The sequence below is a fragment of the Oncorhynchus mykiss genome, chromosome 20, assembly GCF_057628025.1.
Source record: "Oncorhynchus mykiss isolate SJ-2025 chromosome 20, ASM5762802v1, whole genome shotgun sequence".
Lineage (NCBI taxonomy): Eukaryota > Metazoa > Chordata > Actinopteri > Salmoniformes > Salmonidae > Oncorhynchus > Oncorhynchus mykiss.
In genome coordinates this window covers 49,956,957-50,245,314 of record NC_143041.1, presented here as the reverse complement: position 1 = coordinate 50,245,314, position 288,358 = coordinate 49,956,957, and the positions used below count along the sequence as shown (strand labels likewise).

The window sequence follows — 288,358 nt, the reverse complement described above, 5'->3', positions numbered from 1 at the left end:
GATACCTAGTCAGTTGACCAACAAAGGGGATACCTAGTCAGTTGACCAACAAAGGGGGATACCTAGTCAGTTGACCAACAAAGGGGGATACCTAGTCAGTTGACCAACAAAGGGGGATACCTAGTCAGTTGACCAACAAAGGGGATACCTAGTCAGTTGACCAACAAAGGGGGATACCTAGTCAGTTGACCAACAAAGGGGGATACCTAGTCAGTTGACCAACAAAGGGGGATACCTAGTCAGTTGACCAACAAAGGGGGATACCTAGTCAGTTGACCAACAAAGGGGATACCTAGTCAGTTGACCAACAATGGGGGATACCTAGTCAGTTGACCAACAAAGGGGATACCTAGTCAGTTGACCAACAAAGGGGGATACCTAGTCAGTTGACCAACAAAGGGGATACCTAGTCAGTTGACCAACAAAGGGGGATACCTAGTCAGTTGACCAACAAAGGGGGATACCTAGTCAGTTGACCAACAAAGGGGATACCTAGTCAGTTGACCAACAAAGGGGGATACCTAGTCAGTTGACCAACAAAGGGGGATACCTAGTCAGTTGACCAACAAAGGGGGATACCTAGTCAGTTGACCAACAAAGGGGGATACCTAGTCAGTTGACCAACAAAGGGGGATACCTAGTCAGTTGACCAACAAAGGGGGATACCTAGTCAGTTGACCAACTGAATACCTTCAACTGAAATGTGTCTTCCACATTTGTTTTATTTGAGCCTTTATTTAAATAGGCAAGTCAATTAAGAACAAATTCTTATTTACAATGACGGCCTACCCTGGCCAAACCTGGACAACGCTGGGCCAATTGTGCACCACACTATGGGACTCCCAATCACAGCCGGATGTGATACAGCCTGAATTCGAACCAGGGACTGCAGGGACGCCTCTTGCACTGAGGTGCAGTGCCTTAGACAGCTGCACCACTCAGGAGCCCCACCCCTCTGAATCAGAGAGGTAAGGGGGGCTGCCTTAATCCCATGGAACAGTGGGTTAACTGCCTTGCTCAGGGTAACAGTGGGTTAACTGTCTTGTTCAGGGGAACAGTGGGTTAACTGCCTTGCTCAGGGTAACAGTGGGTTAACAGCCTTGCTCAGGGGAACAGTGGGTTAACTGTCTTGTTCAGGGGAACAGTGGGTTAACTGCCTTGTTCAGGGGAACAGTGGGTTAACTGCCTTGCTCAGGGGAACAGTGGGTTAACTGTCTTGTACAGGGGAACAGTGGGTTAACTGCCTTGTTCAGGGGAACAGTGGGTTAACTGCCTTGTTCAGGGGAACAGTGGGTTAACTGCCTTGTTCAGGGGAACAGTGGGTTAACTGCCTTGCTCAGGGGAACAGTGGGTTAACTGTCTTGTACAGGGGAACAGTGGGTTAACTGCCTTGTTCAGGGGAACAGTGGGTTAACTGCCTTGTACAGGGGAACAGTGGGTTAACTGCCTTGTTCAGGGGAACAGTGGGTTAACTGCCTTGTTCAGGGGAACAGTGGGTTAACTGCCTTGTTCAGGGGAACAGTGGGTTAACTGCCTTGTTCAGGGGAACAGTGGGTTAACTGCCTTGTTCAGGGGAACAGTGGGTTAACTGCCTTGCTCAGGGGAACAGTGGGTTAACTGTCTTGTACAGGGGAACAGTGGGTTAACTGCCTTGTTCAGGGGAACAGTGGGTTAACTGCCTTGTACAGGGGAACAGTGGGTTAACTGCCTTGTTCAGGGGAACAGTGGGTTAACTGCCTTGTTCAGGGGAACAGTGGGTTAACTGCCTTGTTCAGGGGAACAGTGGGTTAACTGCCTTGTTCAGGGGAACAGTGGGTTAACTGCCTTGTTCAGAGGAACAGTGGGTTAACTGCCTTGTTCAGGGGCAGAACAACATATTTTTACCTTGTCTGCTCTGGGATTCGATCCAGCAACCTTTCCAGTACTTCTATTCATTTTCCCGACAGTTACAGGGGACTTTCAGACTAGTCTTGTGAGGTATGTGGGCGTCCTAGAGCAAAACAGGTAAATACAATCAATAGATACAAATACAGATATCTTAAATTGAGGAGTTGTATGTAAATGTTTTTATTATGCAAATTGTGTTCCTTATGGTTTGTCCACTCAGTGTTGATGTGTCCCCTTGTGGTGTTGTGTGTTTTCTGACTACATCCATACATGGTGTGGGCGTGATGATGTTCTCCGACGTCAGTCAATGACAGCTGGCTGTCAGAAAGCCCGAGACACAGAGACACAGAGAACTGTCAGTATACGGTAGTAGTTACTATCCTTCCGATTGAACATCGTACATTCATTTGGCTTGGCGAACAATCTCACGAATCAGCGACACAAAAGAGGCGCTGTCACTCTGTCCGTGCCCAGGCCATGGACGAACAGGCTGGGCCCGGGGTTTTCTTCAACAACAACTCTATCTTATCGGGCGGTGGGAAAGGACTGCTACCGGAGGGCGACGCAGCGGAGGCAGCCAGGTCACCGTACAGTATCCCGGGGATCCTACACTTCCTGCAACACGAATGGGCCCGCTTCGACGTGGAGAAGGTGCAATGGGAGTTGCAACGCGCCGAATTACAGGTGAATAACTTTGATATTTTGTATATTCACTTTTTTGAAAGGATGTTTTTGGTGAAATGGCAGGTTTGTCCAATGGTCTTATCAGGATAGCTACATAGCTATTCAATGCATGAATGGGATTGTTTTAGTTAGCATTAGCTAGCGTGCACTGTCTCCTGGTTGGTTAGCACATGCTAAGTAGCCATTCTGTCTTGACAAGCTACTAGTTAGTTAGTTAGTTAGTTAGTTGAGTCGTGAGGACAACTCTAGCTTGTCTAGCTGCATGTAGTTAGTTCTGGATGAGGTGTAATTTACTTGCTATTTTAGTCCTTTTTCTAAAACTAGCTAATGTTAGTTAGCTAATCTGTTGTGTCTAGTGCCTTAAAATTTGATGTTTATTTGTGTAGCAAACTCACTAGCAAGTTAGTAACTGGCATGGCAAAGCTGATGAAACCTCCCAAGAGTGACTAACCAGGTAGTCGGCTAACTAATGTTATAGCAACAATCTAGCAAACCAACTGGTTAGCTAGTCAATCTGCTCCCTCTGCTGTTGTCTTGGAAAATACAGGCATTGAAGCTGCTGAAACCTGTGATGGTATAAAGTTAATAACGTATTACATTAGCTGTATCTGAGTGATGCCACCCCCCAATGAACACACTCCACACATTTATGCATTGGCCATTTTCTTCTGCTTTTCCTCCTTCCTGCCCCCGACCTCTTTTCCTCCTTCCTGCCCCCGACATCTTTTCCCCCTTCCTGCCCACTGACATCTTTTCCTCCTTCCTGGCCCCCGACATCTTTTCCTCCTTCCTGGCCCCCGACATCTTTTCCTCCTTCCTGCCCACCGACATATTTTCCTCCTTCCTGCCCCCCGACATCCTGAGTTCAGTTGTCACTGTTATGCTCTGACACAAGGCTCAGCTGGCACTCGGACATACGCTCACGGCCACACTGTTGTTTTGCAGCAGGGGCCAGGATGGCGCCAGAGGAGGTGGCTGCCATTTTACGGGATCCTAACCAATTGTTCTATTGTGTAATGTGCTTTGACGTTATTTGTAACTTATTTTGTACATAATGTTGCTGCCACCGTCTCTTATAACCGAAAAGAGCTTCTGGGAATCAGAACAGAGATTACTCACCTCAACCTGGATTAAGGTTTTTTCTTTAACGAGTTGGACGTGAAGGATTTACTCCAGACACCCAATAAGGCCCAAATCCCCGTCATTCACATGAAGAAGAGACGGAGATATCGGGGCCGTAGGTCAGGGTGCCTTGTGAGAATCCGACGGCGACTGGGTAACCTGCCTCTACCATCAGTCCTATTAGCCAACGTGCAATCAGTTGATAATAAAATGGATGAGATCCGATCAAGACTATCCTACCAACGGGACTTTAAAAACTAATTTCTTATGTTTCACCGAGTCATGGCTGAGCAACATGTATAACATACAGCTGGCTGGATTTTCAGTCCATCGGCAATAACAGCTGCCTCCGGTAAGACGGGGTGGCGGTCTGTGTCTATTTGTAAATAACAGAGGGTACACGAAATCTAATATTAAGGAAGTCTCAAGGTTTTGCTTGCCTGAGGTAGAGTATCTCATGATAAGATGTAGACCACACTATTTACCGCATTGTTTTCATCTATATTTTTTTGTAGCTGTCTATTTACCACCACAGACCGACGCTGGCACTAAGACGGCACTCAACCAACTCTATAAGGCCATAAGCAAACAAGAAAACGCTCATCCAGAGGCGGCGCTCCTAGTGGCCGGGGACTTTAATGCAGAGAACCTTAAATCCGTTTTACCTCATTTCTATCAGCATGTTAAATGTGCAACCAGAGGGAAAAAAACTCTAGACCACCTTTGATCCACACAGAGACGCATACAAAGCTCTCCCTTGCCCTCCATTTTGCAAATCTGCCGCAGCGCCAGACGGATTACCGGAAGTGTACTCCGAGCATTTGCCGACCAACTGGCAAGTGTGTCTATTGACATTTTTAACCTTTAACCTGACTGAGTCTCTAATACCAACATGTTTCAAGCAGACCACCTTAGTCCCTGTGACAGGACAACAACCTCTCCCTCAACGTAATCAAGACAAAGGAGATAATCACGGTCTACAGGAAAGCGGGCCGAACAGGCCCCCATTAACATCGACGGAGCTGTAGTGGAACGGGTCGAGAGTTTCAAGTTCCTTGGTGTCCACATCACCAATGTTGTTGTTGATCCGATCTAGGAGAAAAGGGCATTCAAACATCTTGCTGTAATTTTCACACATGCTCCACATTAACCCCTAGGAAACATACATTTTAGGAAGAGTCTTATTGGTTCCAAACCGCTTCCATTTAAGAATGATGGAGGCCACTGTGTTCTTGGGGACCTTCAATGCTGCAGAAATGTTTTGGTACCATTTCCCAGACCTGTGCCTCGTCGCAATCCTGTCTCGGAGCTCTACGGAAAATTCCTTCTACCTCGTTACTTGGTTTTGCTCTGACATGCACTGTCAACTATGAGACCTTATATATATACAGGTGTGTGTGTGCCTTTCCAAATCATGTCACATCAACAGAATTTACCTTAGGTGATTCCAACCAAGTTGAAGAAACATCTCAAGGATGATCAATGGAAACAGGATGCAGAACTTACTGAACTTACTTTTTTATTTGTAATTCATTTACCAAAAATTTAAACTGTTTTCACTGTCATTATGGGGTATTGTGTGTAGCTTAATGAGGAAAATGTTTTATTGAATCCATTTTAGAATACATAACAAAATGTGGAACAAGTCTAGGTCTGAATACTTTCCGAAGGTTAGGTTAGGTTATCGTTTCCTCTTACCTGGTTGTAAAACATTCTCTCCTTGTCAGAGCAATAGTTGAGCAAGAATCTAGTGAATCCACATGATCCCAGTGTGATGTCATTACTGAGTCATCAACTCTCTATCACCGCTTAGCCGGTGGAGGTTTGGATGATCCATCTTTCACAGGCCTTAGTTATCTACTGGCATGGTGGATGATCCGTCTTCACAGGAGTCGATGCTAATGCTAGGCCTTAGTTATCTACTGGCATGGTGGATGATCCGTCTTCACAGGAGTCGATACTAATGCTAGGCCTTAGTTATCTACTGGCATGGTGAATGATCCGTCTTCACAGGAGTCGACGCTAATGCTAGGCCTTAGTTATCTACTGGCATGGTGGATGATCCGTCTTCACAGGAGTCGATGCTAATGCTAGGCCTTAGTTATCTACTGGCATGGTGAATGATCCGTCTTCACAGGAGTCGACGCTAATGCTAGGCCTTAGTTATCTACTGGCATGGTGGTGCCAGCTGCCACATTAAAGAACCCCAAAATATGAAGGGACTTGCTTGGGCCAAGATTCTTCAAAGTAGCCACCCTTTGTCTTGATGACAGCTTTGTACGCTCTTGGCATTCTCTCAACCAACTTCATGAGGAATGCTTTTCCATTTTCTTGGCTGCTTTTTCTTCACTCTGAGGTCCAACTCATCCCAAACCATGAGATCAGGTGATTGCGGAGGCCTGGACATCTGATGCAGCACTCCATCACTCTCCTTGATCAAATAGCCCTTACACAGCCTGGAGGTGTGTTGGGTCATTGTCCTGTTGAAAGACAAATGATATTCCCACTAAGCCCAAACCAGATGGGATGGTGTATCACTTCAGAATGCTGTGGTAGCCATGCTGGTTGTGTGCCTTGAATTCTAAATAAATCACACAGTTTCACCAGCAAAGCACCATCACACCTCCTCCTCCATGCTTCACGGTGTGAACCACACACGCTGAGATAATCCGTTCAGCTACACAAAGACACAGAGGTTGGAACCAAAAATATCAAATTTCCACCGGTCTAATGTCCATTGATCGTGTTTCTTTGCCCAAGCAAGTCACTTCTTAATATTGGTGTCCTTTAGTAGGGGTTTCTTTGCAGTCATTTGACCATGAAGGCCTGATTCACGCAGTCTCCTCTAAACATTTTGAGATGTGTCTGTTACTTGATCTCTGAAGCATTTATTTGGGCAACAGACGTAACTCAGGATCAGAGGTAATTCTGGGTCTTCCTTTCCTGTGGCGGTCCTCATGAGAGACAGTTTCATCACAGCGCTTGATGGTTTTTGCGACTGCACTTGAAGAAACTTTCAAAGTTCTTGAAGTTTTCCGTATTGACTGACCTTCATGTCTTAAAATAATGGACTGTTGTTTCTCTTTGCTTATTTTAGCCGTTCTTACAATAATATGGACTTGGTCTTTTACCAAATAGGGCCATCTTCTGTAAACCAACCCTACCTTGTCACAACACAACAGATTGGCTCAAATGCATTAAGAAGGAAAGAAATTCCACAAATTCCCTTTTAACAAGGCATACCTGTTATTTGAAATGCATTCCAGGTGAGTACCTCATGAAGCTGATTGAGAGAATGCCAAGTGTGCAAAGGGTGGCTACATTGAAGAATCTCAAATATAACATTTTGATTTTAAAACTTTTTTTGGTTACTGCTTGATTCTAATTGTGTTATTTCATAGTTTTGATGTCTTTACTATTATTCTACAATGTAGAAAATAGTACAAATAAAGAAAAACCCTTGAATAAGTAGGTGATTACAAACTTTTGACTGGTACTGTACATGTACTGATCATATTGTGCAACAGCTAATGAAGCATGTGATCAGTACCCAACAGAGACTGCAGATCAATCTTCACCTGGAGGGGAAGCAGCAGCTACTCTGTGCTTGTGGAAAACACTGCCTATATTGGCATTTCTCACACATAATCTTCAAATCATCTAGAAGCAACTTTTTTTTTCAGCTTCAAAATCTATTTTAGATACTTTTGGATGATGTCACATGGCATTTATTGTCCCCGGCACAAGGTGCACCTGTGTAATGATCATGCTGTTTAATCGGCTTCTTGAAATGTCACACCTGTCAGGTGGATGGATTATCTTGGCAAAGGAGAAATACTCACTGACAGGGATGTAAACAAATCTGTGAACAAAACTGGAGAGAAATAAGCTTTTTGTCCATATGGAACATTTTTATATATATTATTTTAGCTCCTGAAACATGGGACCAATACTTTGTGTTTTTATTTTTGTTCAGTGTAGCTACCTACCTACCCCTTCCTCACCCCTTAATAACCCCTCAAGCTCTGGCCTGATGCAACTGCTTTAGCTCAGTGGACTGAGAGACCCTTATCCTCTGGCCTGAAAAAGCAGTCAGTCAGCCAGTGAGGACTGTAACGTTGTTAATAAAACGCTTCCTGTTTTAAAAAATAATAAAAATGATGGCCCACTTGACTCATAGCAGCATTCCAGCCAAGGTTAATCTCTGATTGGCGAGTGAGGGATGGAGTGTGAGGGGACTGTCGAAGACGATCATTTTCTAAAGAGCTACCCTCTCTTCCTTCTATCCTCTCTTCCTTGTGTTCTCTCTTCCGTATATCCTCTCCCCTCTCCATAGTCCCCGACTGTTTCTAACACTGGACTCTGAAGGACACTCGGGAGGGATGAAGGGATGCTGTACCAAAATCCTTATTTAACGACCTGTCCTCTGTTCACTCCCTAATGCTCTTCCTCTGGCCTCTCCTCCCTCCCTGTCACTTGAGGATTGTACTGGACAACAGTGGCTTGTTTCAGCCACATCAGAATATAGCTAGGCTAATAGGAATACCAAGTATTTTATGCTCTGCTCTCCAGTGTCTCTCCAGCCTAGGCGTTTTGGCACTTCTCAACATGGCATCCTCCTGAATGTAGATGTGGACTTCCGCTCTGTGTCTGTGGACGTCGGCTCTGTGTCTGTGGACTTCGGCTCTGTGGACAGGAGAGAGTGGTGTCCACTACCTGCAGAATGGAATGAGACAGGAGAGAGAGAGTGGTGTCCACTACCTGCAGCATGGACTGAGACAGGAGAGAGAGAGTGGTGTCCACTACCTGCAGCATGGAATGAGACAGGAGAGAGAGAGTGGTGTCCACTACCTGCAGCATGGACTGAGACAGGAGAGAGAGAGTGGTGTCCACTACCTGCAGCATGGAATGAGACAGGAGATAGAGAGTGGTGTCCACTACCTGCTGCATGGACTGAGACAGGAGAGAGAGAGGGGTGTCCACTACCTGCAGCATGGACTGAGACAGGAGAGAGAGAGTTATGGCCCCTGAGTTGTACCTGGCTGTAAATGTTTAGTCTCTCCTGCTCTGTGGTAGGACTGGGAGGGTGTTGGTCTGTGTAGTCTCATATAGGTAGCTACATGTGTACTAAGTAGGTAGAGTACCTCTGACTCCCTCAACACCTTATTTATATAAGAAAACACAGACCCATCCAATACAGGCTCTAGCTACGCACAGTATTGAACACAAAGAACTTGGCTGGCTGACTGGAGGGATGGCTGACTGGATGGATGGCTGACTGGATGGATGGCTGACTGGATGGATGGCTGACTGGATGGATGACTAGCTGACTGGATGGATGGCTAGCTGACTGGATGGATGGCTGACTGGATGGATGGCTGACTGGATGGATGGCTGGCTGACTGGATGGATGGCTAGCTGACTGGATGGATGGCTAGCTGACTGGATGACTGGCTGTCTAGCTGACTGGATGGCTGGCTGACTGGAAGTATGGCTGACTGGATGGCTAGCTGACTGGATGGCTAGCTGACTGGATGGATGGCTAGCTGACTGGATGGCTGACTGGATGGATGGCTGACTGACTGGATGGATGGCTAGCTGACTGGGTGGATGGATGGCTAGCTGCCTGGATGGCTGGCTGACTGGATGGCTAGCTGGCTGGCTGGCTAGCTGGCTGACTGGATGGCTAGCTGACTGGATGGCTGGCTGACTGGATGGCTGACTGGATGGCTGGATGGATGGCTGGCTGACTGGCTGACTGGGTGGCTAGCTGACTGGGTGGCTAGCTAACTGGATGGCTAGCTGACTGGATGGCTGACTGGGTGGCTAGCTGACTGGATGGCTAGCTGACTGGATGGCTGACTGGGTGGCTAGCTGACTGGATGGCTAGCTGACTGGATGGCTGACTGGATGGCTGGGTGGCTGGCTGGCTGACTGGATGGCTGGCTGGCTGGCTGGCTGGCTGGCTGACTGGATTGGTGGCTGACTGGATTGGTGGCTGACTGGATGGGTGGCTGACTGGATGGCTGACTGGGGTCAAAGTAACTAGAGGCCGCCTCTCCATGCATCTTGGTCCCAGGCTTTGGGATAGTTAAAAGGCTGTCTCTCCATGTCTCTTGGTCCCAGGCTTTGGGATTTTTGGTCCTTTACCACTTAACTAAGGCTGTCTCTGTGTTGGCTCTAGGATCATTTACCACTAAGGCTGTCTCTGTGTTGGCTCTAGGATCATTTACCACTAAGACTGTCTCTGTGTTGGCTCTAGGATCATTTACCACTTAACTAAGACTGTCTCTGTGTTGGCTCTAGGATCATTTACCACTAAGGCTGTCTCTGTGTTGGCTCTAGGATCATTTACCACTTAACTAAGACTGTCTCTGTGTTGGCTCTAGGATCATTTACCACTAAGACTGTCTCTGTGTTGGCTCTAGGATCATTTATCACTAAGACTGTCTCTGTGTTGGCTCTAGGATCATTTACCACTAAGACTGTCTCTGTGTTGGCTCTAGGATCATTTACCACTAAGACTGTCTCTGTGTTGGCTCTAGGATCATTTACCACTAAGACTGTCTCTGTGTTGGCTCTAGGATCATTTACCACTAAGACTGTCTCTGTGTTGGCTCTAGGATCATTTACCACTAAGGCTGTCTCTGTGTTGGCTCTAGGATCATTTACCACTAAGGCTGTCTCTGTGTTGGCTCTAGGATCATTTACCACTAAGGCCGTCTCTGTGTTGGCTCTAGGATCATTTACCACTAAGGCTGTCTCTGTGTTGGCTCTAGGATCATTTACCACTAAGACTGTCTCTGTGTTGGCTCTAGGATCATTTACCACTAAGACTGTCTCTGTGTTGGCTCTAGGATCATTTACCACTAAGACTGTCTCTGTGTTGGCTCTAGGATCATTTACCACTTAACTAAGGCCGTGTTGTGGTGGGTATGAAAACCATTTTTTTAAAAATACAGTTCACACTTAAATGATTTAGCTGTTTGAACACCAATTTCTCCAGAAGTTTGATTAAGAATGGAAGGCTGGAGATTGAAGAAAGATGCTAAGAGCTTTTCTTCAGAAGGTGTTTCACCATAGCAGTTTTTAGTGAGGTGGGGAAAGTGCCCGAAAACAGGGAGGGATTAACAATATCTTGTACTTCTTCAGATATGCTATTAAAAAGAGTTTTGAAGAAGGTGGTGGGGATAGGATGGAGAAGGCAGGTTGTGATATCACTTTCCTGAGTATGTCTGTGTCAACCAGGGAAATAAATCCACAGTGCCTTTGCGTGGTCGGCTAGGGCTCATATCATCAACCTTCTCATCAGGTCTTGACTGATACCCAGCCTTGTGTTGGTTGTCTTATCTCTGAAATATGCCACAAACTTCCATGTGGAGGAACATTCACAGGTTTGAGAGGGTATGATTTATCAGGCCATCAGTAGTGGAGAAGAGCGCTCTCAAATTATTCTGATTTAATAGTGACCAAGTACGAAAAACGAGCCCGTCTGGCATTTCTAATTGCCATACAGTCAAACGTTTTAGAACGCCTTCTGATTCAAGGGTTTTTCTTTATTTTCACTATTTTCTACATTGTAGAATAATAGTGAAGACGACATCAAAACTATGAAATAACACATATGGAATCATGTAGTAACCCCAAAAAAATCTACATGTATTGTATATTTGAGATTCTTCAAAGTAGCCACCCTTCAAATGCCAACCGAATTATCTCCCAAGAGAATTCTCATTGGTTATTGTCACAGCTGTTTATTTCCCCCCTCAAGCTGATACCACGATGACCCTCAAGGAACTTCACTGGACTTTATGCAAACTGGAAACCAGATGTTATGAAGCTGCATTTATTATACCTGGGTTTTTTAACAAAGCAACTTTGAGAACAAGACTACCTAAATTCATATTGACTGTAGCACTCTCGCCGGTAAAACACTGGATCACTGCTCATATAACTTCCGCGATGCATACAAGGCCCCGCCTTCCTTTCGGCATATCTGACCACGACTCCATTTTGCTTCTCCCTTCCTATAGGCAGAAACTCAAACAGGAAACTCAAACAGAAGTACCTGTGCCAAGGACTATTCTGCGCTGGTCTGACCAATTGGAATCCACACTTCAAGATAGTTATTTAATTTTTTAAAATTTATTTTACCCCTTTTTCTCCCCAATTTCGTGGTATCCAATTGTTGTAGTAGCTACTATCTTGTCTCATCGCTACAACTCCCGTACGGGCTCGGGAGAGACGAAGGTTGAAAGTCATGTGTCCTCCGATACACAACCCAACCAAGCCGCACTGCTTCTTAACACAGCACGCATCCAACCCGGAAGCCAGCCGCACCAATGCGCCGGAGGAAACACCGTGCACCTGGCCACCTTGGTTAGCGCACACTGCGCCCAGACCGCCACAGGACTCGCTGGTGCGCGATGAGACAAGGACACCCCTACCGACCAAGCCCTCCCTAACCCGGGCGACGCTAGGCCAATTGTGCGTCGCCCCACGGACCTCCCGGTCGCGGCCGGTTACGACAGAGCCTGGGCGCGAACCCAGGGACTCTGATGGCACAGCTGGCGCTGCAGTACAGCGCCCTTAACCACTGCGCCACCCGGGAGGCCCTCTTCAAGATAGTTTTGATCACGCGGACTGGGACATGTTCCGGGTAGCCTCAGAGAATAATATTGACGTATACGCTGAATCGGTGAGTAAGTTTATAAGGAAGTGTGTAAGAGATGTTGTACCTACTGTGACTTAAAACCTACCCTAACCAGAAACCATGGATAGATGGTGGCATTCGTGCAAAACTGAAAGTAAGAACCACCGCATTTAACCATGGCAAGATGACTGGTGATATGGCTGAACATAAACGGTGTAGTTATTCCCTCCGCAAGACAATCAAACAGGCACAATGCCAGTACAGGGACAAGGTGGAGTCGGAACTCAACAGTTCAGACACGAGATGTATGTGGCAGAGTCTACAGACAATCACGGTCAACAAAAGAAAAACCAGCCACATCGCAGACACCGTCTTGCTTCCAGACAAACTAAACACCTTCTTTGCCCGCTTTGAGGATAACACAGTGCCACCGATGTGGCCTGCTACCAAGGACTGTGGGCTCTCCTTCTCCATGCCCGATGTGAGTAAGACATTTAAACATTTTAATCCTCACAAGGCTGCCCAGACGGCATCCTTAGCCGCATCCTCAGAGCATGCGCAGACCAGCTGGCTGGTGTGTTTACGGACATATTCAATCTCTCCAGTCTGCTGTTCCCATATGCTTCAAGATGGCCACCATTTTTGCTGTATCCAAGAAAGTCATTCAGTTCAGTTACCATCGCCCCATAGCACTCACTTCTGTCGTCAGGAAGTGCTTTGAGAGGCTAGTCAAGAGTCATATCACCCCCATCTTACCTGTCACCCTAGACCCACTTCAATTTGCTTACTGCCCCAATAGGTCCACAGACGCTGCAATATCTATTGCACTCCACACTGCCCTTTCCCACCTAGACAAAAGGAACACCTATGTGAGAATGTTGTTCATTGACGAGAGCTTAGCGTTCAACACCATAGTGCCCTCAAAGCTCATCACTAAGCTAAGGGCCCTGGGACTTAACACCTCCCTCTGCAAATGGATCCTGGACTTCCTGATTGGCCGCCCCCAGGTGGTAAGGGTAGGTAACAACACATCCGCCACGCTGATCCTCAACACGGGGGTCCCTCAGGGGTGCGTGCTCAGTCCCCTCCTGGTACTCCCTGTTCACTCATGACTGCAAGGCCAAGGACGACTCCAATACCATCATTAGGTTTGTCGATGACACAACAGTTGTAGGCCTGATCACCGACAACAACGAGACAGCCTATAGGGAGGAGGTCAGAGACCTGGCCGTGTGGTGCCAGGACAACAACCTCTCCCTCAACACGATCAAGAAAAAGATGATGATTGTGGTCTACAGGAAAAAGAGGAGCACGCCCCCATTCTCATCGACGGGGCTATAGTGGAGCAGGTTAAGAGCTTCAAGTTCCTTGGTGTCCACATCAACAACAAACTACCATGGTCCAATCACACCAAGACAGCTGTGAAGAGGGCACGAAAAAACATATTCCCCCTCAGGAGACTGAAAAATTTGGCATGGGTCCTCAGATCCTCAAAAGGTTTGACAGCTGCACCATCGAGAGCTGGTTGCCTGGTATGGCAACTGCTCGGCCTCCGAACGCAAGGCGCTACAGAGGGCAGTGCGTACGGCCCAGTACATCACTGAGGCCAAGCTTCCTGCTATCCAGGACCACCAGGCGGTGTCAGAGGAAGTCTAGGTCCAAGTCTAGGTCCAAGAGGTTTATTAACAGCTTCTACCCCCCCAAGCCATAAGACTCTAACATCTAATCAAAGGGCTACCCAGACTATTTGCATTGCTCCCCCCTACACTGATGCTACTCTCTGTTATCTGTGCATAGTCACTTGTACATATTACCTCAATTATCTCGACTAACAGTTGGCCCCACACATTGACTGTACTGGTACCCCTTGTATATAGCCTCCACATTGACTCTGTACCGATACCCCCTGTATATAGCCTCCACATTGACTCTGTACTGTAACACCCTGTATATAGCCTCCACATTGACTCTGTACTGTAACACCCTGTATATAGCCTCCACGTTGACTGTACTGGTACCCCCTGTATATAGCCTCCACATTGACTCTGTACCGTAACACCCTGTACATATCCTCCACATTGACTCTGTACCGGTACCCCCTGCATATAGCATCCACCTTGACTCTGTACCGGTACCCCCTGCATATAGCCTCCACCTTGACTCTGTACCGGTACCCCCTGTATATAGCCTCCACATTGACTCTGTACCGGTACCCCCTGTATATAGTCTCCACATTGACTCTGTACCGGTACCCCTGTATATAGCCTCCTCATTGACTCTGTACCAGTACCCCCTGTATATAGCCTCCACGTTGACTCTGTACCGGTACCCCCTGTATATAGACCTTCTATTGTTATTTTACTGCTGCTCTGTAATTATTACTTTTTATATCATTTTTTTTTAAAACACCTGTTGTATTTGGCGCATATGACAAATACAATTTGATTTGTGTCTAGTTGTGGATAAAAACACTGGTGGGCTAGCACTGCTAGCATTAGCCTGCTACATTTTCATGATGGCTAACAGCTACATAACAGGAATCCGGGACACAAATTTGCGGAATCTGTAGCAATACAAACACTAGATATGATTTTAAAACGATTTAATCAAAACAACAGCCCGAGTGTAAACAGTATACTGTTCTGTTGCTAAGCGTCATCATAATGTGACCGGTATACTGTTCTGTTGCTAAGCGTCATCATAATGTGAACAGTATACTGTTCTGTTGCTAAGCGTCATCATAATGTGACCGGTATACTGTTCTGTTGCTAAGCGTCATCATAATGTGACCGGTATACTGTTCTGTTGCTAAGCGTCATCATAATGTGACCGGTATACTGTTCTGTTGCTAAGCGTCATCATAATGTGACCGGTATACTGTTCTGTTGCTAAGCGTCATCATAATGTGACCAGTATACTGTTCTGTTGCTAAGCGTCATCATAATGTGACCAGTATACTGTTCTGTTGCTAAGCGTCATCATAATGTGACCAGTATACTGTTCTGTTGCTAAGCGTCATCATAATGTGACCAGTATACTGTTCTGTTGCTAAGCGTCATCATAATGTGAACAGTATACTGTTCTGTTGCTAAGCGTCATCATAATGTGAACAGTATACTGTTCTGTTGCTAAGCGTCATCATAATGTGAACAGTATACTGTTCTGTTGCTAAGCGTCATCATAATGTGAACAGTATACTGTTCTGTTGCTAAGCGTCATCATAATGTGACCGGTGAAATTAAGAACTTAATGTTCTTCTAACGAATTGAACAAGTTTCCTGCAGGTATTTACTTAAACGTAGCTACAAGTATTCAAATGTATTAAAACACTTCAAATAAATAGTTTCAACGGTATTGACAGTATTGAAAACCCACCTGTCTTTATTCCAAATACCCCTGTATTCTGTATATATGGTATACTACCCAAGCCTAGTGTTAATGGTAGGTGTGTATATGTCGTGTGTCTCCTCAGGCCCAGATAGCCTTCCTGCAGGGAGAGAGGAAAGGACAGGAGAACCTGAAGAAGGATCTCGTCAGGAGGATTAAGATGCTGGAATATGCCCTCAAACAGGAGAGGTATGCACCCTGCATCTTACCACATTACACTGCCTTCTGACATCATACTGACATCATCACATGACCCTGTGACCTTTCACATTTAATTCACCACACTGATAATGACAGAGGGCCTGACAGCCAAAGACGTCTCTACATGATGTCTTCAAATGACCATGAGACTTAACACAGCAGAAATCAGAGGGTCTACAATGCCAGGGGGATAAAGGGAGTCCCTGGTGTGATGTGTCTGTACAGCCTGTACACGGGGTACCAGTACTGAGTCGATTAACATACAATGAGTAACGGTAACTTGGCTATATACACGGGGTACCAGTACTGAGTCGATTAACACACAATGAGTAACTTGGCTATATACACGGGGTACCAGTACTGAGTCCATTAACACACAATGAGTAACGGTAACTTGGCTATATAGAGAACTGAGGTAGATATGTACAATATAAGTAGGGATAAAGTTACTAGTTAACGGGATAGATAATTAACAGCAACGTATGTGATGAGTCAAGAGATTAGTGCAAAAAAGGTCAATGCATATATTCCAGGTAGCTATTTAACCAACTATTTAGCAGTCTTCTAGCTTGAGGGCGGAAACTGTTCAGGGTCCTGTTGGTTCCATACTGCATCGGTACCGCTTGCCATGTGATAGCAGAGAGAACAGTCTATGACTTGGGTGGCTGGAGTCTGACAATTTTTAGGTTCTTCCTCTGACACCATACCAAGCGGTGATGCAGCCAATCAAGCTGCTCTCAATGGTGCAGCTGTAGGACTTTTTGAGAATCTGAGGGCCTTTTTTTTTTTTTTTTTTCACTGAGGATCTTGAAGCTCCTTGACCCACTCCACTACAGCCCTGTCGATGTGGATGGGGGCATGCTCAGCCCTCCGTTTCCTGTAGTCCACGATCAGCTCCTTTGTCTTGTTGAGGGAGAGGTTGTGGTCCTGGCACCACACTGCCAGATCCTACCACCGTCGTGTCTCTAAGCTTAATGATGGTGTTGGAGTTGTGCGTGGCCACGTAGTCGTGGGTGAACAGGGAGTACAGGAGGGGACTCAGAACACACCCCTGAGGGGCCCCCGTGTTGAGCATCATGTGTTGTTGAATAAATACAGGCAGCCTGCAGCAGATCCTTGATGATGATGATGATGAATAAATACATGCAGCCTGCAGCAGATCCTTGATGATGATGATGATGATGAATAAATACAGGCAGCCTGCAGCAGATCCTTAATGATGATGATAAAGAAATACAGGCAGCCTGCAGCAGATCCTTAATGATGATGATGATGATGAATAAATACAGGCAGCCTGCAGCAGATCCTTAATGATGATGAATGAATACAGGCAGCCTGCAGCAGATCCTTGATGATAATGATGAATAAATACAGGCAGCCTGTAGCAGATCCTTAATGATGATGAATAAATACAGGCAGCCTGCAGCAAATGCTTAATGATGATGATGAATAAAAACATGGCAGCCTGCTGCAGATCCTTAATGATGATGAATAAATTCTGTCAGCCTGCAGCAGATCCTTAGTGATGATGATGATGAAGATGATGATGATGATGAATAAATACAGGCAGCCTGCAGCAGATCCTTAATGATGATGAATAAATACAGGCAGCCTGCTGCAGATGCTTAATGATGATGATGATGATGATGAATAAATACAGGCAGCCTGCAGCAGATCCTTGATGATGATGAATAAAAACATGGCAGCCTGCAGCAGATCCTTGATGATGATGATGATGATGAATAAATACAGGCAGCCTGCAGCAGATCCTTGATGATGATGATGAATAAATACAGGCAGCCTGCAGCAGATCCTTAATGATGATGATGATGTTGAATAAATACAGGCAGCCTACAGCAGATCCTTGATGATGATGAATAAATACAGTCAGCCTGCAGCAGATCCTTGATGATGATGATGAATAAATACAGGCAGCCTGCAGCAGATCCTTGATGATGATTATGAATAAATACAGGCAGCCTGCTGCAGATCCTTAATGATGATGATGATGAATAAATACAGGCAGCCTGCTGCAGATCCTTAATGATGATGAATAAATACAGGCAGCCTGCTGCAGATCCTTAATGATGATGATGAATAAATACAGGTAGCCTGCTGCAGATCCTTGATGATGATTAATAAATACAGGTAGCCTGCTGCAGATCCTTAATGATGATGAATAAATACAGGCAGCCTGCAGCAGATCCTTGATGATGATGATGAATAAATACAGGCAGCCTGCTGCAGATCCTTAATGATGATGATGAATAAATACAGGCAGCCTGCAGCAGATCCTTGATGATGATGAATAAATACAGGCAGCCTGCTGCAGATCCTTGATGATGATGAATAAATACAGGCAGCCTGCAGCAGATCCTTGATGATGATGAATAAATACAGGCAGCCTGCAGCAGATCCTTGATGATGATGATGAATAAATACAGGCAGCCTGCAGCTGATCCTTGATGATGATGAATAAATACAGGCAGCCTGCAGCAGATCCTTGATGATGATGATTATGAATAAATACAGGTAGCCTGCTGCAGATCCTTGATGATGATGATGATGAATAAATACAGTCAGCCTGCAGCAGATCCTTGATGATGATGATGAATAAATACAGGCAGCCTGCAGCAGATCCTTAATGATGATGATGATGTTGAATAAATACAGGCAGCCTACAGCAGATCCTTGATGATGATGAATAAATACAGTCAGCCTGCAGCAGATCCTTGATGATGATGATGAATAAATACAGGCAGCCTGCAGCAGATCCTTGATGATGATGAATAAATACAGGCAGCCTGCAGCAGATCCTTGATGATGATGATTATGAATAAATACAGGTAGCCTGCTGCAGATCCTTGATGATGATGATGATGAATAAATACAGTCAGCCTGCAGCAGATCCTTGATGATGATGAATAAATACAGGCAGCCTGCAGCAGATCCTTGATGATGATGATGAATAAATACAGGCAGCCTGCAGCAGATCCTTGATGATGATGATGATGAATAAATACAGGCAGCCTGCAGCAGATCCTTGATGATGATGAATAAATACAGGCAGCCTGCAGCAGATCCTTGATGATGATGATTATGAATAAATACAGGTAGCCTGCTGCAGATCCTTGATGATGATGATGATGATGATGAATAAATACAGTCAGCCTGCAGCAGATCCTTGATGATGATGATGATGAATAAATACAGGCAGCCTGCAGCAGATCCTTAATGATGATGATGATGATGTTGAATAAATACAGGCAGCCTACAGCAGATCCTTGATGATGATGAATAAATACAGTCAGCCTGCAGCAGATCCTTGATGATGATGATGATGAATAAATACAGGCAGCCTGCAGCAGATCCTTAATGATGATGATGATGATGTTGAATAAATACAGGCAGCCTACAGCTGATCCTTGATGATGATGAATAAATACAGGCAGCCTGCAGCAGATCCTTGATGATGATGATGAATAAATACCGGCAGCCTGCAGCAGATCCTTGATGATGATTATGAATAAATACAGGCAGCCTGCTGCAGATCTTTAATGATGATGATGAATAAATACAGGCAGCCTGCTGCAGATCCTTAATGATGATGATGAATAAATACAGGCAGCCTGCTGCAGATCCTTGATGATGATGATGATGAATAAATACAGGTAGCCTGCTGCAGATCCTTGATGATGATGATGAATAAATACAGGCAGCCTGCAGCAGATCCTTGATGATGATGATGATGAATAAATACAGGTAGCCTGCTGCAGATCCTTGATGATGATGATGAATAAATACAGGCAGCCTGCAGCAGATCCTTGATGATGATGATGATGAATAAATACAGGTAGCCTGCTGCAGATCCTTGATGATGATGATGAATAAATACAGGCAGCCTGCAGCAGATCCTTGATGATGATGATGAATAAATACAGGCAGCCTGCTGCAGATCCTTAATGATGATGATGAATAAATACAGGCAGCCTGCAGCAGATCCTTGATGATGATGAATAAATACAGGCAGCCTGCTGCAGATCCTTGATGATGATGATGAATAAATACAGGCAGCCTGCTGCAAATCCTTGATGATGATGATGAATAAATACAGGCAGCCTGCTGCAGATCCTTAATGATGATGATGAATAAATACAGGCAGCCTGCTGCAGATCCTTGATGATGATGATGATGATGAATAAATACAGGCAGCCTGCTGCAGATCCTTGATGATGATGATGATGAATAAATACAGGCAGCCTGCAGCAGATCCTTGATGATGATGAATAAATACAGGCAGCCTGCAGCAGATCCTTGATGATGATGAATAAATACAGGCAGCCTGCAGCAGATCCTTGATGATGATGAATAAATACAGGCAGCCTGCAGCAGATCCTTGATGATGATGATTATGAATAAATACAGGTAGCCTGCTGCAGATCCTTGATGATGATGAATAAATACAGGCAAACTGCTGCAAATCCTTAATGATGATGATGAATAAATACAGGCAGCCTGCTGCAGATCCTTAATGATGATGATGATGAATAAATACCGGCTGCCTGCAGCAGATCCTTGATGATGATGAATAAATACAGGCAGCCTGCTGCAGATCCTTGATGATGATGATGAAGATGATGATGATGATGATGAATAAATACAGGCAGCCTGCAGTAGATCCTTGATTATGATGATGATGATGATGATGATGATGGTGATGATGATGATGATGATGAATAAATACAGGCAGCCTGCTGCAGATCCTTGATGATGATGAATAAATACAGGCAGCCTGCAGTAGATCCTTGATTATGATGATGAAGATGATGATGATGATGATGATGATGATGATGAATACATACAGGCAGCCTGCAGCAGATCCTTGATTATGATGATGAAGATGATGATGATGATGATGAATAAATACAGGCAGCCTGCTGCAGATCCTTGATTATGATGATGAAGATGATGATGATGAATAAATACAGGCAGCCTGCTGCAGATCCTTGATTATGATGATGAAGATGATGATGATGATGATGTTGAATAAATACAGGCAGCCTACAGCAGATCCTTGATGATGATGAATAAATACAGTCAGCCTGCAGCAGATCCTTGATGATGATGATGAATAAATACAGGCAGCCTGCAGCAGATCCTTGATGATGATGAATAAATACAGGCAGCCTGCAGCAGATCCTTGATGATGATGATTATGAATAAATACAGGTAGCCTGCTGCAGATCCTTGATGATGATGATGATGAATAAATACAGTCAGCCTGCAGCAGATCCTTGATGATGATGAATAAATACAGTCAGCCTGCAGCAGATCCTTGATGATGATGATGAATAAATACAGGCAGCCTGCAGCAGATCCTTGATGATGATGATGAATAAATACAGGCAGCCTGCAGCAGATCCTTGATGATGATGAATAAATACAGGCAGCCTGCAGCAGATCCTTGATGATGATGATTATGAATAAATACAGGTAGCCTGCTGCAGATCCTTGATGATGATGATGATGATGATGAATAAATACAGTCAGCCTGCAGCAGATCCTTGATGATGATGATGATGAATAAATACAGGCAGCCTGCAGCAGATCCTTAATGATGATGATGATGATGTTGAATAAATACAGGCAGCCTACAGCAGATCCTTGATGATGATGAATAAATACAGTCAGCCTGCAGCAGATCCTTGATGATGATGATGATGAATAAATACAGGCAGCCTGCAGCAGATCCTTAATGATGATGATGATGATGTTGAATAAATACAGGCAGCCTACAGCTGATCCTTGATGATGATGAATAAATACAGGCAGCCTGCAGCAGATCCTTGATGATGATGATGAATAAATACCGGCAGCCTGCAGCAGATCCTTGATGATGATTATGAATAAATACAGGCAGCCTGCTGCAGATCTTTAATGATGATGATGAATAAATACAGGCAGCCTGCTGCAGATCCTTAATGATGATGATGAATAAATACAGGCAGCCTGCTGCAGATCCTTGATGATGATGATGATGAATAAATACAGGTAGCCTGCTGCAGATCCTTGATGATGATGATGAATAAATACAGGCAGCCTGCAGCAGATCCTTGATGATGATGATGATGAATAAATACAGGTAGCCTGCTGCAGATCCTTGATGATGATGATGAATAAATACAGGCAGCCTGCAGCAGATCCTTGATGATGATGATGATGAATAAATACAGGTAGCCTGCTGCAGATCCTTGATGATGATGATGAATAAATACAGGCAGCCTGCAGCAGATCCTTGATGATGATGATGAATAAATACAGGCAGCCTGCTGCAGATCCTTAATGATGATGATGAATAAATACAGGCAGCCTGCAGCAGATCCTTGATGATGATGAATAAATACAGGCAGCCTGCTGCAGATCCTTGATGATGATGATGAATAAATACAGGCAGCCTGCTGCAAATCCTTGATGATGATGATGAATAAATACAGGCAGCCTGCTGCAGATCCTTAATGATGATGATGAATAAATACAGGCAGCCTGCTGCAGATCCTTGATGATGATGATGATGATGAATAAATACAGGCAGCCTGCTGCAGATCCTTGATGATGATGATGATGAATAAATACAGGCAGCCTGCAGCAGATCCTTGATGATGATGAATAAATACAGGCAGCCTGCAGCAGATCCTTGATGATGATGAATAAATACAGGCAGCCTGCAGCAGATCCTTGATGATGATGAATAAATACAGGCAGCCTGCAGCAGATCCTTGATGATGATGATTATGAATAAATACAGGTAGCCTGCTGCAGATCCTTGATGATGATGATGATGATGATGAATAAATACAGTCAGCCTGCAGCAGATCCTTGATGATGATGATGATGAATAAATACAGGCAGCCTGCAGCAGATCCTTAATGATGATGATGATGATGTTGAATAAATACAGGCAGCCTACAGCAGATCCTTGATGATGATGAATAAATACAGTCAGCCTGCAGCAGATCCTTGATGATGATGATGATGAATAAATACAGGCAGCCTGCAGCAGATCCTTAATGATGATGATGATGATGTTGAATAAATACAGGCAGCCTACAGCTGATCCTTGATGATGATGAATAAATACAGGCAGCCTGCAGCAGATCCTTGATGATGATGATGAATAAATACCGGCAGCCTGCAGCAGATCCTTGATGATGATTATGAATAAATACAGGCAGCCTGCTGCAGATCTTTAATGATGATGATGAATAAATACAGGCAGCCTGCTGCAGATCCTTAATGATGATGATGAATAAATACAGGCAGCCTGCTGCAGATCCTTGATGATGATGATGATGAATAAATACAGGTAGCCTGCTGCAGATCCTTGATGATGATGATGAATAAATACAGGCAGCCTGCAGCAGATCCTTGATGATGATGATGATGAATAAATACAGGTAGCCTGCTGCAGATCCTTGATGATGATGATGAATAAATACAGGCAGCCTGCAGCAGATCCTTGATGATGATGATGATGAATAAATACAGGTAGCCTGCTGCAGATCCTTGATGATGATGATGAATAAATACAGGCAGCCTGCAGCAGATCCTTGATGATGATGATGAATAAATACAGGCAGCCTGCTGCAGATCCTTAATGATGATGATGAATAAATACAGGCAGCCTGCAGCAGATCCTTGATGATGATGAATAAATACAGGCAGCCTGCTGCAGATCCTTGATGATGATGATGAATAAATACAGGCAGCCTGCTGCAAATCCTTGATGATGATGATGAATAAATACAGGCAGCCTGCTGCAGATCCTTAATGATGATGATGAATAAATACAGGCAGCCTGCTGCAGATCCTTGATGATGATGATGATGATGAATAAATACAGGCAGCCTGCTGCAGATCCTTGATGATGATGATGATGAATAAATACAGGCAGCCTGCAGCAGATCCTTGATGATGATGAATAAATACAGGCAGCCTGCAGCAGATCCTTGATGATGATGAATAAATACAGGCAGCCTGCAGCAGATCCTTGATGATGATGAATAAATACAGGCAGCCTGCAGCAGATCCTTGATGATGATGATTATGAATAAATACAGGTAGCCTGCTGCAGATCCTTGATGATGATGAATAAATACAGGCAAACTGCTGCAAATCCTTAATGATGATGATGAATAAATACAGGCAGCCTGCTGCAGATCCTTAATGATGATGATGATGAATAAATACCGGCTGCCTGGAGCAGATCCTTGATGATGATGAATAAATACAGGCAGCCTGCTGCAGATCCTTGATGATGATGATGAAGATGATGATGATGATGATGAATAAATACAGGCAGCCTGCAGTAGATCCTTGATTATGATGATGATGATGATGATGATGATGATGATGATGAATAAATACAGGCAGCCTGCTGCAGATCCTTGATGATGATGAATAAATACAGGCAGCCTGCAGTAGATCCTTGATTATGATGATGAAGATGATGATGATGATGATGATGAATACATACAGGCAGCCTGCAGCAGATCCTTGATTATGATGATGAAGATGATGATGATGATGATGAATAAATACAGGCAGCCTGCTGCAGATCCTTGATTATGATGATGAAGATGATGATGATGAATAAATACAGGCAGCCTGCTGCAGATCCTTGATTATGATGATGAAGATGATGATGATGATGATGATGAATAAATACAGGCAGCCTGCAGCTGATCCTTGATGATGATGAATAAATACAGGCAGCCTGCAGCTGATCCTTGATGATGATGAATAAATACAGGCAGCCTGCAGCAGATCCTTGATGATGATGATGACGATGATGATGATGATGATGAATAAATACAGGCAGCCTGCAGCAGATCCTTAATGATGATGATGAATAAATACAGGCATCCAGCTGCAGATCCTTAATGATGATGATGAATAAATACAGGCATCCAGCTGCAGATCCTTAATGATGATGATGAATAAATACAGGCAGCCTGCAGCAGATCCTTAATGATGATTATGAAGATGATGATGATGATGATGAATAAATACAGACAGCCTGCTGCAGATCCTTGATGATGAAGATGATGATGATGATGAATAAATACAGGCAACCTGCTGCAGATCCTTAATGATGATTATGAAGATGATGATGATGATGATGATGAATAAATACAGGCAGCCTGCTGCAGATCCTTAATGATGATTATGAAGATGATGATGATGATGATGAATAAAAACAGGCAGCCTGCTGCAGATCCTTGATGATGAAGGTGATGATGATGATGAATGATGATGATGATGATGATGAATAAATACAGGCAGCCTGCTGCAGATCCTTAATGATGATGAATAAATACAGGCAGCCTGCTGCAGATCCTTAATGATGATTATGAAGATGATGATGATGAATAAATACAGGCAGCCTGCTGCAGATCCTTAATGATGATGAATAAATACAGGCAACCTGCTGCAGATCCTTAATGATGAAGGTGATGATGATGATGAATGATGATGATGATGATGATCAAATCAAATCAAATCAAATTTATTTATATAGCCCTTCGTACATCAGCTGATATCTCAAAGTGCTGTACAGAAACCCAGCCTAAAACCCCAAACAGCAAGCAATGCAGGTGAAGAAGCACGGTGGCTAGGAAAAACTCCCTAGAAAGGCCAAAACCTAGGAAGAAACCTAGAGAGGAGCCAGGCTATGTGGGGTGGCCAGTCCTCTTCTGGCTGTGCCGGGTGGAGATTATAACAAAACATGGTCAAGATGTTCAAATGTTCATAAATGACCAGCATGGTCGAATAATAATAAGGCAGAATAGTTGAAACTGGAGCAGCAGCACAGTCAGGTGGACTGGGGACAGCAAGGAGTCATCATGTCAGGTATTCCTGGGGCATGGTCCTAGGGCTCAGGTCCTCCGAGAGAGAGAAAGAAAGAGAGAATTAGAGAGAGCATATGTGGGATGGCCAGTCCTCTTCTGGCTGTGCCGGGTGGAGATTATAACAGAACATGGCCAAGATGTTCAAATGTTCATAAATGATCAGCATGGTCGAATAATAATAAGGCAGAACAGTTGAAACTGGAGCTGATGATGATGATGATGATGAATAAATACAGGCAACCTGCTGCAGATCCTTAATGATGATGAATAAATACAGGCAGCCTGCAGCAGATCCTTAATGATGATTATGAAGATGATGATGATGATGATGAATAAATACAGGCAGCCTGCTGCAGATCCTTGATGATGAAGATGATGATGAATAAATACAGGCAGCCTGCTGCAGATCCTTAATGATGAAGGTGATGATGATGATGAATGATGATGATGATGATGATGAATAAATACAGGCAACCTGCTGCAGATCCTTAATGATGATGATGAATAAATACAGGCAGCCTGCTGCAGATCCTTGATGATGAAGGTGATGATGATGATGAATGATGATGATGATGATGATGATGATGAATAAATACAGGCAACCTGCAGCAGATCCTTGATGATGATTAATAAATACAGGCAGCCTGCAACAGATCCTTGATGATGATGATGAATAAATACAGGCAGCCTGCTGCAGATCCTTGATGATGATTAATAAATACAGGCAGCCTGCTGCAGGTCCTTAATGATGATGATGAATAAATACAGGCAGCCTGCAGCTGATCCTTAATGATGATGATGAATAAATACAGGCAGCCTGCAGCAGGTCCTTAATGATGATGATGAATAAATACAGGCAGCCTGCAGCAGATCCTTGATGATGATGATTATAATGAATAAATACAGGCAGCCTGCAGCAGATCCTTAATGATGATGATGAATAAATACAGGCAGCCTGCTGCAGATCCTTAATGATTATGATGAATAAATACAGGCAGCCTGCTGCAGATCCTTAATGATGATGAATAAATACAGGCAGCCTGCTGCAGATCCTTAATGATGATGAATAAATACAGGCAGCCTGCTGCAGATCCTTAATGATGATTATGAAGATGATGATGATGAATAAACACAGGCAGCGTGCTGCAGATCCTTGATGATGAAGATGATGATGATGATGATGAATAAATACAGGCAGCCTGCTGCAGATCCTTGATGATGATGATGATGATGATGATGATGATGATGAATAAACACAGGCAGCGTGCTGCAGATCCTTGATGATGAAGATGATGATGATGATGATGATGAATAAATACAGGCAACCTGCTGCAGATCCTTGATGATGATGATGATGAATAAATACAGGCAGCCTGCTGCAGATCCTTGATGATGATGATGATGAATAAATACAGGCAGCCTGCAGCAGATCCTTGATGATGATGATGATGATGAATAAATACAGGTAGCCTGCTGCAGATCCTTAATAATGATGAATAAATACAGGCAGCCTGCTGCAGATCCTTGATGATGATGATGATGAATAAATACAGGCAGCCTGCAGCAGATCCTTAATGATGATGATGATGAATAAATACAGGTAGCCTGCTGCAGATCCTTAATAATGATAAATAAATACAGGCAGCCTGCTGCAGATCCTTAATGATGATGATGAATAAATACAGGCAGCCTGCTGCAGATCCTTGATGATGATGATGAATAAATACAGGCAGCCTGCTGCAGATCCTTAATGATGATGAATAAATACAGGCAGCCTGCTGCAGATCCTTAATGATGATGATGAATAAATACAGGCAGCCTGCTGCAGATCCTTGATGATGATGATGAATAAATACAGGCAGCCTGCTGCAGATCCTTAATGATGATGAATAAATACAGGCAGCCTGCTGCAGATCCTTAATGATGATGATGAATAAATACAGGTAGCCTGCTGCAGATCCTTGATGATGATTAATAAATACAGGCAGCCTGCTGCAGATCCTTGATGATGATAAATAAATACAGGTAGCCTGCTGCAGATCCTTAATGATGATGATGAATAAATACAGGTAGCCTGCAGCAGATCCTTGAAGATGATTAATAAATACAGGCAGCCTGCTGCAGATCCTTAATGATGATGATGAAGATGATGATGATGAATAAATACAGGCAGCCTGCTGCAGATCTGTTATTCAATGTGTTTCTAATAGCAGTAAGGACTATCTGTTATTCAATGTGTTTCTATGGGCTAATAGCAGTAAGGACTATCTGTTACTCAATGTGTTTCTATTGGCTAATAGCAGTAAGGACTATCTGTTATTCAATGTGTTTCTATGGGCTAATAGCAGTAAGGACTATCTGTTATTCAATGTGTTTCTATTGGCTAATAGCAGTAAGGACTATCTGTTATTCAATGTGTTTCTATGGGCTAATAGCACTAAGGACTATCTGTTATTCAATGTGTTTCTATGGGCTAATAGCAGTAAGGACTATCTGTTATTCAATGTGTTTCTAATAGCAGTAAGGACTATCTGTTATTCAATGTGTTTCTATGGGCTAATAGCAGTAAGGACTATCTGTTACTCAATGTGTTTCTATGGGATAATAGCAGTAAGGACTATCTGTTACTCAATGTGTTTCTAATAGCAGTAAGGACTATCTGTTATTCAATGTGTTTCTATGGGCTAATAGCAGTAAGGACTATCTGTTATTCACTGTGTTTCTATTGGCTAATAGCAGTAAGGACTATCTGTTATACAATGTGTTTCTATTGGCTAATAGCAGTAAGGACTATCTGTTATACAATGTGTTTCTATTGGCTAATAGCAGTAAGGACTATCTGTTATTCAATGTGTTTCTATTGGCTAATAGCAGTAAGGACTATCTGTTATTCAATGTGTTTCTATTGGCTAATAGCAGTAAGGACTATCTGTTATTCAATGTGTTTCTAATAGCAGTAAGGACTATCTGTTATTCAATGTGTTTCTATGGGCTAATAGCAGTAAGGACTATCTGTTATTCAATGTGTTTCTAATAGCAGTAAGGACTATCTGTTATTCAATGTGTTTCTATGGGCTAATAGCAGTAAGGACTATCTGTTATTCAATGTGTTTCTATGGGCTAATAGCAGTAAGGACTATCTGTTATTCAATGTGTTTCTATGGGCTAATAGCAGTAAGGACTATCTGTTATTCAATGTGTTTCTATGGGCTATTAGCAGTAAGGACTATCTGTTATTCAATGTGTTTCTATGGGCTAATAGCAGTAAGGACTATCTGTTATTCAATGTGTTTCTATTGGCTAATAGCAGTAAGGACTATCTGTTATTCAATGTGTTTCTATGGGCTAATAGCAGTAAGGACTATCTGTTATTCAATGTGTTTCTATGGGCTAATAGCAGTAAGGACTATCTGTTATTCAATGTGTTTCTATTGGCTAATAGCAGTAAGGACTATCTGTTATTCAATGTGTTCCTATGGGCTAATAGCAGTAAGGACTATCTGTTATTCAATGTGTTTCTAATAGCAGTAAGGACTATCTGTTATTCAATGTGTTTCTATGGGATAATAGCACTAAGGACTATCTGTTATTCAATGTGTTTCTATGGGATAATAGCAGTAAGGACTATCTGTTATTCAATGTGTTTCTATGGGATAATAGCACTAAGGACTATCTGTTATTCAATGTGTTTCTATGGGATAATAGCAGTAAGGACTATCTGTTATTCAATGTGTTTCTATGGGCTAACAGCAGTAAGGACTATCTGTTATTCAATGTGTTTCTATTGGCTAATAGCAGTAAGGACTATATGTTATTCAATGTGTTTCTAATAGCAGTAAGGACTATCTGTTATTCAATGTGTTTCTATGGGCTAATAGCAGTAAGGACTATCTGTTATTCAATGTGTTTCTATGGGATAATAGCACTAAGGACTATCTGTTATACAATGTGTTTCTATTGGCTAATAGCAGTAAGGACTATCTGTTATTCAATGTGTTTCTATGGGATAATAGCACTAAGGACTATCTGTTATACAATGTGTTTCTATTGGCTAATAGCAGTAAGGACTATCTGTTATTCAATGTGTTTCTATTGGCTAATAGCAGTAAGGACTATCTGTTATTCAATGTGTTTCTATGGGCTAATAGCAGTAAGGATTATCTGTTATTCAATGTGTTTCTATGGGATAATAGCAGTAAGGACTATCTGTTATTCAATATGTTTCTATGGGCTAATAGCAGTAAGGACTATCTGTTATTCAATGTGTTTCTATGGGCTAATAGCAGTAAGGACTATCTGTTATTCAATGTGTTTCTATTGGCTAATAGCAGTAAGGACTATCTGTTATTCAATATGTTTCTATGGGCTAATAGCAGTAAGGACTATCTGTTATTCAATGTGTTTCTATGGGATAATAGCACTAAGGACTATCTGTTATACAATGTGTTTCTATTGGCTAATAGCAGTAAGGACTATCTGTTATTCAATGTGTTTCTATTGGCTAATAGCAGTAAGGACTATCTGTTATTCAATGTGTTTCTATGGGATAATAGCAGTAAGGACTATCTGTTATTCAATGTGTTTCTAATAGCAGTAAGGACTATCTGTTATTCAATGTGTTTCTATGGGATAATAGCACTAAGGACTATCTGTTATACAATGTGTTTCTATTGGCTAATAGCAGTAAGGACTATCTGTTATTCAATGTGTTTCTATTGGCTAATAGCAGTAAGGACTATCTGTTATTCAATGTGTTTCTATGGGCTAATAGCAGTAAGGACTATCTGTTATTCAATGTGTTTCTATGGGCTAATAGCAGTAAGGACTATCTGTTATTCAATATGTTTCTATGGGCTAATAGCAGTAAGGACTATCTGTTATTCAATGTGTTTCTAATAGCAGTAAGGACTATCTGTTATTCAATGTGTTTCTATGGGCTAATAGCAGTAAGGACTATCTATTATTCAATGTGTTTCTATGGGCTAATAGCAGTAAGGACTATCTGTTATTCAATGTGTTTCTAATAGCAGTAAGGACTATCTGTCAGGAATATCTATCAGGAATATTCTGGTTAGTTAACAGGAAGGTTCTGGTTAGTTAACAGGAATATTCTGGTTAGTTAACAGGAATATTCTGGTTAGTTAACAGGGATGTTCTGGTTAGTTAACAGGAATGTTCTGGTTAGTTAACAGGAATGTTCTGGTTAGTTAACAGGAATGCGGTGGCAAGTTAACAGGAATGTTGTGGTTAGTTAACAGGAATGTTCTGGTTAGTTAACAGGAATGCTCTGGTTAGTTAACAGGAATGTTCTGGTTAGTTAACAGGAATGTTCTGGCTAGTTAACAGGAATATTCTGGCTAGTTAACAGGAATGTTCTGGTTAGTTAACAGGAATGTTCTGGTTAGTTAACAGGAATGCTCTGGTTAGTTAACAGGAATGCTCTGGTTAGTTAACAGGAATATTCTGGCTAGTTAACAGGAATATTCTGGTTAGTTAACAGGAATGTTCTGGCTAGTTAACAGGAATGTCCTGGCTAGTTAACAGGAATGTTTTTTCTAGTTATCAGGAATGCACTGGCTAGTTAACAGGAATGTTCTGGCTAGTTAACAGGAATGTTCTGGCTAGTTAACAGGAATGCACTGGCTAGTTAACAGGAATGCTCTGGTTAGTTAACAGGAATGCACTGGCTAGTTAACAGGAATGCTGTGGTTAGTTAACAGGAATGTTCTGGTTAGTTAACAGGAATATTCTGGCTAGTTAACAGGAATATTCTGGTTAGTTAACAGGAATATTCTGGTTAGTTAACAGGAATATTCTGGCTAGTTAACAGGAATTTTCTGGTTAGTTAACAGGAATATTCTGGTTAGTTAACAGGAATTAACTGGCTAGTTAACAGGAATGTTCTGGCTAGTTAACAGGAATGAACTGGCTAGTTAACAGGAATGTTCTGGCTAGTTAACAGGAATGTTCTGGCTAGTTAACAGGAATTCGCTGACTAGTTAACAGGAACTGTGATCCCAAGTTATTATACTGATTGAAGTGCGGACAATGTTTCTCTGTCGATCTTAATCATCAGCATCTTTGAACAGTTGTTTCTGCTTTCTCTTCCAGGTCCAAGTACCACAAGTTAAAATATGGAACGGAGTTGAACCAAGGAGACGTGAAACCTCCCAGCTATGACTACGGTAGGACAACTTACACACGACCCTCTTCTTCTATGGCGGTACTAAATCCTAGAGAATGCAGCATTCACATACCTGAATCCTGTCTGGCTGTGTAGACTTTTACACATGTCTTATCCAATAGTTTCACCATGTATGTGTACCAACACTCTCTCTGATGGTCTCCATGTTCTGATTCCCTCCTGTCTTTAGGGATGTGTCCTATTGGTCTCCATGTTCTGATTCCCTCCTGTCTTTAGGGATGTGTCCTCCTCATCATTCATCATCTTTATTCATAAGATACAGCCTGTTCTGTCTGTTCAAAGCATCAGCTCTCTGGAAGTGTTGATGAACCGGAGAGGTGTCGGGGTGTGTGTGTGTCGGGGTGTGTGTGTGTCGGGGTGTGTGTGTGTCGGGGTGTGTGTGTGTCGGGGTGTGTGTGTCGTGGTGTGCGTGTTCATGTGCCTAAATTAGGCACGTCTCTCTCTTCTCCTCTCCCCTCTCTCCTAAATTACCAAGTAGGGATGCACCGATATTACATTTTTGGCCGATACCGATATCCGATATTTTCCTTGACAAAATTAAACCAATATCGATTTATAAAAAAATGTTGCGGCCTGTTAAGCATTCTAGTATAGTTAACACACACACACACATGCACGCAGCGGTCTAAGGCACTGCATCTCAGTGCAAGAGGCGTCACTACAGTCCCTGGTTTGAAACCAGGCTGTATCACATCCGGCCGTGATTGGGAGTCCCATAGGGCGGCACACAATTGGCCCAACGTCGTCCGGGGTAGGCCGTCATTGTAAATAAGAATTTGTTCTTAACTGACTTGTTACATAAAGGTTACACACTCACACCACACTGACCAAAAAGTTATTTTGTTTCCATTTACGTATGTCCCCATTACCAGTGAAACATCATCAAAAAAAATTTCTTTCACTTACTTGCTGTGCTGTTTTGTTGTTCAGTCGTTTCGTTCTCAACCAGGATTTCATCATACATGTCAAACAGTGATGTTTCAGCTCTCTGTCCGTGTCCTCTCTTCCTCTGCACTGTCACTGTGTCCGTTTCCATCTTGTCCATCCATGTCTGTCCGTGGTCTCTCTTCCTCTTCACTGTCACTGTGTCCGTTTCCATCTTGTCCAGCCATGTCTGTCCGTGGCCTCTCTTCCTCTGCACTGTCATTGTGTCCGTTTCCATCTTGTCCAGCCATGTCTGTCCGTGGCCTCTCTTCCTCGGTACGCACTGTCACTGTGTCCGTTTCCATCTTGTCCAGCCATGTCTGTCCGTGGCCTCTCTTCCTCTTCACTGTCACTGTGTCCGTTTCCTTCTTGTCCAGCCATGTCTGTCCGTGGCCTCTCTTCCTTGGTGCACACTGTCACTGTGTCCGTTTCCATCTTGTCCAGCCATGTCTGTCCGTGGCCTCTCTTCCTCGGTACGCACCGTCACTGTGTCCGTTTCCTTATTGTCCAGTTGAGTAAAGAGGCTCAGAGAGAATGCCTGTTAAAGAAGTAGTGGTCCTTGTACCTAACATCGAGCATGGTGGTGACACAGTAAAGAGGCTCAGAGAGAATGCCTGTTAAAGAAGTAGCAGTCCTTGTACCTAACATCGAGCATGGTGGTGACACAGTAAAGAGAGAATGCCTATTAAAGAAGTAGTGGTCCTTGTACCTAGCATCGAGCATGGTGGTGACACAGTAAAGAGAGAATGTCTGTTAAAGAAGTAGTGGTCCTTGTACCTAACATCGAGCATGGTGGTGACACAGTAAAGAGGCTCAGAGAGAATGCCTGTTAAAGAAGTAGCGGGTCTTGTACCTAGCATCGAGCATGGTGACGACACAGTAAAGAGGCTCAGAGAGAATGCCTGTTAAAGAAGTAGCGGTCCTTGTACCTAGCATCTAGCATGGTGGCAACACAGTAAAGAGAGAATGCCTGTTAAAGAAGTAGCGGTCCTTGTACCTAGCATCGAGCATGGTGGCAACACAGTAAAGAGAGAATGCCTGTTAAAGAAGTAGCGGTCCTTGTACCTAACATCTAGCATGGTGGCGACACAGTAAAGAGAGAATGCCTGTTAAAGAAGTAGCGGTCCTTGTACCTAGCATCGAGCATGGTGGAGACACAGTAAAGAGGCTCAGAGAGAATGCCTGTTAAAGAAGTAGTGGTCCTTGTACCTAACATCGAGCATGGTGGTGACACAGTAAAGAGGCTTAGAGAGAATGCCTGTTAAAGAAGTAGCGGTCCTTGTACCTAGCATTGAACATGGTGGCGACACAGTAAAGAGAGAATGCCTGTTAAAGAAGTAGCGGTCCTTGTACCTAGCATCGAGCATGGTGGCAACACAGTAAAGAGAGAATGCCTGTTAAAGAAGTAGCGGTCCTTGTACCTAACATCGAGCATGGTGGTGACACAGTAAAGAGAGAATGCCTGTTAAAGAAGTAGAGGTCCTTGTACCTAACATCGAGCATGGTGGCGACCCAGTAAAGAGGCTCAGATAGAATGCCTGTTAAAGAAGTAGCGGTCCTTGTACCTAGCATCGAGCATGGTGGAGACACAGTAAAGAGAGAATGCCTGTTAAAGAAGTAGCGGTCCTTGTACCTAACATCGAGCATGGTGGTGACACAGTAAAGAGAGAATGTCTGTTAAAGAAGTAGCGGTCCTTGTACCTAGCATCCAGCATGGTGGTGACACAGTAAAGAGGCTCAGAGAGAATGCCTGTTAAAGAAGTAGCGGTCATTGTACCTAGCATGGAGCATGGTGGTGACACAGTAAAGAGAGAATGCCTGTTAAAGAAGTAGCGGTCCTTGTACCTAGCATCCAGCATGGTGGTGACACAGTAAAGAGGCTTAGAGAGAATGCCTGTTAAAGAAGTAGTGGTCCTTGTACCTAACATCGAGCATGGTGGTGACACAGTAAAGAGGCTCAGAGAGAATGCCTGTTAAAGAAGTAGCGGTCCTTGTACCTAACATCGAGCATGGTGGCAACACAGTAAAGAGAGAATGTCTGTTAAAGAAGTAGCGGTCCTTGTACCTAGCATCGAGCATGATGGCGACACAGTAAAGAGGCTCAGATAGAATGCCTGTTAAAGAAGTAGCGGTCCTTGTACCTAGCATGGAGCAGGGTGGCGACACAGTAAAGAGAGAATGCCTGTTAAAGAAGTAGTGGTCCTTGTACCTAGCATCGAGCATGGTGGTGACACAGTAAAGAGGCTCAGATAGAATGCCTGTTCAAGAAGTAGCAGTCCTTGTACCTAGCATCTAGCATGGTGGAGACACAGTAAAGAGAGAATGCCTGTTAAAGAAGTAGTGGTCCTTGTACCTAGCATCGAGCATGGTGGCGACACAGTAAAGAGAGAATGCCTGTTAAAGAAGTAGCAGTCCTTGTACCTAACATCGAGCATGGTGGAGACACAGTAAAGAGGCTCAGAGAGAATGCCTGTTAAAGAAGTAGCGGTCCTTGTACCTAGCATCGAGCATGGTGGTGACACAGTAAAGAGGCTCAGAGAGAATGCCTGTTAAAGAAGTAGCGGTCCTTGTACCTAGCATCGAACATGGTGGAGACACAGTAAAGAGAGAATGCCTGTTAAAGAAGTAGCGGTCCTTGTACCTAGCATCGAGCATGGTGGCAACACAGTAAAGAGAGAATGCCTGTTAAAGAAGTAGCGGTCCTTGTACCTAGCATCGAGCATGGTGGAGACACAGTAAAGAGAGAATGCCTGTTAAAGAAGTAGTGGTCCTTGTACCTAGCATCGAGCATGGTGGAGACACAGTAAAGAGAGAATGCCTGTTAAAGAAGTAGTGGTCCTTGTACCTAGCATCGAGCATGGTGGAGACACAGTAAAGAGAGAATGCCTGTTAAAGAAGTAGCGGTCCTTGTACCTAGCATCGAGCATGGTGGTGACACAGTAAAGAGAGAATGCCTGTTAAAGAAGTAGCGGTCCTTGTACCTAGCATCGAGCATGGTGGTGACACAGTAAAGAGAGAATGCCTGTTAAAGAAGTAGCGGTCCTTGTACCTAGCATCGAGCATGGTGGTGACACAGTAAAGAGGCTCAGAGAGAATGCCTGTTAAAGAAGTAGCGGTCCTTGTACCTAACATCGAGCATGGTGGCGACACAGTAAAGAGAGAATGCCTGTTAAAGAAGTAGCGGTCCTTGTACCTAGCATGGAGCATGGTGGTGACACAGTAAAGAGAGAATGCCTGTTAAAGAAGTAGCGGTCCTTAGTGCTGCCGCTAAAACCTTAGTGCTGCCCGCTAACACCTTAGTGCTGCCCGCTAACACCTTAGTGCTGCCCGCTAACACCTTAGTGCTGCCCGCTAACACCTTAGTGCTACCGCTAACACCTTAGCGCCACCCGCTAACACCTTAACACTGCCGCTAACACCTTAGCGCCGCCCGCTAACACCTTAACACTGCCGCTAACACCTTAGTGCTGGGCCTTAATGGAAGTTCCCCTACATGGAGAAGTCTCTCTGGCTTCTACTTGAATGTCTATACCCATGGAACGGCTCTAATGAACTCATGATAAGAAGCCATAGATGAAACAGGCTTCTAAGAAGAATAAGACCACGATGTACAGTGGAGTTGTGTTGTGGTTGATGTTTCTCTCTCACTGTGTGATGTTGTGGTTGATGTTTCTCTCTCACTTTGTGATGTTGGGGTTGATGTTTCTGTCACTGTGTGATGTTGTGGTTGATGTTTCTCTCACTGTGTGATGTTGTGGTTGATGTTTCTGTCACTGTGTGATGTTGTGGTTGATGTTTCTCTCACTGTGTGATGTTGTGGTTGATGTTTCTCTCTCACTGTGTGATGTTGGGGTTGATGTTTCTCTCTCACTGTGTGATGTTGTGGTTGATGTTTCTGTCACTGTGTGATGTTGTGGTTGATGTTTCTGTCACTGTGTGATGTTGTGGTTGATGTTTCTCTCTCACTGTGTGATGTTGTGGTTGATGTTTCTGTCACTGTGTGATGTTGTGGTTGATGTTTCTGTCACTGTGTGATGTTGTGGTTGATGTTTCTGTCACTGTGTGATGTTGTGGTTGATGTTTCTGTCACTGTGTGATGTTGTGGTTGATGTTTCTCTCTCACTGTGTGATGTTGGGGTTGATGTTTCTGTCACTGTGTGATGTTGTGGTTGATGTTTCTGTCACTGTGTGATGTTGTGGTTGATGTTTCTGTCACTGTGTGATGTTGGGGTTGATGTTTCTGTCACTGTGTGATGTTGTGGTTGATGTTTCTGTCACTGTGTGATGTTGTGGTTGATGTTTCTGTCACTGTGTGATGTTGTGGTTGATGTTTCTGTCACTGTGTGATGTTGTGGTTGATGTTTCTCTCTCACTGTGTGATGTTGTGGTTGATGTTTCTGTCACTGTGTGATGTTGTGGTTGATGTTTCTGTCACTGTGTGATGTTGTGGTTGATGTTTCTCTCTCACTGTGTGATGTTGTGGTTGATGTTTCTCTCTCACTGTGTGATGTTGTGGTTGATGTTTCTCTCTCACTGTGTGATGTTGGGGTTGATGTTTCTGTCACTGTGTGATGTTGTGGTTGATGTTTATGTCACTGTGTGATGTTGGGGTTGATGTTTCTGTCACTGTGTGATGCTGTGGTTGATGTTTCTGTCACTGTGTGATATTGGGGTTGATGTTTCTGTCACTGTGTGATGTTGTGTTGGGGTTGATGTTTCTGTCACTGTGTGATGTTGTGTTGTGGTTGATGTTTATGTGATAGTTGCTCAGCATGTTTCTCTGTGTTTCTCTGTCCACAGACGAGGTGATTGAGAATGAGACTCCTGGGTCCTTGAACAACCAGTTGTCCTGGAAACAAGGCCGTCAGCTCCTCAGACAGTGAGTTACTTACTATACCATACCACTAACCCTGGAAACAAGGTCATCATTCATCAGGTCAACATTCATAAGACTGCAGGGCCAGACGGATTACCAAGACTTGTACTCTAAGCATGCGCTGACCAACTAGCAAGTGTCTTCACTGACATTTCCAACCTCTCCCTGTCCGAGTCTTTAATACCAACAAGCAGACCACCATAGTCCCTTTGCCCAAGAACATCAAGATAACCTGCCTAAATGACTACCGACCCGTAGCACTCACGTCTGTAGCCATGAAGTGCGTTGAAAGGCTGGTCATAGCTCACATCAACACCATTATCCCAGAAACCCTAGGCCCACTCCAATTTGCATACTGCCCCAACAGATCCACAGATGATGCTGTCTCTTTTGCGCTCCACACTGCCCTTTCCCACCTGGACAAAAGGAACACCTATGTTAGAATGCTATTCATTGACAACAGCTCAGCGTTCAACACCATAGTGCCCACAAAACTCATCACTAAGCTAAAGACCCTGGGACTAAACACCTCCCTCTGCAACTGGATCCTGGACTTCCTTACGGGCTGCCCCCAGGTGGTAAGGGTAGGTAACAACACATCCGCCATGCTGATCCTCAACACAGGGGCCCCTCAGGGGTGCGTGCTCAGCCCCCTCCTGTACTACCTGTTCACTCATGACTGCACGACTCCAACACCATCATTAAATTTGCCGATGACACAACAGCGAGACAGCCTATAGGGAGGAGGTCAGAGACCTGGCCGTGTGGTGCCAGGACAACAACCTCTCCCTCAACATGATCAAGACAAAGGAGATGATTGTGGTCTACAGAAAAAGGAGGGCCGAGCACGCCCCCCTTCTCAAGGGCTGTAGTGGAGCAGGTTGAGCATTTCAAGTTCCTTAGTGTCCACATCACCAACAAACTAACATGGTCCAAACACACCAAGACACTCATGAAGAGGTTACGACAAAACCAATTCCCCCTCAGGAGACTGAAAAGATTTGGCATGGGTCCTTAGATCCTCAAAAGGTTCTACAGCTGCACCATCGAGAGCATCCTAACGGGTTGCATCACTACCTGGTATGGCAACCGCTCGGCATCCGACCGCAAGGCACTACAGAGCGTAGTGCGTACGACCCAGTACATCACTGGGGCCAAGCTTCCTGCCATCCAGGACCTCTATTCCAGGCGGTGTCAGAGGAAGGCCCTAAAAATTGTCAAAGACTCCAGCCACCCTAATCATAGACTGTTCTTTCTGCCTTTGCAGGGCAAGCGGTACCGGAGTGCCAAGTCTAGGTCCAAAAGGTTTCTAAACAGCTTCTACCCCCAAGCCATAAGACTCCTGAACATCTAACCAAATGGCTACCCAGACTATTTGCATTGCCCCCCTCCTCTCTCCACACCACTGCTATTCTCTGTTGTTATCTATGCAGAGTCACACAAATAACTCTATCTTCATGTACATATGACCTCAACTAACCAGTACCTCTGCACATTGACTCTGTACCGGTACCCCCTGTTTATATTGTTATTTTTTTACTACTGCTCTTTAATTACTTGTTACTTTTATCTCTTATCCATATTTTTTTTAAACTGCACTGTTGTATTCATCATTTCACTGTAAGGTCTACTACACCTGTTGTATTCAGCATTTCACTGTAAGGTCTACTACACCTGTTGTATTCAGCATTTCACTGTGAGGTCTACTACACCTGTTGTATTCAGCATTTCACTGTAAGGTCTACTACACCTGTTGTATTCATCATTTCACTGTAAGGTCTACTACACCTGTTGTATTCAGCATTTCACTGTAAGGTCTACTACACCTGTTGTATTCAGCATTTCACTGTGAGGTCTACTACACCTGTTGTATTCAGCATTTCACTGTAAGGTCTACTACACCTGTTGTATTCAGCATTTCACTGTAAGGTCTACTACACCTGTTGTATTCAGCCTTTCACTGTAAGGTCTACTACACCTGTTGTATTCAGCATTTCACTGTGAGGTCTACTACACCTGTTGTATTCAGCATTTCACTGTCAGGTCTACTACACCTGTTGTATTCAGCATTTCACTGTGAGGTCTACTACACCTGTTGTATTCAGCATTTCACTGTAAGGTCTACTACACCTGTTGTATTCAGCATTTCACTGTCAGGTCTACTACACCTGTTGTATTCAGCATTTCACTGTGAGGTCTACTACACCTGTTGTATTCAGCATTTCACTGTCAGGTCTACTACACCTGTTGTATTCAGCATTTCACTGTGAGGTCTACTACACCTGTTGTATTCAGCATTTCACTGTAAGGTCTACTACACCTGTTGTATTCAGCATTTCACTGTAAGGTCTACTACACCTGTTGTATTCAGCATTTCACTGTAAGGTCTACTACACCTGTTGTATTCAGCATTTCACTGTAAGGTCTACTACACCTGTTGTATTCAGCATTTCACTGTAAGGTCTACTACACCTGTTGTATTCAGCATTTCACTGTAAGGTCTACTACACCTGTTGTATTCAGCATTTCACTGTAAGGTCTACTACACTTGTTGTATTCAGCATTTCACTGTGAGGTCTACTACACCTCTTGTATTCAGCATTTCACTGTAAGGTCTACTACACCTGTTGTATTCAGCAGTATATTTTGATTTGACTAGCAGACAGACAGACAGACAGACAGACAGACAGACAGACAGACAGACAGACATACACTGTTGTTATTGTAGTAACTCATTACAGAGTGCCAGTTTACTAGCTGTCTTCAACACAGCTGAGATGGTTATGTGTTAGAGGACACCAGTCTAATGATGCTGGTTGTCTGTCTTCAACACAGCTGAGATGGTTATGTGTTAGAGGACACCAGTCTAATGATGCTGGTTGTCTGTCTTCAACACAGCTGAGATGGTTATGTGTTAGAGGACACCAGTCTAATGATGCTGGTTGTCTGTCTTCAACACAGCTGAGATGGTTATGTGTTAGAGGACACCAGTCTAATGATGCTGGTTGTCTGTCTTCAACACAGCTGAGATGGTTATGTGTTAGAGGACACCAGTCTAATGATGCTGGTTGTCTGTCTTCAACACAGCTGAGATGGTTATGTGTTAGAGGACACCAGTCTAATGATGCTGGTTGTCTGTCTTCAACACAGCTGAGATGGTTATGCGTTAGAGGACACCAGTGTAATGATGCTGGTTGTCTGTCTTCAACACAGCTGAGATGGTTATGTGTTAGAGGACACCAGTCTAATGATGCTGGTTGTCTGTCTTCAACACAGCTGAGATGGTTATGTGTTAGAGGACACCAGTCTAATGATGCTGGTTGTCTGTCTTCAACACAGCTGAGATGGTTATGTGTTAGAGGACACCAGTCTAATGATGCTGGTTGTCTGTCTTCAACACAGCTGAGATGGTTATGTGTTAGAGGACACCAGTCTAATGATGCTGGTTGTCTGTCTTCAACACAGCTGAGATGGTTATGCGTTAGAGGACACCAGTGTAATGATGCTGGTTGTCTGTCTTCAACACAGCTGAGATGGTTATGTGTTAGAGGACACCAGTCTAATGATGCTGGTTGTCTGTCTTCAACACAGCTGAGATGGTTATGTGTTAGAGGACACCAGTCTAATGATGCTGGTTGTCTGTCTTCAACACAGCTGAGATGGTTATGTGTTAGAGGACACCAGTCTAATGATGCTGGTTGTCTGTCTTCAACACAGCTGAGATGGTTATGTGTTAGAGGACACCAGTGTAATGATGCTGGTTGTCTGTCTTCAACACAGCTGAGATGGTTATGTGTTAGAGGACACCAGTCTAATGATGCTGGTTGTCTGTCTTTCTCTCTGTCAGCAGGTTTGATTGGAGGAAATATAAATCTATAATATAAATATATATGTCCTGATTTAAAGGAGATCTTCACCAGACCCGAAGGCTCTGTCTCCTCTCCTGTGTCATGTTGTGTGCATCTTTCTCTCCCCGCAGTCTGACTCAACTGACAGTAGTGGGAGGCGTAGGGACAAGCTCCTCCTGGGACTAAAAAACACTCACACAGCCTGTCTAATTTGTCCAGGTATCTCCAGGAGGTGGGTTACGCAGACACCATCCTGGATGTGAAGTCTCGCAGGGTACAAACCCTGCTGTGTCTGGCCGGAGACGGAGGGGGCCCTGTGGAGAGGACGGCCAACGGAACAGACACCCGCACCAGAGGAGGGTAAGTTAACACACCTCACTGTCAATACACACACAGGATGGTGCCCCCGCAGGATGGTACCCCCGCAGGATGGTGCCCCCGCAGGATGGTGCCCCCGCAGGATGGTGCCCCCGCAGGATGGTGCCCCCGCAGGATGGTGCCCCCGCAGGATGGTGCCCCCGCAGGATGGTGCCCCCGCAGGATGGTGCCCCCACAGGATGGTGCCAATGATAGCATTACTAGAAGGGAGAAAATACCTCAGACCAATAATAGAATTCTAGTCATTCTATTTCTATGGCCCCAACCTAGAGAAACGGATATGTAAGATGGAGAGGTCAAGATGGTGGATCAGGCTGGCCCCAACCTAAAAAACTGCCTTGATATTGTTAGGACAGCTAGGTCCGTGTTGCCTCTGGAAGAGTGAACCACTGTGTGTGTGTGTGTGTGTGTGTGTGTGTGTGTGTGTGTGTGTGTGTGTGTGTGTGTGTGTGTGTGTGTGTGTGTGTGTGTGTGTGTGTGTGTGTGTGTGTGTGTGTGTGTGTGTGTGTGTGTGAGTGAGCAGGAAGACAGAGCAATCTGAGTCCAGTGTTGTGCAGGAGGCCTTCAGGTTCATAGAAAGCTCTGCAGCTGACTACAGTGATGAAGATGATGATGAAGACGGTTCAGGGAATGACAGGACTATCATGGAACGGACAGGACCTACAGGGACGGTAAGGTGCACACACACACACACACAGATATGCATCACACACACACAGACATGCATCACACACACACAGATATGCATCACACACACACACAGACATGCATCACACACACACACAGATATGCATCACACACACACACAGACATGCATCAGACACACACAGACAAACGCTTAGCTAAATCGTTTTCCTTCTGAAGTTCATGATAATATCAGTCAATTAACAGAACTGATCTGACAATATCAGAATGGATTTCTGTCTGCTGGCAGTCACAATATGCCTCAATGTCCCTGTCTCTGCCCCTTAGATAGTGAGGAAGAAGCCATCATCTGCCCTGTCCACCAGTATGGACACAAGTGAGGACCCAGACACTGAGGATGCACTGAAGGGCTTTGACTTCCTGTCTAGTCCAGATGATATGGACACATCACCTGAGTCCCGCAGCGCAGGGAACGGGACCAACTGGGGTGAGTTACACAAGTAAATAAACAAGGTTAAAACCTGTCCCTCTGACTAAAATATTAGTACCCTGGTAGACTAGTGTTCAGGTCACTGTCAACCAACACCCTGGTAAACTAGTGTTCAGGTCACTGTCAACCAACACACTGGTAGACTGTAGTGTTCAGGTCACTGTCAACCAACACACTGGTAGACTGTAGTGTTCAGGTCACTGTCAACCAACACCCTGGTAGACTGTAGTGTTCAGGTCACTGTCAACCAACACACTGGTAGACTGTAGTGTTCAGGTCACTGTCAACCAACACCCTGGTAGACTGTAGTGTTCAGGTCACTGTCAACCAACACCCTGGTAGACTGTAGTGTTCAGGTCACTGTCAACCAACACCCTGGTAGACTGTAGTGTTCAGGTCACTGTCAACCAACACCCTGGTAGACTGTAGTGTTCAGGTCACTGTCAACCAACACCCTGGTAGACTGTAGTGTTCAGGTCACTGTCAACCAACACCCTGTTAGACTGTAGTGTTCAGGTCACTGTCAACCAACACCCTGGTAGACTGTAGTGTTCAGGTCACTGTCAACCAACACCCTGGTAGACTGTAGTGTTCAGGTCACTGTCAACCTGGTAGACTGTAGTGTTCAGGTCACTGTCAACCTGGGAGACTGTAGTGGTCAGGTCACTGTCAACCTGGTAGACTGTAGTGGTCAGGTCACTGTCAACCTGGTAGACTGTAGTGGTCAGGTCACTGTCAACCTGGTAGACTGTAGTGTTCAGGTCACTTTCAACCTGGTAGACTGTAGTGTTCAGGTCACTGTCAACCTGGTAGACTGTAGTGTTCAGGTCACTGTCAACCAACACCCTGGTAGACTAGTGTTCAGGTCACTGTCAACCAACACCCTGGTAGACTGTAGTGTTCAGGTCACTGTCAACCAACACCCTGGTAGACTAGTGTTCAGGTCACTGTCAACCAACACCCTGTTAGACTGTAGTGTTCAGGTCACTGTCAACCTGGTAGACTGTAGTGTTCAGGTCACTGTCAACCTGCTAGACTGTAGTGTTCAGGTCACTGTCAACCTGGTAGACTGTAGTGTTCAGGTCACTGTCAACCTGGTAGACTGTAGTGGTCAGGTCACTGTCAACCTGGTAGACTGTAGTGGTCAGGTCACTGTCAACCTGGTAGACTGTAGTGTTTTAAATGAATAACTGCAGATCACTTGTATTTACTACCTTAAATACCACATATTCATTATTTTACACACACTAACTATTATATAATTGATTGTTTCATTTCATGCCATTTTTCTGTTATTTTTCTCTGGTGTTTTTTGTTCAAACAGATTGCAGATTGTTGATAGAGATTTGATGTCCATCACCATAATCCACCAACTCATTACTTTAGACGTATTACTTGTCTCTACCCCTCTGTAGCCTGTCTCTACCCCTCTGTAGCCTGTCTCTACCCCTCTGTAGCCTGTCTGTACCCCTCTGTAGCCTGTCTCTACCCCTCTGTAGCCTGTCTGTACCCCTCTGTAGCCTGTCTCTACCCCTCTGTAGCCTGTCTCTACCCCTCTGTAGCCTGTCTCTACCCCTCTGTAGCCTGTCTCTACCCCTCTGTAGCCTGTCTGTACCCCTCTGTAGCCTGTCTCTACCCCTCTGTAGCCTGTCTGTACCCCTCTGTAGCCTGTCTCTACCCCTCTGTAGCCTGTCTCTACCCCTCTGTAGCCTGTCTCTACCCCTCTGTAGCCTGTCTCTACCCCTCTGTAGCCTGTCTCTACCCCTCTGTAGCCTGTCTCTACCCCTCTGTAGCCTGTCTCTACCCCTCTGTAGCCTGTCTTTTCCACCTCTGTGTTCAAATGTATTTATATAGCCCTTCGTACATCAGCTGGTATCTCAAAGTGTTGTACAGAAACCCAGCCTAAAACCCCAAACAGCAAGCAATGCAGGTGTAGAAGCACGGTGGCTAGGAAAAACTCCCTAGAAAGGCCAAAACCTAGGAAGAAACCTAGAGAGGAACCAGGCTATGTGGGGTGGCCAGTCCTCTTCTGGCTGTGCCGGGTAGAGATTATAACAAAACATGGTCAAGATGTTCAAATGTTCATAAATGACCAGCATGGTCAAATAATAATAATCACTGGCAGAACAGTTGAAACTGGAGCAGCAGCACAGCCAGGTGGACTGGGGACAGCAAGGAGTCATCATGTCAGGTAGTCCTGAGGCATGGTCCTAGGGCTCAGGTCCTCCGAAAGAGAGAATTAGAGAGAGCACACTTAAATTCACACATGACAAAGGATAGGACAGGAGAAGTACTCCAGATATAACTAACTGACCCTAGCCCCCCAACACATAAACTACTGCAGCATAAATACTGGAGGCAGAGACAGGAGGGGTCAGGAGACACTGTGGCCCCATCCGATGATACCCGATGATACAGGGCCAAACAGGAAGGATATAACCCCACCCACTTTGCCAAAGCACAGCCCCCACACCACTAGAGGGATATCTTCAACCACCAACTTACCATCCTGAGACAAGGCCGAGTATAGCCCACAAAGATCTCCTCCACGGCACAACCCAAGGGGGGGCGCCAACCCAGACAGGAAGATCACATCAGTGACTCAATGTTGGTCTTTGAAAGGAATTGACCATTTTGTCACATGCTTTGTGAACCATACAGTTTTTATTTTAACCAAAACCTGGAAAATGGATTAGAAAGATTGCAAGAAAGAAAGATTTATAAAAAGAAAGATCGAAAGATGGACAGAGTGGTTTTGGTTAAGGTTTGTCTCCACAGTGACTTGTCCATGTGGGGGGGGGGGGTCTCTGAGCTCCTTGTGACTCCTAAAGGTCTACACTCCTTGGGGTATTCTCCTTCCCTTTCAACTCCTTTATAACTATTTAAATAGTATCTGGGCTTAGTGGCTAGTTACTGGAGGGACTATCCAAGACCAGGGTAAATCCTCCTGGACAGTAGGAATTGGTTGCTGCTTCATTCCTGGTCATATCTAGATCCTGGACAGCCTCTCCTATCGCTCTGGTTTTGTCCCCCTGTAGAGGAGGAGCAGCAGACTGCCATGTCAGGGGCCTGGGACATGGACCAGGGTCTGATATCCAAACTCAAAGAGGAGTACAGGAAGGAACGCAAGGGGAAAAAAGTAGGGCAGAGTAAGTCCTCTCTCGATGCCTCCTCTTCCTCTTCTCTCTCTGTAGAGTAAAAGAAATATAAACAAAAGCCTTATATCAAGAACAAGCATCTTGTTCTTTTACTGTGGCTGCTCTTTCATAGCTCTGTCTTCAACTCTGTCTTCAACTCCCTTAATTCCATAACTCTGTATTCAACTCCCTTAATTCCATATCTCTGTCTTCAACTCTCTATATTCTGACTCTTTGTGTAAACATTGTCTGTGTATCTGTTTAGTTATTCCTTCATTTCCTTCAATGCTCCATTCTGTTCTGTCTCTAGTTTAGATATCCATTTGTTCACTGCTAGCTAGTGTATCATTCCCCATGTATATTATCATTGTCTGTCTTAATGCAGTCTATAGAACCTCTATTGGAGTTAGTCTGCAAGGAATCAAACCCTGACTGAATCATATTGCACTCAACATTCCCATCTTCTAGTAGAGTCTCATAGAAGACAAGGAATCAAACCCTGATTGAATCATATTGCACTCAACACACCCATCTTCTAGTAGAGTATTGTAGAAGACAAGGAATCAAACCCTGATTGAATCATATTGCACTCAACACACCCATCTTCTAGTAGAGTCTTATAGAAGACAAGGAATCAAGGAATCATATTGCACTCAACACACCCATCTTCTAGTAGAGTTTTTTTTATTTTATTTAAATTTCACCTTTATTTAACCAGGTAGGCTAGTTGAGAACAAGTTCTCATTTACAACTGCGACCTGGCCAAGATAAAGCATAGCAGTGTGAACAGACAACAACACAGAGTCTTATAGAAGACAAGGAATCAAACCCTGATTGTATCATATTGCACTCAACATTCCCATCTTCTCCTAGAGTCTCATAGATGTGACGGTTGGGCATAAACAGCACTTAGAATCAACTCTGCAACCTTGAAAGACGAGACTATTTAAGTTGATGTCATGATACAAAACAAGACCGATGCTCAGTCCCATTTTCCTACTTAAGTATCAGTCTCTATCCTCTCTCCATTTGACATTATTCTGTCCAGATTCATCCTCTGATCACTACAGCCTGTCGCCATTCTTTTCTTTCCAAAATCTTTCTTGCACTTTTTTTTGTCAAATTCTATTTTGTTCATTTTTTGATGTTCGTGTGGTGAGTATTCAGGAAGTGTGTTCGGGGGAGGGGACAGGTACTACCTTTCCAAGCCAAGTTCTCTCTGCTTGTATCCCAAATGGCACCTGGTTCCCTTTCTAGTGCTCTTCTTTTCACCAGGGCACATAGGGCTGCCGTTTGGGACACAGCCTCTGTTGTGCCGACATTATATTGTCCCCTGTCTGCCCTCCCTCAGGACCTAACCGGTCTAAGCTCCAGGACATGTTGGCCAACCTGAGGGACCAGGAGGACATGAATCCCAGAGAACCCTCCTCTACTTCCCAGTCCCGCTCCAACGCACCCAGGCTCAACGACCACCACCAGGACAACAACACTGATGAAGGTACTGACCCTGTCTTTGTCCCCGTCTCTGTCCCTGTCTCTGTACTACCATATGTGACCGGCTCACATCGGTCTTATGTAGCAAAATTTGAAATGGTGTTTTTTACATTGGATAAAAGTAGAGACTCAGAGCTAGAAAAATTGTATTGTATTGTATCAAACACTACAGTTGAGGAACAATGGGAACGTAATTCTGCTTTGAAAGTTGATAAATTTGTAACTTCACTTTTGAGAAAATGGCCCTTGAATGTTTTGGTACACCTCCTGGAGAGCTCCTCTGTGTCTACACCCATTCAGCATTGTTCACACCCTCTTAAGCCTTAGCCCCACCCATCTCTTTAAGGGTTGATAAAACCGTTCTGTACTAACTTGCTAGCTACTTCCAGACATCTAAGAGAGAGAGAACAGCTCACTGAACATTACTCGCCCTAGTAGAGCTGGTTAGGCTGTTATGTTATCCAGAGTGTTGGTGACTGTAACCGTGCTGTCAGATTGTCCATTCCAAGTTCAGAGCGTTTTGCGTTGGATGCTGATGAGTTTACTGACGTTTACTGACACCGGCCATATTCAACGGGTGTAGAGCGTTTTTAAATTCAGCAGTTATTCTGCTCTCTCTGGCACATTCAGACGAGAGTGCTCTGAAATCGGAGTAGATGGCCAGACTGAATTTATGAACTCACCCGTAATGGTTACTTGCATGGTGGAGTCTTTTGTTAAGACATGTAGCTAGCTAGCTAGGTAAACAATGAACCATAATCACAACTCATGACGTTACTATCCTGCAAGAATCTGCAGGTAGCTAACCAACCAGGTTCAATGTCAGCTAGCTAACATCAGGCTATAATTAGCTAAGCAAATGACTCTGCAATACGAATAATAAGGTCATACACGCAATGTTAGCTCGCGAGCCAGCCAGCTAATGTTAGCTAGATAGCTTGCTAGGCAAACAATGAACCATAATCACAACTCATGATGTTACTGCCCTGCATGAATCTGCAGGTAGCTAACCAACCAGGTTCAATGTTAGCTAGTGTCGTGTCTTTAGTATCATTATCTCTGTTAGTATTATCATCTCTGTGATTATTATTATGTGATGAAACTAATCATGTAAATGTAATTAACTAGGAAGTCAGGGCACCAATGAAAATGTTCAGATTACATATTTATAATTTTCCTAATATAACTTTTCAGATATTTGAATATCTGATCAATTAGTCTTCTATTAATTAATTAATTATTTTTACCTTCTTCAGTCATCTGAACGTCAGAAATTGTTGGTTATCTGCACGAACTCAGCCTTTACTATAAATCAGCCATACACCAATTGCTCAATGATTTATTTCCTAACTAACTTAACAATTACAGAATATACAATACATAACATTATACAGTAAATACCGTCCCTAGTGGACCAAACAAAAACAGTTGGGCTATAACACGATAGATTCAGAGAGAAGAGACGGGGGTTTCGGGAAGGAAGACTAAGGAACATGGGTCTCTATTGGACCTGGGAAGCTATTCTCACATAAATACATATGCCACTATCGATCGCTCATTCGGAAAAGCAATGCATTGTATTTACCTAAAGCTGGTGATGTGAGGCTCGAGTTTGTCCTGTCCTTTGTGGAGTGTTCCGGGTGGTCTGAGAGGTTCATCTCACTCTGGAGATTCGTCTGAGAGGTTCATCTCACTCTGGAGATTCGTCTGAGAGGTTCATCTCACTCTGGAGATTCGTCTGAGAGGTTCATCTCACTCTGGAGATTCGTCTGAGAGGTTCATCTCACTCTGGAGATTTGTCTGAGAGGTCCATCTCACTCTGGAGATTCGTCTGAGAGGTTCATCTCACTCTGGAGATTCGTCTGAGAGGTTCATCTCACTCTGGAGATTCATCTGAGAGGTTCATCTCACGTTGGAGAGTCGTCTGAGAGGTTCATCTCACGCTGGAGAGTCGTCTGAGAGGTTCATCTCACGCTGGAGAGTCGTCTGAGAGGTTCATCTCACGCTGGAGAGTCGTCTGAGAGGTTCATCTCACGCTGGAGAGTCGTCTGAGAGGTTCATCTCACTCTGGAGAGTCGTCTGAGAGGTTCATCTCACTCTGGATATTCGTCTGAGAGGTTCATCTCACTCTGGAGAGTCGTCTGAGAGGTTCATCTCACTCTGGAGAGTCGTCTGAGAGGTTCATCTCACTCTGGAGAGTCGTCTGAGAGGTTCATCTCACTCTGGAGAGTGGTTTGAGAGGTTCATCTCACTCTGGAGAGTGGTCTGAGAGGTTCATCTCACTCTGGAGAGTCGTCCACGTCCGGCAGTGTTGTCGTACTATATTTACTACCTTTCCAGCTGCAGTCTGTTAGGCTGTCATAGGACTCACTTCTTCTTGAGTCATCAGTTAGTTCAGAGTTCATACCATTTCACATGTAGAGCTCTCTCTCTGTCCCTTTCTCTCTCTCGTTATATGGTGCATTCAGAAACTATTCAGACCCCTTGGCTCCCACGTTTCCTGGCCTGTGTGGTTGATATTAGAATTAGCCCTTTTAAACGTGAGCACTTGAGTGGCTTTTCGTTATGTAGAGTGGCTATTCAACTATTCCCCAACCACAGCTCACGCTGGGGTTGGCTTAGTCTGACATGAATTGGGTCACCGGGGCTCTTATAAAAATGTAGAAAAGGGGTTGGTTCATCATTTCCAACCAATGCGTATTCACGTGGGCGTGGCCACTGAGTGAGCATATTTTACTTATGAAAACGATTCTTTCATTTAGAAGGTTAACATCACATTACATAATTTCGCAAATAGTTTCATCTTTACTCATTAAATGCAAACCAAACAAATTAGATGGAAACCTCATAACTGAGCCACCTGTATAAACAGAGTTAGGGTAATGTGGCTGTATTGTCTTTCATGTAGTCACAAACATGAAACAAAATGGACCGGGTCATGGCTTCTCCACCGACCGTTTACACATTCTCCAGAATAGGAATATTGTTCAGTTCTCAAATTCTGGGATGGAGTAGAATTGGAGAATCTCTTTGTCTTACTGTGAAAATCTCTCTCCATACTGCGTGGCCAGGGAGAGTCTCTTTATAGAATTTATGACGTGGGGTTAAGATGTAAAACTGTCCCCCCTCCCCTCCTAACAGGATGTGGGGGGTTGTTAAACATATCTGCTAGCCAATTCGCTGGAAGGGCTAGCGTCATGACACTAGCTAACATTAGGCTATAGCTAGCCAAGCAAATGGCTCTTTCTGTCAAAATTAGAAACATGTAATATCTGAAAATATAGCTCGCTAGACTATCTTACCCTTATACATCATTCATGGTTGGACGCGTCTCCTGTTGCCATTGTTGCCCTTAGTTTGAAGATGTAATCCGAAGACCTATGTTTTCTCCACCTCTTTAGCGATCAGACTCTAATTCCACTGATTTAAAAACTCGGTCCTCCAGAAAGTGGAGAGCAACACTTATACAGTTTTAATACACTGTAAAAAAATATATATATATATATGAAGCCGAGTTCGAACAGGATTACCTACACATACTGACCAACTCAAATAGACAGAAGCACGCTATATGGCAGACCAATCCAAACTCATCTCTTGGCATGTCCAGCCCACTCATTATCTCAGCCAATCATGGATAGTGAGAAAGCAGCTGTATTTTTCTGTGGCTAAACCAACTAGGCCCCTTATTTAACCATTGTATTCGTATTTACAGACGGCATAGATGGTTGTTATTAAGGCACATGAAAGTTCACATGTTCCAGAAGACATTTCTGCCCTCAAAAAAAAAGTTTATGTTCCAACGTCTCTCCTGTAGTGGACCCGCGTCATACGCCTAGTTTCCTGAAACAGGTCACAAATTTTCCCAGTGCACATCTTTAATTTTGACAGATACTGCTCCTCTGTCCTTGCCTTTGTTGGACCACTTGTCTAAACTAGGTGTTAGACCCAGGGCTAGTCTAAACTAGGTGTTGGACCCAGGGCTAGTCTAAACTAGGTGTTGGACCCAGGACTAGTCTAAACTAGGTGTTGGACCCAGGGCTAGTCTAAACGAGGTGTTGGACCCAGGGCTAGTCTAAACGAGGTGTTGGACCCAGGGCTAGTCTAAACGAGGTGTTGAACCCAGGGCTAGTCTAAACTAGGTGTTGGACCCAGGGCTAGTATAAACTAGGTGTTGGACCCAGGGCTAGTCTAAACTAGGTGTTGGACCCAGGGCTAGTCTAAACTAGGTGTTGGACCCAGGGCTAGTCTAAACTAGGTGTTGGACGCAGGGCTAGTCTAAACTAGGTGTTGGACCCAGGGCTAGTCTACACTAGGTGTTGGACCCAGGGCTACTCTAAACTAGGTGTTGGACCACTAGTCTAAACGAGGTGTTGGACCCAGGGCTAGTCTAAACTAGGTGTTGGACCCAGGGCTAGTATAAACTAGGTGTTGGACCCAGGGCTAGTATAAACTAGGTGTTGGACCCAGGGCTAGTCTAAACTAGGTGTTGGACCCAGGGCTAGTATAAACTAGGTGTTGGACCCAGGGCTAGTATAAACTAGGTGTTGGACCCAGGGCTAGTCTAGACTAGGTGTTGGACCCAGAGCTAGTCTAAACTAGGTGTTGGACCCAGGGCTAGTCTAAACTAGGTGTTGGACCCAGGGCTAGTATAAACTAGGTGTTGGACCCAGGGCTAGTCTAAACTAGGTGTTGGACCCAGGGCTAGTCTAAACTAGGTGCTGGACCCAGGGCTAGTCTAGACTAGGTGTTGGACCCAGAGCTAGTCTAAACTAGGTGTTGGACCCAGGGCTAGTCTAAACTAGGTGTTGGACCCAGGGCTAGTCTAAACTAGGTGTTGGACCCAGGGCTAGTCTAAACTAGGTGTTGGACGCAGGGCTAGTCTAAACTAGGTGTTGGACCCAGGGCTAGTCTACACTAGGTGTTGGACCCAGGGCTAGTCTAAACTAGGTGTTGGACCACTAGTCTAAACGAGGTGTTGGACCCAGGGCTAGTCTAAACTAGGTGTTGGACCCAGGGCTAGTCTAAACTAGGTGTTGGACCCAGGGCTAGTCTAAACTAGGTGTTGGACCCAGGGCTAGTCTAAACTAGGTGTTGGACCCAGGGCTAGTATAAACTAGGTGTTGGACCCAGGGCTAGTATAAACTAGGTGTTGGACCCAGGGCTAGTATAAACTAGGTGTTGGACCCAGGGCTAGTCTAAACTAGGTGTTAGACCCAGGGCTAGTCTAAACTAGGTGCTGGACCCAGGGCTAGTCTAGACTAGGTGTTGGACCCAGAGCTAGTCTAAACTAGGTGTTGGACCCAGGGCTAGTCTAAACTAGGTGTTGGACCCAGGGCTAGTATAAACTAGGTGTTGGACCCAGGGCTAGTCTAAACTAGGTGTTGGACCCAGGGCTAGTCTAAACTAGGTGCTGGACCCAGGGCTAGTCTAGACTAGGTGTTGGACCCAGAGCTAGTCTAAACTAGGTGTTGGACCCAGGGCTAGTCTAAACTAGGTGTTGGACCCAGGGCTAGTCTAAACTAGGTGTTGGACCCAGGGCTAGTCTAAACTAGGTGTTGGACCCAGGGCTAGTCTAAACTAGGTGTTGGACCCAGAGCTAGTCTAAACTAGGTGTTGGACCCAGAGCTAGTCTAAACTAGGTGTTGGACCCAGGGCTAGTCTAAACTAGGTGTTGGACCCAGGGCTAGGGCTGTTAGATGGAACCATGTATTTGCTCAGTGTTAACATCTTGAGTGTCCTGCAGGTTATTGGTTGATTGATTAATTGACTGTCTCCATTTCTCTTCCAGTGGAGGTGTTGACGGTCCCTCCTTCCTCCGGGAAGGCCTTTATCCTGGGTCCTGATGTGAACATGGAGGCTGAACTGGGCCTGGGAGAGCTAGCTGGTCTTACTGTATCTAATGAGGCTGATAGTCTGACCTATGATGTAAGTATCCATATACCTCTATGGGAGGAGGAAGACTGCAGAGGGAGAACTGGCTGGATTCAGCATAGCTAATGAGGCTGTTAGTCTGGCCTACGACATGAGTCGAATCTCTTAGGTACCCGGAATACAATCTGCACTCTCCACTAGCCAAGAACATGATCTGTGTGCTTTACATTACCGATGTCTGTCCACTCAATACCTTCCTCAATGAATATGCTTTCAGGTTAGGGTTAGTATTATAGTGCTCTCACAGTACTGTTGCTGTCCTGGGGGATGTACAGCCCTGCTGCTGTCCTGGGGGATGTACAGCCCTGTTGCTGTCCTGGGGGATGTACAGTACTACAGCCCTGTTGCTGTCCTGGGGGATGTACAGTACTACAGCCCTGTTGCTGTCCTGGGGGATGTACAGTACTACAGCCCTGTTGCTGTCCTGGGGGATGTACAGTACTACAGCCCTGTTGCTGTCCTGGGGGATGTACAGTACTACAGCCCTGTTGCTGTCCTGGGGGATGTACAGTACTACAGCCCTGTTGCTGTCCTGGGAGATGTACAGTACTACAGCCCTGTTGCTGTCCTGGGGGATGTACAGTACTACAGCCCTGTTGCTGTCCTGGGGGATGTACAGCCCTGCTGCTGTCCTGGGGGATGTACAGTACTACAGCCCTGTTGCTGTCCTGGGGGATGTACAGTACTACAGCCCTGTTGCTGTCCTGGGGGATGTACAGTACTACAGCCCTGTTGCTGTCCTGGGGGATGTACAGCCCTGCTGCTGTCCTGGGGGATGTACAGCCCTGTTGCTGTCCTGGGGGATGTACAGTACTACAGCCCTGTTGCTGTCCTGGGGGATGTACAGTACTACAGCCCTGTTGCTGTCCTGGGGGATGTACAGTACTACAGCCCTGTTGCTGTCCTGGGGGATGTACAGTACTACAGCCCTGTTGCTGTCCTGGGGGATGTACAGTACTACAGCCCTGTTGCTGTCCTGGGGGATGTACAGTACTACAGCCCTGTTGCTGTCCTGGGGGATGTACAGTACTACAGCCCTGTTGCTGTCCTGGGGGATGTACAGTACTACAGCCCTGTTGCTGTCCTGGGGGATGTACAGCCCTGCTGCTGTCCTGGGGGATGTACAGTACTACAGCCCTGTTGCTGTCCTGGGGGATGTACAGTACTACAGCCCTGTTGCTGTCCTGGGGGATGTACAGTACTACAGCCCTGTTGCTGTCCTGGGGGATGTACAGCCCTGCTGCTGTCCTGGGGGATGTACAGTACTACAGCCCTGTTGCTGTCCTGGGGGATGTACAGTACTACAGCCCTGTTGCTGTCCTGGGGGATGTACAGTACTACAGCCCTGTTGCTGTCCTGGGGGATGTACAGTACTACAGCCCTGTTGCTGTCCTGGGGGATGTACAGTACTACAGCCCTGTTGCTGTCCTGGGGGATGTACAGTACTACAGCCCTGTTGCTGTCCTGGGGGATGTACAGTACTACAGCCCTGTTGCTGTCCTGGGGGATGTACAGTACTACAGCCCTGTTGCTGTCCTGGGGGATGTACAGCCCTGCTGCTGTCCTGGGGGATGTACAGTACTACAGCCCTGTTGCTGTCCTGGGGGATGTACAGTACTACAGCCCTGTTGCTGTCCTGGGGGATGTACAGTACTACAGCCCTGCTGCTGTCCTGGGGGATGTACAGCCCTGTTGCTGTCCTGGGGGATGTACAGTACTACAGCCCTGTTGCTGTCCTGGGGGATGTACAGTACTACAGCCCTGCTGCTGTCCTGGGGGATGTACAGTACTACAGCCCTGTTGCTGTCCTGGGGGATGTACAGCCCTGCTGCTGTCCTGGGGGATGCAAAGGATTGCAGTTTACTTAGACTTTATCTACCCATAATCCATGGTGTTTCCCCTCAGATGTCCAACAACAAGGATGCCCTGAGGAGGACGTGGAACCCTAAGTTTACCCTGCGGAGCCACTTTGACGGGATCCGAGGTCTGGCGTTCCACCCCGTAGAAGCGGTTCTAGTCACCGCCTCAGAGGACCACACGCTGAAGATGTGGAACCTGCAGAAGACTTCCCCCACCAAGAAGTAAGACTGACCCTCCCTGTCTAATAGTACTTCAATGTTAACCTCCCTGTCTAATAGTACTATAATGTTAACCTCCCTGTCTAATAGTACTATAATGTTAACCTCCCTGTCTAATAGTACTATAATGTTAACCTCCCTGTCTAATAGTACTATAATGTTAACCTCCCTGTCTAATAGTACTATAATGTTAACCTCCCTGTCTAATAGTACTATAATGTTAACCTCCCTGTCTAATAGTACTATAATGTTAACCTCCCTGTCTAATAGTACTATAATGTTAACCTCCCTGTCTAATAGTACTATAATGTTAACCTCCCTGTCTAATAGTACTATAATGTTAACCTCCCTGTCTAATAGTACTATAATGTTAACCTCCCTGTCTAATAGTACTATAATGTTAACCTCCCTGTCTAATAGTACTATAATGTTAACCTCCCTGTCTAATAGTACTTCAATGTTAACCTCCCTGTCTAATAGTACTGTAATGTTAACCTCCCTGTCTAATAGTACTGTAATGTTAACCTCCCTGTCTAATAGTACTATAATGTTAACCTCCCTGTCTAATAGTACTATAATGTTAACCTCCCTGTCTAATAGTACTATAATGTTAACCTCCCTGTCTAATAGTACTATAATGTTAACCTCCCTGTCTAATAGTACTATAATGTTAACCTCCCTGTCTAATAGTACTATAATGTTAACCTCCCAGTCTAATAGTACTATAATGTTAACCTCCCAGTCTAATAGTACTATAATGTTAACCTCCCTGTCTAATAGTACTGTAATGTTAACCTCCCTGTCTAATAGTACTATAATGTTAACCTCCCTGTCTAATAGTACTATAATGTTAACCTCCCTGTCTAATAGTACTATAATGTTAACCTCCCTGTCTAATAGTACTGTAATGTTAACCTCCCTGTCTAATAGTACTATAATGTTAACCTCCCTGTCTAATAGTACTATAATGTTAACCTCCCTGTCTAATAGTACTATAATGTTAACCTCCCTGTCTAATAGTACTATAATGTTAATCTCCCTGTCTAATAGTACTATAATGTTAACCTCCCTGTCTAATAGTACTATAATGTTAACCTCCTAGTCTAATAGTACTATAATGTTAACCTCCCTGTCTAATAGTACTATAATGTTAACCTCCCTGTCTAATAGTACTATAATGTTAACCTCCCTGTCTAATAGTACTATAATGTTAACCTCCCTGTCTAATAGTACTATAATGTTAACCTCCCTGTCTAATAGTACTATAATGTTAACCTCCCTGTCTAATAGTACTATAATGTTAACCTCCTAGTCTAATAGTACTATAATGTTAACCTCCCTGTCTAATAGTACTATAATGTTAACCTCCCTGTCTAATAGTACTATAATGTTAACCTCCCTGTCTAATAGTACTATAATGTTAACCTCCCTGTCTAATAGTACTATAATGTTAACCTCCCTGTCTAATAGTACTATAATGTTAACCTCCCTGTCTAATAGTACTATAATGTTAACCTCCCTGTCTAATAGTACTATAATGTTAACCTCCCTGTCTAATAGTACTATAATGTTAACCTCCCTGTCTAATAGTACTATAATGTTAACCTCCCTGTCTAATAGTACTATAATGTTAACCTCCCTGTCTAATAGTACTATAATGTTAACCTCCCTGTCTAATAGTACTATAATGTTAACCTCCCTGTCTAATAGTACTATAATGTTAACCTCCCTGTCTAATAGTACTATAATGTTAACCTCCCTGTCTAATAGTACTATAATGTATACTCCCTGTCTAATAGTACTATAATGTTAACCCTAACCAAATCAGTGTCTACTTCACTAAAGACATTGAGACATTGCTCTCACCAGGGGAGAGTTGGAATTTCAGTTTCCTTCCTGAATTTACTGAATGGTAAAGGAATTGACTCCGAACATGGTGAGACCAATGTCTCTCACAAGATATCTATGTTACCTTTTATACAGTCCAGATTGTGTAGAAAGTGTTTAAGTCTTTATCTCCAGGAATGCCTCTGTAGATGTGGAACCCATGCACACGTTCAGGGCCCACCAGGGTGCAGTGCTGTGTGTTGTGATGAGCAGTACAGGAGAGCAGTGTTTCAGTGGAGGGCTGGACGGCACCATTCAGAGCTGGAACACTCCGAACCCTAACCTAGACCCATACGATTCATACGGTAAGAACGGAGGGCTGGCTGCCTGTATCTCTCTCTCTCTCTCTCTGTTATCTCTCTCTCTCTGTTATCTCTCTCTCTCTGTTATCTCTCTCTCTCTCTGTTCTCTCTGTTATCTCTCTCTCTCTGTTATCTCTCTCTCTCTGTTATCTCTCTCTCTGTTATCTCTCTCTCTGTTCTCTCTGTTCTCTCTCTCTGTTCTCTCTCTCTCTGTTATCTCTCTCTCTGTTCTCTCTGTTCTTTCTCTCTGTTCTCTCTCTCTCTGTTCTCTCTCTCTCTCTGTTCCCTCTCTCTGTTCTCTCTCTCTGTTCTCTCTCTCTCTGTTCTCTCTCTCTCTCTCTCTGTTATCTCTCTCTCTGTTCTCTCTCTCTGTTCTCTCTCTCTCTCTGTTATCTCTCTCTCTGTTCTCTCTCTCTCTCTGTTATCTCTCTCTCTCTCTCTCTGTTCTCTCTGTTCTTTCTCTCTGTTCTCTCTCTCTGTTCTCTCTCTCTCTCATCTCTCTCACTCTGTCTATCTCTCTGTTCTCTCTCTCTCTCTCTCTGTTTTCTCTCTCTCTCTCTGTTCTCTCTCTCTCTCTCTCTCTCTGTTATCTCTCTCTCTCTGTTCTCTCTGTTCTTTCTCTCTGTTATCTCTCTCTCTGTTCTCTCTGTTCTTTCTCTCTGTTCTCTCTCTCTGTTCTCTCTCTCTCTGTTATCTCTCTCTCTGTTCTCTCTGTTCTTTCTCTCTGTTCTCTCTCTCTGTTCTCTCTCTCTCTCTGTTCTCTCTCTCTCTCTCTCTCTCTGTTCTCTCTCTCTGTTCTCTCTCTCTGTGTTCTCTCTCTCTGTTCTCTCTCTCTCTCTGTTATCTCTCTCTCTGTTCTCTCTAGCTGTGCTCTGTCTGTGTCTCTGTCTTTGTGTGTGTGTGTGTGTGTCTGTCTGTCTGTCTGTCTGTCTCTCTGTCTGTCTGTAACATGTCCTCCTCCTCCCTGTGTGTAATAGAGCCGTCTGTCCTGCGTGGGGCGCTGTGTGGTCATACTGACTCGGTGTGGGGTCTGGTGTACAGTGGTGTTTATCAGAGACTCCTGTCTTGCTCTGGAGACGGCACCGTCAGGCTGTGGGACGCCTCCGATACCAAGCCTGCCCTGGTCACCTTCCGCAGTAAAGGTACTCTTCATTCTCATTCATGTCAACAGGATCCTACGCTGATTCATTTGTGTTGTATGTTTATCATATTCAAATTCTGTGGTGAAATCAACAACTATGGTTCGCTGCTTCAGAGTTTGGCGTGCCCTCGTCAGTGGACGTGGTCTCCAGTGACCCCGCCCACATGGTGACATCTTTCACCAGCGGTCAGATCGGCCTGTTCAACATGGAGACACAGCAACTGGTGCTCAGCCTGGAGTCTGCTGCGGAGACGGGTAGGTCTGGAGGGAGGGAGGGAGGGAGGGGGGGATGGTCAGATCGGCCTGTTCAACATGGAGACACAGCAACTGGTGCTCAGCCTAGAGTCTGCTGCGGAGACGGGTAGGGAGGGAGGGAGTTTGGGAAGCCTCCAGACCTTTTTGTTAAAAAGTAAAGGAAGCTATTTGAAGCCAGTTTTGGAAGCCTTGGTATATTATTAATGTACATGGTCCTTGGAGCCAGATGTGACCTAACAAGCTCTCTCTCCTCTCCCCAGGTACCCCCTGTCAGATCAACAAGGTGCTGAGTCACCCCACCCTCCCCATCACCATCACCGCTGAGGAGGACAAACACATCAAGTTCTACGACAACAACACGGGTAACAGCCATTTTGCTGGTCTACATATAAACTTTCTATGAGTTTTTCACTCCAACAGTGTCTTCCTCACAAAACTAAATGTCTTCATGGTCCTCCATTAATCTGAAAGTATGTGGAATCTCGCGGTCCTCCAGGTTTTACCTCAACCTGACCATTTGGTTTCTCATGGCAGTTTATTTTATAGATGTTTTTAAAAGCGGAATGAATTCACATTTTAATTACAGCTCTCTCAGAAAGCTTAACCTTCACACAGAAAGCTTAACCTAACAAATGTTGTCCATTTGAACTCTTCAGGGAAGCTGGTCCACTCGATGGTGGCCCACCTGGATGCTGTTACCAGTCTAGCTGTCGACCCCAATGGTCTCTATCTGATGTCTGGCAGTAAGTAGCTAACTCTCCATAACAATGATTTCTAACATACTCAGCTAGATATATACCTTGTCATTCTGCATGTGATGATATGACAGACTTTATTAAACAGGAGAGGGCCTAGACTTGAGCCCTGGGGGACACCAGAGCTGTACACTTTATAAAACAGGAGAGGGCACAGAACTGAGCCCTGGGGGACACCAGAGTTGTACACTTTATAAAACAGGAGAGGGCACAGAACTGAGCCCTGGGGGACACCAGAACAGGAGATGGTCTAGACCTGAGCCCTGGGGGACACCAGAGCTGTACACTTTATAAAACAGGAGAGGGCCCAGAACTGAGCCCTGGGGGACACCAGACCAGGAGATGGTCTAGACCTGAGCCCTGGGGGACACCAGAGCTGTATACTTTATATGAACTGCCTTGTCGCCCATCTACTGTTCATTTTCCTCTAACTTCTTCCTGCTCTCCTCCTCTTTGATCATTTCCCCCTCCCTAATCCCTTTCTCTTCTCCTCCCTCAGGTCATGACTGTTCTATTCGTCTGTGGAACCTAGAGACTAAGACGTGTGTCCAGGAGTTTACAGCTCACAGGAAGAAGAATGATGAGTCTATCCATGACGTGGCCTTCCACCCCTCTAAGGCCTACATCGCCTCCGCCGGGGCAGACGCTCTTGCCAAGGTGTTCGTATGACGAGGACCAATCACAGTCCACTGACACAGCTTCCTAGCTCCAGGGACCAATAGATGTGGGCGTGTGGGGTGCTACGCAGACTTTACCTCACACATATCCCCTCTCACGCTACTGGTTCCCTGTTTTGACTGGTGGATGGTGCAGCCAATAGCCTCTACTAAGCCCTAGACTAGGCCCTCCTCCAGAGGGAGAGGGTCAGGGCTGTGGTTGACTGGGAGGTCTGTTAGGAGAACTGCTATTGGGCACAAGGCTTCCTCCTCCCTCTATAATCCAGGCATGCCCCTGGGTGTGACCGGCCACAGAGACCCTCCTCCTGCATCCAATGAACACCCACAAAGACTGACTATGGTTCAGACTAATCTTATGGTCTGTCTGCAGCTAGCGAGGGGGTTGAAGATAGACTGACAGGTGTTTTATAGTGTAGACTCACTGGAGAATTGGGAGCACCATGCCCTAACCCCCTAACCCTACCCCCTCCCCCTAACCCTACCCCCTCCCCATGTCAACAAGCCCATTAACCAGAACCCCAGGCCTCTCATTTTACCAGAACCCCGGGCCTCTCCTTTCCCCAGAACCCCGGGCCTCTCCTTTCCCCAGAACCCCGGGCCTCTCCTTTCCCCAGAACCCCGGGCCTCTCCTTTCCCCGGAACCCCGGGCCTCTCCTTTCCCCAGAACCCCGGCCTCTCCTTTCCCCAGAACCCCAGGCCTCTCATTTCCCCAGAACCCCAGGCCTCTCATTTCCCCAGAACCCCAGGCCTCTCATTTCCCCAGAACCACAAGCCTCTCATTTCCCCAGAACCCCAGGCCTCTCATTTCCCCAGAACCCCAGGCCTCTCATTTCCCCAGAACCCCAGGCCTCTCATTTCCCCAATCTCTAGGCTCAGGCTTCTCCCATTTAGACCCCTGTCTGCTCCCTGGTCCCTCCTCTCCTTCTCCTCCAAGTCAGGTTCAGAGTTGTGTTGTGATGGAGATATGGGGTACTTACTGAAGACTGGCTGTGGCGTCTCACTATTCTTTTCTGCTTCTACTCTGCCTGCCTCCAGCCAGCCTTTCTCTCTCTCTCTGCTTTCCTTTTAAGAACACTTATTGACAAATGTGCCTTTGCTTTAAAAAGGTCTTGAAACAGAAGTTCTTTAACAGAACTGTTTTTTTGAGGGAGGTGGAGTTAATGAGGAAAGGTTTTCACGATGGTGTCCGTTTTTACAAAAACATTGGGTGTAAAATTGCAAATACCTATAATAAATATATATTAAGTCTTAACTTACTGTGTTGATGTTTGAGTGTTAGTTTTTTAAATAGCATGAGTGGAAATGAGCCTTGTCCCAGATCTTTGTGCTGTTTTGCTATTGACTATATAGGAGTTGGTAAGGCAGCATAAACAGATCTGGGACCAGGCTAGAGGGGAATCACTTCTTCAAAGCCAATCTGGCAGAGTGAAACAGACCAAGTAAATGTTTCCTGTTTGTTTGAAAAATTCCTAGTTATAATTGTACACTGCAAATTAGTCATGTTTAGTCATGTTTCCAAAGTAAATCTGGTTCTACAACATGAGGTTCAGTCTGCAGTACCAGGTCTGTGTTTACAATACAGCCTCTACAACATGAGGTTCAGTCTGCAGTAACAGGTCTGTGTTTACAATACAGCCTCTACAACATGAGGTTCAGTCTGCAGTAACAGGTCTGTGTTTACAATACAGCCTCTACAACATGAGGTTCAGTCTGCAGTAACAGGTCTGTGTTTACAATACAGCCTCTACAACATGAGGTTCAGTCTGCAGTAACAGGTCTGTGTTTACAATACAGCCTCTAGAACATGAGGTTCAGTCTGCAGTAACAGACTGTGTTTACAATACAGCCTCTACAACATGAGGTTCAGTCTGCAGTAACAGACTGCGTGTGTGTTCATGCAGTGCAGACTGTGTGTGTGTTCAGCCTGGAGTCTGCTGCGGAGACGGGTAGGTATGGATGGATGGAGGGAGGGAGGGAGGGAGGGAGGGAGGGGAGGGGAGGGGAGGGGAGGGAGGGTACTCTTGGACTGTGTGTTCATGCAGTGCAGACTGTGTGTTCATGCAGTGCAGACTGTGTGTGTGTTCATGCAGTGCAGACTGTGTGTTCATGCAGTGCAGACTGTGTGTGTTCATGCAGTGCAGACTGTGTGTTCATGCAGTGCAGACTGTGTGTGTTCATGCAGTGCAGACTGTGTGTTCATGCAGTGCAGACTGTGTGTGTTCATGCAGAACTGTGGTGGCACAGCCATCTAAGTGGCACAGCCATCTAAGGCACTGCATCTCCGTGCTAGAGGTGTCACTGCAGACCCTGGTTCGATCCTGGGCTTTATCACAACTGGCCGTGATTGGAAGTCCCAGACGGCGGAGCACAATTGGCCCAGCGTCATCTGGGTTAGCGGAGGCTGTAACTTAACAAAATGTGGAAAAAGTCAAGAGGTCTGAATACTTTTAAGAATGCCATTATTGCATGAAACTTCGTTCCATCTCATATTTCTCATATTAACAGCAAACCTGGTTTCAAGAAACAGATATAGCAACACCTCAGGGCACAACTCTCCCCTACTTGACCGAGATAGTGTTTGTGTATGTATTGATATGTAGGCTACGTGTGCCTTTAAACAACATGTATGTAGTTCTGTTCTTAATGTTCTGTATTATGTTTTATGTTCTGTGTGGACCCCAGGAAGAGTAGCTGCTGCTTTTGCAACAGCTAGGTGGGATGCACTAATCAATAACAATATAATACTAAAAATAACAAGGTAGAACAAAAAACATGAGCTATAAAAACAAGAACTAAGAAGAACACGATAAGGTAAGTAAGAATACTATATTGTGTGTGTGAGAGAGAGAGTGTGTTTTTAGGGAAATATTAGCCTCTGCCACAGGCTTTCACCTCAACGTGAATGAAGCCTTGAGCCGAGGTTAGGGAACTATTAGCCCATGTTATAGACATTGATGTTACTGTTATAATAACTCTACAAGTTACTAACTGTCTACATGATGGTGAACTTGTGGGACTAGGGAAATATAAGCTGACGTGCTTCTACATTACTCTTCCCCTCCAGAAGATGGAGGATACCGAGAGGTCCAACGCAGAGCTCTCTAAACAGAAGGTAGATCTTCAGTCTCTCCCAACACAGGTATATCTGGACCAGACTGTGGTGCTCTCTGTGCCAAAGAAAGGTGGGCTACAATATCAATCAAATCTATTTTATAAAGCCCTTTTTATATCAAAGTACTTTACAGAAACCCAGCCTAAAACCCCAAAGAGCAAGCAATGCAGAGGCAGAAGCACAGTGGCTGGGAAAAACTCCCTAGAAAGGCAGGAATCTAAGAAGAAACCTAGAGAGGAACCAGGCTCCAATACATGTCCTTTCCCAGTCTCACATCAGCCTGTGTTGTGTTGTGAAGCTGGGCACTGAAACAAAGAATAGTTATTCCCACATTGATGAAATCCCTATTTTATTGGTTTTATTTGATGACTGATTTGTATTAATCCTAGTTTTTATTTTCCAGGACTCATCATCCCATTGTGTTTCTAGCTGCACATCTCCTCCAAAACAAGTCTCAATATGAGGACTGCATCTAACGCCTCTGATGAAACTACACTGGTGGACCTATAATATATACCACTATATAAAGTGTAGGTGTACCAGCTGGTGTGTACTGATTCCCTGTTATTTTATATGATACATTTTTGTTGAAAAAAAAAATAAAAATGTTTCCGTAATTGACTACATGTTATGGAGTGTTTCTTCAGCCATATAAACACATTAAACTTGACATGCCTTATATCAAAAGTCTGATATTTTGAGCGACATTCTGTATTCTTAAAAAAACACGTATCACAATCATTATAATGAAAACTTCAATAAAGCAACTACCAGCTAAATCATTGTTAGTGAGACAATACACTCGCATCATGTGCTATGTGATGCCTATAATACACCAAATACATGGTTTTATTTCCATTGTACAGTTTTCATATTGTTTTTTTTAAGTACGTAGTTGACAGTTGTGTGAATACCTGTCGGGTTCATGTTGTTAGTGTTGCTAACTATGGTAACTTTACATAAACCGCCGCTGCAACCATAGTAACAGACATTACCAGTCCTAAATACACTCTGTGGATTATTCCATGTGGCCTGGTTTCGTTTATTAGTCCAGAAGAAGTCCCCGTATTGGGCAAAATCAGCCCTGTACCATGTGTTAATATCAGCATGAGCAATGTCTTGATCTTTCGATGAACACTATTCGGGGAATATCTCCTGGGTGAGTTTAAGCCCTGGTAGCTCGCCGTGATCGTATAGTGGTTAGTACTCTGCGTTGTGGCCGCAGCAACCCCGGTTCGAATCCGGGTCACGGCATTGCGATACACAATGTCACGGCAAAAGGGTTATTTTTTTTAGAAAATGTGTTCTAAACGTAATAACTATGCTTTGTAATCATATCTATTCCAGTTTTTCATGGGGGAAATCAGGAAATATAGAATATATGCGTGAACTGAGTCAAACAGAGCACTACCCATAGACATCTATGGCATTTCACCCACTCTTTCTACACGCCTACAAAACATTTTAACCAATCGTTTCTCTATATTCTCCTCGAGCAGCCAATCCACGCAGGTTTACGTCATTTTAAGAAAATGTTTGCGACCATCGGGAATCAAGGAATCGATTCATACATGCTTGTCGGGAATCAAGGAATCGATTCATACACGCTTTTCGGAACTAGGAAACTCGGACATTTCCGACAGGCTATCTGGTTGTAGCTCAACAAATCAGCAGGTCGAAAATTCCCGAGTTACTTAGTTCCGACTGGCGTGTTCAACGCAGCAGCTTTAACTTGTTCTGACTCTATGCAGAGATTGAACATTTAATTTATATTTTAAGACAATGATATACTCAGCCAACAAAAAAGCTGTTATAATTATAAATGTGTGTATGCCTCTTAAGGTCCTTGTTTAATGTGATATTGTACCCAATAGCCCAAATGTAATTTGCATATTCTTTATATTTACTTGTGTTTCCCATGTACTTTTTTGCATTGATTTGTTAATAAAAAAATAATAATAATAGTTTGCTCGATTAATTTACTCGACCGCTCGATTTCTACCCTCAATTTAAGATGTAATTGGGTGACGATTATCTCAGCAACCGGGTGACGCAGCATGACAACGTATAAATAAATTTAGTCGACGGTCTGCTTGGTGCGGTGATGAATCTACTGCCTACTGGGATTAATATCTCCTATGAACTGGATCTCTGCTAAACCAGACGTCTTAGTTTTAGTCTATTATGATGTACTGTTGCTACCATCTAGCCCGATTTATGACAAACCAACAGTGACATTTTGGCAAACAACAGACAAACTGCATTGAGGGTTTTGTTCATCCGTAACTAAAACCCTCGTTTTAAGATCTTATTTTGAAGTAATGTTAGCCTGCTATCAAACGCACACTTTTCTCAACATGTCAACTTCGCCATCTGGATAACTATTTTTGTATTCTTTCTTTGTCTAGCCAACTTTTTGTTTTTATTGGTGGATTCTATTTAGGTAGTTGTTTTTCTCCGAGTTTTTCATGTATGTTTATTTCTACCGGACATCTTACCAAGATAGGCAGTTCGGGAGCTAAGATGTCGAACCGAACCGTTTGCAGAGAAGCAAGTCACGCCGGCAGTTGGTACACTGCCTCAGGTATAGAACTGGACCAGGGGACGGGTCAGAGACCAGGGTACACCGCCTCAGGTATAGAACTGGACCGGGGGACGGGTCAGAGACCAGGGTACACCGCCTCAGGTATAGAACTGGACCGGGGTACGGGTCAGAGACCAGGGTACACCGCCTCAGGTATAGAACTGGACCAGGGGACGGGTCAGAGACCAGGGTACACCGCCTCAGGTATAGAACTGGACCAGGGGACGGGTCAGAGACCAGGGTACACCGCCTCAGGTATAGAACTGGACCAGGGGACGGGTCAGAGACCAGGGTACACCGCCTCAGGTATAGAACTGGACCGGGGGACGGGTCAGAGACCAGGGTACACCGCCTCAGGTATAGAACTGGACCGGGGGACGGGTCAGAGACCAGGGTACACCGCCTCAGGTATAGAACTGGACCGGGGGACGGGTCAGAGACCAGGGTACACCGCCTCAGGTATAGAACTGGACCAGGGAACGGGTCAGAGACCAGGGTACACCGCCTCAGGTATAGAACTGGACCAGGGGACGGGTCAGAGACCAGGGTACACCGCCTCAGGTATAGAACTGGACCGGGGGACGGGTCAGAGACCAGGGTACACCGCCTCAGGTATAGAACTGGACCAGGGGACGGGTCAGAGACCAGGGTACACCGCCTCAGGTATAGAACTGGACCGGGGGACGGGTCAGAGACCAGGGTACACCGCCTCAGGTATAGAACTGGACCGGGGGACGGGTCAGAGACCAGGGTACACCGCCTCAGGTATAGAACTGGACCGGGGGACGGGTCAGAGACCAGGGTACACCGCCTCAGGTATAGAACTGGACCAGGGAACGGGTCAGAGACCAGGGTACACCGCCTCAGGTATAGAACTGGACCAGGGGACGGGTCAGAGACCAGGGTACACCGCCTCAGGTATAGAACTGGACCGGGGGACGGGTCAGAGACCAGGGTACACCGCCTCAGGTATAGAACTGGACCAGGGAACGGGTCAGAGACCAGGGTACACCGCCTCAGGTATAGAACTGGACCGGGGGACGGGTCAGAGACCAGGGTACACCGCCTCAGGTATAGAACTGGACCAGGGGACGGGTCAGAGACCAGGGTACACCGCCTCAGGTATAGAACTGGACCGGGGGACGGGTCAGAGACCAGGGTACACCGCCTCAGGTATAGAACTGGACCGGGGCACGGGTCAGAGACCAGGGTACACAGCCTCAGGTATAGAACTGGACCGGGGTACGGGTCAGAGACCAGGGTACACAGCCTCAGATATAGAACTGGACCGGGGGATGGGTCAGAGACCAGGGTACACAGCCTCAGGTATAGAACTGGACCGGGGGATGGGTCAGAGACCAGGGTACACCGCCTCAGGTATAGAACTGGACCAGGGAACGGGTCAGAGACCAGGGTACACTGCCTCAGGTATAGAACTGGACCGGGGAACGGGACACAGACCAGGGTACACCGCCTCAGGTATAGAACTGGACCAGGGGACGGGTCAGAGACCAGGGTACACCGCCTCAGGTATAGAACTGGACCAGGGGACGGGTCAGAGACCAGGGTACACAGCCTCAGGTATAGAACTGGACCGGGGAACGGGTCAGAGACCAGGGTACACAGCCTCAGGTATAGAACTGGACCAGGGAACGGGTCAGAGACCAGGGTACACTGCCTCAGGTATAGAACTGGACCGGGGAACGGGTCAGAGACCAGGGTACACAGCCTCAGGTATAGAACTGGACCGGGGAACGGGTCAGAGACCAGGGTACACAGCCTCAGGTATAGAACTGGACCAGGGGACGGGTCAGAGACCAGGGTACACCGCCTCAGGTATAGAACTGGACCAGGGAACGGGACACAGACCAGGGTACACCGCCTCAGGTATCAAACTGGACCGGGGAATGGGTCAGAGACCAGGGTACACCGCCTCAGGTATAGAACTGGACCAGGGAACGGGACACAGACCAGGGTACACCGCCTCAGGTATGGAACTGGACCGAGGGACGGGTCAGAGACCAGGGTACACCGCCTCAGGTATAGAACTGGACCGGGGGACGGGTCAGAGACCAGGGTACACCGCCTCAGGTATAGAACTGGACCGGGGGACGGGTCAGAGACCAGGGTACACCGCCTCAGGTATAGAACTGGACCGGGGGACGGGTCAGAGACCAGGGTACACCGCCTCAGGTATAGAACTGGACCAGGGGACGGGACAGAGACCAGGGTACACTGCCTCAGGTATAGAACTGGACCGGGGAACGGGACACAGACCCGGGTACACCGCCTCAGGTATAGAACTGGACCGGGGAACGGGACAGAGACCAGGGTACACTGCCTCAGGTATAGAACTGGACCGGGGAACGGGACAGAGACCAGGGTACACTGCCTCAGGTATAGAACTGGACCGGGGAACGGGACACAGACCCGGGTACACCGCCTCAGGTATAGAACTGGACCAGGGAACGGGACAGAGACCAGGGTACACAGCCTCAGGTATAGAACTGGACCAGGGAACGGGTCAGAGACCAGGGTACACTGCCTCAGGTATAGAACTGGACCGGGGAACGGGACAGAGACCAGGGTACACCGCCTCAGGTATAGAACTGGACCGGGGAACGGGACACAGACCCGGGTACACCGCCTCAGGTATAGAACTGGACCGGGGAACGGGACACAGACCCGGGTACACTGCCTCAGGTATAGAACTGGACCGGGGAACGGGACACAGACCCGGGTTAACTAGTTTTAACGTTAGCTAATAGGGTCAAGATAACTAGCTGCATATGGGCCTCTGTAATGTTTGGGTTGTTGTCCGGGTAAGTAGCTAACCTGGTTACCAAACCTTGCTAACTAGCCAGCTACAGAACTATCTTTCAATGGGACTGTTGTCCGGGGTAGTAACTAGTTAGTTAGCTGCAGACAGGTCTCTCTTGGGCTGTTGTTGTCCGGGGTAGTAACTAGTTAGTTAGTTAGCTGTCTATTTGAGTAGGAGAGAGGTGAGGAAAAACAACAGGCCGTTCTCTATCAGCTGGCCCAGAACAACAGTCTGCTACTTAGCTTGCATCAGCTGTCACTTCTTAATCAAACAGCGGAATAGGCAGATTTGTAATTTACAAGCTAGCGTTAGAAGATAGCTAACATATAACATTTATTCGGAATAAATGGTGTGCTATAGGACCTGGTCATTGGAATAAATGGTGTGCTCTAGGACCTGGTCATTGGAATAAATGGTGTGCTAAATGACCTGGTCATTGGAATAAATGGTGTGCTCTAGGACCTGGTCATTGGAATAAATGGTGTGCTCTAGGACCTGGTCATTGGAATAAATGGTGTGTTATATGACCTGGTCATTGGAATAAATGGCTAGGTAGTTACAGGTACCCTTGTCAACAGCATTAACTAGCTAATTATGTCAAAACACTGACAACCATCTCAGTGAACAGTCAGTTAACCATTATAGCAAAGATTCCCCCAACCATCTATCATTATAGCCCACCCTACGCTACCAATGTACTTCTGCAGCGAGTTGTCAGTGATCTGTCTAGCTGACTGGCCCTCCCTGGTTGTTTGGTCCACATATAAATCCCTCTCGCCTGGAACAAAAGGACCACCTCCCTGTGTAGGTCTAGGCAGCAAATTGAGTGCTCATATTGGGACCAGCTAGCTAGTTTATCTCTCATCTCACACACTACTTTTCATTTAGTTTATTTAACAAGCTTGCTACTATGTCCCTTATTAGCCAACTGAAGTGACTAGTCTAGGGTTGTGGCTAGAAGGGATACGGCTTTTGTCAAATGATCATCAAAAGTAGATTTTGTTTTTGTGTGTGTGTGTGTGTGTGTGTGTGTGTGTGTGTGTGTGTGTGTGTGTGTGTGTGTGTGTGTGTGTGGGGGGGGGGGGGGGTGGGCATTTAAACTAACCCTAATCCAAGGGGTTTAGTGTATGTCACGTTACGTACATTTTTCTCTCACATTGCAATATACATGTGAAGGAATCTGTGAGTCAGGATATTACTGTGTTCAAAATATCTTACCGTGAGGATGTAGCAACTTCTTTTAGCTCAACTAAATGACATTATCCTTAGTGAATCATGGGCTTGATTAGTACCCTCAGCTAGATGCTTGGCAGTTTGCTTTGCATACAGTAACAGTGAGGAGGACAAGCATGAGCTCCTGAGTTGGGAAAATCTTGCCCAATACACTGACGCATGTCTTGTATTCAAGATCCTAAATGGCCTGGCTCCGCCCCCTCCACTCAGTGTTTCTGTTAAACAGAAAACCCAAACATATGGCAGCAGATCCACAAGGTATGCCATGAGAGGTGACTGTAGGAAAGGCACCTTTAGTAAATCTGTTTTCTCTGTGAGAGCTTCCCATGTCTGGAATACACTGCCACCAGACACACATAACTGCACCACATATCACACTTTCACAAAATGCTTGAAGACATGGCTAAAGGTCAATCAGATTTGTGAACATGGTTCCTAGCTGTGTGTTGCTGCTTTCCATGTTGTCTGTTGTCTGTAGCTTGTGAGGTGTGGAAACACTTTGTTGCTTTTATGAATTTTGTCTTGCTGCTTTTTGTCCTATGTTGCTCTGTCTGTATGCTACGTCTTGCTTGTCCTATGTTGCTCTGCGTGTGCTCACTGCTCAATAATTGTCTATATTGTAATTGTTTTTAATAACCTGCCCAGGGACTGCGGTTGAAAATTAGCCGGCTGGCTAAAACCGGCACTTTTACTGAAACGTTGATTAATGTGCACTATCCCTGTACAAACAAACACAAACAAACAAACAGAAGTGTTTGTCTATATACACAGGTGTTTGTCTCCAATGGCACCCTATTCTCTGGCCCTATGGTCCCTGGTCAAATTAGTGCCCTATTCTATGGTCCCTGGTCAAATTAGTGCCCTATTCTATGGCCCCTGGTCAAATTAGTGCCTTATTCTATGGTCCCTGGTCAAATTAGTGCCCTATACTATGGCCCCTGGTCAAATTAGTGCCCTATTCTATGGTCCATGGTCAAATTAGTGCCCTATGGTCCCTGGTCAAATTAGTGCCCTATTCTATGGTCCCTGGTCAAATTAGTGCCCTATGGTCCCTGGTCAAATTAGTGCCCTATTCTATGGTCCCTGGTCAAATTAGTGCCCTATTCTATGGTCCCTGGTCAAATTAGTGCCCTATTCTATGGTCCCTGGTCAAATTAGTGCCCTATTCTATGGTCCCTGGTCAAATTAGTGCCCTATTCTATGGCCCCTGGTCAAATTAGTGCCCTATTCTATGGCACCTGGTCAAATTAGTGCCCTATTCTATGGCCCCTGGTCAAATTAGTGCCCTATTCTATGGTCCCTGGTCAAATTAGTGCCCTATTCTATGGTCCCTGGTCAAATTAGTGCCCTATTCTATGGTCCCTGGTCAAATTAGTGCCCTATTCTATGGTCCATGGTCAAATTAGTGCCCTATGGTCCCTGGTCAAATTAGTGCCCTATTCTATGGTCCCTGGTCAAATTAGTGCCCTATGTTCCCTGGTCAAATTAGTGCCCTATTCTATGGTCCCTGGTCAAATTAGTGCCCTATTCTATGGTCCCTGGTCAAATTAGTGCCCTATTCTATGGTCCCTGGTCAAATTAGTGCCCTATTCTATGGTCCCTGGTCAAATTAGTGCCCTATTCTATGGCCCCTGGTCAAATTAGTGCCCTATTCTATGGCCCCTGGTCAAATTAGTGCCCTATTCTATGGCCCCTGGTCAAATTAGTGCCCTATTCTATGGTCCCTGGTCAAATTAGTGCCCTATTCTATGGTCCCTGGTCAAATTAGTGCCCTATTCTATGGCCCCTGGTCAAATTAGTGCCCTATTCTATGGCCCCTGGTCAAATTAGTGCCCTATTCTATGGCCCCTGGTCAAATTAGTGCCCTATTCTATGGCCCCTGGTCAAATTAGTGCCCTATTCTATGGCCCCTGGTCAAATTAGTGCCCTATTCTATGGCCCCTGGTCAAATTAGTGCCCTATTCTATGGCCCCTGGTCAAATTAGTGCCCTATTCTATGGTCCCTGGTCAAATTAGTGCCCTATTCTATGGTCCCTGGTCAAATTAGTGCCCTATTCTATGGTCCCTGGTCAAATTAGTGCCCTATTCTATGGCCCCTGGTCAAATTAGTGCCCTATTCTATGGTCCCTGGTCAAATTAGTGCCCTATAAAGGGAATAAGGTGCCCCTTGGGATGTAAACACATTAAACAGACATGTATCTCCCTGTTATCTCCCTGTTATCTCCCTGTTATCTCCCTGTTATCTCCCTGTTATCTCCCTGTTATCTATCTGCTCCAGCCCAGTCAGTCACACATAACAAGGAAGTAGCTTCTATTAACCTTGTCCCAGATCTTTCTGTGCTGTCAAACTCCTTACCATGCAGACAATGTTTAGCATCACAAGGACTTGCATTATTTCACATACAGACTCCAACCAAATGTGTTTAGTTGTATTAGTTGTATGTACAGGACACACACGGTCTACACCATCCAGCCAGATGCTGACTGCAGATTCCTTCTGGAAACGATAAGAAATACTAAAAGATAAGAACACGAACATCAAGTAAATGTCTCAGTAGAATAGAATAAACCTTTCAGTGTATAAAACAGGAATGCACCATTTATAGTCCGGTATTTACACATGTTTTGGGGAAGGGGGATAGGGGGACAAGTGTTTAAATTGTGCAGTGGTAGGTTTTGGGGAAGGGGGATGTGTGCTAAGGTGAGGTGCTCCGATGCTGTCTGCTGGACGGTAAGTCCTCTGTGACGTGGATGCCAAGAAACTTAAAAACCGCTGACTCTCTCTATTGCAGTTAATAATGTCGACCTGAGTCTGTTCCCCTGTGTGTAAGAGGCATTGGGTTCAGCAGAAGAGTCGTTTATGTTCCCCTGTGTATAAGAGGCATTGGGTTCAGCAGAAGAGTCGTTTATGTTTGGTATGGATTAATGAAGTGTTCTTCTCCCTCTCTGCAGGCTCCCAGCTGAATACACAACTAGAAGGTTGGCTGTCTCAAGCACAATCCACTGTCAGCCCTGCTAGAGCCATCATAGCACCGTAAGCTCCACTGCTAGTTGTTCTGATAAGTCGAGGAAAAGGCCTCATCTTGTCACCAAGTCATTCTGTATATTATTTGATCACAGCATATGAATGACTGAAATGTGAATGTAGTGATTGGGGCGGTGGGGGTCATGTCTTCTATTGGTTGTAATGGTGTCTTGTTATGTGTTTTCAGACAGGCAGGTTGTAATGTGTTTTCAGCCAGGCAGGTTGTAATGTGTTTTCAGACAGGCAGGTTGTAATATGTTTTCAGCCAGGCAGGTTGTAATGTGTTTTCAGGCAGGTTGTAATGTGTTTTCAGCCAGGCAGGTTGTAATGTGTTTTCAGGCAGGTTGTAATGTGTTTTCAGGCAGGTTGTAATGTGTTTTCAGACAGGCAGGTTGTAATGTGTTTTCAGGCAGGTTGTAATGTGTTTTCAGGCAGGTTGTAATGTGTTGTCAGGCAGGTTGTAATGTGTTGTCAGGCAGGTTGTAATGTGTTTTCAGACAGGCAGGTTGTAATGTGTTGTCAGGCAGGTTGTAATGTGTTTTCAGGCAGGTTGTAATGTGTTTTCAGACAGGCACGTTGTAATGTGTTGTCAGGCAGGTTGTAATGTGTTTTCAGGCACGTTGTAATGTGTTGTCAGGCAGGTTGTAATGTGTTTTCAGGCAGGTTGTAATGTGTTTTCAGACAGGCACGTTGTAATGTGTTGTCAGGCAGGTTGTAATGTGTTTTCAGACAGGCACGTTGTAATGTGTTGTCAGGCAGGTTGTAATGTGTTTTCAGGCAGGTTGTAATGTGTTGTCAGGCAGGTTGTAATGTGTTTTCAGGCAGGTTGTAATGTGTTGTCAGGCACGTTGTAATGTGTTGTCAGGCAGGTTGTAATGTGTTTTCAGACAGGCACGTTGTAATGTGTTGTCAGGCAGGTTGTAATGTGTTTTCAGGCAGGTTGTAATGTGTTGTCAGGCAGGTTGTAATGTGTTGTCAGGCAGGTTGTAATGTGTTTTCAGGCAGGTTGTAATGTGTTGTCAGGCAGGTTGTAATGTGTTTTCAGGCAGGTTGTAATGTGTTGTCAGGCACGTTGTAATGTGTTGTCAGGCAGGTTGTAATGTGTTTTCAGACAGGCACGTTGTAATGTGTTGTCAGGCAGGTTGTAATGTGTTTTCAGGCAGGTTGTAATGTGTTTTCAGGCAGGTTGTAATGTGTTGTCAGGCAGGTTGTAATGTGTTTTCAGGCAGGTTGTAATGTGTTTTCAGGCAGGTTGTAATGTGTTGTCAGGCAGGTTGTAATGTGTTTTCAGGCAGGTTGTAATGTGTTGTCAGGCAGGTTGTAATGTGTTGTCAGGCAGGTTGTAATGTGTTTTCAGGCAGGTTGTAATGTGTTTTCAGGCAGGTTGTAATGTGTTTTCAGGCAGGTTGTAATGTGTTTTCAGGCAGGTTGTAATGTGTTGTCAGGCAGGTTGTAATGTGTTGTCAGGCAGGTTGTAATGTGTTTTCAGGCAGGTTGTAATGTGTTTTCAGGCAGGTTGTAATGTGTTGTCAGGCAGGTTGTAATGTGTTTTCAGGCAGGTTGTAATGGTGTCTTGTAATGTGTTTTCAGCCATGCAGGATATTCCTACTGTGGTGCTTGTGCTGCACACGCCTACAAACAAATAGACCCTTCTGTCACGTAAAGTCATTTATCATGTCTATTACTTATGTTCAGTGAGTTTTCTAAATTAAACATATTTTTTCAGTAACAAAATACATTTTCATCGACAATTTAAGTATCATCAATTCGAAATGAGAGGTTTTTAAATAGCTTTTTCTACATTGTCCCTCCTTATCAAATCCTTAGCCTGCTCTGTTTCACCATGAAGGAACTATCAGCCTGTAGTTACCTCAGACAGACAGTAGGGAGCAGTATAGCCTCTGTCACCGTCTCACCTTGGAACAGCATGAGCGAAGCCTGGTCGGCCGACGCTGCTAGTGGCCTGTTGACTGGTCCATGATGACTGGTCCATGATGACTGGTCCACTGAGCTGCTGAACTGAGTCCTACTGAGGACAGTGAGGTGACTGAGTCCTCTCTTTCCCCTGTAGTCGCAGGGTGTTCATCTTGGGTCCGTCTCACCATGTTCCTCTGTCCCGCTGTGCCCTGTCCTCTGCTGAGGTTTATAAAACACCTCTCTACGACCTCAGGATTGACCAGGAGGGTAGGTACACACACACACTGTGCCCTGTCCTCTGCTGAGGTTTATAAATCACCTCAGGATTGACTAGGAGGCTATGGATAATTTCTGGTTGTCCCCGCCTCCCTCTAGTTGTCCCCGCCTCCCTCTAGTTGTCCCCGCCTCCCTCTAGTTGTCCCCGCCTCCCCTAGTTGTCCCCGCCTCCCTCTAGTTGTCCCCGCCTTCCTGCTATAATAGCGGGCCTCACATCCATTTCCTCCATTCAGCACCACTCTTCAGTGAGCCCAAACTCTGCCGGTGGTTTGGTCCAAAATATGTTGTACCTCGTTCCCTCCTTCAGGGAACATTAGTTATATTCATAACTATGGGTGTAACAGTTCACCAAACCCATGTTTCAGAATGTATTGGGGTTTCAGGGTTACGGTACAGAGGAGAAATTAAATTCTGATACTTACTGTAGTCCATTTTTGTTTATTTGGAAAAACAAACCACCCTATTCCAGGCCCCAAGTCCAGTTTCTGTGACATTGTTTACAATATTCCTGGCGTTGTCTGTTGTTGGGCCTCAAGTAGCGGTCTAAGAAGTTGAACCCATTCTGAAATGGACCTGGGGCTTTCCCACCCAAACAAATCCGCATAAATACATTTTTCAGTATAGAGACTCTTTCCAAACGGACCTGATGATGACCAGTTCCGTGTTCACGTGGTCAGATCCGAGTTAGGGAAGCAGCAGAAAAGTCCATTTGAAAGTAACTTTATTAACCAGAGCTGATAGGCGGAGGAGGGGCCTTGAGAGGGGGAGCAGGCAGAGGAGGGGCCTTGAGAGGGGGAGCAGGCGGAGGAGGGGCCTTGAGAGGGGGAGCAGGCAGAGGAGGGGCCTTGAGAGGGGGAGCAGGCGGAGGAGGGGCCTTGAGAGGGGGAGCAGGCGGAGGAGGAGCCTTGAGAGGGGTAGCAGGCGGAGGAGGAGCCTTGAGAGGGGTAGCAGGCGGAGGAGGAGCCTAGAAATGGAGAGCAGGAGGAGGAGGGGCCTTGAGAGGGGGAGCAGGGGCCTTGAGAGGGAGAGCAGTGGCCTTGAGAGGGATGGCAGAAGAGGGGCGTTGAGGTGGAAAGCAGGAGGAGGAGGGGCCTTGAGAGGGGGAGCAGATGGAGGAGGGGCCTTGAGAGGGGGAGCAGGGGCCTTGAGAGGGAGAGCAGGGGCCTTGAGAGGGAGAGCAGGGGCCTTGAGAGTGATGGCGGAAGAGGGGCCTTGAGGTGGAGAGCAGGAGGAGGAGGGGCCTTGAGAGGGAGAGCAGGAGGAAGAGGGGCCTTGAGTGGGGGAGCAGACGGAGGAGGGGCCTTGAGAGGGGGAGGAGGGGCCTTGAAAGGGATGGCGGAAGAGGGGCCTTGAGGTGGAGAGCAGGAGGAGGAGGGGCCTTGAGGTGTGTACCGTAACAGCCCTCTTCATAGCTGGTCTGGGCCAAGGCCTCTTCATAGCTGGTCTGGGCCAAGACCTCTTCATAGCTGGTCTGGGCCAAGGCCTCTTCATAACTGGTCTGGGCCAAAGCCTCTTCATAGCTGGTCTGGGCCAGTGTGCCATTGGCCATCGAAGGTGAGCATTTGCCCACTGATGTCGGTCACGACGCCACAGTGCAGTCAGACCAAGACCCTGGTGAGGACGACGAACACACAAATAAGCTTCCCTGAGACGGTTTCTGACAGTTTGTGCAGAAAATCTTAGTTTGTGCAAACCCAGTTTTATCAGTTGTTCTTGTGGCTGGTCTCAGACGATGCCTCAGGTGAAGAAGCCGAATGTGGAGGTCCTGGGCTGGCGTGGTAACACGTGGTCTGCGGATATGAGGCCGGTTGGACATACTGCCAAATTCTTTAAAACGACGTTGGAGGCTTATGGAAGAGAAATTAACAAAATGATCTTGCAACAACTCTGGTGGACATTCCTGCAGTCAGCATGCCAATTGCACTCTCCCTCATCTTGAGACATCTGTGGCATTGTATGGTGACAAAACTGCACATTTTAGTGGCCTTTTATTGTCCCCAGCTCAACGTGCACCTGTGTAATGATCATGCAGTTTAATCAGCTTCTTGATATGCCACACCTGTCAGGTGGATGGATAATCTTGGCAGAGGAGAAATTCTCACAAACAGGGATGTAAACAAATTTGTGCACAACATATTTGAGAGAAATCAGCTTTTTGTGAGTATGGAACATTTCAGCTCATAGACCATGGGACCAACACTTTACATGTTGCATTTATTTTGGTTTAGTATAGAATGTTCATTCAAATGATGTTAACTGATGTGGCTTATGCAATGTATTTTCTTTTGTAATGTCAGTTGGAGCTGCACCAACAAATCACAGCACATATTGATGGGTACACTTCCTGCTTTGCTCCTATTGGTACACTCACCAAGGGCCTCCAGTCCAACCATTACGCTACCATTGACTTGAATGGGGATGCCCCTTCTATTCTCTTTATATGGCAGCACATGCAGTCCGGAGTGAAGGAGAGGAGTGCCTAATTATTCTTTTTCAAGTTATTACTGAGACCATGGTCATTTGGCTGGCCAATTACCGTCATCCGAAATTCCTTGACCGCCACAGCCCTAATCCAGTGTTTATTGTGCCTTTTTTTTTAGCTTGACACAAACAAAAACCTGAGTTGTCCTTAGGGGACCAATCATCTGACTGATACTGGAAAAGAGACATTCTCACTGACGCTGCCAAACACATATCAGTGCGTCTGAACTAATGACTCGCAGTCAAATGCTAATACGAGCCTCTGTTCACCAGTAATAATGTGGATATTGAATCTTCACCGCCCTCTAGTCTATGTTGACCTCCTGGATATTGAATCCTCACCTCCCTCTAGTCTATGCTGACCTCCTGTATATTGAATCCTCACCTCCCTCTAGTCTATGCTGACCTCCTGGATATTGAATCCTCACCTCCCTCTAGTCTATGCTGACCTCCTGTATATTGAATCCTCACCTCCTTCTAGAGTATGCTGACCTCCTATATATTGAACCCTCACCTCCCTCTAGTCTATGCTGACCTCCTGTATATTGAATCCTCACCTCCCTCTAGTCTATGCTGACCTCCTGTATATTGAATCCTCACCTCCCTCTAGTCTATGTTGACCTCCTGTATATTGAACCCTCACCTCCCTCTAGTCTATGTTGACCTCCTGTATATTGAATCCTCACCTCCCTCTAGTCTATGTTGACCTCCTGTATATTGAATCCTCACCTCCCTCTAGTCTATGTTGACCTCCTGTATATTGAATCTTCACCTCCCTCTAGTCTATGTTGACCTCCTGTATATTGAACCCTCACCTCCCTCTAGTCTATGCTGACCTGTATATTGAATCCTCACCTCCCTCTAGTCTATGCTGACCTCCTGTATATTGAATCCTCACCTCCCTCTAGTCTATGCTGACCTGTATATTGAATCGTCACCTCCCTCTAGTCTATGCTGACCTCCTGTATATTGAATCCTCACCTCCCTCTAGTCTATGCTGATGTCTGTATATTTAACCCTCACCTTCCTCTAGTCTATGCTGATCTCCTGTATATTGAATCCTCACCTCCCTCTAGTCTATGTTGACCTCCTGGATATTGAATCCTCACCTCCCTCTAGTCTATGCTGATCTCCTGGATATTGAATCCTCACCTCCCTCTAGTCTATGCTGACCTCCTGTATATTGAATCCTCACCTCCCTCTAGTCTATGCTGATCTCCTGGATATTGAATCCTCACCTCCCTCTAGTCTATGTTGATCTCTGTATATTGAATCCTCACCTCCCTCTAGTCTATGTTGACCTCCTGTATATTGAACCCTCACCTCCCTCTAGTCTATGCTGATCTCCTGGATATTGAATCCTCACCTCCCTCTAGTCTATGCTGACCTCCTGGATATTGAACCCTCACCTCCCTCTAGTCTATGCTGACCTGTATATTGAATCCTCACCTCCCTCTAGTCTATGTTGACCTCCTGTATATTGAATCCTCACCTCCCTCTAGTCTATGTTGACCTCCTGTATATTGAATCCTCACCTCCCTCTAGTCTATGTTGATCTCTGTATATTGAATCCTCACCTCCCTCTAGTCTATGTTGACCTCCTGTATATTGAATCCTCACCTCCCTCTAGTCTATGCTGACCTGTATATTGAATCCTCACCTCCCTCTAGTCTATGCTGATCTCTGTATATTGAATCCTCACCTCCCTCTAGTCTATGCTGACCTGTATATTGAATCCTCACCTCGCTCTAGTCTATTCTGATCTCCTGTATATTGAATCCTCACCTCCCTCTAGTCTATGTTGACCTCCTGTATATTGAATCCTCACCTCCCTCTAGTCTATGTTGATCTCTGTATATTGAATCCTCACCTCCCTCTAGTCTATGTTGACCTGTATATTGAATCCTCACCTCCCTCCAGTCTATGCTGATCTCCTGTATATTGAATCGTCACCTCCCTCTAGTCAATGCTGACCTCCTGTATATTGAATCCTCACCTCCCTCTAGTCTATGCTGATCTCCTGTATATTGAATCCTCACCTCCCTCTAGTCTATGCTGACCTCTGGAAGACTGGGATGTTTGAGAGGATGAGTCTTCAGACAGACGAGGAGGAGCACAGCATTGAAATGCACCTGCCTTACACTGCTAAAGCCATGGAGAGGTAAGACAGAGGACAGTCTGTCAGGACATGTTGTCTGCTTCATTCATCACAAGCCATCCATCAGTGGAGAGTACAGTGATTAAGAGACTAGAGAGCCACGATACAGACCTGACCTGTCTGCCTGGTTGTGGGAGCCAGCAGGGCCTCATGACTAATGGAGGAGAGCTGTGGGTCTAATGACTGGTTTGCCTTGACATTTTGTGTAGTTCTGTCATCCCCAAGCCCCATGCTGTTTTGCTTCATTACTATGGTTTATGATTGGTTGTTTACTAATGATTGGTTGTTTTACTAATGATTGGTTGTTTACTAATGATTGGTTGTTTACTAATGATTGGTTGTTTACTAATGATTGGTTGTTTACTAATGATTGGTTGTTTTACTAATGATTGGTTGTTTACTAATGATTGGTTGTTTACTAATGATTGGTTGTTTACTAATGATTGGTTGTTTACTAATGATTGGTTGTTTTACTAATGATTGGTTGTTTTACTAATGATTGGTTGTTTACTAATGATTGGTTGTTTACTAATGATTGGTTGTTTACTAATGATTGGTTGTTTACTAATGATTGGTTGTTTACTAATGATTGGTTGTTTTTACTAATGATTGGTTGTTTTTACTAATGATTGGTTGTTTTTACTAATGATTGGTTGTTTACTAATGATTGGTTGTTTACTAATGATTGGTTGTTTAGTAATGATTGGTTGTTTTACTAATGATTGGTTGTTTACTAATGATTGGTTGTTTACTAATGATTGGTTGTTTACTAATGATTGGTTGTTTACTAATGATTGGTTGTTTACTAATGATTTGTTGTTTACTAATGATTGGTTGTTTACTAATGATTGGTTGTTTACTAATGATTGGTTGTTTACTGTGTCGGACCCCACTAAGACTAGCTGTCGCTAATGGAGAGTCATTATAAATCAAGAATCTAATCTTAAGTAAAGCCTGCATGCTCAATTAATGAACCCACTCAATAAGCATGCACACCTTTTAACCAGGTTGGGTTAATACCCACACCTTTTAATCAGGTTTGGTTAATACCCACACCTTTTAATCAGGTTAGGTTAATACCCACACCTTTTAACCAGGTTGGGTTAATACCCACACCTTTTAATCAGGTTGGGTTAATACCCACACCTTTTAATCAGGTTTGGTTAATACCCACACCTTTTAATCAGGTTAGGTTAATACCCACCCCTTTTAATCAGGTTGGGTTAATACCCACACCTTTTAACCAGGTTGGGTTAATACCCACACCTTTTAATCAGGTTGGGTTAATACCCACACCTTTTAATCAGGTTGGGTTAATACCCACACCTTTTAATCAGGTTGGGTTAATACCCACACCTTTTAATCAGGTTGGGTTAATACCCACACCTTTTAATCAGGTTGGGTTAATACCCACACCTTGCTTTTTAATCAGGTTGGGTTAATACCCACACCTTGCTTTTAAATCAGGTTGGGTTAATACCCACACCTTTTAATCAGGTTGGGTTAATACCCACACCTTTTAATCAGGTTGGGTTAATACCCACACCTTTTAATCAGGTTGGGTTAATACCCACACCTTTTAATCAGGTTAGGTTAATACCCACACATTTTAATCAGGTTGGGTTAATACCCACACCTTTTAATCAGGTTGGGTTAATACCCACACCTTTTAATCAGGTTGGGTTAATACCCACACCTTTTAATCAGGTTGGGTTAATACCCACACCTTGCTTTTTAATCAGGTTGGGTTAATACCCACACCTTGCTTTTAAATCAGGTTAGGTTAATACCCACACCTTTTAATCAGGTTGGGTTAATACCCACACCTTTTAATCAGGTTGGGTTAATACCCACACCTTTTAATCAGGTTGGGTTAATACCCACACCTTTTAATCAGGTTAGGTTAATACCCACACCTTTTAATCAGGTTGGGTTAATACCCACACCTTTTAATCAGGTTGGGTTAATACCCACACCTTTTAATCAGGTTGGGTTAATACCCACACATTTTAATCAGGTTGGGTTAATACCCACACCTTTTAATCAGGTTGGGTTAATACCCACACCTTTTAATCAGGTTGGGTTAATACCCACACCTTTTAATCAGGTTGGGTTAATACCCACACCTTTTAATCAGGTTGGGTTAATACCCACACCTTTTAATCAGGTTGGGTTAATACCCACACCTTTTAATCAGGTTGGGTTAATACCCACACCTTTTAATCAGGTTGGGTTAATACCCACACCTTTTAATCAGGTTGGGTTAATACCCACACCTTTTGATCAGGTTGGGTTAATACGCGTTCAGTCTCTGTAACAGCTTATTCCATCTCAGTCAGGTAACTGTCCCCAGTCCACCACACCCATACAGACTTGTAATGTGTTGTCTCCAATTCCTACTGCAGTCATAAAGATGAGCTCAGCATTGTCCCGGTGCTGGTTGGAGCCCTCAGTGAGTCTAAAGAACAGGATTATGGGAAACTGCTGAGCAGGTATCTGGCTGATCCCTCCAACTTGTTCATCATCTCCTCTGACTTCTGCCACTGGGGTACGTACTGAACAGGACTGGTAGAGATCAATATATTATACCCTGTTCACATTACTGAGTTGAGCTAGTCTGGTTATACATCCATTCGCTGTAGTTGCTGGAAAGAAAAGCCAGGTCGGTGAAAAGGGTTCAATAAGGAAACAGTTGTTCTGTCTCCTTGGGGTTCTATAAGGAAACAGTTGTTCTGTCTCCTTGGGGTTCTATAAGGAAACAGGTGTTCTGTCTCCTTGGGGTTCTATAAGGAAACAGTGGTTCTGTCTTGTGGAAAAACCTCTCCTTCATCCTTAACTGTCACTCACCCCAAAAAATATCAAATTATGTTTTTGAATACTTGTATTTAGCCTCAGTATAGACTATAAATAATAGTTATTTGTATGACTTAAAATGTGATCGTAAACATCACAACCAGCCGAGTTGCTCAATTTAGGGTAAACTCATTTTGTGTTGTAATTTGGGTTAATAATCCCCATGAGTTCCTTCCTGTCAAGGCAGCAGCTACTCTTCCTGGGGTTTATTATGGATCCCCATTAGTTCCTGTCAAGGCAGCAGCTACTCTTCCTGGGGTTTATTATGGATCCCCATTAGTTCCTGTCAAGGCAGCAGCTACTCTTCCTGGGGTTTATTATGGATCCCCATTAGTTCCTGTCAAGGCAGCAGCTACTCTTCCTGGGGTTTATTATGGATCCCCATTAGTTCCTGCCAAGGCAGCAGCTACTCTTCCTGGGGTTTATTATGGATCCCCATTAGTTCCTGTCAAGGCAGCAGCTACTCTTCCTGGGGTTTATTATGGATCCCCATTAGTTCCTGCCAAGGCAGCAGCTACTCTTCCTGGGGTTTATTATGGATCCCCATTAGTTCCTGCCAAGAAAGCAGCTACTCTTCCTTGGGTTTATTATGGATCCCCATTAGTTCCTGCCAAGAAAGCAGCTACTCTTCCTGGGGTTTATTATGGATCCCCACGAGTTCCTGCCAAGGCATCAGCTACTCTTCCTGGGGTTTATTATGGATCCCCATTAGTTCCTGCCAAGGCAGTAGCTACTCTTCCTGGGGTTTATTATGGATCCCCATTAGTTCCTGCCGAGGCAGCAGCTACTCTTCCTGGGGTGTATTATGGATCCCCATTAGTTCCTGCCAAGGCAGCAGCTACTCTTCCTTGGGTTTATTATGTATCCCCATTAGTTCCTGCCAAGGCAGCAGCTACTCTTCTTGGGGTTTATTATGGATCCCCATTAGTTCCTGCCAAGAAAGCAGCTACTCTTCCTGGGGTTTATTATGGATCCCCATTAGTTCCTGCCAAGGCAGCAGCTACCCTTCTTGCGGTTTATTATGGATCCCCATTAGTTCCTGCCAAGAAAGCAGCTACTCTTCCTGGGGTTTATTATGAATCCCCATTAGTTCCTGCCAAGGCAGCAGCTACCCTTCTTGCGGTTTATTATGGATCCCCATTAGTTCCTGCCAAGAAAGCAGCTACTCTTCCTGGGGTTTATTATGGATCCCCATTAGTTCCTGCCTAGGCAGCAGCTACTCTTCCTGGGGTTTAATATGGATCCCCACGAGTTCCTGCCAAGGCATCAGCTACTCTTCCTGGGGTTTATTATGGATCCCCATTAGGTCCTGCCAAGGCAGTAGCTACTCTTCCTGGGGTTTATTATGGATCCCCATTAGTTCCTGCCGAGGCAGCAGCTACTCTTCCTGGGGTGTATTATGGATCCCCATTAGTTCCTGTCAAGGCAGCACCTACTCTTCCTTGGGTTTATTATGGATCCCTATTAGTTCCTGCCAAGGCAGCACCTACTCTTCCTGGGGTTTATTATGGATCCCCATTAGTTCCTGTCAAGGCAGCAGCTACTCTTCCTGGGGTTTATTATGGATCCCCATTAGTTCCTGTCAAGGCAGCAGCTACTCTTCCTGGGGTTTATTATGGATCCCCATTAGTTCCTGTCAAGGCAGCAGCTACTCTTCCTGGGGTTTCTTATGGATCCCCATTAGTTCCTGTCAAGGCAGCAGCTACTCTTCCTGGGGTTTATTATGGATCCCTATTAGTTCCTGCCAAGGCAGCACCTGCTCTTCCTAGGTTAAATAATACATTATTTACCATTAATTTCTATTGGGCACAAAATAATCTGAAACACAACCCAATCAACCAGCCAAAGCATCCAACGGGTTTGTCGAGTCACAATTATTTTGGTCCCTTAAAAATGGGGTGGGGGGGGTATATGTACCCATGTACAATAAATGCTGTAATTTGTAAATGTTTCACCTGATATGGATGAAAATACCTGTTAAAGCTGACAGTCTGCATTGTAACTTCATGGTCATTGTATCATTTCCAATCTAAAGTGCTGGAGTACAAGGACAAAACAACAATATATATACTATAGTTTTGGAGCTCACTGAATATGAACATTAATGCGTTTACAGTTTTAAATAAAATGTAAAATGACATGTACTGAATAATATTGTGAACGATATTGACGATAACAGGCAGACAGTAGATACTAATATGGATATAACAGATAAAGCAATCCCATAACAATATTTCTCCATTGTCCATAGTAGCTACCGTTGACTAAATATCATTCCTTTAATGGGCAACTCAACCACCTGCATATTTTTCAAGGCTTCCTAAAATTATAAAATAACATTAGTAATTTCATCATTCTAAAATACTATTTTTAGAGGTCAACGTTTGTCAACCCAGTAATTTCCCATTTTATACACAATTAGTGATGAAAATGTGTGATTTAAGGGTTAATATGTTTACCTCCTTCCCACAGGCCAACGGTTAATATCTACCTCCTTCCCACAGGCCAACGGTTAAGGTCTACCTCCTTCCCACAGGCCAACGGTTAATATCTACCTCCTTCCCACAGGCCAACGGTTAATATCTACCTCCTTCCCACAGGCCAATGGTTAATATGTCTACCTCCTTCCCACAGGCCAACGGTTAATATGTCTACCACCTTCCCACAGGCCAACGGTTAATATCTACCTCCTTCCCACAGGCCAACGGTTAATATCTACCTCCTTCCCACAGGCCAACGGTTAATATGTCTACCTCCTTCCCACAGGCCAATGGTTAATATATTGACCTCCTTCCCACAGGCCAACGGTTCCACTACACGTACTATGACGAGGCTCAAGGAGAGATCCACAGATCCATTGAACACCTTGATAAGATGGTAAACACAGTCTGATATTCAGGTATTTCTATTGACATGTCTGTACACACCATCATATCTGTGTTTATATATTCAGGACTCTGACATTGCTTGTTCTAATATTTCTTAATTCCGTTCTCTTTATTTTGGGGGATTTGCTTATTTTGTTAAGTATTACAGCACTGTTGAAGCTATGAACGTAAACATTTCGCTACACCTGCAATAACATATGTAAAATACACTACCAAAAGTATGTGGACACCTGCTCGTCAAACATCTCATTCCATTAATTAATTAATATGGAGTTGATCCCCCCGTTTGCTGCTATAACAGCCTTCCCTCTTCTGGGAAGGAGTTCTATTAGATGTTGGAACGTTGCTGCTATAACAGCCTTCCCTCTTCTGGGAAGGAGTTCCATTAGATGTTGGAACGTTGCTGCTATAACAGCCTTCCCTCTTCTGGGAAGGAGTTCCATTAGATGTTGGAACGTTGCTGCAGGAACTTGCTTCCGTTCAGCCACAAGAGTATTAAGGAGGTCGGGCACTGATGTTGGGTGATTGGGTGATTAGGCCTGGCTCACAGTCTGTGTTCCAATTCCTCCCAAAGATGTTCGATGGGGTTGAGGTCAGGGCTCTGTGCAGGCCAGCCAAGTTCTTCCACACCGATCTCGACAAACAGTTTCTGTATGGACCTCTCTTTGTGCACCGGGGCATCGTCATGCTGAAACAGGAAAGGGTCTTCCACAAACTGTTACGACAGGTGGAAGCACACAATCGTCTGGAATGTCATTGTATGCTGTAGCATTAAGATTTCCCTTCACTGAAACTATGGGGCCCGAACCATGAAAAACATCCCCTGGCCATTAACCCTCCACCACCAAACTTTATAGTTGTCACTATGCTTTCGGGCAGGTGGTGTTCGCCTGGTATCCAAACCCAGATTAGTCCGTTGGACTGCCAGATGGTGAAGCGTGATTCATCACTCCAGAGAAGATGTTTCCACTCCTCCAGAGTCCAATGGTGGTCGAGCTTTATACCGCTTCAGCCGACGCTTGGCATTGCGCATGGTGATCTTAGGCTTGTGTGCAGCTGCTCGGCCATGGAAACCAATTTCATGAAGCTCCAGACTAACAGTTATTGTGCTTACGTTGCTCTGTAGTGAGTGTTGAAACTGAGGACAGGCGGTTTTTATGCGCTTCAGCACTTGGCGGTCCTGTTCTGTGAGCTTCTGTGGCCTACCACTTTGCGGCTGAGCCATTGTTGCTCCAAGATGTTTCCACTTCATATTTCAGATACTTCAAAGTAGCCACCCGTTGCCTTGATGACAGCTTTGTACACGCTTGGCATTCTCTCAACCAGATTCAGCTGGAATGCTTTTCCAACAGTCTTGAAGGAGTTCCCACATATGCTGAGCACTTGTTGGCTGCTTTTCCTTCCCTCTGCAGTCCAACTCATCCCAAACCATCTCAATTGGGTTGAGGTCGGGTGATTGTGGAGGCTAGGTCATCTAATGCAGCACTCCATCACTCTCCTTCTTGGCCAAATAGCCATTACACAGCCTGGAGGTGTGTTGGATCATTGTCCTGTTGAAAAACAAATGATAGTCCCACTAAGAGCAAACCAGATGGGATGGCGTATCGCTGCAGAATGTTGTGGTAGCCATGCTGGTTAAGTGTGTCTTGAATTCTAAATAAATCATTGACAGTGTCACCAGCAAAGCACCATCACGCCGCCTCCTCCATGCTTCATGGTGGGAATCACACATGCGGGGATCATCCGTTCACCTACTCTGCGTCTCACAAAGACACGGTGGTTGGAGCCAAAAATCTCACATTTGGACTCATCAGACCAAAGGACAGATTTCCACCGGTCTAATGTACATTGCTCGTGTTTCTTGGCCCAAGCAAGTCTCTTCTTCTTATTGGTGTCCTTTAGTAGTGGTTTCTTTACAGCAATTTGACCACGAAGGCCTGATTCACGCAGTCTCCTTTGAACAGTTGATGTTGAGATGTGTCTGTTACTTGAACTCTGTGAAGCATTTATTTGGGCTGCAATTTCTGAGGCTGGTAACTCTAATGAACTTATCCTCTGCAGCAGAGGTAACTCTGGGTCTTCCTTTCCTGTGGCGGTCCTCATGAGATCCAGTTTCATCAAAGCCCTTGATGGTTTTTGCGACTGCACTTGAAGAAACTAAAGTTCTTGAAGTTTTCCGTATTGACTGACCTTCATGTCTTAAAGTAATGATGGACTGTCATTTCTCTTTGCTTATTTGAGCTGTTCTTACAATAATATGGACTTGGTCTTTTACCAAATAGGGCTATCTTCTGTATACCACCTCTACCTTGTCACAACACAACTGATTGGCTCAAATGCATTAAGATGGAAAGAAAGGCACACCTGTTAATTGAAATGCATTCCAGGTGACTACCTCATGAAGCTGGTTGAGAGAATGCCAAGAGTATGCAAAGCTGTCATCAAGGCAAAGAAAGGGTGGCAAATTTGAAGAATCTCAAAACGTTTTATTTGTTTAACACTTTTTTGGTTACTACATGATTCCACGTTATTTCATAGTTTTGATGTCTTCACTATTTTTCTACAATGTAGACAATAGTAAAAATCAAGAAAAACCCTATAATGAATAGGTGTCAACTTTTGACTGGTACTGTAGCTAAATGTTAGGGGTATCAGACTGGGTTCTAAACCCCTCTCCCTTGTCTCTCCAGGGTTAGGGTTATATAGTTAACAGTATCAGACTGGGTTCTAAACCCCTCTCTCTTGTCTCTCCAGGGTTAGGGTTATATAGTTAACTGTTAGGGGTATCAGACTGGGTTCTAACCCCTCTCTTTTGTCTCTCCAGGGTTATATAGTTAACTGTATCAGACTGGGTTCTAAACCCCTCTCTCTTGTCTCTCCAGGGTTAGGGTTATATAGTTAACCGTATCAGACTGGGTTCTAAACCCCTCTCTCTTGTCTCTCCAGGGTATGGGCATTATAGAAACACTGGACCCCATGTCCTTCATCAACTACTTGAAGAAATACCACAACACCATCTGTGGCCGTCATCCTATTGGAGTGCTGCTAAACGTGAGTCATAACAAGTACAACAACAACCATGTTATAATCTGACATCTACAGTACACCTTTGTTAGTTATACATCACATGACACAGCCCTGTGTGCCAGAAGGTCTGTGTATCTGACTGTTCCTGTGTCATGTGATGTACACTACTGTTCAAACATTTGGGGTCACTTAAAAATGTCCTTGTTTTGTCCATTTAAAATAACATCAAATTGATCAAAAATACATTGTAGACATTGTTAATGTTGTAAATGAATATTGTAGCTGGAAACGGATGGAATATCTACATAGGGGTACAGAGGCCCATTATCAGCAACCATCACTCCTGTGTTCCAATGGCACGTTGTTTTAGCTAATCCAAGTTTATAATTTTAAAAGTCTAATTGAACATTAGAAAACCGTTTTGCAATTATGTTAGCACAGCTGAAAACTGTTGTTCTGGTTAAAGAAGCAATAAAATTGGCCTTTAGACTAGTTGAGTATCTGGAGCGTCAGCATTTGTGGTTTTTATTACAGGCTGAAAATGGCCAGAAACAAAGACCTTTCTTCTGAAACTCGTCAGTCTATTCTTGTTCTGAGAAATGAAGGCTATTCCATGTAAGAAATTGCCAAGAAACTGAAGATCTCGTACAACGCTGTGTACTACTCCTTCCACAGAACAGGGCAAACTGGCCCTAACCAGAATAGAAAGAGGAGTGGGAGGCCCCGGTGCACAACTGAGCAAGAGGACAAGTACATTAGTGTCTCTGGACACCTATGTAGATATTCCATTAAAAAATCTGCCATTTCCAGCTAGAATAGTCATTTACAACATTAACAATGTCTACACTGTATTTCTGATCAATTTGATGTTATTTTAATGGACAAAAAAATACTACGTTTGAACGGTAGTGTACATCTGACTGTTTCTTGCTTTCTTCCTACTTGATTGATATTGTTTTCCAGGCTGTGTCTGAGCTGAGGAAGAGTGGAACAGAGATGAACTTCTCCTTCCTGAACTATGTCCAGTCTTCCCAGTGCAGGAACTGTCAGGACAGCTCTGTTAGCTACGCAGCCGGGGCCCTCCTTGTACATTGATGTGGTTCACCTCGGACATTCCCAAATGGCACCCTCTTCCCTATATAGTACTTTTTTACCAGTGCCGATAGTAGCCTTGTCCAAGCCAGAAAGGCTCCTCCTCTCCTCAACCCTCTCCTCACCCTCCTCCTCTCCTCACCATCCTCCTCACTCCTCGCCTCCCCCTTTTATTTTTTGGGATTGGAAGGGAAGGGGTGTTTTTGGTTATTTTCATCTGGGATGGAGGACAGTAATGGGGGAGTATTTGGGGTTCGTTTAGGGACTCGACTTGTTCCTTATGACCCTGTTGTTTTCCTGAACAAGACTTTTAAAATGAATATTAAAACTTTCAAATAAGGTATAAGCATTAAGTAATCTTTACATGTGCACTCTGCAGACCTCATGTGATCTCACTAAAGGAATAATAAACAACTGCCTGTGTAAATGGAATGCATATTTTACTGAAATGATGACAATGAAATGACTTTTGACTGACTGCTTTACAAGCTTGGATAATGTCCTGGTAGTAAAACCCTGGCACTACTTTGGACACGAGCCTGTAGGGTGCCCTTTGGGCCTCTGAGAATAGCATCCTGGGTAGCTACTACTAGCTAACACCGTTAACTTCTTAAAGCCACTGAGAATAGCATCCTAGGTAGCTACTAGCTAACACCGTTAACGTCTTAAAGCCACTGAGAATAGCATCCTAGGTAGCTACTAGCTAACACCGTTAACGTCTTAAAGCCACTGAGAATAGCATCCTAGGTAGCTACTAGCTAACACCGTTAACGTCTTAAAGCCACTGAGAATAGCATCCTAGGTAGCTCCTAGCTAACACTGTTGTTAATGCCTTTAAGCCACTGAAAATAGCATCCTAGGTAGCTACTAGCTAACACTGTTGTTAATGCCTTTAAGCCACTGAAAATAGCATCCTAGGTAGCTACTAGCTAACACCGTTAACGTCTTAAAACCACTGAGAATAGCATCCTAGGTAGCTACTAGCTAACACCGTTAACTTCTTAAAGCCATTGAGAATAGCATCCTAGGTAGCTACTACTAGCTAACACCTTTGTTACCTTCATGGAGCCTACTGTTGTAGTTGATAACACAGCCTGCGTCCTAAATTGCACCTTATTCCCTATATAGTGCACTACCCTATTAGCCTTGTTCAACAGTCCTGATGTTTAACATGACATTGGATGTGCAGGATGTTTAACATTATATGACATTAGAGGTGCAGGATGTTTAACATGACATTAGAGGTGTAGGATGTTTAACATGACATTGGATGTGCAGGATGTTTTACATTATATGACATTAGAGGTGCAGGATGTTTAACATGACATTAGAGGTGTAGGATGTTTAACATGACATTGGAGGTGCAGGATGTTTAACATTATATGACATTAGAGGTGCAGGATGTTTAACATGACATTAGAGGTGCAGGATGTTTAACATGACATTAGAGGTGCAGGATGTTTAACATGACATTAGAGGTGCAGGATGTTTGAGTGGGGTTACAGATTACAAGACAGGTCTGACTGTCAGTGGAGTTACAGATTACAGGACAGGTCTGACTGTTAGAGTGGAGTTACAGATTACAGGACAGGTCTGACTGTCAGTGGAGTTACAGATTACAGGACAGGTCTGACTGTCAGTGGAGTTACAGATTACAGGACAGGTCTGACTGTTAGAGTGGAGTTACAGATTACAGGACAGGTCTGACTGTTAGAGTGGAGTTACAGATTACAGGTCTGACTATTAGAGTGGAGTTACAGATTACAGGACAGGTCTGACTGTTAGAGTGGAGTTACAGATTACAGGACAGGTCTGACTGTCAGTGGAGTTACAGATTACAGGACAGGTCTGACTGTCAGTGGAGTTACAGATTACAGGACAGGTCTGACTGTTAGAGTGGAGTTACAGATTACAGGACAGGTCTGACTGTTAGAGTGGAGTTACAGATTACAGGTCTGACTATTAGAGTGGAGTTACAGATTACAGGACAGGTCTGACTGTTAGAGTGGAGTTACAGATTACAGGACAGGTCTGACTGTTAGAGTGGAGTTACAGATTACAGGTCTGACTATTAGAGTGGAGTTACAGATTACAGGGAAGGTTTGACTGCTAACCTGGACACTTATAAGAAATCCTGCAATGCCCTCCAATGAACCATCAAACAGGCAAAGCATCAATGCAGGACTAAGATTGAATCGTACTACACCGACTCCGACGCTGGTCGGATGTGGCAGGGCTAACAAACTGTTACAGACTACAAAGGGAATCACAGCTGAGAGTTGCCCAGTGGCACGAGCCTACCAGACGTGCTAAATTACTTCTATGCTCTCATCGAGGTAAGTAACACTAAAACATGCATGAGAGCATCAGGTGTTCCGGATTACTCTAATCACGCTCTCCGTAGCCGATGTAAGTAAGACCTGTAAACAGGTCAACATTCACAAGGCCGCAGGGCCAGACGGATTACCAGGATTTGTACTCCGAGCATGCGCTCACCAACTGGCAAGTGTCTTCACTGACATTTTCAACCTCTCCCTGTCCAAGTCTGTGCAGACCATCATAGTCCCTGTGCCCAAGAACACAAAGCCAACCTGCCTAAATGCCTACCGACCCGTAGCACTCACGTCTGTAGCCATGAAGTGCGTTGAAAGGCTGGTCATGGCTCACATCAACACCATTATCACAGAAACCCTAGACCCACTCCAATTTGCATACCACCCCGACAGATCCACAGATGATGCAATCTCTATTGCACTCCACACTGCCCTTTCCCACGTGGACAAAAGGAGCACCTACGTGAGAATGCTATTCATTGACTACAGCTCAGCATTCAACACCATAGTGCCCTCAATGCTCATCACTAAGCTAAGGACCCTGGGACTAAACACTTCCCTCTGCAACTGGATCCTGAATTTCCTGACTGGCCGTCCCCAGGTGGTGAGGGTAGGTAACAACACATCTGCCATGCTGATCCTCAATACGGGGGCCCCTCAGGGTGCGTGCTTGGTCCCCTCCTGTACTCCCTGTTCACTCATGACTGCATGGCCAGGCACAACTCCAACACCATCATTAAGTTTGCCATTGACACAACAGTTGTAGGCCTGATCACCGACAATGACGAGACAGCCTATAGGGAGGAGGTCACAGACCTGGCCGTGTGGTGCCAGGACAACAACCTTTCCCTCAACGTGATCAAGACAAAGGAGATGATTGTGGTCTACAGGAAAAGGAGGACCGAGCATGCCCCATTCTCATCGACGGGCTGTAGTGCAGCAGGTTGAGAGCTTCAAGTTCCTAGGTGTCCACATCACCAACAAACTAACATGGTCCAAACACACCAAGACTGTCGTGAAGAGGGCACGACAAAACCTATTCCCCCTGTCATGGGAATTATGTTCTCAAGGTTCATAACCCAACTGAATTATACTACTCAGTCTGCAACCTAGAATTTGTAAGATACTGGTTGAATGAAACAGACTAAATAGCTAAAATAGTCCAAAAGGTTTATTCACGAGGGCGCTGGTCTGTTGTACAAAACCATTCATTTTATACTGGCTTCTTACGCACACACTTCCACACACAAACATTAGGTATCCTACGCACACACTGTCCTGCTACCCAGCCGACAAAGATTAGAGGAGTCTGTGAGAATCACTCCCCTCAAGATAGGGAGACCCTGGGAAGTACTCTCAGTGGCCACCAGTGTCACGACTCCCAAGGTGGCTCCCCTGCCTGTTCGGGCGGCACTCGGCGGTCGTCGTCACCGGTCTACTAGATCCCCTTTTCTGTTTGTTTGGTCTTATTGGTTGCACCTGTCTCTTATTTTGGTTTTTGATTCATGTCTATTTAAGTATGTTAGGCCCGCCTATTTTTATGCGTGATTGTTTTTCTGTTAGTCAGGTTGTGCGTGCTGTGTTCCTGTCAGGTTGTGCCCTGTGTTCCTGTCCGGTTGTGCCCTGTGTTCCTGTCAGGTTGTGCCCTGTGTTCCTGTCCAGTTGTGCCCTGTGTTCCTGTCAGGTTGTGCCCTGTGTTCCTGTCAGGTTGTGCCCTGTGTTCCTGTCAGGTTGTGCCCTGTGTTCCTGTCCGGTTGTGCGTGCTGTGACCCTGTCCGGTTGTGCGTGCTGTGTTCCTGTCAGGTTGTGCCCTGTCTTCCTGTCCGGTTGTGCCCTGTGTTCCTGTCCGGTTGTGCGTTCTGTGTCCCTGTCCGGTTGTGCGTGCTGTGTTCCTGTCCGGTTGTGCCCTGTGTTCCTGTCAGGTTGTGCGTGCTGTGTTCCTGTCCGGTTGTGCCCTCTGTTGGGTTGGACTATTTTCTGTCGATTTTCGCCCGTTGTTTTGGGTGTTGGTTTTGGGAATCCTAATAAAGTCGGTTTCCTCTGCTCTCTGCATCTGATTCTGCTCCCACCACTCCAGGCGTTTGTGACAGAATCCTCTGAACCCCTCAATGGAGTCAGCAGGAGCAGCTGCAACTTCTCTCCCATCCATGGAGGAGCGAGTCCTCCATCATATGGCCATTCTCCTCCGTATCGGGTCGGCAATGGACCAGATGATGGAGAGGATGGGCCGATGGGAGAGGAATGGCCTCCCTACCTCACCCCCAGCTCCTCTTCCGCCAGCACCACCTACCCCTCCTATGGCGTCCGGATCCGGTGCTCTGCGTCTGGCGCTCCCCAGGGAGTACGATGGAACAGCGGCTGGGTCCCAGGGGTTCTTACTACCGCTGGAGCTGTACCTGGCTACCGTTCATCCAACTCCCTCGGGGGAGGAGAGCGTCCTCGTCTCCTGTCTGACGGGTCGAGCCCTGGAGTGGGCCAACGCAGTGTGGAATGGCCCAGACTCTGCAAGGGATCAATACCCCGAGATGAACGGCTGTTTCACCTGCGACAGGAGACGAGGAGCGCGCAGGACTTTGCGCTGGAGTTCCGGACCTTGGCCGCTGGGGCGGGGTGGAACAACAGGGCCCTGATGGACCACTATCGCTGTAGCCTCCGGGAGTACGGACACTGGGGCGGGGTGGAACAACAGGGCCCTGATGGACCACTATCGCTGTAGCCTCCGGGAGTACGGACACTGGGGCGGGGTGGAACAACAGGGCCCTGATGGACCACTATCGCTGTAGCCTCCGGGAGTACGGACACTGGGGCGGGGTGGAACAACAGGGCCCTGATGGACCACTATCGCTGTAGCCTCCGGGAGTACGGCCGCTGGGGCGGGGTGGAACAACAGGGCCCTGATGGACCACTATCGCTGTAGCCTCCGGGAGTATGGACACTGGGGCGGGGTGGAACAACAGGGCCCTGATGGACCACTATCGCTGTAGCCTCCGGGAGTACGGACACTGGGGCGGGGTGGAACAACAGGGCCCTGATGGACCACTATCGCTGTAGCCTCCGGGAGTACGGAGACTGGGGCGGGGTGGAACAACAGGGCCCTGATGGACCACTATCGCTGTAGCCTCCGGGAGTACGGCCGCTGGGGCGGGGTGGAACAACAGGGCCCTGATGGACCACTATCGCTGTAGCCTCCGGGAGTACGGCCGCTGGGGCGGGGTGGAACAACAGGGCCCTGATGGACCACTATCGCTGTAGCCTCCGGGAGTACGGACGCTGGGGCGGGGTGGAACAACAGGGCCCTGATGGACCACTATCGCTGTAGCCTCCGGGAGTACGGCCGCTGGGGCGGGGTGGAACAACAGGGCCCTGATGGACCACTATCGCTGTAGCCTCCGGGAGTACGGACACTGGGGCGGGGTGGAACAACAGGGCCCTGATGGACCACTATCGCTGTAGACTCCGGGAGTACGGACACTGGGGCGGGGTGGAACAACAGGGCCCTGATGGACCACTATCGCTGTAGCCTCCGGGAGTACGGACACTGGGGCGGGGTGGAACAACAGGGCCCTGATGGACCACTATCGCTGTAGCCTCCGGGAGTACGGACACTGGGGCGGGGTGGAACAACAGGGCCCTGATGGACCACTATCGCTGTAGCCTCCGGGAGTACGGACACTGGGGCGGGGTGGAACAACAGGGCCCTGATGGACCACTATCGCTGTAGCCTCCGGGAGTACGGACACTGGGGCGGGGTGGAACAACAGGGCCCTGATGGACCACTATCGCTGTAGCCTCCGGGAGTACGGACACTGGGGCGGGGTGGAACAACAGGGCCCTGATGGACCACTATCGCTGTAGCCTCCGGGAGTACGGACACTGGGGCGGGGTGGAACAACAGGGCCCTGATGGACCACTATCGCTGTAGCCTCCGGGAGTACGGACACTGGGGCGGGGTGGAACAACAGGGCCCTGATGGACCACTATCGCTGTAGCCTCCGGGAGTACGGACACTGGGGCGGGGTGGAACAACAGGGCCCTGATGGACCACTATCGCTGTAGCCTCCGGGAGTACGGACGCTGTCAGGACGCCACCCTCTCCCTCGACGAACTCATTGACATGTCCATCTGACTAGACAACCTGCTGGCTGCCCGCGGGCGTCCAGAATGGGCCCTGTTGGTTCCACCTCAAGGCCCTCCCGCTCCAATCCCCAAGGAGTTAGGGGGAGCTGCATCGAGGGGGACCGGGGGAGGAGGCTCCTCCTGCACCTGGTGTGGTCGGAGAGGACACACTGCCGATCGGTGCTGGAGGAGCTCGTCTGGGAGTCAGGATGGCAGGCAGAGCACTCCTCGTTCACCCCACCAGACTCACCCAGAGCTCCTTGTTGGTCATATGTTCTTACTAATTTCTTTCTCTGAGTTTTTCTCCCTCTCTACAGCATAAGGCGCTAGTCGATTCAGGCTCAGCTGGGAACTTTATGGATAGTGGACTCGCGTTAAGGTTTGGATTAGTTACCCACTACCTCTCATCGCCACGGCGGTGGAATCATTTCACGGGGCGAGTTTTTTTCACAAAACTGGACCTTAGGAGTGCGTATAATTTGGTGCGTATCCGGGAGGGAGATGAGTGGAAGTACCACATCTGGCCATTATGAGTACCTGGTCTTGCCGTATGGGTTGAAAAGTGCTACAGCCATTTTCCAATCTTTCGTAGACAAGATTCTCAGAGGCCTGCACGGGCAGGGTGTGGTAGTGTATATGGATGATATACTGATCTATTCTACCACACGCATGTGTCTCTGGTGCTTAAGGTACTTGGGCGACTGCTGGAGCATGACCTGTACATCAAGGCTGAGAAATGTGTGTTCTCCAAACCAGCCGTTTCCTTCCTGGGTTATCGCATTTCCACCTCTGGGTGGGTGATGGAGTGTGACCGCGTTACAGCCGTGCTTAATTGGCCGACTCCGACCACGGTAAAGGAGGTGCAGTGGGTTTTAGGGTTTGCCAATTACTACCGGAGGTTTATCCGGGGTTTTGGTCAGGTGGCGGCTTCCATTACCTCACTACTGGAGGGGGGCCGGCGCTTGCTGAGGAGTGTGACTGTTTGAGGTTGTGGACAGGTGTCTTTTATACTGATAACAAGTTCAAACAGGTGCCATTAATACAGGTAACGAGTGGAGGACAGAGGAGCCTCTTAAAGAAGAAGTTACAGGTCTGTGAGAGCTAGAAATCTTGCTTGTTTGTAGGTGACCAAATACTTATAGGGGGTAGAGAGAGAGGGGGGGGGGGTAGAGTGAGAGAGAGGGGGGGGGGGGGGGAAGAGAGGGGGAGAGAGAGAAAGAGAGAGGGGGAGAGAGAGACAGAGAGAGAAAGAGAGAGGGGGTAGAGAGCGAGAGAGACAGAGAGAGAGAGAGGGGGGGGTAGAGAGGGGGAGAGAGAGAGACAGAGACCATATTTATGTTTATTTACTTTCCCTGTTGTACTTTAGAAGGCAGGGTAGAGGTGGCTGCTCCCTGTTGTACTTTAGAAGGCAGGCTAGAGGTGGCTGCTCCTTGTTGTACTTTAGAAGGCAGGCTAGAGGTGGCTGCTCCCTGTTGTACTTTAGAAGGCAGGGTAGAGGTGGCTGCTCCCTGTTGTACTTTAGAAGGCAGGGTAGAGGTGGCTGCTCCCTGTTGTACTTTAGATGGCAGGGTAGAGGTGGCTGCTCCCTGTTGTACTTTAGAAGGCAGGGTAGAGGTGGCTGCTCCCTGTTGTACTTTAGAAGGCAGGGTAGAGGTGGCTGCTCCCTGTTGTACTTTAGAAGGCAGGGTAGAGGTGGCTGCTCCCTGTTGTACTTTAGAAGGCAGGGTAGAGGTGGCTGCTCCCTGTTGTACTTTAGAAGGCAGGGTAGAGGTGGCTGCTCCCTGTTGTACTTTAGAAGGCAGGGTAGCGGTGGCTGCTCCCTGTTGTACTTTAGAAGGCAGGGTAGAGGTGGCTGCTCCCTGTTGTACTTTAGAAGGCAGGGTAGAGGTGGCTGCTCCCTGTTGTACTTTAGAAGGCAGGGTAGAGGTGGCTGCTCCCTGTTGTACTTTAGAAGGCAGGCTAGAGGTGGCTGCTCCTTGTTGTACTTTAGAAGGCAGGCTAGAGGTGGCTGCTCCCTGTTGTACTTTAGAAGGCAGGGTAGAGGTGGCTGCTCCCTGTTGTACTTTAGAAGGCAGGGTAGAGGTGGCTGCTCCCTGTTGTACTTTAGATGGCAGGGTAGAGGTGGCTGCTCCCTGTTGTACTTTAGAAGGCAGGGTAGAGGTGGCTGCTCCCTGTTGTACTTTAGAAGGCAGGGTAGAGGTGGCTGCTCCCTGTTGTACTTTAGAAGGCAGGGTAGAGGTGGCTGCTCCCTGTTGTACTTTAGAAGGCAGGGTAGAGGTGGCTGCTCCCTGTTGTACTTTAGAAGGCAGGGTAGAGGTGGCTGCTCCCTGTTGTACTTTAGAAGGCAGGGTAGCGGTGGCTGCTCCCTGTTGTACTTTAGAAGGCAGGGTAGAGGTGGCTGCTCCCTGTTGTACTTTAGAAGGCAGGGTAGAGGTGGCTGCTCCCTGTTGTACTTTAGAAGGCAGGGTAGAGGTGGCTGCTCCCTGTTGTACTTTAGAAGACAGACTAGAGGTGGCTGCTCCCTGTTGTACTTTAGAAGGCAGGGTAGAGGTGGCTGCTCCCTGTTGTACTTTAGAAGGCAGGGTAGAGGTGGCTGCTCCCTGTTGTACTTTAGAAGGCAGGCTAGAGGTGGCTGCTCCTTGTTGTACTTTAGAAGGCAGGCTAGAGGTGGCTGCTCCCTGTTGTACTTTAGAAGGCAGGGTAGAGGTGGCTGCTCCCTGTTGTACTTTAGAAGGCAGGGTAGAGGTGGCTGCTCCCTGTTGTACTTTAGAAGGCAGGGTAGAGGTGGCTGCTCCCTGTTGTACTTTAGAAGGCAGGGTAGAGGTGGCTGCTCCCTGTTGTACTTTAGAAGGCAGGGTAGAGGTGGCTGCTCCCTGTTGTACTTTAGAAGGCAGGGTAGAGGTGGCTGCTCCCTGTTGTACTTTAGAAGGCAGGGTAGAGGTGGCTGCTCCCTGTTGTACTTTAGAAGGCAGGGTAGAGGTGGCTGCTCCCTGTTGTACTTTAGATGGCAGGGTAGAGGTGGCTGCTCCCTGTTGTACTTTAGAAGGCAGGGTAGAGGTGGCTGCTCCCTGTTGTACTTTAGAAGGCAGGGTAGAGGTGGCTGCTCCCTGTTGTACTTTAGAAGGCAGGGTAGAGGTGGCTGCTCCCTGTTGTACTTTAGAAGGCAGGGTAGAGGTGGCTGCTCCCTGTTGTACTTTAGAAGGCAGGGTAGAGGTGGCTGCTCCCTGTTGTACTTTAGAAGGCAGGGTAGAGGTGGCTGCTCCCTGTTGTACTTTAGAAGACAGACTAGAGGTGGCTGCTCCCTGTTGTACTTTAGAAGGCAGGGTAGAGGTGGCTGCTCCCTGTTGTACTTTAGAAGGCAGGGTAGAGGTGGCTGCTCCCTGTTGTACTTTAGAAGGCAGGGTAGAGGTGGCTGCTCCCTGTTGTACTTTAGAAGGCAGGGTAGAGGTGGCTGCTCCCTGTTGTACTTTAGAAGGCAGGGTAGAGGTGGCTGCTCCCTGTTGTACTTTAGAAGGCAGGGTAGAGGTGGCTGCTCCCTGTTGTACTTTAGATGGCAGGGTAGAGGTGGCTGCTCCCTGTTGTACTTTAGAAGGCAGGGTAGAGGTGGCTGCTCCCTGTTGTACTTTAGAAGGCAGGGTAGAGGTGGCTGCTCCCTGTTGTACTTTAGAAGGCAGGGTAGAGGTGGCTGCTCCCTGTTGTACTTTAGAAGGCAGGGTAGAGGTGGCTGCTCCCTGTTGTACTTTAGAAGGCAGGGTAGAGGTGGCTGCTCCCTGTTGTACTTTAGAAGGCAGGGTAGAGGTGGCTGCTCCCTGTTGTACTTTAGAAGACAGACTAGAGGTGGCTGCTCCCTGTTGTACTTTAGAAGGCAGGGTAGAGGTGGCTGCTCCCTGTTGTACTTTAGAAGGCAGGGTAGAGGTGGCTGCTCCCTGTTGTACTTTAGAAGGCAGGGTAGAGGTGGCTGCTCCCTGTTGTACTTTAGAAGGCAGGGTAGAGGTGGCTGCTCCCTGTTGTACTTTAGAAGGCAGGGTAGAGGTGGCTGCTCCCTGTTGTACTTTAGAAGGCAGGGTAGAGGTGGCTGCTCCCTGTTGTACTTTAGAAGGCAGGGTAGAGGTGGCTGCTCCCTGTTGTACTTTAGAAGGCAGGGTAGAGGTGGCTGCTCCCTGTTGTACTTTAGAAGGCAGGGTAGAGGTGGCTGCTCCCTGTTGTACTTTAGAAGGCAGGCTAGAGGTGGCTGCTCCCTGTTGTACTTTAGAAGGCAGGGTAGAGGTGGCTGCTCCCTGTTGTACTTTAGAAGACAGACTAGAGGTGGCTGCTCCCTGTTGTACTTTAGAAGGTCTTGTTTTGTTCTGCAAATCATAAAGAGGATAGATGCATGATGATCAGATCACAGTAATTGTATAATCAATCCTATTGTTGTCTATTGGAAGCCAACAATGGTTAATCCAATCTGTGAGATGATGATGTACTGCGTGGTTTTGGTGGCTGTCAGTCTTGCAGGATACCTGCTTTGCATTTGCCAGGGTGTGTGATTTTGACAGCTTCTTTTCCAGGAGCTGTATTCTCTTTAAAAAAATGAAACATCTGTATGAGATTATCTTTGTGATATTTTTGTTTCAGTGGAATCAATCACGGGTGTGTTATTATTATACTACAAACCTCCTTCTATTGGTTGATGGACTCCTGAAGGAAGCAGCGTAGGACACCTACGCTGCTTCCTTTGACACCTTCCTGTATGCTCATGAGGACGCCTCCTCCTGTCACCTGTGAAGGAGCCTCCTGTCACCTCCTGTCCTGTCACCTCATGCTAGTTGTGTTAAACCCAGCTATAGTTTTGTTTCATTACTGGTAGCTAGCTTTTTGTGTCTTTCAGTGATCCTTGCTTTGGTGATTGATTCGATGGGTAGTCAGTTAAGAACAAATTCTTATTTTCAATGACGGCCTAGGAACAGTCTGTTCAGGGGTAGAACGACAGATTTGTACCTTGTCAGATTTGAACTTGCAACCTTCCGGTTACTAGTCCAACGCTCTAACCACTAGGCTACCCTGCCGCCCCAACACACAGCACCCTTCTGATTAAACAGCCAATGACGTGTGTCTCACCATGCAATAATTACTCCAAATGCATCTTCTCATTATTTATTACATACCTTTCAACGTCTGTTGGAAACTGGAACAATGATTTTCCTCCTCTGGACAGTATTGCAGTAATCACAGTAGTTATCCGTGTCTTTGACAACAAACACATGACGTTCCAGCTCAACAATTTCATAATCAAGCGGGAAATTAATTAAGAATTGTTTTTTTATTGTTTATATTGCTTCCCCTCCCCTAAACAAAATCACAGAGAACATTTTACATTTTACAGAAAAACAAGGTATTTATCGATGACATATGTTTCTTATCGTGAAAAAAAGTTGATTCACAGAAGGAGTACTTGTAGTGGCAAAACTTACAAAGACATTGATTTATAGCTATTTAAGACAACGCTTTTTCTGTGTGAGTTGTGAATTAGCTAGCTAGCTAGCTATCTACTTGGGACAAGCTAGCCAGCTAGATATCTACATGGGACAAGCTAGCTAGCTAGATATCTACTTGGGACCAGCTAGCCAGCTAGATATCTACTTGGGACCAGCTAGCCAGCTAGATATCTACTTGGGATCAGCTAGCCAGCTAGATATCTACTTGGGATCAGCTAGCCAGCTTTTATTTTTTATTTTTTTTATTTCACCTTTATTTAACCAGGTAGGCTAGTTGAGAACAAGTTCTCATTTGCAACTGCGACCTGGCCAAGATAAAGCATAGCAGTATGAGCAGACAACACAGAGTTACACATGGAGTAAACAATTAACAAGTCAATAACACAGTAGAAAACAAAGGGGGGGTCTATATACAATGTGTGCAAAAGGCATGAGGTAGGCGAATAATTACAATTTTGCAGATTAACACTGGAGTGATAAATGATCAGATGGTCATGTACAGGTAGAGATATTGGTGTGCAAAAGAGCAGAAAAATAAATAAATAAAAACAGTATGGGATGAGGTAGGTGAAAATGGGTGGGCTATTTACCAATAGACTATGTACAGCTGCAGCGATCGGTTAGCTGCTCAGATAGCTGATGTTTGAAGTTGGTGAGGGAGATAAAAGTCTCCAACTTCAGCGATTTTTGCAATTCGTTCCAGTCACAGGCAGCAGAGTACTGGAACGAAAGGCGGCCAAATGAGGTGTTGGCTTTAGGGATGATCAGTGAGATACACCTGCTGGAGCGCGTGCTACGGGTGGGTGTTGCCATCGTGACCAGTGAGCTGAGATAAGGCGGAGCTTTACCTAGCATGGACTTGTAGATGACCTGGAGCCAGTGGGTCTGGCGACGAATATGTAGCGAGGGCCAGCCGACTAGAGCATACAAGTCGCAGTGGTGGGTGGTATAAGGTGCTTTAGTGACAAAACGGATGGCACTGTGATAGACTGCATCCAGTTTGCTGAGTAGAGTGTTGGAAGCCATTTTGTAGATGACATCGCCGAAGTCGAGGATCGGTAGGATAGTCAGTTTTACTAGGGTAAGCTTGGCGGCGTGAGTGAAGGAGGCTTTGTTGCGGAATAGAAAGCCGACTCTTGATTTGATTTTCGATTGGAGATGTTTGATATGAGTCTGGAAGGAGAGTTTGCAGTCTAGCCAGACACCTAGGTACTTATAGATGTCCACATATTCTAGGTCGGAACCATCCAGGGTGGTGATGCTAGGCGGGGATGCGGGTGCAGGCAGCGATCGGTTGAAAAGCATGCATTTGGTTTTACTAGCGTTTAAGAGCAGTCGGAGGCCACGGAAGGAGTGTTGTATGGCATTGAAGCTTGTTTGGAGGTTAGATAGCACAGTGTCCAATGACGGGCCGAAAGTATATAAAATGGTGTCGTCTGCGTAGAGGTGGATCAGGGAATCGCCCGCAGCAAGAGCAACATCATTGATGTATACAGAGAAAAGAGTCGGCCCGAGAATTGAACCCTGTGGCACCCCCATAGAGACTGCCAGAGGACCGGACAGCATGCCCTCCGTAGCATGACAGCTAGATATCTACTTGGGACCAGCTAGCCAGCTATAAATCTACTTGGGACCAGCTAGCCAGCTAGATATCTACTTGGGACCAGCTAGCCAGCTAGATATCTACTTGGGACCAGCTAGCCAGCTAGATATCTACTTGGGACCAGCTAGCCAGCTAGATATCTACTTGGGACCAGCTAGCCAGCTAGCTATCTACATGGGACCAGCTAGCCAGCTAGATATCTACATGGGACCAGCTAGCCAGCTAGATATCTACTTGGGACCAGCTAGCCAGCTAGATATCTACTTGGGACCAGCTAGAAATCTACTTGGGACCAGCTAGATATCTACATGGGACCAGCTAGCCAGCTAGATATCTACTTGGGACCAGCTAGAAATCTACTTGGGACCAGCTAGCCAGCTAGATATCTACTTGGGATCAGCTAGCCAGCTACCGCCAAGAAGAGGATGAAGACGATTTGTGCCTTACTGAATATGCATGAAGTTCATTAGGAAAACGCCCACTTTCCAGTGCACTCGTCCTAAACAAATGAATCTTTATAAACACTTAGGTAAGTCAAGTCTACCAAATGTAGTGCACTATGTTTGTTATAGATTCTAGTTTTGGAAACAGAAGACTGTATGGAGATCAAATGTTTCATTGAGGAGAAAATGTGCATAATTTTAGCCAAAATCGGTGTAGCTTCATCTTCTCCCACTGCCGGCCACTGGGCTTCCTCTCTGCACCATATTTGGTAGTGAGAGGAAACGCCAACCGGATGCTTCACATGTATACATCGGTGAAATATCTGGCTCATTGCTCCATCTGTGGCCATATGCTGCATTTGCTATGGGCCTATTGTTTACCTTTTGGTTGGTGACACTTTGATATCTTGATAATATACAGCTGTTTTAAAGGGCAAATCCACAGATGAAACAATAACAAAATGGTCGCCTGACCTCTGTTTTGGTAAAAAGCTGAGGGATGGGCCTGGAGAAATGTAACCACTCTCAGATTAATAGACAGAGTTATGGATGCAAGGACTAACCATCCATGATATCAACATTATAGTTATAACCATGTTATGAAGCTATACAGGACTGACCATCCATGATATCAACATTATAGTTATAACCATGTTATGAGGCTATACAGGACTGACCATCCATGAAATCAACATTATAGTTATAACCATGTTATGAGGCTATACAGATCTGACCATCCATGATATCAACATTATAGTTATAACCATGTTATAACTAGGGCTGGGGCTGAGACTGGGGCTGAGACTGAAGTTGGGACAGACTGGGGCTGAGACTGGAGTTGAGACTGGGGCTGAGACTTGGGTTGAGACTGGGGCTGAGACTGGGGCTGAGACTGAGACTGGGGCTGAGACTGGGTTGAGTTGAGACTGAGACTGGGGCTGAGACTGGGGCTGAGCCTGGGGCTGAGACTGGGGCTGAGACTGGAACTGAGACTAGGGCTGGGACTGAGACTGGGGCTGAGACTGGGACTGAGACTGGGACTGAGACTGGGACTGAGACTGGGGATGAGCCTGAGACTGGGGCTGAGCCTGAGACTGGGACTGAGACTGGGGCTGAGACTGGGGCTGAGACTGGAACTGAGACTAGGGCTGGGACTGAGACTGGGGCTGAGACTGGGGATGAGCCTGAGACTGGGGCTGAGCCTGAGACTGGGGCTGAGACTGGGGCTGAGACTGGAGTTGAGACTGAGACTGGGGCTGAGCCTGGGGCTGAGACTGGGGCTGAGACTGGAACTGAGACTAGGGCTGGGACTGAGACTGGGGCTGAGACTGGGACTGAGACTGGGGATGAGCCTGAGACTGGGGCTGAGCCTGAGACTGGGACTGAGACTGGGGCTGAGACTGGGGCTGAGACTGGAACTGAGACTAGGGCTGGGACTGAGACTGGAACTGAGACTAGGGCTGGGACTGAGACTGGGACTGAGACTGGGGATGAGCCTGAGACTGGGGCTGAGCCTGAGACTGGGGCTGAGACTGGGGCTGAGACTGGAGTTGAGACTGGGGCTGAGACTGAGACTGAGACTGGGACTGAGACTGGGACTGAGACTGGGGATGAGCCTGAGACTGGGGCTGAGCCTGAGACTGGGGCTGGGGCTGAGGCTGAGACTGAGCCTGGGACTGAGACTGAGACTGAGCCTGGGGATGAGACTGGGGATGAGACTGGGGCTGAGACTGAGACTGGGGCTGAGGCTGAGACTGGGACTGAGACTGGGGCTGAGCCTGAGGCTGAGACTGGGGCTGAGACTGGGGCTGAGGCTGAGACTGGGACTGTGGCTGAGACTGGGGCTGAGACTGGGGCTGAGACTGGGGCTGAGACTGGGACTGAGACTGAAGCTGAGACTGGGACTGAGACTGAGACTAGGACTGAGACTGGGGCTGAGACTTAGACTGGGACTGAGGCTGAGACTGGGGCTGAGACTGGGGCTGAGACTGGGACTGGGGCTGAGACTGGGACTGAGACTGGGGCTGAGACTGGGGCTGAGACTGGGGCTGAGACTGGGGCTGAGACTGGGGCTGAGACTGGGGCTGGGACTGGGACTGAGACTGGGACTGAGACTGGGGCTGGGGCTGAGACTGAGACTGGGACTGAGACTGAGACTGAGACTGAGACTGGGACTGAGACTGAGACTGGGACTGGGACTGAGGCTGAGACTGGGGCTGAGACTGAGACTGGGGCTGAGACTGGGACTGGGACTGCACAGTGTACCTGGGTACCTGTCCCTGCTCTTGCTCTGTCCAATGCCCTCTCCCTTGGCTATTAATGATCATTCATTTGTGGAGCCTGGGAATATGCCTCTCTCTCAATTACATTCAAAGGGCTTTATTGGCATGGGAAACATGTGTTAACATTGACAAAGAAAGTGAAATAGACAATAAATTAAATGGAAATAAACAATAAAAAGGAACAGTAAACATCACACTCACAAAAGTTCCAAAAGAATAAAGACATTACAAATGTCAAATTATGTCTATATACAGTGTTGTAACGATGTGCAAATCATTAATGTATAAAAGGGAAAATAAATAAACGTTAACATGGGTGTATTTACTATGGTCTCTTTCTCTCTCCTTCCTTCTCTCCAGCTTGACGTGTCTATTGCCCATGCCTCGTGGCAGAGCCAAGATGTTTGGTGGGAAAAGTTCCTTTTGTCCAGCCTTCTCAATAACAGAGATTAATCCCATGGATATGAGGTTATGAGCTAATGCTGAATTCTCAAGTAGTTTGATAGAGGAAAAAGAGACTAGGGGAGGAACTGGAAAATGGGCCCTGCAGCTGAGAAAGAGGCTGAGATCCTGAGATCTGGAATGTTCCATAGGGCTCTGGTCTAAAGTAGTGCACTATATAGGGCTCTGGTCTAAAGTAGTGCACTATAAAGGGCTCTGGTCTAAAGTAGTGCACTATATAGGGCTCTGGTCTAAAGTAGTGCACTACATAGAGTTCTGGTCTAAAGTAGTGCACTATATAGGGCTCTGGTCTAAAGTAGTGCACTATAAAGGGCTCTGGTCTAAAGTAGTGCACTATATAGGGCTCTGGTCTAAAGTAGTGCACTATATAGGGCTCTGGTATAAAGTAGTGCACTATATAGGGCTCTGGTCTAAAGTAGTGCACTATAAAGGGCTCTGGTCTAAAGTAGTGCACTATATAGGGCTCTGGTCTAAAGTAGTGCACTACATAGGGTTCTGGTCTAAAGTAGTGCACTATATAGGGCTCTGGTCTAAAGTAGTGCACTATATAGGGCTCTGGTCTAAAGTAGTGCACGATACAGGGCTCTGGTCTAGTGTACTATATAGGGCTCTGGTATAAAGTAGTGCACTACATAGGGAACAGGGTACCATAGGGGAAGCATCCCTGGTTGGTGTTTATGTTGGCAGGAGACATCGCCCTGTCTGACACGTTCACTGGGTGCTAGACACATACACACACATACGCACACGAACACATGCGCACGTGCACACACACAGGCGGGTCTGGGGAAAGTTTGAAGCTGTTGATCGCTCATTTGACGTGCCAACAGCTGAGGGTGTTATGTTGTTCCTACCCCAGCTAGCAAGTGGAAGGCTCTGTGATTCCACACTGGCAACCCTGCTGGTGCTTGCCTGCCTACAAACTACCCTTGATAGCCTATAGCGGCAGCACCAGGCCGAGACTGAGACAGACTTCGCCCCCATATAACCACGCTCAATCCCACCACTCTACTATTCCCAGACACTATGTTACCACTCTACCATTCCTGGCCCATACACTATGCTACCACTCTACTATTCCTGGCCCAGACACTATGCTACCACTCTACTATTCCTGACCCAGATACTATGCTACCACTCTACTATTCCTGGCCCAGACACTATGCTACCACTCTACTATTCCTGGCCCAGACACTATGTTACCACTCTACTATTCCCAGACACTATGCTACCACTCTACTATTCCCAGACACTATGCTACCACTCTACTATTCCTGACCTAGACACTATGCTACCACTCTACTATTCCTGGCCCAGACACTATGCTACCACTCTACTATTCCTGGCCCAGACACTATGCTACCACTCTACTATTCCTGGCCCAGACACTATGCTACCACTCTACTATTCCTGGCCCAAACACTATGCTACCACTCTACTATTCCTGGCCCAGACACTATGTTACCACTCTACTATTCCCAGACACTATGCTACCACTCTACTATTCCCAGACACTATGCTACCACTCTACTATTCCTGGCCCAGACACTATGTTACCACTCTACTATTCCTGGCCCAGACACTATGCTACCACTCTACTATTCCTGGCCCAGACACTATGCTACCACTCTACTATTCCTGACCCAGACACTATGCTACCACTCTACTATTCCTGGCCCAGACACTATGCTACCACTCTACTATTCCTGGCCCAGACACTATGCTACCACTCTACTATTCCCAGACACTATGTTACCACTCTACTATTCCTGGCCCACACACTATGCTACCACTCTACTATTCCTGGCCCAGACACTATGCTACCACTCTACTATTCCTGGCCCAGACACTATGTTACCACTCTACTATTCCTGGCCCAGACACTATGCTACCACTCTACTATTCCCAGACACTATGCTACCACTCTACTATTCCTGGCCCAGACACTATGCTACCACTCTACTATTCCTGGCCCAGATACTATGCTACCACTCTACTATTCCTGGCCCAGATACTATGCTACCACTCTACTATTCCTGGCCCAGACACTATGCTACCACTCTACTATTCCTGGCCCAGACACTATGCTACCACTCTACTATTCCTGGCCCAGACACTATGCTACCACTCTACTATTCCTGGCCCAGATACTATGCTACCACTCTACTATTCCTGGCCCAGATACTATGCTACCACTCTACTATTCCTGGCCCAGACACTATGCTACCACTCTACTATTCCTGGCCCAGACACTATGCTACCACTCTACTATTCCCAGACACTATGCTACCACTCTACTATTCACAGACACTATGCTACCACTCTACTATTCCCAGACACTATGCTACCACTCTACTATTCCTGGCCCAGACACTATGTTACCACTCTACTATTCCTGACCTAGACACTATGCTACCACTCTACTATTCCTGGCCCACCCAGACACTATGCTACCACTCTACTATTCCTGGCCCACCCAGACACTATGCTACCACTCTACTATTCCTGGCCCAGACACTATGCTACCACTCTACTATTCCTGGCCCAGACACTATGCTACCACTCTACTATTCCTGGCCCAGACACTATGTTACCACTCTACTATTCCTGGCCCAGACACTATGCTACCACTCTACTATTCCTGGCCCAGACACTATGCTACCACTCTACTATTCCCAGACACTATGTTACCACTCTACTATTCCTGGCCCAGACACTATGCTACCACTCTACTATTCCCAGACACTATGTTACCACTCTACTATTCCTGGCCCAGACACTATGCTACCACTCTACTATTCCTGACCCAGATACTATGTTACCACTCTACTATTCCTGGCCCAGACACTATGCTACCACTCTACTATTCCTGACCCAGATACTATGCTACCACTCTACTATTCCTGGCCCAGACACTATGCTACCACTCTACTATTCCTGACCCAGACACTATGTTACCACTCTACTATTCCTGGCCCAGACACTATGCTACCACTCTACTATTCCTGGCCCAGACACTATGATACCACTCTACTATTCCTGGCCCAGACACTATGCTACCACTCTACTATTCCTGGCCCAGACACTATGATACCACTCTACTATTCCTGGCCCAGACACTATGCTACCACTCTACTATTCCTGGCCCAGACACTATGCTACCACTCTACTATTCCTGACCCAGACACTATGTTACCACTCTACTATTCCTGACCCAGATACTATGCTACCACTCTACTATTCCTGGCCCAGACACTATGTTACCACTCTACTATTCCTGACCCAGACACTATGCTACCACTCTACTATTCCTGGCCCAGACACTATGCTACCACTCTACTATTCCTGGCCCAGACACTATGCTACCACTCTACTATTCCTGGCCCAGACACTATGCTACCACTCTACTATTCCCAGACACTATGTTACCACTCTACTATTCCTGGCCCAGACACTATGCTACCACTCTACTATTCCCAGACACTATGCTACCACTCTACTATTCCTGGCCCAGACACTATGTTACCACTCTACTATTCCTGACCCAGACACTATGCTACCACTCTACTATTCCTGGCCCAGACACTATGTTACCACTCTACTATTCCTGACCCAGACACTATGCTACCACTCTACTATTCCTGGCCCAGTAATAGTGTAGTACTAGTGTAGTACCGGTAGTAATAGTATAGTAAGAGTGTAGTACCAGTAGTAAGAGTGTAGTACTAGTGTAATAACAGTTGTAATAGTGTAGTAGAAGTGCTACCAGTAGTACTAACATAGTACCAATAGTGTTAGTGTAGTACTGTTGTAGTACCAGTAGTAATAGTGTAGTACCAGTTTAGTACCCATAGTAGAGTGTAGTACTAGTGTAATACCAGTTGTAATAGTTTATTACCAGTAGTAAGAGTGTAATGTAGTAGTTAGTGGTGGTGGGTAGTGGTAGTGGTAGGGGGTAGTGTGTGTGTGTGTGTGTGTGTGTGTGTGTGTGTGTGTGTGTGTGTGTGTGTGTGTGTGTGTATATATATATATGCATACATCTGGCAGGTCTAGCAGGATGCCACAGTCAATAGCTTCTTGTCTATTTGATTATCTCTTCATCTGGGAAAGATCATGTTGACTGTAATTACAGTATTAAGTTTCTTGGCAACAAGGTGTTTGGAGTTTCACACCTGAAGGGTTTAACATACCTTGGCTTCTCCCTCCCCATTTTCATCCATTAGAGGTTTAACGTTTTGATTAAAAAGGAGTTGAATAGAATTTGTTTTGCAAGCAAGTGTGTGCAAGTAGTACTAGTAGTACCAGTAGTTATAGTGTAGTACTAGTAGTTATAGTGTAGTACTATTAGTTATAGTGTAGTACTAGTTGTACCAGTAGTTATAGTGTAGTACTAGTAGTTATAGTGTAGTACTAGTAGTTATAGTGTGGTACTAGTAGTACCAGTAGTTATAGGGTAGTACCAGTAGTTATAGTGTAGTACTAGTAGTACTAGTAGTTATAGTGTAATACTAGTAGTACCAGTAGTTAGTGTAGTACCAGTAGTTACAGTGTAGTAATAGTGTAGTACCAGTAGCTGTAGTGTAGTACTAGTGTAGTACCTATAGTTATAGTGTAGTACTAGTAGTACCAGTAGTCATAGTGTAGTACTAGTGTAGTACCAGTAGTTATAGTGTAGTACTAGTAATACCAGTAGTTATTGTGTAGTACCAGTGTAGGTCTAGTAGTACTGGTAGTACCAGTAGTTAAAGTGTAGTACCAGTGTAGTTCTAGTAGTACCAGTAGTTATAGTGTAGTGCCAGTGTAGTACTAATACTACCAGTAGTTATTGTGTAGTACCAGTGTAGGTCTAGTAGTACTGGTAGTACCAGTAGTTAAAGTGTAGTACCAGTAGTTAGTGTAGTACTAGTAGTACCAGTAGTGATTGTGTAGTACTAGTGTAGGTCTAGTAGTACTGGTAGTACCAGTAGTTAAAGTGTAGTACCAGTGTAGTTCTAGTAGTACCAGTAGTTGTAGTGTAGCGCCAGTGTAGGTCTAATAGTACCAGTAGTTATATTGTAGTACTAGTAGTACCAGTAGTTATAGTGTAGTGCCAGTGTAGTACTAATAGTACCAGTAGTTATAGTGTAGTACCAGTGTAGTTATAGTAGTACCAGTAGTACAAGTGTAGTACTAGTAGTACCAGTAATTATAGTGTAGGTCTAGTAGTACCAGTAGTTATAGTGCAGTACTAGTGTAGTACCAGTAGTACACGTGTAATACTAGTGTAGTACCAGTAGTTATAGTGTAGTACTAGTAGTACCAGTAGCTATAGTGTAGTACTGGTAGTACCAGTAATTATAGTGTAGTACTAGTAGTACCAGTAGTTATAGTGTAGTACTAGTAGTACCAGTAGTACTAGTGTAGTACCAGTAGTACTAGTGTAGTACCAGTAGTACTAGTGTAGGAACAGTATAAAGTGTAGAACTATCATAGTACCAGCGTAGTACCAATAGTATGAGTGTAGTGCCAGTTTAGCACCAGTAGTACTAGTGTAGTACAAGTAGTAGGAGTGTAGTACTAGTGTAGTACCAGTAGTAATAGTGTAGTACCAGTAGTAAGATTGTAGTTCTAGTGTAGTACCAGTAGTAATAGTGTTGTACTAGTGTAGTACCAGTAGTAAGTGTAGTACCAGTAGTAAGAGTGTAGTACTAGTGTAGTACCGGTAGTAATAGTATAGTAAGAGTGTAGTACCAGTGGTAAGAGTGTCGTACTTGTGTAATACCAGTAGTAAGTTTATTACCAGTAGTACGAGTGTAGTACTAGTGTAGTACCAGTTGTAATAGTGTAGTAGAAGTGCTACCAGTAGTACTAACATAGTACCAATAGTATTAGTGTAGTACTGTTGTAGTACCATTAGTAATAGTGTAGTACCAGTGTAGTACCAGTAGTAGAGTGTAGTACTAGTGTAATACCAGTAGTAATAGTTTATTACCAGTGGTAAGATTGTAGTGTAGTAGTTAGTGGTGGTGGGTAGTGGTAGTGGTAGGGGGTAGTTGTAGTGGTAGGGGGTAGAGGTAGGGGTAGTGGTGGTGGTAGGGGGTAGTGGGTAGTTGTAGTGGTAGGGGGTAGAGGTAGGGGTAGTGGTGGTGGTAGGGGGTAGTTGTAGTGGTAGGGGGTAGAGGTAGGGGTAGTGGTGGTGGTAGGGGGTAGTGGTAGTGGTAGGGGGTAGTTGTAGTGGTAGGGGGTAGTGGTGGTGGTAGGGGGTAGTGGTAGGGGGTAGTTGTAGTGGTAGGGAGTAGAGGTAGGGGGTAGTGGTAGGGGGTAGTGGTAGGGGGTAGTGGTGGTGGTAGTGGTAGGGGGTAGTGGTGGTGGTAGTGGTAGGGGGTAGTGGTAGGGGGTAGTGGTGGTGGTAGTGGTAGGGGGTAGTGGTGGTGGTAGTGGTAGGGGGTAGTGGTAGTGATAGGGGCTAGTGGTAGGGGGTAGTGGTGGTGGTAGTGGTAGGGGGTAGTGGTGGTGGTAGGGGGTAGTGGTAGGGGGTAGTGGTAGGGGGTAGTGGTGGTGGTAGTGGTAGGGGGTAGTGGTGGTGGTAGTGGTAGGGGGTAGTGGTAGGGGGTAGTGGTAGGGGGTAGTGGTAGTGATAGGGGCTAGTGGTAGGGGGTAGTGGTGGTGGTAGTGGTAGGGGGTAGTGGTAGGTGGTAGGGGGTAGTGGTAGTGATAGGGGCTAGTGGTAGGGGGTAGTGGTGGTGGTAGTGGTAGGGGGTAGTGGTAGGTGGTAGGGGGTAGTGGTAGTGATAGGGGCTAGTGGTAGTGGTGGTGGTAGGGGGTAGTGGTAGGGGGTAGTGGTAGTGGTAGGGGGTAGTGGTAGTGGTAGGGGGTAGTGGTAGTGGTAGGTGGTAGTGGTAGGTGGTAGTGGTAGGGGGTAGTGGTAGGGGCTAGTGGTAGGGGGTAGTGGTGGTGGTAGGGGCTAGTGGTAGGGGGTAGTGGTAGGGGCTAGTGGTAGGGGGTAGTGGTGGTTGTAGTGGTAGGGAGTAGTGGTAGTAGTAGGGGCTAGTGGTAGTTGTAGTGGTAGGGAGTAGTGGTAGTAGTAGGGGGTAGTGGTAGGGGCTAGTGGTGGTGGTAGTGGTAGTAGTAGGGGGTAATGGGGAAGGGCTAGTGGTATGGGGTAGTGGTAGTAGCAGGGGGTAGTGGTAGGGGGTAGTGGTAGGGGCTAGTGGTATGGGGTAGTGGTAGTAGCAGGGGGTAGTGGTAGGGGGTAGTGGTAGGGGCTAGTGGTAGGGGCTAGTGGTAGGGGGTAGTGGAGGTGGTAGGGGCTAGTGGTATGGGGTAGTGGTAGTAGCAGGGGGTAGTGGTAGGGGGTAGTGGTAGGGGCTAGTGGTAGGGGCTAGTGGTATAGGGTAGTGGTAGTAGAATGGGGTAGTGGTAGGGGATAGTGGTAGGGGCTAGTGGTAGGGGGTAGTGGTAGGGGCTAGTGGTAGGGGCTAGTGGTATGGGGTAGTGGTATGGGGCTAGTGATAGGGGCTAGTGGTAGGGGCTAGTGGTAGGGGGTAGTGGTATGGGGTAGTGGTATGGGGTAGTGGAGGTGGTAGTGGTAGGGGCTAGTGGTATGGGGTAGTGGTAGTAGCAGGGGGTAGTGGTAGGGGGTAGTGGTAGGGGCTAGTGGTATGGGGTAGTGGTAGTAGCAGGGGGTAGTGGAGGTGGTAGTGGTATGGGGTAGTGGTAGGGGCTAGTGGTATGGGGTAGTGGTATGGGGTAGTGGTAGGGGCTAGTGGTATGGGGTAGTGGTAGGGGCTAGTGGTAGGGGCTAGTGGTAGGGGCTAGTGGTATGGGGTAGTGGTATGGGGCTAGTGATAGGGGCTAGTGGTAGGGGCTAGTGGTAGGGGGTAGTGGTAGGGGGTAGTGGTAGGGGGTAGTGGTAGGGGGTAGTGGAGGTGGTAGTGGTAGGGGCTAGTGATAGGGGGTAGTGGTAGTGGTATGGGGTAGTGGTATGGGGTAGTGGTAGGGGGTAGTGGTAGTGGTATGGGGTAGTGGTATGGGGTAGTGGAGGTGGTTGGGGTAGTGATAGGGGGTAGTGGAGGTGGTAGTGGTAGGGGCTAGTGATAGGGGGTAGTGGAGGTGGTTGGGGTAGGGGCTAGTGGTAGGGGCTAGTGGTATGGGGTAGTGGTAGGGGGTAGTGGAGGTGGTAGTGGTAGGGGCTAGTGATAGGGGGTAGTGGTAGGGGGTAGTGGAGGTGGTAGTGGTAGGGGCTAGTGATAGGGGGTAGTGGAGGTGGTAGTGGTAGGAGCTAGTGGTAGGGGGTAGTAGAGGTGGTAGTGGTAGGGGCTAGTGATAGGGGGTAGTGGAGGTGGTAGGGGCTAGGGTTATGGGGTAGTGATAGGGGGTAGTGGAGGTGGTAGGGGCTAGGGTTATGGGGTAGTGGTAGGGGGTAGTGGAGGTGGTAGGGGGTAGTGGAGGTGGTAGTGGTAGGGGCTAGTGGTATGGGGTAGTGGTAGGGGGTAGTGGAGGTGGTAGTGGTAGGGGGTAGTGGAGGTGGTAGTGGTAGGGGGTAGTGGAGGTGGTAGTGGTAGGGGGTAGTGGAGGTGGTAGTGGTAGGGGGTAGTGGAGGTGGTAGTGATAGGGGCTAGTGGTATGGGGTAGTGGAGGTGGTAGTGGTAGGGGCTAGTGGTAGGGGGTAGTGGAGGTGGTAGTGGTAGGAGCTAGTGGTAGGGGGTAGTGGTAGGGGGTAGTGGTAGGAGGTAGTGGAGGTGCTAGTGGTAGGGGGTAGTGGAGGTGGTAGTGGTAGGGGCTAGTGGTAGGGGGTAGTGGTAGGGGGTAGTGGAGGTGGTAGTGGTAGGGGCTAGTGGTAGGGGGTAGTGGTAGGGGGTAGTGGAGGTGGTAGTGGTAGGGGCTAGTGATAGGGGGTAGTGGAGGTGGTAGTGGTAGGAGCTAGTGGTAGGGGGTAGTAGAGGTGGTAGTGGTAGGGGCTAGTGATAGGGGGTAGTGGTAGTGGTAGGGGCTAGTGATAGGGGGTAGTGGAGGTGGTAGTGGTAGGGGCTAGTGGTATGGGGTAGTGGAGGTGGTAGTGGTATGGGGTAGTGGAGGTGGTAGTGGTAGGGGCTAGTGGTAGGGGCTAGTGGAGGTGGTAGTGGTAGGGGCTAGTGGTATGGGGTAGTGGAGGTGGTAGTGGTAGGGGCTAGTGGTATGGGGTAGTGGAGGTGGTAGTGGTATGGGGTAGTGGAGGTGGTAGTGGTAGGGGCTAGTGGTATGGGGTAGTGGAGGTGGTAGTGGTATGGGGTAGTGGAGGTGGTAGTGGTAGGGGCTAGTGATAGGGGGTAGTGGAGGTGGTAGTGGTAGGGGCTAGTGGTATGGGGTAGTGGAGGTGGTAGTGGTATGGGGTAGTGGAGGTGGTAGTGGTAGGGGCTAGTGATAGGGGGTAGTGGAGGTGGTAGTGGTAGGGGCTAGTGGTATGGGGTAGTGGAGGTGGTAGTGGTAGGGGGTAGTGGAGGTGGTAGTGGTAGGGGCTAGTGATAGGGGGTAGTGGAGGTGGTAGTGGTATGGGGTAGTGGAGGTGGTAGTGGTAGGGGCTAGTGATAGGGGGTAGTGGAGGTGGTAGTGGTAGGGGCTAGTGGTAGGGGGTAGTGGAGGTGGTAGTGGTAGGGGCTAGTGGTAGGGGGTAGTGGAGGTGGTAGTGATAGGGGGTAGTAGAGGTGGTAGTGGTAGGGGCTAGTGGTATGGGGTAGTGGAGGTGGTAGTGGTAGGAGCTAGTGGTAGGGGGTAGTAGAGGTGGTAGTGGTAGGGGCTAGTGATAGGGGGTAGTGGAGGTGGTAGTGGTAGGGGCTAGTGGTAGGGGGTAGTGGAGGTGGTAGTGGTAGGGGGTAGTGGAGGTGGTAGTGGTAGGGGGTAGTGGAGGTGGTAGTGGTAGGGGGTAGTGGAGGTGGTAGTGGTAGGGGGTAGTGGAGGTGGTAGTGGTAGGGGCTAGTGGTAGGGGGTAGTGGTAGGGGCTAGTGGTAGGGGCTAGTGGAGGTGGTAGTGGTAGGGGGTAGTGGAGGTGGTAGTGGAGGTGGTAGTGGTAGGGGGTAGTGGAGGTGGTAGTGGTAGGGGCTAGTGGTAGGGGCTAGTGGAGGTGGTAGTGGAGGTGGTAGTGGTAGGGGGTAGTGGAGGTGGTAGTGGTAGGGGGTAGTGGTAGGGGGTAGTGGAGGTGGTAGTGGTAGGGGGTTATCTGAACTGACGTTACTATTCCTTTACTTGAGTGTTCATTTCTGGCGAAGAAACACTTGTTTATTTTGACAATAAAAATAAGCTTTTTTTATAAATTTAAATTGGACTATCCTTGTGACATTGTTACCTCCCAGGATATACCATGACATGTGAAGTACTTAATTTAATGTAGGTCGTTTTATAACCGCGCGTTGAGCACTCCTCCAGTCTGACGTCAGCATGATGTTTTACCCAATCAAATATACAACATTCAAATAGCAATTAAAGACGCTCAGCTAACAGAGTTTACCGATCATTGACACCGATCAATACAAAACCTTTCTGTAACTGAACCAGTTCTATCTTGGTGAAAATCAGACTTCTCTTTGACTGTTGCTTTTAGCACAACAACTAAGAGAAAAGCAGCATGTCCTGTGTTTACCTCAACCATGTGCTTTATTCTGATTGGTCGAGAGAGTCAATTGTTGTAAAATAAATGTCAAATGCCCACAGTAGCTACTTTTCCCATAAAATCCCAGACTGGTGTTGGGTACTGTATAAAACCCTACAACTTCCTGACGGGTATGTGTTGTGCATGGGGTGAACTGAGGGGTACATTCTGTAAACAAAGACAGTGCATCAACAATCTACAGCAGGTTTGAGTAAATCCCACCAATCAGGTCTGAGTGAATCTGACCAATCATGTATTTCTATATTAATAATTTCATCCAGTCACTTCACTCAAACCATGAATCCAGAACAGGGACTGTTTTATTATCTCTTTTCATACAAAATATTTCATAAATATTGACCTTTTTCAAAATAACAAAACCCTTTAAAAACATTGCAACATCATCAACACAAATACAATCTAAAATCCATAACAAGAGAGGAACCACTAAATGAATGTTTCCATGATGTCATAAAGTACTAACATCTGAGAAATAAAAAAACATGTCTTCTTTCAAAGAGCCTTTCTATAGTTTAAAATAACAAGTAAAAACAGAAACAAAAACAACAGTCTCCCACAGCGCTGAGCAGAGAGAAGGAAATACGTGTTTACGTGATCCTGTAGTGTTCCCATTGACACCCGTTTCCCCCGTCCTGGAGACCCCAAGAGGTGCACCTTTTGGCTTTGTTCTACACAGCTGATTCTAATAATCAAAGATGAGTTTTGAATCAAATGTGTAGAGCTAAGAGCAAAAACCATAAACATGCACCTCTTGGGGTCGACAGCACTACGTTTGGGAAACGCTGCCATAGCTCGAGTCCCAGATCTGTTTGTGTAGTCTTCCCAACATATTCCCAAGCAGTCATAGCAATGGACATGACAAGACAGCGCCAACAGATCTGGGACTCAGGCTAGACTATTGACCCCCCCTACTGTTCCAGTAGACATTGTTGTGTGATTTGCCATAGGGGAGAGTAGGGTAAGTTGAGCCACCCTTCTTTCTAGGAAACCATACAGAAAACGTATCAGTTGACCAAATATGTATAATTTCACGGACTCAGTGAAGGAAGAAACCACATGGAGAAGTGGATGAACAAATCAGGTCCAATAAACATATTTTCCGCCAAGTCAAATTAATTTCACGATGCTTGTATCTAAACCAAAGTATATTTAAAGATTGTTCTATATATCAGCTGGGGTCTCTTTCATCTTCAGTATGAGGTCCTGAACCTAGCATAAAAAGTGCATCCTTGTAGCTGCATGGACAAATATAGTAGAAATGTCTGCCTTGGGTTATTTTCTTCCCAGGATAAATTGTGCCAAGAGACCACTGTTTATTTTTAACAAGCCATCTTTTCAATGGCCTGTAATTTCTACATGCATTCTGATTATTTCCAGGGATACACAACATCCTGAAATATATGTAGATATCTTTGTTAGAAAGAATACTATATTTCCTTGACGGAGTGATGATGAATGTAACAACAACAACAAAAAGGCTTGATTTACCCAACTCTCCCCTAAGTTGTCAGATATTGTTTTGTGAGAATGTGATACACTCTTTTTTTGTGCTTTGATCATCTGTGGATTATGGGATTATGAGTTAGATGCTGCTAAAGGCGGTTTGTGTTTTCATGACAAACAATATGTCTGGCAGCATCGTTTAGAATTTATAACAAAGCAACCAGTCTTGTTTTTATTACGTCACCCCCCTAACCTGCAAAGTCTTGGCAAAATGGATATTTGAAAACATCTGAAATCATTATTTAAAAAAACAACAACCAATAAACAGGGAATTACTTTTTCTTAGAAAAGGACTTATTTTCTTCTTCCTCTGACGTTTCATAAAATAAAAATGTAAATCCAAATGAAATGGAAACTTACAAAGCTACCGAAACCTTCAACATCTAGAGACAGAACGTATAAATAAAAAGGGAAATATATATCTTTAGGCTCTTGATTATTCTTAAGTTATTAAATCAAATATACACAATGATTAATAAATGTACATAGCTACACGTTCTAGATTGACATGGACATTCTTCATAGTGCCAGTAATACTGGCCTCGCCCCGCCCACCACAAACAAATTATAATCCATGTAAATCAAGATGGATTTGTTTGGTTGATGTAGTAGGAAGCTAAAAATACATTTTCACAAAGACAGAGCTAGTTGTAAACCAACAGATGGAAAACTCACAAATACAAAATATACTGTGCTGTCGCTAACTTAAATGTTTAATTCTTTAGACTATTTTGCAATGACTTTGCAGAAAACCACAAGAGGAAAGGGAGGCCTTCCAACAACATCCACTAACTGAACAGTGACTTTGCAGAAAACCAAACCTCCCTATGGGAGGAGCCCTGTGGGAGGGAGCCCTGTGGGAGGGAGCCCTGTGGGAGGGAGCCCTGTGGGAGGGAGCCCTGTGGGAGGGAGCCCTGTGGGAGGGAGCCCTGTGGGAGGGAGCCCTGTGGGAGGGAGCCCTGTGGGAGGAGCACTACGCGAGGGAGCACTACGCGAGGGAGCACTACGCGAGGGAGCCCTACGCGAGGGAGCCCTACGCGAGGGAGCCCTACGCGAGGGAGCCCTACGCGAGGGAGCCCTATGGGAGGGAGCCCTATGGGCGCTGGTCAAAAGTAGTGCACTTATTATTAGGTCATAATATTAGGTAATAATATTAGGTAATAAGTGTTGAAATATGAAAACACAGCACCTGGTTCTCCAGCCAACCACGTCAACATTTTCTGCCAGTGTAGCCAGCTTGTCCAAACTTAAATTAACAGTCATGGGAAATGTCCCAAATGGCACTCTAATACCTACATTGTGCATCAAACCCATAGGGCCCTGGTCAAAAGTAGTGCACTACACAGGGAATAGGGTACCACATCTGATGCAGCCATGGATTAATTCATCCAAACAACAAACCTTGTAGTCACAGGATAATGATGCAGCAGTTTAGGAACTACAAATCCCAGAACACTCCCCCTGGTCCTCTTCACTAAGGTCAATGGTTGCACGAAAACAGTGTCAACACAGCGTATCAGAAGAACCACCTTGCCGGGATGACCATAACGTCCAGGAAGGGGGAATTCTTTACACAGGGTTTACATGCTACTTCCTGCCTCCTGCTATATAATTTCCTGCTATACGATGTAGTCCATCCTGTTGATGCTGTGTGCCGTCTCCAGGGCTCTGTTGTAGTCCATCTGGTTGATGCTGTGTGGCGTCTCCAGGGCTCTGTTGTAGTCCATCTGGTTGATGCTGTGTGGCGTCTCCAGGGCTCTGTTGTCCTGTTTATTAATCCAGTTAGGGTGTTTGGAGCGGTGCTGCACCGCGGTCCCGACGTCCCCGTCGCTGGGCTGCACCGCGGTCCTGACGTCCCCGTCGCTGGGCCCGTTGGCCCCCAGGCCTCCATTGAGGCCCTGATCCTCCCGCTCCACCAGTGTGTAGGCAGGCTGTTTGGCTGTAACCACAAAGCGTCCTTTATTCCCTAGCTGTCTCTCATTATCGTCGTCCTCCTCCCCCTCAGGGCGGTGGTGTGTTCGTACCTTGGCGACGATCAAGTTTTTATCCTCGTAGTCTTTGATGACCACCGACATTGTAAGATGGCCGCTGCTGGCGTGTTTCACGTTGATGGGATTCTTGATCTGGTTGAGCTGCTCGCGGACGTTGTTGGTGGTGTTGTCATCTGTCGCCGCGGACGACGAGGCTCCGTTGCCATGTTTCCGCCGGCGACGCATGCAGTACAGGAAGACGGAGACCAGCACCAGGATCCACAAGACGATGAAGACTGAAGAGAGGAGGGGGACCATGTAGTCTAAAGAGGGAAGATACAAGACAGAAAGGGTCAGTTTGGCTGTACACACAATCCATCAACATTATATTAGGCCAGCTGACAGTATTAATTAACCATTACAATTGTGATGAAAGTCTATGAATGAGTCTGTCCTAAAAAGTTAAGCAAGTTAATATTGATGTTAGCAACACTCGAAGGCCCTAAAAGCTGTAACTTCACATCACTGGGGAGTACCAACATCTCTGCATTAGCCAGTAAACCAGGAGGAACACTGTGGAGTACCAACATCTCTGCATTAGCCAGTAAACCAGGAGTAACACTAAGGAGTACCAACATCTCTGCATTAGCCAGTAAACCAGGAGGAACACTGGGGAGTACCAACATCTCTGCATTAGCCAGTAAACCAGGAGGAGCACTGGGGAGTACCAACATCTCTGCATTAGCCAGTAAACCAGGAGGAACACTGGGGAGTACCAACATCTCTGCATTAGCCAGTAAACCAGGAGGAACACTGGGGAGTACCAACATCTCTGCATTAGCCAGTAAACCAGGAGGAACACTGGGGAGTACCAACATCTCTGCATTAGCCAGTAAACCAGGAGGAACACTGGGGAGTACCAACATCTCTGCATTAGCCAGTAAACCAGGAGGAACACTGGGGAGTACCAACATCTCTGCATTAGCCAGTAAACCAGGAGGAACACTGGGGAGTACCAACATCTCTGCATTAGCCAGTAAACCAGGAGGAACACTAAGGAGTACCAACATCTCTGCATTAGCCAGTAAACCAGGAGGAACACTGGGGAGTACCAACATCTCTGCATTAGCCAGTAAACCAGGAGGAACACTGGGGAGTACCAACATCTCTGCATTAGCCAGTAAACCAGGAGGAGCACTGGGGAGTACCAACATCTCTGCATTAGCCAGTAAACCAGGAGGAACACTGGGGAGTACCAACATCTATGCATTAGCCAGTAAACCAGGAGGAACACTGGGGAGTACCAACATCTCTGCATTAGCCAGTAAACCAGGAGGAACACTGGGGAGTACCAACATCTCTGCATTAGCCAGTAAACCAGGAGGAACACTGGGGAGTACCAACATCTCTGCATTAGCCAGTAAACCAGGAGGAACACTGGGGAGTACCAACATCTCTGCATTAGCCAGTAAACCAGGAGGAACACCGGTGTATTTCTTACCAAAATGTTTTTCCAATGAATGATGCTGAACAATGATTCATTACATTTATGCTACTGCTATGCTCTCGAGCTTCCCAACAGCATGGCCTGAAGTCCTGGCTGTGAGGGAGAGGAGGAGGAGGGGAGGAGGAGGAAGATGACCAGAGCAACTTGGCCTGTGACAGGGGGAGGAGGAGAGAAGCCGGAGAACAGGAGGAGAAACTCCCATCTGGCAGCAACAGAGAAGGGTTGTCTGTCCGTTACAATGATACAGTGCCTTGCGAAAGTATTCGGCCCCCTTGAACTTTGCGACCTTTTGCCACATTTCAGGCTTCAAACAAAGATATAAAACTGTATTTTTTTGTGAAGAATCACCAACAAGTGGGACACAATCATGAAGTGGAACAACATTTATTGGATATTTCAAACTTTTTTAACAAATCCAAAACTTAAAAATTGGGCGTGCAAAATTATTCAGCCCCTTTACTTTCAGTGCAGCAAACTCTCTCCAGAATGTCAGTGAGGATCTCTGAATGATCCAATGTTGACCTAAATGACTAATGATGATAAATACAATCCACCTGTGTGTAATCAAGTCTCCGTATAAATGCACCTGCTCTGTGATAGTCTCAGAGGTCTGTTAAAAGCGCAGAGAGCATCATGAAGAACAAGGAACACACCAGGCAGGTCCGAGATACTGTTGTGAAGAAGTTTAAAGCCGGATTTGGATAGAAAAAGATTTCCCAAGCTTTAAACATCCCAAGGAGCACTGTGCAAGCGATAATATTGAAATAGAAGGAGTATCAGACCACTGCAAATCTACCAAGACCTGGCCGTCCCTCTAAACTTTCAGCTCATACAAGGAGAAGACTGATCAGAGATGCAGCCAAGAGGCCCATGATCACTCTGGATGAACTGCAGAGATCTACAGCTGAGGTGGGAGACTCTGTCCATAGGACAACAATCAGTCATATATTGCACAAATCTGGCCTTTATGGAAGAGTGGCAAGAAGAAAGCCATTTCTTAAAGATATCCATAAAAAGTGTCGTTTAAAGTTTGCCACAAGCCACCTGGGAGACACACCAAACATGTGGAAGAAGGTGCTCTGGTCAGATGAAACCAAAATTGAACTTTTTGGCAACAATGCAAAACGTTATGTTTGGCGTAAAAGCAACACAGCTGAACACACCATCCCCACTTTCAAACATGGTGGTGGCAGCATCATGGTTTGGGCCTGCTTTTCTTCAGCAGGGACAGGGAAGATGGTTAAAATTGATGGGAAGATGGATGGAGCCAAATACAGGACCATTCTGGAAGAAAACCTGATGGAGTCTGCAAAAGACCTGAGACTGGGACGGAGATTTGTCTTCCAACAAGACAATGATCCAAAACATAAAGCAAAATCTACAATGGAATGGTTCAAAAATAAACATATCCAGGTGTTAGAATGGCCAAGTCAAAGTCCAGACCTGAATCCAATCGAGAATCTGTGGAAAGACCTGAAAACTGCTGTTCACAAATGCTCTCCATCCAACCTCACTGAGCTCAAGCTGTTTTGCAAGGAGGAATGGGAAAAAATTCCAGTCTCTCGATGTGCAAAACTGATAGAGACGTACCCCAAGCGACTTACAGCTGTAATCGCAGCAAAAGGTGGCGCTACAAAGTATTAACTTAAGGGGGCTGAATAATTTTGCACGCCCAATTTTTCAGTTTTTGATTTGTTAAAAAAGTTTGAAATATCCAATAAATGTCGTTCCACTTCATGATTGTGTCCCACTTGTTGTTGATTCTTCACAAAAAAATACAGTTTTATATCTTTATGTTTGAAGCCTGAAATGTGGCAAAAGGTCGCAAAGTTCAAGGGGGCCGAATACTTTCGCAAGGCACTGTACATGACCTAAACACAGGAGTCCTAGCACTAAGTTTGTCTGTCCGCATCCTCCCTCCACTCTCTGTCTGGACAGCACCCAGCCTCTCATTACGCCCTCCCTCAACATCTCCACTCCGAGCCAGCCCTCCTGCCACAGACTGAGCCAAGACTTTTCCAGGGTGGACCTGGTTATAGAGGCTGTTCTAGTCCAGGGTGGACCTGGTCATAGAGGCTGTTCTAGTCCAGGGTGGACCTGGTCATAGAGGCTGTTCTAGTCCAGGGTGGACCTGGTCATAGAGGCTGTTCTAGTACAGGGTGGACCTGGTCATAGAGGCTGTTCTAGTCCAGGGTGGACCTGGTCATAGAGGCTGTTCTAGTCCAGGGTGGATGGTGGACCAGGAAAACATTTGGTTTTGAGGCACAGTCACGGAAAATACTTGCGTTTACCTGCTGTATGGTAGCGGGGGGGGGGGGTCTTCTCGTGGTAGCAGGGTGGAGATAACCACTTGTGCGTTGGGGAACGTAGAAGAAGCTTTTTCAAATCACTCCCTTTAGTGCTGTGGCCACCCTTTCCTGCTGTGTTCTCAGGTCGTTTGTGCCTGTGTGTATTATTATGTGGCTGGGTGACCCTAGTTGGTCCTCAGACAGAAGATCTAGGGCACGCTGGGTTTCTGGACTACAGAATTTAGACATCGTGTGTTTGGGTCCATAAGGAGTATAATCGGTGTCTTTTGTGTATGTCCTCAGGGGCGGAGGGGGGGCTATCAGACTAGCTGACAAGGTGGTGCTCAGATTGTGTGGGATTCCCTGGGCTTGGGGTTCACAGATGCAGTGTCTTAGACCGCTGCACCACTAGGGAGCCCTCTAGCACTGAGAGGAGGTGTCTTAGACCTCTGCACCACTAGGGAGCCCGCTAGCACTGAGATGAGGTGCCTTAAACCTCTGCACCACTCAGGAGCCCTCTAGCACTGAGAGGAGGTGCCTTAGACCGCTGCACCACTCAGGAGCCCTCTAGGAGGAGGAGACGGACCTACTGGTTGCCCTCTAGGTTACAGAGAGCTGGTAGTCCCATCCACCAAACTACCAGGTGTGAAACAGGGAAGGGACTCAGGGGGTATGCTAATTTGGTATAGAGCAGACCTAACTCACTCTATTAAATTAATCAAAACAGGAACATTTTACATCTGGCTAGAAATTCAAAAGGAAATTATCTTAACAGAGAAAAATGTCCTCCTGTGTTCTACCAATATCCCCCCACTAGAATCCCCATACTTTAATGAAGACAGCTTCTCCATCCTGGAGGGGGAAATCAATCATTTCCAGGCCCAGGGACATGTACTAGTCTGTGGCGATATAAATGCCAGAACTGGACCAGAACCTGACACCTTCAGCACACAGGGGGACAAACACCTACCTGGAGGTGACAGCATTCCCTCCCACATATGCCCCACTAGACACAACTACGACAACATAACCAACAAAAACGGGTCACAACTCCTGCAGCTCTGTCACACGCTGGGGCTGTACATAGCCAATGGTAGGCTTCGAGGGGACTCCTATGGTAGGTACACCAATAGCTCATCTCTTGGCAGTAGTACTGTAGACTACTTTATCACTGACCTCAACCCAGAGTCTTTCAGAGCGTTCACAGTCAACCCACTGACACCCCTATCAGATCACAGCAAAATCGCAGTCTACTTGAACAGAGCAATACTCATTCATGAGGCATTAAAGCCAAAGGAACTGAATAATATTAAGAAATGCTATAGATGGAAGGAAGGTAGTGTGGAAACCTAACAAAAAACAATTAGGCAACAACATTCAATCCCTTTTAGAAAACTTCCTGGACAAAATGTTCCAAACCTTCCATAACAAAGCCATCACCTACAGAGAGATGAACCTGGAGAAGAGGCCCTTGATTCCCAAACCTTCCATAAAACCTTCAGTCTGGCTTTAGGTCAGGGTACAGCACCACAACTGCGGCAGTGGCAAACGACATCATTAATGCACTTGATAAAAAGCAACATTGTGCTGCTCTGTAGATTTATCAAAGGCCTTTGATTCAGTTGACCATGAATTGTTGCTAGCTAGACTCGGAAACATTGGTCTCAGTGAAGGGGCAGTAAATTGGTTTAGGAACAATCTTTCTGACAGAACACAATGTGTATATACTGACAATCACAAGTCTAGCTGTCTAGAGATTAATAAAGGTGTGCCCCAGGGTTCCATTTTAGCTCCCGTGTTGTTCACAATGATTTGGGAAACGGGATGCAACCAGCAAAGTTCCATCTATATGCAGATGATACAGTCATATATTCATGTGCTCCTTCTCTGGTTCAGGGTGTTGAAGAGCTCCAGACTGCGTTTCAGTCGACTGCAGGCCTCCCTTTATGGTCTCAAACTGGTCTTGAATGTACAGAAAAATATATTCATGACCTTTACCAGAGCTAGAACTCTGCCAGAGAAGGTTAGCATTGTCACATCTGGTGGCTTATCCATTGAAAAAGTGTCATCCTACAAATACCTAGGTATATGGTTGGATGACAAGTTGTCCTTTAAAGTTCATATAGATAATCTGACAAAAGCTTCAATTAAAATGGGTTTTTATTTTCGTAATAAGGCTTCCCGCTTATGGCTAGAAAGAAGGTTGTTTAGGCCACATTTCTCTCTGTTATTGATTACGGTGACTTGTTGTGTATGCATGCAGTCTCCTCTGTCTGACAGAGACTGGACTCTGTTTATCATGCAGCCTCCTCTGTCTTACAGAGACTGGACTCTGTTTATCATGCAGCCTCCTCTGTTTATCATGCAGCCTCCTCTGTCTGACAGAGACTGGACTCTGTTTATCATGCAACCTCCTCTGTCTTACAGAGACTGGACTCTGTTTATCATGCAGCCTCCTCTGTCTGACAGAGACTGGACTCTGTTTATCATGCAGCCTCTTCTGTCTTACAGAGACTGGACTCTGTTTATCATGCAGCCTCCTCTGTCTGACAGAGACTGGACTCTGTTTATCATGCAGCCTCCTCTGTTTATCATGCAGCCTCCTCTGTCTGACAGAGACTGGACTCTGGCCTCCAACTGCTCTTAAACGCTAGTAAAACCAAATGCATGCTTTTCAACCGTTCGCTGCCTGCACCCGCACGCCCGACTAGCATCACCACCCTGGATGGTTCCGACCTTGAATATGTGGACACCTATAAGTACCTAGGAGTCTGGCTAGACTGTAAACTCTCCTTCCAGACTCATATCAAACATCTCCAATCTAAAATCAAATCTAGAGTTGGCTTTCTATTCCGCAACAAAGCCTCCTTCACTCACGCCGCCAAACTTACCCTAGTAAAACTGACTATCCTACCGATCCTTGACTTCGGAGATGTCATCTACAAAATAGCTTCCAATACTCTACTCAGCAAACTGGATGCAGTTTATCACAGTGCCATCAGTTTTGTCACCAAAGCCCCATACACTACCCACCACTGCAACCTGTATGCTCTAGTCGGCTGGTCCTCGCTACATATTCGTCCCCAGACCCACTGGCTCCAGGTCATCTACAAGTCTATGCTAGGTAAAGCTCCGCCTTATCTCAGTTCACTGGTCACGATGGCAACACCCACCCGTAGCACCCGCTCCAGCAGGTGTATCTCACTGATCATCCCCAAAGCCAACACCTCATTTGGCCACCTTTCCTTCCATTTCTCTGCTGCCTGCGACTGGAACGAATTGCAAAAATCGCTGAAGCTGGAGACTTTTATCTCCCTCACCAACTTTAAACATCTGCTATCTGAGCAGCTAACCGATCGCTGCAGCTGTACACAGTCTATCGGTGAATAGCCCACCCAATTTACCTACCTCATCCCCATACTGTTTATATTTATTTACTTTTCGGCTCTTTTGCACACCAATATCTCTACCTGTACATGACCATCTGATAATTTATCACTCCAGTGTTAATCTGCTAAATTGTAATTATTCACCTACCTTCTCATGCCTTTTGCACACAATGTATATAGACTCTCTTTTTTTTCTACTGTGTTATTGACTTGTTAATTGTTTACTCCATGTGTAACTCTGTGTTGTCTGTTCACACTGCTATGCTTTATCTTGGCCAGGTCGCAGTTGTAAATGAGAACTTGTTCTCAACTAGCCACCTGGTTAAATAAAGGTGAAATAATAAATAAATAAATAAAATACCCAGACTGCTAGGTGGTTGCTATGTTACCATACCCGTTCTGCTAGGTGGTTGCTATGTTACCATACCCGGTCTGCTAGGTGGTTGCTATGTTACCATACCCAGTCTGCTAGGTGGTTGCTATGTTACCATACCCGGTCTGCTAGGTGGTTGCTATGTTACCATACCCGGTCTGCTAGGTGGTTGCTATGTTACCATACCCGTTCTGCTAGGTGGTTGCTATGTTACCATACCCAGTCTGCTAGGTGGTTGCTATGTTACCATACCCGGTCTGCTAGGTGGTTGCTATGTTACCATACCCAGTCTGCTAGGTGGTTGCTATGTTACCATACCCGGTCTGCTAGGTGGTTGCTATGTTACCATACCCAGTCTGCTAGGTGGTTGCTATGTTACCATACCCGGTCTGCTAGGTGGTTGCTATGTTACCATACCCGGTCTGCTAGGTGGTTGATATGTTACCATACCCGGTCTGCTAGGTGGTTGCTATGTTACCATACCCAGTCTGCTAGGTGGTTGCTATGTTACCATACCCGGTCTGCTAGGTGGTTGCTATGTTACCATACCCGGTCTGCTAGGTGGTTGCTATGTTACCATACCCGGTCTGCTAGGTGGTTGCTATGTTACCATACCCGGTCTGCTAGGTGGTTGCTACTTAAAGTCCCCAGGACATTCACAGTATTAAGCAAGACTGCCTTCCCGCCTTGTGCACCAGACTCATGGAATAGTCTAGAATCCCTGCTTCATCTAGATATGTTAGTGTTACTGAATGGAATAGTCTAGAATCCCTGCTTCATCTAGATGTGTTAGTGCTACTGAATGGAATAGTCTAGAATCCCTGCTTCATCTAGATGTGTTAGTGCTACTGAATGGAATAGTCTAGAATCCCTGCTTCATCTAGATGTGTTAGTGCTACTGAATGGAATAGTCTAGAATCCCTCCTTCATCTAGATGTGTTAGTGCTACTGAATGGAATAGTCTAGAATCCCTGCTTCATCTAGATATGTTAGTGCTACTGAATGGAATAGTCTAGAATCCCTGCTTCATCTAGATGTGTTAGTGCTACTGAATGGAATAGTCTACAATTCCTGCTTCATCTAGATATGTTAGTGACCCTGAATGAATTTAAGATATTGATGGGAGACTGTTACAGAGGATTGTAAAATGCTTTTTTTTGTCTGGATCATGATGTATTGATTGTTGTATGGTTTAATTCTGTATTGTATTGATTGTTGTATGTTTTAATGGTGTGATGTATTGATTGTTGTATGTTTTAATGGTGTGATGTATTGATTGTTGTATGTTTTAATGATGTGATGTGTTGATTGTTGTATGTTTTAATGATGTGATGTATTGATTGTTGTATGTTTTAATGATGTGATGTATTGATTGTTGTATGTTTTAATGATGTGATGTATTGATTGTTGTATGTTTTAATGATGTGATGTATTGATTGTTGTATGTTTTAATGATGTGATGTATTGATTGTTGTATGTTTTAATGGTGTGATGTATTGATTGTTGTATGTTTTAATGGTGTGATGTATTGATTGTTGTATGTTTTAATGGTGTGATGTATTGATTGTTGTATGTTTTAATGATGTGATGTATTGATTGTTGTATGTTTTAATGATGTGATGTATTGATTGTTGTATGTTTTAATGATGTGATGTATTGATTGTTGTATGTTTTAATGATGTGATGTATTGATTGTTGTATGTTTTAATGATGTGATGTATTGATTGTTGTATGTTTTAATGATGTGATGTATTGATTGTTGTATGTTTTAATGATGTGATGTATTGATTGTTGTATGTTTTAATGGTGTGATGTATTGATTGTTGTATGTTTTAATGATGTGATGTATTGATTGTTGTATGTTTTAATGATGTGATGTATTGATTGTTGTATGTTTTATTTCTGTGTTGTATTGATTGTTGTATGTTTTAATGGTGTGATGTATTGATTGTTGCTGCCTTCTTGGTCAGGTCTCCCTTGAAAAAGAGAGACTCTGGGTCTCAATGGGCTTTTCCTGGTTAAATAAAATAAACATTACCTACAGAGAAATGAACCTGGAGAAGAGTCCCCTAAGCAAGCTGGTCCTGGGACTATGTTCCCAAATACACCCACAGAGCCCCAGGACAGCAATACAATTAGACATGACTCTCAAGAGAAGACAGGCTATGTGCTCACTGCCCACAAAATGAGGTGGAAACTGAGATGCACTTCCTAACCTCCTGCCCAATGTATGACCATATTAGAGACACATATTTCCCTCAGATTACACAGATCCACAGAGAATTCAAAAACAATCTCCCATATCTACTGTGTGCCATCACAGCAGCAAGATTTGTGACCTGTTGACACAAGAAAAGGTCAACCAGTGAAGAACAAACACCATTCATGCTTATTTATTTTCCCTTGTGTACTTTAACTATTTGCACATCATTACAACACTGAATATAGACATATGACATTTGTAATGTCTTTATTATTTTTGAAACTTCTGTATGTGTAATGTTTACTGTTCATTTCTGTTTATTTCACTTTTGTTTATTATCTACTTCACTTCGCTTCACGGCAAAGTTAACATATGTTTCCCATGTCAATATATTGAAATTGATAGAGAAAAAACAGAGAGTATGAAAACATTGAGAGAGAAAACACAGAGACTGTGTGTGTGTGGTGTGTACTGGTTTGGCTGTGTGTGTGTGTGGTGTGTACCGGTTTGGCTGTGTGTGTGTGTGTGTGTGTGTGTGTGTGTGTGTGTGTGTGTGTGTGTGTGTGGTGTGTACCGGTTTGGCTGTGTGTGTGTGTGTGTGTGTGGTGTGTACCGGTTTGGCTGTGTGTGTGTGGTGTGTACCGGTTTGGCTGTGTGTGTGTGTGTGGTGTGTACCGGTTTGGCTGTGTGTGTGTGTGTGTGTGTGTGTGTGCATGGTGTGTACCTGTTTCGCTGTGTGTGTGTGTGTGTGTGTGTGTGGTGTGTACCGGTTTGGCTGTGTGTGTGTGTGGGAGGGCGGGCGAGTGAGCATATGTGTTGCAGGGGGTTCATACCGGTGTGGCTAGTGCTCGGCGTCCGCTGCACTCTGACCTTGGCAATGGCTGTGATGATGCTGTTGTTGCCATGGCGTTTAGACACCAGATCGATGATCCTCTCTGTTATCTCCTTTATAGGTGATCTGTCCATCCACTGGTCCACTGTGTACTGAAGAGAGAGAGAGAGAGGAGCGAGGAGAGAGAGAGAGAGAAGAGAGAGAGAGAGAGAGAGAGGAGAGAGCGAGGAGAGAGAGAGAGAGAGGGAGAGTAGGAGACAGAGTGAGGAGAGAGAGAGAGGAGAGAGAGAGCGAGGAGAGAGAGAGAGGAGAGAGAGAGCGAGGAGAGAGAGAGAGAGAAGAGAGAAGAGCGAAGAGAGAGAAGAGAGAGAGAGGAGAGAGAAGAGCGAAGAGAGAGAGCGAGGAGAGAGAGAGAAGAGAGCGAGAGCGAAGAGAGAGAGAGAAGAGAGCGAGAGCAAAGAGAGAGAGAGAAGAGAGCGAGAGCAAAGAGAGAGAGAGAAGAGCGAAGAGAGCGAGAGAGAGAAGAAAGCGAGAGTGAGGAGAGAGAGAGAAGAGAGCGAGGAGAGAGAAGAGAGAAGAGAGAGAGAGAAGAGAGCGAGAGCGAAGAGAGAGAGAGAAGAGCGAAGAGAGCGAGAGAGAGAAGAAAGCGAGAGTGAAGAGAGAGAGAGAAGAGAGAGGAGAGAGAGCGAGGAGAGAGAGAGGAGAGCGAGGAGAGAGAGAGAGAGAGAGAGAGGAGAGAGAAGAGCGAAGAGAGAGAGAAGAGCGAAGAGAGAGAGAAGAGAGCGAGAGCGAAGAGAGAGAGAAGAGCGAAGAGAGCGAGAGAGAGGAGAGAGAGAGAGAGAGAGAGGTGTAAGTGTTGTGTATCTCATCTCCTTTATACAGTAGGTGATCTGTCTAGCCGCTGTTCCTGGAAAGAAGAATCAAATATGTAACAAAATGCGTCTTCTGCTTCATCAAAGCCTCGTTAGTCCTCATGTCGAGTCAACGTGATGACAATTGGAAGGATGGCTACATGTGACTAGGTTTATCCCAACCCCTATGAAAAACCGAGCACAGTTGTTGGGAGAGATGGAGCTGAGAAAACACAAGAGGGGTTAGGTATTGTATGTTGAAAACGTCTTGATACATAATGCCTTCGTCAGATTACTAGAGTAGTTTTGATGCTTTTTCTGTCCTTGGCTGCAGTCTAACAGAGCAATTTCTGAAACAAAATTCCTTGGTTTCTCAGAAATCCAGGTTGAAGGAATTCTGGAATCATTACAACATTTTTCAGACAGGAATTCTAGGGGAGGGACGATAGAACTTGGGGAAAGTTGGCAGCATTTGTAACCCGAGTTGGAGAAGTCTTGATACACAACATCTTCATCAGATATAGAACTAGTTTAGTGTTATAGTTGTTTATCTTTTCAGCTTTGAACACAATACTCCACGACATCATGTAGCTCAATATAGCTGAACAGAGCTCCACACAGCTGAACAGAGCTCCATATAGCTGAACAGAGCTCCACACAGCAGAACAGAGCTCCACACAGCTGAACAGAGCTCCATATAGCAGAACAGAGCTCCACACAGCAGAACAGAGCTCCACACAGCAGAACAGAGCTCCACACAGCTGAACAGAGCTCCACATAGCTGAACAGAGCTCCACACAGCTGAACAGAGCTCCATATAGCTGAACAGAGCTCCACATAGCTGAACAGAGCTCCACACAGCTGAACAGAGCTCCACACAGCTGAACAGAGCTCCACATAGCTGAACAGAGCTCCACATAGCTGAACAGAGCTCCACATCACTCCACACAGCTGAACAGAGCTCCACACAGCTGAACAGAGCTCCACACAGCTGAACAGAGCTCCACATCACTCCACAGAGCTCCACACAGCTGAACAGAGGTCCACATCACTCCACATCACTCCACAGAGCTCCACACAGCTGAACAGAGCTCCACATAGTTGAACAGAGCTCCACATCACTCCACATTACTCCACAGAGCTGAACAGAGCTCCACATCACTCCACATAGCTGAACATAGCTCCACAGAGCTGAACAGAGCTCCACAGAGCTGGACAGAGCTACACATGACTGCCCTAGATCAGCACAAAAACATCCTGTGATGTTCTGCACTAGCTTTGAATAACCCACGCGATATGCAACTTTTCAGGGAAGTCAGGAACCAATATACTCAGTCAGTTAGGAAAGCTAAGGCTAGCTTTTTCAAACAGAAATGTTCATCCTGCAGCACTAATTCCAAAAAGTTCTGGGACACTGTAAAGTCCATGGAGAATAAGAGCACCTCCTCCCAGCTGCCCACTGCACTGAGGCTAGGAAACACTGTCACCAGCGATAAATCTACGATAATCGAGAATTTCAATAAACATTTCTCTACGGCTGGAAACACTTTCCACCTGGCTACTCCTACCTCGGCCAACATCTCAGCACCCCCTGCAGCAACTTGCCCAAGCCCAACCCCCCCCCTTCTCCTTCACCAAAACCCAAACAGCTGATGTCCTGAAAGAGCTGCAGAATCTGGACCCGTATAAATCAGCGTGGCTAGACAAACTGGACCCTCTCTTCCTAAAATTATCCGCTGCCATTGTTGCAACCCCTATTACCAGTCTGTTCAACCTCTCTTTTGTATCGTCTGAGATTCCTAAAGATTGGAAAGCTGCCACGGTCATCCCCCTCTTCAAAGGGGGAGACACTCTATACCCATACTGCTACAGACCTATATCTATTCTACCCTGCCTTTCCAAGGTCTTCGAAAGCCAAACAGATCACCGACCATTTCGAATCCCACCGTACCTTCTCTGCTATGCAATCTGGTTTCAGAGCTGGTCATGGTTGCAATTTGGCCACGCTCAAGGTCCTAAACAATATCATAACCGCCATCGATAAGAGACATTACTGTGCAGCTGTATTCATCGACCTGGCCAAGGCTTTCGACTCTGTCAATCACCAACTACTTCTCTGATAGAGTTCAGTGTGTCAGATCGGAGGGCCTGTTGTCCAGACCTCTGGCAGTCTATGGGGGTGCCACAGGGTTCAATTCTCGGACCGACTCTCTACCTGGTTAAATAAAGGTGAACTGGTCTACCTGGTTAAATAAAGGTGATCTGGCCTACCTGGTTAAATAAAGGTGATCTGGTCTACCTGGTTAAATAAAGGTGATCTGGCCTACCTGGTTAAATAAAGGTGATCTGGCCTACCTGGTTAAATAAAGGTGATCTGGCCTACCTGGTTAAATAAAGGTGATCTGGCCTACCTGGTTAAATAAAGGTGATCTGGCCTACCTGGTTAAATAAAGGTGATCTGGTCTACCTGGTTAAATAAAGGTGATCTGGTCTACCTGGTTAAATAAAGGTGATCTGGCCTACCTGGTTAAATAAAGGTGATCTGGCCTACCTGGTTAAATAAAGGTGATCTGGTCTACCTGGTTAAATAAAGGTGATCTGGCCTACCTGGTTAAATAAAGGTGATCTGGCCTACCTGGTTAAATAAAGGTGATCTGATCTACCTGGTTAAATAAAGGTGATCTGGCCTACCTGGTTAAATAAAGGTGATCTGGTCTACCTGGTTAAATAAAGGTGATCTGGCCTACCTGGTTAAATAAAGGTGATCTGGCCTACCTGGTTAAATAAAGGTGATCTGGTCTACCTGGTTAAATAAAGGTGATCTGGTCTACCTGGTTAAATAAAGGTGAAATAAAAATAAACAACAGAGCACCACTCCTGACCAAAAGTAAGTTCACCAAAACAGCTAATGTGTAACTATTACCCTATTATACATACATATATATACACTATTATGCATGTGACACATGAAAAACACACCACCTTGCCCATGCCTCAAAGAGAATATACAGGGAGTATAGACTGGGTTTTAGAGTCAGGAGCTCAGTACTGTAGACTAGATGTATTGAGGATAAGGGAGGGTTAAGCATGCCAGCTTTGCATACATTATTTTCCATTTTCCTTACAGTCCACTTGAATCCAAACTCCTGACAAACGTACACACACGTGACAGGACGTGACTTACGATGCTGAGATGGATCTCGTTGCTGGCGGAGGTTGAAGGGTCACAGGTTATGGAAACAGAATACTCAGAGGACACATTCTTGACCACGTACAGTTGTCTCAGCTGCTTACACACTGCCTCAATACTCAGACCCTGGATAGAGAGACAGCGAGAGAGGGAGAGAGAGAGTGAGACAGAGAGAGTTAGAGAAAAAGAGAGAGTGAGAGAGAGAACGAGAAACAGAGAGAGCGAGAGAGAAACAGAGAGCGAGAGAGAAACAGAGAGAGAGAGGGAAACAGAGAGGTTAGAGAGAGAGAGAGAGAGAGAGAGGGTTATAGAAACAGAGAGACAGAGAGGGTTAGAGAGAGACAGAGAGGGTTAGAGAAACAGAGAGAGTGAGAGAGAGAACGAGAAACAGAGAGAGCGAGAGAAACAGAGAGCGAGAGGGAAACAGAGAGGTTAGAGAGAGACAGAGAGGGTTATAGAAACAGAGAGACAGAGAGGGTTAGAGAGAGACAGAGGGTTAGAGAAACAGAGAGAGTGAGAGAGAGAACGAGAAACAGAGAGAGCGAGAGAGAAACAGAGAGCGAGAGGGAAACAGAGAGGTTAGAGAGAGAGAGAGAGAGAGGGTTATAGAAACAGAGAGACAGAGAGGGTTAGAGAGAGAAGGAGGGAGACGGAGTGAGACTAACATCAGCACTCTGCTAAAACATCAGAACTCAAATACTTGAATCAGTAATAGAACCCATTGCCCTTTATGGTTGTGAGGTCCGCTCACCAACCAAGAATTCACAAATTGGACAAACACCAAATTAAGATTCTGCAAGCAGAATTCTGAAAAAAGATCCTCTTTGTACAATGTAAAACACCAAATAATGCATAAAGAGCAGAATTAGGCCGATACCCGCTAATTAACAAAATCCACAAAAAAAGATATTCAATTCTACAACCACCTAAAAGGAAACGATGCTCACACATTCCACCACAGAGCCATAACCTACAGAGAAAAGACCTGGAGAAGAGTCCCTTAAGCAAGCTGGTTCTGGGGCTCTGTTCACAAACACACCCCACAGAGCCCCAGGACAGCAGCACAATTAGACCCAATCAAATTATGAGAAAACAAAAAGATAATTACTTGACACATTAGAAAGAATCAACAAAAAAACTGAGCAAACTAGAATGCTATTTGGCCCTAAACAGAGAGTCCACAGTGGCAGAATACCTGACCACTGTGACTGACCCAAACGTAAGGAAAGCTTTGACTATGTACAGACTCAGTGAGCATAACCTTGCTATTGAGAAAGGCCGTCATAGGCAGACATGGCTCTCAAGAGAAGACAGGCTATGTGCACACTGTCCACAAAATGAGGTGGAAACTGAGCTGCACTTCCTAACCTCCTGCCTAATGTATGACCATATTAGAGACACATATTTCCCTCAGATTACACAGATACACAAAGAATACGAAAACAAATCCAATCTTGATAATCTCCCATATCTACAGGGAGAAAAAACACAGTGTGCCATCACAGCAGCAAGATTTGTGACCTGTTGCCACAAGAAAAGGTCAACCAGTGAAGAACTATTCAAACCACATTGTAAATATCACCAATATTAATATTTATTTAACTTTGGATTGGAGTCAACCTGTGTTAAATTCATGGACATGATTTGGTAAGGCTCACAACTGTCTATATAAGGTCCAAAAGTTGACAGTGCATGTCAGAGCAAAAACCAAGCCATGAGGTTGAAGGAAATGTCCGTAGAGCTCAGAGGCAGGATTGTGTCGAGGCACAGATCTGGGGAAGGGTACCAAAACATTTCTGCAGCATTAAAGGTCCCCAAGAACACAGTGAACTCCATCATTCTTAAATGGAAGAAGTTTGGAACCACCAAGTCTCTTCCTAGAGCTGGCCTCCCAGCCAAACTGACCAATCAGGGGAGAAGGGCCTTGGTCAGGGAGGTGACCAAGAACCCGATTGTCACTGACGGAGCTCTAAAGTTCCTCTGTGGAGATGGGAGAACCTTCCAGAAGGACAACCATCTCTGCAGCACTCCATCAATCAGGCCTTTATGGTAGAGTGGCCAGACGGAAGCCACTCCTCAGTAAAAGGCACATGACAGCCTGTCAGACCATGAGAAACAAGATTCAGACCCTGGAGAGGAGGGGGAGAGAGGGGGACCAGAGAGGATGAGGAGAGAGGGGGACCAGCGGATGAGGAGCGAGGGGGACCAGAGGATGAGGAGAGAGGGGGACCAGAGGATGAAGAGAGAAGGGGACCAGAGGAGAGGGAGAGAGGGGGACCAGAGGATGAGGAGAGAGGGGGACCAGAGGATGAGGAGAGAGGGGTACCAGAGAATGAGGAGAGAGGGGGACCTAACGGCTAAACTGAGAGCCGAACGGCTGGGCTGAGAGCCGAACGGCTGGGCTGAGAGCAGAAAGGTGGAGGAGGAAAGGGAAAGTGACCCAATAGCCCTTAACCCAATCTCTGGCTTCCTAGGCAAGAGAGTGTCTGAGCTGCTGAGTAGAAGGGTAGCAGGGAAGGGAAGAAAAGAGGGAAATTAATCTCTCTACTCTGACTCACCCTGGGCATGGTCTCTTTGGTGAACGTAAGTGTTACGTTAGCACAGCTGTTGTCGTGGTAACCGGAGCTGGGGTGGCATTTGTTGGGCGGTGGAGAGGAGGGGTGGCACTCCCCCTGACCCAGACACGGTCGGATGAAACACTGCTCCTCCCTGATTGGTACACAGCTCTGACCAGACAGACACCCGACCCCACCTCCTCTGCTACCGTGGCCTTTAACCCCCCCGCTGACTCGGCAGGACCTAAGACCACACCACATCTGAAATCAATCAATTAAAGAATCAATCAATACATCACGTCTGTAAAACCAAAATATCTAAATGTGAGATACAGGAAAGACACATTCAAGACACCAGGGTTAAAAAATTACAGTGACTTTCCCAACATTGCCAGGTTTTCTAGGATTCCCAATCCCAGGTCCCTCCCTGATAATTCCCCTCTGAATCCAGGAATCCCAATCCCAGCTCCCTCCCTGATAATTCCCCCTGAATCCAGGAATCCCAATCCCAGCTCCCTCCCTGATAATTCCCCCCTGAATCCAGGATTCCCAATCCCAGCTCCCTCCCTGATAATTCCTCCTGAATCCAGGAATCCCAATCCCAGCTCCCTCCCTGATAATTCCCCCCTGAATCCAGGAATCCCAATCCCAGCTCCCTCCCTGATAATTCCTCCTGAATCCAGGAATCCCAATCCCAGCTCCCTCCCTGAATCCAGGAATCCAAATGCCAGCTCCCTCCCTGATAATTCCCCCCTGAATCCAGGAATCCTCCAACTGGGAACTCTAATGAGGACTTCTGGAAAACCTGGAATTTTTTGGGGAAAGGTAGCAGAGTTTTGCAGCCCTCTAAGATACATCTACAGTTGAAGTCGGAAGTTTACATAACACCTTAGGCAAATACAATTAACCTGAGTTTTTCACAATTCCTGACATTTAATCCTAATAAGAAATCCCTGTTTTAGGTCAGTTAGGATCACCACCTTATTTTAAGAATGTGAAATGTCAGAAGAATAGTAGAGAGCATGATTTATTTCAGCTTTTATTTCTTTCATCACATTCCCAGTGGGTCAGAAATTTACATACACTCAATTAGTATTGGGTAGCATTGCCTTAAATTGTTTAACTTGGGTCAAACGTTTCGGGTAAGTTCCCCACAATAAGTTGGGTGAATTTTGGCTCATTCCTCCTGACAGAGCTGGTGTAACTGAGTCAGGTTTGTAGGCCTTCTTGCTCACACACACTTTTTCAGGTCTGCCCACACATTTGCTATAGGATTGAGGTTAGGGCTTTGTGATGGCCACTCCAATACCTTGACATTGTTGTCCTTAAGCCATTTTGCCACAACTTTGGAAATATGCTTGGGGTCATTGCCCATTTGGAAGACCCATTTGCAACCAAGCTTTAACTTCCTGACTGATGTCTTGAGATGTTGCTTTAATATATCCACATCATTTTCCTCCCTCATGATGCCATCTATTTTGTGAAGTGCACCAGTCCCTCCTGCAGCAAAGCACCCCCACAACATGATGCTGCCACCCCCGTGCTTCACAGTTGGGATGGTGTTCTTCAGCTTGCAACCCTCCCCCTTTTTCCTCCAACTATAACGATGGTCATTATGGCCAAACAGTTCTGATTTTGTTTCATCAGACCAGATGACATTTCTCCAAAAAAGTACGATCTTTGTCCCCATGTGCAGTTGCAAACCGTAGTCTGGCTTTTTAATGGCAGTTTTGGAGCAAGGACTTCTTCCTTGCTGAGTGGCCTTTCAGGTTATGTCGATATAGGACTTGTTTTACTGTGGATATAGATACTTTTGTACCTGTTTCCTCCAGCATCTTCACAAGGTCCTTTGTTGTTGTTCTGGGATTGATTTGCACTTTTCACACCAAAGTACGTTCATCTCTAGAAGACAGAACGCGTCTCTTTCCTGAGCGGTATGACAGCTGCGTGGTCTCATGGTGTTTATACTTGCGTACTATTGTTTGTACAGATGAACATGGTACCTTCAGGCATTTGGAAATTGCTCCCAAGTATGAACCAGACTTGTGGAGGTCTACAATTTTATTCTGAGGTCTTGGCTGATTTCTTTTGATTTTCCCATGATGTCAAGCAAAGAGCCACTGATTTTGAAGGTAGGCCTTGAAATACATCCACAGGTACACCTCCAATTGACTCAAGTTATGTCAATTAGCCTATCAGAAGCTTCTAAAGCCATGACATAATTTTCTGGAATTTTCCAAGCTGTTTAAAGGCACAGTCAACTTAGTGTATGTAAACTTCTGACCCATTGGAATTGTGATAGAGTGAATCATAAGTGAAATAATCTGTCTGTACACAATTGTTGGAAAAATTACTTGTGTCATGCACGAAGTAGATGCCCTAATCGAATTGCCAAAACTATAGTTTGTTAACAAGACATTTGTGGAGTGGTTGAAAAACACATTTTAATGACTCCAACCTGAGTGTATGTAAACTTCAACTTTAGGTAAAGGTAAGAGTTTATAGTTTGTTAACAAGGTAAAGGTAAGAGTTTATAGTTTGTTAACAAGGTAAGGGTAAGAGTTTATAGTTTGTTAACAAGGTAAAGGTAAGAGTTTATAGTTTGTTAACAAGGTAAAGGTAAGAGTTTAGATACGTACTCGAGTACAGACAACCTTCCCATTAAAGCACTGGCATGTGTTGCAGTCCTCATCCCACTTGGCTAAATCAGGGGTGACACGACTGTTCCCTGCGCACGGTCTCCCTGTCACTGGAACACACATACACAAGACTTACATGTCATCTCTACTGACTGTGTGTGTGTGTGTGTGTGTGTGTGTGTGTGTGTGTGTGTGTGTGTGTGTGTGAGAGACACACCAAGGGGGAGAGAGTGAGTGTGAGAGCATGAGAGAGTGACTGAAAGAGAGAGAGAGACAGACTGAAAGAGAGAGAGGCAGAGAGAGACTGAAAGAGAGAGACAGAGAGAGAGAGACAGAGACGGACAGAGAGAGAGAGGCAGAGAGAGAGACTGAAAGAGGCAGAGAGAGAGACTGAAAGAGAGAGAGAGAGAGAGACTGAAAGAGAGAGACAGAGACTGAAAGAGAGAGAGACAGACTGAAAGAGAGAGAGACTGAAAGAGAGAGAGACAGACTGAAAGAGAGAGAGACAGAGAGACAGAGAGAGAGACAGAGAGACTGAAAGAGAGAGGCAGAGAGAGAGACTGAAAGAGAGAGAGACAGAGAGACAGCGAGAGACTGAAAGAGACAGAGCGAGAGACTGAAAGAGAGAGGCAGAGAAAGAGACTGAAAGAGAGAGAGACAGAGAGAGACTGAAAGAGAGAGACAGAGAGAGACTGAAAGAGAGAGAGACAGAGACAGACTGAAAGAGAGACAGAGAGAGAGACTGAAAGAGAGAGGCAGAGAGAGAGACTGAAAGAGAGAGGCAGAGAGAGAGACTGAAAGAGAGAGAGACAGAGAGAGAGACTGAAAGAGAGAGAGAGAGACAGAGACAGACTGAACGAGAGAGAGACAGACTGAAAGAGAGAGAGACAGAGAGAGACAGAGAGAGAGAGAGAGACAGAGACAGACTGAAAGAGAGAGAGAGAGACAGAGAGAGACTGAAAGAGAGAGAGAGAGACAGAGAGACTGAAAGAGAGAGAGGCAGAGAGAGAGAGACTGAAAGAGAGAGAGACTGAAAGAGAGAGACAGTGAGAGACTGAAAGAGAGAGACAGAGAGAGACTGAAAGAGAGAGAGACAGAGACAGACTGAAAGAGAGAGACAGAGAGAGAGACTGAAAGAGAGAGAGACACAGAGAGAGACTGAAAGAGAGAGAGAGAGAGACTGAAAGAGAGAGAGGCAGAGAGAGAGAGACTGAAAGAGAGAGAGACTGAAATAGAGAGACAGTGAGAGACTGAAAGAGAGAGACAGAGAGAGACTGAAAGAGAGAGAGACAGAGACAGACTGAAAGAGAGAGAGACAGAGAGAGAGACTGAAAGAGAGAGAGACAGAGAGAGAGACTGAAAGAGAGAGACAGAGAGAGACTGAAAGAGAGAGACAGAGAGAGACTGAAAGAGAGAGACAGAGAGAGACTGAAAGAGAGAGACTGAAAGAGAGAGAGAGACAGAGAGAGACTGAAAGAGAGAGACAGAGAGAGACTGAAAGAGAGAGAGACAGAGAGAGAGACTGAAAGAGAGAGAGACAGAGAGAGAAACTGAAAGAGAGAGAGACAGAGAGAGAGACTGAAAGAGACAGAGAGAGACTGAAAGAGAGAGACTGAAAGAGAGAGACTGAAAGAGAGAGACAGAGAGAGACTGAGAGAGACAGAGAGAGACTGAAAGAGAGAGACAGAGAGAGACTGAAAGAGAGAGAGACAGAGAGAGAGACTGAAAGAGAGAGAGACAGAGAGAGAAACTGAAAGAGAGAGAGACAGAGAGAGAGACTGAAAGAGAGAGACAGAGAGAGACTGAAAGAGAGAGACAGAGAGAGACTGAAAGAGAGAGACTGAAAGAGAGAGAGACAGAGAGAGACTGAAAGAGAGAGACAGAGACAGACTGAAAGAGAGAGAGACAGAGACAGACTGAAAGAGAGAGAGACTGAAAGAGAGAGAGAGACAGAGAGAGACTGAAAGAGAGAGAGACAGAGAGAGAGACTGAAAGAGAGAGAGACTGAAAGAGAGACTGAAAGAGAGAGAGACTGAAAGAGAGAGACAGAGAGAGACTGAAAGAGAGAGACAGAGACAGACTGAAAGAGAGAGAGGCAGAGAGAGAGACAAAGAGAGAGAGACTGAAAGAGAGAAAGAGAGAGAGACTGAAAGAGTAGGGATGGGCATATTTAATTGAATATCGGAACGGACGTTAGCAGAGACAAACACTTGTGAGACAATATTCATTATTTGAGAACTTTTGTTGGGTCAATTTTAACAATGAAAACGCTTCGTCTATATTAAATTGTCCATGATGTTACATTGTAACAGACAAGGATATAACTGCCGAAATAATGGAAACACTTCCAGAATCTATGCCAAGATGCATTGAAGCTGTTCTGGCTCATGGTGGCCCAAAGCCATATTAAGACACCTTATGTTTCCTTTACTTTGGCAGTTACCTGTACCATGACATTTGAAACCCTTAATTGAATAAAACACCAAACTTCAGAATATAGCGTTTCTGTAGCCTATGGTGGATGACCTCCTGCTGCTGTTGTTGACCTCCTGCTGCTAAAGAGGTAGTTGACCTCCTGCTGCTAGTTTAGTTGCAATATTCTGCCCCTTTAGTTGGAATATTCTGCCCTTTAGTTGGAATATTCTGCCCCTTTAGTTGGAATATTCTACCCCTTTAGTTGGAATATTCTGCCCCTTTAGTTGGAATATTCTGCCCTTTAGTTGGAATATTCTGCCCCTTTAGTTGGAATATTCTGCCCCTTTAGTTGGAATATTCTGCCCCTTTAGTTGGAATATTCTGCCCCTTTAGTTGGAATATTCTACCCCTTTAGTTGGAATATTCTGCCCCTTTAGTTGGAATATTCTGTACCTTGAGTTGGAATATTCTGCCCCTTTAGTTGGAATATTCTACCCCTTTAGTTGGAATATTCTACCCCTTTAGTTGGAATATTCTGTCCCTTTAGTTGGAATATTCTACCCCTTTAGTTGGAATATTCTGTCCCTTTAGTTGGAATATTCTGTCCCTTTAGTTGGAATATTCTACCCCTTTAGTTGGAATATTCTACCCCTTTAGTTGGAATATTCTACCCCTTTAGGTGGAATATTCTACCCCTTTAGTTGGAATATTCTGCCCCTTTAGTTGGAATATTCTGCCCCTTTAGTTGGAATATTCTGCCCCTTTAGTTGGAATATTCTACCCCTTTAGTTGGAATATTCTACCCCTTTAGTTGGAATATTCTGCCCCTTTAGTTGGAATATTCTACCCCTTTAGTTGGAATATTCTGCCCCTTTAGTTGGAATATTCTGCCCCTTTAGTTGGAATATTCTACCCCTTTAGTTGGAATATTCTGCCCCTTTAGTTGGAATATTCTACCCCTTTAGTTGGAATATTCTGTCCCTTTAGTTGGAATATTCTGCCCCTTTAGTTGGAATATTCTGCCCCTTTAGTTGGAATATTCTACCCCTTTAGTTGGAATATTCTACCCCTTTAGTTGGAATATTCTACCCCTTTAGTTGGAATATTCTGTCCCTTTAGTTGGTATATTCTGCCCCTTTAGTTGGAATATTCTGCCCCTTTAGTTGGAATATTCTGTACCTTTAGTTGGAATATTCTACCCCTTTAGTTGGAATATTCTACCCCTTTAGTTGGAATATTCTACCCCTTTAGTTGGAATATTCTGCCCCTTTAGTTGGAATATTCTGCCCCTTTAGTTGGAATATCATGCCCCTTTAGTTTGTATCCTTATACGTACGTCATACACATTTTACCAGTTGAAAAATTTGTATTTTGATTGGTCTTCACAGTAGAAGGGCTTTACTTTCAAAGTTACGTACCATGGGAAAAAATACGTTTCACAGAGCAGCTAAATGGTAACAGTTAAGTAGGTAGCGGATACCATGATGGATATTAGTAAGTGGTTTACATTTCACAGAGCAGCTAAACGGTAACAGTTAAGTAGGTAGCGGATACCATGATGGATATTAGTAAGTGGTTTACATTTCACAGAGCAGCTAAATGGTAACAGTTAAGTAGGTAGCTGATACCATGATGGATATTAGTAAGTGGTTTACATTTCACAGAGCAGCTAAACGGTAACAGTTAAGTAGGTAGCTGATACCATGATGGATATTAGTAAGTGGTTTCGCCAGAACACAACGACAGCATCGGATCAACGCAGGGAGGAGGGGGAGAAGCCTGCCACAGAGGCCAATGCCGCTGAGCCGACGCTATCATCGAGGCCTAGGACGCTGAGCCGACGCTATCATCGAGGCCAATGCCGCTGAGCCAACGCCATCATCGAGGCCTAGGACGCTGAGCCTACGCTATCATCGAGGCCAATGCCGCTGAGCCGACGCCATCATCGAGGCCTAGGACGCTGAGCCGACGCTATCATCGAGGCCAATGCCGCTGAGCCGACGCTATCATCGAGGCCAAAGCCACTGAGCCCAGCAGCAAAGGCAACTGCGAAACCATCTTGCAGCCTGGTGACATTGGAGGTATCCGAGTGCCCACAATTGCGTGGAAAAACTGTGAGCTGACAGTGAGTTTGATGAGTTACGGGAGAAATACAAGCACACGGACACCCCCTCTCCAAGCAAACGGCAAAGAGTAGTGAGTAGTAATCTGAAAGAATATGTGGTGGAAACAATGGGCCAGCAAGAAGAGGATAATGAGAGGGAAGAGACGGCTTTTCAGCACTCTGGAAGCTGTACTGGGAGACATTTCAGCACCAACCAAACAGCTGATATTACGGGAATTAGCATATATTCTGCACTGCATTGACGGGTATTGTGCATGTAGCTGTGTAGTGTTGTCATAACATGTCATTTCTCGAGATGGTTATGATTTGTCCATGTTTGTAAAGCGGTGCAGTAGCCTGTAATCTTGAGACAGCCGGGCGTGGCTGTGAATACATTGTGTGGAATGGATTATTATCCATCCTGTATTATCAGCAAGCTAAAATAGTTGTGCCCCCTTAATCATTTCTGACGCCCCCTTAATCATTTCTGACGCCCCCTTAATCATTTCTGACGCCCCCTAGATCATTTCTGACGCCCCCTTGATCATTTCTGACGCCCCCTTGATCATTTCTGACGCCCCCTTGATCATTTCTGACGCCCCCTTGATCATTTCTGACGCCCCCTTGATCATTTCTGACGCCCCCTTGATCATTTCTGACGCCCCCTTGATCATTTCTGACGCCCCCTTGATCATTTCTGACGCCCCCTTAATCATTTCTGACGCCCCCTTAATCATTTCTGACGCCCCCTTAATCATTTCTGACGCCCCCTTGATCATTTCTGACGCTCCCTTAATGATTTCTGACGCCCCCTTAATCATTTCTGACGCCCCCTAAATCATTTCTGACGCCCCCTAAATCATTTCTGACGCCCCCTAAATCATTTCTGACGCCCCCTTAATCATTTCTGACGCCCCCTTAATCATTTCTGACGCCCCCTAAATCATTTCTGACGCCCCCTAAATCATTTCTGACGCCCCCTTGATCATTTCTGACGCCCCCTAAATAATTTCTGACGCCCCCTAAATCATTTCTGACGCCCCCTTAATCATTTCTGACGCCCCCTAAATCATTTCTGACGCCCCCTAAATCATTTCTGACGCCCCCTAAATCATTTCTGACGCCCCCTTGATCATTTCTGACGCCCCCTAAATAATTTCTGACGCCCCCTAAATCATTTCTGACGCCCCCTAAATCATTTCTGACGCCCCCTAAATCATTTCTGACGCCCCCTTAATAATTTCTGACGCCCCCTAAATCATTTCTGACGCCCCCTAAATCATTTCTGACGCCCCCTTAATAATTTCTGATGCCCCCTAAATCATTTCTGACGCCCCCTAAATCATTTGACGCCCCCTAAATCATTTCTGACGCCCCCTAAATCATTTCTGACGCCCCCTAAATCATTTCTGACGCCCCCTTAATAATTTCTGATGCCCCCTTGCCGAGTTACTCCTGCCACCAGGCCTGGCTATGGGTTGTGTACCTCCTGCCACCTAGCTATGGGTTGTGTACCTCCTGCCACCTGGCTATGGGTTGTGTTACTCCTGTCACCAGGCCTGGCTATGGGTTGTGTACCTCCTGTCACCTGGCTATGGGTTGTGTTACTCCTGCCACCAGGCCTGGCTATGGGTTGTGTTACTCGTGCCACCTGGCTATGAGTTGTGTACCTCCTGCCACCTGGCTATGGGTTGTGTACCTCCTGCCACCTGGCTATGGGTTGTGTACCTCCTGCCACCAGGCTATGGGTTGTGTACCTCCTGCCACCTGGCTATGGGTTGTGTACCTCCTGCCTCCAGGCCTGGCTATGGGTTGTGTACCTCCTGGCTATGGGTTGTGTTACTCCTGCCTCCAGGCCTGGCTATGGGTTGTGTTACTCCTGCCACCTGGCTATAGGTTGTGTTACTCCTGCCTCCAGGCCTGGCTATGGGTTGTGTTACTCCTGTCACCTGGCTATGGGTTGTGTTACTCCTGCCTCCAGGCCTGGTTTTGGGTTGTGTACCTCCTGCCTCCTGGCTATGGGTTGTGTACCTCCTGCCTCCTGGCTATGGGTTGTGTACCTCCTGCCACCTGGCTATGGGTTGTGTTTCTCCTGCCTCCAGGCCTGGCTATGGGTTGTGTTTCTCCTGCCTCCAGGCCTGGCTATGGGTTGTGTACCTCCTGGCTATGGGTTGTGTACCTCCTGTCACCAGGCCTGGCTATGGGTTGTGTTACTCCTGCCACCTGGCTATGGGTTGTGTACCTCCTTCCTCCAGGCCTGGCTATGGGTTGTGTACCTCCTTCCTCCAGGCCTGGCTATGGGTTGTGTACCACCTGGCTATGGGTTGTGTACCTCCTGCCACCTGGCTTTGGGTTGTGTACCTCCTTCCTCCAGGCCTGGCTATGGGTTGTGTACCTCCTGCCACCTGGCTATGGGTTGTGTACCTCCTTCCTCCAGGCCTGGCTATGGGTTGTGTTTTATCCCTCCGCTGAGCCCTGACAACACTATTTTCCAAACTTCAAATAGCCATTATAAAACAGGCACCAATGGAGAACAAGACCAGACACAGATCAATGCAAAACCCACAGTTTGGAAACAGAATCAGTTCTACAGAATAATGATGGCAAACATCAGACTTCTCTTTCACTGTCTGCTGTTAGCCTAGACTACGGTTAGCCAAAAGGTACCAGAATAGCACCCTGAAAACAACTGTGCCTAGCCTACGGTTAGCCAAAAGGTACCAGAATAGCACCCTGAAAACAACGGTACACCGTCTGCTGTTAGCCTAGCCTACGGTTAGCCAAAAGGTACCGGAATAGCACCCTGAAAACAACGGTACACCGTCTGCTGTTAGCCTACGGTTAGCCAAAAGGTACCAGAATAGCACCCTGAAAACAACAGTACACCCACCGTCTGCTGTTAGCCTATCCTACGGTTAGCCAAATATCAGTCTGCTGTTGTGGCATTTTGGAGCATTCTGATTGGTCAAGAGAGTAGAGCAAAAGTGATTTTCTTTGTTGTTGTAGAGAAATAAAAAAATATTATACCAGTAAAATAATATCATATGACAGAGAGATCGTGTTTTCAGAGATCATATGACAGAGAGATCGTGTTTTCAGAGATCCTATGACATAGAGATCGTGAGCTCGTGTTTTCAGAGATCCTATGACAGAGAGAGATCGTGTTTTCAGAGATCCTATGACAGAGAGATCGTGTTTTCAGAGATCCTATGACATAGAGATCGTGAGCTCGTGTTTTCAGAGATCCTACGACAGAGAGATCGTGAGATCGTGTTTTCAGAGATCCTGTGACATAGAGATCGTGAGCTCGTGTTTTCAGAGATCCTATGACAGAGAGATCGTGAGATCGTGTTTTCAGAGATCATATGACAGAGAGATCGTGAGCTCGTGTTTTCAGAGATCCTGTGACAGAGAGATCGTGAGCTCGTGTTTTCAGAGATCCTTACCGTCCTGACAACGTGGTCCTGATCGGTCTTGGGGACACAGGCAGTGGAAGCCATTGATTTCATCAACACAGGTAGCACCAAACACACACGGCGAGGACTGGCATTCGTTGATATCTGACACACACACACACACACACACACACACACACACACACACTATAGCAGTCAGGAACGATCCAATTACGTTTGACATTAAGCCTTTAACGATACTCTTGAATTTAGATTTTTTGGACTGATCATCAAATTCTCAACAGTCTCTGCAACACGTTTTTTTAACCTTTATTTAGCTAGGCATGTCAGTTAAGAACAAATTCTTATTTCACAACGACGGCCTACCCCGGCTAAACCTGGAAGACGCTGTGCCAATTGTGCGTCGCCCTATGGGATTCCCATTCACGGCAGGATGTGATACAGGTTGGATTCGAACCAGGGACTGTAGTGACGCCTCAGGCCGGTGCTGCAGAGCCTCAGAGCGCCCCAGAGCCTCAGAGCGCCCCCAGAGCCTCAGAGCGCCCCCAGAGCCTCAGAGCGCACCAGATCCTCAGAGCGCCCCCAGAGCCTCAGAGCGCCCCCAGAGCCTCAGAGCGCCCCAGAACCTCAGAGCGCCCCAGAACCTCAGAGCGCCCCCAGATCCTCAGAGCGCACCAGATCCTCAGAGCGCCCCCAGAGCCTCAGAGCGCCCCCAGAGCCTCAGAGCGCCCCAGAACCTCAGAGCGCCCCAGATCCTCAGAGCGTCCCCAGAGCCTCAGAGCGCCCCAGAGCCTCAGAGCGCCCCAGAGCCTCCGAGCGCCCCAGATCCTCAGAGCGCCCCAGATCCTCAGAGCGCCTCAGATCCTCAGAGCGCCCCAGATCCTCAGAGCACCCCAGAGCCTCAGAGCAGGTCAGAGCGCCAGAGTTTAATCACCGGCAGAGGGAGACCTGGCCGTTTAATCACCGGCAGAGGGAGACCTGGCCGTTTAATCACCGGCAGAGGGAGACCTGGCCGTTTAATCACCGGCAGAGGGAGACCTGGCCGTTTAATCACCGGCAGAGGAGAAACCTGGCCGTTTAATCACCGGCAGAGGGAGACCTGGCCGTTTAATCACCGGCAGAGGGAGACCTGGCCGTTTAATCACCGGCAGAGGAGAGACCTGACCGTTTAATCACCGGCAGAGGGAGACCTGGCCATATAATCACCGGCAGAGGGAGACCTGGCCGTTTAATCACCGGCAGAGGGAGACCTGGCCATTTAATCACCGGCAGAGGGAGACCTGGCCGTTTAATCACCGGCAGAGGGAGACCTGGCCGTTTAATCACCGGCAGAGGGAGACCTGGCCGTTTAATCACCGGCAGAGGGAGACCTGGCCGTTTAATCACCGGCAGAGGGAGACCTGGCCGTTTAATCACCGGCAGAGGAGAGACCTGACCGTTTAATCACCGGCAGAGGGAGACCTGGCCATATAATCACCGGCAGAGGGAGACCTGGCCGTTTAATCACCGGCAGAGGGAGACCTGGCCGTTTAATCACCGGCAGAGGGAGACCTGGCCGTTTAATCACCGGCAGAGGGAGACCTGGCCGTTTAATCACCGGCAGAGGGAGACCTGGCCGTTTAATCACCGGCAGAGGGAGACCTGGCCGTTTAATCACCGGCAGAGGGAGACCTGGCCGTTTAATCACCGGCAGAGGGAGACCTGGCCGTTTAATCACCGGCAGAGGGAGACCTGGCCGTTTAATCACCGGCAGAGGGAGACCTGGCCGTTTAATCACCGGCAGAGGGAGACCTGGCCGTTTAATCACCGGCAGAGGGAGACCTGGCCGTTTAATCACCGGCAGAGGGTGACCTGGCCGTTTAATCACCGGCAGAGGGAGACCTGGCCGTTTAATCACCGGCAGAGGGAGACCTGGCCGTTTAATCACCGGCAGAGGGAGACCTGGCCGTTTAATCACCGGCAGAGGGAGACCCGGCTGTTTAATCACCGGCAGAGGGAGACCCGGCAGAGGGAGACCTGGCCGTTTAATCACCGGCAGAGGGAGACCTGGCCGTTTAATCACCGGCAGAGGGAGACCTGGCCGTTTAATCACCGGCAGAGGGAGACCTGGCCGTTTAATCACCGGCAGAGGGAGACCTGGCCGTTTAATCACCGGCAGAGGGAGACCTGGCCGTTTAATCACCGGCAGAGGGAGACCCGGCAGAGGGAGACCTGGCCGTTTAATCACCGGCAGAGGGAGACCTGGCCGTTTAATCACCGGCAGAGGGAGACCCGGCAGAGGGAGACCTGGCCGTTTAATCACCGGCAGAGGGAGACCTGGCCGTTTAATCACCGGCAGAGGGAGACCCGGCAGAGGGAGACCTGACCGTTTAATCACCGGCAGAGGGAGACCTGGCCGTTTAATCACCGGCAGAGGGAGACCCGGCAGAGGGAGACCTGGCCGTTTAATCACCGGCAGAGGGAGACCTGGCCGTTTAATCACCGGCAGAGGGAGACCTGGCCGTTTAATCACCGGCAGAGGGAGACCTGGCCGTTTAATCACCGGCAGAGGGAGACCTGGCCGTTTAATCACCGGCAGAGGGAGACCTGGCCGTTTAATCACCGGCAGAGGGAGACCCGGCAGAGGGAGACCTGACCGTTTAATCACCGGCAGAGGGAGACCTGGCCGTTTAATCACCGGCAGAGGGAGACCTGGCCGTTTAATCACCGGCAGAGGGAGACCTGGCCGTTTAATCACCGGCAGAGGGAGACCTGGCCGTTTAATCAACGGCAGAGGGAGACCTGGCCGTTTAATCACCGGCAGAGGGAGACCTGGCCGTTTAATCACCGGCAGAGGGAGACCTGGCCGTTTAATCACCGGCAGAGGGAGACCTGGCCGTTTAATCACCGGCAGAGGGAGACCTGGCCGTTTAATCACCGGCAGAGGGAGACCTGGCCGTTTAATCACCGGCAGAGGGAGACCTGGCCGTTTAATCACCGGCAGAGGGAGACCTGGCCGTTTAATCACCGGCAGAGGGAGACCTGACCGTTTAATCACCGGCAGAGGGAGACCTGGCCGTTTAATCACCGGCAGAGGGAGACCTGACCGTTTAAATCACCGGCAGAGGGAGACCTGGCCGTTTAATCACCGGCAGAGGGAGACCTGGCCGTTTAATCACCGGCAGAGGGAGACCCGGCAGAGGGAGACCTGACCGTTTAATCACCGGCAGAGGGAGACCCGGCAGAGGGAGACCTGGCCGTTTAATCACCGGCAGAGGGAGACCTGGCCGTTTAATCACCGGCAGAGGGAGACCTGACCGTTTAATCACCGGCAGAGGGAGACCCGGCAGAGGGAGACCTGACCGTTTAATCACCGGCAGAGGGAGACCCGGCAGAGGGAGACCTGGCCGTTTAATCACCGGCAGAGGGAGACCTGGCCGTTTAATCACCGGCAGAGGGAGACCTGGCCGTTTAATCACCGGCAGAGGGAGACCTGGCCGTTTAATCACCGGCAGAGGGAGACCTGGCCGTTTAATCACCGGCAGAGGGAGACCTGGCCATTTAATCACCGGCAGAGGGAGACCTGGCCGTTTAATCACCGGCAGAGAGAGATCTGGCCGTTTAATCACCGGCAGAGAGAGACCCGGCAGAGGGAGACCTGGCCGTGTAATCACCGGCAGAGAGAGACCCGGCAGAGGGAGACCTGGCCGTTTAATCACCGGCAGAGGGAGACCCGGCAGAGGGAGACCTGGCCGTTTAATCACCGGCAGAGGGAGACCTGGCCGTTTAATCACCGGCAGAGGGAGACCTGGCCGTTTAATCACCGGCAGAGGGAGACCTGGCCGTTTAATCACCGGCAGAGGGAGACCTGGCCGTTTAATCACCGGCAGAGGGAGACCTGGCCGTTTAATCACCGGCAGAGGGAGACCTGGCCATTTAATCACCGGCAGAGGGAGACCTGGCCGTTTAATCACCGGCAGAGAGAGATCTGGCCGTTTAATCACCGGCAGAGAGAGACCCGGCAGAGGGAGACCTGGCCGTGTAATCACCGGCAGAGAGAGACCCGGCAGAGGGAGACCTGGCCGTGTAATCACCGGCAGAGAGAGATCTGGCCGTTTAATCACCAGCAGTGTGGCTGTTTGTGACCCAGCGCCCAAAAGAGTGACTGTCCCTTCTCCTCGGCCCCAGCCCAGACCCAGTCACTAACTTACGGCTCAGCCAGAGTGGGTGGGTGAGGAGGGAGAGTCCATGTTAATACGTACTGATCCTGCAGTCTGGCCCAGCGAACCCTGGAGTGCACTCACATCGATACCAGTTATCACCATCCACACAGGTCCCACTGTTATAACTGGAGAGGAGGAGAAGAAGAGGAGAGGAGAGGAGGGAGGAGAGAAGGGAGGAGAGAAGGGGGAGAGAAGGGGGAGAGGAGAGGAGGGGTGAGAGGGGAGGAGGGAGGAGAGGAGGGGTGAGAGGAGAGGAGGGAGGAGAGGAGAGAAGGGGTGAGAGGAGAGGAGAGAAGGGGTGAGAGAAGAGGAGAGGAGGGGTGAAAGGGGAGGAGGGGTGAGAGGGGAGGGGAGAGAAGGGAGGAGAGGAGAGAAGGGAGGAGAGGAGAGAAGGGAGGAGAGGAGAGGAGGGTGAGAGGAAAGGAGGGAGGAGAGAAGGGGTGAGAGGGGAGGAGGGAGGAGAGGAGAGGAGGGGTGAGAGGGGAGGAGGGGTGAGAGGGGAGGAGGGGTGAGAAAAGAGAAGTGAGATAGGAGGGGGAGAGGAGAGGGAGAGGAGGGGTGAGAGGAGAGGAAGGGTTAGAGGAGAGAAGGGGTGAGTGGGGAGGAGAGGGGAGAAGGGAGGAGAGGAGAGAAGGGGTGGGAGGGGAGGAGGGGTGAGAAAAGAGAAGTGCGATAGGAGGGGGAGAGGAGAGGAGTGGTGAGGAGAGGAGGGGTGAGAGGGGAGGAGGGGGAGAGGAGAGGAGACGAGGGGTGAGAAAGGAGAAAGGAGAAGTGAGATAGGAGGGGTGAGAGGAGAGGAGGGAGAGAGACGGAGAGAGAGAAGTTCAGTCTCAGAACAACATCAAAACATCTTGGTCAAACTGAAGTCTCTCAGACTACGTCCCAAATGACACCCTTATCCTCTACATAGAGCCCTATGGGGCCTGGTCTAAAGAATTGTACTATGTAGGGAATAGGCTGCAATTTGGGACATAGATCAAACTAGGAAGGGCAGGGGGATATCTATATCCAACATGACTAGTACTACCATAACCAGTACTATCATAACAAGTACTACAATAACTAGTACTACCATAACCAGTACTACCATAACTAGTACTACAATAACTAGTACTACAATAACTAGTACTACCATAACCAGTACTACCATAACCAGTACTACCATAACCAGTACGACAATAACGAGTACTACCATAACTAGTACTAGAATAACCAGTACTACCATAACCAGTACTACCATAACCAGTACTACCATAACTAGAACTACCATAACTAGTACTACCATAACCAATACTACCATAACCAGTACTACAATAACTAGTACTACCATAACCAGTACTACCATAACCAGTAGTACAATAACTAGTACTACCATAACCAGTAGTACAATAACTAGTACTACCATAACCAGTACTACAATAACTAGTACTACCATAACTAGTACTACCATAACCAGTACTACCATAACCAGTACAACAATAACTAGTACTACCATAACCAGTACTACAATAACTAGTACTACCATAACCAGTAATACCATAACCAGTACTACAATAACCAGTACTACAATAACTAGTACTACCATAACCAGTACTACCATAACCAGTAATACCATAACCAGTACTACCATAACCAGTAATACCATAACCAGTAATACCATAACCAGTACTACCATAACTAGTAATACCATAACCAGTAATACCATAACCAGTACTACCATAACCAGTACTACCATAACTAGTAATACCATAACCAGTACTACCATAACCAGTAATACCATAACCAATACTACCATAGCCAGTACTACCATAGCCAGTACTACCATAACTAGTAATACCATAACCAGTAATACCAAAACCAGTACTACCATAGCCAGTACTACCATAACTAGTACTACCATAACTAGTACTACCATAACCAGTACTACCATAACCAGTAATACCATAATCAGTACTACCATAACCAGTACTACCATAACTAGTAATACAGTAACCAGTACTACCATAGCCAGTACTACCTGTACCTGTACTACTAGTCTGTGTCCTCCGTCCTAACCATTATAGTCTGTGTCCTCCTTCCTAACCATTATAGTCTGTGTCCTCCTTCCTAACCATTATAGTCTGTGTCCTCCTTCCTAACCATTATAGTCTGTGTCCTCCCTCCTAATCATTATAGTCTGTCCTCCCTCCTTATCATTATAGTCTGTGTCCTCCTTCCTAACCATTATAGTCTGTGTCCTCCTTCCTAACCATTATAGTCTGTCCTTCCTAACCATTCTAGTCTGTGTCCTCCTTCCTAACCATTATAGTCTGTGTCCTTCCTAACCATTATAGTCTGTGTCCTCCTTCCTAACCATTATAGTCTGTGTCCTTCCTAACCATTATAGTCTGTGTCCTCCTTCCTAACCATTATAGTCTGTGTCCTCCTTCCTAACCATTATAGTCTGTGTCCTCCTTCCTAACCATTATAGTCTGTGTCCTCCTTCCTAACCATTATAGTCTGTGTCCTCCTTCCTAACCATTATAGTCTGTGTCCTCCTTCCTAACCATTATAGTCTGTGTCCTCCTTCCTAACCATTATAGTCTGTGTCCTCCTTCCTAACCATTATAGTCTGTGTCCTCCTTCCTAACCATTATAGTCTGTGTCCTCCTTCCTAACCATTATAGTCTGTGTCCTCCTTCCTAACCATTATAGTCTGTGTCCTCCTTCCTAACCATTATAGTCTGTGTCCTCCTTCCTAACTATTATAGTCTGTGTCCTCCTTCCTAACCATTATAGTCTGTGTCCTCCTTCCTAACCATTATAGTCTGTGTCCTCCTTCCTAACTATTATAGTCTGTGTCCTCCTTCCTAACCATTATAGTCTGTAAAGGGAATAGGGTGCCATCTTGGATGCAGAACTCAAATGTTCTGGTCAGACAGAGAGAGAGACAGACGCAGAGAGAGAGAGAGACAGACAGAGAGAGAACCTGCATGTGAGAAACTTCAGTACAGACTGCAGAATAAACCTGGGTTCAAATACTATTCGGCATCATTTGAAATAATATTCTGGGCCAGAACCCACCCATCTGGCAGGTTATAGAAAATGTTTAAATATTTGGTACGGTGCAAAGTAGAGGAACACCTTGTTCTGATCTGTCTTGTCTGACTCAATAGGAAATGTGTTCCACTTACCATGGGTGGGGATTACAGTCGTTGGTATCTGGAAAAAAGAGAGAGGAGTTATTTTCACACGCATGTGGAGAGGGGGAGAGAGAGAGAGAGACAGAGAGACAGAGAGAGAGAGAGAGGGAGACAGACAGACAGAGAGAGACATGAGTGTCCAGAGGTTGTGTTAGCGTGCTGTCTTGTCGTGTTTAGCGCCACACGGCCTGGGTTATTAACTCTACCGTGTAAACACCGTGGCCTCTTGCCCTGCTAACAAGGAGCAGGGCCCACACCCCCCGCTTATACCCCCACACCCCTGCTCACACCCCATACACCTACGCCCCTATCCACCCCTACCCCCATACACCCCCGCCCCTACCCCCATACACCCCCGCCCCAATCCCCATACACCCCCCCCCCCATCCCCATACACCCACGCCCCTATCCCCATACACCCACGCCCCTATCCCCATACACCCACGCCCCTATCCCCATACACCCACGCCCCTATCCCCATACACCCCTGCCCCCTACCCCCATACACCCCCGCCACTACCCCCATACACCCACGCCCCTATCCTCCCCTATCCAGAACCCTACTCCTCCCCCATCCAGAACCCTGCTCCTCCCCCATCCAGAACCCTGCTCCTCCCCCATCCAGAACCCTGCTCCTCCCCCATCCAGAACCCTGCTCCTCCCCCATCCAGAACCCTGCTCCTCCCCCATCCAGAACCCTGCTCCTCCCCCATCCAGAACCCTGCCTCCCCCCATTCAGAACCCTGCTCCTCCCCCATCCAGGACCCTGCTCTTCCCCCATCCAGAACCCTGCTCCTCCCCCATCCAGAACCCTGCTCCTCCCCCATCCAGAATCCTGCCTCCCCCCATTCAGAACCCTGCTCCTCCCCCATCCAGGACCCTGCTCTTCCCCCATCCAGAACCCTGCTCCTCCCCCATCCAGAACCCTGCTCCTCCCCCATCCAGAACCTTGCTCCTCCCCCATCCAGAACCCTGCTCCTCCCCCATCCAGAACCCTGCTCCTATATGGTGGTTGGCAACCAACTTTAAGGTGCATTACAACCACCAACTGGACTGGAGTGTGGACAGTTCATCTTTCAATCACCCATGTGGGTATATGCTCCTAAAAACCAATGAGGAGATGAGAGAGACGGGACTTGCAGCGCGATCAAGTGTAATAAATAGAACCAAGTTGTATTTGAGCGACGTGGCCACGCAGACGACGATTACGCCCGTTGATGACCAACAGTTTGGATTAAATTATAGAATAACGTGTACATTTATTTCAAAATGCGAGAGTTAAGGCCCCCCCTCCCTCATCCACAACAATAAGGCCCCCCACCCTCCCCCATCCACAACCATAAGGCTCCCCTCCCTCATCCACAACCATAAGGCCCCCCCTCCCTCATCCACAACCATAAGGCCCCCCCTCCCTCATCCACAACAATAAGGCCCCCCCTCCCTCATCCACAACAATAAGGCCCCCCACCCTCCCCCATCCACAACCATAAGGCTCCCCTCCCTCATCCACAACCATAAGGCCCCCCCTCCCTCATCCACAACCATAAGGCCCCCCCTCCCTCATCCACAACAATAAGGCCCCCCCTCCCTCATCCACAACAATAAGGCCCCCCCTCCCTCATCCACAACAATAAGGCCCCCCACCCTCCCCCATCCACAACCATAAGGCGCCCCTCCCCCCCCCCCCCTCCCCAACCATAAGGCCCCGTCCTCCCAACCATAAGGCCCCGTCCTCCCCCCTCCCCAACCATAAGGCCCCCCACCCTCCCCCATCCACAACCATCCGTCCTCCCCCATCCCCAACCATAAGCCCCACCCCTCCCCCATTCTCAAGGCCATCTTCCTTTAAGCAGGGAACACAGGGAGTGATAGAACAGGTAGGACAGAAGACCTGTGTTGTATACCCACTCTGTTTACAGGTGTCTCCCTCCCAGCCCTCCTTGCAGACGCAGGTGAAGGAGTCCCCGCTGGTCACACAGGTTCCCCCGTACTGACAGGGGTTAGGAAGACAGCTGCTGTTCTTAGCTAAAGGAGGATGAGAGGTGGGTCAGTAGCATTAGTTCATCTGGGTCAAATTCAGCTAAACATTTAAAAACATTGTGCAACAAAGAAGCGAAAGCAAGTGTGTCCTATTAGATGAGTTGAAATAAAATCCTAACAGCCTGGTTAGTGCCTATTGGTCTAGAGCCAGGGGAGGGAGGAGGGGACAGCTATATTACAGGTAGCCCCTCCCTCCCAGACTAACTCACCTATATTACAGGCAGCCCCTCCCTCCCACCCAGACTAACTCACCTATAATACAGGTAGCCCCTCCCACCCAGACTAACTCACCTATATTACAGGAAGCCCCTCCCTCCCTCCCTCCCACCCAGACTAACTCACCTATAATACAGGTAGCCCCTCCCACCCAGACTAACTCACCTATATTACAGGAAGCCCCTCCCTCCCTCCCTCCCACCCAGACTAACTCACCTATATTACAGGTAGCCCCCTCCCTCCCACCCAGACTAACTCACCTATATTACAGGTAGCCCCCTCCCTCCCACCCAGACTAACTCACCTATATTACAGGTAGCCCTCTCCCTCCCACCCAGACTAACTCACCTATATTACAGGTAGCCCCTCCCATCCAGACTAACTCACCTATATTACAGGTAGCCCCCTCCCTCCCATCCAGACTAACTCACCTATATTACAGGTAGCCCCCTCCCTCCCACCCAGACTAACTCACCTATATTACAGGTAGCCCCTCCCATCCAGACTAACTCACCTATATTACAGGTAGCCCCCTCCCATCCAGGGGAACACTTGCACTGGAAGGTGTCTCCCTCATCATGACATGTCCCTCCGTTGTTACAGGTAACCTCGTCACACTGGCTCTCACCTGGAGACACACACATGATTAAAACCAAGCTTTCATAACACACACACATATACAGTACACACACACACACCTGGGTGAATACCTCCACCCATCAGCACGTTTTGTGTTTCTGCTCTTCTGCACCCCAGTATCTCTACTTACACATCATCATCTATCACTCCCGTGTTAATTTGCTATATTGTAATTACTTCACAACTATTGGCCTATTTAATGCCTTACCTCCTTACTCCATTTGCACACACTGTATATAGATTTTTTCTATTGTGTTATTGACTGTACGTTTGTTTATGTGTAACTCTGTGTTGTTGTGTTATTGTGTTATTGACTGTATGTTTGTTTATGTGTAACTCTGTGTTGTTGTGTTATTGTGTTATTGACTGTATGTTTGGTTATGTGTAACTCTGTGTTGTTGTGTTATTGACTGTATGTTTGGTTATGTGTAACTCTGTGTTATTGTGTTATTGACTGTATGTTTGTTTATGTGTAACTCTGTGTTGTTGTGTTATTGACTGTATGTTTGGTTATGTGTAACTCTGTGTTGTTGTGTTATTGTGTTATTGATTGTATGTTTGGTTATGTGTAACTCTGTGTTGTTGTGTTATTGTGTTATTGATTGTATGTTTGGTTATGTGGTACTCTGTGTTGTTGTGTTATTGACTGTATGTTTGGTTATGTGTAACTCTGTGTTGTTGTGTTATTGACTGTATGTTTGGTTATGTGTAACTCTGTGTTGTTGTGTTATTGACTGTATGTTTGGTTATGTGTAACTCTGTGTTTTTGTTTGTGTCTCACTGCTATGCTTTATCTTGGCCAAGTCACAGTTGTAAATGAGAACTTGTTCTCAACTGGCCTCCCTGGTTAAATAAAGGTGAAATAAAAAATAGACATGGGTGATTGTAGAACAGAAAGAATGGGAGGAGAGAGACTGTGTTCTTACGGGAGTGGCAGGTCTTCCCCTTCCAGCCGTTCATACACTCACAGAAGAAATCAGTCACCAGGTCTCGACATGTTCCTCCGTTATGACATGGACTAGTGCTGCAGTCATCTATATCTGGAGGAGAGGAGGAGAGGAGGGGGAGAGGGGGGAGGAGGAGAGGGAGAGGAGGGGGGAGGAGAGGGAGAGGAGGGGGGAGGAGGGGGAGAGGGAGAGGAGGAGAGGGAGGGGGAGAGGAGGAGGAGGGAGAGGGGGGAGGAGGAGAGGGGGAGGAGGAGAGGGAGAGGAGGGGGGAGGAGAGGGGGAGGAGGAGAGGGAGAGGAGGGGGGAGGAGGAGGGGGGAGGAGGAGAGGGAGAGGAGGGGGAGGAGGAGAGGGAGAGAAGGGAGGGGGAGGAGGAGGAGAGGGAGAAGAGGGGGGAGGAGGAGAGGGAGAGGAGGGTGGAGGATGAGATGGAAAGGAGGAGAGGGGGAGATGAGGGAGGAGGAGAAGGAGAGGAGGGAGGAGGAGACGGAGAGGAGGAGATGGAGAGGGGGGAGGAGGAGAGGGAGAGGGAGAGAAGGAGATGGAGAGGGGGAGGAGGAGAGGGAGAGGATGGGGGAGGAGGAGAGGGAGAGGATGGGGAGGAGGAGAGGGAGAGGATGGGGGGGAGGAGAGGGAGAGGGAGAAGAGGGGGGAGGAGGATAGGGAGAGGAGAGGGAGAGGAGGGGGGAGGAGAGGGAGAGGGGGGAGGGGGGAGGGGGGAGGAGAGGGAAAAGAGGAGAAGGAGAGAGGGGAGGGAGGAGGAGAGGGAAAGGAGGAGAAGGAGAAGGAGAGGGAGAGGGGGAGGAGGAGAGGGGCAGGAGGGGGGAGAGGGGCAGGAGGGGGGAGGAGGAGAGCGAGAGAGAGGACAGGCAGAGTCAAACCAGCTCCACATCAGGGATCATTAACTAGATTCAGCCACAGGCCAATATTATCTGGAGCTGATGGGGGAGGAGGGAGCCAGAACATAATTTTAAATAAATACTAGACTGCAAATTGACTGCAAGAATCCCAAACAGATATAATATTTGACTAAAACATAACATTTCAAACCTGGCTTAAATGTGTATACGATCTCTCTATTATGGCGGGAACAGATTAACAATGTATCACTTGCAGCTAATTTACTGCTGTTTTAACCTTTTGCGTGTAGGGGACAGTATTTTCGTATTTGGCTAAAAAACGTACCCATTTGAAACTGCCTATTTCTCAGCCCCAGAAACTAGAATATGCATATAATCAGATTAGGATAGAAAACACTCTAAAGTTTCCAAAACTGTAAAAATATTGTCTGTGAGTATAACAGAACTGATATTACAGGCAAAAGCCTGAGGAAAATCCAATCAGGAAGTGCCTCTTATTTTGAAACCTCTCTGTTCCTATGCATGCCTATCTTCCATTTAAAGGGATATCAACCAAATTCATTTTTCTATGGCTTCCCTAAGGTGTCAACAGTCTTTAGACATAGTTTTAGGCTTTTATTTTGAAAAATGAGCGTGAAAGATCACATTGTGTAAGTGGATAGGTGGGGGCGCTCAGGGTGAGTTTTGCGCTATAGAGTAAAGCGGCCATTGTTCCTCCCGGTACTATTGAAAAAGCTACACACTCGGTTGATATATTATCGAATATATATTTTAAAAACTACCTGAGGAATGATTATAAAAAACATTTGACATATTTCTGTGGACATTAAGGATATTATTTGGAATATACGTCTGCGTTGTCATGACCGCTCTTTCCTGTGGATTTCTGAACATAACGCGACAAACAAACGGAGGTATTTTGGGTATAAAATAATCTTTATGGAACAAAAGGAACATTTGTTGTGTCAGTCTCGTGAGTGAAAACATGCGAAGATCATCAAAGGTAAACGATTAATTTGATTGCTTTTCTGATTTTCGTGACCTAGCTACTTAATGCTTAGTGTACATAATGTTATGCTGTGCTATCGATAAACTTACACAAATGCTTGGATTGCTTTCGCTGTAAAGCATAATTTCAAAATCTGAGACGACAGGTGGATTAACAAAAGGCTAAGCTGTGTTTTGCAATATTGCACTTGTGATTTCATGAATATGAATATTTTGTAGTAATATTATTTGACCGCTATGCTATTCAGCGATTGCTGACGAAAATGATCCCATTTACGGGAAGGGTAGCGTCAAGAAGTTAACGTCTTTCATGTCCAACAACAGAAGGAAAATCACCCGGCCGCCAGCTGGGAAACCCTGTTCTACGTATGCACAGTGGGCCTCCAGCTGGGAAACCCTGCTCTACGTATGCACAGTGGGCCTCCAGCTGGGAAACCCTGCTCTACGTATGCACCGTGGGCCTCCAGTTGGGAAACCCTGCTCTACGTATGCACCGTGGGCCTCCAGTTGTGAAACCCTGCTCTACGTATGCACCGTGGGCCTCCAGTTGTGAAACCCTGCTCTACGTATGCACCGTGGGCCTCCAGTTGGGAAACCCTGCTCTATGTATGCACCGTGGGCCTCCAGCTGGGAAACCCTGCTCTACGTATGCACCGTGGGCCTCCAGTTGGGAAACCCTGCTCTACGTATGCACCGTGGGCCTCCAGTTGTGAAACCCTGCTCTACGTATGCACCGTGGGCCTCCAGTTGGGAAACCCTGCTCTACGTATGCACCGTGGGCCTCCAGCTGCGAAACCCTGCTCTATGTATGCACCGTGGGCCTTCAGTTTGGAAACCCTGCTCTACGTATGCACCGTGGGCCTCCAGTTGTCAAACCCTGCTCTACGAATGAGGCTCAGTAGTGTGTGTGGCCTCCACATGCCTGATTGACCTCCCTACAATGCCTGGGCATGCTCCTGATGAGGTGGCGGATGGTCTCCTGAGGGATCTCCTCCCAGACCTGGACTAAAGCATCCACCAACTCCTGGGCAGTCTGTGGTGCAACATGGCGTTGGTGGATGATGTCCCAGATGTGCTCAATTGGATTCAGGTCTGGGGAACGGGCGGGCCAGTCCATAGCATCAATGCCTTCCTCTTGCAGGAACTGCTGACACACTCCAGCCACATGAGGTCTAGCATTGTCTTGCATTAGGAGGAACCCAGGGCCAACCACACCAGCATATGGTCTCACAAGGGGTCTGAGGATCTCATCTCGGTACCTAATGGCAGTGAGGCTACCTCTGGCGAGCACATGGAGGGCTGTGCGGGCCCCCAAAGAAATGCCAACCCACACCATGACTGACCCACCGCCAAACCAGTCATGCTGGAGGATGTTGCAGGCAGCAGAACGTTCTCCACGGCGTCTCCAGACTGGCACGTCTGTCTCAGTGTGAACCTACTTTCATCTGTGAAGAGCACAGGGCGCCAGTGGCGAATTTGCCAATCTTGGTGTTCTCTAGCAAATGCCAAACGTCCTGCACGGTGTTGGGCTGTAAAGCACAACCCCCACCTGTGGACGTCGGGCCCTCATACCACTCTCATGGAGTCTGTTTCTGACCGTTTGAGCAGACACATGCACATTTGTGGCCTGCTGGAGGTAATTTTGCAGGGCTCTGGCAGTGCTCCTCCTGCTCCACCTTGCACAAAGGCGGAGGTAGCGGTCCTGCTGCTGGGTTGTTGCCCTCCTACGGCCTCCTCCACGTCTCCTGATGTACTGGCCTGTCTCCTGGTAGCGCCTCCAAGCTCTGGACACTACGCTGACAGACACAGCAAACCTTCTGTGCTGCCTGTCAGGGGGCTGGTCTAGTGGTAGTGCTGCCTGCCAGGGGGCTGGTCTAGTGGTAGTGCTGCCTGCCTGCCAGGGGGCTGGTCTAGTGGTAGTGCTGCCTGCCTGTCAGGGCGCTGGTCTAGTGGTAGTGCTGCTTGCCAGGGGGCTGGTCTAGTGGTAGGGCTGCCTGCCAGGGGGATGATCTAGTGGTAGTGCTGCCTGCCAGGGGGCTGGTCTAGTGGTAGTGCTGCCTGCCTGCCAGGGGGCTGGTCTAGTGGTAGTGCTGCCTGCCTGCCAGGGGGCTGGTCTAGTGGTAGTGCTGCCTGCCTGCCAGGGGGCTGGTCTAGTGGTAGTGCTGCCTGCCTGCCAAGGGGCTGGTCTAGTGGTAGTGCTGCCTGCCAGGGGCTGGTCTAGTGGTAGTGTTGCCTGCCAGGGGCTGGTCTAGTGGTAATGCTGCCTGCCAGGAGGTTGGTCTAGTGGTAGTGTTGCCTGCCAGGGGCTGGTCTAGTGATAGTGCTGCCTGCCAGGGGGCTGGTCTAGTGGTAATGCTGCCTGCCAGGAGGTTGGTCTAGTGGTAGTGCTGCCTGCCTGCCAGGGGGCTGGTCTAGTGGTAATGCTGCCTGCCTGCCAGGGGGCTGGTCTAGTGGTAGTGCTGCCTGCCTGCCAGGGGGCTGGTCTAGTGGTAGTGCTGCCTGCCTGCCAGGGGGCTGGTCTAGTGGTAGTGCTGCCTGCCAGGGGGCTGGTCTAGTGGTAGTGCTGCCTGCCTGCCAGGAGGTTGGTCTAGTGGTAGTGCTGCCTGCCTGCCAGGGGGCTGGTCTAGTGGTAGTGCTGCCTGCCTGCCAGGGGGCTGGTCTAGTGGTAGTGCTGCCTGCCTGCCAAGGGGCTGGTCTAGTGGTAGTGCTGCCTGCCTGCCAGGGGGCTGGTCTAGTGGTAGTGCTGCCTGCCTGCCAGGGGGCTGGTCTAGTGGTAGTGCTGCCTGCCTGCCAGGGGGCTGGTCTAGTGGTAGTGCTGCCTGCCTGCCAAGGGGCTGGTCTAGTGGTAGTGCTGCCTGCCTGCCAGGTGGCTGGTCTACATTTTTCTAAACATAAAAAACAGTGCACTTACTGATCTCACAGTGGTCCCCCTCCCAGCCGTCTCCACAGATACACTGGTACACACTGACTTTATCTATACAGGTTCCTCCAGTACCACACGGGCTGCTCTCACAATCATTAATATCTGAGGGGAAAGGGAGAGAGGGGGGAGAGAGAGGGGTGGAGAGGGGGGGAGAGAAGGAGAGCGGGGGGGAGAGAGGGGGGAGAGGGGGAGAGGGAGTGAGGGGGGAGAGAGGGAGGGAGAGGGGGTGAGAGGGAGGGAGAGATAGGTGGAGAGAGGGGGAAAGGGAGAGAGAGGGGGAGAAAGGAAGAGAGGGGGGAGGGGGGGAAAGGGTGAGAGAGGTGGAGAGAGGGGGAGAGAGGGGGAAAGAGGGAGAGAGGTGGAGAGGGGGAAAGGGAGAGAAGAGGGAGAGAGAGAGAGGGGGAGAGAGGGGGGGAGAGAAGGAGAGCGGGGGGGAGAGAGGGGGGAGAGGGGGAGAGGGAGTGAGGGGGGAGAGAGGGAGGGAGAGGGGGGGAGAGGGAGGGAGAGATAGGTGGAGAGAGGGGGAAAGGGAGAGAGAGGGGGAGAAAGGAAGAGAGGGGGGAGGGGGGGAAAGGGTGAGAGAGGTGGAGAGAGGGGGAAAGGGAGAGAAGAGGGAGAGAGGGAGAGGGAGAGAGGGGGAGAGAGGGGGGGAGAGAAGGAGAGAGGGGGGAGAGAGGGGGGAGAGAGGGAGAGAGGGGGGGAGAGAAGGAGAGAGGGGGGGGAGGGGGGAGAGAGGGGAAAGGGATAGGAAGAGTGTGTTGTGACAAGGTAGAGGTGGTATACAGAACATTGCCCTATTTGGTAAAAGACCAAGTCCATATTATGGAACGAACAGCTCAAATTAGAAAAGAGAAACGACAGTCCATCATTACTTTAAGACATGAAGGTTAGTCAATACAGAAAATGTCAAGCACATTATGTAGGTCAATGTAATGTCTATGCAGGTCAATGTAATGTCTATGTAGGTCTATGCAGGTCTATGTAGGCCTATGAACCCTCTATGAATGCTCTTTGTCATGTCTTACTCTCGTGACAGTATGTGCCTCTGAAGCCCTCCTGACAGTCACAGCTGAACTGTCCTCCAGCCTGGCTCCGACAGCGTCCGTGAGGCCCACACACGTTGGAGGAGATGTACCGCTCCCCTCCAGGGGTACTGTTGGATCCCACGGCAACCGTGCAGCTGTCAATCACTGTGGGGGGGGGGGGGGGGGGGGGGAGGGGGATGAAACAACCTCTGATTTGGTAAAAACCTGAGGGACGGGCCTGAACAGAGCTATGAATGCTGAGGGACGGGCCTGAACAGAGCTATGAATGCTGAGGGACGGGCCTGAACAGAGCTATGAATGCTGAGGGACGGGCCTGAACAGAGCTATGAATGCTGAGGGACGGGCCTGAACAGAGCTATGAATGCTGAGGGACGGGCCTGAACAGAGCTATGGATGCTGAGGGACGGGCCTGAACAGAGCTATGGATGCTGAGGGACGGGCCTGAACAGAGCTATGGATGCTGAGGGACGGGCCTGAACAGAGCTATGGATGCTGAGGGACGGGCCTGAACAGAGCTATGAATGCTGAGGGACGGGCCTGAACAGAGCTATGAATGCTGAGGGACGGGCCTGAACAGAGCTATGAATGCTGAGGGACGGGCCTGAGCAGAGTTATGGATGCTGAGGGACGGGCCTGAACAGAGCTATGAATGCAAGGACTGACCATCCATGATATCAACAATATAGTTATAACCATGTTATGAAGCTATACAGGACTGACCATCCATGATATCAACATTATAGTTATAACCATGTTATGAGGCTATACAGGACTGACCATCCATGATATCAACATTATGGTTATAACCATGTTATGAGGCTATACAGGACTGACCATCCATGATATCAACATTATAGTTATAACCATGTTATGAAGCTATACAGGACTGACCATCCATGATATCAACATTATAGTTATAACCATGTTATGAGGCTATACAGGACTGACCATCCATGATATCAACATTATGGTTATAACCATGTTATGAGGCTATACAGGACTGACCATCCATGATATCAACATTATAGTTATAACCATGTTATGAAGCTATACAGGACTGACCATCCATGATATCAACATTATAGTTATAACCATGTTATGAGGTTATACAGGACTGACCATCCATGATATCAACATTATAGTTATAACCATGTTATGAAGCTATACAGGACTGACCATCCATGATATCAACATTATAGTTATAACCATGTTATGAGGCTATACAGGACTGACCATCCATGATATCAACATTATAGTTATAACCATGTTATGAAGCTATACAGGACTGACCATCCATGATATCAACATTATAGTTATAACCATGTTATGAGGTTATACAGGACTGACCATTCATGATATCAACATTATAGTTATAACCATGTTATGAGGCTATACAGGACTGACCATCCATGATATCAACATTATAGTTATAACCATGTTATGAAGCTATACAGGACTGACCATCCATGATATCAACATTATAGTTATAACCATGTTATGAAGCTATACAGGACTGACCATCCATGATATCAACATTATAGTTATAACCATGTTATGAGGCTATACAGATCTGACCATCCATGATATCAACATTATAGTTATAACCATGTTATGAGGATATACAGGACTGACCATCCATGATATCAATATTATAGTTATAACCATGTTATAACCAATGTTTACAAAACACACACACATACACACACACACACACAGTCAGTAGAGATGACATGTAAGTCTTGTGTATGTGTGTTCCAGTGACAGGGAGACCGTGCGCAGGGAACAGTCGTGTCACCCCTGATTTAGCCAAGTGGGATGAGGACTGCAACACATGCCAGTGCTTTAATGGGAAGGTTGTCTGTACTCGAGTACGTATCTAAACTCTTACCTTTACCTTGTTAACAAACTATAAACTCTTACCTTTACCTTGTTAACAAACTATAAACTCTTACCTTTACCTTGTTAACAAACTATAAACTCTTACCTTTACCTTGTTAACAAACTATAAACTCTTACCTTTACCTTGTTAACAAACTATAAACTCTTACCTTTACCTAAAGTTGAAGTTTACATACACTCAGGTTGGAGTCATTAAAATGTGTTTTTCAACCACTCCACAAATGTCTTGTTAACAAACTATAGTTTTGGCAATTCGATTAGGGCATCTACTTCGTGCATGACACAAGTAATTTTTCCAACAATTGTGTACAGACAGATTATTTCACTTATGATTCACTCTATCACAATTCCAATGGGTCAGAAGTTTACATACACTAAGTTGACTGTGCCTTTAAACAGCTTGGAAAATTCCAGAAAATTATGTCATGGCTTTAGAAGCTTCTGATAGGCTAATTGACATAACTTGAGTCAATTGGAGGTGTACCTGTGGATGTATTTCAAGGCCTACCTTCAAAATCAGTGGCTCTTTGCTTGACATCATGGGAAAATCAAAAGAAATCAGCCAAGACCTCAGAATAAAATTGTAGACCTCCACAAGTCTGGTTCATACTTGGGAGCAATTTCCAAATGCCTGAAGGTACCATGTTCATCTGTACAAACAATAGTACGCAAGTATAAACACCATGAGACCACGCAGCTGTCATACCGCTCAGGAAAGAGACGCGTTCTGTCTTCTAGAGATGAACGTACTTTGGTGTGAAAAGTGCAAATCAATCCCAGAACAACAACAAAGGACCTTGTGAAGATGCTGGAGGAAACAGGTACAAAAGTATCTATATCCACAGTAAAACAAGTCCTATATCGACATAACCTGAAAGGCCACTCAGCAAGGAAGAAGTCCTTGCTCCAAAACTGCCATTAAAAAGCCAGACTACGGTTTGCAACTGCACATGGGGACAAAGATCGTACTTTTTTGGAGAAATGTCATCTGGTCTGATGAAACAAAATCAGAACTGTTTGGCCATAATGACCATCGTTATAGTTGGAGGAAAAAGGGGGAGGGTTGCAAGCTGAAGAACACCATCCCAACTGTGAAGCACGGGGGTGGCAGCATCATGTTGTGGGGGTGCTTTGCTGCAGGAGGGACTGGTGCACTTCACAAAATAGATGGCATCATGAGGGAGGAAAATGATGTGGATATATTAAAGCAACATCTCAAGACATCAGTCAGGAAGTTAAAGCTTGGTTGCAAATGGGTCTTCCAAATGGGCAATGACCCCAAGCATATTTCCAAAGTTGTGGCAAAATGGCTTAAGGACAACAATGTCAAGGTATTGGAGTGGCCATCACAAAGCCCTAACCTCAATCCTATAGCAAATGTGTGGGCAGACCTGAAAAAGTGTGTGTGAGCAAGAAGGCCTACAAACCTGACTCAGTTACACCAGCTCTGTCAGGAGGAATGAGCCAAAATTCACCCAACTTATTGTGGGGAACTTACCCGAAACGTTTGACCCAAGTTAAACAATTTAAGGCAATGCTACCCAATACTAATTGAGTGTATGTAAATTTCTGACCCACTGGGAATGTGATGAAAGAAATAAAAGCTGAAATAAATCATGCTCTCTACTATTCTTCTGACATTTCACATTCTTAAAATAAGGTGGTGATCCTAACTGACCTAAAACAGGGATTTCTTATTAGGATTAAATGTCAGGAATTGTGAAAAACTCAGGTTAATTGTATTTGCCTAAGGTGTTATGTAAACTTCCGACTTCAACTGTAGATGTATCTTAGAGGGCTGCAAAACTCTGCTACCTTTCCCCAAAAAATTCCAGGTTTTCCAGAAGTCCTCATTAGAGTTCCCAGTTGGAGGATTCCTGGATTCAGGGGGGAATTATCAGGGAGGGAGCTGGCATTTGGATTCCTGGATTCAGGGAGGGAGCTGGGATTGGGATTCCTGGATTCAGGAGGAATTATCAGGGAGGGAGCTGGGATTGGGATTCCTGGATTCAGGGGGGAATTATCAGGGAGGGAGCTGGGATTGGGATTCCTGGATTCAGGAGGAATTATCAGGGAGGGAGCTGGGATTGGGAATCCTGGATTCAGGGGGGAATTATCAGGGAGGGAGCTGGGATTGGGATTCCTGGATTCAGGGGGAATTATCAGGGAGGGAGCTGGGATTGGGATTCCTGGATTCAGAGGGGAATTATCAGGGAGGGACCTGGGATTGGGAATCCTAGAAAACCTGGCAATGTTGGGAAAGTCACTGTAATTTTTTAACCCTGGTGTCTTGAATGTGTCTTTCCTGTATCTCACATTTAGATATTTTGGTTTTACAGACGTGATGTATTGATTGATTCTTTAATTGATTGATTTCAGATGTGGTGTGGTCTTAGGTCCTGCCGAGTCAGCGGGGGGGTTAAAGGCCACGGTAGCAGAGGAGGTGGGGTCGGGTGTCTGTCTGGTCAGAGCTGTGTACCAATCAGGGAGGAGCAGTGTTTCATCCGACCGTGTCTGGGTCAGGGGGAGTGCCACCCCTCCTCTCCACCGCCCAACAAATGCCACCCCAGCTCCGGTTACCACGACAACAGCTGTGCTAACGTAACACTTACGTTCACCAAAGAGACCATGCCCAGGGTGAGTCAGAGTAGAGAGATTAATTTCCCTCTTTTCTTCCCTTCCCTGCTACCCTTCTACTCAGCAGCTCAGACACTCTCTTGCCTAGGAAGCCAGAGATTGGGTTAAGGGCTATTGGGTCACTTTCCCTTTCCTCCTCCACCTTTCTGCTCTCAGCCCAGCCGTTCGGCTCTCAGCCCAGCCGTTCGGCTCTCAGTTTAGCCGTTAGGTCCCCCTCTCTCCTCATTCTCTGGTACCCCTCTCTCCTCATCCTCTGGTCCCCCTCTCTCCTCATCCTCTGGTCCCCCTCTCTCCCTCTCCTCTGGTCCCCTTCTCTCTTCATCCTCTGGTCCCCCTCTCTCCTCATCCTCTGGTCCCCCTCGCTCCTCATCCGCTGGTCCCCCTCTCTCCTCATCCTCTCTGGTCCCCCTCTCTCCCCCTCCTCTCCAGGGTCTGAATCTTGTTTCTCATGGTCTGACAGGCTGTCATGTGCCTTTTACTGAGGAGTGGCTTCCGTCTGGCCACTCTACCATAAAGGCCTGATTGATGGAGTGCTGCAGAGATGGTTGTCCTTCTGGAAGGTTCTCCCATCTCCACAGAGGAACTTTAGAGCTCCGTCAGTGACAATCGGGTTCTTGGTCACCTCCCTGACCAAGGCCCTTCTCCCCTGATTGGTCAGTTTGGCTGGGAGGCCAGCTCTAGGAAGAGACTTGGTGGTTCCAAACTTCTTCCATTTAAGAATGATGGAGTTCACTGTGTTCTTGGGGACCTTTAATGCTGCAGAAATGTTTTGGTACCCTTCCCCAGATCTGTGCCTCGACACAATCCTGCCTCTGAGCTCTACGGACATTTCCTTCAACCTCATGGCTTGGTTTTTGCTCTGACATGCACTGTCAACTTTTGGACCTTATATAGACAGTTGTGAGCCTTACCAAATCATGTCCATGAATTTAACACAGGTTGACTCCAATCCAAAGTTAAATAAATATTAATATTGGTGATATTTACAATGTGGTTTGAATAGTTCTTCACTGGTTGACCTTTTCTTGTGGCAACAGGTCACAAATCTTGCTGCTGTGATGGCACACTGTGTTTTTTCTCCCTGTAGATATGGGAGATTATCAAGATTGGATTTGTTTTCGTATTCTTTGTGTATCTGTGTAATCTGAGGGAAATATGTGTCTCTAATATGGTCATACATTAGGCAGGAGGTTAGGAAGTGCAGCTCAGTTTCCACCTCATTTTGTGGACAGTGTGCACATAGCCTGTCTTCTCTTGAGAGCCATGTCTGCCTATGACGGCCTTTCTCAATAGCAAGGTTATGCTCACTGAGTCTGTACATAGTCAAAGCTTTCCTTACGTTTGGGTCAGTCACAGTGGTCAGGTATTCTGCCACTGTGGACTCTCTGTTTAGGGCCAAATAGCATTCTAGTTTGCTCAGTTTTTTTGTTGATTCTTTCTAATGTGTCAAGTAATTATCTTTTTGTTTTCTCATAATTTGATTGGGTCTAATTGTGCTGCTGTCCTGGGGCTCTGTGGGGTGTGTTTGTGAACAGAGCCCCAGAACCAGCTTGCTTAAGGGACTCTTCTCCAGGTCTTTTCTCTGTAGGTTATGGCTCTGTGGTGGAATGTGTGAGCATCGTTTCCTTTTAGGTGGTTGTAGAATTTAATATCTTTTTTTGTGGATTTTGTTAATTAGCGGGTATCGGCCTAATTCTGCTCTTTATGCATTATTTGGTGTTTTACATTGTACAAAGAGGATCTTTTTTCAGAATTCTGCTTGCAGAATCTTAATTTGGTGTTTGTCCAATTTGTGAATTCTTGGTTGGTGAGCGGACCTCACAACCATAAAGGGCAATGGGTTCTATTACTGATTCAAGTATTTGAGTTCTGATGTTTTTGACCATCGTTATAGTTGGAGGAAAAAGGTGGAGTCTTGCAAGCCGAAGAACACCATCCCAACCGTGAAGAACGGGGGTGGCAGCATCATGTTGTGGGGGTGCTTTGCTGCAGGAGGGACTGGTGCATTTCACAAAATAGATGTCATCATGAGGGAGGGAAAATTATGTGGATATATTGAAGCAACATCTCAAGACATCAGTCAGGAAGTTAAAGCTTGGTCGCAAAATGGGTCTTCCAAATGGACAATGACCCCAAGCATGCTTCCAAAGTTGTGGCAAAATGGCTTAAGGACAACAAAGTCAAGGTATTGGAGTGGCCATCACAAAGCCCTGACCTCAATCCCATAGATCATTTGTGGGCAGAACTGAAAAAGTGTGTGTGAGCAAGGAGGCCTACAAACCTGACTCATTTACACCAGCTCTGTCAGGAGGAATGGGACAAAATTCACCCAACTTATTGTGGGAAGCTGGTGGAAGGCCACCCGAAAAGTTTGACCCAAGTTAAACAATATAAAGGCAATGCTACCAAATACTAATTGAGTGTCTGTAAACGTCTGACCCACTGGGAATGTGATGAAAGAAATAAAAGCTGAAATAAATCATTCTCTCTACTATTATTCTGACATTTCACATTCTTCAAATAAAATGGTGATCATAACTGACCTAAGACAGGGATTTTTTACTAGGATTAAATGTCAGGAATTGTGAAAAACTGAGTTTAAATGTATTTGGCTAAGGTGTATGTAAACTTCCGACTTCAACTGTATCTGCACTCTGGCCTGTGGTGAGACAACTTCAACAGGAGATGGAGCAGGAGAGGAACAGAGCACTAGAAGAGAGGATCAGACTGCTGAAGGAGAGGTTGAGGGGGGTGGCGTGTGACAGAGAACAACCCCACTAGAGAGGTGGCCACCCCCGCAGAGAAGCCAGCATTACAGCCCACCTCAGCTCCCGACCAAAGTCTATATCTATATCTATCTATATATCTACCTATCTATCTATATATCTACCTACCTATCTATCTATATATCTATCTATATCTATCTCTATCTCTATCAATTCAATTCAAGGGGCTTTATTGGCATGGGAAACATGTGTTAACATTGCCAAAGCAAGTGAGATAGATAATATACAAAAGTGAAATAAACAATAACAATTAACAGTAAACATTACACTCACAGAAGTTACAAAACAATAAAGACATTACAAATGTCATATTACGTATATATACAGTTTTGCAACGATGTACAAATGGTTAAGGGTACACAAGGGAAAATAAATAAGCATAAATATATCTATATATCTATATCTATCTATCCATCTATCTGGTCAGAAGTAGTGTACTACAAAACATCAGGCACACCTTCCTAATATTGAGTTGCAATTCCTTGGGGTATTGACCCGACCAACCAGTGCTCCAGCACATTGGCTAACCGGGCTATCTGCATTGTGTCCCACCACCCGCCAACCCCTCTTTTTACACTGCTGCTACTCTCTGTTCATCATATATGCATAGTCACTTTAACCATATCTACATGTACATACTACTTCAATCAGCCTGACTAACCGGTGTCTGTATGTAGCCTCGCTAATTTTATAGCCTCGTATATAGACTGTCTTTTTACTGTTGTTTTATTTAATTACCTAACTATTGTTCACCTAATACATTTTTTGCACTATTGCCTGTCAGTAAGCGCATGAATAAACTTTGATTTAAAAGCCTTCACTATATCATCCTGGAATATCCAAGGCCTGAGGTCATCTGCCTTTGGGCCAAAGAGCAGGAACCTGGACTTCATCAAAGAAATTAGAAATGAGAAATACAGACATTGTCATCCAAGAAGAAACATGGTATAAGGTAGACAGACCCACTGGTTGTCCTCTAGGTTACAGAGAGCTGGTAGTCCCATCCACCAAACTACCAGGTGGGTGGTATAGAGGAGACAGACCCACTGGTTGTCCTCTAGGTTACAGAGAGCTGGTAGTCCCATCCACCACACTACCAGGTGGGTGGTATAGAGGAGACAGACCCACTGGTTGTCCTCTAGGTTACAGAGAGCTGGTAGTCCCATCCGCCAAACTACCAGGTGGGTGGTATAGAGGAGACAGACCCACTGGTTGCCCTCTAGGTTACAGAGAGCTGGTAGTCCCATCCACCAAACTACCAGGTATGAAACAGGGAAGGGACTCAGGGGGTATACTAATTTGGTATAGAGCACATCTAACTCACTCTATTAAATTAATCAAAACAGGAACCTTTTACATCTGGCTAGAAATTCAAAAGGAAATGATCTCAACAGAGAAAACAGAGACAGAGGAGGGAGAGAAGAGGAAGAGGAGGAAGAGGTAGAGAAGTGGGAAGAGGGAGACAAGGGAAGGGAGAGGGAGAAGAGGGGAAGAGAAGGGAGAGGGAGAAGGGGGAGGGAAGGGAAGGGAGAGGGAGAAGAGGGGAGGGAAGGGAGAGGGAGAAGGGGGGAGGGAAGGGAGAGGGAGAAGGGGGAGGGAAGGGAGAGAGAGAAGAGAGGAAGAGAAGGGAGAGAGAGAAGAGGGGAGGGAAGGGAGAGGGACAAGAGGGGAAGAGAAGGGAGAGGGAGAAGGGGGAGGGAAGGGAGAGGGAGAGGGAGAGGGGGGAGGGAAGGGAGAGGGGGGAGGGAAGGGAGAGGGGGGAGGGAAGGGAGAGGGAGAAGAGGGGAAGAGAAGGGAGAGGGAGAAGAGGGGAAGAGAAGGGAGAGGGAGAAGAGGGGAGGGAAGGGAGAGGGAGAAGGGGGGAAAGGAGAGGGAAAAGAGGGGAAGAGAAGGGAGAGGGAGAAGGGGGGAGGGAAGGGAGAGGGAGAAGGAGGGAAGAGAAGGGAGAGGGAAAAGAGGGGACGAGAAGGGAGAGGGAGAAGGGAAGGGAGAGGGAGAAGAGGGGAAGAGAAGGGAGAAGAGGGGAAGAGAAGGGAGAGGGAGAAGAGGGGAAGAGAAGGGAGAGGGAGAAGAGGGGAAGAGAAGGGAGAGGGAGAAGAGGGGAAGAGAAGGGAGAGGGAGAAGGTGGAGGGAAGGGAGAGGGAGAAGGGGGGAGGGAGAGGGAGAAGGGGGGAGGGAAGGGAGAGGGAGAAGAGAAGAGAGAGGGAGAAGGGGGGAGGGAAGGGAGAGGGAGAAGAGAAGGGAGAGGGAGAAGGGGGAGGGAAGGGAGAGGGAGAAGGGGGGAAGAGAAGGGAGAGGGAGAAGAGGGGAAGAGAAGGGAGAGGGAGAAGAGGGGAAGAGAAGGGAGAGGGAGAAGAGGGGAAGAGAAGGGAGAGGGAGAAGAGGGGAAGAGAAGGGAGAGGGAGAAGGTGGAGGGAAGGGAGAGGGAGAAGGGGGAGGGAGAGGGAGAAGGGGGGAGGGAAGGGAGAGGGAGAAGAGAAGAGAGAGGGAGAAGGGGGGAGGGAAGGGAGAGGGAGAAGAGAAGGGAGAGGGAGAAGGGGGAGGGAAGGGAGAGGGAGAAGGGGGGAGGGAAGGGAGAGGGAGAAGGTGGAGGGAAGGGAGAGGGAGAAGAGGGGAAGAGAAGGGAGAGGGAGAAGAGGGGAAGAGAAGGGAGAGGGAAGGGAGAGGGAGAAGGGGGAAGGGGAGGGAGAGAAGAGGAAGAGGAGGAGGAGGAAGAGGTAGAGAAGGGGGAAGAGGGAGACAAGAGGAAGTGGGAGAGAAGGGGGTACCTTTGCACGTGGTGGTGTGACAGTGGTCTTTGAGGTGAGAGCAGTTTTTTCCCTCGTAGTCTTCTGAACAGCCACAGTAGTAGTCTTTAGCCACGTTGAAGCATAGAGCCCCGTTCTGACAAGGGTTGGCGAAGCAGTAGTCTATATCCAACTTGATACAGAGAGAGACAGAGAGAGAGAGACAGAGAGAGACAGAGACAGAGAGAGATGGAGAGAGAGACCGAGAGAGAGAGACAGAGAGAGAGAGACCGAGAGAGAGACAGAGAGAGAGATATAGAGACAGAGAGACAGAGACAGAGAGACAGTAGAGAGAGACAGTAGAGAGAGAGAGAGAGAGAGAGAGAGAGAGAGAGAGAGAGACAGAGACAGAGACAGAGACAGAGACAGAGAGACAGTAGAGAGAGAGAGACAGAGAGACAGTAGGAGAGAGAGAGAGAGAGAGAGAGACAGAGACAGAGACAGAGAGACAGTAGAGAGAGACAGAGACAGAGAGACAGTAGAGAGAGAGAGAGAGAGAGAGAGAGAGAGAGAGAGAGAGAGAGAGAGAGAGAGAGAGAGACAAAGAGACAGAGAGAGTGAGACCTAATATCTAACATATCATCCCAGCCAACAGCATCCTCCGATAGGAGCCAGCCAATAACCACCCACACAGAGAGAGAAGGAAGGAGGGGAAAGAAGTCGGAGACATAATTGACTTTGAAACTTTGAGGAATGTCTCCAACACAGAGAAGCAGCCTGGAGATCAGCTTTACAAAGCCTTGACATTAAACATCAGTGAACAACAGTCATGGTGGTTGGAGGGCAGAAGGGGGAGACCGGCCAATCAAACCAGAACTAAAGCAATCTAGAGTTGTGTTCATCAGGGCATGCAATAGAAAAGGTTTTAAAACATTTTGCAACGGAAATTTTTTTCAAGTGTTTCTTTTTGGAAAATTCCAGGTAGTCCCTCCCTATTTTAGTACGTGTTCTTCTGTTTGATGCCTTAGTTAGTAAGCAGTATGTAGGAATGGGAATGGGGAAGGGTTTGAGCGTTGCACAATGCTCACTTGGCAGAAATGTCCAGAGAACCCGGCCAGACAGAGGCAGGTGAATCCGTTGACCTGGTCTTGGCATCGCCCGCCGTTCAGACAGGGAGCGCCGGCACACTCATCCACATCTCTCTCACAGTGGTCTCCAGAGTAACCCGCAGGACACACACAGCGGTACCCGTTCACCAAGTCCTGTTAGACAACCATAAAGGGTTCATTAGAGAACCATAAAGGGTTCATTAGAGAACCATAAAGGGTTCATTAGAGAACCATAAAGGGTTCATTAGAGAACCATAAAGGGTTCATTAGAGAACCATAAAGGGTTCATTGGAGACAACCATAAAGGGTTCATTAGAGAACCATACAGGGTTGGTTAGACACAACCATAAAGGGTTTATTAGAGAACCATAAAGGGCTATTTAGAGAACCATAAAGGGTTCATTAGAGAACCATAAAGGGTTTATTAGAGAACCATAAAGGGTTTATTAGAGAACCATACAGGATTCATTAGAGAGAACCATAAAGGGTTCATTAGACAACCATAAAGGGTTCATTAGAGAACCATAAAGGGTTCATTGGAGACAACCATAAAGGGTTCATTAGAGAACCATTTGGGTTCAACTAAAGCAGTATAGGATGAACAATTCCTTTAAACTTGAGGTTTAGGGGGACCCCTTTAGGCTCAATAACCGCCCCAGAGGATCCTATAGGTCATGTTACATAAGGACTTCATTAAGAGAGACAAGAGAATGGATGGTAACTACTACTCACACAGGGTGGGTCCAGCATGACTACTGTTAGACACAGGAGATACCCATAAGACAATAGAGAAGACGGGACAATAAGAAGACAATAGAGAAGACGGGACAATAACAAGACAATAGAGAAGACGGGACAATAACAAGACAATAGAGAAGACGGGACAATAACAAGACAATAGAGAAGACGGGACAATAACAAGACAATAGAGAAGACGGGACAATAACAAGACAATAGAGAAGACGGGACAATAACAAGAGAATAGAGAAGACGGGACAATAACAAGACAATAGAGAAGACGGGACAATAACAAGAGAATAGAGAAGACGGGACAATAACAAGACAATAGAGAAGACGGGACAATAACAAGAGAATAGAGAAGACGGGACAATAACAAGACAATAGAGAAGACGGGACAATAACAAGACAATAGAGAAGACGGGACAATAAGAGAATAGAGAAGACGGGACAATAACAAGACAATAGAGAAGACGGGACAATAACAAGACAATAGAGAAGACGGGACAATAACAAGACAATAGAGAAGACGGGACAATAACAAGACATTAGAGAAGACGGGACAATAACAAGACAATAGAGAAGACGGGACAATAACAAGAAAATAGAGAAGACGGGACAATAACAAGAGAATAGAGAAGACGGGACAATAACAAGACAATAGAGTAGACGGGACAATAACAAGAGAATAGAGAAGACGGGACAATAACAAGAGAATAGAGAAGACGGGACAATAACAAGAGAATAGAGAAGACGGGACAATAACAAGAGAATAGAGAAGACGGGACAATAACAAGACAATAGAGAAGACGGGACAATAACAAGAGAATAGAGAAGACGGGACAATAACAAGAGAATAGAGAAGACGGGACAATAACAAGACAATAGAGAAGACGGGACAATAACAAGACAATAGAGAAGACGGGATAATAACAAGAGAATAGAGAAGACGGGACAATAACAAGACAATAGAGAAGACGGGACAATAACAAGACAATAGAGAAGACGGGACAATAACAAGAGAATAGAGAAGACGGGACAATAACAAGACAATAGAGAAGACGGGACAATAACAAGACAATAGAGAAGACGGGACAATAACAAGACAATAGAGAAGACGGGACAATAACAAGACAATAGAGAAGACGGGACAATAACAAGACAATAGAGAAGAAGGGACAATAACAAGACAATAGAGAAGACGGGACAATAACAAGACAATCGAGAAGACGGGACAATAACAAGACAATAGAGAAGACGGGACAATAACAAGACAATAGAGAAGACGGGACAATAACAAGACAATAGAGAAGACGGGACAATAACAAGACAATAGAGAAGACGGGACAATAACAAGACAATAGAGAAGACGGGACAATAACAAGACAATAGAGAAGACGGGACAATAACAAGACAATAGAGAAGACGGGACAATAACAAGACAATAGAGAAGACGGGACAATAACAAGACATTAGAGAAGACGGGACAATAACAAGACAATAGAGAAGACGGGACAATAACAAGACAATAGAGAAGACGGGACAATAACAAGACAATAGAGAAGACGGGACAATAACAAGACAATAGAGAAGACGGGACAATAACAAGACAATAGAGAAGACGGGACAATAACAAGACAATAGAGAAGACGGGACAATAACAAGACATTAGAGAAGACGGGACAATAACAAGACAATAGAGAAGACGGGACAATAACAAGAGAATAGAGAAGACGGGACAATAACAAGACAATAGAGAAGACGGGACAATAACAAGACAATAGAGAAGACGGGACAATAACAAGACAATAGAGAAGACGGGACAATAACAAGAGAATAGAGAAGACGGGACTCCCTCGATGTCTATACCCTTCTACCTCTTATTCCCTCTCCCCTTTCCTTAGTTACCAAGCCCACTGAACCCAATGACTCCCTCTCCCTCTCTTCGCCCTGCGTGCCTCTCCCTCCCTCCCCTCTCCAACCCTCTTCCTCCCTCCCCTCTCCAACCCTCTCCCTCCCTCCCCTCTCCCTCCCTCCCCTCTCCAACCCTCTCCCTCCCTCCCCTCTCCAACCCTCTCCCTCCATTCCTCCACTCCGTTTCATTTTATTGAGGAATTCCAGACCAACTTTACAACCCAACAGGGTGTTCAGCTTCCTCTCCATCCCTCCCCTCTCCAACCCTCTCCCTCCCTCCCCCCCCTCCCCCTCCCTCCCCTCTCCAACCCTCTCCCTCCCTCTCCAACCCTCTCCCTCCCTCCCTCCCCTCTCCAACCCTCTCCCTCCCTCCCTCCCCTCTCCAACCCTCCCTCCCTCCCCTCTCCAACCCTCTCCCTCCCTCCCCTCTCCAACCCTCTCCCTCCCTCCCCTCTCCAACCCTCTCCCTCCCTCCCCTCTCCAACCCTCTCCCTCCCTCCCTCCCCTCTCCAACCCTCCCCCTCCCTCCCTCCCCTCTCCAACCCTCCCCTACCTCCCTCCCCTCTCCAACCCTCCCCTCCCTCTCCCTCCCTCCCCTCTCCAACCCTCGCCATCAACTACAGAGAGATGAACCTGGAGAAGAGTCCCCTAAGCAAGCTGGTTCTGGGGCTCTGTTCACAAACACATACACACCCACAGAGCCCCAGGACAGCAGCACAATTAGACCCAACCAAATCATGAGAAAACAAAAAGATAATTACTTGACACATTGGAAAGAATTAACAAAAAAACTGAGCAAACTAGAATGCTATTGGGCCTAAACAGAGAGGACACAGCGGCAGAATACCTGACCACTGTGACTGACCCAAACTTAAGGAAAGCTGTGACTATATACAGACTCAGTGAGCATAGCCTTGCTATTGAGAAAGGCCGCCGTAGGCAGACATGGCTCTCAAGAGAAGACAGGCTATGCGCTCACTGCCCACAAAATGAGGTGGAAACTGAGCTGCACTTCCTAACCTCCTGCCAAATGTATGACCATATTAGAGACACATATTTCCCTCAGATTACACAGACCCACAAAGAATACGAAAACAAACCCAGTTTTGATAAACTCCCATATCTACTGGGTGAAATACCAGTGTGCCATCACAGCAGCAAGATTTGTGACCTGTTGCCACGAGAAAAGGTCAACCAGTGAAGAACAAACACCATTGTAAATACAACCCATATTTACGTTGATTTATTTTGTAATGTTTAATGTTCATTTTTATTGTTTATTTCACTTTTGTATACTATCTACTTCACTTGCTTTGGCAATGTTAACATATGTTTCCCATGACAATAAAGCCGCTTGAATTGAAATGAATTGTAGAGAGAGCTAGAGATGCAGAGAGGGAGAGACAACGTACCATGCAGATTCCTCCGTGGTGGCACTGGTCTTTACAGTCGTTGAGATCTACACAGGAAAACAAAGATGATGTATCAGCTGTTATCTACTAGCACGTATTAAACAAGATAATCAAGACACACAGGAAACCAAAGATGACGTATCAGCTGTTATCGACTAGCACGTATTAAACAAGATAATCAAGATACACAGGAAACCAAAGATGATGTATCAGCTGTTATCTACTAGCACATATTAAACAAGATAATCAAGATGCACAGGAAACCAAAGATGATGTATCAGCTGTTATCTACTAGCACGTATTAAACAAGATAATCAAGATACACAGGAAAACAAAGATGACGTATCAGCTGTTATCGACTAGCACGTATTAAACAAGATAATCAAGATACACAGGAAACCAAATATGATGTATCAGCTGTTATTTACTAGCACGTATTAAACAAGATAATCAAGATACACAGGAAAACAAAGATGATGTATCAGCTGTTATCTATTAGCACGTATTAAACAAGATAATCAAGATACACAGGAAACCAAAGATGATGTATCAGCTGTTATCTACTAGCACGTATTAAACAAGATAATCAAGATACACAGGAAAACAAAGATGAAGTATCAGCTGTTATCTAATAGCACATATTAAACAAGATAATCAAGATACACAGGAAACCAAATATGATGTATCAGCTGTTATCTACTAGCACGTATTAAACAAGATAATCAAGATACACAGGAAAACAAAGATGACGTATCAGCTGTTATCGACTAGCACGTATTAAACAAGATAATCAAGATACACAGGAAACCAAAGATGATGTATCAGCTGTTATCTACTAGCACGTATTAAACAAGATAATCAAGATACACAGGAAAACAAAGATGATGTATCAGCTGTTATCGACTAGCACGTATTAAACAAGATAATCAAGATACACAGGAAACCAAAGATGATGTATCAGCTGCTATCTATTAGCACGTATTAAACAAGATAATCAAGATACACAGGAAAACAAAGATGAAGTATCAGCTGTTATCTAATAGCACGTATTAAACAAGATAATCAAGATACACAGGAAAACAAAGATGATGTATCAGCTGTTATTTACTAGCACGTATTAAAGAAGATAATCAAGATACACAGGAAAACAAAGATGACGTATCAGCTGTTATCGACTAGCACGTATTAAACAAGATAATCAAGATACACAGGAAACCAAAGATGATGTATCAGCTGTTATCGACTAGCACGTATTAAACAAGATAATCAAGATACACAGGAAACCAAAGATGATGTATCAGCTGTTATTTACTAGCACGTATTAAAGAAGATAATCAAGATACACAGGAAACCAAAGATGATGTATCAGCTGTTATCTACTACCACGTATTAAACAAGATAATCAAGATACACAGGAAACCAAAGATGATGTATCAGCTGTTATCTACGAGCACGTATTAAACAAGATAATCAACTTTGTCTGTGATAATGTAGTAATGAATTGTTCACCCTCCGTGAAATTAAGTGCCTCCCCCCTTAAAGGAATCATCCCATTCCTTATGTAGTGTCCTACCACCCTGTGAATCCTAGTCCTTACGTATTGTCCTACCACCCTGTGAATCCTAGTCCTTATGTAGTGTCCTACTACCCTGTGAATCCTAGTACTTATGTAGTACCCTACTACCCTATGAATCCTAGTCCTTATGTAGTGCCCTACTACCCTGTGAATCCTAGTCCTTATGTAGTGCCCAACCACCCTGTGAATGCTAGTCCTTATGTAGTGTCCTACTACCCTGTGAATCCTAGTCCTTATGTAGTGCCCTACTACCCTGTGAATCCTAGTCTTTATGTAGTGCCCTACCACCCTGTGAATCCTAGTCCTTATGTAGTGCCCTACTATCCTGTGAATCCTAGTCCTTATGTAGTGCCCTACCACCCTGTGAATCCTAGTCCTTATGTAGTGTCCTACCACCCTGTGAATCCTAGTCCTTATGTAGTGCCCTACTACCCTGTGAATCCTAGTCCTTGTGTAGTGCCCTACTACCGTGTGAATCCTAGTCCTTATGTAGTGCCCTACCACCCTGTGAATGCTAGTCCTTATGTAGTGCCCTACCACCCTGTGAATCCTAGTCCTTATGTAGTTCCCTACTACCCTGTGATTCCTAGTCCTTATGTAGTGCCCTACTACCCTGTGAATCCTAGTCCTTATGTAGTGCCCTACCACCCTGTGAATCCTAGTCCTTATGTAGTGTCCTATCACCCTGTGAATCCTAGTCCTTATGTAGTGTCCTACCACCCTGTGAATCCTAATGTAGTGCCCTACTACCCTGTGAATCCTAGTCCTTATGTAGCGCCCTACTACCCTGTGAATCCTAGTCCTTATGTAGTGCCCTACTACCCTGTGAATGCTAGTCCTTATGTAGTGCCCTACTACAGGTGTTATAGAGCCCCAGAGACAGGTGTTCTAGAGCTACAAAGACAGGTGGTCTAGAGCTACAGAGACAGGTGTCCTTGAGCCCCAGAGACAGGTGTTCTAGAGCTACAGAGACAGGTGTCCTTGAGCTACAGAGGCAGGTGTTCTAGACCTACAGAGACAGGTGTTCTAGAGCTACAGAGACAGGTGTTCTAGAGCTACAGAGACAGCTGTTCTAGAGCTACAGAGACAGGTGTTCTAGAGCTACAGAGACAGGTGTTCTAGAGCTACAGAGCCAGGTGTTCTAGAGCTACAGAGACAGGTGTTCTAGAGCTACAGAGACAGGTGTTCTAGAGCTACAGAGACAGGTGTTCTAGAGCTACAGAGACAGGTGTTCTAGAGCTACAGAGACAGGTGTTCTAGAGCTACAGAGCTGCAGCTAAACAGAACAGTCTCAGTTCTACTCACTGATGTCACAGTTCAGCCCTGTCCAACCAGCGTCACACTCGCAGAAGTATCCACCAATCAGGTTGCGGCAGGAGTTGGCGTTGACACAGGGCTTGCTGTCGCATTCGTTGGCATCTGGAGAGGAGGCGGATTAATAACACAGCATGGTTAGAGTGAAGACAGATAATCATTATGAGTCCACTTCCTACACTCAATGTTCATAAAGTACTATGTTAAAGTCAAAGACACAGTGAATGAAGGCAATAGAGATATCCAACTGAGAAAACGAGGTTGTAGAGGAGTAGAAATAAGAGAAGAGAGAGAGGAGAGAGAGACAGAGGGAGAGAGAGAGGGAGACAGAGAGAGACAGAGGGAGAGAGAGAGAGAGAGAGGGGGGGGGAGAGGGAGAGAGAGGGAGACAGAGGGAGAGGGAGAGAGAGACAGAAGGAGAGAGACAGAGGGAGACAGAGGAAGAGGGAGAGAGAGAGAGAGAGAGAGAGAGAGAGAGAGAGACAGAGAATGTGTGTATCTCACCTATGCGACAGGTCTTGCCGGTCCACTGAGGAGGACAGTGACACTTATAACCATGAACCAGATCCTGACAGGTCCCACCGTGGTTACAGGGGTTAGGAGAGCACTCATCAACATCTAGCAGACAGGGAAGATACATTAATGGACTGCCGTGTGTGTGAGTGTGTGTGTGTGTGTGTGTGTGTGTGTGTGTGTGTGTGTATATATACAGACTTACTGATGCTACAGGAGGGTCCGCTCCAACCCGCTCCACATACACACCCATAACCCTGACTGGTCTCGACACAGCTCCCTCCATTAGAGCAGGGGTTGGACAGACACGCATGCTCTGCTGTGGAGGGAAGACACACAGGGTTAAAGACACATGCTGGGAGAGACTGACTGGCCAATGAGAGCAGAGAAAACCTGGGAGAGGAGAGGACCTGGGAGCAGAGAGGACCTGGGAGCAGAAAGGACCTGGGAGCAGAGAGGACCTGGGAGCAGAGCTGACCTGGGAGAGGAGAGGACCTGGGAGCAGAGAGGACCTGGAAGCAGAGAGGACCTGGAAGCAGAGAGGACCTGGGAACAGAGAGGACCTGGGAGCAGATAGGACCTAGGAGCAGAGAGGACCTGGGAGCAGAGAGGATCTGGGAGAGGAGAGGACCTGGGAGGAGAGAGGATCTGGGAGAGGAGAGGACCTGGGAGGAGAGAGGACCTGGGAGAGGAGAGGACCTGGGAGCAGAGAGGACCCTTGTATACCCCCCCCACACCTACTGAATCCACTCAGCCAATAAATACACCCCCCTACGCCCCCAGAATCCACTCAGCCAATCAGTACACCCCCCCACGCCCCCTGAATCCATTCAGCCAATCAGTACACCCCCCCTACGCTCCCTGAATCCATTCGGCCAATCAGTACACCCCCCTACGCTCCCTGAATCCATTCAGCCAATCAGTACACCCCCCTACGCTCCCTGAATCCATTCAGCCTATCAGTACACCCCCATACGCCCCCTGAATCCATTCAGCCAATCAGTACACCCCCATACGCCCCCTGAATCCATTCAGCCAATCAGTACTCCCCACTACCATTGTGTCATCATAATGCTTTAGCAAATGTACATTACACCAGGAGCATTGGTAGACAATGTAAGTAACTTAATGTATATCCCTCTAACTGTCTCAATGCCTCTGCTGATCCTACAGCTGTGGTACATAGCAATCATGTGTCTATGAACCATGTTTATACTGTTAGCACTGAGGTGGTGTGTCCTATAGGAAGACCACTGTTAGCACTGAGGTGGTGTGTCCTAGTAGGAAGACCACTGTTAACACTGAGGTGGTGTGTCCTAATAGGAAGACCACTGTTAACACTGAGGTGGTGTGTCCTATAGGAAGACCACTGTTAGCACTGAGGTGGTGTGTCCTATAGGAAGACCACTGTTAACACTGAGGAGGTGTGTCCCAGTAGGAAGACCACTGTTAACACTGAGGTGGTGTGTCCTATAGGAAGACCACAGTTAACACTGAGGTGGTGTGTCCTATAGGAAGACCAATGTTAACACTGAGGTGGTGTGTCCCAGTAGGAAGACCACTGTTAACACTGAGGTGGTGTGTCCTATAAGAAGACCACAGTTAACACTGAGGTGGTGTGTCCTATAGGAAGACCACTGTTAACACTGAGGTGGTGTGTCCTAGTAGGAAGACCACAGTTAACACTGAGGTGGTGTGTCCTAGTAGGAAGACCACTGTTAACACTGAGGTGGTGTGTCCTATAGGAAGACCACTGTTAGCACTGAGGTGGTGTGTCCTAGTAGGAAGACCAATGTTAACACTGAGGTGGTGTGTCCTAGTAGGAAGACCAATGTTAACACTGAGGTGGTGTGTCCTAGAAGGAAGACCACTGTTAACACTGAGGTGGTGTGTCCTAGTGGGAAGACCACTGTTAACACTGAGGTGGTGTGTCCTAGTAGGAAGACCACAGTTAACACTGAGGTGGTGTGTCCTAGTAGGAAGACCACTGTTAACACTGAGGTGGTGTGTCCTATAGGAAGACCACTGTTAACACTGAGGAGGTGTGTCCTAGTAGGAAGACCAATGTTAACACTGAGGTGGTGTGTCCTAGTAGGAAGACCAATGTTAACACTGAGGTGGTGTGTCCTATTGGAAGACCACTGTTAACACTGAGGTGGTGTGTCCTAGTAGGAAGACCACTGTTAACACTGAGGTGGTGTGTCCTAGTAGGAAGACCACTGTTAACCCTGAGGTGGTGTGCCCTAGTAGGAAGACCACTGTTAACACTGAGGGGGTGTGTCCTAGTAGGAAGACCACTGTTAACACTGAGGTGGTGTGTCCTAGTAGGAAGACCACTGTTAACATTGAGGTGGTGTGTCCTATTGGAAGACCACTGTTAACACAGAGGTGGTGTGTCCTAGTAGGAAGACCAATGTTAACACTGAGGTGGTGTGTCCTAGTAGGAAGACCAATGTTAACACTGAGGTGGTGTGTCCTATAGGACGACCACTGTTAGCACTGAGGTTGTGTGTCCTATAGGACGACCACTGTTAACACTGAGGTGGTGTGTCCTAGTAGGAAGACCACTGAGGTGGTGTGTCCTAGTAGGAAGACCACTGTTAGCACTGAGGTTGTGTGTCCTATAGGAAGACCACTGTTAACACTGAGGAGGTGTGTCCTATAGGAAGACCACTGTTAACACTGAGGAGGTGTGTCCTAGTAGGAAGACCAATGTTAACACTGAGGTGGTGTGTCCTAGTAGGAAGACCAATGTTAACACTGAGGTGGTGTGTCCTAGAAGGAAGACCACTGTTAACACTGAGGTGGTGTGTCCTATAGGAAGACCACTGTTAACACTGAGGTGGTGTGTCCTAGTAGGAAGACCACTGTTAACACTGAGGTGGTGTGTCCTAGTAGGAAGACCACTGTTAACACTGAGGTGGTGTGTCCTATTGGAAGACCACTGTTAACACTGAGGTGGTGTGTCCTAGTAGGACGACCACTGTTAACACTGAGGTGGTTTGTCCTAGTAGGAAGACCACTGAGGTGGTGTGTCCTAGTAGGAAGACCACTGTTAGCACTGAGGTTGTGTGTCCTATAGGAAGACCACTGTTAACACTGAGGAGGTGTGTCCTAGTAGGAAGACCAATGTTAACACTGAGGTGGTGTGTCCTAGTAGGAAGACCAATGTTAACACTGAGGTGGTGTGTCCTATAGGACGACCACTGTTAACACTGAGGTGGTGTGTCCTATAGGAAGACCACTGTTAACACTGAGGTGGTGTGTCCTATAGGAAGACCACTGTTAACACTGAGGTGGTGTGTCCCAGTAGGAAGACCACTGTTAACACTGAGGTGGTGTGTCCTAGTAGGAAGACCACAGTTAAGACTGAGGTGGTGTGTCCCAGTAGGAAGACCACTGTTAACACTGAGGTGGTGTGTCCTATAGGAAGACCACTGTTAACACTGAGGTGGTGTGTCCCAGTAGGAAGACCACTGTTAACACTGAGGTGGTGTGTCCTAGTAGGAAGACCACTGTTAACACTGAGGTGGTGTGTCCCAGTAGGAAGACCACTGTTAACACTGAGGTGGTGTGTCCTAGTAGGAAGACCACTGTTAACACTGAGGAGGTGTGTCCTAGTAGGAAGACCAATGTTAACACTGAGGTGGTGTGTCCTAGTAGGAAGACCAATGTTAACACTGAGGTGGTGTGTCCTAGAAGGAAGACCACTGTTAACACTGAGGTGGTGTGTCCTAGTAGGGAGACCACTGTTAACACTGAGGTGGTGTGTCCTATTGGAAGACCACTGTTAACACTGAGGTGGTGTGTCCTAGTAGGAAGACCACTGTTAACACTGAGGTGGTGTGTCCTATAGGACGACCACTGTTAGCACTGAGGTTGTGTGTCCTATAGGACGACCACTGTTAACACTGAGGTGGTGTGTCCTAGTAGGAAGACCACTGAGGTGGTGTGTCCTAGTAGGAAGACCACTGTTAGCACTGAGGTTGTGTGTCCTATAGGAAGACCACTGTTAACACTGAGGAGGTGTGTCCTAGTAGGAAGACCAATGTTAACACTGAGGTGGTGTGTCCTAGTAGGAAGACCAATGTTAACACTGAGGTGGTGTGTCCTAGAAGGAAGACCACTGTTAACACTGAGGTGGTGTGTCCTAGTAGGAAGACCACTGTTAACACTGAGGTGGTGTGTCCTATTGGAAGACCACTGTTAACACTGAGGTGGTGTGTCCTAGAAGGAAGACCACTGTTAACACTGAGGTGGTGTGTCCTATAGGAAGACCACTGTTAACACTGAGGTGGTGTGTCCTAGTAGGAAGACCACTGTTAACACTGAGGTGGTGTGTCCTAGTAGGAAGACCACTGTTAACACTGAGGTGGTGTGTCCTATTGGAAGACCACTGTTAACACTGAGGTGGTGTGTCCTAGTAGGACGACCACTGTTAACACTGAGGTGGTTTGTCCTAGTAGGAAGACCACTGAGGTGGTGTGTCCTAGTAGGAAGACCACTGTTAGCACTGAGGTTGTGTGTCCTATAGGAAGACCACTGTTAACACTGAGGAGGTGTGTCCTAGTAGGAAGACCAATGTTAACACTGAGGTGGTGTGTCCTAGTAGGAAGACCAATGTTAACACTGAGGTGGTGTGTCCTATAGGACGACCACTGTTAACACTGAGGTGGTGTGTCCTATAGGAAGACCACTGTTAACACTGAGGTGGTGTGTCCTATAGGAAGACCACTGTTAACACTGAGGTGGTGTGTCCCAGTAGGAAGACCACTGTTAACACTGAGGTGGTGTGTCCTAGTAGGAAGACCACAGTTAAGACTGAGGTGGTGTGTCCCAGTAGGAAGACCACTGTTAACACTGAGGTGGTGTGTCCTATAGGAAGACCACTGTTAACACTGAGGTGGTGTGTCCCAGTAGGAAGACCACTGTTAACACTGAGGTGGTGTGTCCTAGTAGGAAGACCACTGTTAACACTGAGGTGGTGTGTCCCAGTAGGAAGACCACTGTTAACACTGAGGTGGTGTGTCCTAGTAGGAAGACCACTGTTAACACTGAGGAGGTGTGTCCTAGTAGGAAGACCAATGTTAACACTGAGGTGGTGTGTCCTAGTAGGAAGACCAATGTTAACACTGAGGTGGTGTGTCCTAGAAGGAAGACCACTGTTAACACTGAGGTGGTGTGTCCTAGTAGGGAGACCACTGTTAACACTGAGGTGGTGTGTCCTATTGGAAGACCACTGTTAACACTGAGGTGGTGTGTCCTAGTAGGAAGACCACTGTTAACACTGAGGTGGTGTGTCCTATAGGACGACCACTGTTAGCACTGAGGTTGTGTGTCCTATAGGACGACCACTGTTAACACTGAGGTGGTGTGTCCTAGTAGGAAGACCACTGAGGTGGTGTGTCCTAGTAGGAAGACCACTGTTAGCACTGAGGTTGTGTGTCCTATAGGAAGACCACTGTTAACACTGAGGAGGTGTGTCCTAGTAGGAAGACCAATGTTAACACTGAGGTGGTGTGTCCTAGTAGGAAGACCAATGTTAACACTGAGGTGGTGTGTCCTAGAAGGAAGACCACTGTTAACACTGAGGTGGTGTGTCCTAGTAGGAAGACCACTGTTAACACTGAGGTGGTGTGTCCTAGTAGGAAGACCACTGTTAACACTGAGGTGGTGTGTCCTATTGGAAGACCACTGTTAACACTGAGGTGGTGTGTCCTAGTAGGAAGACCACTGTTAACACTGAGGTGGTGTGTCCTAGTAGGAAGACCACTGAGGTGGTGTGTCCTAGTAGGAAGACCACTGTTAGCACTGAGGTTGTGTGTCCTATAGGAAGACCACTGTTAACACTGAGGAGGTGTGTCCTATAGGAAGACCACTGTTAACACTGAGGAGGTGTGTCCTAGTAGGAAGACCAATGTTAACACTGAGGTGGTGTGTCCTAGTAGGAAGACCAATGTTAACACTGAGGTGGTGTGTCCTAGAAGGAAGACCACTGTTAACACTGAGGTGGTGTGTCCTATAGGAAGACCACTGTTAACACTGAGGTGGTGTGTCCTAGTAGGAAGACCACTGTTAACACTGAGGTGGTGTGTCCTAGTAGGAAGACCACTGTTAACACTGAGGTGGTGTGTCCTATTGGAAGACCACTGTTAACACTGAGGTGGTGTGTCCTAATAGGACGACCACTGTTAACACTGAGGTGGTGTGTCCTAGTAGGAAGACCACTGAGGTGGTGTGTCCTAGTAGGAAGACCACTGTTAGCACTGAGGTTGTGTGTCCTATAGGAAGACCACTGTTAACACTGAGGAGGTGTGTCCTAGTAGGAAGACCAATGTTAACACTGAGGTGGTGTGTCCTAGTAGGAAGACCAATGTTAACACTGAGGTGGTGTGTCCTATAGGACGACCACTGTTAACACTGAGGTGGTGTGTCCTATAGGAAGACCACTGTTAACACTGAGGTGGTGTGTCCTATAGGAAGAACACTGTTAACACTGAGGTGGTGTGTCCCAGTAGGAAGACCACTGTTAACACTGAGGTGGTGTGTCCTAGTAGGAAGACCACAGTTAAGACTGAGGTGGTGTGTCCCAGTAGGAAGACCACTGTTAACACTGAGGTGGTGTGTCCTATAGGAAGACCACTGTTAACACTGAGGTGGTGTGTCCCAGTAGGAAGACCACTGATAACACTGAGGTGGTGTGTCCTAGTAGGAAGACCACTGTTAACACTGAGGTGGTGTGTCCCAGTAGGAAGACCACTGTTAACACTGAGGTGGTGTGTCCTAGTAGGAAGACCACTGTTAACACTGAGGTGGTGTGTCCCAGTAGGAAGACCACTGTTAACACTCAGGTGGTGTGTCCTAGTAGGAAGACCACTGTTAACACTGAGGTGGTGTGTCCCAGTAGGAAGACCACTGTTAACACTGAGGTGGTGTGTCCCAGTAGGAAGACCACTGTTAACACTCAGGTGGTGTGCCCTAGTAGGAAGACCACTGTTAACACTGAGGTGGTGTGTCCCAGTAGGAAGACCACTGTTAACACTGAGGTGGTGTGTCCTATAGGAAGACCACAGTGTGCGGCTCAACCTGCACTAACATAACATGAAAATCTGCTAAACTTGAAAGCAATGAAAACAAGCAAGCATAGGGCGGCGCACAATTGACCCATCGTTATCCGGGTTTGGCCAGGGTAGGCCATCATTGTAAATAAGAATTTGTTGTCTGTGTTTTCAGGACATCCAGCAGCTAAACGGTGAGCAGCCCTCAGCATCAACCGAACCCCACGACCCACACATTTACTGAGGAAACAGAAAACCATGACCCCCCACCCATTTACTGAGGAAACAGAAAACCATGACGACCCACCCATTTACTGAGGAAACAGAAACCATGACGACCCACCCATTTACTGAGGAAACAGAAAACCATGACGACCCACCCATTTACCGAGGAAACAGAAACCATGACGACCCACCCATTTACTGAGGAAACAGAAAACCATGACGACACACCCATTTACTGAGGAAACACAGTTAACTACCCTACCCCTCAACACAGTAACTACCAAACCCTCAACAAAGTAACTACCCACCCATCAACACAGTAACTACCAAACCCTCAACAAAGTAACTACCCACCCCTCAACAAAGTACCCGCCTACCCCTCTCACAGTAACTCCCCACCCCTCAACACAGGAACTACCCACCCCTCAACACAGTAACTACCCACCCCTCTCACAGTAACTACCCCACCCCTCAACACAGTAACTACCCTACCCCTCAACACAGTAACTACCCACCCCTCTCACAGTAACTACCCCACCCCTCAACACAGTAACTGCCCTACTCCTCAACACAGTAACTACCCTACCTCTCTCACAGTAACTACCCCACCCCTCAACACAGTAACTACCCACCCCTCTCACAGTAACTACCCCACCCCTCAACACAGTAACTGCCCTACTCCTCAACACAGTAACTACCCTACCCATCAACACAGTAACTACCTACCCCTCTCACAGTAACTACCCCACCCCTCAACACAGTAACTACCCACCCCTCTCACAGTAACTACCCTACCCATCAACACAGTAACTGCCCTACCCCTCAACACAGTAACTACCCTACCCCCCTCACAGTAACTACCTATCCCTCTCACAGTTGACTCCAGAGTAGCCCTCAACACAGTAACTACCTACCCCTCTCACAGTTGAATCCAGAGTAGCCCTCAACACAGTAACTACCTACCCCTCTCACAGTTGACTCCAGAGTAGCCCTCAACACAGTAACTACCCTACCCCTCTCACAGTAACTACCTACCCCTCTCACAGTTGACTCCAGAGTAGCCCTCAACACAGTAACTACCCTACCCCTCTCACAGTAACTACCTAACCCTCTCACAGTTGACTCCAGAGTAGCCCTCAACACAGGAACTACCCTACCCCTCTCACAGTAACTACCTACCCCTCTCACAGTTGACTCCAGAGTAGCCCTCAACACAGGAACACTGGTATTTGTCAGGTCCCGTGTTGCTGCAGGTTCCCCCGTTCAGACAGGGCTGTTTGGTCCCACAGAAGTTCAGATCTGAGAGAGGGGGAGGAGAGAGTGGGGGAGGAGAGAGAGAGAGGGGAGGAGAGAGTGGGGGAGGAGAGAGAGAGAGAGAGGGAAGGAGAGAGTGGGGGAGGAGAGAGTGGGGGAGGAGAGAGTGGGGGAGGAGAGAGAGAGGGGAGGAAAGAGTGGGGGAGGAGAAAGTGGGGGAGGAGAGAGAGAGGGGAGGAGAGAGTGGGGGAGGAGAGAGAGAGGGGAGGAGAGAGAGAGGGGAGGAGAGAGTGGGGGGAGGAGAGAGTGGGGGAGGAGAGAGAGAGGGGAGGAGAGAGTGGGGGGATGAGAGAGTGGGGGAGGAGAGAGTGGGGGGATGAGAGAGAGGGGGGATGAGAGAGTGGGGGAGGAGAGAGTGGGGGGATGAGAGAGAGGGGGGATGAGAGAGTGGGGGAGGAGAGAGAGAGGGAGGAGAGAGTGGGGGGAGGAGAGAGAGAGGGAGGAGAGAGTGGGGGGAGGAGAGAGAGAGAGAGGGGAGGAGAGAGTGGGGGAGGAGAGAGAGAGGGGAGGAGAGAGAGAGGGGAGGAGGTGGCACTATGAGTAAAAGTGGCACTATGAGTAATGGTGGCACTATGAGTAATGGTGGCACTATGAGTAATGGTGACACTATGAGTAATGGTGGCACTATGAGTAATGGTGACACTATGAGTAATGGTGACACTATGCGTAATGGTGGCATTATGAGCAATGGTGGCACTATGAGTAATGGTGACACTGAGTAACTATGAGTAATGGGGGAACTATGAGTAATGGTGGCACTATGATTAATGGTGCCATTATGAGTAATGGTGTCACTATGAGTAATGGCGGCACTATGAGTAATGGTGCCATTATGAGTAATGGTGGCACTATGAGCAATGGTGCCATTATGAGTAATGGTGTCAGTATGAGTAATGGCGGCACTATGAGTAATGGTGCCATTATGAGTAATGGTGGCACTATGAGCAATGGTGCCATTATGAGTAATGGTGTCAGTATGAGTAATGGTGGCACTATGAGTAATGGTGGCAGTATGAGCAATGGTGCCATTATGAGTAATGGTGTCAGTATGAGTAATGGTGGCATTATGAGTAATGGTTGCACTATGAGTAATGGTTGCACTATGAGTAATGGGGGCACCATGAGTAATGGTGGCATTATGATTAATGGTGGCATTATGATTAATGGTGACAATATGAGTAATGGTGGCATTATGAGTAATGGTTGCACTATGAGTAATGGTTGCACTATGAGTAATGGGGGCACCATGAGTAATGGTGGCACTATGATTAATGGTGGCATTATGAGTAATGGTGGCACTATGAGTAATGTTGGTGCTATGAGTAATGGTGACAATATGAGTAATGGTGGCATTATGAGTAATGGTGGCATTATGAGTAATGGTGGCACTATGAGTAATGGTGACACTGAGTAACTATGAGTAATTGGGGCACTATGAGTAATGGTGGCACTATGATTAATGGTGGCACTATGATTAATGGTGACACTGAGTAATGGTGACACTCTGAGTAATGGTGACACTCTGAGTAATGGTGACACTCTGAGTAATGGTGACACTGAGTAATGGTGGAACTGTGAGTAATGGTGGCACTGTGAGTAACGGTGGCACTGTGAGTAACGGTGGCACTGTGAGTAACGGTGGCACTATGAGTAACGGTGGCACTATGAGTAACGGTGGCACTATGAGTAACGGTGGCACTATGAGTAACGGTGGCACTATGAGTAAAGGTGGCACTATGAGTAAAGGTGGCACTATGAGTAAAGGTGGCACTATGAGTAAAGGTGGCACTATGAGTAACGGTGGCACTATGAGTAAAGGTGGCACTATGAGTAAAGGTGGCACTATGAGTAAAGGTGGCACTATGAGTAACGGTGGCACTGTGAGTAACGGTGGCACTATGAGTAACGGTGGCACTATGAGTAACGGTGGCACTATGAGTAACGGTGGCACTATGAGTAACGGTGGCACTATGAGTAAAGGTGGCACTATGAGTAAAGGTGGCACTATGAGTAAAGGTGGCACTACTAGTAACGGTGGCACTACGAGTAAAGGTGGCACTATGAGTAAAGGTGGCACTATGAGTAATGGTTGCACTATGAGTAAAGGTGGCACTACGAGTAACGGTGGCACTATGAGTAAAGGTGGCACTATGAGTAAAGGTGGCACTACGAGTAACGGCGGCACTATGAGTAACGGAGGCACTATGAGTAATGGTGACAAGTGAAGTATTTAAGAGAATAGTTTCATTCCAACTGTACTGTAGAGAGAAAAGTGTTACTCAGTAAAACAACATTTGACAAAAGAAACATGGGAGAAAACATTGGAGGGACACTATAAAACAGGCCGGCTATGTCTGAGGAAGGGAGGTGTATGAACAAGAGACAGCAGAGAAATAAAGTGTACCTTTGTCACAGAGATGTCCTCCCCAGTTGGTATCACACAGACACTGCCATGGTTCAACACAGGTCCCATAGATACAGCCAGGGTGAGGATTACACTGGTCACAGTACTGCCCCTGCCAGCCATACAGACACCTGGAAAACACACACCAATGGTGTCACTAGGCCTTGGGGATTGAGCCCTAAACCTTTAGATCAGGTGTCCAACTCATTCCACAGAGGGCTGGGAGTGGGGCTTTTCGCACCACCCTTATACTTGATTGATTATTTAAAAAGGTCACTAATTAGTAAAGAACCTCCCTCACCTGGTTGTCTAGGTCTTAATTAAAGGAAAAACCAAAAACCTGCAGACGCTAGGCCCTCCGTGGAATGATTTTTGACACCTCTTCTTTAGATGGTTTTCAGTCTCACAGGAGTTTCCATCATCATCATTATTCTGGACTGTGGACCTAGATTCATCTTTCAAACACCCATGTGGGTTAGTATTCTCCTAAAAACCAATGAGTAGACGGGAGAGGCAGGACTTGGCCAATCTAAAATAAAACCAAGTTCGTTTTACACATGAGAGCAGTTTGGAATTAAATGATTTAATAACGTGTGTGGGGCATAAAAAGAGAAAGCGCGAGGGAGTGAAGGAGAAAACGAGGGTCAAAGTGCACACGAAAGAGCGCTTCGGTACTGTGGGGTTCTTTAATCAGTTTGTCTCAGACAGGTCGGCGCCTGTTGAGTTGTATGTAGGTTTTTGGCAATACACTGTAGATGTACAGTATGTGCTCTAGAGTCCAGATAGATAGATCTCTCAACGTTCTAATCTCTCAACGTTCTGATCTCTCAACGTTCTGATCTCTCAACGTTCTAATCTCTCAACGTTCTAATCTCTCAACGTTCTAATCTCTCAACGTTCTGATCTCTCAACGTCCTGATCTCTCAACGTTCTGATCTCTCAACGCTCTAATCTCTCAACGTTCTAATCTCTCAACGTTCTAATCTCTCAACGTTCTAATCTCTCAACGTTCTGATCTCTCAACGTTCTGATCTCTCAACGTTCTGATCTCTCAATGTTCTGATCTCTCAATGTTCTGATCTCTCAATGTTCATCTCAAAATGCACCAAATTATTTATTTATTTTCCCCCAGGGGAAGGAAAGCCTACAGGCTTTGGGCTAAGCCCCCAATATCTTCAAATCTTAGAATCTCTGGTCTGATGAAACCAAGATTCAACTCTTTGGCCTGAATGCCAAGTGTCACGTCTGGATGAAACCTGGCACCAAACCTACGGTGAAGCATGGTGGTGGCAGCATCATGCTGTGGGGATGTTTTTTAGTGGCAGGGACTGGGAGACTAGTCAGGATCGAGGCAAAAATGAACGGAGCAAAGTACAGAGAGATCCTTGATGAAAACCTGCCCCAGAGTTCTCAGGACCTCAGTCTGCGGTTCACCGTCCAACAGGACAATGACCATAAGCACACAGGGCAGCAGTTATCCTAGTGGTTAGAGCGTTGGACTTGTAACCGAAAGGTTGCGAGATCAAATTCCCGAGCTGACAAGTGGCTTCAGGATATCATTGAGTGGCCCAGACTCATGAAGCTGGTTGATAGAATGCCAAGAATGTGCCATGCTGTCATCAAGGCAAAGGGTGGCTACTTTGAAGAATCTCAAATACAAAATATATTTTGATTTGTTTAACACTTTCTTTGATTACTACATGATTCCATAAGTGTTATTTCATAGTAATGGTGTCTTCATTATTTCTAATGGTTTGTAAATGAGATTTTTCTGTTTTATTTTTAATAAATTAAAAACCTGTTTTTGCTTTGTCATCATTGGGTTTTGTGTGTAAATTGATGAGAATTTGTTTGAGAATAAGGCTGTAAAAAAGTCAAGGGGTCTGAATACTTTCCCAAGGCACTCTACACACACTCTACACACACACATTTAGCAATGATGTTTGTGTCAGAGCATTTTCAACAATGCGTGGGAAACACACAGAAGTATTTAGTGTGAACCAACACAAAACCAAAATTACAGCTGGTTCCCAAGGGGACCGTTAGCAAGGCTAAAATTAGCATTATGTGGACAGACTGTCTCTCCGTCTGTCCTCACGACACAGACATGGTTTGGCAGTAGTAAGACTACCCTTCTGTGGTAGGACCATCACTCTGCCTGCTCATCCTGTACACTACGCCGATGTCGTTGTTCTTAGCAATAGATAGTACATCATAGAGCAGAGCTCGTCAACCCTGTTCCTGGAGAGATACCCTCCTAGAGGTTTTAACTCCAACCCTGTTCCTGGAGAGATACCCTCCTGTAGGTTTTAACTCCAACCCTGTTCCTGGAGAGATACCCTCCTGTAGGTTTTAACTCCAACCCTGTTCCTGGAGAGATACCATCCTGTAGGTTTTAACTCCAACCCTGTTCCTGGAGAGAAACCCTCCTGTAGGTTTTAACTCCAACCATGTTCCTGGAGAGATACCCTCCTGGAGGTTTTCACTCCAACCCTAATCTAACACACCTGATTCTAATAATTACCTGGTTGATAAACTAGAGAGAAAACTCACAGGAGGGCAGTTCTCCAGGAAGAGGGTTGGAGAGCCCGGTCATAGATGAATACCAGACATAAATGATATATAGACAGCACACAATGAACCAAAAAAGGGGCAAAGTGCCTTGATTTTCATCAGTAACAACAAACATAGGCACAGACACAAAAATACGCACATATGATAACATACGCACTACACACACACAGATTTTGTATTGTAGATATGTGGTAATACAGTAGTGGCAATACAGTAGTGGCATGAGGGCACACAGTTAATCTGTTGTGAAGTCTGTTGTATTTAAAATTGTATAACTGCCTTAATTTTGCCGGACCCCAGGAAGAGTAGCTGCTGGGATCCATAACAAATACAAATCACTGTTCATAATGGCAGTAGCTGTAATCTCCAATACATCACTGTTCATAATGGCAGTAGCTGTAATCTCCAATACATCACTGTTCATAATGGCAGTAGCTGTAATCTCCAATACATCACTGTTCGTAATGGCAGTAGCTGTAATCTCCAATACATCACTGTTCATAATGGCAGTAGCTGTAATCTCCAATACATCACTGTTCGTAATGGCAGTAGCTGTAATCTCCAATACATCACTGTTCATAATGGCAGTAGCTGTAATCTCCAATACATCACTGTTCATAATGGCAGTAGCTGTAATCTCCAATACATCACTGTTCATAATGGCAGTAGCTGTAATCTCCAATACATCACTGTTCATAATGGCAGTAGCTGTAATCTCCAATACATCACTGTTCATAATGGCAGTAGCTGTAATCTCCAATACATCACTGTTCGTAATGGCAGTAGCTGTAATCTCCAATACATCACTGTTCATAATGGCAGTAGCTGTAATCTCCAATACATCACTGTTCGTAATGGCAGTAGCTGTAATCTCCAATACATCACTGTTCATAATGGCAGTAGCTGTAATCTCCAATACATCACTGTTCATAATGGCAGTAGCTGTAATCTCCAATACATCACTGTTCATAATGGCAGTAGCTGTAATCTCCAATACATCACTGTTCATAATGGCAGTAGCTGTATTCTCCAATACATCACTGTTCGTAATGGCAGTAGCTGTAATCTCCAATACATCACTGTTCATAATGGCAGTAGCTGTAATCTCCAATACATCACTGTTCATAATGGCAGTAGCTGTAATCTCCAATACATCACTGTTCATAATGGCAGTAGCTGTAATCTCCAATACATCACTGTTCATAATGGCAGTAGCTGTAATCTCCAATACATCACTGTTCATAATGGCAGTAGCTGTAATCTCCAATACATCACTGTTCATAATGGCAGTAGCTGTAATCTCCAATACATCACTGTTCGTAATGGCAGTAGCTGTAATCTCCAATACATCACTGTTCGTAATGGCAGTAGCTGTAATCTCCAATACATCACTGTTCATAATGGCAGTAGCTGTAATCTCCAATACATCACTGTTCATAATGGCAGTAGCAGTAATCTCCAATACATCACTGTTCATAATGGCAGTAGCTGTAATCTCCAATACATCACTGTTCATAATGGCAGTAGCTGTAATCTCCAATACATCACTGTTCGTAATGGCAGTAGCTGTAATCTCCAATACATCACTGTTCATAATGGCAGTAGCTGTAATCTCCAATACATCACTGTTCATAATGGCAGTAGCTGTAATCTCCAATACATTACTGTTCATAATGGCAGTAGCTGTAATCTCCAATACATTACTATAATAAATAATAAATAATAAACCCCAGGAAGAGTAGCTGCTGCCTTGGCAGGAACTAATGGGGATCCATAATAAACCCCATGAAGAGTAGCTGCTGACTTGGTAGGAACTAATGGGGATCCGTAATAAACCCCAGGAAGAGTAGCTGCTGCCTTGGCAGGAACTAATGGGGATCCATAATAAACCCCAGGAAGAGTAGCTGCTGCCTTGGCAGGAACTAATGGGGATCCATAATAAACCCCAGGAAGAGTAGCTGCTGCCTTGGCAGGAACTAATGGGGATCCATAATAAACCCCATGAAGAGTAGCTGCTGCCTTGGTAGGAACTAATGGGGATCCGTAATAAACCCCAGGAAGAGTAGCTGCTGCCTTGGCAGGAACTAATGGGGATCCATAATAAACCCCAGGAAGAGTAGCTGCTGCCTTGGCAGGAACTAATGGGGATCCATAATAAACCCCATGAAGAGTAGCTGCTGCCTTGGTAGGAACTAATGGGGATCCGTAATAAACCCCAGGAAGAGTAGCTGCTGCCTTGGCAGGAACTAATGGGGATCCATAATAAACCCCAGGAAGAGTAGCTGCTGCCTTGGCAGGAACTAATGGGGATCCGTAATAAACCCCAGGAAGAGTAGCTGCTGCCTTGGTAGGAACTAATGGGGATCCGTAATAAACCCCAGGAAGAGTAGCTGCTGCCTTGGCAGGAACTAATGGGGATCCATAATAAACCCCAGGAAGAGTAGCTGCTGCCTTGGCAGGAACTAATGGGGATCCATAATAAACCCCATGAAGAGTAGCTGCTGCCTTGGTAGGAACTAATGGGGATCCGTAATAAACCCCAGGAAGAGTAGCTGCTGCCTTGGCAGGAACTAATGGGGATCCATAATAAACCCCAGGAAGAGTAGCTGTTGCCTCGGCAGGAACTAATAGGGATCCATAATAAACCCCAGGAAGAGTAGCTGCTGCCTTGTCAGGAACTAATGGGGATCTATAATAAACCCAATACTATGAAGATTTGTTCTAATGTTATAGAAGGGAGGGCCAGAACAGTACAGAACATACTAACAGGCTCGGGTCGGATGCGGGCAACAGATTGTCACTATCACAGGAAGGCGGTTGTGGATGGTTATTGGTAATTGCGGGCGGGTGAACAAACATCTGACCCGAGCATCACTAACACACACAACCCACGAGGGACGAGCGAATCGGGAGATGTGATTAGCGGAGAGAGAAACAGACTGTAAAAATATAGATGGTGGTTAAGTCAACCTCTCTCTGTGATTAAAGAAGCTATTCACATCATGTATCTACTCTAGGACAACAAAAAGAGGATCCACAGTGGGACCACAGCCCTTCTGTTAACAAGGCCCTCAGTCCTTCCAGCCAAACTGTTAACAAGGCCCTCAGTCCTTCCAGCCAAACTACTACACACGGCCCTCAGTCCTTCCAGCCAAACTACTACACAAGGCCCTCAGTCCTTCCAGCCAAACTACTACACACGGCCCTCAGTCCTTCCAGCCAAACTGTTGACAAGGCCCTCAGTCCTTCCAGCCAAACTACTACACAAGGCCCTCAGTCCTTCCAGCCAAACTACTACACACGGCCCTCAGTCCTTCCAGCCAAACTACTACACACGGCCCTCAGTCCTTCCAGCCAAACTACTACACACGGCCCTCAGTCCTTCCAGCCAAACTACTACACACGGCCCTCAGTCCTTCCAGCCAAACTACTACACAAGGCCCTCAGTCCTTCCAGCCAAACTACTACACACGGCCCTCAGTCCTTCCAGCCAAACTACTACACACGGCCCTCAGTCCTTCCAGCCAAACTACTACACACGGCCCTAAGTCCTTCCAGCCAAACTACTACACACGGCCCTCAGTCCTTCCAGCCAAACTACTACACACGGCCCTCAGTCCTTCCAGCCAAACTGTTAACAAGGCCCTCAGTCCTTCCAGCCAAACTACTACACACGGCCCTCAGTCCTTCCAGCCAAACTACTACACACGGCCCTCAGTCCTTCCAGACAAACTGTTAACAAGGCCCTCAGTCCTTCCAGCCAAACTACTACACACGGCCCTCAGTCCTTCCAGCCAAACTACTACACACGGCCCTCAGTCCTTCCAGCCAAACTACTACACACGGCCCTCAGTCCTTCCAGCCAAACTACTACACACGGCCCTCAGTCCTTCCAGCCAAACTACTACACACGGCCCTCAGTCCTTCCAGCCAAACTACTACACACGGCCCTCAGTCCTTCCAGCCAAACTACTACACACGGCCCTCAGTCCTTCCAACCAAACTACTACACACGGCCCTCAGTCCTTCCAGCCAAACTACTACACTTGGCTAATATTTTTGATTTGGACTCAGTTACACTTTCAGTACTGTCCCCGTCATTTCTCAGCAGTTTAACAATCAAATTTAACACTGGCCTCTGCTCTGCTCGCTGCCCATTTCTGTTGAAGAACATCCTCTCTCCAAACTGCAGAGGGACAGGACTGTGCTTCTGAAAGAGTCCATGTCCAATGCCAGATGATACCAAGTCTGGTCTTTAGCCTAAATGATGAGTCTGGTTTTGGCTGTAGCTTACATTGTTTTCACTGTGCAGTATCATTCATCCATAGAGCAGGGCACATCAATAGATCAGATAACGTTGATGAAAGTGTCACTCCTCAATATCACAACATTTGGCAAACAAAATTGAAGGGAAACAACATTGAGGATGATTCAATGAGAATTGTGAAATGTAAAGAAGGCCACAGCATGATTTCAACCCCAGGGGTTCCCAACAGATGTTGCTGGCCTGCCTGACAGCAGGGCTTGTAGCCAGCAAAGGAAAGCACCTGCCTACAGCCATTCAGCTGGAAAGCACTAGACACTATGTTTGTGTCTGTGTTCCTGCCTGCTGTGTGCGGCAGTCATGCATTTCCCTATGGTGGGAAAGTAGCTCTTTGAGTAAATAAGAGCGCTTGCTGCAGTTTGCCTAGGCTAGTTATCTGGCTGGCAGAGTCCATCTAAACAACCTGGTGAGGTCACAACATAGACCTCTGTTAGAGGTCTGCACCCGTCTCCACTCTAAAGCCTTGGTTTGGACTGGCCGTGGTGGGCTGGATGGCCCTGGTGGGCAGGCCCTGGTGGGCTGTCTGGCCGGCCCTGGTGGGCTGTCTGGCCGGCCAGACATATATATACATATATATTTCACCCTCACCACGCTGTAACTAACATTACGCCATACTCTTGCCAATGTCAGTTAGACAAGTCTTTGCTAGCATAACAAGCTATCTTAATTCCTACCTTGTTTGCCATGGCATATAGCTCTAGCTCGCTAGGTTATCTTTCAATAATGTACCAATATGAATAGCAAAAACCTCTTGCTAGCTAACATTAGCATGCTAGCTGTCATTCAAGGGCTGACTGATCTCATAACAGTTTTCTTGCAAAAACAAAATGGTTTGATTGAGCTAAAGTGTCTGTCTACTGCAGTTCATGTGCTAGATAACTGCAACAAACCCAGATGAGCTAAACATGTCAGAATTCAGCCGTGGTCAGCTGGTGGTTGCATAGTAAGTGTCAGCAGACCAAATTCTAAACGGTCTAGAATCACTTGTAAAAACTAAGCTGGTCCGGGTTTCCTCTGTCCAAGCTCCAATTTGGTACACTTTCTACAGGGCCTTCAGAAAGCATTTACACCCTTTGACTTTTTCTACATTTTGTTGTTGTTACAGCTTCAATTTAAAATGGATTAAATTGAGATGTGTCACTGGCCTACAAACAATACCCCATAATCTTAAAGTGGAATTAGGTTTTTAGGAAAACAATTTAAAATAAAAAATGAAATGGCTGAAATGTCGAGTCAGTCTGCTTTCCAGCAGACACAGAGACAAATTCACCTTTCAGCAGGACAATAACCTAAAACACGGCCAAATATACACTGGCGTTGCTTACCAATACAATATTGAATGTTCCTGAGTGGCCGAGTTACAGTTTGGACTTAAATCAGCTCGATAAATCTATGGCGAGACTTGAAAATGGCTATCTAGCTATGATCAACAACCACCTTGACAGAGCATGAGGAATTAATAAAGAATAAAAATGGGCAGATCCAGGTGTTCAAAGCCATTAGACTGAGCCAGAAAGACAGCTGTATTCACTGCCAACGGTGATTCTAACATGTATTGACTCAGGGGTGTGAATACTTATGTAAATTAGATATTTCTGTATTTTATTTTCAATACATTTACAAAAATGTCTAAAAACATATTTTCACTTTGTCGTTATGGGGTATTGTGTGTACACGGGTGAGAAAAAAATATATTGAACCAGTTTTGAATTCAGGCTGTTACCACAACATGTGGAATGAGTCAAGGTGAAGGAAGGCAGATTAAACCATGGTGGAAACCCCCCCCAAGGCAATGTTTACACCAATCCTCTGCTTTAAAAGCAATGATGGGGAGTGTACATGTGCATAAATATAGCCACACCTAGCTAGGCACAACAACAAAGGCCAAGACAGTTGGGCCTGGAGCTGTTACAAGGGAAAGCCACACCAAGGCCGTGTTCCAAATGACACCCTAATTCCCTAAACAGTGCACGACTTCTGAGCAGGGCTCATAGGGAAATAGGGTGCAATTTGGGACTCCGTAATGGTAAAATGACATGCACACTAGCGTGCTTCTGTGGTGCAGGGAATCTCAGCCCCCCAGAGTTGACTTATATATAACTCCAGCATCCAACAGCAGCCATACCTTCTCCATCCAACAGCAGCCATACCTTCTCCATCCAACAGCAGCCATACCTTCTCCATCCAACAGCAGCCATACCTTCTCCATCCAACAGCAGCCATACCTTCTCCATCAGCTGGAGGCTTTTGTACATTGTCTGAACTTTCGGTTTTTCATGCAAAAGCTCGGCTGACTAAGATCCTGTTTTTTTTTTTACATATGGCACATAAAGTTGAGATGTGCTTCTCCTGTATCTCACAGCTTTGTGTGTGTCTCTGGGTCTCAGACTGGCTTAGTTTGGTTTACTGTTCTGTTTTGGCCACATGTAAAAGTCAAGCGTTCCTGGGAAGATCACGTTTGATCTTCTATTTAGTCGCCTTGTTTTTCCTCACGCTCTGACGTCACTAGTTTTCCTCTGCATGTTTTGGTGTGCATCCCAAAGGGCACACTGTTCTCTACATAGTGCACTACTTTAGCCAGATCCCAATAGGTCCTAGACTAAAGTAGTGCACTATATAGGGAATGGGGTTCCATTTGAGAGGCATCCTGTCATCTCTAATGGCTAAGTGGGACTGAGGTACACAACGCCCTTCTGATAACCATCTCAGCTTGGCTCTAACCCTTCTCCTTGCCTCATCAAACCAGATGTTATTGGTCACATACACGTCTTTAGCAGATGTTATTGCAGGTGTAGCAAAATGCTTGTGTTTCTAGCTCCGACAATGGAGTAATATCTAACAAGTAATATCTAACAATTTCACTTTATACACCCAATACACACAAATCTAAGTAAAGGAATACAATTAAGAATATATAAATATATGGACAAGCAGAGCGGTATAGACTAAGATACAGTAGAATATAATACAGTATGTACATATGGGATGAGTAATGTCAGAGCGGTATAGACTAAGATACAGTAGAATATAATACAGTATGTACATATGGGATGAGTAATGTCAGAGCGGTATAGACTAAGATACAGTAGAATATAATACAGTATGTACATATGGGATGAGTAATGTCAGAGCGGTATAGACTAAGAAACAGTAGAATATAATACAGTATGTACATATGGGATGAGTAATGTCAGAGCGGTATAGACTAAGAAACAGTAGAATATAATACAGTATGTACATATGGGATGAGTAATGTCAGAGCGGTATAGACTAAGAAACAGTAGAATATAATACAGTATGTACATATGGGATGAGTAATGTCAGAGCGGTATAGACTAAGAAACAGTAGAATATAATACAGTATATACATATGAGATGAGTAATGCAAGATACGTAAACACTATTAGTGAGTGGTCCATTTATTAAAGTGGACAGTGATTTCAAGTCTATCTATATAGGGCAGCAGCCTCTAAAGTGCAGGGTTGAGAAACCAGGTGGTAGCTGGCTAGTGGGGGCTATTTAACAGTCTGATGGTCTTGAGGTAAACAGCTTCTATCAGTCTCTCGGTCCCAGCTTTGATGCACCAGTACTGAACTCGCCTTCTGGATGATAGCGGGGTGAACAGGCAGTGGCTCGGGTGGATAATGTCCTTGATGATGTTTTTGGAATTCCTGTGACATCAGGTGCTGCAGGTGTCCTGGAGGGCAGGTAGTTTGCCCCCAGTGATGCGTTGGGCAGACTGCACCACCTTCTGGAGAGCCCTGGGGTTGCGGGCGGAGCAGTTGCCGTACCAAGCGGTGATACAGCCCGACAGGATGCTCTTGATGGTGCATCTGTAAAAGTGTGTGAGGGTTATAGGTGACAAGCCAAATCTCTTCAGCCTCCTGAGGTTGAGAAGCTGTTGCGCCTTCTTCACCACACTGTCTGTGTGAGTTAACCATTTCAGTTTGTCAGTAACATGTACGCCGAGGAACTTGAAGCTTTCCACCTTCTCCACTGCGGTCCCATCGATGTGGATGGGGGGGTGCTCCCTCGGCTGTTTCCTGAAGTCCACGATCATCTTTGTTTTGTTGATGTTGAGTGAGAGGTTATTTTCCTGACACCACACTCCCAGAGCCCTTAGCTCCTCCCTGTAGGCTTGTCATTGTTCATAATCAAGTCTACTACTGTTGTGTCATCTGCAAACTTGATGATTGAGTTGGAGGCGTGCTTGGCCACGTTCACGCATTAATGAACAGGGAGTACAGGAGGGGGCTGAGTACGCACCCTTGTGGGGCCACAGTGTTGAGGATCAGCGAAGTGGAGGTGTTTCATACCTTCACCATCTGGGGGCGGCCCATCAGGAAGTACAGCACCCAGTCGCACAGGGCAGGGTTCAGTCCCGGGGCCTCGAGCTAAATGATGAACTTGGAGGGTACTATGGTGTTGAATGTTGAGCTATAGTCAATCAACAGCATTCTTACATATGTATTCCTCTTGTCCACATGGGATATGGCAGTGTGATCATGATTGCATTGTCTGTGGACATATTGGGGCGGTAAACAACTTGAGGTGGGTATAGGTGGTGACAGGTAAGGTGGAGGTGGTATGATCCTTGACTAGTCTCTCAAAGCACTTCATGATGACAGAAGTGAGTGCTACAGGGCGATAGTCATTTAGTTCAGTTACCTTTGCTTCTTGGGTACAGGAAGAATGGTGTCCATCTTGAAGCATGTGGGGACAGCAGACTGGGATAGGGAGAGATTGAATATGTCCGTAAACACACCAGCCAGCTGGTCTGCGCATGCTCTGAGGAAGCGGCTAGGGATGCTTAAATGTCTTACTCACATCGGCCATGGAGAAGGAGAGCCCACAGTCCTTGGTAGGGGGCCGCGTCGGTGGCACTGTTATTCCTCAAAGCGGGCAAAGAAGGTGTTTAGTTTGTTTGAAAGCAAGACGTCGGTGCCCGCGACGTGGCTGGTTTTCCTTTTGTCGTCTGTGATCATCTGTAGACCCTGACACATACGTCTCGTGTCTGAGCCGTTGAATTGCAACTCCACTTTGTCTCTGTACTGATGTTTTGCCTGTTTGATTGCCTTACGGAGGGAATAACTACACTGTTTATATTCAGCCATATTCCCAGTCACCTTGCCATGGTTAAATGCGGTGGTTCGCCCTTTCACTTTTGGACGAATGCCGCTATCCATCCACGGTTTCTAGTTAGGGTAGGTTTTAATATTCACAGTGGGTACAACATCTCCTAAACACTTCCTGATAAACTCAGTCACAGAGTCAGCGTATAGGTCGATATTATTCTCTGAGAACATGTCCCAGTCCGAGTGATCAAAACTATCTTGAAGTGTGGATTCCGATTGGTCAGACCAGCATTGGAACAGTCCTTTTGCACGGGTACTTCATGTTTTAGTTTCTGCCTATAGGAAGGGAGAAGCAAAATGGAGTCATGGTCAGATTTGCCGAAAGGAGGGCGGGGGAGGGCCTTTATAGGCATCCCGGAAGTTGCCTATAAAAAGTATTTTGGTAGTGTGAGTACTACAGTCGATATATTCATAGAACTTCGGCATTCTTTTTCTCAAATTCTTCACGGAGAGATACTTATTCCTGTCTGCGCGATGACCTGAGAATCCAGCTGGCTGGATGGATTCGGAGAGTATATCTCGAGAGATGCATGTTTCCGTGAAGCAGAGTAGGTTACAATCCCTAAAGTCTCTCTGGAAAGAGATCCCTGAGCTCGTCAACTATGTTATCCAGAGACTGAACATTAACAAGTAATATACTCGGAAGCGGAGGGTGGTGTGCACACCTCCTAAATCGGACTAGAAGACCACTCCAAGTACCTCTCCTTCGCCGCCATTGTTTTGGGTCGGCTGCTGGAATCACTTCAATTGCCCCGGGGTGACAAAGGATCTGCTTCGGGAAAGTCGTATTCCTGGTCGTACTGCTGGTGAGTTAAGGCCGCTCTGATATCCAATAGTTCTTCCTGGCTGTATGCAACAACACAGAAATGTTTCTGGACGAACAATCTTAGGAATGAGACATAAAAAAACTAAATACTGCCAAGTTTCCTAAGAACAAGAAGCGAGGCAGCCCTCTCTGCCAACGCCATTGTCTGAAGTTATAAACAACAACATGAAACCCCTAACCCTCTCCCTCAGGCTGAATCATAAACATGAAACCACTAACCCTCTCCCTCAGGCTGTATCATAAACAACAACATGAAACCACTACCCCTCTCCCTCAGGCTGTATCATAAACAACAACATGAAACCACTACCCCTCTCCCTCAGGCTGTATCATAAACAACAACATGAAACCACTACCCCTCTCCCTCAGACTGTATCATAAACAACAACATGAAACCACTAGCTAAACAAACACACCACTTTAACACACATCCAAGACTAAATAACATACATGATCCATCTGACAAATAAGGACTGTTCTATTACAGAACCTGCGACTAATTCCAACACAGCTTGCTGGTTGGCTGGTCGGTTGGCTGGCATTTATCCCAATAGACAACCTCATACAGACAAGCTCCAAGACAAGGCTCCATCAGGCTGTTGGCTGGTCGGCTGGCTGGCATTTATCCCAATAGACAACCTCATACAGACAAGCTCCAAGCCGAGGCTCCTTCAGACTCATTTTGGAATTGCTCAGAATTCCATCTCTGTTACATTCCGTAATGTAATGGTCTATTAGGCAAAAAGTGGAACTGCACTCAATCCCTTGGCCGGCACGCAGACAGAACCATGAACAGACAGAGGGACTAGGGTTGGGTTAAATTCAGACCACCCCCATCCGTCTCTCTCTCCCTCTCCTCCATCCCTCCATCAGAGGGACTAGGGTTGGGTTAAATTCAGACCACCCCCATCCGTTCCTCCCTCTCCTCCATCCCTCCACTCGTCCCAATAATCCATCCCTCCCTCCCTCCCTCTTCCCCATCCGTCCATCCGTCCCAATCATCCCCCCCATCCCTGAGCCCTTACTATCACCCCTACACACATAACCCCTATTACCATTTTATAGAAAGCTAGAACACAGCTCCACTTATAGCCAGCTAGAACACAGCTCCGCTTATAGCCAGCTAGAACACAGCTCCGCTTATAGCCAGCTAGAACACAGCTCCACTTATAGCCAGCTAGAACACAGCTCCACTCCCTCAGACCCTATAGCCAGCTAGAACACAGCTCCACTTATAGCCAGCTAGAACACAGCTCCACTTATAGCCAGCTAGAACACAGCTCCACTTATAGCCAGCTAGAACACAGCTCCACTTATAGCCAGCTAGAACACAGCTCCACTTATAGCCAGCTAGAACACAGCTCCACTTATAGCCAGCTAGAACACAGCTCCACTTATAGCCAGCTAGAACACAGCTCCACTTATAGCCAGCTAGAACACAGCTCCACTTATAGTCAGCTAGAACACAGCTCCACTTATAGCCAGCTAGAACACAGCTCCACTTATAGCCAGCTAGAACACAGCTCCACTTATAGCCAGCTAGAACACAGCTCCACTTATAGCCAGCTAGAACACAGCTCCACTTATAGCCAGATAGAACACAGCTCCACTTGTAGCCAGCTAGAACACAGCTCCACTCCCTCAGACCCTATAGCCAGCTACAACACAGCTCCACTCCCTCAGACCCTATAGGCAGCTAGAACACAGCTCCACTCCCTCAGACCCTATAGTCAGCTAGAACACAGCTCCACTCCCTCAGACCCTATAGCCAGCTAGAACACAGCTCCACTCCCTCAGACCCTATAGCCAGCTAGAACACAGCTCCACTCCCTCAGACCCTATAGTCAGCTAGAACACAGCTCCACTCCCTCAGACCTTATAGCCAGCTAGAACACAGCTCCACTCCCTCAGACCCTATAGCCAGCTACAACACAGCTCCACTTATAGCCAGCTAGAACACAGCTCCACTCCCTCAGACCCTATAGTCAGCTAGAACACAGCTCCAGACCTGGGGATTAAGCTGCATAGCACATGATAAAATGCTGTTTGTCAAGTAATGAATCATAAATATCATGGCAGACATTGAAAATGAGAAGCAGATTCCAGTTATTCCTGGAGAGAAAGGAGGGGAGGAAAGAGTCACTTACTTGCAGTCATCTGGCTCTTTGCAGTGTCCATGTTCTGTACTGCAGCCCTGCCGACAGATAGCTGGAGGAGAGAGAGGGAGGGAAGGAGGGGTGGAGGAGGAGGGAAGGAGGGGTGGAGGAGGAGAGAGAGGGAGGGAAGGAGGGGTGGAGGAGGAGAGAGAGGGAGGGAAGGAGGGGTGGAGGAGGAGGGAGAGGGAGGGAAGGAGTGGTGGAGTGATGGAAAGAGGGGTGGAGGAGGAGGGAGAGGGAGGGAAGGAGGGGTGGAGGAGGAGGGAGAGGGAGGGAGGGAAGGAGGGGTGGAGGAGGAGGGAGAGGGAGGGAGGGAAGGAGTGGTGGAGTGATAGAGGGAGGAGGAGGGAGAGGGAGGAGGAGGAGAGAGAGGGAGGGAGGGAAGGAGGGGTGGAGGGATAAAGAGATGAGGAGGGAGAGTTGGAGAAGGGAAGGTGTTGGAGGGGTGGAGGATGTGGCGTGGGGGTAAGGGACAGGAAGAAAGCCTAAATTAGCACAAACGTCAGTAAATACCTGTTGGCAGTATTAAGTGACGTTTGTTGGCAGTTCGGCACCTAATGTCTATTGACATTTGACACACGCAAGTACAAAAGGGAGGAAGTTAATCAGCAACCTGAACATCCATCCTAGTGTTTTCATAGCCTTGTATTCCCCTTTCTCCAACATTGAAATAATCCATACCATCATCATTCTATAGCCTCCAGGCACACAGACAAACTGTCCATGTTAATCTTCCTCTCTCCGTCTCTCTCCCAGTTTACATGTGTTTTATCCATTTAACCAGAAGAAGACCCTTTTAGGTTAAAACTTTCCAGGAAGGGATCACAAGAAGCAGGAAGTAGTCCGTGTTTACATACGTGTGTTACATTCTAGTCCAGACCAGCCCTCCAGACAGGTCTTATTCCCGTTGTAGTCGCAGGTGTAGTGCCCGAAGAACTCGTCTCGGGGTCGGCAAAACTTGTTGCATCCGAAGCCATAGTAGTGCTCGTCACAGCTGACCCGGATCTGATAGTCAAACTGACCAATAGGACCGTTGTGGCTGAGCTTCTGCCACTGATGGCTGGGGTTGATCATCCCAGAGTGGGATGCCTTCTCAATCACCTGACCATCACCACCTAATGGGTCATTGATATACAATCAGTTAGAATATATAGTTAACAGGTTACTATCCTTACGAGAAAGACAGAATCACTGTTAAAAAGACTGTTAAATGCATGTCTGAGCATGTAGAGTACCCCAGTATGAGTCATAATACCCATAAAATAATAACCATAAAATACCCATAATACCTAGAAAATAATACCCATAAAATATTACCTATAATTTCCAGAAAAGAATACCCATAACATACCCATAATACCTAGAAAATAATACCCATTATACCTATAAAATAATGCCCAGAAAAGAATACCCATAAAACACTCATAATACCTAGAAAATAATACCCATTATACCTATAAAATAATAACCATAAAATACCCATAATACCTAGAAAATAATACCCATAAAATATTACCTATAATTTCCAGAAAAGAATACCCATAAAACACTCATAATACCTAGAAAATAATACCCATTATACCTATAAAATAATAACCATAAAATACCCATAATACCTAGAAAATAATACCCATAAAATATTACCTATAATTTCCAGAAAAGAATACCCATAACATACTCATAATACCTATAAAATAATACCCATTATACTTATAAAATAATAATACCCAGATAATCCCACCCACTCAGCCTCTCAGCCCATCCTACCTATCACCATAGACCACCCTCTCAGCCCATCCCACCTATGACCATAGACCACCCTCTCAGCCCATCCCACCTATCACCATAGACCACCCTCTCAGCCCATCCCACCTATCACCATAGACCACCCTCTCAGCCCATCCCACCTATGACCATAGACCACCCTCTCAGCCCATCCCACCTATCACCATAGACCACCCTCTCAGCCCATCCCACCTATGACCATAGACCACCCTCTCAGCCCATCCCACCTATCACCATAGACCACCCTCTCAGGCCATCCCACCTATGACCATAGACCACCCTCTCAGCCCATCCCACCTATGACCATAGGCCACCCTCACAGCCCATCCCACCTATCACTATAGACCACCCTCTCAGCCCATCCCACCTATCACCATAGACCACCCTCTCAGCCCATCCCACCTATCACCATAGACCACCCTCTCAGCCCATCCCACCTATCACCATAGACAACCCACTCAGACCATCCCACCTATGACCATAGACCACCCTCTCAGCCCATCCCACCTATCACCATAGACCACCCTCACAGCCCATCCCACCTATCACTATAGACCACCCTCTCAGCCCATCCCACCTATCACCATAGACCACCCTCTCAGCCCATCCCACCTATCACCATAGACCACCCTCTCATTCCATCCCACCTATCACCATAGACCACCCTCTCAGCCCATCCCACCTATCACCATAGACCACCCTCTCAGACCATCCCACATCTTTGGAGGGAGTTGAAAGTCCGTGTTGCCCAGCAACAGCCCCAAAACATCACTGCTCTAGAGGAGATCTGCATGGAGGAATGGGCCAAAATACCAGCAACAGTGTGTTGACTTACAGAAAACGTTTGACCTCTGTCATTGCCAACACAGGGTATATAACAAAGTATTGAGATCAACTTTTGTTATTGACCAAATACTTATTTTCCACCATAATTTGAAAATAAATTCATTAAAAATCCACTATGTGATCTTCTGGATTTTTTTTTCTCTCATTTTGTCTGTCATAGTTGAAGTGTACCTAGAACTAGAACTTGCACAATTGGTGGCTGACTAAATACTTTTTTGCCCCTCTGTACACATATATATATTTATACACATACAGTGCCTTGCGAAAGTATTCGGCCCCCTTGAACTTTGCGACCTTTTGCCACATTTCAGGCTTCAAACATAAAGATATGAAACTGTATTTTTTTGTGAAGAATCAACAACAAGTGGGACACAATCATGAAGTGGAACAACATTTATTGGATATTTCAAACTTTTTTAACAAATCAAAAACTGAAAAATTGGGCGTGCAAAATTATTCAGCCCCTTTACTTTCAGTGCAGCAAACTCTCTCCAGAGGTTCAGTGAGGATCTCTGAATGATCCAATGTTGACCTAAATGACTAATGATGATAAATACAATCCACCTGTGTGTAATCAAGTCTCCGTATAAATGCACCTGCACTGTGATAGTCTCAGAGGTCCGTTAAAAGCGCAGAGAGCATCATGAAGAACAAGGAACACACCAGGCAGGTCCGAGATACTGTTGTGAAGAAGTTTAAAGCCGGATTTGGATACAAAAAGATTTCCCAAGCTTTAAACATCCCAAGGAGCACTGTGCAAGCGATAATATTGAAATGGAAGGACTATCAGACCACTGCAAATCTACCAAGACCTGGCCGACCCTCTAAACTTTCAGCTCATACAAGGAGAAGACTGATCAGAGATGCAGCCAAGAGGCCCATGATCACTCTGGATGAACTGCAGAGATCTACAGCTGAGGTGGGAGACTCTGTCCATAGGACAACAATCAGTCGTATATTGCACAAATCTGGCCTTTATGGAAGAGTGGCAAGAAGAAAGCCATTTCTTAAAGATATCCATAAAAAGTGTAGTTTAAAGTTTGCCACAAGCCACCTGGGAGACACACCAAACATGTGGAAGAAGGTGCTCTGGTCAGATGAAACCAAAATTGAACTTTTTGGCAACAATGCAAAACGTTATGTTTGGCGTAAAAGCAACACAGCTGAACACACCATCCCCACTGTCAAACATGGTGGTGGCAGCATCATGGTTTGGGCCTGCTTTTCTTCAGCAGGGACAGGGAAGATGGTTCAAATTAATGGGAAGATGGATGGAGCCAAATACAGGACCATTCTGGAAGAAAACCTGATGGAGTCTGCAAAAGACCTGAGACTGGGACGGAGATTTGTCTTCCAACAAGACAATGATCCAAAACATAAAGCAAAATCTACAATGGAATGGTTCAAAAATAAACATATCCAGGTGTTAGAATGGCCAAGTCAAAGTCCAGACCTGAATCCAATCGAGAATCTGTGGAAAGAACTGAAAACTGCTGTTCACAAATGCTCTCCATCCAACCTCACTGAGCTCGAGCTGTTTTGCAAGGAGGAATGGGAAAACATTTCAGTCTCTCGATGTGCAAAACTGATAGAGACATACCCCAAGCGACTTACAGCTGTAATCGCAGCAAAAGGTGGCGCTACAAAGTTTTAACTTAAGGGGGCTGAATAATTTTGCACGCCCAATTTTTCAGTTTTTGATTTGTTAAAATAGTTTGAAATATCCAATAAATGTCGTTCCACTTCATGATTGTGTCCCACTTGTTGTTGACTCTTCACAAAAAAATACAGTTTTATATCTTTATGTTTGAAGCCTGAAATGTGGCAAAAGGTCGCAAAGTTCAAGGGGGCCGAATACTTTCGCAAGGCACTGTATATACAGCATACCACCATGCATACTGCCTGACTGGGAACCCTCCCACTGCCTGCCTCTCCCCCCCTGACTGGGGACCCTCCCACTGCCTGACTGGGGACCCTCCCACTGCCTGACTGGGGACCCTCCCACAGCCTGACTGGGGACCCTCCCACTGCCTGCCTCTCTCCCCCTGACTGGGGACCCTCCCACTGCCTGACTGGGGACCCTCCCACTGCCTGACTGGGGACCCTCCCACTGCCTGACTGGGGACCCTCCCACTGCCTGACTGGGGACCCTCCCACTGCCTGCCTCTCTCCCCCTGACTGGGGACCCTCCCACTGCCTGCCTCTCTCCCCCTGACTGGGGACCCTCCCACTGCCTGACTGGGGACCCTCCCACTGCCTGACTGGGGACCCTCCCACTGCCTGACTGGGGACAGTCCCACTGCCTGCCTCTCTCCCCCTGACTGGAGACCCTCCCACTGCCTGACTGGGGACCCTCCCACTGCCTGACTGGGGACCCTCCCACTGCCTGACTGGGAACCCTCCCACTGCCTGCCTCTCTCACACTGACTGGGGACCCTCCCACTGCCTGACTGGGGACCCTCCCACTGCCTGCCTCTCTCCCCCTGACTGGGGACACCTCCCACTGCCTGCCTCTCTCACACTGACTGGGGACCCTCCCACTGCCTGACTGGGGACCCTCCCACTGCCTACTGGGGACCCTCCCACTGCCTGCCTCTCTCCCCCTGACTGGGGACCCTCCCACTGCCTGCTTCTCTCCCCCTGACTGGGGACCCTCCCACTGCCTGCCTCTCTCTCCCTGACTGGGGACCCTCCCACTGCCTGACTGGGGACCCTCCCACTGCCTGCCTCTCTCCCCCTGACTGGGGACCCTCCCACTACCTGCCTCTCTCCCCCTGACTGGGGACCCTCCCACTGCCTGCCTCTCTCCCCCTGACTGGGGACCCTCCCACTGCCTGACTGGGGACCCTCCCACTGCCTGACTGGGGACCCTCCCACTGCCTGCCTCTCTCCCCCTGACTGGGGACCCTCCCACTGCCTGACTGGGGACCATCCCACTGCCTGCCTCTCTCCCCCTGACTGGGGACCCTCCCACTGCTTGCCTCGCTCTCCCTGACTGGGGACCCTCCCTATGCCTGACTGGGGACCCTCCCACTGTCTACCTCTCTCCCCCTGACTGGGGACCCGCCCACTGCCTGCCTCTCTCCCCCTGACTGGGGACCCTCCCACTGCCTGACTGGGGACCCTCCCACTGCCTGCCTCTCTCCCCCTGACTGGGGACCCTCCCACTGCCTGACTGGGGACCATCCCACTGCCTGCCTCTCTCCCCCTGACTGGGGACCCTCCCACTGCCTGCCTCGCTCTCCCTGACTGGGGACCCTCCCTATGCCTGACTGGGGACCCTCCCACTGCCTGCCACTCTCCCCCTGACTGGGGACCCTCCCACTGCCTGCCTCTCTCACACTGACTGGGGACCCTCCCACTGCCTGACTGGGGACCCTCCCACTGCCTACTGGGGACCCTCCCACTGCCTGCCTCTCTCCCCCTGACTGGGGACCCTCTCACTGCCTGCCTCTCTCCCCCTGACTGGGGACCCTCCCACTGCCTGCCTCGCTCTCCCTGACTGGGGACCCTCCCTATGTCTGGGGACCCTCCCTATGCCTGACTGGGGACCCTCCCACTGCCTGCCTGCCTCCCCCCTGACTGGGGACAAAGCCACACTCGCCACAGCCACCAGTAATTACAGAGTGAGACTGACACCAGAAACCACAGTCACATCCAGCCAGGACTCCTGCCAACCAACACTCAGCACTTTCTCCTACTTCACTCACTGTATTCTGTCCTTCTCATACACAGGCCACTCTCCCACACAGACACACTCGTTTGTACACACAGGCTACAAACAAGACAAGTCAAGAGTTAAGTCACACACACACAGAGAGAGAAACATGCATAAAGTCAAGTATTTACACAAGTATCTACTGGGCAAATCCTTGGTAACGGAATTACACAGTCTCAGATTGTTCACTTTAAAATGTATACACAGACTGACCCAGAGAGAGACAGACATACACACACATGTATGGTGGTATTATACATGTTGTATTGTAGATATGTAGTGGTGTAATGCTGTATTGTAGTGGTGTAATGTTGTATTGTAGTGGTGTAATGTTGTATTGTAGATATGTAGTGGTGTAATGCTGTATTGTAGTGGTGTAATGTTGTATTGTAGATATGTGGTGGTGTAATGCTGTATTGTAGTGGTGTAATGTTGTATTGTAGAGGTGTAATGTTGTATTGTAGATATGTGGTGGTGTAATGCTGTATTGTAGTGGTGTAATGTTGTATTGTAGATATGTGGTGGTGTAATGCTGTATTGTAGTGGTGTAATGTTGTATTGTAGATATGTAGTGGTGTAATGCTGTATTGTAGTGGTGTAATGTTGTATTGTAGATATGTGGTGGTGTAATGCTGTATTGTAGTGGTGTAATGTTGTATTGTAGATATGTAGTGGTGTAATGATGTATTGTAGTGGTGTAATGTTGTATTGTAGTGGTGTAATGTTGTATTGTAGATATGTAGTGGTGTAATGATGTATTGTAGTGGTGTAATGTTGTATTGTAGTGGTGTAATGTTGTATTGTAGATATGTGGTGGTGTAATGCTGTATTGTAGTGGTGTAATGTTGTATTGTAGTGGTGTAATGATGTATTGTAGTGGTGTAATGTTGTATTGTAGATATGTGGTGGTGTAATGCTGTATTGTAGTGGTGTAATGTTGTATTGTAGATATGTGGTGGTGTAATGCTGTATTGTAGTGGTGTAATGTTGTATTGTAGATATGTAGTGGTGTAATGTTGTATTGTAGTGGTGTAATGTTGTATTGTAGATATGTGGTGGTGTAATGTTGTATTGTAGTGGTGTAATGTTGTATTGTAGATATGTGGTGGTGTAATGTTGTATTGTAGTGGTGTAATGTTGTATTGTAGTGGTGTAATGTTGTATTGTAGTGGTGTAATGTTGTATTGTAGTGGTGTAATGTTGTATTGTAGATATGTGGTGGTGTAATGTTGTATTGTAGTGGTGTAATGTTGTATTGTAGTGGTGTAATGTTGTATTGTAGTGGTGTAATGTTGTATTGTAGTGGTGTAATGTTGTATTGTAGTGGTCTAATGTTGTATTGTAGATATGTGGTGGTGTAATGCTGTATTGTAGTGGTGTAATGCTGTATTGTAGTGGTGTAATGTTGTATTGTAGATATGTGGTGGTGTAATGATGTATTGTAGTGGTGTAATGTTGTATTGTAGATATGTGGTGGTGTAATGCTGTATTGTAGTGGTGTAATGTTGTATTGTAGTGGTGTAATGTTGTATTGTAGATATGTGGTGGTGTAATGCTGTATTGTAGTGGTGTAATGCTGTATTGTAGTGGTGTAATGTTGTATTGTAGATATGTGGTGGTGTAATAATGTATTGTAGTGGTGTAATGTTGTATTGTAGATATGTGGTGGTGTAATGATGTATTGTAGTGGTGTAATGTTGTATTGTAGATATGTGGTGGTGTAATGCTGTATTGTAGTGGTGTAATGTTGTATTGTAGTGGTGTAATGTTGTATTGTAGATATGTGGTGGTGTAATGCTGTATTGTAGTGGTGTAATGCTGTATTGTAGTGGTGTAATGTTGTATTGTAGATATGTGGTGGTGTAATAATGTATTGTAGTGGTGTAATGTTGTATTGTAGATATGTGGTGGTGTAATGATGTATTGTAGTGGTGTAATGTTGTATTGTAGATATGTGGTGGTGTAATGCTGCATTGTAGTGGTGTAATGTTGTATTGTAGTGGTGTAATGTTGTATTGTAGATATGTGGTGGTGTAATGCTGTATTGTAGTGGTGTAATGTTGTATTGTAGAGGTGTAATGTTGTATTGTAGATATGTAGTGGTGTAATGATGTATTGTAGTGGTGTAATGTTGTATTGTAGTGGTGTAATGTTGTATTGTAGATATGTAGTGGTGTAATGATGTATTGTAGTGGTGTAATGTTGTATTGTAGTGGTGTAATGTTGTATTGTAGATATGTAGTGGTGTAATGATGTATTGTAGTGGTGTAATGTTGTATTGTAGATATGTGGTGGTGGAATGCTGTATTGTAGTGGTGTAATGTTGTATTGTAGTGGTGTAATGATGTATTGTAGTGGTGTAATGTTGTATTGTAGATATGTAGTGGTGTAATGATGTATTGTAGTGGTGTAATGTTGTATTGTAGTGGTGTAATGTTGTATTGTAGATATGTAGTGGTGTAATGATGTATTGTAGTGGTGTAATGTTGTATTGTAGATATGTGGTGGTGTAATGTTGCATTATAGTGGTGTAATGTTGTATTGTAGTGGTGTGATGTCGTATTGTAGTGGTGTAATGTTGTATTGTAGATATGTAGTGGTGTAATGATGTATTGTAGTGGTGTAATGTTGTATTGTAGTGGTGTAATGTTGTATTGTAGTGGTGTAATGTTGTATTGTAGATATGTGGTGGTGTAATGTTGTATTGTAGTGGTGTAATGTTGTATTGTAGTGGTGTAATGTTGTATTGTAGTGGTGTGATGTTGTATTGTAGTGGTGTAATGTTGTATTGTAGTGGTGTAATGTTGTATTGTAGTGTGTGATGTTGTATTGTAGTGGTGTAATGTTGTATTGTAGTGGTGTAATGTTGTATTGTAGTGGTGTAATGTTGTATTGTAGTGGTGTAATGTTGTATTGTAGATATGTGGTGGTGTAATGTTGTATTGTAGTGGTGTAATGTTGTATTGTAGTGGTGTAATGTTGTATTGTAGTGGTGGTATTATACATGTTGTATTGTAGTGGTGTAATGTTGTATTGTAGTAGTGTAATGTTGTATTGTAGATATGTAGTGGTGTAATGTTGTATTCTAGTGGTGTAATGTTGTATTGTAGTGGTGTAATGCTGTATTGTAGTGGTGTAATGTTGTATTGTAGTGGTGTAATGTTGTATTGTAGTGGTGTAATGTTGTATTGTAGTGGTGTAATGTTGTATTGTAGTGGTGTAATGTTGTATTGTAGTGGTGTAATGTTGTATTGTAGTGGTGTGATGTTGTATTGTAGTGGTGTAATGTTGTATTGTAGTGGTGTAATGTTGTATTGTAGTGGTGTAATGTTGTATTGTAGTGGTGTAATGTTGTATTGTAGTGGTGTAATGTTGTATTGTAGTGGTGTAATGTTGCATTATAGTGGTGTAATGTTGTATTGTAGTGGTGTGATGTCGTATTGTAGTGGTGTAATGTTGTATTGTAGTGGTGTAATGTTGTATTGTAGTAGTGTAATGTTGTATTGTAGATATGTAGTGGTGTAATGTTGTATTCTAGTGGTGTAATGTTGTATTGTAGTGGTGTAATGCTGTATTGTAGTGGTGTAATGTTGTATTGTAGTGGTGTAATGTTGTATTGTAGTGGTGTAATGTTGTATTGTAGTGGTGTAATGTTGTATTGTAGATATGTGGTGGTGTAATGTTGTATTGTAGTGGTGTAATGTTGTATTGTAGTGGTGTAATGTTGTATTGTAGTGGTGTAATGTTGTATTGTAGTGGTGTAATGTTGTATTGTAGATATGTGGTGGTGTAATGTTGTATTGTAGTGGTGTAATGTTGTATTGTAGTGGTGTAATGTTGTATTGTAGTGGTGTAATGTTGTATTGTAGTGGTGTAATGTTGTATTGTAGTGGTCTAATGTTGTATTGTAGATATGTGGTGGTGTAATGCTGTATTGTAGTGGTGTAATGCTGTATTGTAGTGGTGTAATGTTGTATTGTAGATATGTGGTGGTGTAATGATGTATTGTAGTGGTGTAATGTTGTATTGTAGATATGTGGTGGTGTAATGCTGTATTGTAGTGGTGTAATGTTGTATTGTAGTGGTGTAATGTTGTATTGTAGATATGTGGTGGTGTAATGCTGTATTGTAGTGGTGTAATGCTGTATTGTAGTGGTGTAATGTTGTATTGTAGATATGTGGTGGTGTAATAATGTATTGTAGTGGTGTAATGTTGTATTGTAGATATGTGGTGGTGTAATGATGTATTGTAGTGGTGTAATGTTGTATTGTAGATATGTGGTGGTGTAATGCTGTATTGTAGTGGTGTAATGTTGTATTGTAGTGGTGTAATGTTGTATTGTAGATATGTGGTGGTGTAATGCTGTATTGTAGTGGTGTAATGCTGTATTGTAGTGGTGTAATGTTGTATTGTAGATATGTGGTGGTGTAATAATGTATTGTAGTGGTGTAATGTTGTATTGTAGATATGTGGTGGTGTAATGATGTATTGTAGTGGTGTAATGTTGTATTGTAGATATGTGGTGGTGTAATGCTGCATTGTAGTGGTGTAATGTTGTATTGTAGTGGTGTAATGTTGTATTGTAGATATGTGGTGGTGTAATGCTGTATTGTAGTGGTGTAATGTTGTATTGTAGAGGTGTAATGTTGTATTGTAGATATGTAGTGGTGTAATGATGTATTGTAGTGGTGTAATGTTGTATTGTAGTGGTGTAATGTTGTATTGTAGATATGTAGTGGTGTAATGATGTATTGTAGTGGTGTAATGTTGTATTGTAGTGGTGTAATGTTGTATTGTAGATATGTAGTGGTGTAATGATGTATTGTAGTGGTGTAATGTTGTATTGTAGATATGTGGTGGTGGAATGCTGTATTGTAGTGGTGTAATGTTGTATTGTAGTGGTGTAATGATGTATTGTAGTGGTGTAATGTTGTATTGTAGATATGTAGTGGTGTAATGATGTATTGTAGTGGTGTAATGTTGTATTGTAGTGGTGTAATGTTGTATTGTAGATATGTAGTGGTGTAATGATGTATTGTAGTGGTGTAATGTTGTATTGTAGATATGTGGTGGTGTAATGTTGCATTATAGTGGTGTAATGTTGTATTGTAGTGGTGTGATGTCGTATTGTAGTGGTGTAATGTTGTATTGTAGATATGTAGTGGTGTAATGATGTATTGTAGTGGTGTAATGTTGTATTGTAGTGGTGTAATGTTGTATTGTAGTGGTGTAATGTTGTATTGTAGATATGTGGTGGTGTAATGTTGTATTGTAGTGGTGTAATGTTGTATTGTAGTGGTGTAATGTTGTATTGTAGTGGTGTGATGTTGTATTGTAGTGGTGTAATGTTGTATTGTAGTGGTGTAATGTTGTATTGTAGTGTGTGATGTTGTATTGTAGTGGTGTAATGTTGTATTGTAGTGGTGTAATGTTGTATTGTAGTGGTGTAATGTTGTATTGTAGTGGTGTAATGTTGTATTGTAGATATGTGGTGGTGTAATGTTGTATTGTAGTGGTGTAATGTTGTATTGTAGTGGTGTAATGTTGTATTGTAGTGGTGGTATTATACATGTTGTATTGTAGTGGTGTAATGTTGTATTGTAGTAGTGTAATGTTGTATTGTAGATATGTAGTGGTGTAATGTTGTATTCTAGTGGTGTAATGTTGTATTGTAGTGGTGTAATGCTGTATTGTAGTGGTGTAATGTTGTATTGTAGTGGTGTAATGTTGTATTGTAGTGGTGTAATGTTGTATTGTAGTGGTGTAATGTTGTATTGTAGTGGTGTAATGTTGTATTGTAGTGGTGTAATGTTGTATTGTAGTGGTGTGATGTTGTATTGTAGTGGTGTAATGTTGTATTGTAGTGGTGTAATGTTGTATTGTAGTGGTGTAATGTTGTATTGTAGTGGTGTAATGTTGTATTGTAGTGGTGTAATGTTGTATTGTAGTGGTGTAATGTTGCATTATAGTGGTGTAATGTTGTATTGTAGTGGTGTGATGTCGTATTGTAGTGGTGTAATGTTGTATTGTAGTGGTGTAATGTTGTATTGTAGTAGTGTAATGTTGTATTGTAGATATGTAGTGGTGTAATGTTGTATTCTAGTGGTGTAATGTTGTATTGTAGTGGTGTAATGCTGTATTGTAGTGGTGTAATGTTGTATTGTAGTGGTGTAATGTTGTATTGTAGTGGTGTAATGTTGTATTGTAGTGGTGTAATGTTGTATTGTAGTGGTGTAATGTTGTATTGTAGTGGTGTAATGTTGTATTGTAGTGGTGTGATGTTGTATTGTAGTGGTGTAATGTTGTATTGTAGTGGTGTAATGTTGTATTGTAGTGGTGTAATGTTGTATTGTAGTGGTGTAATGTTGTATTGTAGTGGTGTAATGTTGTATTGTAGTGGTGTAATGTTGCATTATAGTGGTGTAATGTTGTATTGTAGTGGTGTGATGTCGTATTGTAGTGGTGTAATGTTGTATTGTAGTGGTGTAATGTTGTATTGTAGTGGTGTAATGTTGTATTGTAGTGGTCTGATGTTGTATTGTAGTGGTGTAATGTTGTATTGTAGTGGTGTAATGTTGCATTATAGTGGTGTAATGTTGTATTGTAGTGGTGTGATGTCGTATTGTAGTGGTGTAATGTTGTATTGTAGTGGTGTAATGTTGCATTATAGTGGTGTAATGTTGTATTGTAGTGGTGTGATGTCGTATTGTAGTGGTGTAATGTTGTATTGTAGTGGTGTAATGTTGTATTGTAGTGGTGTAATGTTGTATTGTAGTGGTCTGATGTTGTATTGTAGTGGTATTGTAGTGGTGTAATGTTGTATTGTAGTGGTGTAATGTTGTATTGTAGTGGTGTAATGTTGTATTGTAGTGGTGTAATGTTGTATTGTAGTGGTGTACTGTTGTATTGTAGATATGTGGTGGTGTAATGTTGTATTGTAGTGGTGTAATGCTGTATTGTAGTGGTGTAATGTTGTATTCTAGTGGTGTAATGTTGTAATGTAGTGGTGTAATGTTGTATTGTAGTGGTGTAATGTTGTATTGTAGTGGTGTAATGTTGTATTGTAGTGGTGTAATGTTGTATTGTAGTGGTGTAATGTTGTATTGTAGTGGTGTACTGTTGTATTGTAGATATGTGGTGGTGTAATGTTGTATTGTAGTGGTGTAATGCTGTATTGTAGTGGTGTAATGTTGTATTCTAGTGGTGTAATGTTGTATTGTAGTGGTGTAATGCTGTATTCTAGTGGTGTAATGTTGTATTGTAGTGGTGTAATGTTGTATTGTAGTGGTGTAATGTTGTATTGTAGATATGTGGTGGTGTAATGTTGTATTGTAGTGGTGTAATGTTGTATTGTAGTGGTGTAATGTTATATTGTAGATATGTGGTGGTGTAATGTTGTATTGTAGTGGTGTAATGCTGTATTGTAGTGGTGTAATGTTGTATTGTAGTGGTGTAATGCTGTATTGTAGTGGAGTAATGTTGTATTGTAGATATGTGGTGGTGTAATGCTGTATTGTAGTGGTGTAATGTTGTATTGTAGTGGTGTAATGTTGTATTGTAGTGGTGTAATGTTGTATTGTAGTGGTGTATTCTAGTGGTGTAATGTTGTATTGTAGTGGTGTAATGTTGTATTGTAGTGGTGTAATGTTGTATTGTAGATATGTGGTGGTGTAATGTTGTATTGTAGTGGTGTAATGTTGTATTGTAGTGGTGTAATGTTATATTGTAGATATGTGGTGGTGTAATGTTGTATTGTAGTGGTGTAATGCTGTATTGTAGTGGTGTAATGTTGTATTGTAGTGGTGTAATGCTGTATTGTAGTGGAGTAATGTTGTATTGTAGTGGTGTAATGTTGTATTGTAGATATGTGGTGGTGTAATGCAGTATTGTAGTGGTGTAATGTTGTACTGTAGTGGTGTAATGTTGTATTGTAGTGGTGTAATGTTGTATTGTAGTGGTGTAATGCTGTATTGTAGTGGTGTAATGTTGTATTGTAGATATGTGGTGGTGTAATGTTGTATTGTAGATATGTGGTGGTGTAATGCTGTATTGTAGTGGTGTAATGTTGTATTGTAGTGGTGTAATGTTGTATTGTAGTGGTGTAATGTTGTATTGTAGTGGTGTAATGTTGTATTGTAGTGGTGTAATGTTGTATTGTAGGGGTGTAATGTTGTATTGTAGGGGTGTAATGTTGTATTGTAGTGGTGTAATGTTGTATTGTAGTGGTGTAATGTTGTATTGTAGTGGTGTAATGTTGTATTGTAGTGGTGTAATGTTGTATTGTAGTGGTGTAATGTTGTATTGTAGTGGTGTAATGTTGTATTGTAGTGGTGTAATGTTGTATTGTAGTGGTGTAATGTTGTATTGTAGTGGTGTAATGTTGTATTGTAGTGGTGTAATGTTGTATTGTAGATATGTAGTGGTGTAATGTTGTATTGTAGTGGTGTAATGTTGTATTGTAGTGGTGTAATGTTGTATTGTAGTGGTGTAATGTTGTATTGTAGTGGTGTAATGTTGTATTGTAGTGGTGTGATGTTGTATTGTAGTGGTGTAATGTTGTATTGTAGTGGTCTGATGTTGTATTGTAGTGGTGTAATGTTGTATTGTAGTGGTGTAATGCTGTATTGTAGTGGTGTAATGTTGTATTGTAGTGGTGTAATGTTGTATTGTAGTGGTGTAATGTTGTATTGTAGTGGTGTAATGTTGTATTGTAGATATGTGGTGGTGTAATGTTGTATTGTAGTGGTGTAATGTTGTATTGTAGTAGTGTAATGTTGTATTGTAGATATGTAGTGGTGTAATGTTGTATTGTATTGGTGTAATGTTGTACTGTAGTGGTGTAATGTTGTATTCTAGTAGGTGTAATGTTCTATTGTAGTGGTGTAATGTTTTATTGTAGTGGTGTAATGTTGTATTGTAGTGGTGTGATGTTGTATTGTAGTGGTGTAATGTTGTATTGTAGTGGTGTAATGTTGTATTGTAGTGGTGTGATGTTGTATTGTAGTGGTGTAATGTTGTATTGTAGTGGTGTAATGTTGTATTGTAGTGGTGTAATGTTGTATTGTAGTGGTGTAATGTTGTATTGTAGTGGTGTGATGTTGTATTGTAGTGGTGTGATGTTGTATTGTAGTGGTGTAATGTTGTATTGTAGTGGTGTAATGTTGTATTGTAGTGGTGTAATGTTGTATTGTAGTGGTGTAGTATTGTAGTGGTGTAATGTTGTATTGTAGTGGTGTAATGTTGTATTGTAGTGGTGTAATGTTGTATTGTAGTGGTGTAATGTTGTATTGTAGATATGTGGTGGTGTAATGTTGTATTGTAGTGGTGTAATGTTGTATTGTAGTGGTGTAATGTTGTATTGTAATGGTGTAATGTTGTATTGTAATGGTGTAATGTTGTGTTGTAGTGGTGTAATGTTGTGCTGTAGATATGCAGTGGTGTAATGTTGCATTATAGTGGTGTAATGTTGTATTGTAGTGGTGTAATGTTGTATTGTAGTGGTGTAATGTTGTATTGTAGATATGTAGTGGTGTAATGTTGTATTCTAGTGGTGTAATGTTGTATTGTAGTGGTGTAATGTTGTATTGTAGTGGTGTGATGTTGTATTGTAGTGGTGTAATGTTGTATTGTAGTGGTGTGATGTTGTATTGTAGATATGTGGTGGTGTAATGTTGTATTGTAGTGGTGTAATGCTGTATTGTAGTGGTGTAATGTTGTATATTAGTGGTGTAATGTTGTATTGTAGTGGTGTAATGTTGTATTGTAGTGGTGTAATGTTGTATTGTAGTGGTGTAATGTTGTATTGTAGTGGTGTAATGTTGTATTGTAGTGGTGTAATGTTGTATTGTAGTGGTGTAATGTTGTATTGTAGTGGTGTAATGTTGTATTGTAGTGGTGTAATGTTGTATTGTAGTGGTGTAATGTTGTATTGTAATGGTGTAATGTTGTATTGTAGTGGTGTAATGTTGTATTGTAGTGGTGTGATGTTGTATTGTAGTGGTGTGATGTTGTATTGTAGTGGTGTAATGTTGTATTGTAGTGGTGTAATGTTGTATTGTAGTGGTGTAATGTTGTATTGTAGTGGTGTAATGTTGTATTGTAGTGGTGTGATGTTGTATTGTAGTGGTGTGATGTTGTATTGTAGTGGTGTAATGTTGTATTGTAGTGGTGTAATGTTGTATTGTAGTGGTGTGATGTTGTATTGTAGTGGTGTAATGTTGTATTGTAGTGGTGTAATGTTGTATTGTAGTGGTGTAATGTTGTATTGTAGTGGTGTAATGTTGTATTGTAGTGGTGTAATGTTGTATTGTAGATATGTGGTGGTGTAATGTTGTATTGTAGTGGTGTAATGTTGTATTGTAGTGGTGTAATGTATTCTAGTGGTGTAATGTTGTATTCTAGTGGTGTAATGTTATATTGTAGTGGTGTAATGTTGTATTGTAGTGGTGTAATGTTGTATTCTAGTGGTGTGATGTCGTATTGTAGTGGTGTAATGTTGTATTGTAGTGGTGTAATGTTGTATTCTAGTGGTGTAATGTTGTATTCTAGTGGTGTAATGTTGTATTGTAGATATGTGGTGGTGTAATGCTGTATTGTAGTGGTGTAATGTTGTATTGTAGTGGTGTAATGTTGTATTGTAGTGGTGTAATGCTGTATTGTAGTGGTGTAATGCTGTATTGTAGTGGTGTAATGCTGTATTGTAGTGGTGTAATGTTGTATTCTAGTGGTGTAATGCTGTATTGTAGTGGTGTAATGTTGTATTGTAGTGGTGTAATGTTGTATTGTAGTGGTGTAATGTTGTATTGTAGTGGTGTAATGTTGTATTGTAGTGGTGTGATGTTGTATTGTAGTGGTGTAATGTTGTATTGTAGTGGTGTGATGTTGTATTGTAGTGGTGTGATGTTGTATTGTAGTGGTGTAATGTTGTATTGTAGTGGTGTAATGTTGTATTGTAGTGGTGTGATGTTGTATTGTAGTGGTGTAATGTTGTATTGTAGTGGTGTAATGTTGTATTGTAGTGGTGTAATGTTGTATTGTAGTGGTGTAATGTTGTATTGTAGATATGTGGTGGTGTAATGTTGTATTGTAGTGGTGTAATGTTGTATTGTAGTGGTGTAATGTTGTATTGTAGTGGTGTAATGTTGTATTGTAGTGGTGTGATGTTGTATTGTAGTGGTGTAATGTATTCTAGTGGTGTAATGTTGTATTCTAGTGGTGTAATGTTGTATTGTAGTGGTGTGATGTTGTATTGTAGTGGTGTAATGTATTCTAGTGGTGTAATGTTGTATTCTAGTGGTGTAATGTTATATTGTAGTGGTGTAATGTTGTATTGTAGTGGTGTAATGTTGTATTCTAGTGGTGTAATGTTGTATTGTAGTGGTGTAATGTCGTATTGTAGTGGTGTAATGTTGTATTGTAGTGGTGTAATGTTGTATTCTAGTGGTGTAATGTTGTATTCTAGTGGTGTAATGTTGTATTGTAGTGGTGTGATGACGTATTGTAGATATGTAGTGGTGTAATGTTGTATTGTAGCTGGCCAACACATCCAACACAGCCAACACAGTCAACACAGCCAACACACCTTACCTAGCTGGGGTCAGGGGTCATCAGAATGCTGCTAACATAACCTTTCACCTCCATCCAACGAAACCAGAGGTATTCACCAGAACCACAGCATAGACAGACACTTTAAAATGTGGGATTATGATGTTGACACTTTGCTTTTAATGCCAACCAGTGACCTCACAGGATCCAACCCAACACTGTAATGTCTCACACAATTTCCAACTCAGTCAACATGGTGCTACATAACAGTGCCATGATGAAATGTAGACAGGTTGATCTGAAACGTAAACCAACACACAAACACTACTGCACAATCTCATACACTGTACCGTGTTGGGGATTATATCGTATAGCGGGGTATTTGGAAACTGTACCGTGTTGGAGATTATACCGTATAGCGGGGTATTTGGAAACTGTACCGTGTTGGGGATTATACCGTATAGCGGGGTATTTGGAAACTGTACCGTGTTGGGGATTATACCGTATAGCGGGGTATTTGGAAACTGTACCGTGTTGGGGATTATACCGTATAGCGGGGTATTTGGAAACTGTACCGTGTTGGGGATTATACCGTATAGCGGGGTATTTGGAAACTGTACCGTGTTGGGGATTATACCGTATAGCGGGGTATTTGGAAACTGTACCGTGTTGGGGATTATACCGTATAGCGGGGTATTTGGAAACTGTACCGTGTTGGGGATTATACCGTATAGCGGGGTATTTGGAAACTGTACCGTGTTGGGGATTATACCGTATAGCGGGGTATTTGGAAACTGTACCGTGTTGGAGATTATACCGTATAGCGGGGTATTTGGAAACTGTACCGTGTTGGGGATTATACCGTATAGCGGGGTATTTGGAAACTGTACCGTGTTGGGGATTATACCGTATAGCGGGGTATTTGGAAACTGTACCGTGTTGGGGATTATACCGTATAGCGGGGTATTTGGAAACTGTACCGTGTTGGGGATTATACCGTATAGCGGGGTATTTGGAAACTGTACCGTGTTGGGGATTATACCGTATAGCGGGGTATTTGGAAACTGTACCGTGTTGGAGATTATACCGTATAGCGGGGTATTTGGAAACTGTACCGTGTTGGGGATTATACCGTATAGCGGGGTATTTGGAAACTGTACCGTGTTGGAGATTATACCGTATAGCGGGGTATTTGGAAACTGTACCGTGTTGGGGATTATACCGTATAGCGGGGTATTTGGAAACTGTACCGTGTTGGGGATTATACCGTATAGCGGGGTATTTGGAAACTGTACCGTGTTGGGGATTATACCGTATAGCGGGGTATTTGGAAACTGTACCGTGTTGGAGATTATACCGTATAGCGGGGTATTTGGAAACTGTACCGTGTTGGGGATTATACCGTATAGCGGGGTATTTGGAAACTGTACCGTGTTGGGGATTATACCGTATAGCGGGGTATTTGGAAACTGTACCGTGTTGGGGATTATACCGTATAGCGGGGTATTTGGAAACTGTACCGTGTTGGGGATTATACCGTATAGCGGGGTATTTGGAAACTGTACCGTGTTGGGGATTATACCGTATAGCGGGGTATTTGGAAACTGTACCGTGTTGGAGATTATACCGTATAGCGGGGTATTTGGAAACTGTACCGTGTTGGGGATTATACCGTATAGCGGGGTATTTGGAAACTGTACCGTGTTGGAGATTATACCGTATAGCGGGGTATTTGGAAACTGTACCGTGTTGGGGATTATACCGTATAGCGGGGTATTTGGAAACTGTACCGTGTTGGGGATTATACCGTATAGCGGGGTATTTGGAAACTGTACCGTGTTGGGGATTATACCGTATAGCGGGGTATTTGGAAACTGTACCGTGTTGGGGATTATACCGTATAGCGGGGTATTTGGAAACTGTATCGTGTTGGGGATTATACCGTATAGCGGGGTATTTGGAAACTGTACCGTGTTGGGGATTATACCGTATAGCGGGGTATTTGGAAACTGTACCGTGTTGGGGATTATACCGTATAGCGGGGTATTTGGAAACTGTACCGTGTTGGGGATTATACCGTATAGCGGGGTATTTGGAAACTGTACCGTGTTATGGATTATACCGTATAGCGGGGTATTTGGAAACTGTACCGTGTTGGAGATTATACCGTATAGCGGGGTATTTGGAAACTGTACCGTGTTGGGGATTATACCGTATAGCGGGGTATTTGGAAACTGTACCGTGTTGGGGATTATACCGTATAGCGGGGTATTTGGAAACTGTACCGTGTTGGGGATTATACCGTATAGCGGGGTATTTGGAAACTGTACCGTGTTGGGGATTATACCGTATAGCGGGGTATTTGGAAACTGTACCGTGTTGGGGATTATACCGTATAGCGGGGTATTTGGAAACTGTACCGTGTTGGGGATTATACCGTATAGCGGGGTATTTGGAAACTGTACCGTGTTGGGGATTATACCGTATAGCGGGGTATTTGGAAACTGTACCGTGTTGGGGATTATACCGTATAGCGGGGTATTTGGAAACTGTACCGTGTTGGGGATTATACCGTATAGCGGGGTATTTGGAAACTGTACCGTGTTGGGGATTATACCGTATAGCGGGGTATTTGGAAACTGTACCGTGTTGGGGATTATACCGTATAGCGGGGTATTTGGAAACTGTACCGTGTTGGAGATTATACCGTATAGCGGGGTATTTGGAAACTGTACCGTGTTGGGGATTATACCGTATAGCGGGGTATTTGGAAACTGTACCGTGTTGGGGATTATACCGTATAGCGGGGTATTTGGAAACTGTACCGTGTTGGAGATTATACCGTATAGCGGGGTATTTGGAAACTGTACCGTGTTGGGGATTATACCGTATAGCGGGGTATTTGGAAACTGTACCGTGTTGGGGATTATACCGTATAGCGGGGTATTTGGAAACTGTACCGTGTTGGGGATTATACCGTATAGCGGGGTATTTGGAAACTGTACCGTGTTGGGGATTATACCGTATAGCGGGGTATTTGGAAACTGTACCGTGTTGGAGATTATACCGTATAGCGGGGTATTTGGAAACTGTACCGTGTTGGGGATTATACCGTATAGCGGGGTATTTGGAAACTGTACCGTGTTGGGGATTATACCGTATAGCGGGGTATTTGGAAACTGTACCGTGTTGGGGATTATACCGTATAGCGGGGTATTTGGAAACTGTACCGTGTTGGGGATTATACCGTATAGCGGGGTATTTGGAAACTGTACCGTGTTGGGGATTATACCGTATAGCGGGGTATTTGGAAACTGTACCGTGTTGGGGATTATACCGTATAGCGGGGTATTTGGAAACTGTACCGTGTTGGGGATTATACCGTATAGCGGGGTATTTGGAAACTGTACCGTGTTGGGGATTATACCGTATAGCGGGGTATTTGGAAACTGTACCGTGTTGGGGATTATACCGTATAGCGGGGTATTTGGAAACTGTACCGTGTTGGGGATTATACCGTATAGCGGGGTATTTGGAAACTGTACCGTGTTGGGGATTATACCGTATAGCGGGGTATTTGGAAACTGTACCGTGTTGGGGATTATACCGTATAGCGGGGTATTTGGAAACTGTACCGTGTTGGGGATTATACCGTATAGCGGGGTATTTGGAAACTGTACCGTGTTGGGGATTATACCGTATAGCGGGGTATTTGGAAACTGTACCGTGTTGGGGATTATACCGTATAGCGGGGTATTTGGAAACTGTACCGTGTTGGGGATTATACCGTATAGCGGGGTATTTGGAAACTGTACCGTGTTGGGGATTATACCGTATAGCGGGGTATTTGGAAACTGTACCGTGTTGGGGATTATACCGTATAGCGGGGTATTTGGAAACTGTACCGTGTTGGGGATTATACCGTATAGCGGGGTATTTGGAAACTGTACCGTGTTGGGGATTATACCGTATAGCGGGGTATTTGGAAACTGTACCGTGTTGGGGATTATACCGTATAGCGGGGTATTTGGAAACTGTACCGTGTTGGGGATTATACCGTATAGCGGGGTATTTGGAAACTGTACCGTGTTGGGGATTATACCGTATAGCGGGGTATTTGGAAACTGTACCGTGTTGGGGATTATACCGTATAGCGGGGTATTTGGAAACTGTACCGTGTTGGGGATTATACCGTATAGCGGGGTATTTGGAAACTGTACCGTGTTGGGGATTATACCGTATAGCGGGGTATTTGGAAACTGTACCGTGTTGGGGATTATACCGTATAGCGGGGTATTTGGAAACTGTACCGTGTTGGGGATTATACCGTATAGCGGGGTATTTGGAAACTGTACCGTGTTGGGGATTATACCGTATAGCGGGGTATTTGGAAACTGTACCGTGTTGGGGATTATACCGTATAGCGGGGTATTTGGAAACTGTACCGTGTTGGGGATTATACCGTATAGCGGGGTATTTGGAAACTGTACCGTGTTGGGGATTATACCGTATAGCGGGGTATTTGGAAACTGTACCGTGTTGGGGATTATACCGTATAGCGGGGTATTTGGAAACTGTACCGTGTTGGGGATTATACCGTATAGCGGGGTATTTGGAAACTGTACCGTGTTGGGGATTATACCGTATAGCGGGGTATTTGGAAACTGTACCGTGTTGGGGATTATACCGTATAGCGGGGTATTTGGAAACTGTACCGTGTTGGGGATTATACCGTATAGCGGGGTATTTGGAAACTGTACCGTGTTGGGGATTATACCGTATAGCGGGGTATTTGGAAACTGTACCGTGTTGGGGATTATACCGTATAGCGGGGTATTTGGAAACTGTACCGTGTTGGGGATTATACCGTATAGCGGGGTATTTGGAAACTGTACCGTGTTGGGGATTATACCGTATAGCGGGGTATTTGGAAACTGTACCGTGTTGGGGATTATACCGTATAGCGGGGTATTTGGAAACTGTACCGTGTTGGGGATTATACCGTATAGCGGGGTATTTGGAAACTGTACCGTGTTGGGGATTATACCGTATAGCGGGGTATTTGGAAACTGTACCGTGTTGGGGATTATACCGTATAGCGGGGTATTTGGAAACTGTACCGTGTTGGGGATTATACCGTATAGCGGGGTATTTGGAAACTGTACCGTGTTGGGGATTATACCGTATAGCGGGGTATTTGGAAACTGTACCGTGTTGGGGATTATACCGTATAGCGGGGTATTTGGAAACTGTACCGTGTTGGGGATTATACCGTATAGCGGGGTATTTGGAAACTGTACCGTGTTGGGGATTATACCGTATAGCGGGGTATTTGGAAACTGTACCGTGTTGGGGATTATACCGTATAGCGGGGTATTTGGAAACTGTACCGTGTTGGGGATTATACCGTATAGCGGGGTATTTGGAAACTGTACCGTGTTGGGGATTATACCGTATAGCGGGGTATTTGGAAACTGTACCGTGTTGGGGATTATACCGTATAGCGGGGTATTTGGAAACTGTACCGTGTTGGGGATTATACCGTATAGCGGGGTATTTGGAAACTGTACCGTGTTGGGGATTATACCGTATAGCGGGGTATTTGGAAACTGTACCGTGTTGGGGATTATACCGTATAGCGGGGTATTTGGAAACTGTACCGTGTTGGGGATTATACCGTATAGCGGGGTATTTGGAAACTGTACCGTGTTGGGGATTATACCGTATAGCGGGGTATTTGGAAACTGTACCGTGTTGGGGATTATACCGTATAGCGGGGTATTTGGAAACTGTACCGTGTTGGGGATTATACCGTATAGCGGGGTATTTGGAAACTGTACCGTGTTGGGGATTATACCGTATAGCGGGGTATTTGGAAACTGTACCGTGTTGGGGATTATACCGTATAGCGGGGTATTTGGAAACTGCAGCGGGATGATTTTGAAACTTTCTTTGAAACGTTTCAATAAATTGTAATATTTGAAGCTACTTTTTAAATTAATACCTGCAGTCAACTGATGCAATACGTTAGGAGATGAAGCAGACTGCGTTCTTCATTTCAGCCGTCACATTATTTTACATTATGAAGTTTACCGTAGTTCCTCAGAACAGTTGAGCCGTGTTGGTTTGTAAATAACAACATGAGAAAAGGGAAGCAGCTGAGCTCAGCTGTGTCTTTGGTTTGCTAGTAATCTCAGTAACTGGCGGAATTAATAAGGAGACTGGGCATCATATAGTGTCAGATTTCTGCCGTGTTTGAGAAGCGTTTTGGATGAGTAATCTGTACAGCTGCCACTGCCATTTAGATTTACCTCTCCTCGGCCCCTCAGTCTGCTCTTCTCCGAGCAGACAGGCAGGCCGTTTCCCTAGCGACCCCAGTGTACACCATAGGGAACCTATTCAATTCCTAGAGGAGCTATGTCATTAACACTAAAAGTTCCAGATTGGGCTGAAAATGGCAGCCATCTTGGTCAGGGAGAAATCCAAACCAGTCTAATTGGAATGACTGGCAGTAGAGGTATTTCCCTGCATAAGGTAAAACCTAGATAATAATAGTATTATTCCTTTATGCAGGAAAATAAAAGGAACGTGATATCAGAAATTGTGAAATAAAATTGTACTATACACTGACCTTAGCTGATAGGCCAGGTAGCAAAACAGACATATTCCTGCACTGGAGCCAAGTCAGCATCCCCCCCAACAACACCCACAGAGCTACTCACCACTCGTGTCGTTATTAGCGTCCAAGGCTTCCACTATCAACGTGTATGACCTCTGGGGAAGACAAAGAGTTCAGGGTCAACAACCAAACAACATCTGAACATCAAAAAAATATATCAACTCAGCAAAAAAAAGGACCCTGTCTTTCAAAGATAATGTGTAAAAATCCAAATAACTTCACAGATCTTCATTGTAAAGGTTTTAAACACTGTTTCCCCATGTTTGTTCAATGAACCATAAACAATTAATGAACATGCACCTGTGGAACGGTTGTTAAGACACTAACAGCTTACAGACAGTAGGCAATTAAGGTCACAGTTATGAAAACTTAGGACACTAAAGAGACCTTTCTACTGACTCTGAAAAACACAAAAAGAAAGATGCCCAGGCGTGAACGTGCCTTAGGCATGCTGCAAGGAGGCATGAGGACTGCATATGAGGCCAGGGCAATACATTGCAATGTCTACACTGTGAGAGGCCTAAGGCAGCGATACAGGGAGACAGGATGGACAGCTGATCATCCTCGCAGTGGCAGACCACGTGTAACAACACCTGCACAGGATCGGTACATCAGAACATCACAGCTGCGGGACAGGTACAGGATGGAAACAACAACTGCCCGAGTTACACCAGGAACGCACAATCCCTCCATCAATGCTCAGACTGTCCGCAATAGGCTGAGAGATGCTGGACAGAGGGCTTGTAGGCCTGTTGTAAGGCAGGTCCTCACCCGACATCACCGGCAACAGGAGATGCACTGCAGTACTTAATGCCACACCAGATACTGACTGTTACTTTTGATTTTGACCCCACCTTTGTTCAGGGACACATTATTCCATTTCTGTTAGTCACATGTCTGTGGAACTTGTTCAGTTTATGTCTCAGTTGTTGAATCTTGTTATGTTCATACAAATATTTACACATGTTAAGTTTGCTGAAAATAAACGCAGTTGGCAGTGAGTGAGAATACATTTATTTTTGCTGATATATATATATATATATATATATATATAAAAAACACTGAAAACCTCTAACAGCAACAGTTCAAACTAACAGCAACACCATCTGCGATAGTATCTGGTGTCTGTGTGTCTGTGTGACTGCAAACTATAAAATTAAGATTGAGAATCCTAGAACGGCATGGTATGAAGGTCAGCCATTTTGGTCAGGGAGTTGGTCAACCATGGTTTGCCAACGCTGTGATAAATTATTTGAATCCATTATTTTACATGATCCTATCTGCACTGTTTTAACTAGGCAGACCATTTAAGGAATTATCCCATAAATTGCTGAAATTAACTGCCAATATACCATTCAAACAATGCAGTCAACCCACAGCCATACACTGGCTGAAACCAGCTGAACAAAAATTAGACAAGTTGAAAATACAACAAGTACTGCTATTGTCATATACAGTATATGCACATAATAGCATTTTTCCTGAGTATTCATGAGTATTTCTTGCCAATTGAAAGGGTTTTCCATGCTAGCAGTCGTGCCTGTATGTCAGTCTCACAGTAGCAACGTAACTTGAACTACAAGACAATACATTTCAGGCATTCACATTTCAGGCATTCACAGCTTAGATTTTGAAACGCATTTAGTCTTAAATTTACTGTTAAGTGAACCTTGCATTGTTATACATAGATACAATTTTTGTAAATAATCTCAGGAGGGCTTAAAGTGTACAGTAGCACAAAAAGCACTCCCTCTATAGAGAATGTAAATTGCAATAAATATTGCTCAATACTAACTTTGCATAATATTGTAGTCCATTGCGTATATTTATACCACAAACCACTGGTTTCCATGTATGTTATGAGGAGACGTTGCTGTTCTGTCTTTTCACCATTAATCACTGTTGCTCCAAATAAGCACGGTATGCTCCTACCACGCCCGGTATGCTCCCACCACGCCCGGTATGCTCCTACCACGCACCGGTATTCTCCTACCACGCCCGGTATTCTCCCACCACGCCCGGTATTCTCCTACCACGCCCGGTATTCTCCTACCACGCCCGGTATTCTCCTACCACGCACCGGTATTCTCCTACCACGCCCGGTATTCTCCCACCACGCACCGGTATGCTCCTACCACGCCCGGTATGCTCCTACCACGCCCGGTATTCTCCCACCACGCACCGGTATGCTCCTACCACGCCCGGTATTCTCCTACCACGCCCGGTATTCTCCTACCACGCCCGGTATTCTCCTACCACGCCCGGTATTCTCCTACCACGCCCGGTATTCTCCTACCACGCCCGGTATTCTCCTACCACGCCCGGTATTCTCCTACCACGCCCGGTATGCTCCTACCACGCCCGGTATTCTCCTACCACGCCCGGTATTCTCCTACCACGCCCGGTATTCTCCTACCACGCCCGGTATTCTCCTACCACGCCCGGTATTCTCCTACCACGCCCGGTATTCTCCTACCACGCCCGGTATTCTCCTACCACGCCCAATATGCTCCTACCACGCCCAATATGCTCCTACTAAACCCGGGTTGCATTGAAACACATGGGGTTGTGTGTTTTTATCTGGAAAATTCAATGAGCATAGATATATTTTGTTCAGATCTAAGTTGGTTAAAACACATGGCTAAAGTTCTGCATATTATGAATCTAGCCATGGTGCCTTTAGCAAACATTAGAACCAATTAGAATCCTCTAATCTCTCCAAGACATCTGGAGTGGACAGGAAGTGGTTGATGCAGAGAGAGAAGACGAAGACTAGGGTTGAGGGATTTAAAAAAATGGGACAAAAATAGAAACAAATGAAGGAGAAGATGACTTTGGGACGACTACTCATGTAGTTCGGGCTGGGGCATTTTCATATTGTCACCCTTCATTCATCCCGGTGATTTGTGGTCCACAACCTGTACACCAGTAGAAAGGTCGATTTGAAATTGTCAGCAGACAGGCTTTAGGAAGAAGTTTCTAATGTTAGTTCAAATATTTTTAGTCGTAAAAATGAAGTCATAAAAAGTACTAAAACTTCATATGAGATTAATGTTTCACGTCATCTCCACTTCTTTTCCTACAAAGATTAGGGGATGCGGAGCCTTAGGGCAATACGGAGCCTTAGGGCAATACGGAGCCTTAGGGCAATACGGAGCCTTAGGGCAATACGGAGCCTTAGGGCAATACGGAGCCTTAGGGCAATACGGAGCCTTAGGGCAACACGGAGCCTTAGGGCAACACGGAGCCTTAGGGCAACACGGAGCCTTAGGGCAACACGGAGCCTTAGGGCAACACGGAGCCTTAGGGCAACACGGAGCCTTAGGGCAACACGGAGTCTTAGGGCAACACGGAGTCTTAGGGCAATACGGAGCCTTAGGGCAATACGGAGCCTTAGGGCAATACGGAGCCTTAGGGCAATACGGAGCCTTAGGGCAATACGGAGCCTTAGGGCAATACGGAGTCTTAGGGCAATACGGAGCCTTAGGGCAATACGGAGTCTTAGGGCAATACGGAGCCTTAGGGCAATACGGAGTCTTAGGGCAATACGGAGCCTTAGGGCAATACGGAGTCTTAGGGCAATACGGAGTCTTAGGGCAATACGGAGCCTTAGGGCAATACGGAGCCTTAGGGCAATACGGAGTCTTAGGGCAATACGGAGCCTTAGGGCAATACGGAGCCTTAGGGCAATACGGAGCCTTAGGGCAATACGGAGCCTTAGGGCAATACGGAGCCTTAGGGCAATACGGAGTCTTAGGGCAATACGGAGCCTTAGGGCAATACGGAGTCTTAGGGCAATACGGAGCCTTAGGGCAATACGGAGCCTTAGGGCAATACGGAGTCTTAGGGCAATACGGAGCCTTAGGGCAATACGGAGTCTTAGGGCAATACGGAGCCTTAGGGCAATACGGAGCCTTAGGGCAACACGGAGCCTTAGGGCAATACGGAGCCTTAGGGCAATACGGAGCCTTAGGGCAATACGGAGCCTTAGGGCAATACGGAGCCTTAGGGCAATACGGAGCCTTCACACCCCTTGACTTTTTACATATGTTGTTGTGCAACAGTCTGAATTTAAAATGGATTACATTGAGATGTTATTTCACTGGCCTACACACCCCATAATGTCAACGTGGAATAATATCCATTTTTGTTTTACAAATATAAAAATGAAAAGCTGAAATGTCTTGAGTCAATAAGTATTCAACCCCTTTGTTATGGCAGGCCTAAAGTTCAGGAGTAAACATTAACAAGTCATATAATACGGAAATGGACTCATTGTGCAATAAGTGTTTAACATGATTTTTGCAGCCAGTTCACGAGTGATACAAGTCAGTGTTCGACGTCCATCCGTGTCTGAGGACATTGGGAGATGACGTGGAAACTGAAAACTAGGGGGCAACAGTAAGCGCTGTTACCTTCAAGAAGAGTGTTGTGGACAGATGGCAGATGGGCGTAAGCATCTGGTGCCAAAGGACCAGCAATAGTTGGGGTTTTTTCTACGATTTTTGTTTTAAGCTTATCCCAAACCTTAACCGGAGTCAATCCCAAACCTTAACCGGAGTCAATCCCAAACCTTAACCGGAGTCAATCCCAAACCTTAACCGGAGTCAATCCCAAACCTTAACCGGAGTCAATACCTCAAGATTTTCAGAGGTAATGACTAAACTTGCAAAATGTGACTTTTGGAAACAACTTCTAAATTTTACATTTGAGAAACATGGATGAACTTTTGAATGACTACCTCATCTCTGTACCCCACACATACAATTATCAGTCGAGCAGTGCATTTAAAACACCGATTCAACCACAAACGATAAGGGAGGTTTTCCAATGCCTCACAAAGGGCACATATTAGTAGGTGTGTTTAATTTTTTTTATTAAAAGGAAAACATTGAATATCCCTTTTTATTATAGTGAGTTTATTAATTACACCTTGGATGGTGTATCAAAGATACAGGCGTCCTTCCTAACTCAGTTGCCCGGGGAAAAAAAGAAAAAACAGTTTGCGTTTAATGGCTGTGATATGAGAAAACTGAGGATGGATCAACAATACTAACCTAATTGACAGAGTGAAAAGAAGGAAGCCTGTACAAAATAAACTATATTCCAAACATCCTGTTTGCAACAAGGCACTAAAGTAATACTTCAGAAAATGTGGCAAAGCAATTCACTTTTGTCCTGAAAACATATTACTGAGTACCACTCTCAATGTTTTCAAGCATAGTGGTGGCTGCATCATGTTATGGGTATGCTTGTAGGACTGGAGAGTTTTCAGGATAAAAAAGAAATCCTAGCAAAATCCTAGAGGAAAATCTGGTTCAGTCTGCTTTCCACCAGACACTGGGAGATGAATTCACCTTTCAGCTGGACAAAACACAAGGCCAAATATACACAGCAATTGCTTCCCAAGAAGACAGTGAATGTTCCTGAGTGGCCAACTTAGACTTAAAATTGTACTTTAAAATCTGTGGCAAGACATGAACCATGGTTGTCTAGCAATGATCAACAACCAATGTGTCAGAACTTGAAGAATTTAGAAAATAATAAAATGGGTAAATATTGCACAATCCAGGTGTGCAAAGCTCTAACAGACTTACCCAGAGAGACTCACAGCTGTAATCAATGCCAAAGGTGCTTCTACAAAGTGCTGACTCAGGGGTGTGAATACTTCTCCATTTTGAATCCAGGATGTAACACAACAAAATGTGGAATAAGTCAAGGGATATGAATACTTTATGTTTAGAAATGTCTCAATTTAGATTTTGGTGGGATTAATAAGTACACTTATCCAATTTATAATTATATGACAATATTTTAGGTTGACAATTCTATTCCACAATTTCATTTTATTTTCCTGCATAAAGGAATAATACTATTATGATCTAGGTTTTACCTTATGGAGGGAAATACCTCTACTGCCAGTCATTCCAATTAGACTGGTTTGGATTTCTCCCTGACCAAGATGGCTGCTATTTTCAGCCCAATCTGGAACTTTGAAGGTTTATGACATACAGCGGCTTGCAAAAGTATTCACCCCCTTTGGCATTTCTTCCTATTTTGTTGCCTTACAACCTGATTTACACAACATGCCTACCACTTTGAAGATGCAAAATATATGTTATCATTAAACAAGAGAAACGACCAAAAAACATAACGAATCACCGCCCCAAAGTCAATACTTTGTAGAGCCACCTTCTGCAGCAATTACAGCTGCAAGTCTCTTGGGGTATGTCTCTATAAGCTTGGCACATCTAGCCACTGGGATGTTTTCCCATTCTTCAAGTTAAAACTGCTCCAGCTCCTTCAAGTTGAATGGGTTCCACTGGTGTACAGCAATCTTTAAGTCATACCACAGATTCTCAATTAGATTGATGTCTGGGCTTTGAGTAAGCCATTCCAAGACATTTAAATGTTTCCCCTTAAACACTTGAGTGTTGCTTTAGCAGTATGCTTAGGGTTATTGTCCTGCTGGAAGGTGAACTTCTGTCCCAGTCTCAAATCTCTGGAAGACTGAAACAGCTTTCCCTCAAGAATTTCCCTGTATTTAGCGCCATCCATCAATCCTTCAATTCTGACCAGTTTCCAAGTCCCTGCCGATGAAAAACATCCCCACAGCATGATGCTGCCACCACCATGCTTCACTGTGGGGATGGGTTTCTCATGGTGATGAGAGGTGTTGAGTTTGCACCAGACATAGCGTTTTCCTTAATGGCCAAAAAGCTCAATTTTAGTCTCATCTGGCCAGAGTACCTTCTTCCATATGTTTGGGGAGTCTCCCACATGCCTTTTGGTGAACACCAAACGCGTTTGCTTATTTTTTTTATTTTGTCTGGCCCCTTTTCCGTAAAGCCCAGCTCTGTGGAGTGTACTGCTTAAAGTGGTCCTATGGACAGATACTCCGATCTCCGCTGTGGAGCTTTGCAGCTCCTTCAGGATTATCTTTGGTCTCTTTGTTGCCTCTCTGATTACTGCCCTCCTTGCCTGGTCCGTGAGTTTAGGTGGGCGGCCCTCTCTCGGCAGGTTTGTTGTGGTGCCATATTCTTTCCATTTATGAATGGATTTAATGGTGCTCCGTGGGATGCTCAAAGTTACAGATATTTTTTCATAACCGAACCCTGATGTGTACTTCTCTACAACTTTGTCCCTGACATGTTTGGAGAGCTCCTTGGTCTTCATGGTGCCCCTTGCCTAGTGGTGTTGCTGACTCTGGGGCCTTTCAGAACAGCTGTATATATACACCGAGATCATGTGACACTTCATGTGACATCATGTGAAACACTAAAGTCCATCTGTGTGCAATCTAACTAATTGTGTGACTTCTGAAGGTAATTGGTTGCACCAGATCTTATTTAGAGGCTTCATAGCAAAGGGGCTGAATACATATGCACGCACCACTTTTCAGTTGTAATTTTTTTAAATGTATTTTTTTAAATAAACAAGTAATTTTTTTCATTTCACTTCACCAATTTGGACATATATAAACTTTATTTGACTGTTTGACTGTGGCTAGATAACACTGCTGCTCCATCCTGGGTCTCTGACTCCTCTCTACAGATTAGGTGTCAAACAAAGAAACCAACAGTCCGACACCCTCAGCAGGAAACCAACAGTCCGTCACCCTCTGAAGCTCCTGAGGCACCTGGTTTATTGTGTCAAGGCAGGACAACAGGACTGTCACACCCTGCACCTCAAAACATGACTGCTAATCCTCTACGAACAGCCATTCGGCAAAGGTTTGGACACACTTAGGGCTATGATGTCCGGCAGACGCACCACAGACCCCTCCATACTGTGGTAGCCGGAGAAGGATACAGTGATTTATTTACAATTCAAGGCACACTTAACCAGCATGGCTGCCACAGCATTCTGCAGCGATACACCACCCCATCTGGTTTGGGCTTAGTGGGACTATCATTTTGTTTTTCAACAGGACAATGACCCAACACACACCTCCAGGCTGTGTAAGAGCTCTTTGATCAAGAAGGAGAGTGATGGAGTGCTGCAGTCCTCAGATGACCTGGCCTCCACAATCACCAGACCTCAACCCAATTGAGATGGATTGGTGTGGTGCTCAGCATACTTTTTTCCAAAACTCCTTCAAGAGTTTTGGAAAAGCATTCCAGGTGAAGCTGGTTGAGAGAAGGCCAAAAGTATGCAAAGCTGTCATCAAGGCAAAGGGTGGCTATTTTGAAGAAACAAATCATATTTTATATAAACACTTTTTTTGGTTACTACATGATTCCACGTTATTTCATATTTGATGTCTTCATTATTATTCAACAATGTAGAAAATAGTAAAAATAAAGAAAACCCTGGAATGACTAAGTGTTTCTAAAACGTTTGACCGGTAGTTAAACACATCCTTGTAACCTTGTGGGTTTTTTTCAGTCCCATTCAAAATCAAATTTTCCCTAACCCGTAGTCTTACCCTAAACCTACCCCAAAAACCAAACTTTAACCCTAGCTCTTAACCCTGGTACTGAGAGAGAGAGAGAGAGATACAGTTGAAGTCGGAAGTTTACATACACCTTAGCCAAATACATTTAAACTCAGTTTTTCACAATTCCTGACATTTAATCCTTGTAAAAAAAATCCCTGTTTTAGGTCAGTTAGTATCACCGCTTTATTTTAAGAATGTGAAATGTCAGAATAATAGTACAGAGAATAATTTATTTTAGTTTTAATTTCTTTCATCACATTCCCAGTGGGTCAGAAGTTTACATATACACTCAATTAGTATTTGGTAGCGTTGCCTTTAAATTGTTTAACTTGGGTCAAACGTTTCGGGTAGCCTTCCACAAGCTTCCCACAATAAGTTGGGTGCATTTTGTCCCATTCCTCCTGACAGAGCTGGTGTAACTGAGTCAGGTTTGTAGGCCTCCTTGCTCACACACACTTTTTCAGTTCTGCCCACAAATTCTATATGGGATTGAGGTCAGAGCTTTGTGATGGCCACTCCAATACCTTGACTGTTGTCGTCCTTAAGCAATTTTGCCACAACTCTGGAAGTACACTTGGGGTTATTGAGAACTGGAAGGAAAGATGACCAAAGGAGGAATTGGCTTTGGGGGTGACCAGTGAGATATACCTGCTGGAGCGCGTGCTACGAGTGGGTGCTGCTATGGTGACATGATGCTGCCACCCCCACAACATGATGCTGCCACCCCAGTCCTTGGTTCCAAATATTGGGGGAAGATGCCAGAGCTGAGGATGATGTTAAAGAGTTTAAGTATTTAAGCCAATTGGAGTTTGTGGACTGTATATTTGATAATTTCATTGAGGATACAATCAACACCACAGAACCCACTTTTTGGGTTGGAGGGTTTTTATTTTGTCCTGTAGTTCATTCAAGGTAATTAGAGAATCCAGTGGGTTCTAGTAGTCTTTATTAGTTGATTCTAAGATTTGTATTTGATCATGTATATGTTTTTGCTGTTTGTTCTTTGTTATAGAGCCAAAAAGATTGGAGAAGTGGTTTACCCATGCATCTCCATTTTGGATAGATAACTCTTCGTGGTGTTGTTTGTTCATTGTTTTTACAATTTTCCCCAGAAGTGGTTAGCCTCTTTGGGATAGGGGGCAGCATTTTCACTTTTGGATAAATAGAGTGCCCAATTTCAACTTCCTGCTACTCATGCCAAGAAAATAAGATATGCATATTATTAGTAGATTTGGATAGAAAACACTGAAGTTTCTACAACTGTTTGAATCATGTCTGTGAGTATAACAGAACTTATGTAGCAGGCAAAACCCCAAAGACTAACCATTCAGAATTTTTTTTTTTAGGTCACTGTCTAGTCAATGAGTTTCATTGGGAAACAAGATTTCTAAGGCACTTGTTTGCAGTTCCTACCGCTTCCACTGGATGTCACCAGTCTTTGGGAATTGGTTGAGGTTATTCCTTTGTGTAATGAAGAAGTACGGCCATCTTTGATCAGGGTAACGTTATGTGTACTGTTTGAGAGTTGCGCAAGACTAGAAAAGTAGCGTTAGTTTGTGATCCTCCTGTATTGAAAACAGACCCGTCTTCAATTTGATCGATTATTAACGTTTAAAATACCTAAAGTTGTATTACAAAAAGTAGTTTGAAATGTTTTGGCAAAGTTTGCAGGTGACTTTTGAGATATTTTGTGGTGACGTTGCGCAAATTGGAAGCAGTTTTTTTTCTGGATCAAACGCGCCAAATAAATGGACATTTTGGAGATATATCGACGGAATTAACCGAACAAAAGGACCATTTGTGATGTTTATGGGACATATTGGAGTGCCAACAAGAGAAGCTCGTCAAAGGTAAGGCATTATTTAGATTTTATTTCTGCATTTTGTGTAGCGACTGCAGGGTTGAAATATGCTATTGTCTCTTTGTTTACTGTTGTGCTATCATCAGATAATAGCTTCTTATGCCTTCGCCGAAAAGCCTTTTTGAAATCTGACATGTTGGCTGGATTCACAATGAGCGTAGCTTTAATTTGGTATCTTACATGTGTGATTTAATGAACGTTTGAATTTTATAGTATTTTATTTGAGAGAGAGGTTAAACAGGTCAACATTTTTCTTAAGTTGTCTGTTTGACATTTTTAGATTTGAAGCTGAGAGGTCAAATATACTGTTTAGGTTTTCTACTGCCATGTTTACACCTTCACTATTACAGTGAAACATTTTGTCCAGGAAGTTGTCTAGAAGGGAGTGAATTTGTTGTTGCTCAATTGTTTTTTGGTAGATTTCCACACAACTTTCCTTCCATCTATAACATTTCTTAGTATTGTTCCGTTCCTTGGACTTTGATGCCTCATGATTGAGTATTTCTCTGTTCAGGTAGACTGTGATTTTGCTGTGATCTGATGGGGGTGTCAGTGGGCTGACTGTGAACGCTCTGAGAGACTCTGGGTTGAGGTCAGTGATAAAGTAGTCTACAGTACTACTGCCAAGAGATGAGCTATTGGTGTACCTACCATAGGAGTCCCCTCGAAGCCTACCATTGACTATGTACATACACAGTGTGCAACAGAGCTGCAGGAGTTGTGACCCGTTTTTGTTGGTTATGTTGTCGTAGTTGTGCCTAGGGGGGCATATGGGGGAGGGAATGCTGTCACCTCCAGGTAGGTGTTTGTCCCCCTGTGTGCTGAGGGTGTCAGAGGGTATCTTCTCTGTGGCTGTGAATGGAGCTATTGTACATGGTTACAATCAGCTTGGCAGACTGTTCATCTCATTGACTTTAGATTTAGTCAACCCTGTGATGTTGTAGACATTGGCAGGCCTGGCGATCAGTTTGTCCACAGATGAAGTCGCCTGTACAAGCAGCACAAGGCTAAGGTCCATGTTGATATCAATGTCATGACAACTTGATAACACAAATTAACAAAAACAGAAAACTTTCCATAAGAAAAAAAAGACTGTTTCAAGTCTCTCATTATAGTAAACTACCCAGACATGGAACATTATTTAAAAATGTCACAAATAATGGATGGACTTATCTCAGCACTGCTCGAATGACAGCCGTCCACGATAGGGTCAGACAGGGTTCCATTTCAGTCTTGATGGGTCTTGGCCCTAGTTGCTGTTGTACAGAACAACAGAGGAGGTCTTTCCCCATTGGTTAGACCTAGAGGTCGTTATAATAGAATGGAGGCCGTCTTTCATTGAGCTCCGGCTTCCTCCTCCTCCCAGGTGTCTCTGTACTTCAGCAAGCAGCAACAATCACCAGGGATAGTTATCATATCAACTCTTTGTACTCAGAAAATTGATTGGCTCTTGTGGACAGACGGCAGAGGCGGGTGATTGGTTGGGTGCCACTGGTTGATAAAAAGGGACATGGTAAGGACTGAAGCTCTGCTTTGCCTGGAGCTGGCCTTCTGTCCCTCCCAGCTATGTCTGCCACTGGGGCTGGGCCTGCTGTCCCTCCCGGCTATGTCTGCCTGGGCCTGGGCCTGGCCTGGGCCTGGCCTGCTGTCCCTCCCAGCTATGTCTGCCACTGGGCCTGGGCCTGCTGTCCCTCCCAGCTATGTCTGCCACTGGGCCTGGGCCTGCTGTCCCTCCCAGCTATGCCTGTCACTGGGCCTGGGCCTGCTGTCCCTCCCAGCTATGCCTGTCACTGGGCCTGGGCCTGCTGTCCCTCCCAGCTATGCCTGTCACTGGGCCTGCTGTCCCTCCCAGCTATGTCTGTCACTGGGCCTGGGCCTGCTGTCCCTCCCAGCTATGTCTGTCACTGGGCCTGGGCCTGCTATCCCTCCCAGCTATGTCTGTCACTGGGCCTGGGCCTGCTGTCCCTCCCAGCTATGCCTGTCACTGGGCCTGGGCCTGCTGTCCCTCCCAGCTATGCCTGTCACTGGGCCTGGGCCTGCTGTCCCTCCCAGCTATGCCTGTCACTGGGCCTGGGCCTGCTGTCCCTCCCAGCTATGTCTGTCACTGGGCCTGGGCCTGCTGTCCCTCCCAGCTATGTCTGTCACTGGGCCTGGGCCTGCTATCCCTCCCAGCTATGTCTGTCACTGGGCCTGGGCCTGCTGTCCCTCCCAGCTATGCCTGTCACTGGGCCTGGGCCTGCTGTCCCTCCCAGCTATGCCTGTCACTGGGCCTGGGCCTGCTGTCCCTCCCAGCGAGGCCTGTCACTGGGCCTGGGCCTGCTGTCCCTCCCAGCGATGCCTGTCACTGGGCCTGGGCCTGCTGTCCCTCCCAGCGATGCCTGTCACTGGGCCTGGGCCTGCGGTCCCTCCCAGCTATGCCTGTCACTGGGCCTGGGGCTTTGATTGGGTCCCTCTCGTCCCGCCACACTCGGTTGGAACTCAGGCATTTCCTTAACCACACCACCCACACTCCACTGCTGTACTTAATGAGGATAGGCCTGGCTATCCATCCACACGCTGTGACAGTATAAAGACAACCAGCTCAGCCAAAAGCGTCTTCAGCATTCCCCCTATCTTGATATAAACTAGTTAAAGTAAGTAGTTAGACAACTTATTAAGCTAGCCATCTTCCCTTACTGAAACACATTCAGCGAACCATGCTTTCCAGACACAGACACACAGAGAGAGAGACAGACAAACAGAGACAAACAGAGAGAGACAGAAACAGAGACAAACAGAGAGAGACAGCCAAACAGAGAGAGACAGACAAACAGAGAGAGACAGACAAACAGAGAGAGAGAGACAGACAAACAGAGAGAGAGAGACAGACACACAGAGAGAGAGAGACAGACACACAGAGAGAGAGACAGACAAACAGAGAGAGAGACACAGAGAGAAACACAGAGACAGACAAACAGAGAGACAGAAACAGAGAGAGACAGAAACAGAGACACAGAGAGAGACAGGCTCAATGGCCCTGGCTACTACAGGAATGTAAGTGGCCCTTGCTCTAGCTTTGGAACATCTGCAGAACACCTTTGCATGTTACGCCACGCACATTCCCACAGACAGAGGGACCATGGTGACAGGGACCATGGTGACAGGGACCATGGTGACAGGGAAGGACCAGCCAGGCTGACTGTTCCACCTTACTGCACCCTGTGTGTGGCAGCCTAGGGAAGCCTTCTGAAAACTACAAACTGTCCCAAATCCAGATCTGTTTAAAATCACTAAGATATGCATTTAGCGGCACACCGTCTGTATTTGAGTATTTTGAAAGTTATATAATCCTGAAAACTTGATTACTGACATGCAAAGCATTTTGGGGATTATATCAACAATTGACTGAGGAAACAAATACCAAAAGAGAGCTTTTGGATGGAATTTCCCTTTAAAAAGGTTGACTTTTGCCAAAAAGTAAAAACAGCATTCAAAGAGTCCATTATGTTTTTTTCTAATTCCATTGAGCTAAAAAATAGCAACACTTCGTTTGACTGTTTTAAAAGACTTCTCAGATACTGGGGAGGGGGAACTAGGTTGCACATGTCAATTTCCAGTCTGCCTATACAACCCATCAAGCAGTAATGCACTACTATTGGGACATTTCTGTTGGTTACATTGCAACAGGAAAGATGAATCAAGCATATCTATCTATCGATCTATATCTTATGAAATAGGCCTAGAACTTGAACCCAGATCTGACAGCAGCATGTAGGGACTAGGAGGAAGAACATAGTGGGGCTGGAGAAGAGTGAAACCTGGGCCAAGTTGTTTAACGTTGCAGAACGCCACGAATACAGCTGATGTTAAGAGGCATACATGTTCTACATTGCATATTTCTATCTGAGTGTTAAAACGTTTTGGTCCTGCGGAACGCACCCCTTAAGGGTCAAATTAGTATCTTCCCAAAGCTGTAGTGGAGTGCCCCGAGTGAGTCTGCCAGGCAAGACTAGGGTCATACCACATGTTTACTGTCTCATGTTCATAGCAACACTGGGGTTAGTAAACCACAATCTCCCACACAACATCATAACACCAAACCAGAGTCCCTGTCACAACATGACATTAATTCACAGTGTAAGAATTGAGAGGTGGGAACCAGAACTGACATGATCAAAGGGTGGAGTCCTCTGACAACTTGGGGCCAGCTGGATACAGGTGGGAATAGAAACAACTTGGGGCCAGCTGGATACAGGTGGGAATAGAAACAACTTGGGGCCAGCTGGATACAGGGTGGAGTCCTCTGACAACTTGGGGCCAGCTGGATACAGGGTGGAGTCCTCTGACAACTTGGGGCCAGCTGGATACAGGGGGGTAACCTAACAACTTGGGGCCAGCTGGATACAGGGGGGAAACCTAACAACTTGGGGCCAGCTGGATACAGGGGGGAAACCTAACAACTTGGGGCCAGCTGAATACAGGGTGGAAACCTAACAACTTGGGGCCAGCTGAATACAGGGTGGAATCCTCTGACAACTTGGGGCCAGCTGAATACAGGGTGGAATCCTCTGACAACTTGGGGCCAGCTGCATGCAGGATGGAATCCTCTGACAACTTGGGGCCAGCTGAATACAGGGTGGAATAGTAACAACTTGGGGCCAGCTGAATACAGGGTGGAAACCTAACAACTTGGGGCCAGCTGGATACATGGGGGAAACCTAACAACTTGGGGCCAGCTGGATACAGGGTGGAATAGTAACAACTTGGGGCCAGCTGAATACAAGGGGGAAACCTAACAACTTGGGGCCAGCTGGATACAAGGGGGAATCCTCTGACAACTTGGGGCCAGCTGGATACAGGGTGGAATCCTCTGACAACTTGGGGCCAGCTGGATACAGGGGGGAAACCTAACAACTTGGGGCCAGCTGGATACAGAGGGGAAACCTAACAGCTTGGGGCCAGCTGGATACAGGGGGGAAACCTAACAACTTGGGGCCAGCTGGATACAGAGGGGAAACCTAACAGCTTGGGGCCAGCTGAATGCAGGGTGGAATCCTCTGACAACTTGGGGCCTGCTGAATACAGGGTGGAATAGTAACAACTTGGAGCCAGCTGAATACAGGGTGGAATCCTCTGACAACTTGGGGCCAGCTGAATACAGGGTGGAATCCTCTGACAACTTGGGGCCAGCTGAATACAGGGTGGAATAGTAACAACTTGGGGCCAGCTGGATACAGGTTGGAACAGTAACAACTTGGGGCCAGCTGGATACAGGGTGGAATAGTAACAACTTGGGGCCAGCTGAATACAGGGTGGAATAGTAACAACTTGGGGCCAGCTGGATACAGGGTGGAATAGTAACAACTTGGGGCCAGCTGAATACAGGGGGAAACCTAACAACTTGGGGCCAGCTGGATACAGGGTAGAAACCTAACAACTTGGGGCCAGCTGGATACAGGGTAGAAACCTAACAACTTGGGGCCAGCTGGATACAGGGGGAAACCTAACAACTTGGGGCCAGCTGGATACAGGGGGAAACCTAACAACTTGGGGCCAGCTGGATACAGGGTAGAAACCTAACAACTTGGGGCCAGCTGAATACAGGGTGGAATAGTAACAACTTGTTGCCAGCTGAATACAGGGTGGAATAGTAACAACTTGTTGCCAGCTGGATAACAGAACTCCATGGGGCCACCTCTGCCAGATGTTATTGATAGAAGAATACTCTGAATGAAGAAATAAAAAACCTTGTCCTACTGTAGGCTCTCCATATTTCTAGCATAATAATGACTGGCATAATTTAAATCGTAGATTTCTCTTTGTAGAAAACAAATGACAATTTCACACCTGTGGTCTGGTGAATTAGTTAATGAGGAAGCCATGGAGATCTCCCGTGTCAAATGACTTAATGGTAGGTAGGTTGACAGACAATATGCAACATTAAACCATTCTCTATGTTTTATTCTTATTGGACTAGACAAGTGATTGATTAGCAGTATAATTGCAAATATAACCGAGCTAAAGTTACATCCCATAACACGTAGAGACATACAATCCTTTTCGTATTTTTTTTTTTAAACCCCCAAAATATTATGGTTATCCTGTTTTAACAGTCTAGCCTAATTATGTTTAGGTCATTGAAGAGGTCTAAGATAGTTACTTACTGGCCAGGCAAAACTGAACGGCAAAACAATCCTGGATCGTTCATTCCTCGCAGAGCTCTTCAAAGAAAACACATTTCCTCCCAGGACAGGCGTAGATCCGGACCCGAAACTGCACGGTCCCGCAGCTGAGACCCGCGACTGGTATTCCTTCAAACACACTTTAAAATACGTATCACACTCATCCATCCTGCATTTCCGATCCCCGGTGATCCGTGAACCGTCACAACACTGCCCGTTAAGAAGCTCGCCGTTCCGGTTGTTCATCGATAAGATGTCCAACTCGAACTGACCGGTTCCCTCCACCACCTGTTGGTAAAAGCAGAACCAAGGAACGGTGAAACCGCTGGACATGGAGAGAGTGTAACAGCGCAGACAAACGGTGCAGTTTGCTTTTATAGATTCATGCAAAATAAACTGTTGCTGAGAATTCCACATTTTGTGGAGTTAATTTCACTTTGCCTCGCTGAGATTTTATTGCACTGATAAATAGATAGTCAGCTAGAAAAACAACAAAAACAGTTGCAAGCGCCTCTACAAAACGATGTAAACTATGGATAATATAATCACACTAATTGAGCCATAAAGTTCTCGAAAACAACTAAATCTGACTTGTTAAACACATTTGACCGGGCAAAACTCAAAACGGGCTTGGTGAGGAGGGTTGCACCCGATCAATGCAGTTCAACAACACATAAAAACACAAACAACCATAGAACTTATATACTCTAACTATACATTTCCCACAGTCCGAACATGATGTTTTAAATCAACGTAGCATACTGAAGAATCAATGCGTCCACAGTAGCCCTCTGGGCATATTCCACAATGTGCAACGGTAAAGTAATCCACATACCTTTGCATAAAACCACAACAACAACGCATGTAAACAAAAAGCAGCAACGCCAACAACCGAGCCCAGTCTCAAAACCATGTCTCTGGTGTTGTCTTGCAGCTCCGCTTGGAAACTAGACCGCGTCTGGCCGATTAAAAGCACCAATGCACTTCTCCAATGCAAAACATGCACGGAGTAGAGAACAAGACTTTCTCCAACAAGACACAACACAGATTTTTTTTAAATAAAAACGCTTCCTTTTTCCTTTCCTCTGTCTGCTCAGGGTCTTCTAGTTAGTTCGTATCTTTATATTCCTTTGCTATCCATTTAGTTATCTGCAGAAAAAAAGCATGCAGGTTGATTTACTCTGTCTGTCCACAGTTGATCTGAAAGCTTGTCCGAACTACACAGAAAGTGACTGGCTAGAACGCTGATTTACATATATTCATGAAGCAAGGAGTAGAAGACCACGCCTCTGCAAAACGTATGTTATGAATTCAAATTTGTTGTGACTAACTTTGGCTCCATATTTAACATGTCATGTAAAATATGTGTTTGAAAAAAAAATAAAAAAAATAAGATGAATCAGCCCCATGAGTGAGTCTGAGAATTCAGATTATGTAGAAAATAAACTTGGAGAAATTCCCAGTTTCTGGCACATTATTTGTTATTTGTGATGTGGAATACTGATCATGTCTAAAGAACCAATGTGTCCTATGATGAGTGTTGTTTGTCAAGCCGTTTAGGCTCCTCTTATCTTCTAGAAAGTCCTGTTAGGCTCCTCTTATCGTCTATAAAGTCCTGTTAGGCTCCTCTTATCTTCTATAAAGTCCTTTTAGGCTCCTCTTGTCTTCTATAAAGTCATTTTAGGCTCCTCTTGTCTTCTATAAAGTCATTTTAGGCTCCTCTTATCGTCTATAAAGTCCCGTTAGGCTCCTCTTGTCTTCTATAAAGTCCTGTTAGGCTCCTCTTGTCTTCTATAAAGTCCTTTTAGGCTCCTCTTATCTACTATAAAGTCCTTTTAGGCTCCTCTTATCTTCTATAAAGTCATTTTAGGCTCCTCTTGTCTTCTATAAAGTCCTTTTAGGCTCCTCTTATCTTCTATAAAGTCATTTTAGGCTCCTCTTGTCTTCTATAAAGTCATTTTAGGCTCCTCTTATCTTCTATAAAGTCATTTTAGGCTCCTCTTGTCTTCTATAAAGTCCTGTTAGGCTCCTCTTGTCTTCTATAAAGTCCTGTTAGGCTCCTCTTGTCTTCTATAAAGTCCTGTTAGGCTCCTCTTATCTTCTATAAAGTCCTGTTAGGCATGCCTCTTGGTGTCACATAGCATGTTAAAGGCTCTTGTTCTGGTTAGGCTGACACATAATTGGTCAATCATCTTGTGTTGTCAGACATGGATGTGTAGGTCTAAATGGGTCATGGATGTTCTAAATGGGTCATGGGTTTGTGGTTCTAAATGGGACATGGGTGTGTGGTTCTAAATGGGACATGGGTGTGTGGTTCTAAATGGGACATGGGTGTGTGGTTCTAAATGGGTCATGGGTGTGTGGTTCTAAATGGGACATGGGTGTGTGGTTCTAAATGGGACATGGGTGTGTGGTTCTAAATGGGACATGGGTGTGTGGTTCTAAATGGGTCATGGTGGTTCTAAATGGGTCATGGATGTGTGGTTCTAAATGGGTCATGGGTGTTCTAAATGAGTCATGGGTATGTGGTTCTAAATGGGACATGGGTGTGTGGTTCTAAATGGGTCATGGATGTGTGGTTCTAAATGGGTCATGGATGTGTGGTTCTAAATGGGTCATGGGTGTGTGGTTCTAAATGGGTCATGGGTGTGTGGTTCTAAATGGGTCATGGGTGTGTGGTTCTAAATGGGTCATGGGTGTGTGGTTCTAAATGGGTCATGGGTGTGTGGTTCTAAATGGGTCATGGGTGTGTGGTTCTAAATGGGTCATGGATGTGTGGTTCTAAATGGGTCATGGATGTGTGGTTCTAAATGGGCCATGGATGTTCTAAATGGGTCATGGGTGTGTGGTTAAAAATGGGTCATGGTTGTTCTAAATGGGTCATGGGTGTGTGGTTCTAATTGGGACATGGATGTGTGGTTCTATTTGGGTCATGGATGTTCTAAATCGGTCATTGGTGTGTGGTTAAAAATGGGTCATGGTTGTGGGGTTCTAAATGGGTCATGGTTGTGTGGATCTAAATGGGACATGGGTGTGTGGTTCTAAATGGGACATGGGTGTGTGGTTCTAAATGGGACATGGATCTGTGGTTATAAATAGGACATGGGTGTGTGGTTCTAAATGGGTCATGGGTGTGTGGTTCTAAATGGGTCATGGTGGTTCTAAATGGGACATGGGTGTGTGGTTCTAAATAGGACATGGGTGTGTGGTTCTAAATGGGTCATGGGTGTGTGGTTCTATTTGGGTCATGGTGGTTCTAAATGGGTCATGGGTGTGTGGTTCTAAATGGGTCATGGGTATGTGGTTCTAAATGGGACATGGGTGTGTGGTTCTAAATGGGTCATGGGTGTGTGGTTCTAAATGGGTCATGGTGGATCTAAATGGGTCATGGATGTGTGGTTCTAAATGGGTCATGGATGTTCTAAATGGGTCATGGGTGTGTGGTTCTAAATGGGACATGGGTATGTGGATCTAAATGGGACATGGATGTGTGGTTCTAAATGGGACATGGGTGTGTGGTTCTAAATGGGACATGGGTATGTGGATCTAAATGGGTCATGGATGTGTGGTTCTAAATGGGTCATGGTGGTTTTAAATGGGTCATGGATGTGTGGTTCTAAATGGGTCATGGGTGTGTGGTTCTAAATGGGTCATGGGTGTGTGGTTCTAAATGGGACATGGATGTGTGGTTCTAAATGGGTCATGGATGTGTGGTTCTAAATGGGCCATGGATGTTATAAATGGGTCATGGGTGTGTGGTTAAAAATGGGTCATGGTTGTTCTAAATGGGTCATGGGTGTGTGGTTCTAATTGGGACATGGATGTGTGGTTCTATTTGGGTCATGGATGTTCTAAATGGGTCATTGGTGTGTGGTTAAAAATGGGTCATGGTTGTTCTAAATGGGTCATGGGTGTGTGGTTCTAACTGGGACATGGGTGTGGGGTTCTAAATGGGTCATGGTTGTGTGGATCTAAATGGGACATGGGTGTGTGGTTCTAAATGGGACATGGGTGTGTGGTTCTAAATGGGACATGGATCTGTGGTTATAAATAGGACATGGGTGTGTGGTTCTAAATGGGTCATGGCTGTGTGGTTCTAAATGGGTCATGGTGGTTCTAAATGGGACATGGGTGTGTGGTTCTAAATAGGACATGGGTGTGTGGTTCTAAATGGGTCATGGGTGTGTGGTTCTAAATGGGTCATGGGTGTGTGGTTCTATTTGGGTCATGGTGGTTCTAAATGGGTCATGGGTGTGTGGTTCTAAATGGGTCATCGGTATGTGGTTCTAAATGGGACATGGGTGTGTGGTTCTAAATGGGTCATGGGTGTGTGGTTCTAAATGGGTCATGGTGGATCTAAATGGGTCATGGATGTGTGGTTCTAAATGGGTCATGGGTGTGTGGTTCTAAATGGGACATGGGTATGTGGATCTAAATGGGACATGGATGTGTGGTTCTAAATGGGACATGGGTGTGTGGTTCTAAATGGGACATGGGTATGTGGATCTAAATGGGTCATGGATGTGTGGTTCTAAATGGGTCATGGTGGTTCTAAATGGGTCATGGATGTGTGGTTCTAAATGGGTCATGGATGTTCTAAATGGTTCATGGGTGTGTGGTTCTAAATGGGACATGGGTGTGTGGTTCTAAATGGGTCATGGGTGTGTGGTTCTAAATGGGTCATGGGTGTGTGGTTCTAAATGGGTCATGGGTGTGTGGTTCTAAATGGGTCATGGTGGATCTAAATGGGTCGTCGGTGTGTGTTTCTAAATGGGTCATGGGTGTGTGTTTCTAAATGGGTCATGGTGGATCTAAATGGGACATGGATGTGTGGTTCTAAATGGGTCATGGATGTGTGGTTCTAAATGGGTCGTCGGTGTGTGGTTCTAAATGGGCCATGCATGTTCTAAATGGGTCATGGGTGTGGGGTTAAAAATGGGTCATGGTGGTTCTAAATGGGTCATGGGTGTGTGGTTCTAATTGGGACATGGATGTGTGGTTCTATTTGGGTCATGGATGTTCTAAATGGGTCATGGATGTGTGGTTCTAAATGGGCCATGGATGTTCTAAATGGTTCATGGGTGTGTGGTTAAAAATGGGTCATGGTTGTTCTAAATGGGTCATGGGTGAGTGGTTCTAACTGGGACATGGATGTGGGGTTCTAAATGGGTCATGGTTTTGTGGATCTAAATGGGACATGGGTGTGTGGTTCTAAATGGGACATGGGTGTGTGGTTCTAAATGGGTCATGGTGGGAGTCTAGTGGGATCAATAGACAGTGGAGCCCTCCAGGACTACAGTCTAGTGGGATCAATACACAGTGGAGCCCTCCAGGACTGCAGTCTAGTGGGATCAATACACAGTGGAGCCCTCCAGGACTACAGTCTAGTGGGATCAATACACAGTGGAGCCCTCCAGGACTACAGTCTAGTGGGATCAATACACAGTGGAGCCCTCCAGGACTACAGCCTAGTGGGATCAATACACAGTGGATCCCTCCAGGACTACAGTCTAGTGTAGTGGGATCAATACACAGTGGAGCCCCCCAGGACTACAGTCTAGTGGGATTAATACACAGTGGAGCCCTCCAGGACTACAGTCTAGTGGGATCAATACACAGTGGAGCCCTCCAGGACTACAGTCTAGTGGGATCAATACACAGTGGAGCCCTCGAGGACCACAGTCTAGTGTAGTGGGATCAATACACAGTGGAGCCCTCCAGGACTACAGTCTAGTGGGATCAATACACAGTGGAGCCCTCCAGGACTACAGTCTAGTGGGATCAATACACAGTGGAGCCCTCCAGGACTACAGTCTAGTGGGATCAATACACAGTGGAGCCCTCCAGGACTACAGTCTAGTGGGATCAATACACAGTGGAGCCCTCCAGGACTACAGTCTAGTGGGATCAATACACAGTGGAGCCCTCCAGGACTACAGTCTAGTGTAGTGGGATCAATACACAGTGGAGCCCCCCAGGACTACAGTCTAGTGGGATTAATACACAGTGGAGCCCTCCAGGACTACAGTCTAGTGGGATCAATACACAGTGGAGCCCTCGAGGACCACAGTCTAGTGTAGTGGGATCAATACACAGTGGAGCCCTCCAGGACTACAGTCTAGTGTAGTGGAATCAATACACAGTGGAGCCCTCCAGGACTACAGTCTAGTTTGATCAATACACAGTGGAGCCCTCCAGGACTACAGTCTTGTTTGATCTATACACAGTGGAGCCCTCCAGGACCACAGTCTAGTGGGATCAATACACAGTGGAGCCCTCCAGGACTACACTCTAGTGGGATCAATACACAGTGGAGCCCTCCAGGACTACAGTCTAGTGTAGTGGGATCAATACACAGTGGAGCTCTCCAGGACTACAGTCTAGTGTAGTGGGATCAATACACAGTGGAGCCCTCCAGGACTACAGTCTAGTGGGATCAATACACAGTGGAGCCCTCGAGGACCACAGTCTAGTGTAGTGGGATCAATACACAGTGGAGCCCTCCAGGACTACAGTCTAGTGTAGTGGGATCAATACACAGTGGAGCCCTCCAGGACTACAGTCTAGTTTGATCAATACACAGTGGAGCCCTCCAGGACTACAGTCTTGTTTGATCTATACACAGTGGAGCCCTCCAGGACCACAGTCTAGTGGGATCAATACACAGTGGAGCCCTCCATGACTACAGTCTAGTGGGATCAATACACAGTGGAGCCCTCCAGGACCACAGTCTAGTGGGATCAATACACAGTGGATCCCTCCAGGACTACAGTCTAGTGGGATCAATACACAGTGGAGCCCTCCAGGACTACACTCTAGTGGGATCAATACACAGTGGAGCCCTCCAGGACTACAGTCTAGTGTAGTGGGATCAATACACAGTGGAGCTCTCCAGTACTACAGTCTAGTGTAGTGGGATCAATACACAGTGGAGCCCTCCAGGACTACAGTCTATTGGGATCAATACACAGTGGAGCCCTCCAGGACTAAAGTCTAGTGTATGGGGATTAATACACAGTGGAGCCCTCAAGGACAACAGTCCTAGTGTAGTGGGATCCTAAATCCTAGGACCATGCTTCAGCACTACCTGGCCTGATGACGCCTTGCTGTCCCTTGTCCACCTGGCCGTGCTGCTGCTCCTGTTTCAACTGTTCTGCCTATGGAACCCAGACCTGTTCACCGGACGTGCTACCTGTCCCAGACCTGCTGTTTTCAACTCTCTAGAGACAGCAAGATAGGTAGAGCTACTCTTAATGATAGGCTATGAAAAGCCAACTGATATTTACTCCTGAGGTGCTAACCTGTTGCACCCTCAACAACTACTGTGATTATTATTATTTGACCCTGCTGGACATTTATGAACATTTGAACATCTTGGCCATGTTCTGTTATAATCTCCCCCCGGCACAACCAGAAGAGGACTGGCCACCCCTCATAGCCTGGTTCCTCTCTAGGTTTCTTCCTAGGTTTTGGCCTTTCTAGGGAGTTTTTTCTAGCCACCGTGCTTCTACACCTGCATTGCTTGCTGTTTGGGGTTTTAGGCTGGGTTTCTGTACAGCACTTTGAGATATCAGCTGATGTAAGAAGGGCTATATAAATACATTTGATTTGATTTGACTGCTGATCTGCATTGTAGCTGCCCTGATAGGTCCTGCAAGCTGGAGATAAGGGAGGATTGGAGGCTGGAGATAAGGGAGGATTGGAGGCTGGAGTGGAGGGAGGATTGGAAACTGGAGTGGAGGGAGCATTGGAAGCTGGAGTGGAGGGAGCATTGGAAGCTGGAGTGGAGTGGAGGGAGCATTGGAAGCTGGAGTGGAGGGAGCATTGGAAGCTGGAGTGGAGGGAGCATTGGAAGCTGGAGTGGAGTGGAGGGAGCATTGGAAGCTGGAGTGGAGGGAGCATTGGAAGCTGGAGTGGAGGGAGCATTGGAAGCTGGAGTGGAGGGAGCATTGGAAGCTGGAGTGGAAGGAGCATTGGAAGCTGGAGTGGAGGGAGCATTGGAAGCTGGAGTGGAGTGAGCATTGGAAGCTGGAGATGAGATTGTGGTAGGCCGTCATTGTAAATAAGAATTGGTTCTTAACTGACTTGCCTAGTTAAATAAAGGTTAAATTAAATAATTGGGAGAATTGGAAGCTGAAGATGAGTGACGATGGCTGCTGTCTGTTGTTGTTTGATTGAGAGAAGACTTGTCCTACCAACCCAGCAAAATGAGGAAGCATGGAAAATATCTTGTATCTTAAAAATCTAATCAAACATGTTGGTTTTGCTCAATATACTGTATTATATTATATACATTATGTCCCGGCATTGCATGTAAATGAATAGAGTTCAAAAGCTAGAAGGAAGTGTACCACAAAAAGTACATTGTTTGCAATTTCCTGTCTGTGAGGTTGAAGGTTAATGGTAGCCTATAGGAGGTTTCCTCTTTGTCTCCTCTCCTTTAATGCCCTCTAGACATTCTTCTCCTGTAGCCCTGTCGGCTTCTCAGGTTACCCATCTAATTTAAACGCCCTTTCTTTCTGTAATAAGGGTTAATTTGCCTAACTCTTAACCCTCTGGAGACTGGAGATCTCTCGTCAAAGGGCTGGCCCTAATTATACACTCACTTCCATTTTCATGGTGGTGGAGTCGGTGGTGGTGTTTTGTCCAGTCAGACTGATTGACAGACAGGGGTTCTGAATGGAAAGGGTTTTTGTGGTGGAGAGAGGGGGGTCCCATCTGTCCAGGCTAGCTGCCCCCGTGACCTGCCCCAGAGGTGGTTCTCATCTCGTTTTTTTGATTGGTGAGTTTGAGGAGGATAGGGAGGGGTTTGTTAGTTTGCCTTGGCTCTGCTCAGGATTGTGTTAGTTTCAGTAGGGAGTGGGTGTGGTGTGGGGGGGGGGGGGCACTTTAGCTAAAGCATGTTACCTAATCTGCCTTTCCCTCCCTATTGCTCTCCCTCTCTCTGTTCCTGCACCTCACCTCTCTCTGAGTAGTCGTCATGAAGCTTAGAGAGAGGACTATGCCGCTCCTCTCCTCTGAGACCGTGGTGCTAATCTCCTCCAGAGTTAATGTGGATATGGTGACAATCCCACCAATGGCCTGTGGGCCTTTGGGGGATCCAGGGATCTAGGATTCCTTTGAGGTCTGCTACCCGACCTGTTCACATACTCAAACACATTCCCTGTGGTTCCCCTAACCTTAAACCCCTTCAGCCCCAGTCCTGCATGCTTGACAGCACACTGAGCCAGACATGGTGGCAGTCTGTCTTTATGTTCTGTCCTCACTGAGCTGACCTGCTTGCTCAAGCCCATCGGTCAGTTGCCCAGTAGGATACACAACAACACAGCTGGAAAACAACGACAGTTTCTCAAAATGTTCAGCAAAAAATAAAAAAAGATTTGACTGCTAAGTGGTAATCCCTGTTCTTCTGCGTTCTTGTTTTACTTTGATAAGTAAAGCGGTGTTTTTTTGGCGATAAGAACGTCAAGGAAACATTTTCTAGCTAGCTAACATTAGCTAGTAAACATTTACTCTCTGGCAAATCCTCCATGGACATGGTCAGTTTCCATTTGTACCTGTTGTAGCTAGAAATAGCTAGTTAATGTTTTGACATTTTGATATATGTTTAGTTAAAGACAGGAAATGTGTGTGTGAGTGAAAGTGAGTGTGTGAGTGAAAGTGAGTGTGTGTGAGTGAAAGTGAGTGTGTGAGTGAAAGTGAGTGTGTGTGTGTGAGTGAAAGTGAGTGTGTGTGTGTGTGAGTGAAAGTGAGTGTGTGTGAGTGAAAGTGAGTGTGTGAGTGAAAGTGAGTGAAAGTGTGTGTGTGTGAGTGAGTGAGTGAGTGAGTGAGTGAGTGAGTGAGTGAATACACATTTAGGTAGGTTGTGTGTTGTGTGCCAGAGCCGTATGTCTGCCTGACTGCCAGATTGCTGATGGGCAACATAGTCAATGTACTTACTAGGCTAAGTCTAACTTAGTGACGACCTTAGGTCATGGTTAATGACGATTAATCTCTGTCTTTACAGTCCCTGAAACACGTCAATGACCTGATGTATGGTCTCTACAGCAGTGCTTGGCCACCCACTCAGTTACCAGTGAGCTATTCTGCCACATCCCAGGGAAAGAAAAGAGCAGAAACACCCTTTCTAAAATCCACAGCCATTGACAGTATATTTTTCCCTTCTTCCTCCTGTTTGAATACCCATAACATGATGATAATGATGATGTCACCACAACACTTGAAAATACAGATCAATGTATTTGCTGTCTTGCAGTATTACTTAATGGCCTTGTTGTCAACAGAATGATGCAGTTTATTTAACACGGACTTCCCTCTTTTCTCTTTGTCATACAGGCCAGTAATGTGGCGTGAATGCAGTGCTGTTGATCCCTTTTGTGTTTGTTTTAAGTATTGTGGTGGCAGGGTCATGTTAGGGACTGGGGAGTTTGTTAGGATCGAAAATAAATAAGAAAGGAGCGCTGTCCCGGGAAAACCTCGGTCTTCTGAGTACGTAAGAGTTTGTTTAATTTTTTGTTAAGAGAAGAGATAGAAACGAGGATTGACGAACAGGAATGAAGAGGTCCGCCCTCTCTCTTTGCAAGTTATGGGCCAAGTCTACGGGCCAAATGTCCGCTCCCCTCAAAATTCAAAAGATACTACCCAGCTAGCGCATAACGTTCTGAGAACCATATGTTTTCTTAGAGCTTGGTAAAGGTGTGGTTTGTCCTATGATTGTTTTGCATACAACCTTCCCACAACGTTCTGGGAACGGTGCAGGCTGGTTGCTTGGCTTTGGAACATTCTCAGCACTTTTAAGGATCTTGACAAAAAATATGTAATTTACTTGGTATTTCATTACTTTAACAGAACATTTCCTAAATGTTCAAATGTGGTTACATTTCACATTTTGGGTAATGTTCCAGGAACTGGTTTGACATTGGGAATGTTCTCAAATAGTTCTGAGAAAGTTAAGAAACAACGTTCTTCTGTGAGAATGTCAGTTCTTCCGCATAACGTTTCCTACAGGTTTCCTCACGATTCTATTTCAAGTCATGTTCTCAAATTGTTCCAAAAACACCAAGAAAACTTTCCAAAAAACCCACAAGAACTTTAATAACAATCAAGGAACGTTCTAAGAATGTTATTTAGAAACACATATATTCCGTTGTCAGCAACAACAAAACTCTATCATCTGTCTTAAGTGTGTTCAGGTGTGTTGGCCGCGCCCACTAATTGGCCACACCTGATCTTAATGAGTGCCTGTTTCCTTTGAAATGGGGCTTTTTGAATAGCCTCAAATGAACAGCTTTGCCTGTCATGCTAGCTCCGTCCTGGAGGTGCAGTGGTCTAATGGCATGGATAAATAACACAAGATTAGGCCTTCCGAGTGGCACAGTGTAGTGCTAGAGGCGTTACTACAGACCTGGGTTCGATCCCAGACTGTGTCATAGCCGGCCGCGACCGGGAGACCCATGAGGCGGCTCACAATTGGCCCAGCGTCGTTTGGGTTAGGGGAGGGTTTGGCCGGCTGGGATGTCCTTGTCCCATCATGCACTAACGACTTCTTCTGGCAGGCCGAGCGCATGCACGCTGACTTCGGTTGTCAGCTGTACAGTATTTCCTCCGACACATTGGTGCGATGGGACAAGACTGTAACTACCAATCATCATTAAAAAAATAGAAGATTATTATCAGAACTCAGGATAAGACCCAGATGCAGACAGCTAGAATCACAGATGTTTATTAACCCAAACAGGGGGCAGACAGATGACAGGTCAAGGGCAGGCAGAGGTCCGTAATCCAGGGCAGAGTCAGTAAGGTACAGAATGGCACGCAGGCTCGGGGTCAGGACAGGCAGAGGTTTGTAATCGGGTCAGAGTCAGGCAGGTACAGAATGGCAGGCAGGCCCGGGTTCAGGGCAGGCAGAATGGTCAGATCCGGGGAAAGTAGGAAACAGATACTTGAGAAGATGGGAAAGAACGCTGGTAAGACCTGACAAGACAGACTGGCAACAGACAAACAGAGAACACAGGTATAAATGCACAGGGGATAATGAGTAAGATGGGTGACAACAGGAGGGTAGTGGAGACAGGCATAAAGACAGGTGAAACCAAACAGTGTGTGACATTTCTAGGTTTGAATCTCACTGATGCCGTGTCACAATAAAAAATAACTGTGTTTCCATGATTAATGCCTAAGGAAATGTATTTCCATGTGTACCCAAATAAGCAAGCAATGTTATTAAAAAAGTCTTATTGAAACAGTCAGTGAAAGTTTTAAGAAGTTATTCAGAAACCTCAAAATAACCTACAATTTCTGTAATAAATCTTCCAGAAAAGCTTACAAGGAACCAAATTAAAATGTTCTCAGAACCTCCCAGTAAAACGTTCTCAGAACCTCCCAGTAAAACGTTCTCAAAACCTCCCAGTAAAACGTTCTCAGAACCTCCCAGTAAAATGTTCTCAGAACCTCCCAGTAAAACGTTCTCAGAACCTCCCAGTAAAACGTTCTCAGAACCTCCCAGTAAAACGTGCTCAGAACCTCCCAGTAAAACGTTCTCAGAACCTCCCAGTAAAACGTTCTCAGAACCTCCCAGTAAAACGTTCTCAGAACCTCCCAGTAAAACGTGCTCAGAACCTCCCAGTAAAACGTGCTCAGAACCTCCCAGTAAAACGTTCTCAGAATCTCCCAGTTAACTAAAAATAAATGTTCCCAGGACATTTTTTCTTCTGTTCTCAGAACGTTTAAAAAACTTTACGTTTTACCAGTCAGGAAAAATAAAGCTTAATTTCGACAACCAATGTGAAACCAAAAAACATCAGTTTCCACAACTTCAAAGGAACCAAAATATGCGAACTGGGTAACACCTGTGAAATGGTCATTTGTCCAAAGCACATTAACTAATGCTGCCTGTTATCTCACACATCCCATTGACATATTTACATTACCATTTATGTTTATTTTAGTCTGACCATGAGAGATTCTGTTTAAACCTACCTTAACCACTCCCGTACCCCTGGACATTGAATAAGGTACTGACACTTATATTTCCCTCACTAACTTTAAACATCAGCTATCTGAGCAGCTAACCGATCGCTGCAGCTGTACATAGTCCATCTGTAAATAGCCCACCCAATCTACCTACCTCATCCCCATATTGGTTTTATTTACTTTGCTGCTCTTTTGCACACCAGTATCACTACTTACACACCAGTATCACTACTTACACACCAGTATCACTACTTACACACCAGTATCACTACTTACACACCAGTATCACTACTTGCACGTCACCATCTGCTCATCATCATCTGTCACTCCAGTGTTAATCTGCTAAATTGTAATTACTTCGCTACTATGGCCTATTTATTGCCTTACCCCCTCATGACATTTGCACACACTGTATATAGACTTTATTTTTTTCTACTGTGTCATTGACTTGTTTATTGTGTTATTGCCTTGTTAATTGTTTATTCCATGTGTAACTCTGTGTTGTTGTTTGTGCCACACTGCTATGCTTTATCTTGGCCAGGTAGCAATTGTAAATGAGAACTTGTTCTCAACTGGCCTACCTGGTTAATTAAAGGTGAAATTGAAATAAATAAGTATATACCTGGATTCTCATATTTCTTGTGTTTTTTAAAACATTATATTATCTATATTATTGTTATTATCACTGCATTGTGGGAAAGAGCTCACAAGTTTCACTGTTTTACACCTGTTGTATCATGTGCCACGTGGCAAATAAACTTTGAAAGTTGAAACGTAAGTAACCTATTTGGAGAACAACTAAGCAGATTCCACCTGCCTGACTGTTCATGTTTCCTGCTCCGGGCAATGGGTTCGTTTTTTATCTCTGGTGAGAGATGGTAGAAAAGTAGGCTAAACTGTCCCAAATGAAAATGTCTGGAGGAAACCTTGACGACGTTTCTCCAACAATAATGGTCCTGTGATGTGGACAGTCAATACAACTACAGAGAGGGGAGAGAAACACAAGTATGAAACTAAATGAAAGAGGGAGTGAGGAAGCAAGGGAGCGAGAGATGGAGGAAGCGAGGGAAGAAGGGAAGGCGAGAGGGAGAGTGACTGAGTGTGAGAAAGTGAGTGAGAGATTGGGGGAATGACAGAAATATTGAGATAGGTTAAAAAGTTGTATTTGGGAAAGGCACAAATCATGTATGCCAGCTAGCATGTCGGATCCAGGCCAGGCTATATGTTCTATAAAACAAGTTCCTGCTTTTGGGAGAGATAGTGATTGGGCGAAAGAGGGAGTTTGAGTGTGTTTATGAGAGCAGCTTTTACTCAGAGATAAATATTATGTTTCACAGTTAAGGTGGTCGCTGGGTTTGTACTCCAGCACTTTGGATTTTAAATGGTACAATCACTATTGTATACATAGTCCCCCCCCATTTTAGGGGACCAAAAGTATTGGGACAAATTCACTTATTTATGTATTAAAGTAGCAAAACGTTAAGTATTAGGTACCATATTCATAGCACGCAATGACTACATCGAGCTTGGGACTCTATGAATGTGTTGGATGCAGTTTGCTGTTTGTTTTGGTTGTGTTTCAGATTATTTTGTGTCCAATAGAAATGAATGGTAAATAATGTCATGTGTAATTTTGGAGTCACTTTTATTGTAAATAAGAATAGAGTATGTTTCTAAACACTTCTACATTAATGTGGACGTTACCATGGTTATGAATAATCCTGAATGAATGATGAATAATGATTGACTGAGAAAGTTAGAGGCATAAATATCACCCCCCTTGTGTAGAAGTGAATTGGATTGAGTGTGAGGTTATGTTAGCTGCCTGTTGTGGATTGAGATGGAAGGGGTGGACTGAAGTTTAGGGTAAAATGTGTTGAGAAGGCTAATGTTCACTCAAGCGGGCAAAACTAGTAGAATTGTACTTTCAGTGGGATTCTTTGTATTTCGTTTTTGGGTTCACATGTGACGTAATTTGCTATGACATACTGCTTGTGTTTCTAGTTCCAACAGGTCAGTAATATCTAACTAAATGCTTGTGTTCCTAGCTCCAACAGGGCAGTCATATCTAACTAAATGCTTGTGTTTCTAGCTCCAACAGGTCAGTAATATCTAACTAAATGCTTGTGTTTCTATCTCCAACAGGTCAGTAATATCTAACTGAATGCTTGTGTTTCTAGCTCCAACAGGTCAGTAATATCTAACTAAATGCTTGTGTTTCTAGCTCCAACAGGTCAGTAATATCTAACTAAATTCTTGTGTTTCTAGCTCCAACAGGTCAGTAGTATCTAACAGTAATATTTATCGATTTCACAATAATACAGACAAACCTAAATAAAGGAATACAATTAAGAATATATATATTTGGACGAGCAATGACAGAGCGGTGTAGACTAAGATACAGTAGATAGTATAGAACACAGTATATACATATGAGATGAGTCATGCAAGATACGTAAACACTATTAAAGTGACAAGTGTTCCATTTTTAAAGCGGCCAGTGATTTCAAGTCTATGTATGTAGGCAGCACCCTCTGTGTTAGTGATGTCTATTTAACAGTCTGATGGTTTTGAGATAGAAGCTGTTTTTAAGTCTCTCGGTCCCTGCTTTGATGCACCTGTACCGACCTCGCCTTCTGGATGATAGCGGGGTGATCAGGTAGTGGCTCGGGTGGTTGTTGTCCTTGATGATGTTTATGGCCTTCCTGTGACAGCTGGTGCTGAAGACGTCCTGGAGGGCAGGTAGTTTGCCCCGGTGATGTGTTGGGCAGACCGCACTACCCTCTGGAGAGCCCTGCGGTTACATGCGGTGCAGTTGCCGTACCAGGTGGTGATACAGCCCGACAGGATGCTCTCAATTATGCATCTGTCAAAATATGTGAGGGTTTTAGGTGCCAAGCCAAATCTCTTCAGCCTCCTGAGGTTGAAGATGTACTGTTGCGCCTTCTTCACCACACTGTCTGTGTGGGTGGACCATTTCAGTTTGTCTGTGTTCACAGAGGAACTTGATGCCTTCCACCTGCTCCACTGCTGACCCTTCGATGTGGATAGGGGTTAGGGGTGTGCTCCCTCTGCTGTTTCCTGAAGTCCACGAACAGCTCCATTGTTTTGTTGAAGTTGGGTGAGAGGTTATATTCCTGACACGACACATCCAGGGCCCTCACCTCCTCCCTGTAGGCTGTCTCGTCATTGTCGGTAATCAGGCCTACTACTGTTGTGTCATCTGCAAACTTGATGATTGAGTTGGAGGTGTGGGTGAACAGGGAGTACAGGAGGAGACTGACCTCGCATCCTTGTGGGGCCACAGTGTTGAGGATCAGCAATGTGGAGATGTTGTTTCCTACCTTCACCACCTGGGGTAGTCCCGATAGGAAGTCCAGGACCCAGTTGCACAGGGTGGGGTTCAGACCCAGGGCCTCAAGCTTAATGATGAGTTTTGAGGGTACTATGGTGTTGAGTGCTGAGCTATACTCAATGAACAGCATTCTTACATAGGTATTCCTCTTGTCCAGATGGGATAGAAGCTGTGTGATGGTGATTGCATCGTCTGTGGATCTATTGAAAACAGGGTGAGTGATGTTCTTGGAGCATGATGAGGCTCTATTGGAAACGGGGTGCGTGAGATTATCTTGCAGTGGTGTAAAGTACTTAAGTAAAAAAGTAAAAGTAAAAATACTTTAAAGTACTACTTATGTCGTTTTTGGGGGTATCTGTACTCTACTATTTCTATTTTTGCCTTTTACCTCACTACATTCCTAAAGAAAATAAAGTACTTTTTACTCCATACATTTTCCCTGACACCCAAAAGTACTCAATACATTTTGACAGGAAAATGGTCCAATTCACACACTTATCAAGAGAACATTCCCTGGTCATCCCTACTGCCTCTGATCTGGAGGACTCACAAAACAGAGAACATTCCCTGGTCATCCCTACTGCCTCCGATCTGGCAGACTCACTAAACACATGTTTCATTTGTTAATGATGTCTGAGTGTTGGAGCGTGCCCTAGGCTAAAAAAAACAAGACAATGGTACCATCTGGTTTGGTTAGTATAAGGAATTTGAAATGATTTATACTTTTACTTTTGATACTTAAGTATATTGCAAACCAAACACTTTTAAACACTTTTAATCAAGTAATATTTTTCTGGGTGACAATGACAATTGGGTGCTTTTTCAACCACTAGAATAACCTCCATTCGTCGGGGCGTGGACTCTACAAGGAGTCGAAAGCGTTCCACAGGGATGTCCTATGGGTGGTGGACAATTGCACTTCTTGACGGACTCAAACCGCTGTGCACAATCCTTGTCTCAATTGTCTCCAGACCTTATTTACCCCGTCTCCTCCCCTTTATCTGCACTGATTAAAGTGGATCTAACAGGTGACATCAATAAGGGATCATAGCTTTCACCTGGATTCACCTGGTCAGTCTGTGTCATGGAAAGAGCAGGTGTTCCTAATGTTTTGTCCACTCAGTGTTTATTTACATATATTCTGGACTCTGACATTGCTACTTCTGAAATTCAAACAGAACAATATCAATGTCTATTGACTTGTACTGTATATTGTTATTATATTGATAGGTGTTGTTGATATATATTGTTATTATATTGATAGATATTGTTATTGTATTGATAGATATTGTTGTTATATTGATAGGTATTGTTATTGTATTGATAGATATTGTTATTGTATTGTTATTGTATTGATAGATATGAATTATTATTGTATTGTTACTGTTGGTCTAAGATAGGGGAGCGCCAGCCAATCATAGCCAGATAACCTAATCCGTATCAGTAGAGAGCTAGAGAGACAGTATAGCTGAGGACATCAGATAGCTAGTTTCCCAGCCAGTCAGGGGAGATGACTCTCGTCTGTAGCATCTAGCTGTAGCAGCCCTGTACTGCAGTAGATGGATCAATGTTGACACAGCTGATCTCTGTTGGTCCAACTGGAAAATAGCAGACTGTTTGTTGTCTGACAGATAGTCAGTCCCAACTCCCAATGCTTCATATTATTACGTGGAATCTCTGACTGTATGTTGCCAGACAAATTTCTCCTATTTATACATTTTTATTTTATTTATTTAACTAGGCAAGTCGGTTAAGAGCAAATTCTCATTTACAATGATGGCCTTCCAGGGAACAGTGGGTTAACTGCCTTGTTCAGGAGCAGAAAGACAGATTTTTACCTTGTCAGGATTCTCTTACCACTAAGCTACCTGCCGCCCCAAAGGTACAGTGAAGTATTTAATCAACCAATATTGTTGTAATGAGGGAAATAAGAGCTAAGCCATATCATTTCAGTCTCTATCTCTCTTTCTCAGTTTCTCTGCTCTCTGTTCTGCCTTGTACAGCTACTGAAGAGACATATTTTTTTTCATTTTAATAAATGTACCACCAGTACCTTCACACCCAGACCACCAGCATCTTCACACCCAGAATACCACCAGTACCTTCACACCCAGACCACCAGTATCTTCACACCCAGAATACCACCAGTATCTTCACACCCAGAATACCACCAGTACCTTCACACCCAGACCACCAGCATCTTCACATCCAGAATACCACCAGTACCTTCACACCCAGACCACCAATACCTTCACACCCAGAATACCACCAGTATCTTCACACCCAGAACTCCAGTACCTTCAAACCCAGTATACCACCAGTATCTTCACACCCAGAACTCCAGTACCTTCAAACCCAGTATACCACCACTCTCTCTCTCTCTACTCTCTCATACACTCAGGTTGGAGTCATTAAAACTAATTTTTTAACCACTCCACAAATTTCTTGTTAACAAACTATAGTTCTGGCAAGTCAGTTAGGACATCTACTTTGTGCAGGACACAAGTATTTTTCCAACAATTGTTTACAGACAGATTATTTCACTTATAATTCACTGTATCACAATTCCAGTGGGTCAGAAGTTTACATACACTAAGTTGAATGTGCCTTTAAACAGCTTGGAAAATTCCAGAAAAGGATGTCGTGGCTTTAGAAGCTTCTGATAGGCTAATTGACATAATTTGAGTCAATTGGAAGTGTACCTGTGGATGTATTTCAAGGACTAACTTCAAATCAAATCTGATTTGTCACATACATACATACATAAAATACCTCGACCAGGGCGTGACACTGGGAATGTGATAAAATCAATAAAAGCTGAAATAAATGATTCTCTCTACTATTATTCTGAATTTCACATTCTTAAAATAAAGTGGTGATCCTAACTAACCTAAGACAGGGATTGTTTACTACGATTAAATGTCAGGAATTATGAAAAACTGAGTTTAAATGTATTTGGCGAAGGTGTTTGTAAACTTCCGACTTCAACTGTATGTGTGCATGTATGCAGTATGGACAGCATTGGAGTAGAAATGCAGTAGTTATGTGAAACTAGAATACAGTGCCTTCAGAAAGTCTGCTGTTTAACAAACAATATTGTTAAACATGGTTAAATATAATAAAAATAATTATAAAGTTAACATGGTTAAATATAATAATAATAAAAACAATAATTTTTGCAGTTAAATATAATAATAATAATGTTTACATGGTTAAATGTTATAATAATACTAATAATAATACTGTTTAACATTTTTACAGGTAAAATTAATAATAATAATACCGTTGAACACAAGTTAAATATAATATTTATGCAGTTTAACATGGTTGAATGTAATAATAATACTGTTTAACAGTTTTACATGTAATAATAATATCAAATCAAATGTATTTATAAAGCCCTTCGTGCATCAGCTGATATCTCAAAGTGCTGTACAGAAACCCAGCCTAAAACCCCAAACAGCAAGCAATGCAGGTGTAGAAGCACGGTGGCTAGGAAAAACTCCCTAGAAAGGCCAAAACCTAGGAAGAAACCTAGAGAGGAACCAGGCTATGAGGGGTGGCCAGTCCTCTTCTGGCTGTGCCGGGTAGAGATTATAACAGAACATAGCCAAGATGTTCAAATGTTCATAAATGACCAGCATGATCAAATAATAATAATCACAGTAATTGTTGAGGGTGCAACAGGTCAGCACCTCAGGAGTAAATGTCAGTTGGCTTTTTATAGCCGATCATTCAGAGTATCTCTACCGCTCCTGCTGTCTCTGTAATAGGGTTTGAGGCAGAGAATCCCAGTGGAGAGAGGGGAACCGGCCAGGCAGAGACAGCAAGGGCGGTTCGTAGCTCCAGAGCCTTTCCGTTCACCTTCCCACTCCTGGGCCAGACTACACTCAATCATATGACCCACTGAAGAGATGAGTCTTCAATAAAGACTTAAAGGTTGAGACCGAGTTTGCGTCTCTCACATGGGTAGGTAGACCATTCCATAAAAATGGAGGTCTATAGGAGAAAGCCCTGCCACCAGCTGTTTGCTTAGAAATTATAGGGACAATTAGGAGCCTTGCGTCTTGTGACCGTAGCGTACGTGTAGGTATGTACGGCAGGACCAAATCAGAGAGATAGATAGGAGCAAGCCCATGTAATGCTTTGTAGGTTAGCAGTAAAACCTTGAAATCAGCCATTTGCATTAACAGGAAGCCAGTGTAGGGAGGCCAGCACTGGAGTAATATGATCACATTATTTGGTTCTAGTCAGGATTCTAGCAGCCGTATTTAGCACTAACTGAAGTTTATTTAGTGCTTTATCCGGGTAGCTGGAAAGTAGAGCATTGCTGTAGTCTAACCTAGAAGTGACAAAAGCATGGATAACATTTTCTGTGTCATTTTTGGACAGAACATTTCTGATTTTTGCAATTTTACAAAGATGGAAAAAAGCTGTCCTTGAAACAGTCTTGATATGTTCGTCAAAAGAGAGATCAGGGTCCAGAGTAACACCGAGGTCCTTCACAGTTTTATTTGAGACGACTGTACAACCATCAAGATTAATTGTCAGATTCAATAGAAGATCTCTTTGTTCCTTGGGACCTAGAACAAGCATCTCTTTTTTCTCCGAGTTTAAAAGTAGAACGTTTGCAGCCATCCACTTCCTTATGTCTGAAACACAGGCTTCTAGCGAGGGCAAATATGGGGCTTCACCATGTTTCATCGAAATGTACAGCTGTGTGTCATCCGCATAGCAGTGTAAGTTAACATTATGTTTTCGACTGACATCCCCAAGAGGCAAAATATATTGTGATAACAAAAGTGGTCCTAAAACAGAACCTTGAGGAACACCGAAATGTACAGTTGATTTTTCAGAGGACAAACCATCCACAGATAGAAACTGATATATTTCCGATAGATAAGATCTAAACCAGGCCAGAACTTGTCCGTGTAGACCAATTTGGGTTTCCAATCTCTCCAAAAGAATGTGGTGATCGATGGTATCAAAAGCAGCACTACGGTCTAGGAGCACGAGGACAGATGCAGAGCCTCGGTCTGACGCCATTAAAATGTCATTTACCACCTTCACAAGTGCCGTCTCAGTGCTATGATGGGGTCTAAAACCAGACTGAAGCATTTCGTATACATTGTTTGTCTTCAGGAAGGCAGTGAGTTGCTGCTGCGCAACAGCTTTTAAAAAAAATCTGGTGGACCATAATACTGGTTAACATAGTTAACAATAATAATAATATTGTTTAACATGGTTAAATGTAATAATAATAATCATAATAATGATTATTGTTATCAATATTATTATTATTATAATAATTGGCAAGATAAAATATTTAGGTACCTTTGATGTTAGTAGGTGCCAGGTGCACACATTTTCGTCAAGAACTGTAACGACTGGGTTTTTCACGATCAATAGTTTCCTGTGTGTTTGAAGAATGGTCCACCACTCAAAGGACTTCAGCCAACTTGAAACAACTGTGGAAAGCATTGGAGTCAACATGGGCCAGTATGCCTGTGGAACGCTTTTGACACCTTGTATAGTCTACATGGGCCAGTATGCCTGTGGAATGCTTTCGACACCTTGTATAGTCTATGCCCTGACAAATTGAGGCTGTTCTGAGGGCAAATGGGGCACAATTCAATATTAGGAAGGTGTTCTTAATGTTTTGTACACTCAGTGTATATATACACACCATAAACACACACACTTTTACACTCATCATTTGCTGCTGCTACTCTATCATAGTCACTTTACGCTGCCTTCATGTACCTGACGTATGTACCCCTTCATGTACCTGACGTATGTACCCCTTCATGTACCTGAAGTATGTACCCCTCCATGTACCTGAAGTACGTACCCCTTCATGTACCTGACGTATGTACCCCTTCATGTACCTGAAGTATGTACCCCTCCATGTACCTGAAGTATGTACCCCTTCATGTACCTGACGTATGTACCCCTTCATGTACCTGAAGTACGTACCCCTTCATGTACCTGACGTATGTACCCCTTCATGTACCTGAAGTATGTACCCCTCCATGTACCTGAAGTATGTACCCCTCCATGTACCTGAAGTATGTACCCCTTCATGTACCTGACATATGTACCCCTTCATGTACCTGGAGTATGTACCCCTTCATGTACCTGACGTATGTACCCCTCCATGTACCTGAAGTATGTACCCCTTCATGTACCTGACATATGTACCCCTTCATGTACCTGAAGTATGTACCCCTTCATGTACCTGACGTATGTACCCCTTCATGTACCTGAAGTACGTACCCCTTCATGTACCTGACGTATGTACCCCTTCATGTACCTGAAGTATGTACCCCTCCATGTACCTGAAGTATGTACCCCTCCATGTACCTGAAGTATGTACCCCTTCATGTACCTGACATATGTACCCCTTCATGTCCCTGAAGTATGTACCCCTTCATGTACCTGACGTATGTACCCCTTCATGTACCTGAAGTACGTACCCCTTCATGTACCTGACGTATGTACCCCTTCATGTACCTGAAGTACGTACCCCTTCATGTACCTGACGTATGTACCCCTGAATGTACCTGAAGTACGTACCCCTTCATGTACCTGACGTATGTACCCCTGAATGTACCTGAAGTATAGACCCCTTCATGTACCTGACGTATGTACCCCTTCATGTACCTGAAGTATGTACCCCTTCATGTACCTGAAGTATGTACCCCTTCATGTACCTGACGTATAGACCCCTTCATGTACCTGAAGTATAGACCCCTTCATGTACCTGAAGTATAGACCCCTTCATGTACCTGACGTATAGACCCCTTCATGTACCTGAAGTATAGACCCCTTCATCTACCTGAAGTATAGACCCCTTCATGTACCTGACGTATAGACCCCTTCATGTACCTGAAGTATAGACCCCTTCATGTACCTGACGTATAGACCCCTTCATGTACCTGAAGTATAGACCCCTTCATGTACCTGACGTATGTACCCCTTCATGTACCTGACGTATGTACCCCTTCATGTACCTCAAATGCCTCACACTGCTGCACTTTGATCTGTTTACACAGTGCCTTCGAAAATAATCCAGACCCCTTTGACTCCCTGAACTTACTGTATGTGTCTTTGGAATGGCAATTTCATCATGACCACCATTCTCATTTAATAACCAGTTCTCTTGAGTTAGCAGTAACTAACTCTATTTTAGCTAAGTGGATGGGTCACTATTGTCTAGACATGTAGACATGTTCATGAAATACTATAGATGGCCATAACATAAAATTGTACATCATTCACTACAGTTGAGGAACAATGGGAAAGTAATTCTGCTTTGAAAGTTAATAAACTTGTAACCTCACTTTTGAGAAAACGCCCCATGAATGTTTTTGGTTTTTGGTACCTAGTGGTTGTAGTGTCACCATAGCCCTACGTATAAGGGACGTAGGGCAACACAACTTGGTTAGTAAAGGTATCAACCAAATGGGACTTAAGAGGTTAGAGACCGTGTATTGTTTAAGGGCAATTAGGAGCTGCTTTTGAGAGAAAAGATCAGTCAACATAGTGAATGTGCTGAGGGGGCTGCAGAAGTTGTTACAAATATTAGGGGGGACGTTCTTACAAGGTATGAATTGTTGTGTTTGGGAGATTGAGAAGAAATGGCAGCTTTCAATCGCTCTAATACAAAACAATACATTTACTGTCTCTAAGCATGACCCTGCACAACCAAAAACATATTTTATCTCAGAGACCTATCTGTAAACCTCCCTCAGCATATTTACTTTGACAAATCATTCTTGTCGATCCATTTGCAGGGGATGTCTTTGATTTTCCCATGATAATATAACTAATATTATCAGTGTGTCCCGTCCCCCCCCCCCCCCCCCCCCCAACAGACAGAAGTAGTTAGGGGGAATATCAGCACCAGCCCAAACCCACAGTTCAAAGCCTCTCTGTGCTCTAAAGAGAACAGTGATACAGTGTGTAATATAGAGAACAGAACAGTGATACAGTGTGTAATATAGAGAACAGAACAGTGATACAGTGTGTAATATAGAGAACAGAACAGTGATACAGTGTGTAATATAGAGAACAGAACAGTGATACAGTGTGTAATATAGAGAACAGAACAGTAATACAGTGTGTAATATAGAGAACAGAACAGTGAAACAGTGTGTAATATAGAGAACAGAACAGTGATACAGTGTGTAATATAGAGAACAGAACAGTGATACAGTGTGTAATATAGAGAACAGAACAGCGTTTATACATGAGTAAACATCACAACAGAACAGTGTTTATACATGATTAAACATCACAACAGAACAGCGTTTATACATGAGTAAACATCACAACAGAACAGTGTTTATACATGAGTAAACATCACAACAGAGCAGTGTTTATACATGAGTAAACATCACAACAGAACAGTGTTTATACATGAGTAAACATCACAACAGAACAGCAGACACACGGGTATTGAAATATTTCACACCTCTAATCTGATCAGGTATGAGGTGTAATGCCAAAAACATTGACAATAATACTATAAAGCATTCCTCCTCTATTCACATGTAGAAGCAATATGCAGGTGTCCAGAGACCTGTTCACCTGTTATTTTCAAAGAGTTAAAATAGAGTCCTTCTACATGGTTGGGACAAAACCTGTCAGAGAGAGGGACTTGTCCTTCTACATGGTTGGGACAAAACCTGTCAGAGAGAAGGACATGTCCTTCTACATGGTTGGGACAAAACCTGTCAGAGAGAAGGACATGTCCTTCTACATGGTTGGGACAAAACCTGTCACTGAGAGGGACATGTCCTTCTACATGGTAGGAACAAAACCTGTCACTGAGAGGGACATGTCCTTCTACATGGTAGGAACAAAACCTGTCACTGAGAGGGACATGTCCTTCTACATGGTTGGGACAAAACCTGTCAGAGAGAGGGACTTGTCCTTCTACATAGTAGGGACAAAACCTGTCAGAGAGAAGGACATGTCCTTCTACATGGTTGGGACAAAACCTGTCAGAGAGAAGGACATGTCCTTCTACATGGTTGGGACAAAACCTGTCACTGAGAGGGACATGTCCTTCTACATGGTTGGGACAAAACCTGTCAGAGAGAAGGACATGTCCTTCTACATGGTTGGGACAAAACCTGTCACTGAGAGGGACATGTCCTTCTACATGGTAGGAACAAAACCTGTCACTGAGAGGGACATGTCCTTCTACATGGTAGGAACAAAACCTGCCACTGAGAGGGACATGTCCTTCTACATGGTAGGGACAAAACCTGTCACTGAGAGGGACATGTCCTTCTACATAGTAGGGACAAAACCTGTCACTGAGAGGGACATGTCATTCTACATGGTAGGGACAAAACCTGTCAGAGAGAGGGACATGTCCTTCTACACGGTAGGGACAAAATCTGTCACAGAGAGAGACATGTCCTTCTACATGGTAGGGACAAAACCTGTCACAGAGAGGGACATGTCCTTCTACATGGATGGGACAAAACCTGTCAGAGAGAGGGACATGTCCTTCTACATGGTTGGGACAAAACCTGTCAGAGAGAGGGACATGTCCTTCTACATGGTAGGGACAAAACCTGTCACTGAGAGGGACATGTCCTTCTACATGGTAGGGACAAAACCTGTCACTGAGAGGGACATGTCCTTCTACATAGTAGGGACAAAACCTGTCACTGAGAGGGACATGTCATTCTACATGGTAGGGACAAAACCTGTCAGAGAGAGGGACATGTCCTTCTACACGGTAGGGACAAAATCTGTCACAGAGAGAGACATGTCCTTCTACATGGTAGGGACAAAACCTGTCACAGAGAGGGACATGTCATTCTACATGGTAGGGACAAAACCTGTCAGAGAGAGGGACATGTCCTTCTACATGGTAGGGACAAAACCTGTCACAGAGAGGGACATGTCCTTCTACATGGTAGGGACAAAACCTGTCACACAGAGGGACATGTCCTTCTACATGGTAGGGACAAAACCTGTCAGAGAGAGGGACATGTCCTTCTACATGGTAGGGACAAAACCTGTCAGAGCGAGGGACATGTCCTTCTACATGGTTGGGACAAAACCTGTCAGAGAGAGGGACATGTCCTTCTACATGGTTGGGACAAAACCTGTCAGAGAGAGGGACATGTCCTTCTACATGGTTGGGACAAAACCTGTCAGAGAGAGGGACATGTCCTTCTACATGGTAGGGACAAAACCTGTCAGAGAGAGGGACATGTCCTTCTACATGGTTGGGACAAAACCTGTCAGAGAGAGGGACATGTCCTTCTACATGGTTGGGACAAAACCTGTCACAGAGAGGGACATGTCCTTCTACATGGTTGGGACAAAACCTGTCACAGAGAGGGACATGATACACCAGGACGAAATACATTTTCATGCCCCCATGGAAATTACAGTTTGTACAGGGGTGAGAATTAAAGTGACCAGAACTCTGCAAATTTCGCTTGCTTTTCAGCTTCCCTCTCTTCCCAAACCTCATGTTTCAGCCTCCCTGCTCCCCCAACCTTCTACTGTTTTCAGTATTCCTGCCTCCCCCAACCTTCTACTGTTTTCAGTATTCCTGCCTCCCCCAACCTTCTACTGTTTTCAGTATTCCTGCCTCCCCCAACCTTCACCAGCCTTCAGTCTCCCCCTGGTGTTAAGTTGAGCTGGAGGAGGATGGGCAGTTCATGTTGCCCCGGCGACACAAAGAGTGACAGGTTTTAACTGTGAAGAGAGCGTTTACAGAGTACATTACGACATTTGAGAAGAGCTTTATTTAAGTCACAAAATAGCCAGACAGCAATTTCCTCCCTTGTCAAGAAATCCGTTTGCACGTTGCAAATTAGCATTCCTGTGTTCTGTTTTCAAAACGAGGCATTGCACAATATTGAAAAACTTATATGAAGAGCTGTATCTGAAACCATTGAGGGTCGAAGCATTATCAACTCAAATTGTATTAGTCACATACACATGATTAGCAGATGTTAATGCGAGTGTAGCGAAATGCTTGAGCTTCTGGTTCTGACAGTGCAGTAATATCTAACAAGTAATCTAACAATTTCCCAACAACTATCTTATACACACAAATCTAAAAGGGTGAATGATAATATGTACATGTAAGTATATGGATGAGCGATGGCCGAGCGGCTCAGGCAAGGTGCAATAGATGGTATAAAATACAGTATAAACATGAGATGAGTAATGTAAGATATGTAAACATTATTAAAGTGGAATTATTTAAGTGGCATTGTATAAAATGACTAGTGATCCATGTATTAAAGTGGCCTGTGATTGGGTCTCAATGTAGGCAGCAGCCTCTCTGAGTTAGTGATGGCTGTTTAATGTTCTGATGTTCTTGAGATAGAAGCTGTTTTTCAGTCTCTCGGTCCCAGCTTTGATGGACCTGTACTGACCTCACCTTCTGGATGGTAACGGGGTGAACAGGCAGTGGTTCGGGTGGTTGTTGTCCTTGATGATATGTTTGGCATTCCTGTGACATCGGGTGCTGTAGGTGTCATGGAGGGCAGGTTGCTTGCCATTAGTGATGCGTTGTGCAGACCGACACCACCCTGTTTGTTACCTCAATTAACACCTTTTAGAAATCTGTCTTTGTAGTCATTAATATAGTTATTAGTTGGAGAATATGTCAAAGTATGGTGGGTCTCTTGGGGAATGGGCAACCATGTACTGTTGGTGGCAATAGTAGGTATTTAGTGTATGTTCCCAACACTGAATATCAATGAGATGACCCTGAAGGACCTGTGATCCCGACATGGACCTCCAGATAGAAGGGTCCAATTTCACTAGATAGAAGGGTCCAATTTCACCAGATAGAAGGGTCCAATTCCGCCAGATAGAAGGGTCCAATTTCACCAGATAAAACGGTCCAATTTCACCAGATAGAAGGGTCCAATTCCACCAGATAGAAGGGCCCAATTTCACCAGATAGAAGGATGCAATTTCACCAGATAGAAGGACCCACCTTCACCAGATATAAGGGTCAAATTTCACCAGATAGAAGGGCCCAATTTCACCAGATAAAACGGTCCAATTTCACCAGATAGAAGGGTCCAATTTCACCAGATAGAAGGGTCCAATTTCACCAGATAAAACGGTACAATTTCACCAGATAGAAGGGTCCGATTTCAACAGATAGAAGAGTCCAATTTCACCAGATAGAAGGGTCCAATTTCACCAGATAAAACGGTCCAATTTCACCAGATAGAAGGGTCCAATTTCACCAGATAGAACGGTCCAATTTCACCAGATAGAAGGGTCCAATTTCACCAGATAGAAGGGTCCAATTTCACCAGATAGAAGGGTCCAATTTCACCAGATAGAAGGGTCCAATTTCACCAGATAGAAGGGTCCAATTTCACCAGATAGAAGGGTCCAATTTCACCAGATAGAAGGGCCCAATTTCACCAGATAGAAGGGTCCAATTTCACCAGATAAAATGGCCCAATTTCACCAGATAGAAGGGTGCAATTTCTCCAGATAGAAGGGTCCAATTTCACCAGATAGAAGGGCCCAATTTCACCAGATAGAAGGGCCCAATTTCACCAGATAGAAGGGCCCAATTTCACCAGATAGAAGGGTCCAATTTCACCAGATAGAAGGGTCCAATTTCACCAGATAGAAGGGCCCAATTTCACTAGATAGAAGGGTGCAATTTCACCAGATAGAAGGGCCCAATTTCACCAGATAGAAGGGTCCAATTTCACCAGATAGAAGGGCCCAATTTCACCAGATAGAATGGTCCAATTTCACCAGATAGAAGGGCCCAATTTCACCAGATAGAAAGGCCCAATTTCACCAGATAGAAGGATGCAATTTCACCAGATAGAAGGGCCCACCTTCACCAGATAGAAGGGTCCAATTTCACCAGATAGAAGGGCCCAATTTCACCAGATAGAAGGATGCAATTTCACCAGATAGAAGGGCCCACCTTCACCAGATAGAAGGGTCCAATTTCACCAGATAGAAGGGCCCAATTTCACCAGATAGAATGGTCCAATTCCACCAGATAGAAGGGCCCACCTTCACCAGATAGAAGGGTCCAATTTCACCAGATAGAAGGGCCCACCTTCACCAGATAGAAGGGTCCAATTTCACCAGATAGAAGGGCCCAATTTCACCAGATAGAAGGATGCAATTTCACCAGATAGAAGGGCCCACCTTCACCAGATAGAAGGGTCCAATTTCACCAGATAGAAGGGCCCAATTTCACCAGATAGAAGGGTCCAATTTCACCAGATAGAAGGGCCCAATTTCACCAGATAGAAGGGTCCAATTTCACCAGATAGAAGGGCCCAATTTCACCAGATAGAATGGTCCAATTCCACCAGATAGAAGGGCCCAATTTCACCAGATAGAAGGATGCAATTTCACCAGATAGAAGGGCCCACCTTCACCAGATAGAAGGGTCCAATTTCACCAGATAGAAGGGCCCAATTTCACCAGATAGAAGGGCCCAATTTCACCAGATAGAAGGGTCCAATTTCACCAGATAGAAGGGTCCAATTTCACCAGATAGAAGGGTCCAATTTCACCAGATAGAAGGGCCCAATTTCACCAGATAGAATGGTCCAATTCCACCAGATAGAAGGGCCCAATTTCACCAGATAGAAGGATGCAATTTCACCAGATAGAAGGGCCCACCTTCACCAGATAGAAGGGTCCAATTTCACCAGATAGAAGGGCCCAATTTCACCAGATAGAAGGGTGCAATTTCACCAGATAGAAGGGTCCAATCTCAGATGCCAAACAGAACTGTTACGATCATTGTCGGATGATAAATGACCGGACCAAGGTGCAGCGTGGTATGCGTACATTCTCTCTTTATTTGAAAACGTAACACCAGGGAAAAACAATGAACACAAACCCAACGTAAAGCTAGTCGTGCATAAAGCAACAAACAAAGACAAGATCCCACAAAACCCAAAAGGAAACTGACAACTTATGTCTGATTCCCAATCAGAGACAACGACAGACATCTGCCTCCGATTAGGAATCAAACACACCAACATAGAAACAGAGAACCTAGAATGCCCACCCTAATCACACCCTGACCTAACCAAATAGAAAAATAAACAGGCTCTCTAAGGTCAGGGCTTGACAATAACATTGATCCTAACTGCTTAAATGCAGACTCATGGTTCTATGCTTGATTCGTGTGATAGTTGTGAAATTCTGGAAATTTGTGAAATGAAAATCAGCTGGATTGTCTGGACATCATTGGTCCTTTATCTCGTCTGCATGCAATCACGCTGGCGTAGAAATCACATAGTTATGTTTGATATAAAACAGGTTTGTCCCCGATGCATTTCTCTATCGAGTTTCATTGGCATTGTAGAGATATCTCTGACTGCCAGTAGAAAGAGCCGACACACACACACACACACACACACACACACACACACACACACACACACACACACACACACACACACACACACACACACACACACACACACACACACACACACGGACATGGGAGTAATACTTCACACCATAGAGACAGACAGGGGAGTTATACTTCACACCATAGAGACAGACAGGGGAGTTATACTTCACACCATAGAGACAGACAGGGGAGTTATACTACACACCATAGAGACAGACAGGGAGAACACTAGGCATTCTGACTGTGGTAGAGAACACTAGGCATTCTGACTGTGGTAGAGAACACTGCATTCTGACTGTGGTAGAGAACACTGCATTCTGACTGTGGTAGAGAACACTGCATTCTGACTGTGGTAGAGAACACTGCATTCTGACTGTGGTAGAGAACACTGGGCATTCTGACTGTGGTAGGCAACACTAGGCATTCTGACTGTGGTAGAGAACACTGCATTCTGACTGTGGTAGAGAACACTGCATTCTGACTGTGGTAGAGAACACTGCATTCTGACTGTGGTAGAGAACACTGTATTCTGACTGTGGTAGAGAACACTGCATTCTGACTGTGGTAGAGAACACTGCATTCTGACTGTGGTAGAGAACACTGCATTCTGACTGTGGTAGAGAACACTGCATTCTGATTGTGGTAGAGAACACTGCATTCTGACTGTGGTAGAGAACACTGCATTCTGATTGTGGTAGGCAACACTGCATTCTGACTGTGGTAGAGAACACTCTGTATTCTGACTGAAAAGTCCACCAGACTTTGTCTGCAAAAACACCTTGGCTTTACTACGAGCATAGTAGAAAAAAAAGCCCTTTTGTTTCCGAGATACTTTATTGGAAGGAAGGGAATGTTCTTCACCTGAAAGTGCCCACATGACTTGCAATATTTATAACTCCAAGGGATTTTAGTTTAGTTTAGTCCTCCCAATTTGTAGTGGACAGAGCTGAGCCAAGACATAACTCAATGTCCAAAGGTCCCCACATGCCGTACAGTGTAGTGGACAGAGCTGTGTATAATGAAGAGGCCAGCCATGTAACTATGACAACCTGACAGGATATAACCCACCCGAGGAAGAGCTACAGACGGATTTACATCCCATAATGTCCAACATTAGCCTGTGTGCTAATGTTGGCAGAGCTGAGGGAAAGACTGATTCCCTTTGTCTTTTAGCAATGTGAATTCTATAGTGAACAAACAGGCTCTGAAAGCTACTTAAAAGTACTTGAAATAAACATTACAAATGGGGAGATCAATAGCCTTTCATGTAGCTTCCTAAAACAAGAGCGCTTTGCTCGACTGATAGGTTCACATTTCAGAGGTTTCCTTTGAGTTGAAGCAATGAGTTTCTCATGCAGCCCTCCTGCCCTCTACTCCCTCCATTCCACTCCACCCTTCCACCCTACCACCCTACCTCTCCACCTCCCCCTCTGAGTTTGAGAGATCCAGTTTTGCCTTGCCACTCCTCTCCTCCCCAACTCTCCTTCACCCCTTCTGAGTATGGTAAACCTCAGCTGTTGTAGCTGTGTTGGGCTGCTGTGTTAAATTGCAGGAGGAAGTGCTGGTGGTGTTTGTGGGCGAGGCGGCTAGGCTATAGGGCTCCACTTGGAGATTAAACCTCTTTCCCCAAAACCTCAACCCCTCTCCCTCCAGCCCAGAGCTAGACCCAGCTGCTCCGCCAGTCCTCAGCCTTCCCCTCAGCCTTCCCCTCAGCAGTGAAGACAGCTCTGACGTGATGTCTCCCCTCTTTCTCTTTAACCTCAAACCAAGGAGTCCTCAGCCCTGTGTCCCGTCACTCAGAGTCCCCAATGAAACACGCAGTCAAGCACAGTGGTGGCTCCTCATATGAGGAAGGGGAGAACCATCCTACTCAGTCAATTTCATAAAAATCTAAATAGTGAAATATTAAAGTTATCCTTTTTAAATAAACTATACTCAATATATTCACGTCACCAAATAACTGATTAAAACGCACAGTTTTGCAATGAAGGTCTACAGTAGCCTCAACAGCACTCTGTAGGGTAGCATCATGGTGTAGCCGGAGGACAGCTAGCTTCCATCCTCCTCTGGGTACATTGACTTCAATACAAAACCTAGAAGGCTGATGGTTCTTACCCCCTTCCATAACTTACACAGTAAATATGAAGACTTCCAGAGGACATTCTCCAACCTATCAGAGCTCTTGCAGCATGAACTGCCATGTTGTCCACCCAATCAAAGGATCAGATAATGAATCTAGTACGGAAAGCATAAGCTGCAGCTAGCTAGCACTGCAGTGCATTACATGTTGTGAGTATTTGACTCAAAGAGAGTTGAACCGTTTAAAACAAATTAATTTCTTAGAAAAATTATGAGAAGCAGCAGAGAGAGAAAGCTATATTAAATTGAATTTTTTTCACTTTCACTTACTTAGCTAGCTAATGCAGCTAGCTAATTTAGCCTACTCAAACACCTGGCTTAAACAGAGAGGAATGCTATATATATTAGCTAGCTGGCTATGGTTTCCAATAGTGGAACTCTTCCAAGTCAAGGTAAGCTTTCGGATTTCTGGCTCACCTATAAACAAGCAAGATTTCTGGCTCTCACAGACCTGTAACTTCTTCTTTAAGAGGCTCCTCTGTCCTCCACTCATTACCTGTATTAATGGCACCTGTTTAAACTTGTTATCAGTATAAAAGACACCTGTCCACAACCTCAAACAGTCACACTCCAAACTCCACTATGGCCAAGACCAAAGAGCTGTCAAAGGACACCAAAAACAACATGTAATCTGAATCTGCAATAGATAAGCAGCTTGGTTTGAAGAAATCAACTGTGGGAGCAATTATTAGGAAATGGAAGACATACAAGACCACTGATAATCTCCCCCGATCTGGCGCTCCACGCAAGATCTCACCCCATGGGGTCAAAATGATCACAAGAACGGTGAGCAAAAATCCCAGAACCACACGGGGGGACCTAGTGAATGACCTGCAGAGAGCTGGGACCAAAGTAACAAAGCCTACCATCAGTAACACACTACGCCGCCAGGGACTCAAATCCTGCAGTGCCAGACGTGTCCCCCTGCTTAAGCCAGTACATGATGTCCAGGCCCGTCTGAAGTTTGCTAGAGAGCATTTGGATGATCCAGAAGAAGATTGGGAGAATGTCATATGGTCAGATGAAACCAAAATATAACTTTTTGGTAAAAACTAAACTCGTCGTGTTTGGAGGACAAAGAATTTTGAGTTGCATCCAAAGAACACCATACCTCCTGTGAAGCATGGGGGTGGAAACATCATGCTTTGGGGCTGTTTTTCTGCAAAGGGACCAGGACGACTGATCCGTGTAAAGGAAAGAATGAATGGGGCCATGTATCGTGAGATTTTGAGTGAAAACCTTCCATCAGCAAGAGCATTGAAGATGAAACGTGGCTGGGTCTTTCAGCATGACAATGATCCCAAACACACTGCCCGGGCAATGAAGGAGTGGCTTCGTAAGAAGCATTTCAAGGTCCTGGTGCGGCCTAGCCAGTCTCCAGATCTCAACCCCATAGAAAATCTTTGGAGGGAGTTGAAAGTCTGTGTTGCCCAGCAACAGCCCCAAAACATCACTGCTCTAGAGGAGATCTGCATGGAGGAATGGGCCAAAATGCCATCAACAGTGTGTGAAAACCTTGTGAAGACTTACAGAAAACGTTTGACCTCTGGAAGTTAATCATTTGACTAGGATACCTGTATTTGATATTGTATTGTTATGTTGCTGAGCACTAGATGGTTTAATTCTATTTTTGTCAGTGAAATGAGGCTACTCAGGAGAGAAATATCTCCATAGGCCTACAGAGGCCCATTATCAGCAACCATCACTCTTGTGTACCCAAAGGCACATTGTGTTAGCTAATCCAAGATTAGCATTTTAAAAGGCTAATTGATCATTAGAAAACCCTTTTGCAATTATGTTAGACAGCTGAAAACGGTTGTTCTGATTAAAGAAGCAATGAAACTGGCCTTTAGACTCGTTGAGCATCTGGACCATCAGCATTTGTGGGTTCGATTACAGGCTCAAAATGTCCAGAAACAAATAACTTTCTTCTGAAACTCGTCAATCTATTTTTGTTCTGAGAAATGAAGGCTATTCCATGAAAGAAAGTGCCAAGAAACTGAAGATCTCGTACAACGCTGTGTACTACTCCCTTCACAGAACACCGTAAACTGTCTCTAACCAGACTAGAAAGAGGAGTGAGAGGCCCCGGTTTAACACTGAGCAGGAGGACAGGTACATTACTCTAGTTTGAGAAACAGACACCTCACAAGTAATCAACTGGCAGCTTCATTAAATAGCACCCGCAAAACACCAGTCTCAACGTCAACAGTGAAGAGGCAAGTCCGGGATGCTGGCATTAGTTTCTCCATAGAATGGAGATCATTAGTTTCTCTATAGATTGGACAGCATTCGTTTCAATAGAGATTGGAGATCATCATTTTCAATAGAGATAGGAAAGCATTAGTTTCTCTATAGATTGGAGAGCATTAGTTTCTCTATAGATAGGAGAGCATTAGTTTCAATAGAGATAGGAGAGCATTAGTTTCTCTATAGATTGGAGAGCACTAGTTTCTCTATAGATTGGAGAACATTAGTTTCAATAGAGAAAGGAGAGAATTGGTTTCAATAAAGATAGGAAAGCATTAGTTTCTCTATAGATTGGAGAGCATTCATTTCAATAGAGAAAGGAGAGCATTAGTTTCAATAGAGATAGGAGAGCATTAGTTTCTCTATAGATTGGAGAGCATTAGATTGAATAGAGATAGGAGAGCATTAGTTTCAATAGAGATAGGAGAGCAGTAGTTTATCTATAGATAGGAGAGCATTAGTTTCAATAGAGATTGGAGAGCATTAGTTTCTCTTTAGATTGGAGAGAATTAGTTTCAATAGAGATAGGAGAGCATTAGTTTCAATAGAGATAGGAGAGCATTAGATTCTCTATAGATTAGAGAGCATTAGTTTCAATAGAGATTGGAGATCGATAGTTTCTCTATAGACTGGAGAGCATTACTTTCAATAGAGATAGGAGAGCATGTAACGGTCTTCTAGGTGTGAAGGAGAGTCGGACCAAAATGCGGCGTGTAGATTGCGATCCATGTTTATTGTGACTATAGCAACATGAATCCAAATACAAACAGTGCAAAATAATAAACGTAATGAAAACCGAAACAGCCTAAACTGGTGCAAACTAACACTAAGGACAATCACCCACAAACACACAGTGAAACCCAGGCTACCTAAATATGGTTCCCAATCAGAGACAATGACTAACACCTGCCTCTGATTGAGAACCATATCAGGCCGGACATAGAAATAGACAAACAAGACATCCAACATAGAATGCCCACCCAGTTCACGTCCTGACCAACACTAAAACAAGGAAAACACACACGAACGATGGTCAGAACGTGACAGTACCCCCCCTCCAAGGTGCGGACTCCGGACGCACAACTTAAACCTATGGGGGAGGGTGTGGGTGGGCATCTGTCCGCGGTGGCGGCTCTGGCGCTGGACGTGGACCCCACTCCATAACAGTTTTAGTCCACCTCCTTAGCGTCCCTAGATAGGTGACCCTTCTTAATGACAGCTCGGGACAGAGGGTCAGCTCGAGACAGAGGGGCAGCTCGGGACAGAAGTAGCTCGGGACTGATGGGTAGCACAGCACTGAGAGGAAGCTCAGGCAGGTAGTTAGATCCGGCAGATCCTGGCTGGCTGGCGGTTCTGGCAGATCCTGGCTGACTGGCAGATCTGGAAGAGTCTGGCTGACTGGCAGATCTGGAAGAGTCTGGTCGACTGGCAGATCTGGAAGAGTCTGGTCGACTGGCAGATCTGGAAGAGTCTGGTCGACTGGCAGATCTGGAAGAGTCTGGTCGACTGGCAGATCTGGAAGAGTCTGGTCGACTGGCAGATCTGGAAGAGTCTGGTCGACTGGCAGATCTGGAAGAGTCTG

The 288,358-nt window shown here is 45.6% G+C and overlaps 3 protein-coding genes and 1 non-coding gene across 10 annotated transcripts; 3 read left to right on the top strand and 1 right to left on the bottom strand.

Annotated features, from left to right (window-relative positions):
* The first annotated feature begins 2,143 nt into the window (after positions 1-2,143).
* On the top strand, positions 2,144-62,120 carry LOC110499572 (striatin). Of its 4 annotated transcripts, none has more exons than XM_036956443.2 (17): positions 2,178-2,571; positions 15,819-15,922; positions 31,954-32,027; positions 37,772-37,850; positions 41,915-42,055; positions 42,597-42,744; positions 43,046-43,205; positions 46,247-46,357; positions 47,697-47,843; positions 53,631-53,767; positions 55,679-55,854; positions 57,874-58,043; positions 59,018-59,182; positions 59,296-59,436; positions 59,697-59,798; positions 60,093-60,179; positions 60,691-62,120. In XM_036956443.2, the coding sequence occupies exons 1-17, from the start codon at positions 2,365-2,367 to the stop codon at positions 60,858-60,860; spliced, it is 2,319 nt and encodes a 772-aa protein (XP_036812338.2). In that variant the 5' UTR covers positions 2,178-2,364; the 3' UTR covers positions 60,861-62,120. The 4 variants fall into 4 exon arrangements, 3 of the variants coding, with proteins under 3 accessions (XP_036812339.2, XP_036812338.2, XP_090068085.1); XR_016489257.1 differs by having other exon boundaries at positions 2,180-2,571; positions 59,296-59,542; XM_036956444.2 differs by lacking the exon at positions 46,247-46,357 and having other exon boundaries at positions 2,144-2,571.
* Positions 62,121-65,162: 3,042 nt separating this feature from the next.
* trnah-gug (transfer RNA histidin (anticodon GUG)) lies at positions 65,163-65,234 on the top strand. The gene has a single exon. It is a non-coding gene; the product is annotated as a tRNA-His (tRNA).
* Positions 65,235-65,996: 762 nt separating this feature from the next.
* On the top strand, positions 65,997-90,762 carry LOC110499526 (protein MEMO1). 3 transcript variants are annotated; one of them, XR_016489256.1, is made up of 9 exons: positions 65,997-66,564; positions 73,571-73,652; positions 75,234-75,302; positions 75,715-75,827; positions 80,367-80,478; positions 82,881-83,023; positions 86,129-86,227; positions 89,163-89,267; positions 90,207-90,762. XR_016489256.1 is itself a non-coding variant. In XM_036956441.2 (9 exons), exons 1-9 carry the CDS (start codon positions 66,453-66,455, stop codon positions 90,336-90,338), a joined length of 945 nt encoding a protein of 314 aa, XP_036812336.2. In that variant the 5' UTR covers positions 65,997-66,452; the 3' UTR covers positions 90,339-90,762. The 3 variants fall into 3 exon arrangements, 2 of the variants coding, with proteins under 2 accessions (XP_036812336.2, XP_090068084.1); XM_036956441.2 differs by having other exon boundaries at positions 86,129-86,205; XM_090211958.1 differs by lacking the exon at positions 75,715-75,827 and having other exon boundaries at positions 66,026-66,564; positions 86,129-86,205.
* A 27,194-nt stretch (positions 90,763-117,956) lies between these two features.
* LOC110515455 (protein jagged-1b) lies at positions 117,957-252,922 on the bottom strand. 2 transcript variants are annotated; one of them, XM_036956438.2, is made up of 26 exons: positions 252,483-252,922; positions 251,630-251,935; positions 235,229-235,280; positions 211,470-211,727; positions 210,604-210,664; positions 195,598-195,728; positions 193,059-193,178; positions 184,802-184,915; positions 184,588-184,701; positions 184,075-184,188; positions 181,194-181,240; positions 177,109-177,282; positions 176,063-176,213; positions 165,952-166,116; positions 164,915-165,028; positions 160,116-160,229; positions 159,065-159,178; positions 158,203-158,319; positions 156,286-156,313; positions 153,152-153,237; positions 148,941-149,054; positions 140,976-141,085; positions 138,340-138,597; positions 135,776-135,907; positions 131,742-131,892; positions 117,957-121,471 (listed from the first exon to the last, which is right to left on the bottom strand). In XM_036956438.2, exons 1-26 carry the CDS (start codon positions 252,558-252,560, stop codon positions 120,798-120,800), a joined length of 3,897 nt encoding a protein of 1,298 aa, XP_036812333.2. In that variant the 5' UTR covers positions 252,561-252,922; the 3' UTR covers positions 117,957-120,797. The 2 variants fall into 2 exon arrangements, with proteins under 2 accessions (XP_036812333.2, XP_036812334.2); XM_036956439.2 differs by having other exon boundaries at positions 153,194-153,237.
* Positions 252,923-288,358: the final 35,436 nt, after the last annotated feature.

What these genes read in the sequence shown, in the direction of transcription:
- LOC110499572 (XM_036956443.2), top strand. Translation starts at nt 2,365, where the DNA reads ATGGACGAACAGGCTGGGCCCGGGGTTTTCTTCAACAACAACTCTATC. An exon ending in GGGGAAAAAAGTAGGGCAGA is followed by an intron (nt 46,358 to 47,696) that starts GTAAGTCCTCTC and finishes GCCCTCCCTCAG; the next exon opens with GACCTAACCGGTCTAAGCTC. An exon ending in GGAGTCTGCTGCGGAGACGG is followed by an intron (nt 59,437 to 59,696) that starts GTAGGTCTGGAG and finishes TCCTCTCCCCAG; the next exon opens with GTACCCCCTGTCAGATCAAC.
- LOC110499526 (XM_036956441.2), top strand. Translation starts at nt 66,453, where the DNA reads ATGTTTATTTCTACCGGACATCTTACCAAGATAGGCAGTTCGGGAGCT. An exon ending in CAGTTGGTACACTGCCTCAG is followed by an intron (nt 66,565 to 73,570) that starts GTATAGAACTGG and finishes CCCTCTCTGCAG; the next exon opens with GCTCCCAGCTGAATACACAA. An exon ending in CAAATAGACCCTTCTGTCAC is followed by an intron (nt 75,303 to 75,714) that starts GTAAAGTCATTT and finishes TTTCCCCTGTAG; the next exon opens with TCGCAGGGTGTTCATCTTGG.
- LOC110515455 (XM_036956438.2), bottom strand. Translation starts at nt 252,560, where the DNA reads ATGGTTTTGAGACTGGGCTCGGTTGTTGGCGTTGCTGCTTTTTGTTTA. An exon ending in CGGCAAGACCTGTCGCATAG is followed by an intron (nt 184,189 to 184,587) that starts GTGAGATACACA and finishes CCTCCTCTCCAG; the next exon opens with ATGCCAACGAATGCGACAGC. An exon ending in GACTGTAATCCCCACCCATG is followed by an intron (nt 153,238 to 156,285) that starts GTAAGTGGAACA and finishes CCTCCTCTCCAG; the next exon opens with TTATAACAGTGGGACCTGTG.